General features: G+C 37.3%; 8 protein-coding genes across 16 annotated transcripts in view; 4 read left to right on the top strand and 4 right to left on the bottom strand.

Moving 5' to 3' along the window:
- DAP (death associated protein) overlaps positions 1 to 21,874 on the top strand; it is a 39,628-nt gene extending 17,754 nt beyond the window's left edge. Inside the window, exons 4-5 of the mRNA XM_081953389.1 lie at positions 19,546 to 19,588; positions 20,984 to 21,874. Coding sequence (XP_081809515.1) covers positions 19,546 to 19,588; positions 20,984 to 21,103 — 163 coding nt within the window. The 3' untranslated portion in view covers positions 21,104 to 21,874. The remainder of the gene's footprint in view (positions 1 to 19,545; positions 19,589 to 20,983) is intronic.
- Positions 21,875 to 45,977: 24,103 nt separating this feature from the next.
- Positions 45,978 to 77,889, bottom strand: ANKRD33B (ankyrin repeat domain 33B; the record flags this gene model as incomplete). Its single annotated transcript, XM_081953114.1, has 4 exons — positions 45,978 to 47,471; positions 51,475 to 51,615; positions 60,885 to 61,014; positions 77,434 to 77,889. The coding sequence occupies 4 exons, from the start codon at positions 77,887 to 77,889 to the stop codon at positions 46,621 to 46,623; spliced, it is 1,578 nt and encodes a 525-aa protein (XP_081809240.1). The 3' UTR covers positions 45,978 to 46,620.
- Positions 77,890 to 94,580: 16,691 nt separating this feature from the next.
- Positions 94,581 to 108,328, top strand: SNRNP48 (small nuclear ribonucleoprotein U11/U12 subunit 48). Of its 2 annotated transcripts, XM_081953383.1 has the most exons (10): positions 94,581 to 94,665; positions 94,795 to 94,952; positions 96,054 to 96,167; positions 97,491 to 97,551; positions 98,569 to 98,634; positions 99,493 to 99,681; positions 100,138 to 100,259; positions 101,138 to 101,259; positions 102,094 to 102,252; positions 107,608 to 108,328. In XM_081953383.1, exons 2-10 carry the CDS (start codon positions 94,830 to 94,832, stop codon positions 107,639 to 107,641), a joined length of 990 nt encoding a protein of 329 aa, XP_081809509.1. In that variant the 5' UTR covers positions 94,581 to 94,665; positions 94,795 to 94,829; the 3' UTR covers positions 107,642 to 108,328. The 2 variants fall into 2 exon arrangements, with proteins under 2 accessions (XP_081809509.1, XP_081809508.1); XM_081953382.1 differs by having other exon boundaries at positions 94,654 to 94,952.
- Positions 108,329 to 108,676: 348 nt separating this feature from the next.
- Positions 108,677 to 118,323, bottom strand: ROPN1L (rhophilin associated tail protein 1 like). 2 transcript variants are annotated; one of them, XM_081953387.1, is made up of 6 exons: positions 117,937 to 118,323; positions 116,212 to 116,378; positions 115,054 to 115,177; positions 114,103 to 114,264; positions 110,425 to 110,600; positions 108,677 to 109,038 (listed from the first exon to the last, which is right to left on the bottom strand). In XM_081953387.1, exons 2-6 carry the CDS (start codon positions 116,340 to 116,342, stop codon positions 108,978 to 108,980), a joined length of 654 nt encoding a protein of 217 aa, XP_081809513.1. In that variant the 5' UTR covers positions 116,343 to 116,378; positions 117,937 to 118,323; the 3' UTR covers positions 108,677 to 108,977. The 2 variants fall into 2 exon arrangements, with proteins under 2 accessions (XP_081809513.1, XP_081809514.1); XM_081953388.1 differs by having other exon boundaries at positions 117,942 to 118,323.
- Positions 118,324 to 119,781: 1,458 nt separating this feature from the next.
- MARCHF6 (membrane associated ring-CH-type finger 6) lies at positions 119,782 to 235,511 on the bottom strand. 4 transcript variants are annotated; one of them, XM_081953379.1, is made up of 26 exons: positions 235,218 to 235,511; positions 167,711 to 167,807; positions 162,444 to 162,517; positions 158,854 to 158,997; positions 157,599 to 157,671; positions 156,509 to 156,677; positions 148,824 to 149,016; positions 147,008 to 147,069; positions 146,213 to 146,245; positions 145,289 to 145,340; positions 144,409 to 144,467; positions 142,218 to 142,289; positions 141,579 to 141,647; positions 141,372 to 141,446; positions 140,483 to 140,617; positions 138,966 to 139,085; positions 137,951 to 138,051; positions 137,169 to 137,306; positions 134,911 to 135,112; positions 133,692 to 133,761; positions 129,406 to 129,587; positions 127,099 to 127,233; positions 126,033 to 126,122; positions 124,297 to 124,429; positions 122,257 to 122,392; positions 119,782 to 121,909 (listed from the first exon to the last, which is right to left on the bottom strand). In XM_081953379.1, exons 1-26 carry the CDS (start codon positions 235,282 to 235,284, stop codon positions 121,819 to 121,821), a joined length of 2,772 nt encoding a protein of 923 aa, XP_081809505.1. In that variant the 5' UTR covers positions 235,285 to 235,511; the 3' UTR covers positions 119,782 to 121,818. The 4 variants fall into 4 exon arrangements, with proteins under 4 accessions (XP_081809505.1, XP_081809504.1, XP_081809506.1 ...); XM_081953378.1 differs by having other exon boundaries at positions 142,209 to 142,289; positions 235,218 to 235,508; XM_081953380.1 differs by lacking the exon at positions 235,218 to 235,511 and adding an exon at positions 173,847 to 174,000 and having other exon boundaries at positions 142,209 to 142,289.
- On the top strand, positions 199,965 to 218,530 carry LOC309392300 (carboxymethylenebutenolidase homolog; the record flags this gene model as incomplete). The annotated part of the gene is made up of 5 exons (XM_081953384.1): positions 199,965 to 200,179; positions 202,523 to 202,630; positions 204,383 to 204,525; positions 215,441 to 215,532; positions 217,698 to 218,530. The coding sequence occupies 5 exons, from the start codon at positions 199,965 to 199,967 to the stop codon at positions 217,881 to 217,883; spliced, it is 744 nt and encodes a 247-aa protein (XP_081809510.1). The 3' UTR covers positions 217,884 to 218,530.
- LOC309392301 (carboxymethylenebutenolidase homolog) lies at positions 222,581 to 240,302 on the top strand. Of its 2 annotated transcripts, XM_081953386.1 has the most exons (7): positions 222,670 to 222,717; positions 223,819 to 223,909; positions 227,922 to 228,136; positions 230,149 to 230,256; positions 233,801 to 233,943; positions 234,432 to 234,523; positions 236,142 to 240,302. In XM_081953386.1, exons 3-7 carry the CDS (start codon positions 227,922 to 227,924, stop codon positions 236,319 to 236,321), a joined length of 738 nt encoding a protein of 245 aa, XP_081809512.1. In that variant the 5' UTR covers positions 222,670 to 222,717; positions 223,819 to 223,909; the 3' UTR covers positions 236,322 to 240,302. The 2 variants fall into 2 exon arrangements, with proteins under 2 accessions (XP_081809511.1, XP_081809512.1); XM_081953385.1 differs by lacking the exon at positions 223,819 to 223,909 and having other exon boundaries at positions 222,581 to 222,717; positions 236,142 to 240,301.
- A 606-nt stretch (positions 240,303 to 240,908) lies between these two features.
- Positions 240,909 to 287,011, bottom strand: NFX1 (nuclear transcription factor, X-box binding 1). Of its 3 annotated transcripts, XR_014175416.1 has the most exons (25): positions 286,891 to 287,011; positions 284,449 to 285,447; positions 282,100 to 282,261; positions 281,544 to 281,621; positions 279,188 to 279,293; positions 278,573 to 278,644; positions 276,738 to 276,877; positions 275,006 to 275,087; positions 274,697 to 274,914; positions 273,397 to 273,494; positions 270,531 to 270,561; positions 269,979 to 270,061; positions 262,532 to 262,640; positions 261,197 to 261,316; positions 259,719 to 259,798; positions 258,163 to 258,393; positions 256,456 to 256,529; positions 255,383 to 255,484; positions 254,883 to 254,924; positions 254,629 to 254,727; positions 252,862 to 252,928; positions 250,475 to 250,620; positions 249,122 to 249,223; positions 246,931 to 248,116; positions 240,909 to 242,857 (listed from the first exon to the last, which is right to left on the bottom strand). XR_014175416.1 is itself a non-coding variant. In XM_081953376.1 (24 exons), the coding sequence occupies exons 1-24, from the start codon at positions 286,916 to 286,918 to the stop codon at positions 248,105 to 248,107; spliced, it is 3,231 nt and encodes a 1,076-aa protein (XP_081809502.1). In that variant the 5' UTR covers positions 286,919 to 287,011; the 3' UTR covers positions 244,824 to 248,104. The 3 variants fall into 3 exon arrangements, 2 of the variants coding, with proteins under 2 accessions (XP_081809502.1, XP_081809501.1); XM_081953376.1 differs by lacking the exon at positions 240,909 to 242,857 and having other exon boundaries at positions 244,824 to 248,116; positions 250,525 to 250,620; XM_081953375.1 differs by lacking the exon at positions 240,909 to 242,857 and having other exon boundaries at positions 244,825 to 248,116.
- Positions 287,012 to 288,358: the final 1,347 nt, after the last annotated feature.

Genomic DNA, 288,358 nt, shown 5'->3' with positions numbered 1-288,358 from the left:
TGTCTGTTTGGGGGATTTTATTATTAGGGACCTTGAAGCCTTTACATCAGAGGGAGCTAGATATTATAAAAGAGAATGGATCAGACTATAATATAAATTATTGTAATATTGTATGTTTTTGCCAATCTCAATTCCATTTGTATGCCCATATCTTTCTATATATCACTGCTTTCCAGGGTTAAATCCCTTCAAAGTAATTTCAAAATTACATTGCAGTTTATTTTTGATCTGTTACTCTGTTACAACATGCTCTGTCCATTTCATTGAGATTATCTTTTTTTTTCCAAAAAGAAGTCCATTATAACTTGTAACTAAATGATCAGTCTCTAAGTGATCAATTGTAAGCTGAGGACTAACTATGCTGAAAGCAGATACTATCAACAACAGAATAAAGTAGTTATTGTCAGAGGTGGGCATCACATAATGTAACAACCGGTTGCCCAGCACCGAAAATGTGAGCATGCGCACAGCTTCCAAAACACGGCAATATAGAACAGGATTCCAAACTGGCACCTTTGGTTATTGTACTGTAATTATTTTGTCTAATGTTTCTGTAAAGATTCAGGAAAAAGTAAGTAGATTATATTGGTGTTAGTATCAAAAATAATTATAATATCTCAAGCAGCTAGATGAAATAAAACTCTGTTGTTGCTTCGCCATAATGCTGTGTAACCTTTCTGCTTATTTTAACTAAGTACAAGGCAATCCATTGTCTGATCCCAGTACTCTGAAGTAGACCATCCCGGTCTTTTTGTATTACTTAATTTTTAATAATATATTATTAATAATAAATTTGATTAAAGTTCAAAAATACTAATATAAACTAAGAACAATATAAAAAGTAAAAAGAAATCTAAAACTGCAGAGAAAAAGAAATTAAACATTTCATACACACACACACACAAATAAAGGAAACAATATACAGTGGAACCTTGGGTCACGAACGCTTCTGACCACGACCAAATTGAGTGCTGACCAAAAAGTCCGCTAAATGTTTCACTCTGTTCATGAACACATCCTCGGGTGGTAATCAATCACAACCACAGCGATATCCCCTGCCTCAGCAATTTCCCCTGCCGTGGCTTTTTTTTGTGTGTGTGCGCATACACAGTCTTGCTTCCAATTACGACCAAATTGGGTGGTGACTGAAAACCTGAAACGGATTATGGTCATGACCGGAGGTTCTACTGTATATTATATAAGACATGGCTTCCCCTTCAAGACAAGTACAGACAATTTTAGTAATTTATCACCACCTCTAACATTTCAACAAAATGTCTCTTCTTTCCATATATTTTCTTATCTGTAAACAAATTTTAAAGCCTTGTCATTGTCCTAATCAGCAAACGTCCATCAAGAGGAACCACCAATAACAATAGCACTTAGACTGATATGCCACTTCACAATGCTTTATAGCCCTCTCTATTTTACAGAATCGGCATATTGGCCCCAATAAATTGGGTCCTCAGTTTACCCACCTCAGAAGGATGGAAGAGCCAGTCAATTTTGAGCCTGTTGAGATTCGAACTGCCAAATTACAGGCAGCCGGCAGGCAGCAGAAGTAGCCTGCAATAGTGCATTCTAACCACTGTGCCATCATGGCTCTATAGCAAATATTTTAACCTTAGATCATTTTCAGATTCTTTTCCTTTTAACACAATAATTTATCATAGCCAACTCCCACCTTTTTTAATTCAGAATTTTTATTATTTTGATTGTTTTATTTTAATATTTATATATAGCCTTTATGTACACTACCCAAATTCACTATGAGGGAGATTGGTAGTCTCTTAATATTAAAACACATAAACATATATTTGTGTATGTGTGTATAATCTCTTTTTCCCGTATCTTATTTCTTATCTAGGTCTTCCCATATCTTACCTGTTTTAAAGAAATCTTTAAATATCATCAGTCAAACCTAGTTAAGAAAATTACATTAAGAGCTGTCAAAAACTTGTTAAGAGTCATAATCTTGAATCCCTTCAAATAGTGTCCACAAGTTGATTTCTTATCATTTCCTCTTTTGTCTCCTTCCAGAAACTCTTCCACAAATTTGACATCTATATTTTAACCCCAATCAAATAAACCAACCTAGTTACTTTTAATACTATAGCTTGTCACTTACTCTTAAAAAAATACTACAAAAAACATTCTTTTCCATATCTTATCCATAAACACATATTTAAAGTCTTTTTGTTCAGTCTTGGTCAACAAAAAAATTAAGAGCTAATAGGTAAAAAATAATATGTATAATCAAATCACCTTGATCAAAAAAATCACCTTCATGTTCCTTTTTATTTTTTGCTTTTAAAAATCTTGATTTTTTTCTCTCTTTATCTAATGTCTCAAAGCTGATTTCTTTACATTTTCTCTTTGATTTCTCAGGAATTCCATTATAAATGTAACACATCACTTTTGTAAGTCCAAGATAAAAATGTTGTCTAAGTCAAGTCATTCTTCTGATTTATTATTTGTGTGTCCCTTTTAGTTATTGATATCAGTCAGTTTCATTTGTAAATGCATTCTAAAAGAATTTCATATCATTTTTGTAACTTTGTTTTTAAATCCAAAATGACCAAATTCTTAGTTATATTCTTTTCTAAAGCAATTTTAATGGTAATAGAAATGTCTCAGTGCATTTTTCTCAAATACAACTTTTAACTTTTCAAAATTTAAAATACTTTTCTCCATTCTGTATTAGTGGATCTGTCCTCTTATAATAATATTCTTAAATTCTTTTTGGTGGCCTCTAGTGTTCAGCCTTCAAAGTTTCCTTATACGGTATCATGGTTTTCTCTAATCTGCATCATTTTCCTAGCGGAAGATTTCTTAGATTCAAAATCTGCATATATTTTTAGTAGGATTTTAAACAAACCACTGGAAGGATTATTGTAATTAATTTCTAAGTGTTTCCAATCCATCTGCCCCCTTAATTCATTTCTAACATCAATGTTCTAATCTTTTGGTGTTTGGTCAGAATAAAAAAATATTTTTAAGTACTTACTTAAACTTACATACTTACAAACTTACATAAAACTTCTTTTGCTGAGAATTGAAGTAAAAATCACCCATTGTGATGAAACTATCATTCTGAAGTTTCTTAATATCAAAAGAAAAGTTAACAAGTAATTTCCTGAAGTGATTAAAATGGGACATGGGTAAACCCAGTGTCCATTTGAAGACTCAAAAACTGGCTTGGGCAAAACTGACTTTCTATTAGCTCCAGAGTTCTTAAATCCACCTGAGATAACTGTTTTACTGTCTTCTTGCAGGGAGTCTTTGTACGGAGCATTAGTAGACAATCCCAGGTTTTCCCATTTGCCCAGATAGAGATTTTGTGGTGTATTCAATATGTTCATAAGCTTGAAGTTTTTGCAGGATACAAGGGACTACAAGAAAATTAATGAATTCTATCACTTTTCACTTTTGGTGTTTGCCAAATTATCTGCTGGAGAAAAAATCCAGTTTTTTATTCCCTTCTGGTTTAACACAATAGTTCATGCATTAAGCAGCCATTTTTATCTAAATGTTTTAATAGCCATGTTATTGTTTAATACAAAATGTCCAGTATTTGAACAATATTTTTGCAAATGCAAGAAAACTACTTTCTGTGCTTTTGTATGCCTGAAATTCTATGTCTTTTTCAAAGTTTCAACATTCAATTGTTTTTGCGAATTCTTTACAGTACTAATATACTCAAACAGCACAATGCTATTTATGGCTTCTAACCAAATACGCTTATTGGCCCTACTCTGGGTAGCACTAGTAGAAAACAGCTTGCTTGTGAATGATTGTAAATCAGCTTGCAGGGTAGTTTGGAGAGCAACATAAGAGATTATGTACCCACGTCAAATCCAAAACAAATCACTTAATTATGTTCTGTTTATATACTATCAAATCTGCCAACATCTCATGACAGCTTACAATTGACCACAAAATATATGTACTACAAATAATTAAAACATTGACAGAAATTAATGCTTATTTGTATCAGAGGCATCACAATTAAAATAAGGCATACTATACGACATGAAATTTAAAAATTTAAAATACAAGATTAAAATATGTACAAATTAAGCAGATCTTGCTCAGAAACGAGCAACATTAATTGTCACACTACCGTGAGATCATCAAATGCACACTGATCGGGGAACAAAGGATGATATGTGGTGTTGTCTGCATGTCACCACAGAAGCAATCAGATAGCCCCATTTGTTCAGAATGTGTCTGAATCTTGTACCCATGCTCAGTCTATTACAGTGCTTATATTTAATGCAATATCCAATTAGATATGTTTGCTCTTATTCAGCTGACAGTACAAATGTTAAAAAATATTTCATTATGTGCCTATTTTATAGAACTTAATTTGTAATCTGTTTCTTTTCATGGTGACGTTTTTTACAAATAGTAACCTGGTATTTTAACTAATAATTGCTAAAAGTGATTCAGTATTTTCAAATTGTTTCTTACATTTCAAGCCTTACATTATAAACAGTAACTGTCAGTGCTCTTGGAACAGTTTTCAGCTTCACTCCCAAGAAAACTACTACTTTAATTTCTTTTAAAACATATAGCTATAAAACTATCTGCTTAATTACTGTTGAATTTGTTAAGTTGTGCTTCTGAATAAAGATGCATAGAACATGTTTAGCACATATGCAGTTGATTTATAGAGAATATATATCTAAAATCAGCTTGTATATTTAGGGTGAATAAATTAAAGGATAGAAAGACAGTTCACAGTAACTGAGATTCTTTTCTGTAATTTCTTTTACTTCCTTGATCCACTCCTTTTACTTAGTTTGCACTCTGGAAACAAATGTTGCCAAATCAAATTTCTCCATTTATAAACTTTATTTATGAACAAAAATAGAGAATTCAAAGTTTTTCATTGATTTCCATTCCCAAAAAAGTTTTTCACTACATTTGTATTTTATCTATCTAAAGACCCCTAAGCAGCATGCTTGGCAATTGAATGGAAATCTAATTAAGTAGGTTAAATTCTTCAGTTATCCCACCGACACTGAAGGGCATGCCGCTAGTATATAAAATGAGAGCAAACCCCACTTCCTACAATGACTGATAATGTTATCTAATTTGGTAATGAAATGTCTGCAAGAAAACCAAGCTCAGAAAGCACAACATTCTAAATATCAGATAGCTTTTATTTTTTCCAGAATATAGATGCCCTTATTGATGTTTTCCTAGATTTGCTGAGGTGTGAAGAGGGTTTTCAGTAGGATTCATTGGCTTCTGCAGCAAGTTCACATCACAGAAAATACTTCTCCAAAATTGTATCTAGATCAGTGGTTCTCAACCTGTGGGTCGGGACCCCTTTGGGGGTCGAATGACCCTTTCACAGGGGTCGCCTAAGACCACCAGAAAACACATATTTTCAATGGTCTTGGGAACTGAGACACCAATTTTATGGTTGGGGTCACCACAGCACGAGGAACTGTATTAAAGGGTCGCAGCATTGGGAAGGTTGAGAACCACTGATCTAGATAATTATTCTTAATGTTACATCTTGTATTATGGCCAAATTATACTGTTAGTTTCACATATTGACCACATTTATACACATTCCATTTTACAGGATTAATTTATAACTAATGTCACTGGGCTTGCCTCAGTTTTTCACAAAGGAGGACCTAGCCTCATTTTCCATTTTTCCTCCTCCCAATATAAAATGTTTGAATAGAAAGTTCATACAGGATAAATAGAATATACTCTGAAATTTCAGGTAGAAGCAGTTTAATTTGTCATGCTTTAAGCCAGGAGTGTCAAACGGGGCCCGCAGGCCGGATGCATCACATGCAGGCCATACCCACCCCAGCTCTGCAAATGGAAAAAATGTTGTGAAATGTCACGTGGCACAGCAAGTGACACCCATGTTTTAAGCATACACATACCTTACCTGAGTAATTTAAATATGATTTACATTAACGCTGGGATGAAATGGAAAAAAAAAAGATATAGCATATTAGAAATGCTTTACTTTTTGAGGAGGAGGAGCCAACGTCGCGACGATATGGACGTGCGGTCTCATGGTCTGAGACCCCAGCCAATACTTTTGCCGCTGGGTGGTCCAATCGGACCTAAACCATCCTGCAGAGACGGTGAAAAGGAAGAATATGTCTTTCTAATCTCAGGGACATTGCAAAGTCCGTGATTGATCCAAGAGAAGTTCGTCAAGCCGGTGACAAAAAATCCAGCCACGGCTGAGGAAGTTGGGGCGTCTCCAAAACAGAAGGTTACGGAAAGAGAAAGTGTTTCCAGCTGGTGAGGAATTTTTATCGTTTTAAAAGTGACTGCCTTTATAAAACTTAAAGTTAATTTAAATTTGAGAACAGAAGGAATAAGCGGTGGAATTAAGCTTTGAATGGTTTTGGACAGTGGGTTATCTTACTTTTTAAATGTTATTTTCATGGATGGAATTTATGCAAGCCTTTTAAACTGAAGGGATTAAGTTTTCTACTTTTTTCATTATTATTTTTTGCAACCTATGGACTAAAATTCTCCTTCTTCATTACTGCATGTGTTTTTCCCTTTTTCTTCTCTATTTCATTCAAGAATTTGATCTTTTTTTAAACTTGGAATAAAAAAAGATACAAAAAGCAACAAAGAAAATTGTAACAACAGAGGGAAAGACGACACTGCTACTCGGAAGCTGGAAGTTTCTGTATTGGAAACAAAACACTTACTTACCTCACTGATTATTCTGACTTGGCACTTCAAGGTCTCACTGTTTTGTCTATAGAGAGTGATAAGAAGAAAAGCATACAGATGTTCCTTTGAAGTATATCTTTAACCAGAGAAAAGTGAAAATAAGACATTATTGTGAATTTACGCTTAATCTTGTAAAAACCTTCCAAGCCAGAGCAGCAGTGTTTGTCAGCTTGAGATAATGGCACAATCTCAACAGTTTGCAAAAGATATTGTTAGCAATTCAGAAATTATCAAACACATTTGAGAGGATGGAAAAGAAGTTGAAAAATCTAGAGCATCTAACAGTAAAATATGATGAAGAGGTTGGAGATGTTTATCAAGTGGAAAAAGTGGAGGTTAGAGTCCTAAAAACCTGAGAAAATGGCTATAAAGATATTAAATCCGCTGATATCTATGGTGATTGATTTGTGTCTGGAAATGGAAAGAGTGGAATACGGAAAGAAGAATTAAATGGAGGGGAACTCTAACCCAGATGGCAAGACACAGAAGAAGAAAAAACAAAAGAATTTATGGATTTAAAGAGAGAAATTTTGTTAGCAAAATCATTGAAAACACCACTGACAGTTAAAGATAAGCTGATTAAGGAAACTGAAGAAGGGCATCGAAACTATATGAGAGACTTAATAAGCAATCAGTTGCAAAGAGGAGTCCATACAAATTTGATTAAGGAGATGATTAGAGGACTGATACCACAAATGGCAGAAGACATGAGATTGCTACTGGAAACATACAGGTTGATAGATGAAAGTGCATAATCTAAAACTAGTTAAACTTAGTGAAATTTAGTGACAAAAGATATAGTTAAATAAATAATTAATAGTGATAATAATATATACATGTGTATTGCTATGATGTAGTAATTGGATATGAATATTGAATGGTACCTATGAAAGGAAGATTATAATTTTTTTTGGTTATATATAAAGGTTAATAAAAAAGAACTAAGTTAAATTTAGTTAAGTTTTGTTTATTAGGGGGGGAAATGTTATGATAAAGGACACAGTCAAATAAAGAAGGGATAATTATAACAATGTATATATATGCATGGGTACAACATAAGGAAAGTAGATGTAAATTGTAAACAGTGATTTGGAAAGGAAAATTAGAAATTTTTGTTTCTAAATATTATGGATGTTTAGCCAGAATAGGCCATAAGGATTCAGTGTTATTGGAGGATATTAGAAATAGCAAATGAAATGCCAGTATGTAGTTATGTTTTAAATCTTGATATATTTTATGATGAAGGACGTTTAAACAATTATAGTCAAATGGAAATGGAGGTATGATGATGGTAATATGTATAAATATATCTGAGTTAAAATACTTGAGTTAATATGAATTATGGTTGATGACTGTGGAAGAGGAGCACGAAAGTCTTTTGTAACCAACTGATACACTTTCTACAGTATGTAAAGAAGGAGGATTCTTTGTGTTGTGTCTGTTTTGAAAATTATATATATATGTTGCGTTTGTGCTGATAAATAAATAAAGGGAGACTAGTATAGATCAATTTCAACCTATTTAGGTCTCATCAGCTAGCCATACCCTTACTGGGAATCGAACCAGGGCTGTATTGCATATTAGGCAGATGTAATTGCAACTAAGCCACAGGCTCTCCTCCTTATCAGCTAGGCCAAGGAAATGGGTATGTATTAAGTTTACAACCCCTGGTATGCCCAAATATGGGAGGAAGCACACCGCTTCCTTTCTCTGTCTATCGGCTCATCCCAAGAAACCATCCAGACAAAAAGCCATTATTTTTAATGTTGCCACCTCTGGAGATCCGCTGCCGAGTCTTCCGGCAGCGGCCACTCTGGGACTATGCTCTATGGTTGTGGGCTGGGTGTTGGAAGACTCTGGTGGGACAGAGAGTCTTCCCACATCCAGCCCACAACCATAGAGCATAGTCCCAGAGTGGCCGCTGCCGGAAGATTCAGCAGCGGATCTCCGGAGTTTGGAAGCCAGTTATGTTTGGAGCATGGCGGTGCCCTGGCCCAGCCCTGCAGGGAGAGCTGGGCATGGTGAGGTTGGGAGGCACGAGAGCTAGAGGCAGAACAAGTGCTCGCACAACCTCTCTTTCCAGCCGGGCAGAGCACCACGCGGCTTAGCGCATTTGGGATATTACTGGGTTGGTGAGATATATATCTCATATATTAGTTTCACCTTTTAAGTTGCATTATTGAAATAAATGAACTTTTGCACCATGTTCTAATACAAGTTTCACCTGTAGCTGAAATTCAATTCTGAGAGTATATAGCAATTGTGGATATATAATTAGGTAGAATAAATATTGTGCATTGAAATTTTTTAGTCTGAGGCAACCTTTTGATGCCCTGGAACAGCATAAACCTTTGGACTCTGCAATAATGATGCAAGATTGTGCCATAAATGAGAGAAGACAAAGATCTGGGGAACGGGGTTTGTTTTGGGAAAGAGTTAATTTTTTTTTTAATCATAGTAATGGCTTTTACTGTACTCTCTGTGCTTCCCACTTCAAATTTATTTAAATGGTGCTCAGACAGGAATTCAAGGATAGCACAAAAAAAAATAGCTCTCCCATGCTTGATTTTTCATTTCATAGAATCTTTGTCCTAATAAGAGTGTTATACCATACAAGAAAAGTAGCAAACTTATTTAATCTTTTTAATCTTTTAGTTTTAAATTAGCAGACAAATGTGACATACTTTGGTGGTCACAAAATATTAAAATGAGATGCTGCTGATCTCTATAAATAATTTTCTGTAGAAGTTATCTACCATAGTTGTGGCTAAGAATAACCTCTTCCAAGTTGATGAGCTTCCACCCTGTTCCTCTTAGATGTTAAACCAAGATGCTTTGTCTATCCAGCGGGCCTGATACAAATACAGTGTGTATATATGAGTTGGTATATGTTTTGGGATGATGGAGAGACTATTTTTAAGGGGGAAACAGTAAAAACAGCACAAGCTCATTAATAGGAAGCATTTTTTTTACATTTAATTAAAGAGAAAGGAATGCTTCTCGTGCAAAAATCCTGTACTGTGTATCCTTTCCTGCTTTTTGATGTACTAAATAACACAGTGGCGGTAAGATTGGGGGTTAAGCATTAGTTATGTGGAAATGTGTAGCTGAAGTGTTAATTGATTCCCTCTTCCTTTTCAATTCCACAGGTGTGTGAGTGTGTACACTGTAAGTGATTGAACAGATCATAAGCTGCACAAACAATAGCAGGATATATCATTAATGTTTATGAGGGTTTAACAAGTTTATAAATAGTCTATTTCCCAGGTACTTTTGAGAGTGACTCAATAGGATGTTGGCATATTAAAGGAGCATTTCAATGAACTGCTATTTTTACTGGCTAAAAAAGTGTCATGGAAAGCCAATTATTATGGATGAGAACAAGTCACATCTCATTCTAGCATTTTAATTTTTCCCAGCAGGCAATTTAAATGAGGCTATATCTTTGTATTGTAAGAATATTTAAATAAGGTGCAACAATTTGTTTCCTTCTTGTACAGTTGTATTTTATACAATGTATGCTGGGTAGTTTATACAAATGCATATAGAGGTAAAATAAGTAAGAAAGTAAATATAGGCATATTTATTGTATGAAAATAAAGAGCCAAAGGTGGTACCCAGGTTAGGGTATTGTGCTTGGAGAGATAAAGATTTAAATTGCCAATGGACCATAGAGTTCACTGAGTGAGTTTGGACCAATCATTCCGTCATTCTATCCATTCAGAAGATAATTATTCTTGAGATAAAAGAAAGGGGACTACAGTGAAATTTGTTTTGAAAATTCAAAGGAAAAGACAGGGCATAACATTGTGCATATTCTTAAATTATACTACTGTTTTTATTCATTCCATGATGCTGGCTAAATTCTTACAAAATACAATAGATTGATGGTTTGGTGAATTACGTGAGGTAAAGACCAAAACCATTGGAAGTTTCTAGTTTGGGGGATGTTCTGATAATCCCATTGGAACCTTATGTTCTGATTAGGAAAAAAAAGTATGTAAGTAGTTCAAAAGCCAGATTTGAGAGAATGTAAGCATAACATTATATGAATAGAATTATTATCATGATATATAATGTAGTTATGATCAAGAAATTCAAGATGTCTATATATCTACTTGCAAATGTGAGAATAATCTATGGCTTCTGCTAATGCCTTACAGGTGGCTTATATTGTAAATTCAAGTAGATCTGAAATGAATTGTTATCTTTAAAAACTAGTAGCAGTGTCCCAGCAGTCTGATAACTAATATAGTTTAAAGCTGGGACATAGAATTGTCATCTTATTTCTCACTCCCATGAATACTTTCAGCACTATCTTTAGGATAGCATTAATACAGTGACTTTAAACTGAAATCTAAGAAAACCTTGGAGGCATGTGTGTTATTTTATGACATTTATATAGTGTATATATCACCAAAAGTTAGAAACAAGCCAAACCAATCTTCAGTTATCAGATGTCTGTAAAAATAGGTCAACTTTGTTACTGCAGTGGAATGCTGCACTCTTACCCTTTGAATGCAGAATACTTTACAACAAATGGAAATGTTCTGTTATCATTCTTGAACTCATGCTTCTTCTAAATCTCATGGAAAGTTCCTTTGTTCTAAAGATATTCCCACATTTTTTAAAGACCAAAGAGTACTTGCTAAGTCACCTGCATGTCTGAAAATACCTAAACCTAGTATCACGTAACTCATAAAACTAAACTTTGATTTCTCAGAGATGATTCTTGCATGTACCGCTGTTTTGCTCACATTATTATAGCAGCAAATAATGAGTGCCTACATAGTTGTCTGTCACAAGAATAACACTGGAGGCTGAACCTGAAGCACAATACTTTTTAACAGGATTAGTTACACAAGTTATTTGAGAGTGGCATGGTGGCCAGAGGTTAAGACACTCGCCTTCCACTCAGAAAGGAGAGAGTTCAATCCTAGGTAGTGGCAGATGTTTCTCTCCTAGGGCACAAAGGGAAAAAAATGTCTGGAGTCACAATGCCACTCCGTGTGGGCATCCAATCAATAAACACTCAGCTCCATCCAGTTGCCCTGACTCTACCCCAAATTAAGGGATTACATGGCCCTAAAAAGGGAGTTACATAAGCTATTTGAATTTGTCAGGAGTGATTAAAATTGATGAAATAAATACATTATTATTATTGTTGTTGTAATAGGAATATTATGAATAATCAAATGCTTTCCAAGTAGCAGGGGAACATTGGTTTGACAAACTATTTGAACACATTGATGGGACTAAAAAGATTGTATCAATATTTTCAATAACAAAAGATGCTTTTCACCCCTTAGTGTTGAAAGCTTAAATGGATGCAATTTTGCATTTTAGAATTCTTAAGGAAATTTAGAGCAAAACTACATAATACCTTTTATAGTATAATAATCTACAGTAAGACATAGATTCTTGAGACTTATAGTGAACACTGAAATCAAATTTAATACATTTGATATAAAATGTTTTATTATACAAACTGAAATTTGATGAGTTTTTTTTTTCATTTTCTAAAGATGAAGGAGATTTTATATTGTAACAGATTTTTTATAAAAAGACACTCCTTTGATATCCTTTTGCTTTAAAATTTGAAATATAGGGATTGGAAAGAAATCTAAATCATCCATTATTTGTTAGTACTTTTAAAATCTATAGAACAAATACATGCAAGCCAACACTTACATTTTTCCAAATGCTGTGATGTAAATATAGAAACCAAAAGCACATATATATGTCCATGCTTTATTAGAAACAATTACTTTAAAGTAGATATTAGGATTCATGTGGATGAAAATACATGCATTTAAGATTTGGAAAACTATAAATAAGCAAAGCAGAATTTCGTAGATTTTCTCATTCATTTAATACAATTATTTACTAGTGCTAGAACTTCTTCCTAAATACAGGCTAACATACTAGGGACCTTAATTACATACCCTACTGAGAAGATTAATATCCAGGGATGACAAATGGACTCCTCCTTTCTCCAAAAATGAAACTTTATTTGAAAACACAGACATTAATGAAAGATGCTGCAAGTTTCCAACATTGCATGTAAGTAAAGAGAAATTGGCTCAGTGGGGATGTGCAAATAGTGCAGCATTTATCATATCCTCCACTGGGCTGAATAAAAGAATGATGATTGGGGAATGTTTCGTATGTTATAGCTATGTGAAACCTGCCATCAAACTGTTGGACTGCTTGCAACAGGGAGTAGGGGAAAATTTCATTGCTATTAAACCCAGATCTTTGGACTACTTGCTCTGTGGGGTGATGAGAGTTATAATTCAGCATACGTGTGTGCATGCTCAAGGCCTTAAACCAATGACTGTGTTAAATCTTTCATCATCTTGTATGCTAGCATTTTGTCTGTCTGCTTTTTGTTTTTCACTTTAGAATGGTGCAAAAATAATAGCCATGGTCTTTTTTTTTAAGGGCCTCAGGGGTGTATCTATAAGTATACATTAATTCTTCAAAAGGCTTGGGGGCACATTATTTGCAACTGTGCAACTTTATCTAGGAAAAATAAACTGCTTAGTTTTATTCAGTTTCAAAATCTTGAAGGTTCACCAGCGCCATCCTGTGGAAAGCTTTGTAAATATGCAGCTGGGCTTAAACTGTTAGAAAAACAATATTGTGCGTTAATAAAATGCCTGACATTGTGTCAGTTTGCTAATTGAGCATTGTGAGGAGCAAACAATAATTAAATAATGGTCAGGAATCCAAACTGTTGTAGTTTTAGGACAGCTGCCTGCTAGAAAAATTGTACTTCCCAAATGAAATATCAAAAATTAAAGAGGAAAAGTAAGTAGAATCCCCCTGTTGAGAGCACCCTATTGAGATTCCTTATAGCTGCATCAAGGCAAGATTGTGTATTTTTAAATTATTAATTTGTAGTTTCTCTGTGTTTTTTATGTAGCAGAAGATACCAGTATTGATCACTTCACAAAATCATTTCTGCACACATATAAGATGGGGATTATGGCTTGCCTTATCCACCACCCACATTTTCACTAAGGGCAGCAAGCATTCTAAGGTGCCTGTATTTCAGTTACTATCATCATACCTTTAGAATACCCAAGATCAGACAAAGGCTTTCCTGTGACTAAGCAAGAATAGTAGTCATGTTCCAGATTCTATAGTAGTCATGCCAGTATTTCCCTTGCAGCAACAATAACTGCAAAGTGTTGCTGCAGGTATAGAAAACACAGGCCTTCTTTAGGGATTCACTGACCACAGATAAAGCTAAGCAGTAAGAGAGAGTATTAGCATACATGCTTCCCTTTCTCCAGTCTATGAGCCCAGTTGTTTGTGATGACACATATGGTACAAAGATCAGAAGCTAGCCAGCACACACAACCCTATCTATGATTGAAAATCTTGCTAAAGCTGGTAAGACAGATCGTTATCCCAGACCTTTGGTTTTTATGAGGATTATTGCCCAAGAACAGACAAAGTACTTTAAAATATTAAAGGGCTATATGAAATATTATAGATGGGATCTAATAATTATTAAGAGTGACTGCATAGAGACCAAGACTGTCAGATCTTTTCTTTAGCTTAAATGGATTTCTCAACTAATCAGTTTTCTCGGAGATTTATTTGTAGCATCAGTAAACTGCATGTTTATTCCCTTGTGTTATAATACACTAGAATTCTGTTACATGGGATTAAAAATAAATGAAACCCTCAAAGAAACCAGTGTTTCAGCAGGTTGTTTCATAACAGCATATGAGTGACATCGGAGTTAGTGCTTGAAAAAAAACAAGTGCTATTTTCTCCTCAATATGTTACTTGCTAGAAAGAAAACTCGTTGCTTATCTTGGATAAAAATATTCTCTGTGAAATGTAACAAATTATTAGTGTTTTTAAAATCAAACCTGTTACAATTCCATATGATGTTTCTAAAAGAACATGTTTTATTTTTTAAAGCCTTGACAACAAAAAAATTTAAAGTCTTGACAACATCTTCAAGCCAACATCTGTCAAAGCAGCCATTATAGCTTACAAAATACTGGGAGTGTAAATTACATGCATGCAACAAAAGCAGAGTATAAAGCATTTAAAACTGAAACTTTATTTTTCATCCTCCTAATTATGCCCCTTAGCATTAGATAAGTGAGAGGGGAGATCACTGCCAGGTTTTCTCTATTTTTTTAGCTGTTATTTGTGATAGATGGTGTTGTAGATATAGGACTTTGGAGCCCCTCTTAAAAAAGAAATAGAAAAACAAAATGCAGGCTCTGTGATTAGCATTGAATAGGAGCAGTCTGGCATAAATACCAAGAGCCTGCTTTTAATAAGCTTTCAATTTGTTGCCATTTCTAGTAATGTATCTTCAGGGATCTTTGGTCATTATAATTATTTAGGAACAAGAGGTCAGAGCTCCAGAGAAGCTTTGACATTTCGGAAGAATGAGATGTCTTTTGAAAGTATGCTTTTTTTCTTCTCAGATGATCAGAGATCATTTAGAATTGAATTGAATTGAATTCTTTATTAGCCAAGTGTGATTCGGCACACAAGGAATTTGTCTTTGGTACATATGCTCTCAGTGTACATAAATATTCGTCAATAATCATAAAATACAACACTTAGTGATAGTCATAGAATACTAATAAGCTATCAAATAATACTAGGAAACAAAACAATATAAGTTGTAAAGATACAAGCAACATTTGTATTTCTTCCAGATTTGCAACTTGTTGGCATGATCTTTGATTTACCTGCTATCCTAAAACTTTTTTATAAGTTTTTTTTCTAGTTTTCTTTTAAAAAAGTAAACTCATAATGGCCTATAGGCCCATTCATCCCATTGCTATTTTCATTCTCATAATAGCCTGCAGTCTAGGCTTTGCCCTATGGAGTTTATATCTGAGTCTGAATTGGAAACCATTTCTCTAGTCCATGTTTGATACCCTAAGTCAGTGATGGCTAACCTTTTTTTCCTCGGGTGCCAAAAGCACATGCACGCTGTCGTGTGTGCTCGCGTGCCCACACTCATAATGCAATGCTTCTCCCACACGCCCCATCTCCTGCACATCTGCGTGTGGACTCCCGTGCCCCTCACTCCCCTCCCCGGGCATGCATGCACGACCTCCACCCCTGTGCTCGCCCTGCAGATGTGCGTGCAACAACCACCACCCCTTTTGGCCAAAAATGAAGGCCAAAATCAGCTGGCCAGCCCGCACATGCGCACTGGAGCTGACAGGGCAACGCCTCATGTGCCCTAAGAAATGGCTCCGCATGCCACCTGTGACACGCGTGCCATAGGTTCGCAGTCACGGCTCTTAAGTGTTCTCGGTAGCAGGCTGATTGGGGTCAGTTAAAAAGCACTAAAGAAAGAGATACCCATCAATCAAGTTTCGTGGACATGTTCCTTTAGGTTTTTTTAGCAGCAGTATTGTCATCTTCCCTTCCCATGTGTTTTTGTTGTCATCCCCAGATTAATTTACAGTCTGATATTTACAAGTAGTCTCCTGTCCAAGTAGTAATCAAATTGTTGTTTGCTTACTCTTTTAATATTAATATAAACCTTGGTTGCCTGGACAGAGTTGTTTGTTTGCCTTTTTACATCATATGTGACCAGGCAAGTATCAATTTCCAAACCTGTTTTAGCTGAAACCAAAATGTCTCTAGGATTTCCTGTCTGGTACTCTCTGGTTGTATACCTGATATTCCAATTAGTAAAGTGTTGTCTATGCCTGCCAAGGACCATAGAAGTTATTTCAAACCTCTGTGAGGGCCAGTTTATTGAAGTTTCTTACATGCTGTCAGTCATATGCTACCATTGCAAGCCCATAGCTGCCTAAGCCTTAGCCCTCTGATTAAGCCAATTTATGCATTTATTCCTCAACCCAAATTATGAGCATTTTATCATGTTGCTACCCCCTGATTTTGTGTAGTTATCTTTTAGCTTGAAATAGTTTCCATATGCATGCTTACTAGAATCAAGATCATGTGAAGTGTTAATATCACTTTATAATGTCTTGGTAGGGCCACAATTTGAATAGTGCATCCAGTTTTGGTCACCATGATGTAACAAAGTTATTGAGACTAGAAAGAGTGCAGAGAAGAGCAACAAAGATGATTAGTGGACTGGAGGCTAGAACATATAAAGAACTGTTGCTGGAACTGGGTATGTCTAGTTGGATGAAAAGAAGGACTAGGGGTGACATAATAGCAGTGTTCCAATATCTCAAGGACTGCCACAAAGAAGAGGGACTCCAGCTATTTTCCGAAGCACCTGAGGGTAGGACAAGAAGTAGTGGGTGGAAACTAATCAAGGACAGTAGAAACTTAGAACTAAGGAGATATTTCCTGACATTTATAACAATTAATCAGTGGAATAACTTGTCTCCAGAAATTGTGAATTCTCCAACACTGGAAATTTTTAAGAAGAGATTAGACAACCACTTGTCTGAAGTGGTGTAGGGTTTCCTGCCTAAGCAGGGGGTTGGATTAGAAGACCTCCAAGGTCCTTTCCAACTCTGTTATTCTATTGTAGTCAGAGAGAAAGATATCCAAACTGGTGTCTTTCTTGATATAGGTAACATCATAGCAATGATTATTCTTGGAGACACTGGTAGATAAATGTATTTGGGAATGATTGTCAGAAAACGTTGTACTCAACTTTCATGGTTCATTGGGAAACAATAAAAACTGAAAGGTCAGGGGGAAAATCTGTGAGGAAATCATTCAAATTCAGATTTGCTATTATAAAGCCTTTCAGAAAATGCCAGAGCAGACAAATCGTGTGTGAAAACTAAATTTCATGTTTTATTAATACACTGTCTGCTACTTGTTATTCTTTTTTTTTCATGTGTATTAAATGTTTAGTAGATATTCATTCAAGAAGTTTGCAAAGCAAAAATGTGCTCCAGAAATGTCATAATTCAGTTCACTTAATTTTTGTGTTGTAGCTAATTAAAATAAATCCACTCTTTGAGAAGATATCCCCCCCACCCCCGATATTTGACAAGAGACTGGAAAAAATGCAAACCCGGGTTATTTTGCAACTTGAAGCACAGCTTGTGGCCAGTACCTTTGAAGTCTTTCTTCATAATAGAAATTACTTACTACCCACAACCAAGTCTGAGTTTGTTCATTCATCTGCTTCTCTTTCCCCATGGTGCTTGAAGCATATTGTTTATCCTGCTGCTTGGTAGGTCTGGCTGTGTTTGCAAATGAAGATAAATAGAATTAGAAGAGCTTATTTACTACAAGTACATTGTAGCCTGGTGAAGAGGTCAGAGCAGCTCATACACAGTTCCCAGGTGTCCTTTCTAACAGGTGGCTTTAAGGGCCTCGTGCATTTGTGCAGTGGAAAAATGGAATTGGGAGTGGTGTATTAGAGAATTGCATGCCTAGACACAAATTAAGCACATTACCTTGTTAATTATGTTACTTTTTCTCTTATTTGATTAGTCTAATATGATTAACACAAGGTGGGAAACAGGAGATGCATTGCTACATTTCCCTTTGATTTTTCCAGAAAATGTCTGAAGGTAGCAATAGTATCTACCAAACCTGCCATGAAGATTCTGTTTTTTATACTTACTGGAGCTCAGCTCTACTGGACAACTTAAAAAGGAGGAGGGGTGGAGTAGAAAAAAGGAGAGGAATGATTAATATTATAAATATAGAAGGAGTAGAATGATGGAGAAAAGTCCCTGTCAGCTAGTTCAATTGTCTGTTAATCCTTCTCACTGATAATACACATTTTCTGTTTGACATTGTATTCATAAGGTAACGGCTATTGCTCTTGTATTAGTGACTGGAGCTAGCTTACATATTTATTTCAGTTAAATTAGAAACAAGTAGTAGAAGACTCTACTGCAGGTAATGTTAGTGTTGAATTCCTGAGAAAAACAGTGCATGGATATGTGACAAACCTAAACCTAGCTCATTCTTAGTATTTTGGCATTTATAATGTATTTGGCTGCAGTTACTAAATTTTGCAGTTCTTGTGAAACAATCAATCAGTGGAAGGAGAATAACAAAATAAATCAAGGATGTCAAACTCAAGGCCTGCAGACTGGATCTTGCCCGCAAGGTGCTTAGATCCAGCCCATGGGGCCACCCTAGAAACAGGAAAGGACCGGCCCGCGGTGCCTCTGCCAGCAAAAATGGAGCTCCATTTTTGGCTGCGACTACCTGCTGCAATCCTCTGCCAGCGAAAACAATTCTCTGTCAGCACAGTCTTCCCAAGCTCTGTTTTTGCTGGCAGAGCTTTCAGGCCACCACAAGTGCCTATGACATGAGTGATATCAAGCTGGCCATGTCCATCTTGGCTACGTCCACCTGTTCCCCAAGATCAAACACAACCCTGATGCAGCCCACAATAAAATCAAATGACACCCCTGAAATAAATGGATCGCTGCTGTAACTGCCAGCTATAACTGTTATTGTAACAATAATGCTCTTCATTATTTTAATTGTCACAGATGTTTTTATTCATATTTGCGTAGTGATAAACTCTGTAATAGCTTCAATTTTAAAGAAAAAAACTTCTATGGTTTGCAATGGTACTTCCACTTTTATTCTCCTTTCATTAATTTTTTTAAATCAAAAACACCTTAAAATAATCCTGTTCAGATCACTCAGATACTTCCCTCTCATGCATTCATTGATTAAGCATGAATAAGGTCAACTACGTTGCATATTATAGCTGTTTTAAGGAAATTAATTTCTAAGCAGAACTATTTTGAAAGTTTGATTATACCTTTCAGATATCTTAATTTTGCTTTATGGCTTCTAGCAAATCAAATTGAGTATATTACTAAATGTTCCCCTTTTATTTTCCAGTCCACCTAAACCAACTGTGTTTATTTCTGGTGTAATTGCAAGGGTAAGTCCTTATTTCCAATCATTTTCAGCTTTTCACTGTGAAAATATGAATTGCAAATGTCTGCTACATTTTTTTAATCAATGATTTTCCTTACCAAGGATGTTGTTTTTGTTATACCAGATAACAGAATTCAGTTGTGTAATTCCCATTATCTTGGAAAAGAAAAATGCTTCTTTATTTAGGCTTTTTAATAGGATGTGAATTACCTCATGAGTTACATATTTAAAAATACTATTAGTTGAACTGTAACTCGCTTTTTTGTTTTTTACAATTTCAATCCCCCCTGTCTTTGCAAATGTTGTCAGGGCAATATATGTCATTAAAACATTAATAGAGTTCATAGAAAATTGGCAGCAATAAAATTATCAGTTTTACAGTTAAAGTTGGAAAATGAAAAGTAAAAATATGCATATTGGAACATGAAGGAAAATAGTTTGTATTCAAAATTTAGTTTGATATCCTGGAGAGTTGGAAAATTTCTAGCCTAGGTTGTGAAACTAATAGAAATAATGCCTAAAGGTATATTTTGGAAAATAGAGAGTTCTTTCCCAGGCACTGAAAATATAACAAAGTGAATTATAGGAGAACTTTTTGTCAAAAACGAGTGCAGTCTTGTAGCATCTTCTGGGCCCCTAAATCTGTTACATCGTAACAGCATAAGGATGTTGGCTGAAAATGCTTAGGCTTGTGAAAAACACACCAAACATCAGAAATGTACCAGAAACAGACAAATTGCATTAGATTGTACAAATAACTTTTTCACATAACTACAAAGCAAATACAAATTCTGAAAGAAATTGATTTTTCTTGCTTACAATATACCTAGGCCTAGCTAAAAAATCATATATTGGCTTTTTATGTTATGCTTCATTTATTTCAATGTATTTACTTCAAATGCAATCAGATGTGTAACCGCTATAAGAGGATCATTTCATTTTTTAAAAAATAAAGCTTCAGTTTCAGGTGCAAATATTAAGCACACTTCAATTTTGATTTGTGTTTCAAAAAGCCTAGTACATTGGAAGTTCAGTGCCCAATATCTGAAAAGACTTCACTGAATGTTATAGATTTTAATTGATTTAGAATTTGCAGTATTTACTGATTCATTCAGGCATAATTCCTATTCTAAACAGTTCCCACCACTTTAGTATTTATTTATGGAAGCTGAAATTGAGCAAGTCCAACAATCTAATCACAAACATACCTTATGGGTTTCTAATGGGCTCATATTGATATACACTAGCTTTTTGAAGCGTAAGTGCTTGGGAGACAAGGTGGGACAAGAATTTGAAGGTCATTTCAGCAAAACTTCATTATATTTAAAAGGGGGGAGAGACTAATTGTTGATATGTCTGTGTGATGTTTTTAATGCTGATGTGTTTGTTCTTTAATCAGGGTGATAAAGACTTCCCTCCAGCTGCAGCACAAGTGGCCCACCAAAAACCACATCCCTCTGTAGAAAAACTTCCTCCCGCACAACATGTCAATCAATACATCCATCAGCCCCGTAAATGAATTGCCTGTCCCAGACCAGTCGTGGTGTTTTGCAAATGGAAAGATTAAGAGATTTCTACTACTAGATCTTTTAAAAATGGGTATCTCCTGCTTTTGCCTTAATTCCTATGGTTTAAATGGTTAATAAAGGGGGAGGGGAGAGTAGAAAGAGGGAAAATCATTTAATTTGTTCCCAGCTGAAAAGCAGTGTTTTCTGTACTGCCAGTGAAAAATGTTACGTTCATAGCAATGCAACATACTGCGGATAGATTAGATTAGTAATTTCTTGGAATAATTATTTTAAGCTTTTTCTATTCTTGGGTATTGGCATTCAAGGAACATGTTAAGGAAGTTGTAATGGCTTATTACTTTTTCTTGCTCTTTTCTAATGATTTTTTAAAAAAATATGGGTGATTCATATTTCATTTGGATTGTTCTTGTTCTGTTCTTAAATGTCTTTCAGGAAGAACTAGCTGCTTATATTTTTTTTAATGAATAATCTGAAATGACAAAATTTCTCTTGCAATATGTCGTCTTTTAAGAGAATGATCTTGCAGCTCTGGCAACATAGCCAAACATTCTGATTATAGCCTGGTTCTCTGCATTTCTTTCCAGATTAATAGAAGAGAGAGCAAAAAATTAAAAGATTGTATAGATCTGCTTGTTGCTTAATTTTTAGATACTCCTGAGGTTTTATCACTTTTTCACCTTTTCAAAACGGTTTTTACATATGCAGGAATCAGATATGCAGTCTTTCCTACAAATAAAACTGACGATTACGGTACATGGAAAGTTGGCTGAAATGTTTTTTTTTCCCCCTGGGAATCTGTATGTGCAAGTAGTTCTTCGATGAACCACAAATGAATATTCAGGTTTAAAATGCCCTGTGTGTACCTTACAATGCTATGGATCATATTTAATTATTGCAGATGTGATATAGCTATACACTAACAACTAAAGTTTTGTGCTAGGTGAATCTGGTGAAAGCTGAAGTAATGCATGTTCATGAGCAAGCAGTGTACTTGCTTCTTTTTCATAGCAAACAGAACCAAGGCCAGCTCTCGTGTGATAAGCAATTTCAGATTGCTGCTGAAAAATCTATGTCCCTTTGTCAAATGTGTCTGTTACCTTCAGTGGAAACTAGGTGAGCAGTAAGACACACATCTGAATGCAAACTTGCAGAAGCTCTATGTGAAGAATATGAACTGGAGAAAGAAGTAAACAATGTAAGCTACTTAATGAAAGCTGGTCATGCATATACAACTATTGCAGCTGCATAACTTTAAAACCATTCAATTCTATATAATTAAATTTCCCTTATTTTTAATTGTACACTACATCCCATTTCAATTTTCAAACAAACCATTTTAATGATTTTCAGAAAAATTAGCTGTTATTGTATCATTGTTATAAGTATTTTCAATTCATTTGGGCTTAAGGGAAACCATTTACTTTTAAGGACCACGTGAGAAAGTGATAAGAAGAAGGAATTTTCATAAAAAACTTTTCTGGAAATGTTGCTAAATAAGAATCTGTAATTAAGTTATTTTGAAACAGATAGAAAATCACAACAGAATCATCTTGATTTTCTTCCACATCATTAGTAATAGATAAGATACCACCCATAGAAACTTAATAAATAATAGTGTTTATTTTCTCAGGTTATCATATATACTATTTGGTTTCTCCAGCTCAGATGCTTCTCACTTTGTCATTAATCAAATAGGAATCCCAGATAAATCCCACTTTCACACATGAACTAGTAGTTTTATTATAGTTATTGACCAGAATTGCCAACAAAAATATATTAAAAATAAAATTTAAAAAAAGATAAAATATTACAATTAGTGGATTTGTCCATGGATAATCAAAGTCTGCCTATTTTTACAGTATAAGGAAATGTAGCTATATTCAAGGAGACTATATCATACTGCTCTGATAACAAGAACTACAGATAAGATCAGAATTTCCTGGGTATTTTACCAGATAAGGCAAGTCCTTGTAGCGGGTACAATAGAGCTCGACATGAGCTGTAGTTTCAACAAGCCCTTGTCCACAGGGGCAGAATCTCAGTTTATAGAGGACTTTTTTGTATCAGTCCTCCAAAACATAGCCCTATTGTTGAACACTATGATAGATAGCCAGGAAATATACCCACTGTGTGTGCCTGCAATCAAAGAGACTATAAGCAGTTTAAACTCCACTTAGCCAAATGTAGTTTATCAGCCATATAGAGTAGTTCTTCAGAGATTTTATAAATCTGGTTTAGCTGCTTGCCTGCAGGTCATTCTATATGGCTAGTAAATTCCATATGAATTAAAGATTGCAGAAGTGCTTAATTACTCCCAACTCCCAAAAAGTCTAATGAAAGTCAACAACATGGTGTAGATTTATAAAAGCCTGGCAGTGCAATTCTTCACATTTCTCCCTGGAAACAGTCCTTTATTTAAATGTGTCTTGTTCCATGTAAACGGATGTAAGATTGCATTAAACTAACTGAACTTCAATTGAATTACTGTCAAGGAAAGCCTAATTTACCCAGTTGGCTATTAGAACCTTCTGTGCAATGTAATCATTGACCTAACCATATTATGTTAAGTATAAATAGTCTTCTCTTTAGAGAACATGGAATGTTTTTTGGGTTTAAAAAATGATAATGCAATTACAGCATTAAGGTTATAAACTGCTTAGTAAAGTTTGAACTTTGCTTTAAAAATTAAACCTGAAAAAAAATGAACATTAGATGGATGTTCTACTAGGCATTTCTCCCCATTGCAAAGAACTGAAAATTTCAATATCCTATAAGAGAAAAGGCAAAAAACTCCAAGGTAGGTTAATGCGAATAAGTAAGGTAGCAGTGGTTAGAATTGAAATACATGTAACTTTTCCAGTAATCACACTTAAAACCCATTTGTAATACAAAAAATAGCTTCATAATAAGTATTGGAGTGGCTATCCATTGTGATATGCAAAAAGATAAACTAACCAATTTCCCAAATAGATAGGACAATGAAACAAAATTCCCAAACAATTATTATAGAGCAAATAATTCTGTTCTTACTCTGAGGTCATGGACTCAACAGATAGGAGAAAAATCTAGTCTTCGCACACTCTTCAGTGAGTTAGGTCTTTTGACTTGAGCGTTCCATCCCAAGCAGGCAGATATCTTTCTTCAACATTGGAAAAGTTGTGATAATCACTGCGTGGTGATTATGGCTGGTATGTTGACTGAAAAAAGGAGCATCTGGTTCTGCTTCATTGCATAGGGGTGTTAATGCCACCGTATCTAACTTCGAAAAAAAACCTATCCCATTAGAAATATTTTATTGGACTCTATTAATGCCAGCATTTACAGCCCAACAGGGGAATGAAAGTATTTTACATATAGATAACAACCAAGGAATAAAGATAGTATTTCAATTTCTTAATTGTACTCTAAAACATCATGGGCCAATGTCACAAGTAACTCAGCAAACCAATATGGTATTTTACATGCATTCTGAAAACATCTTGATGGGCACAGAATAGATCTACTAATCAATCCAAAGTAGTCTAGACAGAACCGTTTTTTGAAAATACACTTTTGACTTGCTTTACAACAGTGTCTATTTCATGCTATGCCTGCTTTTGGATCCTGCTGTTGTGGAGCTTTCAGAGTACTTTGAAGACACTGCATTTTTCAATCTATCTAGAAAATATTCACTTGGTTAGAATGTTAGTTGATGGGAGACAGGAAACGTACCAGCTGGCAACTGTTACTAAGTCAATCCAAATATGAGTAAGTCCATCTTCTGGCTCCTCTTTGATTCAAATAGTGCTGAATGGACTGTTCTGTAGCATGGCTTCCCAAACATACTAGTGTGCCAATCACACTATTCTAGAGTAAAGTTGACATGCCTGGACGAGCCAAGGAAACCCATGCCAGAAATAGGACTCAAGTCAAGGAGGCATATAATTACCATTTCATCTCATATGCAGTCACCTACTGCTCTAGCAATCACATGAATAATAATTATTAAAAATGTATATGCTGCCTGACTGATTCCTGGTGGTTCCAAAAATTGAAATTACAATAAAATCATTAGAATTAATAGATGGCAAGTGGAATGAAGCAGTGTCCTCATCAAATGTTTGGGTGAAGAGTCAATTATTCAGAGTTCGGAAGAATATACAAAGTGAGATATATTTGCTCCAGAGACCAGGTATTATAAGAGAAAAGTGCTTTTTCAAACCTGATTGATGACATTGTTGAAATTGAAGGAAACTGCAGGATCAAATCAGCCAGGCAAATGCTAGGGGAGACAGTCCCTCAGCTCTATGCCATGGTTGTTGAGGGCACTTTGAATTGTGCCTAGAAACAAGCCATAAACAGTTCATGAAGCAAAAGTGTTATCTGAGCATATTGAAGCTTATCCATTACTGATCACATTCTAGACCAGATGAAGCTTCTGGGTAGCTTTTTTAAGGGCAGTCCCATTAAAATACATTGCAGTAATCAAATTGCTAGGTAAGTAGGGCAAGGACCCCCAATTGGAATGAATATCAGTAAACTGTAGAAAAATGGATTATGTTTGGAGAATGGAGAGATCAGTTAGGTATTTTTCAGCACATTTCCTTCATAACTTTGGAGGAAAAGAAATAAGTCTTCTTACGTAGCTGTGGTGTAGCAATAGATGACATAGATGTTGATCCTGATGTAGGCTTCGAGAAGGTTCCATACAATCTGGTTCACCTTATGGACAATGCATTTGATGAGATTTAGCAATCCCGATACCGGCCTCATGGAGTAAACTAAACTCCCTTATCAGGGAGATGGGCAACATATAAATTTAATAAATAACAGATAGGAATCAGAATCAGATGAGTATTTCTACTTTATTGTAAAGCTACATTGACAGAACTTTGCTTTTTCCAAAGGGGAACTGTACTTTTAGGTTTTTTTTTCCTTTGAAAATGTTCCACTTCTCATCCAAGAAACTTCTTCAGGTCCAGAACCGAAGAGAAATACTGTTCTATAATATTATGTAAAAGGTCTTTTCTGATAGGAAATTATATTCTAAATCAGTTACAGACTCAGTGATTTGGAATCACAAGTTTGATAGCTATTTTAAGAGGAAATGATACATTGCCAGAGCTTCTACTGAAATTACTGAGCAATGCAAAAATTGCAGGCAGCAATACTATAGTCCAATACGAGAAAATTTGAATACCTTTTAAGATGATATATTTTTGATGCTGCTCAAGCAAGTTTTCCGTTTTGTTAATTGGAGAAAGATTTAAAAATGGCATGACAGCAGGAATAAGAATCAACTTTTTAAAAAATCAAAGCTCAGTTCATCTGTACTGGTCTCAAAATTTAAATTCAAAACACTTCTAAAGTGGGCATTGAAATATGCTAATTCAAAAAAAAAAAACCAGACAACTAAAATCGTGGCACTTATTGAACCAACATACAGTATAAAGTGGTACCTCAGGACTCCACTGCTACAAAACTCATCAAATTTGGTACTCAACGTATTTGCGAAAATGCCATCCTGGTACTCATCATTTAGTACTTGACATGGGAGTTCCCAATAGGAACGTGAACTATCACAGAGGGCGGACAGGAAAGCAGCTGGAAAGGTTGCTGACATAGGAAAACGGACAGACAGGAAGTTCTTCCTGTCCTAAACAAAGGGTCACATGGTAAGTCACATGCAGTGTTCGGTACTTATCATTTTTAGTACTTGTTACGCCTCCTGGAACCAATTAATGAGTATGAGGTACCACTGTATTGGAGAACATTACATCAATAAAAAAGTATTCAACTTCTTAAATTAGTATATAGCTTTTAGACTGCCAGTTTCCTTGACAAAGGAAATTGTAATTTATAAAATGTATTTAACAAGGAAATGTCATGTATAAATTAAAAATTATATTGTTGTACCTCAAAAGAGCAGTTTAACATAACTACATTTTATAGCCTTTCAATGGAAGTATATTGCTTTTATTATGTTGAAAGTTCTATTTAAAAATGGATACAATAATCACATTTACATAGTTACGTTCTGGGTGTAATCCAGTTTAATGAGAAAATGATTAAACTGCCAGGAGAACATAGAAAAACTTGTTTTGAAGTGTATTATTCAAGTTGGATGAAAATGGTGACCAAAATTAGCATCGCCATTCTTTTCCAGTGAATTAAGAAGTGGTGTCAGCCCATTGAGATAGGTGAAGTCCGAAAGCAGACTCCACAAGCACTACTGGAAGGATGTGAAGGCAATCTGGCTGTGATACTATTATTACTCTGTTAAGCCTGACAAATTCCTTCTTCCTTCTCTTGCACCAAAGCAAATCAAGATGGAGCAATCAAGCCTTTTTGTCACTCTCCTCTTCCACTGGTTTTTAAGCCAGCAGCTGTTGAATTCATTCTTCAAAGCCATCTCCAAGGTCCTTTACAGTTGGAAAGAGGCAAATCTATACAGTTAAAAGCATAATCATTCATTCTTACTAACAATTTAGGATTATGTTAGATACAATATGCAAATTCTCTATTATTCTAAAACTAAAATGCTGAAAAATACTGTGTTTTATCACCGGCTAAAATTAATATGAATAGTATCTGATAAAGATTACTAGTCAGCTAACTAAGGTATGTAGGAAGCACACCACAATAGTAATAGGGGATTTTAACTACCCTGACGGCAACTGGGAAACAAACTGTACCAAGTAATGTAATTACTTGCAATATTGGAATTCAACATTATGCAAACACAAGTAATAGAACAAAGTCAAACTAGAGTCTTGGACTTTAAGAGAGCTAATTTCAATAAACTTAGAGAGAGCTTTGGAAGAATTACATGGATGAGAATCCTCAAGGAGAAAACAACTCAAGAAGCTTGGGAAATTTTGAAAAATGAGATTACAAAAGCCCAGTCTAGCGCATAAAGAACTCTCTGACAAATTGAAAGACAAAAAAGATAAGTATAAAAAGTGGAAAGGGCGGGACATAACTAAGTCAGAATATCAGCAAATAGCCCGAGCCTGTAAAGATGAAGTAAGGAAAGCTAAGGCTCATAATGAAAAAAGGCTTGCCACAAAATAAAAAAAAAAAAAAAGCTTCCAACATGTTAAAAACAAGAAAAAGGTTAAGGAAACAATTGGTTCATTGCTGGGAGAAAGTGGCAAGAAGGTGACAAGCAATAGGGAGAAAGCAGAACTATTTAACTCATTTTTTGCATCTGTCTTTACACAAAGGGATAAAACAGTCCAACCTATCAAAAACAGCATCACAAAAATCAGATTAGGGACACAAATTGAAATAGGGAAGAAAATGATAAGTGAGCATCTGTCTATCCTAGACGAGTACAAATCACCAGGACCGGATGGATTACACCCCAGGATTCTGAAGGAACTGGCAGACGAGATCTCAGAACCACTGAACTATATCTTTCAGAGATCCTGGAGCACTGGGGAACTGCCAGAGGAATGGAAAAGAACTGATGTGATTCCCATCTTCAAAAAAGAAAAAAAAATAGATCTAGGAAACTACAGACCTATCAGCCTGACCTCAATACCAGGAAATTTTCTGGAAAAGATAATCAAGCAACGAATTAGTGAACACCTAGAAGTTAACAAAGTAATAGCCAAAAGCCAACATGGGTTTGTCAAAAACAGATCATGCCAGAACTAATCTTATTGCATTCTTTTACAAAGTGACAAAATTAGTGGACCAGAGGAATGCCATCGATATAGTTTACTTGGACTTCAGTAAGGCATTTGGTAAAGTAGACCATGACCTACTACTAGATAAAGTAGAAGAATGGGGGTTAGACAGCATCACCACCAGATGGATTCGTAACTGGCTGACCAACCGCACTCAACGTGTAGTCCTCAATGGAATTGCATCTACATGGAGGGAAGTATGCAGTGGAGTACCCCAAAGCTCTGTTTTAGGCCCAGTACTCTTCAACATCTTCATCAATGATTTGGATGAGGGAATAAATGGGGAATTCATCAAATTTACAGATGATGCCAAGCTGGCAGGAATAGCCAACTCTCCAGAAGTTAAAGATACAGAAGGATCTTGACAAACTTGAACATTGGGCACTATCTAATAAAATGAAATTCAATGGTGAAAAGAGTAAGGTTCTACATTTAGGCAAGAAAAATGAAATGCACAGGTACAGTATAGGTGGTATCTTGCTCAGTAGTAGTAACTGTGAAAAGGATCTTGGAGTCCTAGTGGACAACCATTTAAATATGAGCCAGCAGTTGCGCAAAAAAGCTGCCAAAAAAGCCAACACAGTTCTAGGCTGCATCAACAGAGGGATAGAATCAAGATCACGTGAAGTGTTAATACCACATTATAATGCTTTGGTAAGGCCACACTTGGAATACTGCATTCAGTTCTGGTCGCCACGATGTAAAAAAGATGTGGAGACTCTAGAAAGAGTGCAGAGAAGACCAACAAAGATGATTAGGGGACTGGAGACTAAAACATGAAGAATAGTTGCAGGAACTGGGTATCTCTAATTTAATGAAAAGAAGGGCTAGGGGAGACATGCTAGCAGTGTTCCAATATCTCAGGGGTTGCCACAAAGAAGAGGGAGTCAAACTATTCTCCAAGGCATCTGAGGGTAGAACAAGAAGCAATGGGTGGAAACTAATCAAGGAGAGAAGCAACTTAGAACTGAGGAGAAATTTCCTGACAGTTAGAACAATTAATCAGTGGAACAGCTTGCCTCCAGAAGTTGTGAATGCCCCAACACTGGAAGTCTTTAAGAAGATGTTGGATAGCCATTTGTCTGAAACAGTATAGGGTTTCCTGCCTAGGCAGGGGGTTGGACTAGAAGACCTCCAAGGTCCCTTCCAACTCTGCTATTGTATTGTATTGTAAAGATTTCTGGAATGCAAATTTGGATTTTAAACCATGTATGGGAATAAGAGCTTGGGAAAAATATTATATAAAATAGAATTTCTCAGTGGAAGCAAGAATTTTGATGCATTTCTGGAAAAAATCATTTTCAATAAAAATGTGAAAAATCTATACTTTAAGGATTATTACAAGACATGAAACTACTAGAATTTTCTGTCACATTTGTTGAGACTGTCCAGACATCCAACACTTTTGGAAATTAATATTTTATTTAGTAAAATTAATTAGTAATTTACTTTTACATCCTTTGTGTAGCCTGTTTAGCATTCAATACCCTATATGTTAGTATCATGCACATGCACACACTGCTCCTAATATATATCTAATACTCCTGATTACTCAACATATCTCATACTCTCTATTTTCTATCCCGCCTTTATTTTTTTATAAATTACTCAACATAACTAATACTCCTTCCTCCTATTTCCCCACAATAACAACCCTGTGAAGTGAATTGGGCTGAGAGAGCGTGACTGCACCAAAGTTGCTCAGCCAGCTCTCATGTCTAAAGCAGGACTAGAATTCATAGTCTCCTGGTTTCTTTAATATAATTCTATAATATATCTATTAATATCTAGCTAATTTTAGAATACAGGATAATAGAATAGAACAGAATAGAATAGGAGAATTCTTTATTGGCCAAGTGTGATTGGATACACAAGGAATTTTACCTTAATTTGTGAACCTTTATAAAAACTTCCTTTGTACTAAACCTTGTATTTTTAGTTTAAAAAATAATTTTAAAGGGCTTTTCTACATTTAGTGATACTAATACTCCTGATTCCAGTTTTACTGAAAGTATATCTAATATATAAGATTGCAATATAATATTATCCAAGGCTTGTCACCCTTTTATAATGCCAAATTGTACAGTAACAAAAGTAATACTATTTGTAATGTACATGCTCAAAATTCTGGCAGATTCTCAATATTTAACCAGAAGATTAGGCAACAGTTGTACAAAGAGAATTTTCATCAGCCTTCAAAATTGGTAACTGAAGCCACATTGGAGGAAGCTGGAAAGTTTATTTCAAAAAGCATCTTCAACAATAGAGGAGAAAATAATTTTTATATGTACCAAATACATACCAAACAGTATAGTCACTATGACCAATAGCATTTCCTGGTTATATATGCTTAATAATATCTATTTTGCCTCTGAAGAGATAGAGATGCCACCTGATAAATAGCTTAGGCGTGTGGGACCTTGATTTATTTAAAATATTTATATAGCCACACATCTCTGGGCAGCTCCAAATCAACAGTTAAAAATATCAAAATAATTTTGAAAACATCAAAATCATTAGCACATTTATCTATTCAGATCACCTAAGACGCAGAAAAGTTACTGCATTTTAAAAATAACGAATCTCTCAGTAAATTTTAACTCAATTTTATAAAGTATAAAAAAAATAAAGCCATGTTTATTAGATCACAGTCATTATATAGTTTTCCTAAGCATCCATAATAGTACAAATATCATTTTTTTCTGTTTTAATCAGGAGGCTATTGTCTACTAGGTCTTTAATCTGAATAAATCATTTGATTGAATATTTAGGGAAAGGCTGGGGACACATCCACTATCACAGATCACTAATTACTTTGATTGTTATATTAGATGAAAACTCCATCAAACACATAAAGTATACCATTCTCAAAGGATTCTCTGATCCATGCTAAAAGATAAATAAGGCCATAAGTTTGCCCTTTTTAAGCTTTTTCAAACAATGATTTTACCTTCTATTGTCAACAAATACTTTAAACCTTAAAAGTCTGGCAATAGTTCTTTTATCTTAAGATTTTGGTTGGCTTGAGGCATTGTCTGCAAACACTAGCATTTTATTACAGCAATAAAAAACTAGATATCAATTATTCCAAAACTAGCTACTCTTTATTGGGAGGTGCATTAATTGCACTCCTAATTAGTAGATTAACAATAGCATACCAAAAAAGATTTCATATATGTTGGAAGTATCGAGTGCAGATGAGGAGGAGGAAACTAGAGTATTATAAAAGGCAGGAACTCACTGTCATGCTTACAAAATAATAATACAGAGTTCAGGGAATTAAAGTCTCAAGGCCAAAGAGAAATAAAAATAGTAATAGAAGCATAGATTTTACCTGACACTTGGATGATTTTCCCCAAAAATCAATTTGAAGATGTCTATGGAGATTCTCAGTCATCCAGGTCATGGATGTCCCAAAGGTGCTTTTTCTGTGTTTTTCTTTGAAAATGTTTCGCTTTTCATCCAAGAAACTTCTTCAGTTCTGACTGGATTGGATTATATGTATTTTAATATATCTGTAATGAGTGCAGATATATTAAAATATCATTAAAAATGGCCTCAGTAACTGCTGTAGAAGTTTAAAAAATAATTTCACAACCGATGGCTGGAAAGACCACGGGAGATGCCATCAGAAATTTTTAAAGCTTTCTCTGTTTGATGAGCCTCTCCACTAACCTCCATTTACTTATATTAATGCCAGTGGGTGAATCCCTCTAATTTAGAGAAATAGTGCAGTAATTCCAATATTTGAAAAGGGGAGATTCCATAAAACCTGCTAACCGTTGCCCCAGAAATGGTAAGGAGTATATTTTAAATAGATTGAATGATTGGGTGGATACTAAGCAAATAATATTAGAAGAATACACAACTTCAGAAAGGAACATTGTACTCAAGAACAGTGTTTCACAACATCTGATCTACAAATCAATTAAATGTTCCTTCAAAATGCTGCATTCATAGATTAATCATCCAATTTTAATACAATAAATAGAGATTATGGGAGAAGCTTTTAGTCACTGATATAGAGAGATTACCTATATAAAATTATATATTACTTTAACTATATATAATTATATAAAAATTATATGACAACACTTACATGCAAGTATAAATAAATCAGGCTAGGCCTCCAACAAAGCAGATTAAAATAACGAAAGATGTCCCCAGGGTTGCATACTGGTTCCTTTCTTCTTTAACGTTTATATAAACAACTAGTCCTCAACTTGCAATAGTTCATTTAGTGACCATTTAAAGCTATAATGGCTTTGAAAAAAGTGGCATCATTTTTTACACTATTGCAGTATCCCCCTGGTCACATGATCAAAATTCAGATGCTTGGCAATTTGTTCACATTTATGACCACTGCCATGTCCTGGAGTGATGTGATCACCTTTGTTGACCTGATAAACAAAGTCAATGGGAAAGCCAGATTCACTTAACAACTATGTTATTAACTTAACAACTGCAATGATTCACTTAACAATGGTTGCAAGAAAGGTCGTAAAGTGGGGCAAAACTCACTTAATAAGCTTCACTTTTGCAACATAAATATTGGGCTCAATTGTGGTAGTAACTCAAGGACTATCTGTATAGTTTTATGTTAAGTTTATCAATTCAGTATAAAGCAAATGCTATACCTACCCACATAGAGAACCTAGATTTTATATTTGTTGTCACTTATTTGCTGTATCCACCAAAACTACATGGATATAAAACCACATATTAGATTTTGGGGGATGAGTTTATTTTTTACAAGATCACACTCCCATTCAGCAGATATGGTTGAAATTATAATAGTAATCATGCAGAGTTTAATTCTTAACACAGGAGGAGGACAATATTTTCCAGGGTGAAGCTTTCTTGACTTAACCTAAATCCTTCCTCTGTACTATAAATAATTAGAATTAGAGATGCCACAGTGTATATGTTAGGGATGTAACCCTAGGCTTGGTTTGGCAATGTATATAAGCTATGATTACTTGACTGTTACTTTAAATGCTTAAGAGATGTAATTGGTTTGTTACCTCAAGCAGTCATAAGAGGGAGCCAGAATGGCTGTTAGCTCTCTATTTTGTTAGAAGCTGATCGGTGTATTTTGAGGTATTGTGGTTTGCTACTGTTTAGCTATACTTTGTGTGTTAGACTGACTATTTTGATAACTGAATTACTGAATCGTGTATGACTTGGACTGTTAACCGGACTCTGAATACCTCTATATTTCTATATAGTAAACTACTATATTTTTATACTATTCAGTGTCTCTGTATGCTGGTTTGTGCGTGATATTCCATATCACTCTCATTATGTTTCTCTGCATACTCGCTCTTCTAACAGGGAGCTTAATTACTTAACACTGGTTATGGGCCCAGTGTACCCTGTGTACCCAGAGTGTTCCAGACGTAGCTAAAATAGGGAATTTGTGTTGATACGCAATACCGTATACAGACAGCTGTTTAGTTTATAAGTGTTTACTATTATGGAGAAAATGGCACACCCACCATCAGCAAATTTATCACTGATAACCAGGTTGGATGGAACAAACTATGTTTCCTGGTCAATGAAGTGCAGCTTACTTCTGCGTACTAAAGGATTGTGGGATGCTGTACAGAATCCACCGGAAGTGACTTCTTGGAATCCAGATGATGAGGATGATGCCAAGAAGATAGCAGAGTTTCAAAGATGCAACAAATGAGCATTGTGTATAATTGGTCTAACATTGACTGACCAACAGTTAGTTCATATTCGTGGGGAGATTTCTGCAGCAAGATGTTGGGAGAATTTGAAGAAGATATATGTACGTGACACTGTAGGTGCACATATACATCTTACCCGAAAACTGTTTAGGGCACGTCTTCTGAAGGGTGGAGATATGTTAGCTCATTTAAACTTTATAAAAGGAGTTTTCCAAGAGCTACATGAAAAAGAACTTATTTTCTCAGAGTTACATCAAGTTTACATCATTCTGTCATCATTGGATGAGAGTTATGATGATTTTGTATCATCCCTCGAGGTCCTAACTCGAAATGAACTAACATTGACTGACATAACTGCACGCCTGTTGGAAGAGTCCAGAAGAAGGTTGGAAAGAGAGCAACTGAGAGAGAAACCACCACAACATGAAGAGTCACCTTCAACTGCCTATACTGTTAGAAAATGTTATTCTTGTGGCGCAAAAGGGCATATAGCTAGATTTTGTAAACATGCAAAACGACAGAATGCTAGAAAGGTTAAGAAACATGCTAATGTCAACTTAGGTATGTCTACTTTGACTATCTCTAGAAATGCAACAATAAGCCATGATTCATGGGTTGTTGATAGTGGAGCATCACAGTGCATTACTAGAAATAAGAATTGTTTTATAAAAATGTCTGCCAACAAGCAACATGTATCTTTGGCAAATGGATGGAGGGTGAAAGCATCTGGTGAAGGTATGGCAAGGTGTTCATTTGTAAATGAGCGTTTATCCATGTTGTATATACCTAAACTGAAATTTAATTTGTTATCAGTAAGAGCTCTAGTTAAGATTGGCTATGTAGTAACCTTTAGGGGAGATAATTGTATCATGGAAAAGGAAGATAATAGGATTACTGCAAAATTAACAAATGGTTTATATATTATAACTGGTGACCATACTGCTAATTCAGTGTATGACAATGTGAAGCCACATGATGAATGCATACATCTGCTAAATAGGCGTATGGGGCACATTAATTTCAACACGCTGCAACAAACTGTAAAGTTGTCAGAGGGAGTGAAATTAAAACCTTGCAATAAGTATTTAAATTGTAATGTATGTAGTAAGGAAAAGAGCACGGTTACTCCAGCAAACAGATATAATGGGTTTAAAACGAAGGAACTTTTAGAAGTTGTTTTTGCTTATCTAATTGGACGTATAAAATCCAGTTTGGGAGGTGCCTGTTATGTTTTGAGTATCATGGATCATTACTCAAGATACGGTTTCTGCTATTTAATGAAAGACAAGACAGAAACATTTCAACCATTTTTTAATTGGCTGAGATTTGCGGAAAGAAAGATAAAAGCCAAGGTTATTACTGTAGGAGCTTCCGGGGCGAATGGCGGCTGTCGTGTAAGCTCCGCAGAATTGCGGAGGGGCCTCCCAGCTGGGAGAGGTGCTGCCGACCCTCAATATCATTCTGAGGGTCGGGCTTTGTCGGTGACCACCCCCCGGCTCTGCCTGGCTATGATGGGTCGGGCAGGGCACTTGGGTGGTCGGCTGGCCGGCAGGAAACCGGGAACGCTGAGGACGCCGAGCTCAGAATGAATATGAGAGCGCCGAACGCCGTTTGCCTTTCGCTGAGCGCTCGGCGGAGAGCGGAACGGAGAGGCGAGAGGCGAGCAGAGGTGTGTAGTGGGGTGTTCGTCTGGCTGGTGGGAGCGCCAGACGCTGAGCAGAGCGCTAGGCGCTGAGCGGAGAGACAAATGGCGAAAGGCGAGAGGCGTGGAGAGGTGGAGAGACGTGCGGAGTCACGATGATGGTGTCTGGCGTGTTGGTGTGTTGGCGTGCTGGCCGGGGCGCTGGTCGGAAAGCCGGAAGACCGCTTCGTTGTGTGGATGGAGTTGAGGAGAGGAGAAGAGAGGAGAGCTAAACGAAGCGGCTGGTGGAGGGGGAGCTGAGTGAACCACATCAGAGCAAAGACAACTGGAATGGAAAGCTTGAAATCTAAGGTTGTGGAATTTAACATGTCTAACATCTAACATGTCTAACATCTAACAATAGCCCCTGCGAAGATGAGCAGCAGGGGTCCCAAGAAGGCAAGTGTCCATCTTTTCCTGGGCCTGGTCATGGAGGAGAGACACCAGGGGGATAGGTGGACAGTTGCTGAAGGTGTGACTTTTTCCTTCCTGCCTTTATCGAGTACTGATTCTCTTGCCACAGCTTCAAACCTCATTAATCTATTTTACCATTGACTAGCCCACTAACTTACCCTTTCCACCTAGGGTTAGGACAACATCTACGACAAACCAGGATACATCTTCAGCATCTGTAACTAACTAACTTTGCCCCTATGATTTTTTCCATATGATCTTTATGTACACGAAGTCGGATTTACTGCAGCTGCGGGAGTCCCCTCTCTCGCAGGTCTGGCCTCCAGCCCTCTCGAGGGCCCACCTTGAGGACGGGTTCATTAACCCAGAGAGGTGGAGGAAGCGCACGTTAAGGGGTTTTTTAATTAAATGTTTTTTAAAAGTTGTAAGGGGTTATAAGGATGGGGGGGGGAGGGGTTGTAGGGATGGGGGGGGAACTGGTTAGGAGGGATGGAAGAGCCAGGCACTTAGGTGTGGTCGAAAGAGGAGGGGGCGGAGTGGGGGAGGAGAGGGAAGATAGCATTCCTATGCAGGGCACCTTAATACCAACGGTCGTAGGGAGGGGCAGGTGCGAGGACAGTTTAAGAGCACGTAGTCGGTTGGGAGACCGGGGTTTTTGGTCATTCCCGGTCGTTTGTACCAATCCCTGCATACTAGGTGGTCAGGATCTACAGACCCAAGGCCTGAGACTGCTGTTATGCAATGCGAGGTCCGTTGTTAATAAGGCCCCCCTCATCCACGATCTAATTTTGGAGGGGGACCCGGACCTCGCCGGAATAACCGAGACCTGGTTGGGCCACGAGGGAGGTCTACCTCTTGTGGAAATGTGCCCTCCAGGTTATCGAGCATTTCACCAGCCTCGGGCCCAGGGAAGGGGCGGTGGGGTAGCAGTGATTATCCGGGAAGACTTAGAGCCGAGAGAGTTCACTGTGCCGCAGACATCCGGGTGTGAGTCCCTCGTCGTGAGATGGGGCCCAGGGAGGCAGTTGGGCCTGCTGATAGTATACCTGGCTCCTCGCTATACTTCAGCGGCCCTGCCCGAACTCCTTGAGCTGATCTCATCGGTGGCGGTTGAGACCCCCAAACTTTTAGTGATGGGGGATTTTAATCTGCCGTCGATGGGAGAAGCGTCTGAGGGGGTTCGGGAGTTCATGGCTTCCATGACAGCCATGGACCTGACCCAGTTAATTCAGGGCCCTACTCACGAGGGAGGCCACACCCTGGACCTTGTTTTTGTCTCTGGCCAGTGGACGAGTGATCTGGGAATAGGGGATCTAGACACTATTCCCCTGTCATGGTCGGATCACTCACTTCTCCGGCTGGACTTCCCTGGTGCTACCCCCCGCCGCGAGGAGGCGGAACTGGAAGGTATTAGATGGTTCCGCCCCAAGCGCCTGATGGAACCGGATAGGTTCCAGACGGAACTTGGGCCACCTCCTGTAGACCTGACCCGCCCCCGAGTAGAGGACCTGGTAGTCGCATGGAATAGTGCGGCTACCGGGGCCCTAGACCGGGTGGCGCCTTTGCGGCCTCTCCTGCGGCGAAGAACCACCCTGGCACCTTGGTTCACCGAGGAGCTAAGGGTTATGAAACGCCACAAGAGACGCCTAGAGAGTCGTTGGAGATCCTCCCGTTCCGAATTTGACCGAGCACAGGCACGAGCCTATTTGAAGACGTACCTTGTGGCACTAAGAGCGGCCAAACGTCAACATTGCGCTGCTCTTATTGCGTCTGCAGATAACCGCCCTGCCGCCCTGTTTCGGGTGACCCGTTCCCTCTTGTTTGAGAGACCACGGGAAGCCCCTTTACAGGGCAGAGCAGAGGAGTTTGGGAATTATCTACAGGACAAAGTCGCTCAAATCCGGATGGGATGGACCCCTTTCAGTGGTTCAGTAGAGACGCCCGTTGCGAGTCTTGAGGGACCGCTTTGGGAGGAGTTTGACTCGGTTGCCATCGAGGATTTGGACAGGTTGCGTGGACGTCTGCGACCCACCACATGTTTATTGGACCCGTGTCCCTCCTGGCTTGTACTGGCATCCTGGGAGGTCACGCGTGACTGGCTCCTGGGCCTGGTGAACGCCTCGTTGGGTGAGGGGTCTCTACCGGCCGCCTTGAAAGAGGCGGTGGTGAGGCCCCTGCTCAAGAAGCCTTCCCTGGACCCAACGGACCTAGTCAATTATCGTCCAGTCTCCAACCTTCCTTTTTTAGCGAAGGTTGTAGAGAGTGTGGTAGCACAGCAGTTCCCACGTCACCTGGAGGAAAATGATTATCTAGACCCGCGCCAGTCCGGCTTCCGACCCGGGCACAGCACGGAGACGGCCTTGGTCGCATTGGTTGATGATCTCTGGAGGGCCAGAGATAGGGGTTGTTCCTCTATCCTGGTCCTATTAGATCTCTCGGCGGCGTTCGATACCATCGACCATGGTATCCTGTTGCACCGGCTAGAGGGGCTGGGAGTCAGAGGCACCGTTTTACGGTGGTTTGGCTCCTACCTCTCTGGTCGGACGCAACGTGTGTTGACAGGGGAGCAGAGTTCGACCCGGAGGCCACTCACATGTGGAGTGCCACAGGGATCGGTGCTCTCGCCTCTCCTGTTCAACACATATATGAAACCGCTGGGCGAGATCATCCGTGGTTTTGGAGTGGGATATCATCTGTATGCTGATGATACTCAGCTATACATTTCCACTCCGAACCACCCCAATGAGGCCGTCGAAATGATGTCCCGGTGTCTGGAGGCCGTACGGGTCTGGATGGATGGCAACCGACTAAAACTCAACCCTTCCAAGACGGAGTGGCTGTGGCTTCCGGCCTCCCGGTTCAACCAGGTGCTTCCATCTCTGGCCATCGGGGGCGTCCAACTAGCCCCCATGGAACAGGTGCGCAATTTGGGCGTCCTCCTGGATACCCGGCTGTCCATGGATAATCATGTAACAGCCGTGGCAAGGGGGGCGTTCCATCAGGTTCGCCTGATGCGCCAATTGCGCCCCTTATTGGACCGGGATGCCCTACGCACAGTCACCCATGCGCTAGTGACGTCTCGCCTGGATTACTGCAATGCTCTCTACATGGGGCTTCCCTTGAGATGCACTCGGAGACTACAATTGGTCCAGAACGCGGCCGCGCGGGTGATTATGGGGAGGACTAGATACTCCCCTGTAACACCTCTCCTGCGCGAGCTGCACTGGCTGCCTGTGGTCTACCGAGTGCGTTTCAAGGTTTTGATTATGATCTTTAAAGCGCTCCATGGCACAGGGCCTAGTTATATGCAGGATCGCATCCTGCCCCACACATCCCTACGACCAATTCGCTCACACAGAGAGGGACTTCTCCGGGTGCCGTCCGCCAAACAGTGCCGGGGGGCGACACCCAGGAGCAGAGCCTTCTCTGTGATGGGCCCAGCCCTATGGAATGACCTCCCCCGTGACATCAGGATGATTTCCGATCTCCGCTCCTTCCGTGTACAGCTGAAGACCCACCTCTTTCAATTATCCGGCCTGGCTCAATCGCAATCGTAATTTTCCCATTCCTCCAAACTGTTTTTAAATTGTTCTTAAATATTAATTTTATTGGGTTTTTACAATTGGGGTATTTTAAAGCAGATTTTTAACTGTCTATTGATGTAATTTGCTTCCTCCTCCGTGTATGTATGTGTGTTGTGTATGTATGTACGTTTGGTGTTGTTATATATGTTTCATGTTATATGCTCCATTGTACGCCGCCCCGAGTCCTACTTGGAAAGGGAGCGGCTAATAAATCCAAATTTATTATTATTATTATTAATGGGACGGAGTTTACAAATTATAAGTTCCAAACTATGTTAAAACAGCTGGTATTAAGCATAAACGTTTTGCTCCTTATAGACCTCAACACAACTCGTTTGTAGAACGAAGAGGGCAAACGTTACAAGCTATGACTAGAACCATGTTAGCCGATTCAGGATTGCCTGAAACATTATGGGGTGAAGCCATGATGTGTGCTAATCATTTACTGAACAATGTTGTAAATGCTTCTACTGGAGAGGTACCATTTACTCGTTGGCATGGTAGGAAACCTAATTTGAGCTACTTGCACACGTTTGGAGTTCCTGCATGGGTGCATATTCCAGCACAGATCAGATTAAAGGGACAAACTCGTGCAAGGCAGTTAATATTTGTAAGTTATGACTCAAATCATAGATCTTATAGGTTCTGGGAACGTGGGATAATTAAGATCTATCACAGTGCAAATGCGAAGATTCTGGAGCATGTTGGTTGGAACAAACTAAAAACTAATGATGAGATAGTAATTGAAACCCGAGTAGACCAAAACTATAGATCAGAAATATCAAAAACGCGTGATGAAGGGAAGGAGTCTACTCAGGAGGAGGAAGTGATAAAGCAGGAGGATGTTCAGGATAGTCCACCTATAAACCCTGAGTTACCCAGAAGGTCAACCTGTGTAACACGGCACCTGATAGGTATCAGACATCTGTTGCATGTAAGGTAGATAAGGTACCTGCTGTATACCATGAGCTTACTACGTATCCAACTGAGGATAAAAAGGTAGGGCAAGCTGAAATGAACAGTGAGTTTAAGTCATTGCAGGATTTGGGAGTGCTTGACAAGACTGATTTACCTTCATGTATATATGCAAGGGGACGCAAACAGTTTTATAACCGTAAAACTGGAGTGAATGGGAATTATGTAAACCATTATGGATGGAAATTATGTAAACCCCAATGAGTTAGATGATGTTGATATAAAAGGTTCTGTTTGATAAGGGATGCATTATGCAATGTATCTTGAATCTACATTATGTACTGTATTATGTGTTAAAGAAAAACATAAATCATTATTGTGATGATTATGGATTTAGAATGTGAAGTTGTGTGTAAATACATTGACAACCCAAGAGGGGAGAGTATTAGGGATGTAACCCTAGGCTTGGTTTGGCAATGTATATAAGCTATGATTACTTTACTGTTACTTTAAATGCTTAAGAAATGTAATTGGTTTGTTACCTCAAGCAGCCATAAGAGGGAGCCAGAATGGCTGTTAGCTCTCTGTTTTGTTAGAAACTGATCGGTGTATTCTGAGGTATTGTGGTTTAGCTATACTTTGTGTGTTAAACTGACTATTTTGATAACTGAATTACTGAACCGTGTATGACTTGGACTGTTAACCGGACTCTGAATACCTCTATTTCTACATAGTAAACTACTATATTTTTATACTATCCAGTGTCTCTGTATGCTGGTTTGTGCGTGTTATTCCATATCATTCTCATTATGCTTCTCTGCATACTCGCTCTTCTAATGGGGAGCTTAATTACTTAACAGTATATATTATGCAACTAGCAAAATTAGAAAATGTATTAATCATTTCATCTAATTTTGGATAAATTTGCAGAATTCAAATTTTATAGCTAGATTATTTGGGAACAGAATGTTAGTTTTACTGGGGAGTACACAGCTCATCTATGCTGTGTATTCTGCTCATCCATTCAACTTGAGTGCAACCAAATTGGCTACAAAAAAAATCAACTGGTATTGTTTTATAGCTGGGAAGAAAATTTATCTAGCTGGCTATGGTGAGCAGATGGTTCTACTGTAATCTCCACTAAATGAATTAATAATATTTAGAGTTCTAAACTAAAAAAGAACAAAAATGAGTAAGAATTAAAATAAAGAAATATATCTAGGCAAAGATAAAATTAAGATTTATCGCATTGAGTGCAGTTAAAATGCGGATAGTCTAAAAATAATGCTTACAGATACATGCTGTAGAGGTAGCCCTTGATTTAGTTCATTTAGTGACCAAAGTCACAGCACCTTAAAAAATGACTTATGACTGTTTTTCACATTTACAACCATTGCATCCCCATGGTGACTTGATCAAAATTCACACTTGGCAACTGGCTCGTATTTATGACGTCTGCAGTGTGCTGGGGTCATGTGATCCCCTTTTGTGACCTTCTGACAAGCAGTCAATGCGGAACCCAGATTCAGTGAACAACCAGGTTACTAACTTTACAACCATGTTATTAACCTAATAACTGCAATGATTCACTCAACAACTGTGGCAAGAAAGGTTAAATGGGGCAAAATTCACTTAACAACTGTCTTGCTCAGCATCAGAAATTTTGGGCTCAATTGTGATCGTAAATCGAGACCTACCTGTATTAATAATAGATGTAGAATATTGCTCTAAATTCTGATCAATAAAAATGTTATTGTATCTGAAAAGATGAAGTTGCAACTGTTAAAAATTAAAATGTGTGACTATACTTCTGATCAACTTGTATTTAGAAAAATCTGAATAAAATATGCAGCCAAATTCTAAAAGAAAATTGTCAGAGCTAGAACCACAGAGACCTGTCTTCTCTTTTAATATCTCTCTTTTCTGGAAAGGTTTTCTTCTTGAGATTAGCTTGATCCCAATTCTGCAAGTTTTTTGGAAAGCTATTAAGGTCTAGCTATAGCAGAAGGAATGATTTGTCTCTGATCTCTCTACCATGAGAAGGACTGTGATTAATGTTCTGTGCTTTGATGCTGTCAGAGATTATGTCCTTGCCTTGTTTTGTTTTTGCTTTAATCTTGTTATTGGGATGGAGGGTAAGCTGCTCAGGGTTAAATGGAATTGGAATATCCTACCGGTATATGTCTTTGTAAGTAAGAAAATGAAATTCAAACTGGTAGAAGACCCAGCCTGATACTGGGTCTATATACTGCCTAGCCAGAAAAAATATCTCTCCCTCCCCTCCCCCCCCTTAATCCAATAAATGCCTTTGACATGGAAATTAGAACCAATTAGGACTAAACTGAAACTCTTGAGAGATCAGGACAAAATAACACAACAGTCCCAAACAAAAACTCAAGAAATAATATACTCCATAATGAAAACATAATTTATTGTTTTATCAATATAATGCTGACAAAAATGTGTTATACCCTTCAACATTACTACTGAGCTTCATCCCTGAGTGAATATAGTGGTACATTTCAAGCACATTTGTAATTTAATTTGCAATAATTAAATTGCAAATTCATGTACCTGTTTATTGCAGTAGATTGATTTGGAGGAAGATGATTTTGTGATTTTATATAGAGGTATGTTATATTGGCTCTGAAGAAAATACACCTTTTATGTCAGAGCTCACCTGAGAACCATTTTGCTACTGGCATCTAAAATCTTATCTACCAATTACAAAATAATCCGTGTTTCAAATTTTTATCCATCTCCTTATAGCATGCCCTTAAAAATTAATATACGTTGCTTGCTTGTTATATGAGTCGTAGTTTTAGCTGGCACAGGTTTGACAAAGGAGTGCAAGCAGGCACTTCGTGATCGCCTTGCATACATGGAACAAGCATGTATTAACTATGGCTGTAATCCTGTCAGGAAATAATCCCCTCTGAACCCAGTGGATTTTATTTCTGAGCTGGGACGGATTGGATTGCACTGTAAAGTATTTTCAGTTCAATGCAGAGTGAAAACTCCCTTCTGACATATATTGCCCTTAATTTTTTTGTTGTTAACCCTAAGGAGTATTTACCTGAAAAGTGAATTTTTTACCTGGGAAAAGGGATTGGTACAGGTTGTGAAGTTTTGAGGGATGAGGTATTTATCATTCTAGTTCTTAAAGCTGATTCCTTACTTTTGAGGAATAACATGCCAGAAAGTATAAGTGCAGTGCAATTATGTTATAGCTTCCATGACTGTTTCATCTAGTTAGGTGACAGCACCTGGCTGACTGTGTGATTTAAAAGGGCTAAGCAGGCCTGGTTAATACTCTGATGGGAAACTACCAAGAAATTCTTGGAAAGTAAACTACTGCAGGGAAAACAAACCGCTCCTATCTGTTTGCCAGAAAAACACATGAAGTCACCCACAGTCAATTTGAAGAATAATTTCAGATTTTAAAAGCTTAGCAATGTAACCAGAAGAGGTGGTTATGTGTTAAATATGGGTTTAAAAAGTCTGGGGGGGAAATATCTTTTTATTCCATCTCTTTAGCAATAAATGCAATTGTCGCAATTATTTTTGGGCTCAGTTTTATATTAGAAGTTGATCAAATTTTAAACTGGGTATCATACTGAAAAGTAATTGAGGTTATTGTAGAAATGGTTACTGTAAAAGAAGGTGAATTTTTATTAACTTTAAAAAAGATTTGTTTTTCAGATTAGCAACAAACCAATAAGACACCTTTCATCAATAGGCAATATATCAGGTGTCATTTGCTTACCTTATTTCTAGTTCTCAAAATTAAAACATAAATTCTATATGGGGGTTTTGTTTTGCCAAATTCCCCTGAGATTTTATATACTTTAAAAATGTTTTGGACTGGCATATTTTCTATAGGCAAGCAACAAGCTGAACCTCTGTATGGGGTGGGGGGACCCTTAAAGCATATTTAAATCTCTCACATATCCTGAATTAGAAATTTATGTCATCTATTCCTTCTTTTCTAATTCTCTATATACTTCCTTGAAAGAGTACTATTTTTCTTAATTTTTGCTTTGTGGTTATTTCTTTATTATTTCTTAAACTCTCTGTGCCTTTCCCTACTATTGAATTAACCATCCTTCTAGGCATAAAACATGCTGGTTGTATTGGCAATCTTTCGACTGAATCTCCCACTGCTACCAAATAGTGTTCTCCTGATCTGAAACTGCACCATTCTTTATGGGCAAGATTTTTGGTTCTCCTCTCCTGGCTTTGCTCCCCCTTCAGTACTACACACATCATGTAGGACAGGGATGTCAAACTTGAGTCATTATGTGACATATCGTGACCTTTTTCCCCTTTGCTAAACTGGGCGTGGCCAGCACGTGATGCATCCAGGATGTGGGCCGCGAGTTTGACAGCCCTGATGTGGGATTATATCCACCAATCAGATCACAGCAGCATGAACAGGGTGGATCTGTTTGAGCAATTCTGCTTGAGATCTAGAGATTGATATGTCTGCCCTTTCTCTCACTTCCCATTTGGCCATGTTCCAAGGTATAAAACTGTAAAATAAGGGAAGACGCCAGGACAGAAATAATCCCCCAAGAGGAAGAAGGTAGATAAACCTTACCATGAGTGTACAACCAGCCAGGTTGCATGGAAGAGAATGGAAAGTGAGCAGTTGCTGGGGAACCCCTTTTCTTATTTGTGGCGTAAAAGTGCGGAGGGGGTAACAATGTGATATCCTTGGTTAATAGGACAAAAGCTAATTTAGCATCTCTCATTTTGTAAACTCTGCAGAGCTCCTACATCTAAAAATCAGATTCCCTTTGAGGCTACTTCAGAATACAATAATATTAAATTGTGCAAAGCCCCTTACTTTCCCCAGATAAAATAGTAGAGATCTGTTCTCTCTACCTTGTTGGAAGCTTGGAAAGAAATTGATTTCAAAAAACAGGGAGGGGAAAAACAAGAATATGAAAATAATTCTGCTAAGAACTGCTAATAGGGAGTGCAAATCCTCAGAGAGCAGTTGCTGCATCAGAGGCTGGCAAGTGACCAGAGGAGAGGCTCAATGCTCTGAAACAGTCCCCATCATCCCCACAACAGGTTATTTGACTTCACCTCTCAAATTCTGAAGTAGCACAAATTGTATGTATTTTGAAACCAGGAGAGATAGTATTGGCTTAAAGGGAAAAAGACTACTTTTGTATCAATACACTTTGTGGCAACTTAAGACTGCTTCTTCAGCCATGGGCTGGGGCAGGATGAGGCTTTTGTCCTGCATTCCAGGGAGAAGACTGATATTTAGGACATGGTACTTCAGTGCTGCTGTAAACTGCATATTTGAGGACATGGGCTCTCTATTTGAAGTTTAATCCTATTGCCCTTTACTTTGGGGTGGATAATTGTTAAAATTGCAGAATAATAATCTTCATATGTTATCCTTGTTCATAAAGTTGCCTTGCATTTCTTAAGTCCCTTAAAACAAATGTGATCTTCAGTTTGATCTTCCTTTTCTTAAATTTATGTAATATACAGTGTCAATCCATGTACTGGTACCAATAGCAATTTGGCTTAAGTCCTTTTTTTCTGAAAAGATGGTGATGTGGGTTTCTGTAAAGTTTCGGCTTTTTTCTTTTCTTCTTCAGCCTTCTTCCTTTGTTCCTTCAGTTCCTTATATCTCCATTTGGGAATCTCCAAGTAGGTCCCATCACTGGCATTACTTTTCCGTTGCACTTTCTCCGGCTGGAAAGTAGGCCGAGGTGCCTTACTTATACGGACTCTGGGGATGACAGGCCCAGGGCGAACACTGCTTCTTCTTAACAAATGCAGTGGTAGCAGGCTGGCTTTTCTTCGAACCATAACGTTGCCCTTGGGCACATTTAAATGAAAAGGCTGCAGACTGGCCCTCCGTTCCTTCGTTTTGGACACTAGTGTGATTCTGGAATTCTGAAACAGCTTCTTATAGCTGTTAAAATGTTCCCTGTCCTCCAAAGTTTGAAGTTCTTTAGCTCTTTGTTTCCTAAGAATTTCTTGCACAGCTGGCCTACGTTTTCCTACAGCAGGAGGACTTTCAGGGCACACAGTCCTGCAAGCTATTGCAACGAAGGAGCTTCTTAAACTTGTTGTTGTTCTAACCATGTGATCAAGGACTCCATCTTCTTCAGGACCGTGGAAAGTTCTGAAATCTACAATGGATCTCCAAGTTTCTGAGATCTTCTGCAAGCACGTTTTTGAATCTGTAGCCTTAGCAAGAAGTTCTTTCAACTTTGGCCATTCAAGCAAATATTGATCACAAAATTGCTCAGCACATGGTTTATCCATAAGTCTTTGTATAAGATATGCAGATTCTATTCTTCCTGTGAAACATGCCCATTCCAGAGGAGTGAATCCACGACCTGGATCTGTTGCATTAATATTTGCTCCTTCAAAGAAATAAAACAGAGAGAAAGAGGGGGAGAAAATTAAGGTTATGGTGTATGTGTTTTTAACTGTGAGGTTGTAAAAGTTGTAGTTCTTGATTGGGATTGTTAGCTATCATGGTTGATAGTCTGATAATAAGGTTTGAACTATGCTAAATTGTTTAGAGGTTTGAAGTACAGTACTGATACGTTCTGCATAACATCGTATTAATACTGTTGTCTTCAGAAAATCAACATAATCAAAGTAAAATGAAACAATCACTGATTAAAATTAATTTTCTTAAAATAAGGAATTCAAATTACAACATTGACTGATTACCTCATCCGCAAACACCAATCATTCTCTTACACACAAAAACATAGAAGAACCCATATGCACTCATACAGAAATAGAGATTCTGAGCATTAAAAATAAATAAATATATCAAGAAATCAACCTCTCCTAATCAATGGATAATGTCCAGGCTGACCTGGAAAGGGATTCATGCTTTCCACTAGCAGTTTCTACAGTCATTCCTCATTCTTTTCACCAGCTTGTTCCAGTCCTCTCAGTGAATGTAAAAAAAAAATCCTCTCTCAACATAAGGTTGAGAGAGAAAGAAAGATTTACTGCCTTGCTTTTCTCGTGGTGGCTATGCCAATATAAAATATAGAGATGTGCAAAATGTTTTTTAGTATTCTAAGCATGAAAGAAAATGTGTTTTTCAGAAGGCTGATTCCTGATTGGAACAGAACTCTAGGAATGGGTAAAATATTACAACATTGTATACATTCCATACACAGAGACAGGTTAGACAGGATTGGCGAGTTCATGGTTGGACCAAAATACATATGTCTTTTCTATGAATGGACCTGGAACTTGCAGAGATGTTTCAGGGTACTTCTCCTTCCATTTTTTTTCTTGATAGCATTTTAGATGACACTTCATGATGCCATGCTAATGTCCTTAAATGCCTCCTGTTTTTCTTTCCTGAAGGAATTGTTTATAATCTAGACTCCAGTTTTCATAGGATTTTTCGTCCTCCTTGGATACATTTCTCCTTCACAATGTCAAGCAATTGTATCCTCTCTACTTCTTCATTGACAATCAGAAATTGCTCTTCTGAAGGCTAATATAGGTAATCCTAAATTAATCACAGCAATTGAGATAGACAATTCTGTCACTAAGCAACTTAGCCATAAAATGACTCAGTTATTAAGTGATGATCAAATACTCATGTGATCATCGCATGATCACAACTTACATTACTTCTGGCTTCTCCAATGACTTTGCGTGTTGGAAGCTAGATATGAAGATCTCAAACGGCAATAACATGACCATGAGATGCTGCAGTTGTCATAGATTATGATTACATGACCATAAGATGCTACAACCACCATAAGTTTGAAAACTGTTTGAAAAATTACTTTCTCAGTACTGTCATATGTTTGAATAGTCACTAAACAGGGCAATCATTGACTGAGGACTACCTGTACATAGATTACACTCTTTTCAGTTTTTTCACATCTGATCTTCATGAACTCAAGGCTACCAATCAAGATACCAATCAATCTCTTCTCTTTGTTTAGGAGGTGCTGTAGGCTTTTTTGATAATAGAGTCTAACCTACACAGATTTTTCAGTGGCTGGCAATAAAATTGAGTTTTATTTTTAAGGGATTTATATGTTTTTTTAAATCCCTCACCAAAATGTATTTTATTTGTTAAAATTGCTGCCATGTAACTAATAATTTATTTACAGTGTGACACACTGCTTTTGAATTCATTGTAAAGTACAATTATTGATTTGGTAAAAAATTGTCAGGAAGAAACACATTTTGCAGTGAAGAAACAGCATTTAAAAAACAGCATAGTATTGGAATACCAACTGGGAGACCTGCTTGCACACACTTTCCTCCAATATAAATTCTGCATTGTGGTTAGAGACCAAATTAAAGAATGATCAAGAGAATGAAAATGTTAAAGCTACAATGAATCTCATTAAAAAGAAAAAAAAGAAGAATTTATGATCTTTCTTCATTCAAAGCACAATGCAGGGGAAAGAAAACAAACCCAACAACCTCCAAAATTCACTTTAAAAAAACCAGACACACAACCAAAGGACAAACAGAAGGGATGTTTGCTATAACAGATGGTAAAGTCTATGCATTTAGGTTAATCTCATGAATGGTTAAGAGATTCATTTAAGACTTATCAGACTATAATAAGAACAAGTGAAAGATACACCTAAAGCTACACCAAAGTAGAGCAACTGATTTATGCAGTGACTTTTCCATCATTGTTTCTTGCCTTTGTGAATGTCAGCAAATAACTACATAAAAATATAATGTCAAATATTGTGCTTCCAAATATGATGAAAAGATTTCCTAATTTTTGTTTATTTTGCATTTTTTAAAGTCAACTTAGTAATAAAGTTGTTTTCCTATAAAACTGCTTCAGGTTCTACAAGAGCAGCAATGTGTTTACCTGTAATGAAATGCTCTTGTCATTATATTATGTCATTATATTAGATTCTGGAAATGCATGAAACATTTTAGAAAGTGTGAAACAAGTTGGCATCCCTTTACCCACGGAGGACTAAGATAGAGCATTACTTTCCTATACCATTTTTTTCCAGCAATTCTGGGAACGTTATAATGACAGGTAGTCTTTGACTTACAACCACAATTGGGACTGGAAATTCAGTCACTAAACAATGCGGTTGTTAAGAGAGTCATCATCAGGTAACCAGATTTCGTGACCATTTTTACCGTGGTTGTGTTCAGAAATTACCGTGGTTCTTAAGCGAATAATGTGATCATTAAATGAATCATGCAGTCATTAAGTGATTTTGCTTATTGTAAACTGGTTAGGAACATCACAAATCATGATCACGTGAATGCAAGACACAAGCTGATTACAAAGCACCTGAATTGCAATCAAGTGACTGCAAGGGTGTTGCAAGAGTCGGAACGCTGAGGAGAGGTTGTAGGTCACTTTTTTCTGAGGCTCTCATAACTTCCAACTGTTCTTAAATGAGTGGTTGCAAATTGAGGATTACCTGTAACGGGTACATTAGTAATGGGAAAAGAGCATAGTTTGCATGATAGCACAGATGACCAAAGGCATATATGTGGAAACTGCCCCGTGATCTTCAGTGTCTTTGAATTTAACAATTGAGTGAGTGGCAGAAAAACAGGAGTCATGTTCCGTATGCATAGAAACCAAAAGAAAAAGAAAGAAAATCTAAGAACTAATACTAAATACTATTAAAAAGCCACACCTGCAGAAAAAACACTCAGAGAAATTTGTGTTTCTGATGCTAAGACAGGATGACTAGAAGATTAAGTTCCATCCTGCTTCTATGTGTTTGCTAAGCATCTCAGTTTTAACAGCTTCCATTTTCCAGGCGGCTAAATTTTCTTGTTGACGAGATTAAATATGCCATTTTTTAATAGATATTTAGTACAGTGATTTTCAAGCTATTCTTGGTTAGAAATATATGCTTTTATTTTGCACAAAACTCTCCCCAAATTTGGCATAGGGATTTTTCACAGAAGCTACTCTTACTGCAAATTGCATGTACAGTTTGCAGAAAACGGTTAAATGCTTATTTTATTATTTTTGCAATTTACGATATAGAGCAAATGTGTTATATAATTTAGCTTTCTGATTGAGATTTATCCTAAGAAATACAGCGGTAGAAAACAGCAATATAAAAATGGATTGATTTATATAGTAAAACTACTGAAATCATCGGGAAACTATCATGATTAACTTAAATTCTATTGACTTCAATTTAAGTAACTGCAAGTACTATATTCTATGTGCTGATCTATGACTGAATAAAGAGTAGTTGATGATGAATAGTTTCAAGAATATGACTGTGGAACTAAATCCTACATTTACTGTACACATTTAATAATAGCTAACCAAACCTACTCTGAAAATAAATGGAGTTTTTCATTGAGGATAATGTACAACAATTGAGTGGGAAAGAAAACAATGAAAAAAACAATTCTGTATACCTGCTAATATTAAGGCTCTGGCACATTCACTTCGGCCTTGCATTGCAGATTTCATAAGTGCAGTAAATCCAAATGTATTCCTTTTCTCAATATCAAGATCGGAATAATAGTTGAGTAAATATTGTGTAATGTTAATATGTCCTACAAAAAGAACAAAAATTATATAAAGAATATTGGTTTCAAATCAGTATAAATATGACATGGTTAATTTTTGTAGGATTTTTAAAAAATTATAATATGCTAAGTCTCTGAGGAAATTTTCCATTCTTCCTTCTTCCACCCCCCCCCCTCTAATATACATAAACAAGTCTTATATCTAAATACCAACTGAAACATAAATGGCACAGACCAGGGGTAAGTTCCAGCAGTCACTACTGCCGGTTCACTTGTGGCTGTACCATGCACATGCTTGAAAAAAACCTTGTTCTGCGCACGTGCAGAAACAAAAAACAAGATGGCGGCGCTTTTGGCACCACGAACCGGTTCAGGGGCGTGGCAGGCCTGGGTCGTTGCCGATTCCAGTGACCCAGGCCACCAAACCATTACCGGTTCAGCCGAACCAGCCCAAATCGGTAGGAACCCACCATTGGCACAGACACTAAGATGTTCATGGAATGAATGTGCCCCACTTGTTTCCTTTATCTGAAGCTACATTTTTTTTCTTTCAGAGTAATTTCTTCTCTTCCAGAGCCATTAGCCCTTGAACAATGCTGCAGGGAACACAAGGTCAGTTCAGGGACATTGAAATTCCCCAATTTATGCTTCATTCTCAGATAAATGAAGCTCAAGAAAATGCACAAGGGAACCTCCCACTGACTCTTACCAAGCAAATCCCTGCCAGACTGCTTAGCACAGGTTCCCCAACCCCCAGGTCAGAGACTGGTTCTAGTTTGTGGCCTGTTAGGAACCGGGCTGCACAGCTACAAGTGAGTGGCAGGCAAGTGAGCAAAACCAAAACCAGCACCACCACTCCAGTCTGTACAATAATTGGATTCTGTGAAACTGGTTCCTTCTGCCAAAAGGACCGCTGACTTACCAGATATGCCCAATCATCAAACAAGCCTTTTGGAGATTTACGGATGGCTGCAAGAAGTTTGCATCCTATGAACTTCCTTACATTATCTGTTAATAAGCCCTCTGGAACACAATAGTAAATAAACAAGAACTAAATTATAAAAGACTGAATGTTAACTAAAGTTACTTCATGCAATCTTATCCATGGTCCAAAATAATTTCTGTGGCAGCCATCAAGTATTCCTCTATCGATACACTTTCTATATTCTTGAAAGTATCTCCAGATATTTATTAGGAATAGGAATGCTTACATACTAAGCTGTTTTTCATTAATATCCATTACCTAGTAATTACAGTTTAACAGACATGGATCACATTTGCTCAGATAGCAGGAAGTAATTGATTCAGAGGTCAAAAAAACCCTAGGTTATTTTCCACACCAATGTGGAAATAAGCCTTTTTGGGTAAAGAGCATGACAGAATGGAGTACCCAGCTGCAGAACAGACAACGGAGCAATTAGATAACATATATTTTAACAGAAACACAATAATTCTTGCCAAATTTTATAAGCAAAATGTTGGGTTGTCTAGAGAAATGGATATATTTCTGATGGACAAATGGTTTAAACAAAATCTGGTTGGCTTGAGAATGTTGTTATTCAAGAGTTATGAAGTGAAATTTGATATCCCTGAATTAACAATATGAGACAATGAGGATTATGTTTCAAAAAGCAAGCTGAGCTGCATATGAGATTTTCTTTAAAGATCCTTTCATAACTGCCATAGGAAACTCACTAAAGTGAGCTCCTTCAGAATCTTGGAATAAGATTTGATAAAATATTGTCCTGGTCAACAAATCCAATGATTCACAAAGACAATCTTTAAGTAAGGAAGACTATTCCATTTGATCTTCTGTATCCAATACCAGTTGCTTGAGTGTTTTCTTTGCATTCTTGAAATCCAACATCAGAAGGGCATTGCTGGAGAAAATATATTTCAGTGGCTGAGAAGGTGATCTTTTCCGATGTAAATTGAAGTTCAAAACCAAGTTTTTTGGCAAAAATATCACTTTTACTAATAAACACATGTATTTAACCAGTTTTAGCCCCTTTGTATGTCAAGAACTGCATGAAGTTATCTTGCAGTTATTTTTAAGGAGACTTTCTCAGTGTGGTGCTTCACTGTGGAAGGCCCTCCCTCCTGAAATGTGTGTATTGGCTGCAACTATATTTGTTACTAGAAATGCCTTTTAAAGTTTATCAAGGCTTTCCTTGTTATCACCATGATACATATGTGTCTTTCTCCACTTTTAAATGACATGCCATTTTTTATTCTTTTATATTTTGAGTGAGAGTCCCCTTTTGGTTACTCTATTATGAGTTCGTTGCCATGGTTTTTTTCTTTTTTGTTTTTTTAGTGTTTGTTGTCTGCTGCCCAGAATCACATTGAGTTGGATGGTCTTATAAATATTGCAAATAAACAAACATGATTTTAATCAATGGTTTATATTTCTAATGAGATGCTTTGGGATTTGTTATAATGGGAAGGATAGAGATATCAGAATTTATTTATGTGTTTACTTTTTATTTAATTGTTGTCTTACTGGCCATGTATTATAGTTCTCTGCAGTTTCTTGGCAACATTTTCAGATGTGCGCTTAGCAAACCGGTTGTTAAACCGGTAGGATTCCACCCGACTTCTTCGTAACAAATATAAACAATTTTAGTAAATTGACTGACATTTTGGATTTTCAGACTTGTCAATGCAAGGTTCCTAATAGTTGAAAAGCAGTTAGCAATTTCTGAAGGGGATTAGAAAAGGAAGTTTGAGGACCTAGTATCCTGTTAAAGACATCAACTATGATTTGAGCAAGATGGCTATTTCCTCATCTTCCAGAACTCTAAACCCGCCAGAGACTGCTATCTTGAAGTCTCTTCATGGGCAATCTCAAGTAGTCTCCTTTTCTGGAGGGAAATACAAAGGGCTGGTCCACATTTTTTTTCCAGAGGAAGTTTATTCCCCAGTAGTCTATTTAAAGAGTTATCTACTGAAGGAAATCAGGGCCTACTGTACTCAAGCAAGATTAAATAAACCCTTTAAAGTCTGTGTCCATAAAACATGAAATATGTTAAATAAAATACATTGTTGTGTAGATATTGAGGAATCTATATAAACACAAGAAATATCAGAAGCAACATAAGAAAGGACATACTACACTACTATTAATGAGTGATTGGAATGAGAAAGCGAGAAATGAAGGAAACTAAAATTAAAGGAAGATTTGGTTTGGATAAACATAATAATGCCTATACAGATTAATAAAATTTTCAAATAAAATTGTTTATTGCCAATATTTGCTCCAAGCAACATAAATTCAGATTCTATATATGGACATCACTGGATGGACAACATCTAAACTAAATGAATTATATAATAATAAACAAAAAATGAACAGTCACTAGAATAGTTCCAAGTATAGACTGTGGGAGAGATTATCAACTATTTTACTAATGGAATAATAAAAGTATGGAATGCTCTGTGAAAAAGATTAAGAAACTGACTACTACATATTATAAATGTAGTATAAGGGGATATACTGTCAAATATGAAAGAACCAGATGCAGTTAAAATATCAATTAAACAATTCAAAACAGCAAGCTGAGAATCAATTAACAGATGTCAACAAATATGGGGCAAAATGGTGTAGCCTGCAGACTGGAAGAGATCAGTCCGCATACTTTTATTGAGGAAGGGAAATGTAAGAGAATGTTCAAATTATAGAATTAGTACACTAATTGCTCATCCCAACAAAGTTTTGATTACATATTAAAAAATATAGAGTGAAAAAATGCCAATCAAGATTTCAGAAACAACAAAGATGAGATAACATAAGATGGAAAATAGATAGTAAGAATATACCCCCCCCCCAAAAAAAAAAAACCCCAGCATATTGCAAAGCCAATCCAGCTTTACAATGTCACATATCATACTGACCATGGCCTTTCCTATAACCACCCTTCTTGTCTCAAACAGGATCCTCCTCAGGAAAGGTGATTACTTTACATGTAGCAAAAAAGATCCCTCCAGATCCTTTCCATCTTTACGAGAAAAAGGTTTTGACTTTTAAAAATCCAAGAGAGAAGAAATGGGCAAGGACTAGGAAAGAACTCTGGATGAGTTTCTAATTAGATGGAATTTATTAAAATGCCACTTAGAGTAACCCCATGGCAAGATCGGCAGCAAATAAATTTAACAAACCAATAAATTTAACAAATAAAAATCTGAAAGAGCCAAAGGAAAAAGGAATCTTGTGCTACAGTGATCCATTTATCTCTAAAAAATAGGTGGCAAGTTAGTGATAGAAACACTGTGTTTGATTCCTTTTATTTTGGCACAAAGCTATTTATGCTTTATGATCACTGATATTTATAAGTAAACTCAGGGATAATGTGGCTTAGGTAACAGCATAACACCAATTTACAGTCTGCTCTGAGTCTTAACATTTTTTTGCATATTTTTCCCAATGGAAATTCTCTTGAGAAACTGTGATTTGTACAGAGTTTTTATCTTTTTTTCTTTTCTTTTTAAAAATAAATGTAATTTTGTTTACATCCTGCAAATATAATAATGTAATTTTGCAATTGTAATTTTGTTTATATCTTGCAAATTTCACCTAAATCCAAGACAAGGGGATGCTGATGTCCCAAGTCACATAATCTCAATGCTCCAGAATCAGGAAGCGATGACTACAGATGGTATTTCATTATATCATTATAGGCAGGAACGTAGGGCTAACTATTAGATTACATACTAATCTCCAATCTCCCAAATCTATGATAAATGGGGAAAAAAACTAGATTTAGATAGAGTGGGTTGCAATTCTATATCCATATGTAATTGTTCAAGAGTCTTCTGAGGTTGTTCATATTTCAGGGTAACAAGAACACTAATGGTAGAGCAATAGCAAGCAACTGCTCCCATGAGGCTCTCTTCTAGTCCAACTGATATTTTGCAAGGATTATTAAAGGGGGCCAAGCCCTCTGGGTAAAAGTTTACCCAGAAACCAGATATAACTAGCCAAGTTCAAAATTTCACCCTAGACTGGAGCCCAGATTTGAGTCATGTGGCTACATTCATCATACATCTGGGAAGCTGGAACACTGCTTTCAATTTTTTTTCTTTGAACTGAATCAAGCAAACAGCCATGTAGCTGAAATAGAGGCCAAACTGAGATGTGCCAAGGAGTTGTGTTGAACACTGGGCCACACATAATTTCGTGGCAGGGACAATTCTCAGACTGCTGCAGCACTTTTCTGCACTGTCAACAGAGCATGCATAATCCCAACTTTTCTCTTGCTCAAAATGAAAAACTAACTAGAGTTTTGAAACACATCTTCATCTCTCTTCTATTATTACCCTGAATTGGTTAGCTGCTTATTTTAGGTCACTTGACAAGTGCTACCGTATCTTGATAACTAAGCTGGAATTATCAAGGCAATGAGTAGAAAATGGGAATTGAGATAAACTCAGTGCAACAGTAGCACATAGCATGAATGGCAGCTGCTTGTCAGCTACCTGTGGGGGATGGAAATTCATTTCATTCAAATGCTTGACTAGGTAAATATGTAGCATATAGTTAACTTATTGCGCTCAGGAGGCACATGGGTATTGGTGTGCTGATAAATATTTAACAACTGGATCTGCAGCTCCATTGCCAGTGCATGCTGGTAGGTGCTAAACAGCTGGTTGTGGAATAGGCAGGGTCTCAGTTCTGTTTGCAATAGGCTGGCTAAATTCTCAAAAATTTAACAATCAACTGACAAGCTGGTACAAGGCGGCTCTAGCACACCAGTGCCTTTGGGAAAGTAATCTGGAGGATATGCTTTGCTATCTTTTAATGTAAATGATGTATCTGATCACCTCTAATCCTGGGCTACGTGAGCTGTCCTGTTTCAATAAATAAAAAGTGAGGTCAAAATTTGCTTCTAGTATTCAGTATTTGCTTTTTATCAGATGCAATGGAACATTTGGTTTTTGCCAGCTTTTGTCTGAAAGATTAGATTTTTAGTTTCAGAAACTGGCTGCTGGATACTCATCCATGGGCTCATCTCCAGTGTTATAAAGGAATATAGAGGAATCCCATGTGTTATTTTTGTTTTTTATGTATTAGGTTTACATGCTGTCTTTCTCTTATAAATCATGTAAAGCTGTGGGAATCTGGCCAACTTGTATCCAATGGCAATATGCCAGAAAAGGCTTGAATCCTTGTTCTAATGCTAAAACCCCCAACCAATGATACTGCACTTCTTTAAAATGATAGAATGGATTTTCACAATACTACCTGCACCCAATTAGTAAAACTGAAGATTTCATTATTAACATGGGCAAGAAATCAATATTACAATTACTTCTAATAATGAAATGTTAAATGTAAAGTATCAACTAAAACAATGATAGACATTACAGTATCATGTAATGATAATTTCATTGGAAATATAACTCCCAATATTTTATAACAATATAAAATATGATATTTTGAGTGGGAAGTAGCTAATTCCTTTTGTGAAGTCAGTGTCGGGTCAGAGGTTAAAGGATAGTTTTACCAATTATGCCCCCAAAACAGGGCATCCTAAGCCCTTCCCCAACCTCCTCAAACATATGCAAAAGCTGGAAGAGGCCTCTTCACACGAGCAGCACCCACAGAAGCTTCATCTGGCTTTGAGGAGAGCTGCTGGAGAAGCTGCTACTCAGCTGAGAGATGCCTTCTCCAGTAAGACTTGCCAAAGCTGGAAGATGGTTCAGTGCAGATGTTCTTCCTTGTCCCTTTTCTATTTTTTATAAGTGTCAAGTGGGAGACAAGGAACTTTTTGGCAGTGCAAAACACTTTATCAAGGCAAATACAGGCAATGTCAGCGCTGCAGGCCATCTTTTTCTTTGAATCTTTAGGACTGCCACACTTGGTGCTGTGGGAAACTGGGATGGGGATAGCAGAGAGTTGCAAGGATATCTAGCCATAATAACATTCCTTTCTCTGAGAGTCAAGGACATTCGGCCTGCACATGGAGTGGTGTGACTGTGAGACATCTCCAATTGGGATGGTGCCATGATTGGACCATGTGATGGGCATGTTTTTTGTGTGCCAAACCGGCAGTAATGCTGGGAGCAACCCACCCCTGAGTGGGCTCTGGCACTTAGATCATTAGATCTGAGTACTCCAAGGTCCTTGACAGAGTGAGGGTCATCTACAAGTTCGTGTCCACCCAGCTTGTATTTTGTGTTCTGTTTTTTTGGGTTTTTTTGCCAATGTGTAAGACAGAGCATTTGTTGATTGAGATTTGAAGCTGCCAATTGTTTGACCATTCTGATACATAGTCAAGGTCTTTTTGAAGGGTAGCAGCAGTCGGTGGTGTTCAATAGTTTTACATCATCAATGAAGAGTACGTAATTGCTTGTAACATGATCGCAAAGGTCTTTTATGTAAAGTATAAAGTGTGTTGGTCCTAAAACACTGCCTTGAGGGGCACCACTGTTAGCAGGTGCAGGATTTGATAGGGCGCTCCCTATTTTGAAGACTTGTTGCCTGTTTGACAGGAACACAGCTATCCAATTATGCAGGGATCTTTTTTATTTAACTTTTTTATTTTTTATTTATTAAAAAATAAATATTTTTATTTAACATACTCAGGTGACAGATTGTCATGTAAGCAGCTGTAAAGGGACATTCAAGATCTAACAAAAAGTGCCTTTAAAATAGAGTGGGAAATCCATGACAAAAGTTCTGGGGAATTAAGAAGGAGGTTTTAAACTGGGAATTACCTGAGTATGCACAAAACCCAACACCAAACAACAGTAGGCTCAACAGTTCATTTTGAAAACATCAATGCTACTGGGAGCAAATGATCCCCTTTGCAGCTGGTTTTATTTGATTGGGCTGTGACCTGACCCACTGTGGATATTTGGAAACTGAAGTCTAGATATTTAAATGCCTTTATTTGCTAGGGATGGTTATTAATTTCCCATATAAAGGTAAAGGTTTTCCCTGTCCAGTTTTGTCTGATTCTAGGGGGTGGTCCTCATCTCTGTTTCTTGGTCGAGGGAGCTACTGTTGTCCGAAGATACTTTTGTGGTCATTTGGCCAGCGTGACTTTACACCAATGCACACAGAACACTGTTACTTTCCTAACAAAGTGCTACCTATTTATCTACTTGCATTTGCATGTTTTCAAACTGCTAGGTGGGCAGCAGCTGGAGCACGTAAAGGGAGCTCATCCTGTCCCGCAGTACTCAGGTCTTGAACCCAGACTGTCAGTCTTCCAGCTGACAAGCTCAGGGTCTTTAATCACTAAGCCATCACACCAGTGGTGGGATTCAAATTCTTTTACTACCGGTTCTGTGGCCGTGGCTTTACGGGCATAGCAGGGGAAGGATACTGCAAATTCCCATTCCCCCCACCCCATCCCACTAACCTGCTTTCCAGCTCAGTTCTCCTGTTCAGGTCAATAAAAGAAGATCAGCTGGGAGGCTGGGAGGCAGTGGGGACCAGGCCAGCTTATTTGCTGGTTCTCCGAACTACTCAAAATTTCCACTATCAGTTCTCCAGAATCTGTCAGAACCGGCTGAATACCACCTCTGCATCACACCCCCTTAATTCCCCATATATGTTTAGTGAAAAGCAACATCTTTATTTTTGCATAGGTTATTTTCAATCCTATCATTAGGCAATGGTCAGCAAAAGCCCAAAGATTACAATTTAAGTGTAGGGAACATTCTCTATATCATCAGTATAAGTGAGCATGGAAATTAATCCCTGATTTTTGAGGATGTGGGGTGAGATACAAATTTAGAAAGGCACTGATTGGTTCCCTTAACACTTTAATGAAACTATTACCTGGGGAGTGGTGCTGTTGAACGTAATTTACATCCCATTTAATCTTCACAGAGTGTCCTTTGGTAACACTGTAATTAGCTACAGAAGCCAGCAATCAATAAAGAGTTTTTGCCATCACTGCTGGGTGAGGGGGGGGGGGTCAAATCAAAAACTGCCTTCATATCAATAAAGGCAGCCTAGAAGTTCTCTCTGGGGAGAGGCTTGGCTTTTTTTTTTTTTTTTGGCAAAGTGTCACAGAGTGATGCCTTGATTAAATATTGAAAAGCTGGGTTGTTCTACAGCTAAAATCTTTCCTTGGATCTGGCAACCCATCTGTTTTGTGTATTAATGCCTACCATGTATTTTACTTGTTATGCTGAGCAATCTAAGTGCGTGATAACTGCCTGGCTTACACTGTCTCTCCCTTTAAAAATGAGAAAGCCTGATATTCATTGGCTGATCACAAGAACCACCATTACAAAGGGGCACTACTGAACATAAAAATTAAATGAGTAGCAAATATCCTTACCTGCCTGAGCAGCTGTAATTAGAGCTGTATTCCCTTCGTTGTCCTGCCAGTTTACATCAATATGAGGACACTGTGCTAAGGCTATTACAATATCCACGTACCCTTGGTAACAGGCAACAATAAGGCCAGTCTATAAATAAATAATAAAAAGGTGCAGGTTAAAGTGTAGTGAGTGCAGTTCCTTTGAATTTAAATCAGTTCAATTATTTGAAGTTTTTTTGAAGACCTTAATATTATAATATTGCAATATACTTTTCTTTGGAAAATATTTTATTTCGAATCTGCTTTTCTACTTCATGGAAGCTAACAATAATAAACAGGCATGGAATGATTCATTAAAGCAGGGGTGTCCAAACTTGGGAACTTTAAGACTTGTGGACTTCAACTCCAGAACTCCCCAGCCAGCTGGCTGGGGAATTCTGGGAGTTGAAGTCCACAAGTCTTAAAGTTCCCAAGTTTGGACACCCCTGCATTAAAGTAATACAAAATAATAACCAGAAGCAGCATACAACACAGGTAGTTGGTACGAGAAATACCAGAATAGAGACTGGTAAATGATTACTTCAGGGATGCCTGTCTGAATAAAGTAACAAATATTGTTTTAAAACTGGTTTTTAATGTAATTATTTGTTGGGCAAAACAATATAAATTGAAAACTCGTTAAAATCAGGCATGCAACAGAAATGAGAAATTTGAAATGCAACAAAAAGGAAAGGTGAAATCTGGCTTCCTGAAAGTCAAACCCCATTTATTTTCCCACTTATGAAAAGAGGTGGAAATGAATTGGTATACTTACTTTCTCTCAAATGGGAGGGAAAAATTAAAACGTTAGACAGAGGATTTTTAAAAAGCCATTTCAACCTTCCACTAAGATTGGAACTGCCTGGCTATGGACTTTCTCTCTCCATCCCCCTCTTGGGATTACCCTGCCCACGTACATAAAGCGTAACATATAATGGATTTTGTTTAGTTTTTAGGTTATAACATAGATTAGTACTTTCCCATATTTACTTGTAGGTTTATACCTGAGATTATATATTATATTTTTACAAGAATAATAGCATAATGCAAATGTAGGCAAATACTTATCTTATACCGCCTAAATGAGGCTGTAACTTTAAGCAAATCTTGAATGAGATAAAGTGCTAAATGATGAGAAACCTTCCTAGGAACTTTTTTTGCAATGAGTAGAAGCTGCATAAAATGCTTACTCCCCAGAAGAATGCAATAATAATGCTTTACAGTAGTCCTGCTATTTCCTGAATAAATGTGGACTCCCACATGGAAAAGGGTCTTGAAAAAAATCACTGCATTGTTCCAAAACTGAAATTGTTTATTGTTTATATAATATAAAATAACCAATTTTAAGATTAGAAAAGCAAAATTATTATGCATAGTTTTATGAATAAGGTATAGCATATTTCAAACATATATTTTAATTATCTAAAATTATCTTGAGAAGTTTTCAAGAACTTTTAAAATAATAAATAGAATGCAATCCTCCCTCTTAAAGTTACACTGTATTTTTTTCTTTAAAAAGTTGGAGAGTTGAAATATTCAGTTTAAGATGAAACTAAGGACAGAGAAGAGTTTAATTTAAAGGACTACAGAAATCAATGTAAACTGTCTTTAAAATAAGAATTACAGGCTTAAATAGTGTGTTTTTTTAAAAAAAATTGGATAAACATAGTCATACAGCAAAATATTGTTCATATGACCTATAAAATTATTTTAAACGAAAAATAGCAAATATGATTCCAAATGTTGTGCTCAGTCTATGGGTTATCATATAAAATAAATTTACAAGAGGTAACTTTTTCTATCAATGTCTTCATATTAACAAAACCAGTCTTTTTTTTTTTTTTTGTAATTCCTTTATTCCTCTCTTTTAAAGAGCAGGTTTTTTTCTCTGTTTCTTCCCAAAATCATTTATATTTTTACATATCTGCAGTTTTGGTGATGTATTGCAGACATTAACTTATTTCTAATGTATTTTTTAAAATACTACATATACTACATATCAGTCTGGTTACTGAAGTTCAAAAAATATGCCATGGACCAGTTTGACCTGGGAGTAAAATTGCCAACTACAATGTTCAGATCTCCTTTGATATCTCCTGCATAAAGAACTCATTTTAATCAATACAATCTTCAGGTCCACATGCAGATAGCATGCAATTTAGCCCGCTCACACATGCATAAACACACACACACTTGGTCAATCCCCCATCGTTCCAAAGAAACTTCCCCTCAGTCATTTGTTTACAGATTGCTGGATTCCCAGCAATCTGTGTTCTAGCAACTCCTATCAAGATTACTTCTTCCTGTGAACAACATATTCCATTTAGCAGTCCCTTGCAGATGGTTGATTTGTAACGGCTGCAGGAACAACCAATCTAGTACCTGCAGCCACCTGGAGACTAGAAATATCCTGGGAAACAAACTGACTGGCGGAAAAAAAAAACTTCCCAAGACTTCTCACGCCCTTTGAGGCTGAGACCACAGGCAGTCCACAGATTCTAGATTGGCAACCTATTTTCTAATGCTCTGATCATCGACATGTTTCCTCTTGTTTTGTTTTATCAAACAGAGCCATAATAACTGAAATATTGAAACATTATGAACCAATGTACACTTTGGAGTTGTGTCTACAGTCCCTAACCTGATTTTTAATTGATGAGAAACCTGTTTTTTGCCTACAATAAACATTACTTGGATTCCCTCACCTAACCCATTACTAGTACAGAATGTATGGATTTCAGCAATACAATAACCACGCTGATAGCCTCAACTCCAAAACTGTCAACTTTCTAGCATTTTCATATAACTGTTCAACATGGTGCTCAATGGCAGAAGTCACAAATTTCCCTCAGGACCTGCTAGAGCACCAGGCTCTAAAGGTGATCCAAGCAGGGTCTTTCCAGTGCAACATGATCCAATACCTATGAAAAGAAAGGGTACATAATTGGTAAGTTAAAGAAACCAGATCAGTGTGCTGGAGAAAGATGGGGAAGATTATGAGAGGATAGGAAAGATAAAGGAACGAAAGGATAAAAAAGAGAAATTAAAAACTTAGAAGGTAAGAAGGAATACTGAAAATGAGACACAAAAACAAAAGATCTGAAAAAGATCTCAGTTAGTTAGATGATACTTGGTAAATGGGGAAAGAAAGAAAAAGGAGAAAAATTAGGGACAGAGCAAAGGAGCTAGAACGGCAAAACATTCACTTCTAACATACACCTTTTCTATATACCGCATTTTTGTCTATAAGACACACTTTCCCACCCCCACCCCTGAAGTGGGTGGAAATGTCTGTGCGTCTTATAGAGCGAATGTTGCCAAAACCCTGATCACCCGACGGCTCCCACCCGACGGCCTCTGCTTCCCAGCAATTTGCCTCCTTGAGGCAATAAAAAACAGCCTGGTCAGCTTCAGCACAGCCTGATTTAGCACAAGCAGCTGATTGGAGGTTGGATCGGCTTCCCAGAATACTGCTGATCAGCTATTCCAGGCTGCAGGAATCTGGATGCACAGAGGCCGAAAATGGGGTGCACTGAGGCCAAAAATGGGGCCCACGAAGGCCAAAAATGGGGAGCCCCGAGGCAACGATGGTGATGGGTGGCGGCAGTCCCAACAGCCTGGAACAGCTGATTGACTGTATTCTGGGAGGCCAATCCAACCTCCAATCAGCTGCTCTTGTTAAATCAGGCTGTGCTGGAGCTAATCAGACTGTTTGCTGTAAGGAGGCAAATTCCTGGGAGGCAATTTTAAAAAAGATCAGAATTGCAACTGACAGAAAATGGAATGAATAACTGATTATAAATAAATAGAAAAAATAGCAAGAAGATGAATATCTCTGTCTTATTAAAATAAGTAAACGAATGAAATGATAAAAATGAACATAAATGCTAGGAAAAAGATACTGGGTCTTATGCAAATGTTTGTCAAAAGAAGATGGGTATAATAGGATGCTTTTGCCCACTTTGTTCTTGGAAATGTGAATTGGATATGGAAGAATAATATGAAGACTGAATGCAGTGGGGATAGGGTACTTAAAAAGGATGGGAAAACAAGTAAACATACAGACAAAAGTAAACTGCTGAATGAACATGAATACAAAAGTGAGCAACCAATAAAAGTGTATATATAAGGTGGTGGTCATTTGGAGAAAATATATAAGATTAAATTACAAAACAAATGTATGAATCAAGAGTGATTGAGTTGAGAGGAAGAACACCAGAACATGTTAGCTAGAGTTCATTACATCTTCAAAAAGATATACATAACAATCAAAGGCAACATAAAGCAGTAAAAAGAAATGTTATAGACAAGTATTTTTTTACAAATGAAATAGTATGGAGAAAGAGAGGTTTTGTTATTAACAAGATATAGCTATATTTCTTTTTTTATCTCTTTACTTTTTTATTAATTTCTTATTCAATTTTCCTTTAAGGTAAAAAATAAGACATAAAATCTTCAAGTTGAACTTTATCCCTAGAGAGTTCGGAGATAGAGACATATAATTTATTCTGCAACAATACAAAAGTCATTTTATATTGTCTTCTTTAATAATATTTTTTCTTCAATTTGTCAAATTCCTGGTATTTACTGGTAGAACTCTATGCAGGTATTAACCAGACAACATGCCAGTATATATTGCCACAGAATTGTATTCCATAGATCAAGGTAGATTAGATTTAAATGGAGTATGAGATTTTAACAGAAACAGGATGTATTTATTTACTTAACCCTTTATTAAACCCACTCCAAAATACTACAAATGGATAAGATTTTAACAGAAGCATAATTTTATTTTATTTATTATGGTTACCTAACTCACAAGACTCTGGATGGTTATATAGGCCAAAATAAAATTTGAGTTACCAGAGAGTGCCCAGTGACTTGGGAGTTGGTGGATACTAGGATACTGAGAACAAGCACAGTTTCAAAGCCAGAGATACTGATTTTTTCTTTTACTGGTTTGTTAACTGGCATTATGTCATTTTTCCCAAATTGAATTCAAAAAGTCCTTATCTTTCTAAAGCCAAGATCTTTGTAATAGGAGAGGGAAAAGAGAAATACAATTGCCTAAGGTCTGGAAAAAAATATATATTTTGAGAATACTGTGGATTTAATTTGTACTGCAGAAGTATCTTGACATTCATCTGTATTCGTCTTAACTAAATTAGATTTCTGTAACTAACCTGTGAACCTTTATTTTCTTGCTAGGAACTAACTTTCCTAAGATGTATAAGGCTTCTTTTTTCAACTTTAACAACAATTAAGCATAATTATAAATGGCCACGATGTGGGCTTTCCAAAGTATTTGAACTGAAACATTCATCTGATGTACTAAAATAGAAAACTTAGCATATTTCTTTGGCTTACATTTAATCAGCAAGTCCAAGGGCTAATCTGCAGGACTTGATTGTACCTATCCCTCAAAGGGAACAGTATCCAACATCCTCTTGTAGGCACCTCTAGGCCACCAAGATGACAATCTCTGCCTTTCTTTTCCTGCTCCATATCAAACATGTTTTCTAATTTGTGGTGGCATAAGCTGCTACAATTCACTTCCCTAGTAGAGAAATGCCTCCACTTCAATTGGCTGTGTCCTATATGGCAGGTACCTCCTCCCTTCCAATTATTGCTCATTCCATCTTCATTCTGTTTGGGGCTATTCCTTCTTTTGAAGAAATATCAATTAGTGACACATTCCTTGATTGAAATGTGAAACCCGGTGATTTGAGCAAGAGTTCTGTTAGCTGTCTGTTTTCTTTCCTGACCCAATAACTATGGATTTTTAATTTGTTTAACTGGTCCACAAGTACCAGTAACGCACCAGAATGCAACATGTCCACAGGAAGACTGAGGGTGGAGTAGGGTTTCATATAAAATATTTGTCAATGAAAATCACCTATCTTCAAAGACCTACCTACAGAAAGGAAATCACTTGGTACTTGATTTCTTGCAGGTATGAGAGATAAAATAGCCGAGGAATCTATAATCAATTGCTCTAGTTTGAAATAGGTATTTTTATTTTAGCTGTGCCAGATATATTCAGATATATCCAGAATTCTTGATTTTCATGGTCTTAAATGTTTTTAAAGCTTGTTGGGTTATCTGGGACAGTATTTTATCTTTAAATCATTTTCTGAGGCAGGAAGTATATATTCCTCTTTCGTCAAACGCAGAAGTCTATTATATTAACTCACAAGATTCATTTAGAATGTTATTTTATTCACAAAATGAAATCTTTACTACAATTCTAAATAAAGGGTTAGAAATGTTATTTTCCAACTTCTCAAAAGACACAGTAGATATTTATGTGGAAAAGTTAGATTTCCTCTCAAAGAACTTGGATAATGTATTTTCTTCCAAAAGATAAAATATATCAAACATAGCATCCACTGTATAGTTGTTTTTGCTGTTCATCCTGGAAGTTTCCAAATCTAATAAACAGAAGAAATTTATAACTTGACTTTCTATATTTATGGCCTCTCCTGAAGCTGTTGTTCCCAGATGGTAAAGAACATAGATTACATTCTGCCAAATTAGCTGGCAGCTCCTTTCAAAAAATTATTTGTTTCATTTGCCCTGTACAATCAATTGCTTTTACTTATACATTTGATTCAGTCATATTGAAACCTAAATTAAGTTTGCAGCTAGGGCTTTCTCTGATATATAAAAAAATAATTTGCCTCAATTAGTCATTAATAATCAACCTGTGGAATTAGTCTATTGTACTTAATTCACTTAACAGGTAGCACTGCAATTAATTACTTGTTTTAAGTTTTACTAGAGTTTAAATTCAAATTCAGCCTTCTCACCAAATGTCCAGCAAATTGCTGAGCATAAGAAAACTTGGAATTGCAATTGCAGGGGTACTTGAACAGCAAAATGTCATTTATCTTATAATATTAATGTAATGTAGATTTTCTCCTGATAATTAGCTTAAGTTTTTGTTTGTCATTAAATGCAGTAATAACTGTGAAAAGATACAATGCCTATCAGGGAGATATCTGCCTTAGTTGTCCTCATATAAGCTTAATATGCAATGTTAAATAAGATGGCCTTTATTTTTATTTGAGAATGGAAACAGGCATCACGTCTCTTGAGCCTCTTTCACTCATCCCCCTCCCAATATATTCCCACAGGACAATTCACTGAGATAAACCAGGGTAAGAAATCAACTTAGTTGAAACTATCCCTGGTCTATCAAGATCAGAAATGGGCAGTGTTTGGAGAGTTCGAAGTTATACAGTATTTTGAATTATCAACCTTTGAGGGTGCTACAGGGTCCACTGCATTATTATTACTATCTTGCTGTCTTACCCTAGTAATCTTCTCCTATAGTTTCTCAAACCCTGAAGTGGAAAGATGCAGGCAGGTGCAGGGGAAGTGCGAAGAACCTTTTAATTGTGTACACTGTTAAAATCAATCTGCTTTCCCTACTGTTTCACTGTGTTGTTTTCATTGGTCATTTGTCTTCATTTTAGTATTTGTATTTTTAGAGGAAGTGTATTTTTAAGATTACACTAAAGGGAGGTGAGATTCGGCTTCTCTCTGCCGCGGCATTCAGCATGGCTGCTTCTTTCCTCCTTCTCAGGCTCATACACACAGAGCAAACATGAGAAGGAGGTGAGAAGCAGCCAGGTTGAACGCTAGAAGACTTGGCTAGCCGAACTTTTCTGTCTGTTCTGTGGGCGTGGCTTGGTGGGTTGCCATGAGTGATGTCAAATTGGCCATGCCTACTCAGTCACGTGACCATGCCAACCAAGCCACACCCACAGAACCCGTAGGGGAAAAAATTGAATTTCACCACTGGTTTAGAACATTAATGGCTGTGTGTTGTGTTATTTTGAGGGAACAGCACATTTACACTGTTATACAAGCTTTATACTCACTGCTTTACATTTTAGTCAAGTGTCATTTCTTCAGTGTTGTCACACGGAAAGATATACTTAAATATTTACAAAATGTGAGGGAGTGTACTCACTTTTGTGACATACTGTATAATAAACTTGCTGGAGTTACCATCTATAAGAACAATCTTCCAGTTTTTTCCTACTTGTCTATCCATTAGTCCTAACAAGTGGATAGTAATCTTTAAAAGTATATATTAATGTATATTGATTGGCTATAATATATATGATTCTACTGAAATAACAAATGTGTGTGTGTGTATATATATATATATATAAAATTGGATGTCAGCTTCTGTTTCGCTATTTGCTTTCAGCTGCCATTGAAACGGGGAGGGGGGGCTGGTATTTGGGAGGGGAAGCTTTAGTACAGGAGAGATTGTAAAGTGGGAGTTTTTGTCTCACCATCTACTGCGCATGCTGGAGATTAGCGCTTGGTGTGGGTCAAGGTCAACCGTCCGCATACCTACCTGATGATGCTCCTTGAAGATGGAACTCACATGACACCTAAGGGATTTACAGATAGGACAGTAGGATGAGGGTTGCCAGGAGGAGAGGGTTGGTCACGTATTGATATGTATGATTTCACACGCTTTTGCCTCAGATCTTGCTTTGCTTAGCTACTATCTTTTCATAACCTGTAAAAGTACTCTTAATTCTGAAAAATGGAGTTAGGTGGTTTCTTTCTTGGTTACTGAGAGAGGCCGGCTTGACATTGGTATTTATCTGAATTTCTCAGAACCTTTCATAAGTATTTCCCCATGACAACAAACAACAAAAACATTGGAATGCTCAACCTTTCCCAGATGTCTTTAATAAGCATAATTAACTATTTGCTTACAGTGATGCAGATGCAGACTTTTAAATACGAATAAATTTCATATTTAACAATATGGTTCTCTATGCTTTGGAAGATCAATATTTCTATGTCAAGAAATCCTCATCCATACAATAAAAAACAAAATAAAAACAGAAATACTATAACAGCAGAACCTGACCATGAAACCAGAAAAATACAATTCCTAAAATCCCTTCTTAAGATGAACAGATGGTCTGTGAAGTATCTGAGATGCTGATATTACATAGTTCAAGATACCAAGAAGCAAAAGAGAAAGACATCACAGATGCTTGTTGATGTTTTTAGATAATGTATAATGGTTCTTTTTTCTTGGTTCTGAATAAAAACATCACAAGGAATTCAATAAAAACAACTGCACAGTATACAATTGTTACTTTAACTTGTTTAATCTGTAAACATAAATCTTTGCCACCTATCATCGAACAATGTTATAGACCAATACCCTAAATTAAGTCTTGAGAGATTCCACTTCATTTACATATTTGGCTATTTAAACCTGGATTACTCTGATTTAATCACTTTCTCTCAGTCTAACTTATTTTACAGATCATTAATGTAGGAGATAAAGTAATATTATATGGCCTTGAATTCCTTAGAGGAATGTGGCAAAATTGCTACACAAGAGACTATCACCAATTATTTTCATTGCTCTAAATGATGCCTTCAATACTTAATTTAATGATTTTTTTATTTACACCAAAATTACATATGCTAAATGGTTTGGTTTATGAAAGAAATAATAAACCTTGGTGTCATTTGTTCTTTCAGAATCCCATAGGTATTAGGGCTTCTGATATTCAGTGGCTGAGACATCTAAATCTTCAAAAGGGATGAGATAGCTCTATGTAAAAATTAAAATTGGTCAAGACTGTGTACAACAGTCAATTTAAAATTTTAATTCCATTTTAATACCTTACTCCATTTTGTTAACATTTTTGATTCAAAGACTGAGTTTTCTACCACTGGTAAAAATGTCAGGTTATAATTATATTTCTTGTTTGCTTACTAATGTGCAAAACAATCTTGCCTCTGAGATTTCTTTGTGTTTCCTTCTCTAGTGTATTCTTCACAAGACTACATTTAGCTTCAGGTTATTAATGAGAAAATGAAAATGTATTTCATGATGAAAAACAGTTTCACCACACTTTTATTTCTTTCAAGAAACTTTCTACATTAAGAAAAAAGAAAACAGAACATTATAGTGATCAGCTCCTAAGACTCTATTCTCACTGAATAGACTATCTATTCCTACTGATATAACCATAGTAAAATGCTGCAATCAAAGACAAGTGTTTATGAAAACTACAAACAGTACAATGATTGCACCTGTATCCTAGCACTAAGTTCCCTTTGAACTAAATACAAACAGCTTTAAAATATTTAAATATTGACTTCAGACAATCTAGACTTATTGTGATTTTAGCTGATTAGAAATGACCTACTCCAAATATTATTAAGTCAATGTGCAGTACAAAGAGTTGAAATCGTTAATTTCTTACTAGGTTCATCTTAGCATTTTAAAAATATTATTCCGCAATAAATACTTTTGTGGGAAAATGTATATAGGCCTCTTCCAAAGAACGCATGTATTGTGTCTCTGTGTACATTTTTTTTCTGGATAAAGTGTCACATTTCGCATTTTTGCCAGGATCAGTATCCAGGATTACCACTCATGAGGTGTTCTACCACTAACAGGGAAAATAATATTAATTGCCATGATTCAGTATGCAATTACCCTGGAGAAAATTAACCAACGCATGCAAAATAAACTGCAATGATGCAAAAAATGTAATATGCTCCATGAAGTCACAATGCAACCCCCTTTTTATATTTACATCCTGATGTAAAAGGAAATCACATGAAGCTTACATATTCATCATTTTCCCCGAGTCTTCCTACAGATACCCACGCATCAAATACAGCAAGATTTCTACAAACGTTTCTACAAAAACTTTGTAGAAAATACATATAGAATTAATATTGTACAAACTTACAATGTACAGCCAGATCTGTAAAAAAAACTAATACAAGAAATTAATTCAGAAAAACACAAATAAAATGCAGAATAATGAAAAGGGAGTTGAGGAGTCAAGAGAATAATTTGTCTGAATGATACAGGAAATTAAAGAGATTAACTGTTAACCAGAAAGATACAAGTTTTAGCAAGTCCTCTGGGAAAGATTTTTAATAAATAGATAATCAAATATTCTTGGCATCCTTTTATAACCACAACATAAAAGAACATTGGCAGCAACAGACTTATTTTTTCGATTCCTCAAAGACAAAATTATTCATTGAATGAAATATTGTTAAATCAACCTGTTACATTAGCATATTAAAGCAAACAAACACCATAAATCTACAGCATTTGTAAACCGTTAATATGTGCAAATTTGAGGGACTCTTAATAACCTGAAAGGTTACATAAAGATAGAAGAGAGCAAGACTTATCAACTGTAGTTCTCAGATGCTATGATAAACCTAGAATGGCTAAATTGACAGCTCTTATTAGAGAAAAGAAATTAATCGATTTAATGATGACCCCCTTTGGAAATTTTGCATGAAACAGCAAAAAAAATACAATTATGATATACTTGGATTTGATTATTAGAAAAAAATGAGAGAAAAATGGACTGTTATGTTGTAGCCTTAGAGTAAGAGTTTAATTTAAATTTATGCTTGTAACTGTTGTAAAGAAAAATCAGAAGCCATTTATGTTTTCTTTCTTTCTTTTCTTTCTACGCTTATGCCTTTTTTGTCTTTCTTTCTTTACTCATTTTCTTTTTCTTCATTATTACTTTCTGTTATTCTTCCCTGTGTAAAATTTAACTAAAGTATCTGATGCTGTAACAGCTAGGTATGATTATACTAATTCTCCAGAGAAAAATTAAGTATAAGAATCTTTTTCATAACCAACTGACAAAGGACTAAAAAAGGAATACTTGAATGTAACTACAGAAACATCTCACAGGTGTCAGGCTATATGAATATATTCATTCAACTGATCGTGCATTATATCAACTTTCAACTATATGGGCATGTCCCTTACACAAAATGCAAAATTCAGTGTCTCTATAAATCATTTAGATTGAATCTTTTCTAGAAAGTGGAAGCTAGAATCAATATTAGAATAGTCGAAATTTAATTAGGTAAGTTTGGATGCAATAAGTTTTAAAACAGTTATGTTGTAACACAGAAAGATGTCTTTTGTCAATTGCCTGCTTTCACCATTCAGTGTCTAGAAAGATATTCCATAATATTTAAGGTTTATTCACTTCTGTGAATTTTTGTAAATGTATGCATCATAAGTCCTAAAAACTATTATGTGGTTAAAAATAAACTAAGCAATAGTGCTGTATCACAGGCAAGAAATAACAAATTCTTACAAAAGACATCTTAGTAAAAATGCAACTCATAAATCAAAGAACTGAAGATGGTTGTTTAGAAAGAAATCAAAAGGGGATTAGAATTGAGTCTGGCAAAAACAGAGCTCAAGATCTTCTGCCCATATATAACATGGCTCAATGTTTGGTTGCAGAAAAACAATTATTTGTGGAAGTTAATTTTATTATGGAGGAAATGAGATCCATTTCTCCGCTGGCTACCTGAACGGCAATAATGATCCATAGCACAGTGATCTAGTTTGATAGTAATGCATTATAGGCACATTTACAAGATGGTATTATATGTAGAATGAAGTAAGCATTTGTATACTTATAATAGTTATAGTTAAAATCAAAGTTATGTAAGACAGACATATAAACAATGATTGTAATTATATACCTCTATTAATCCATCCATCCACTCACCCACCTACCAACAAACCATCTGCTATACAACTTTCTTTGTAATTATGGTGGTATTAAAAGAATTTGAACAATGTGAAGAATGGCAATGATTGGGTAGTTATTATAGTGGCCTTCTTTGTGACTGAATCCTTGCTAAAAAAAGTAGAATATAATAGCATGTTTCCTATATTTCTTTATATATTTTCTCCTTTCTATTACCAATCAGTCAGGAAATCTAAAGTCCAGTTTAAAAATAATAAAATCTCACACAATTTAATATATGAGCCCAGAGTTAACAATCTGATATATGACCCAGGCACATACATGAAGCACCTCACCTATTTGCTTATAGCCCAATTTATTTTTAATTTGGGGGGGTTACTAAAGTCATTATAGAATTGTATGTTATCAAATATGAATGGAAATACTGATTCTAGTGTGATAGAAGATTTATTTCCAATGTACCCTAGGAGCAATGGTTGCTACTGTGTTTCCCCAAAAATAAGGGTCTTATTTTCTTTTGACCCCCAAAATAAGCGCTTGGCCTTATTTTCGGGGAGGGCTTATTATTTTTGAGATGCAGGAGGCGTTGAGCGTGGTCACCTCATGGCTATTCCTGTGTTGCAATATTTTCAGGGAAGGCTTATTTTCGGGGAGGGCTTATTTTAGCGCATGCACTCAAAAGCCTGATTGGGCTTATTATCTGGGGAGGTCTTATTTTCAGGGAAACAGGGTATCTCAAAGTTAATCTGCATCAGCATTTCTCCACGTAAAACTTAATAGAGCAGCTTGTCCCACTATTCACTTGTGGGCAGGGGCAAAATGGTGGCTGCAAGACAAACTGCTCTGTTTTGTTGCCTTAATGAGGTAAGTGAGGATGAGTGGGTGGGGCCTGGTGGAGTGAGAATCAGGCCTAAGGCCAGCAGGGAGCTATGGGGGAAAGGAAATGGTTATGGGGACCTGGGGGCAAACAAAGGCAGGGGGCGCTGCAGCATATCTGTGGTCGGCTTTAAGGGTGAATGATCATGGGGGCACTGTTATCAGCTGTAACTTTGGGACTGGGCTTAACTTGCTTTTGGTGTCCGCTGTAATTTTTAACATTTAATAAATGTGTGAAATAGCCTCTTTGTCATATCTTAGTCCTGCCAGACGGCTACACTTCACGTAATGGAGATAGCATTGCCAAGCTGCAAGGATGTTAACATTAGCATTAAAAACATATTTGTAATTTAGAAAAAAAGATTGAATAATTGTGAAGGGAGTACATGGTTTCAAAATGCAAAAAAGGAAGGCAAGTTAAAGTTCAGCACCTTTCCATTTGAAAGCATACCTCAAAATGAACAAGATGTCTTCTCACATATTCGAAGCATTGACTCCCAAAATAAACCCTTCAAAGATGAGGGTTTGAGAAGGCAGTGTTTATTCAAAATGTAGGAAGAGTTAGCAAAAATGCCTTTAAAAGGACCAATTTTATTGATGGCTTCTGTGATGCGAATGTACACTTCGGAAAACATCTTGATATATTACTGTCATAGCAGAAGCTGTTTCAGCATCATTGGATGATAACTGGTCATTTACCAGCATGAGCAGAATACATGAAATATGCAAGTAAAAATAACTATGCAGGGCTTCCTGCTGCATTTTATATTGTATTGCTGTTACAATAAAGCTTCTTAAATTGATTAGCTTAGTTGATGTGATGTGGTACAATGGAATTCACTTGCTCAGGCGGCTGGATAGTTTTCAACAAACAGGCAAAAATGTGCAACGAATCAGTTCAGAAGTAGTCACATGAAATGGAGCTAAAGATTGGGAAGACACAGAAAAGGCAGAGAACCCTAAGACAAAGAAGAAATATGGAGTGTAAGCAAGGGGACAAAGAGAAATCTGAACCGGAGGGCAGATGACATACATGGTTCTTCTATAGAACGGTTTAATGGTAGGGTTCCAAAACTAAAGTCCCTCCCCCCAAAAATAGAAAGCTGGACAGTATCAATTTGTTTTTGTCTAATTGAAACATGGAGAACACTAACAATCAATTTGTGCTACTTCTGACTGACAGACACTAGAGCAGTGGCCCCCAACCTTTTGGGCACCAGGCACCAGTTTCGTGGAGACAGGTTTCCACGGACCGGAGGGGGGCGTGGTTATGTGTGCTGCCTGCATCCAATGGACAGAGCTTCGTTTGTTTGCGCCAGTTGCTGGCAAAGAATATTAATTCTGTCAATATGTTGAGAATGAGTGGGCGCACTATAAAATGTTGTCAATGGATAAGAATAAGAGTGGAATATAGAAACAGGTGTTTTCATTAAGAGGGGATGGATCACATGTTCCTGCCTTGGATTTGCATATTTTGAGCAAAACAGATGAACAGTTTTATTTTTGCAAAACTTCTGTTGGAGTCTGGACTGGAATCATTTAGATGAACTTTGAAATCCAAAAACTGAGAATGGTACAAATAGTCCTCAATTTACATCATTTGTTTAGTGACCATTCAAATTTACAACTGCATTAAAAATGTGACTTATGACCGTTTTTCAGAGTTATGACCTTTGCAGCGTCTCCATGATCATGTGATCAAAATTCATATCCTTGGCAACTGGTTCATATTTATGACCGATGCTGTGTGCCAAAGTCATGTGATCCCCTTTCATGACCTTCTGCCAAGCAAAGTCAATGGGGAAACCAGATTCACTTAAGAACCAGTTACTAACTTATTAATTGCAGTGAGTCACTTAACAACTGGGGCAAGAAAAGTCATAAAATGTGGCAAAACTCACTTAACAAATGTCTCACTTAACAACGTAAATTTTGGGTTCAATTGTGTTCTTAAGTCGAGGATTACCTGTATTGAAGAAAGTTGAAACACAGCACCAAACTAATTTCAGCAACTATTGTATGATGAATCATAGACTACTCTTATCTATACTATAATGTTCAAATATGCTTAGTTTTATTTTTTTGTGTTGCCCTACCCAATGGAGAATTTGGCCTCCTTCCTTTTGGATGGATTAACTGTTTTCATCTGTTCTGTTTTCACAAGAGTGAGAATTAGGTCTTGCCAACTGTACGGATTCACTCACAATTCCACATCATACTCTATTAATCTGTAAATATGAAGAGGCTGTTGTCTGTATGCAATTCAGGTAGGAGGGAATGAAGGGGCCATGGTTATGATACATGAAAGAGGCATTTGAAGAGTGGACCAATGAAAAGAAGTGGCCAGGAAAAAGCAGTTTGGAGGTTGTACTGGTAGTGCTTGATTTAGGACCACAATGGTGTCTAAAATTTCCATGGCTAACCAAGTTAAGTGAGTTTTGCCCCATTGTATGACCTTTCTCACCACAGTTGCGAAATGAATCGTTGCAGTTAAGTTAATAACACCGTTGTTAAGTGAATCTGGCTTCCCCATTTACTGTGCTTGTCAGATCGGAAAAGATGACCACATGACTCCGAGACACTGCAATCGTCATAAACAGGAACCAGTTGACAAGTGTCCAACTTTTGATCATGTGAACACAGGGATGCTGCAACGGTCATGAAGTGTGAAAATGGTCCTAAGTTTTTTTTCAGTACTATAACTTTGAATGGTCACTAAACTAATAAGCCAAGGGCTACTTATATACTACAAGGAGGGACGGAGAGTTAAAGATTTGTAGAAAAAAAGAGTTGTTAGTGCATGATGTTTTTTAATTGTAGCCACAATATTACGAGAGTAGTCTCGGGGCAAAAAAGAATGGGGGAAGGAAAAAAGGGAAGAGAAGGAGGACGGAAGAAAGCAATCACTAATTCTTCTCTGATAGCTCCAAAGTACAGGCTGACACGCTCGAGGCTTATGGGGAATGAGCATATTACAATAAGATTGTAGGGCAACAAGGGGATCAATGGATGGGAGTGAAATTGCTCTCCAGAGCACCGCATCCGTTTCCTTCTCCTCCCCCGCCCAGGCCCGGCAGTGCTAGGCGCTGCGCCCTCACCCGCTTGTTGCGGTCCGTCTCCCTCACGTCCTCGTCCTGGAGCCCCTGCCGGATGAGCGCCCGCACGACGGCGGCGTTGTTGGTACAGCAAGCGCGGAAGAGACTGAGCTGCTGCTTGCTGTCGGAAAGTTCCGATTCGTCCTCCTCCTCGTCGTCGTCCTCTTGGGGCGGGTAGAAAGAGTCGTCTGAAGCGATGCTCCGCGTGTCCGGGAGATCCGAGAAGTCTTCATACTCCTCGTCCTCCTCCTTATCGTCCCACTCCTCCTGCTCGCCTTCGCCCTCTCCGCTCGCTCGCTCTTCGGGGATTGGATCAATCCTGCCGCTACCACCGGGACTCACTCCCCCCTCCGCCTTCTCGGCTCCCGGTGCTCCGAGCGACTCTACTTGCAGCTGCGTCTCCGCGGCGGGGCTCCGGCTTTCTCGGCCCTCTTTCCTACCCCCGGACAGAAGCACCATCGTCGTTTCCCGCCAAGGGGAACGCGAGGTCCTGAGCTCTCGCCTCCTTGTAGCGCTTATCTCCTGAAGCCAAAGGACGCCCGGGTAATCCCCCGCCTCCCGCCCAATTGCATAAATTTCGATGGATAAACGCGGAGATCCTGAGGGAATGTCCAGGAGGAAAGAATGAGGGTTGGGTGGCAACATACAGTCACCCTCCCACCTTAGCTGAATAGCCCTGACCATTCACAGCAAAGTCACGCTTATCTCGGGGAAGAGGGGGGACGGGACACTGCTATACAGTAGTGCGTAAAGAAGGCGGGGTGGGCAGATCAGTAGTTCACCGCACGGTAAAAGATTAGATCTTTGGGGTGGGGGGGGGGAGGTCCTTCCGTGTACGCCGTACACAGAATAGAAAATGCAGCTCAAGGGAGAAGAGAATCCACCGCAGGTATCATCCCAGCACAGGACGGGAGTGGGGGAAGAGGATTCGGTCCTGCCGCAATGACTTTCCAAAAACTTTTCCCCGTGTATTTAACTGGAATCTTGAAATTCTGATCAAATCTACCCGTCCTCCCCCAATAAATCGCGGAAATGTCTTCACCCCGTGCGAAAGGTCTTTAAAAGCAAGTCTTTTCCTGTCCCCGCAGTTAAACGTTTGTAAAAGTTAAAAAAAAGCGGGAATGGGAATTTCTTGTCACATATTGGAACTGGAAGCAAGGCACATTAAGATTCCGTCTAAGGCTTCCCAGAATTTGAGAAAGACGATTCTTGTCCGAGTCATCGGATAGCATTTAAGCATTACGCTTGCTGCATCTGCTTCCTATCTACTAACGCTTTCGGCAATATTAGTAAAATGTCACGAGGTGCCTGCCAAAAGTTTTTCCAACAGGGGAAACTCCAGAGTCGGGGTTTTTTTTGAGAAGAGGTTTTAAAAAAACCACCCAAGCAAGTGATTTGCTGGCAAACAGCAGCAGCAATAATTATTTGCTTGCTGGTTCCCATCCTTATTCGCTTGGGGTGGAGAATTGGCAGAAACTCGACAGACGCTATCTATAGTAAAATAACAACAATACACTTTAAAACTATCTGATTTCCAGTTGCATAAAGTTTAGGCATCCTGAGAACAGTTTTTCCATATCGCCATTTCCCTTCAAATAATTTTGCATTGTTTTGTAACCTCCTTTATCCATTCAAGGTCGATAAAAAGGGGTCAAAAAGAGGCAGCGATTACCAATACAGCCACCGATCAATCCTATTGTACGACATTGCAATAGGAATCCTATTGCACAACAAGTAAAGAGGGCAGAAGAGGGCAGAGACTGACACATTGAGAAAAGTCCTGCAATCATGACTCCTAATTGGATCAGTAGAAGATGAAAACTCGAGTTTAGCATGTTGACATCAGGCACATTTTTGCAAACCAATTTACATGCAGCTATAATCCAGGTTAGTTTGGAGGCTGTACGCCTCGGACAAAAAAAAGGTAACCTAGAGGCCAGCCATAAGACTTCTGAGTACTTTTCAATGCCCAAGCTTCTCCATACATTCTTCCCACTGCAGAACTTTGCCAACGCATTTTATATCGCTAATCTGTTAGCCTCGCACTCGGAACAGCAAATGTGATAAAAACAAGCAGCAAAAGATTTAAAATAGGGTTAAAAGGGTTGATTAAAATAATTTTGAAAGGATTCCATGGAACTTGCAGAGAGAATGGCTAAACTGGGACGACATACGAATGCCTGCACATTTAAGGATACAACTCCAATGTTTAAAATAGGTAGCTAAGAAGTTAAGGAGTGGAAAATCCATCTGCTAATTGTAATCACTCTGCCCAGAAAGTGACATATAATGTATTCACATCTGAAGTAATAAAGGCCTTTAAGTCATGGCTTTTATTGTTGAAAAGTTAATTCTTTATTAAGCCTGATAAAGAAGCTAGAATAGAGTTCATGTGCCTTGTAGCATTTTTTAAATTAAAACAATAAAGAAGCTACAAGCGTGTGGAACTTTTCTGAAAGACAAACCGCCTGATTAAAAACTTAAGAGGAACAAATGGCTTTGTTGCAAGATAGTTGTTTCAAGCACAGCTATTTAATAGGATTATAGTTTTAAATTCCAGTAATCTGTTCTACTCATGCTGAATTTGAATGATCTATCTTTAGTACAGTGTCTGTCAGTAATCCAGTAGGTAGGTTTTTCCTGCAAACTGGCATAGATGCTTCTTTTCTCTGCTGCTCAGGAATGACAGAAGGCAATTCCCACTAATGCACACAAAGCAATACTGCATTTTAATTATTAATATTCAAAAAGTTGTTGAACTGATATCGGACAAGTATTGGCATTTAATCAGTATCCCCTTGAAAATATTTGATGGAATATAATCACAACTGATTTCAAAGGAAATGTGGGGAAAAATCAGTACTTGGGTGAAAATTCAACATGTCAGGCCAACAATTCCCAAACTGGTCTACTAGGAAGTCAATAGCAGCCTTCTCAATTTAGGAGGCTGGGTCTACTTGCTCCTGAGCCTTTTGTCTTTTCCTGTTCAGCTGGCCAGGCCAAAGCCGCTTGATAATTCAACAGGCTGTCTCCCCATGCTCCCTGCTTGTTAGCTAGCCAGACCCTGGTCACTATCTGAGTCCAGCCCTATCCCTGCTTACCAACAGTTAGCTGTTTCTTGAGAATCTTAAGGTCTGAATGGTGAATGTTCTCTGTAGAGACTCCAACTTCGGAACAGTCTGCTATATGTGAGGAGGGTGGCTCCTATTCTCATGGACTTCCAGAAGCTTGTGAAAAACCTGAGTTTTCCAGGGGACCTTTGGAAGATTAATTCTGCATGGAACCATCAGTATAATAATACTTTTACATAAATTGCATTAATTAATATTTGCAGCACTGTTCTTTTTGTTCTATAATTGGATTGTGTAAAATGCCTGAGGCAGTAAATTGATCCAAAAAATAAGGCCAAATCAGAGGCCAAAAAGAGGTTTCATTGAAATGTGTAGGATAATACAGATAGCCATGTGAATATTAGCGTTCAGAAAACTTATAATAATGACCTAAGCCTTAAATGCATTTACTGATTCTAAATACACATTTGCAACACTGGACCAGTACATTTGTTCTAAAAATTGGTAAGGGGTACATAAAATACTTAATTTTTAATATTTTGGTGCTGATTTTAATGAAAAGGCCTTTAAATAGGGAGACTATTTAAATAGTGACTTGAAGGCACACAAAGGAGTACTATCTAGCTACAGTTTTTTGATAATTTTTTGTTTCTATTTTTCCTTTTAAGTACCGTATTTTTCAGACTATAAGACGCTCCAGATTATAAGACGTACCTAGCTTTTGGGGAGGAAAACAAGAAAAAAATTCTGCCTCCCAGCAATTTGACTCCTTGCAGCAAACAGCCTGGTCAGCTTCAGCACAGCTTGATTTAGCACGAGCAGCTGATTGGCGGTTGGATCTGCCTCCCAGAATATCGCCGATCAACTGTTCCATCTGCAGGGATTGCCACCACCTATTGCTGCCTCTGTGCGCAGCCTTCGCGCATCCCTTTTTCGGCCTCAGCGCATCCCATTTTCAGCCTGTTTCAGGCAGCAACGATACGCAGCAGTGGTGATCCCCGCCACCTGGAATGGGCTGAAAATGGAGTGCGTGAAGGCTGAAAATGGGGCACGTGGAGGCTGAGAATGGGGCACACGGATCCCCATAGGCCAAAAAAGGGGCACACGGAGGCGGCAGCGGTGGTGGGCAGTATCAATCCCCACAGCCTGGAACAGCTGATAGGCAGTATTCCAGGAGGCAGATCCAGCTGCAAATCAGCTGCCTGTGGTAAATCAGGCTGTGCTGAAGCTGACCAGGCTGTTTGCTACAAGGAGGCAAATTGCTGCGAGGCAGAGGCCAAAGAGTAGGGGCTTGAGGGTGGGCAGGGCTTCGGCAACATTCACTGTATAAACGCATAAACATTTCCACCCACTTTTAGTAAATCAAATCACATCTACCTACTGAATGGGAGAGTTGTTCGATCAATATAATTCTATAAATGCCTTCAAGGGAGATATATGTTTAACAATTAAATGAATGCCTAACCTAATACATTAAATGAGATTCCCATAATTAAATGTCTTATTTAATAGTATATTTCAAAATCTATTTGATGGAGTATATTTCAATAAATCTTGATGTTAATGATGTACATTTTCTGAAAATCTGTTAGCAAACAAATAACTGTTCAAATAATTCTGCTAGAAAGCAGTTCATTCTAGCTAAATCTGATAGCATGCAAACAGGGCTGTGGAACTGTTTCTGCCTTCATTTTTTAAATTATATATACAGGCTATTCAGATAGTATGTTCTAGTTACTATATATTATTTAAAAATTACAACTATACTATTAGATTTGCAATCCAATTTTATTTTCATGTGGTAAAACCCAAAAGATCTTTAACTAACAGAATTATTTCTATCAACATGACAATTCCATGTTTACCTTTTCTAGTTATTTGCGTGTTTTCCTAATCTCAAAGGCCCCACACATTCTAATCGCATTTAAGATTTTAAAGTAAAAAGTGTCATTTTTAAAGTCTGCCACTACATGTACAGTATTGACCTTTTTTTCTCTTCTATTCAATTATGTCCAGTTCTCATAGCTACCTGGACAAATCCCTGTAGTTTTCTTTGGAATATTTTTCAGAAGTGATTTGACATTGCTTCCTTCTTAGGGCCCAGAGAGATGGACTAACATAAGTCACCCAGCTGATTTTGTGTCTAAGGTGATACTAGAACTCACCGTCTCCAGATTTTAGCAGATGCCTTAACCACTACACCAAAATGGCTCTCAAAAATCAGATATATAATATAATAAAATATTCAAGTAATAGACTACTTTCACAGTGCAATTCTTAATTTATTTACTCAAGTAATTCCCATTGAGTTCCAAATAGGATTTAGGTATATACAGAGAATCTTTTAATGATGTTAAATTAGTAAAATAATTATTTTTTTCTGCCTCCTTTGTTTCAACCTTGTATTTTTGCTTACATTTGTTCTTGAGAAGTACAGTTCAGAAAAACATACCACAGGATAGATTGGAGCTGTAACTGAGGAAGAGAAGAAAATTAATGGAAATTGGCAAGCTCTTGTCCAACAATACTGAGTAGAATTGTCTTCTATCTATGTTAGATTCTCAATAGACTCATATCAGAGATATTAGGTGATATTCTCCCTCATAAATAAAAATAATTACATGTAAATGTGAAGCTTTTAACAAGGTAGAAATAATTGGACAGCAGGCCTATAATGAAAAATAGAGTTTTGAGGGGAAATCTGGATATCACCTTGTTAAAACAGATAGTAAAAAGAAGAAAAAGTCATTGCAGAGTATTTAAGCTTTAGCTTAAGTCTTAAGGTATGCAAGACAAGCAGGTATACCATCTAATCCAGGTAGACTGCCCTAGAAAGGAAGCTTCTATGTCTCCAACACCTTGTTGCTACCAGGAATCAAAGCGCTTTGCAGAACCAGCAGCAAGTTTGATAAAGTGAGACAAGCCTTCCTGGCAAAAGGCTCCTTGATGGATCCTTTCTTCCATCAGAAGGTGCAGGGACTCCTATCTGAGAGTGGCGACAGGCTAGAATAGAACCAGATAGCCAGAAACTACCATTTTACTTTCCTACAATGTTCCACATAAATAGTACATTTGGGCATTCTGGGAAATTAAAAAGATAACCTGGAGGGGAGCAAAGAAAATTTATTAAATATTTGTTCTTTTTCTTTTATGTTTCTGTAGTTTTTTAATCTTGTGTAAATTGTTCTTTTAATAAAAAATATATTAAACAACAATCTGTCATATTAAGTACCAATATTTCTTTTTCTAACAAGATAAGGAAAGAATAGACTCAATTACTACTCTTACTTGTATCTATGACTCATGCAGCATTTCCTAGTAATAATAGAGATATAATACTTGTCAAATTTGGGACATTTTAGCCCATATGCAACAGGTGCAAACCCCCAACCCCAATTTTATCTCCAGCATGCTTATATGATTTAATGCAACCTATAACCCCTAAAGGTATCTTGCAAACCAAAATATCAGTGCCTACACACTTTGGGGAACATCTTGTACTGAAACCAAAATCAGCTGGACCCATGATGCAATTTTATAAAGCATGAATGAAATAAGCCTTTGCTTCTCAGACTTGCAATGAGAAGCAGAGCCCTTGCTCAATTTTATTATGATACAAGTATTGTATTAAGAGTTGGCTCGGGAATATTTTTAAAATAAGTCTTACAGCATAAAAAAACTCTTTCATACAAAGTTATATGGTGATTCTGCATCCCAGAGAGGCTCTTTGATGCAATTCTACTGTAGGAAAGCCCCCCCTCTCCAAAATAATTCTACAAAACATAATAAGAAAAGAAGCAGAATAGAATATTTCATCTAAAGGAAAAGAGGGAAAAAATCTTAACAAAGGCAGAAAGAAGTCCCAGTCTTTCGTCCACTAAAACAGCCTTCAGGCAAAGCTTAAGGAAACTAAATTTCATTCATAAAACAATGAATACACTGTAAAACCAAACTTAGCTAATGTGATCTCCAAATAGACAACAGAATAGAGGAAGGACTGAAACTGACTATGCAAACAAGATGACCCCACCTGCCACAATAGAAAATCTTACCAACAACAATTAAAATACTATATCCAGTCTAAAGAACACAGAAGGAATACATTTTCATACAAATAGCAACACACCAACAACGAAGAACTCAGAAACATATAAAAACTCACTAACTCACAACCCCAATTTGCCAGCTTCCCCCCGGGAGCCGATGCTGTTGTCACTGTTGTTACGGGGCCAAGAAACAGAAACACAAACCCTTTCCAACTGCAGCCTGCCTCAAACTTATTTTTCCCTGCATTTGTCTCCTGGCTTGGAATAAGATATGGACCAGATTGAACTTCCAACACTACTATAGAATTTCAAGCATATCTGATACCTCAAAAATTATTGCTCAGCAATAAGACAACTTCTAACATTACTTAAAATAATTACTGCAGAATATGTTTATTTCATGAACACCCAGCTGACTACAAACTGTATTTGCTTCTTGCTATAACAGGCCTGTGGGAAGGGCTGGGGAAGGGGGATCCTTCCAAGTGAAGAGGCAGCTTAAAAAAAGACCCATATATTTTATTAGGGTCAGAATATAAATTTTATGTAATTTAATAACTGTACGTTCCCTTAAAAAATCAGCACAATGCACAAAGCTCTTGCTGTGCTAATAATCCTTTTTCCAACCCATGCAAAGTTCTCCTAAGAGTAAATACTAGGCATTCCACAGGTTGTGAGAGAGCCAGCATGGTGTAGTGGCTTGCACTGGTGTACAAGCGGGGAGACCTAGGTTTTACTCTTCTCTTAGGCACAAAATCAAGCTGGGTGACCTTGGGACCATCACTCCATATCAGCTCTAATCAGCTTCAGTCTTTCTCATCACATCATGCATTAAAAACTTTGCTGTATGAACTTAGTAATGCATTACAAAACCAGTGGAACTACAACCCGATAGGAGAAATGTTAAGGTCAACAACAACATTTCATTGATTGTGCAAACTACTTTGTTCCTTGAAAAAGAATTGCATGATCATTGTAACTATTCAGTCTCACAAAGTCTCCTCTGTTGAAATACATCTTTGATTTGGCTTTGGAGTGCATGAGTATGCATGCTTTCACACCCACGTACACTCTTGCAGTTCTGACAGGCCTTCAAATTGTAAGCTGCCAGCTCCGACATGTGAATCAATATCTCTCACATATGATCTTTAATATGCACTCACCCAACCCTTGCCCCAAATCTGGCTTCTTCAATCCTTCCCTCTTTCCTGCAAAGAAAATGTGGGTCCTTAAAAGAAAGTGGAATTCCAGGAACACAGAATAAGAAATTGGGAGTTTCATCCCACCCAAAAAACTATAATAAATGTCTGGAATTATCCCAGGAAAGCCAGGACAAATCTAAGGAACAGTAGAGGACTTCACTTTGGAATCCAGGGGAGTTGATGTTCAATTTCTAATTTATTTTGACTGTATTAGAAACTTTAGTTTTTTTTTAATTTCTGTATGTAAAAGTAAAACATTTTGTTACAACATCAAACTGGGGTCAAGAGTTACTTTTCTTATTACTATTTCTTGGGAACTCTCCTTCTGAGACTACTAATTGAAGAACGATCTTATAGTCTCCTGAGAGTGGTGCATGTATTGCTTTGCCAATCAGATTTCCTGTGTTTCAGGGCTTGTTAAAATAAAGCTTGACTTTGCTTAACTATATGAGCTTTATTTAAAACCCAAAGGTTAGAGGAACAATTGAGACCATTACTTAATATAACTTCATTTACAGGACCTAGAAGGCTACATTATACAAATTATTTCATTTTTCTCAACTTTACCCTTTCATGACCAGTAAAGAAGATGATCTCTCTGAATCACTGGAGTTAGGAATAATTTATTATGTCTAAACAATAGCATGGGCATCTTTTTTTGGAGGAAAATCAAACAAATTTTATTAGTTCCAAGAAGCCACAATCTTCAAAAGCAGGTTTTGGGGAAACAATAATGACATAATAACTAGCATTTTTCTTAAGATTCAAGTCATAGCTGTTGATTCTCTTCTATCAAATGTTTACACTCATTGGTGTAATATTTAGTTTTCTCTTCAAAGAGATTTTTCAAAATGTTCTATTAATCAACTGTTAGGCAACCTATTGTCTCATTATGCATTACTGTATTCTGCTAAACTCCTATAGCTCAATGAGGATCTTGAGAACTTATTCAGGTGGATCAAATTGCAGGTTTCTCTATGAACTCCTTTTTAATTCAATCTCTTAAATGTCTGGAACTTATCTGCACTTGGATTGCTACTAGGAGGAACTCCAATGCAGATTGCTGTTTTGCTTTAAGAAAACAAATCCCTTGAGAGATGTGGGGGTAACATTTCCAGATGTGGCCAATTCTGTTCATCCATCAATTGCTTTGCCTACATCTCAATTTGGGAAATTACAAGAGCATAAATATTATTCTGAAGTAGCAAAGAATCTTTAATATATTTTTCAGTGGCTACTGTAAAACAATTAAACAAGAACAGAAATTAATTATCCTCATGAGTAATTAATTCTGAAAGAAGAATAGCAATTTCTTTCCAGGCAGAAAGCTAGCTTTATTCTTAACTACAAATTGTTTCCAGTTTTCAGGTAATGAAAAGCATAACATTAATTTGAACATGTAAATAGCATTTCATGGGTTTGAATAAATGATTCTCAGCAGACTTTTAATGTTTGTGCAGTCTCTATTGTAGATCTGCAGATTTCCTTATATAGGATTTAGAAGTCACACCTGTTCTCTTCTATTTACATAATTTTTTGATGTGCCATTGCTTTTCAGTTTATCAGTTACGTATTTCATTATTACCACCCAAACATTCACAGATATGATACAGTATTCTGCAATAAGAACTATCTGTATATTCACCCATTGAAATCTATTCCACTGGATTTGAAAACAAATTAGAATTCCACTGGAAATTAAATACAAAGCAAGGATCTAACTAGTAGAATTGTGAAGGATTAAGGTAGAACAGTTATAAAATGTTGATTCTAAATCTACTTAGCATTTGAAACTTTGCTTTGTAGAAATAAAATAGAAACAATTGTTCTGTAAGGTGCACAATATTGAAGAAACTTTCTCAGAAAAGGCAGTCGCCCTACATTACAGCATTTTGTGCCAATTGAGGGGAATTTCCACGTATCCTCATCCTTCAAACTAGCTGAAAGCCAGTCATGATTATTTTCACTTTTGTTGACAGGATAGAATAATGCTATGCCAGCTAAACCTCTACAGAACAGTTCAAAGAGAACTGCGCTGAGGAAAGATTTCCCAAGACAAAAAAACTCAGAAGCTCTGCAGAGCTGTATCATTTCAACTAAAAAAAAACCCCAGTTTTATCGCTGTGTGAAATGAGCCTCAGCCAAGCCAGCTAAAAATTGGCTAAGCTATTGCTGTATAAAATACCATAAATACAGATTCAGAACCATTTCTGAACAGGCTTAAAAATTTCATTTGAAAATGCCAAACTTTGCTTTTTAAAGGCAATTCTACATAAAATATGTGAAAAACAAGCTTTAGACTGAGATGCTAGAGTTGCCCTTGAATAAATAGCTCAGGAGGTGAAATGATCTCATTATGGACTAAAATGATGTTGTTGAGACGAATAATACAAAGAATTTGGGATGATCATCCTTGGGATAAGAATAGTATTAGGATTAGAATTATTGCTCATGAGATGAAATACTAGACTAGACCCGAAGCAGTGGCATGCTGGAGCAGGCTCATGAGAGCCAATTGTTAAATTTTCAGGAATTTCATGAACTGCTTGAGAGCACAGCTGAGTCATTACACCTACGGTGCTGATCAACTGTTTTGCAGCTTGTGGCACATGGTAGAAGTGGAGCCGGTTGTTAAACATTTATTAGCACGGCTTCTGGAAACAGAAAAAAAGCAAATACCTATCCGTTATATTGTTCCCTTTTGAGCTGAACAATATTATGAAAAGCAGGGACTAATATTGAGTAGTGACCCCCCAAAAAAATGGATATAAGAAATAAAGACAAGAAATCAAACTCAAACTACTTTACACCAACGCCATTCACAAGGATGAGCAACAGTGGTGGGATTCAAATAACTTAACAACCGGTTCTCTGCACTAATGACCAGCTGGGTAGGTGTGGCTCAGTGGTCATGTGACTGGGTGGGTGTGGCCAACTCAATGTCACTCACGTTGATAGGCGCTTCGCCTTAGCTGCTTAGAAAGTTAACAACCGATTCTCCTGAATATGTGTGAACTGGCTGAATCCTACCATTGATCAGCAACCTCGTTCAAAGTCAGCATCAGAGGCCACTGCGCCCACCGCTATTTCCAGGGGCTTGTTGCTCTATTTGCACCAAGTTGGTTGATGAAGCTATTGCTAAAATGTCCACCTGAGGAAACAGCGAGCGCTCCCTTCTCTCACAAAGGACCGGTAAATATATTTCTTTTGGGGACCATGGACTGAATGATTTACAGATGGCAGGTTGTATCTGATCTTTAGTAGTTGCCAACCCCTACCATTCACTCTACCTTTTCATTCTTTTCTGCACTTGCAAACTATTTTTGATTCCAGGACATCAAAGCATATGTTGCTTTTTGTTTTTTAAACAGCTCACCTCTTTCTCTTCAGGATTTCATCAGTTTTATCCAACATGGGTTTCTCAGTTGTCTCCTTCCTCCCCACACATTCATTCTCCCTTTACGTTTTTGTTTTACCATACATTTATCATCGATTCCTTATATATAACCAAGCCACTTCTTTTACACATCCTTTCCTTACTCCAAAATTAGATCACCTGCTAAGCATTCAATTTATTCTCACAGATGCTTTACTTCCATAATTTATCTCTCTTATTGCTTTCGGTCATAGGCCAGCATACTACTACTAACAATTACGCTAAAATAGGAATTTAAAAAATAAATACTGATAGCATAAAATAAGCTAAATATAAAATTATGTACGTAAATTTAGAGTATATGAATTAAAACACAAAATAATCCTATAAAATCATGGCCATATTTTACACTGAATAATCTAAATATGGTAATTATAAAAGGACATAAGTAAAATGTGTGGTGGCACAGTGATTAGGGTGCAGTATTACATGCTAAATCTGCTGCCTGCCGGCTGCCTGCAATTTGGCAGTTCAAATCTCACCAGGCTCAAGGTTGGCTCAGCCTTCCATCCTTCGGAAGTGGGTAAAATAAGGGCCCAAATTGTTGGGGGCAATATGCTGATTCTGTAAACCACTTAGAGAGCGCTGTAAAGCATTGTAAAGCCATACATAAGGATAAGTGCTATTGCTATTAAAATATATAAAACTGAGAATGTAAAATTATATTAATTTACCGGTATATTAAGTCTAATATTTACTGAAGCGCTGTTAGTGTTTGTTGGATTAATACAATTATTGTCAAACCAATTATAACAAAGAAATAGCAAAATAAAACATCAAACAATATGTGTATATTTAAAGGGGGAAGAGAGGGAAAAGAAGGGAGGAGAAGGGGAGGAAAGGAAAACAAAGGAAGTTCTGGAAGTCTAGTAAAGGCTCAGCATTACCTCACTTGGAGGAACTGTTTGTTAAATCATAGCTGGCACAGAATTGGGCTACATTGACTTATTTCATTTTGGATATTCATGTATAATTTCCTAATAAAAGCCTCTTATACCCTTGATGTAAATCAATAAATGGACAATAAACTTTATTTCTCATGTTTGTAATTTTTCACTGATCTGTAAGAGTCTGGCCAGCATAAAGCTGCTACTGCTCACTATCATCTCTCATTTCCTTCCAAACATAATTCTTTCAACTCCTTTGCAAGCACTCTAAGCTAGCTATATATATAGTTTAAAATTGCCTTTCCCTTTACATAAAGTAACCAAAACCAGGGTCCTGCTGTACTAAATCAGGCTCTTTTATTTTCTGCTCTGAAAGATATGTACACTTCTATGATTTGATCTGAATCACATGAGAAGTAATGTTGTAAGGAGACTCTCATATAAGAATAACAGAAAAATATTTTATTGAAATGCTTGAGCTAAACAAGGAATTAATACTTTTAATTGATTGATTTTTAATGTTTAAATATTTTTTAAAAGATTTTGAAATCCTCATATCTGACAACAGTTGGGACTGAAAACTCATTTGTTAAGCGAAGTAGTAAGTGAAACTCCAACTGTTTATGATTTTACTTCAGCTTTCCTTTGCTTTACACATATATGAAAGTTGTAAATGTGTAGATTAATAATAATAATAATAATAATAATAATAATAATAATAATAATAATAATAATAATAATAATAATAATAATAATAATTTGAATTTATTAGCCGCTCCCTTTCCAGACAGGACTCGGGGCGGCGTACAATGGAGCATATAGAACATAAAACATGAGTACAAACACATAAACATACATATATACAAAGACACACATGCACGGAGGAGGTAACAAATTACAACATTTAGACAGTTAAAAATCACCATTAAAATACCCCAATTGTAAGAAACCCAATGTACAATTAAAATTTAAAATTTAAAAAGACAGTCAGGAGGAGTAAGAAAAATTACGGTTGAGCCAGGCCAGATAATTGAAAGAGGTGGGTCTTCAGCTGTACACGGAAGGAGCGGAGATCGGAAGTAATCCTGATGTCACGGGGGAGGTCATTCCACAGGGCTGGGCCCATCACAGAGAAGGCTCTGCTCCTGGGTGTCGCCCCCCGACACTGTTTGGCGGACGGCACCCGGAGAAGTCCCTCTCTGTGTGAGCGAATTGGTCGTAGGGATGTGTGGGGCAGGATGCGATCCTGCATGTAACTAGATTGGTGACAAAGTTACTTTTTCATCACTGTCATAATTGCAAATTGTTTCTAAATGAGGGCTATCAGGACTCTCTTTATAGTTTGACTTGCCTTCAGTATCTACTTGACAATTTACTACAATTGAAATAAATATTGACTAAAAAGTATGACCTAGATACATGGCAGCCTCCAAATACCTACAATTTTAGCTTCTCTAAGAGATGCTGAACTTGAAAGTCAACTATTCAGTTTTATAAGATGTTAAGACATTAAATGAAAGTTAATTTTATTTATATATTTGATCTGTGAAAGGAAGAAATGAAATATCCAATTTTGGAAAATCAACGGATTCATTTACTAAAAACATAAAATATACTTATGATTTTAAAATGAAATATTCTTTTGGGTCAATTATTTCCCTCAAGGAATGGGTTAAAATAGATCAGGGGTGTCAAACTCACAGCGTCACGTTTTCATCACGTAATGTATCATGACTTTCCTCTTTTGTTAAAATGGGGCTAGGCGTGGTCAGCGTGTGATGCATCCGGCCCACAGGCCGAGAGTTGGACACCCCTGAAATAGATAAATAAAATGGATTTTAGCAATATGAAAATGCTTTAATTTTTTTCAATCTTAGCTACTTTATGATGTGTGAAATTCTGAGAATTAAAATCTGCACATTTGAAAGTTGCCAAGGTTGAAAAAATGCTTTAACTTGTATTATTTGATTAATATGTAAGTTAACAATTTTAGGAAGAAATATTTACGGATCTCAATGTGATGTTGAATTATATTTCTAAAATGTGGAATTTTTTAACTCATGAAATTCTTTGGCTTAATGGAACTTGAGGTACAGCAAAAAAGATAATTCTATGTAATTGAAAAGAAAGGCACTCTTTGATTTTAAAGAATTAATCTAGTATATGAGTTAGTTACTTTGTGCTCTAAAATGACAAGATGTAGCATTATGCTACTAAAGTATATGGTCTTGATCTAATAAATGCAACAATTAAATTCACAATGAAAATATGGAACTAAAATGGAGCTAAAATTAAATATAAAGACCAATCTAATAACACTCTTTTTGAGGGAGCCAAAGGATGGTGCATGCAAACAAGTGCTGTTAAATAATATAAATCACATGAGAAATTAATACTTACATTTAAATATAATAAAAAAGCTCATCCCTTTACTAATAAGGTCTGCCTTAGGATTTTTTCCTGACTCATTCAGCTGGACTTCAAAGATTATCCTTTCATCTTCCAAGAGACTCTCATGTAACATTTAAAACACATAAATATTGTAGCTAATTAAAAGGTATTTAGCTAATTAGAAGGTCATATATTCCATCTCATTTGTACAGTTTTGGCTTGTTAGGTTTTCTTTTCAAATTCATTTTGTGCCTGATACATAGTTCATGCTTAGTTCTCATTGATTTCATTATCAGAATATCAGTAATCCATATTAGTAGTTATTCACAGCTCACAATGGGAGTGAGCTTCCATTACTTCGTAAAGATATTTTCTTTTTGTATCACTGTTCATGTTTTTTTTTTGAAAAAAGTTTTTTATTTTTCCTTTCAAATTCATTCTTAGATATACATTCTTATAATTTCTATTTAACATTTGTCAATTCATATCATTTTTCCACCTGTATATTTACATTTTAGATATTTTCTTATTTCCCCTCCCCCTAATTTAATCATGTGTCATCTGTGATATTTATTTCATGTTTTGTTGCTTTTTCTTTCTATTTATGTCTTTTTTCAAGCCACTCATAAAATCGCCCCTCTTCATGTTCTTTTTGTGAGCAGAAGTGCAATTTCCTCATCTCCAATTATCAAGTACACTGAGTATATGACAATTGGATACAAGTATATTGCCCATGTCAAAAATACTATAATCAAAATAATATAATTATCCATCTGGTGCACTCTCAATAGGTTGGCACTGTGACTGTAGTGGCTAGTAACTCTCTTGGTTACTAGCCTGGTGCTTTAAACACTAGCTCTCTTAGCATTACATTATACACTGGTATGACAACATATTAATTCACATCTTCTGTTTGTCATGGCAATATGTTATGGAAAGAAATGTCCTTCTGGGTTTGGCTCCAAGTGGGGAAAAAGACACTGGAGACATGGAGGCTGCTTGGAAAGATGGTTTCAATGGTGGACAGGACCACATGGCTTGAGTCCTGAACAGAAAAGGTGATCACATGCTTCAATGTTGGTGGAGAAGAAGAGAAGGAAGGACTGAGATGCTGAGTCCCTGGTTTTATGCCCTCTTTGGCCTTTGATCTTGAGCTTGTCTTCTAATTGGTTGTCAGACTCCGATGGGGCCTTGCAGGGGCAACTCTCTAGGCTGTGTTTTGAATCCAAGTTTGGTTGAGTTCTCAGATGCCATGTGGTGAGTGAGTAAAGGCTGATCATGCCTTAATCCCATCACCTTGGAGCTGAAGGGGAGAACTCTTTATTATGTAAAGGGACTGGCTTGGGCAATGGCCCATTGACAAAGGAGGATGGGCAGGAAGCTGCAGGGAGCTATTCTCTCTTTAATGAAACATGTTTCTTCCTTTTCACATCCAGAGAAATATTCTGCCTTTTCAATATTTTCTAGGATATTTCATTTTTCTGTGAGGGCTGGGTGATAACTTCCTACAATGTGCTGTGCAACTATTTTTGATTCTCTCTCCCTGCACCTCAGCCCCCCCATCTCTAGAATTCAGTGAATGCAATTTGCATCTATACTGCATTTTTAACAGGATGCGTTTAACATTCATTGCCTCTATAAATATGGGGGGAGGATCTAGGCAGTGAGCATAAACAAGAGGCTTGTACAAGGCAGACAAATATGATTTAAAGAGAAGCTATATGTGTATCAGTCATCTTTTTTAAAATACATTTTGACCATTAATTTGCTTTCATTTATAGTCCAATAAGAAAAAAAAATGGGGGGGGGGAGTATTAAGAATGGACGTTGGTTAAGTAAAAAAAATGGTTGCATTCAGCCTCAAAACTCTATAGAGAAAAATTTTACTTCGATGTGCTTGTTTGAGCATGTTTCTCAACGGTTAAAGATACCACGAAAACAGGAAACAAGCGTTAATCTTGTTATTACGTAACTAGGGGAACTAAGCCCGTTTAGATCTCAGAAAGAAAAGACCGAACATTTTATGCATCGGAAATGCTTCACTCGCCAATGACCATTTTGACTCTACTGGCTTGTCTCACTTGCACTAATTTAGTCCTCCAACTGCAGGACGCGTCCTTAAGGGGGCGACCTTCCATTTCTCACAGTCGGGCGCAACGGAGAAATATCGCGAGACTCCACCGCGGAATGTTTTGAAACCAGGCAATGTTTCTTAGTTATTAAAGTTGCCTTCGGTTTAAAAGTGTTTTTTAAATAATTAATTAATTAACAATGAAATGGCCTCCTAGACACCTCTAAAAACGATTCTCTTGACCCAGCGAATCTTTCCAGGTTCAAAGTAGGACGTTACCTTGCCAGAAGTGAAGATGGTGTCGCCTTTGAATTTGGGCGAAATTGAAGCGAGAGTGCCCTATTCCAAAATGGCTGCCGAGACAGACAGCCCGGTGGAGAAGCGTCTTCCTTCGTTTTCGCTCTGGTTTGGGATCCCGGTAAGGTTCTCTTCGAACGGCGGCAGGTCAGGGTCCCCAAGGGAGCTAGGTTAACCCTCTGTCCGGGGAACGAGGAAGAATAGACATTCAGCAACAGCTTTTATTCAGTTGTGTGCACCAAACACTTTTTGAAAAACCTTACAGAGTAGCCTGTGCAGATCTGGTCCACCCTGAGACATGATTTGATGCTTTCCTCGACTGCCATCGAGGGATCATTCGGATTTTTTGCAGCTCAAATAAGGCAGTGTTATATTGGGGTTTCTAGTGTAATTTTGCAATGATTAACGTTACTATATATACAACAAAGAGCCAGTTTGGTGCAATGGTTAAGACACGAGGTTAGACACCAGGAGTTCTAGTCCGGCTTTTGGCTGGCTGGGTAACCTTGAGACTGTCAGACTGTCTCAGCCCTAGAAAGGAAGTAATGGCAACCCCCCACCCCCACCCACCAGAAGACAAACAAAATTTTCTGGAATTTAGCAGTGGCAAACCATTTGTATATCTGCCAAGAAAACTACCTAGGTTTTCATCAGGAGTTCAGTTCATCTTAGAAGAACCATCTGTTAAGTGTTTATTATCTTAGAGAGGAAAAGATAGAGAACTAGGAATTGCTCTTGAACATTTCATTCATCTAGAAGAGCTGGAACTTATTTTCTTTGTTTTCTGGAAAATAATTCTCCTGCTAGTTTTAATATTTATTTTTAGAGTATGGGGATTGTGCCTGCAAGTCATTGTTAGTCTGGACTAGTCCTTACAGATATCTTGGCAAGATTTTGGAAGTGCTTGCCATTGTCTTCTTAGTGCTGAGAGTGAGTGGCCAATGGACACCCACTGGCTTTGTACCTAATAATATTGTTAGCTCCTGTTTGCCCTACAAAGGTAAGGAAGATTGGTCCGAGAGAATGATTGGTCCAAAGCTTTCATGCTTAAGGAAGGATTAGAACTTGCAATCACTGGGTTTTAGTCTAGCACCTTAATAATTTCATCAAATGAGGCATAGGGAAAATGAAAAATTGAAAATCATGTTTTATTGTCAAACATGTCTACTACGTCTTGCCACTGTGCTTCATGCTAAAACCTATTTTCTTTTTTTCCCTCCAGAGTGAGAAAGTGACTTGTCCTTATGATACTAATCATCAAATGCCTAAATCTTCCTTGGAGAAACATATGATAGCTTGTAGATTGAGAAAACTAGAATATTCTAAAGAGGAAGAGGTAATGTTTTGCTGCCCCCCCCCTTTTTTAAAAAAGGTTCATATTTTGAGGATGGAAAGAAAACATTTGCTCTTCTTTTGAAAACAAAGCTGGCTTTAGATTTTTGAAATGGACACCAGACTATTTTCCCCTAAAATTGTTACTGCAAAAAATCTGTTAAAACTCCATTAGCAAATTAACACAGATACTAAAATCAAAGTCATGGATGAGCAACTTGAAGGCTATTCTACGCACAGCTCATTGAGACCTCCCCACCCCACGCTGTTCACTTTCTCCTGATGCCCAGATGATGGAGGAAGAGAATTTGATAGCTGCGAATGATAAGTTTTAGAAAAGACTTCCAATAGTCTCAGAAACTTGCTTCCACCAACCAGGTTCTAACTTGGTATATTGTGATTCACTTTTACATACAGATACATGACAGAACAAGTATAGGCAGTGCTTATTTTGTTGTTCCCTTTGGTTTACTCTCTCACACTTCTTTTACCTCATTCTAGCATTTCTGCTAGTTTCAGAAACTGTTTTCAATTACTTTTTTAAAGATAAGATTTTAGTTTGATAAGGTTATTGCAATATTAGATAAGGGATAAACATCATGCTTTCTGTAGATACCATTATACTATCTTAATGCCCAAGGATCTTGTCACACCTTTAAAAAATAATAATAATAAAGATCAATAAAATCAGTTTCTAACACTATCTTTACTGGCAAGAATTTCTTGGTTCCACAAAGTCCACACATGTTGGCATATAAAAGTTCTGCATTGCTTAAAGTGGCAACCTCTTCCTTGCAAAGCCATCCATAAACCTGTTTTGGACATTTTTTTTTCATGTTTCCAACCTTCTCATTTTAGGGAGGATAGTTGAGAAGTTGTTTGCCTTGATCCTTCAAAGGGATCTGAATGAAGTGGGATTCCAGTAGATTTCAGGGTTGGGTATGTGAATGAAATGGCATTGATTGCATTTGTGGATGGTATTTAGATGGAACTGAATGGTGGTAGTATGACTGTCCTAGCTCTGCTTTATGGTTTTACGTTTTGTGCTATGCACCAGTGTAAAAAATTATAAAGGGAGTGAGAACTGGACATGACTCTACTACAATTTTGGAGCTGAGGTGCCAATTGTAAAGCTCTACAAGATGATTTATATGGATAAATTAGAAAATTATTTTATCAGAGAAGTCCAATATGGTGGGTTTGTTTATCTGCTACTTTTATCTCTCTGAATATTATCTTATTTATTTTCTATTAATTTCAAAGGCTGGTGGCTGATCAATTATATTTCCATTTGATAATATTATTTTACATATATTTTGCCTCCTAGGCTAAAATGTATGATTCTACTTTTTTCTATGACAAAGGCAAAATTCCTAAAGTTCAAATGGGTGAGTACGAATGTGATAATAAATACTGAAGTACCAGTACTGAAATGTAACATAAAGTACTAACAAATGCTAGTTGATATTTTTAGAAGCAAGAATAAAAACATCAGACCAGATCTTATATGTACTGTCAGTATAAAACATTGATTCTATGCAGAGATGAAGTATGAATATATGTTTAAGAACTGTCTACAAGTAATACTCAACTTACAAAGATTGCTTAGTAGCTATTCAGAGTTACCACAGATCTCTCAAGGGTTTCCATACAACTAGGAATTGAACACACTCGTCCTATTACTATGCTGAGCATTTTGGATGGCCTGCATTTATAGCTGTTTGCAGCCTCCCCAAGTCATGTGAGCCACGATTTACAATTTTTTTTTGCTATAAATCGTTGTTTACTTCTGGTTTCTGGCAAAACCAACACTCATTGCAGGCTGTGAATGTGCTTAATGACTGCAGCATTTGTTTAATAAGTATGGTGATTCACTTAACTAGTGCCAAAAAAAAAAAAGGTTCTAAACTCAGATGTGGTCACGTCAAGTTGCATTTTTAAAATGCTTTTATTTTCAAGGTTTGGAATCACCATCTACAGAGGAGTTGTTTATATTGTAAAAGAGATCATTGTTGATTATTTTTTATAACTTGCTTAACAATGGTAATTAAATAAGATACAATTAGCTGCATCATAATAAGTGAAAACCAACACCCCAATCAAAAATAGATAGATAAATACTGGATAAACACGATATATGAACAATGCTAGTTTGTCTACCCCAAGACTTATTTTTTCAAAATCTGTAATTTTAGTTTCTCTTGATTTTATAAGATTCAATGAGTCTGGAATATTAAAAATGACTATAGAAAAAGAAACACATGATTTCCAATGGTACAAATTTCTGAGTATATTGTTAACATTGCTCAGTACTGCAAAAGTATAGCCTCTATTTTTCAAGCATACATTTAGTGGATTACAAAAGTATACTTAACATTCCTGTGTTATCTTTTGTTTTGCTACAGATAAAGATTTGCAGTTTGACATTATTAAAAAAGCCATGGCCAAAGAGTGTGGAAATTGTTGCCCAGGTAAGTGAAAGCTAAGCTTTTTCCCTGGGGAGCCCACAAACATCCACTTGGTATAGAAACTGTGGTACTGACTGAGATTCTGAACACAAATTTGATTTTTATTTACTTGCCTTGCATATGCTGAATAATGGTATGATATAAAGAACTCTTATTTATTATCTCATTTTCTCTTCTCTGGAAACTTACTAAAAACTTTGCTTTTATAGGGCTTAGTCACTCTGTTTTGCCTACATGCAGCCTAATTCCTAACTGAGAAATCATTCCCATTGCCAAATCCAAAGTGGGGACTATAATTTCAAATATATTATTAGCCCTGCTGAGACAATTAGATGTACTATAAAAAACAGTGAGAATCCCAGTTACAGTAGGACAAGAAAACTATGTTCCTCTAAAGCTGGGTGTAGTCCCCAATCCTCAAAAAATTGCTGCTGAAATATAAATTTTAATATGAGAAAGAAGGAAGTTTAATAAAGAAATGGGAATATTTTTTTATTTTAATGTAATATTTATTTGGCCTTACTCTCATCTTAGTTTTAACTCCCACTTTTTCTAAATGTGAGCTCAGCATCACATTTAAAGGTGCAGTGCAGCCCTCACCCACCCCCACGCCCCAAATTACATCTCACATTCTAAAGTTATGGGCGATTCCTTTTCCTAGACAACTGCCAGTTTGTCCTAAGAGTAAATTGCATTTTTGACTCTAATTATAGTAGTAATAGGTCAAATGAAGTCAGTAGCTTCATGGAAACTCCACAAATTGGCATCAGTCTATATCAGGCCACTTGTGACATAAAACTTTAGAATATTGCTATTTGTGTTGGTTTTGATTGATAGATCCAAACTGTTCTCACATTTTAGGCACTTATTCATCACAGCCTGCTGAAGTTCCACAAAACCACAAGCGTTACATCTGTGATCTGACCCAAGCTGACCGACTTGCAATTTACGATTACGTCCTTGCAGAGACAAAGAACCAGAGGTCAAGATCTCAGGCGACAGAAAATGATAGTGATCTGTTTGTAGATTTGGCAGCAAAAGTCAACCAAGGTTTGGAAAATTTTTTTACAGCTATGCTTTTTTATATCTAAAAATTACAAAACATGTAAAATGTCTCTTGCTGAGGGATCCTTTTTTCTGCTAAAGTGGGATGCTAATAGTATTTCCTATTTTCTTATAACACTGGCATTCCCAGATTAATGAATTTGAATTAAAATTAATGGAACAGAAATTGGCCTGAATTGCAACCAGTAGCTATTGCCTGTCATTGGCACCAGGTGATCAAGCCCTTTCCTCTATTGCTGAGACAGATTGCTGTCACAGCAGCGATATTAATTTGCTTCACTTGTTATCTTGAAAAATCCCTCCTAGTAAAAGTGGTCTAGATTATGGGCGTTTGCTGAAATTATCTATCATATTGTATATAGCCCTCATTTTTGCACTTATATTGCAGAATAAATCCACTCGAATTATTGTTCCTAACACAGCATACTTTTTCCCTTTTAGATGATGGCCAGAAAGGTCCAAAATCTCATCTTGAAATTCTTGCAGAGATGCGGGATTATAAAAGACGGCGGCAATCGTACAGAGCTAAGAATGTTCATATAACAAAAAAATCCTACACAGAGGTCTATATGATTTGGGAATCATATTATTTCAAATGATTTTCTTTTTAATTTAAAAACATCTATATATGAAATACCTTAAATAGGCAGGAATATTTAAATTCTCTTGTTTTTCAAAAATATTGTTGAGTTGAGGCTATCAGTGTCTACATGCTGTCAATGTAGTTAATGCATTGCAATAAGTTAAATTTGCCTGATCTTAAAAAGTTTATAATCTTGAATGCTTGGTGTCAATTGTAACATTTAGCAGTTCATATTTTTTACTATTGCCAGTTCAGTGTAGGATGGTTAATTATAGCCGGCACATGGCAAAAAATAGGAAAATATTTGGATGGATAAATGAAGTACAGGCATATCAAACAGTTGTTTTATAAGTTGTTTAAAATATTTAGTTCTTCATTTGCAGATGTTTACTTTCACTTTCAATTTACGCATTTTAATTGCATAAGTTAATTATAGTGCATTAACAATATTAACAGCTAGGCGAACTTTCCATATGCTTTTTTTCCTTTGTATTATATTGGGCTAATTATTTTACATAATTTTATAACAACTGGAAAACATTAGTAGCCAAAAGAAAAGGAGGGGGAGAGAAATGGGTTGAAGGAATGAATGTAAGCAAAGTAAACATAGTCCGGGAGTGTGAAACTCGCATCATCATGGCATCGTCATGTGACATATCATGACTTTTCCCTCCTTCGCTAAACCAGGCGTGAGTGTGGGCAGCGCGTGATGCATCCAGCCGTGGGCCGCAAGTTGGGCACCCCTGACATAGATCATATTAGTGACTGTGCATAAGGTGGTTTTCCCTCTGAATATTATTTAGCCTGTACTGGCATACATTAATATTTTGTCTAATTTTAATATTTCTGAATACTCAGGTAATCAGAGATGTGATTGGTGTACACATGGAAGAACTTACCACTCATTGGCAGGAGGAGAACAGAAGTATTGGGGTTCATGAAGATGAAAAATCCTCTTTTTCAGCAAAGTCTTCAGGAAGGTATGATTATCATTGCCAAATCTTTGCTGTTTTCTAAGTTGGCAATAACTTAAGAAATTGTACTTTTGTTCCTCTGTTAATTCAAATGAAACTGGAATTACTGACTTGCAGATTTGGTCTGCATATCATGGTATCGTGCTATACCCAGTGTCCAATTCAGTTTATTTTCACTCTTTCCAATGCCTATTTCCTTTAGTGATGCTACTGATTTTATATTTTGTAAAAGTTGTAGAACATCTATTCCTTTGTTGCTTAGAACCGGATTGTTGGCCAGTTATTGACAACAGATAAAATTGTCGTTTGATAGTTGTGAAATAATCAGAGAAGTTACAAATGCATTTGTGAGAAGCAGGGCTTTGTTTAAATATTGAGTCATAGTGAGTGGCAGAAGCAGGTTGTTTTTGCAAAGCACAATGGCATTCAGAAAGTAGGGTTAAATATCACACTTGTTAAAAATAATGGCTTCCTCCTTGCAATATTTTACAGAAAGATTTTTCATAATTCAAATTTTATTAGAAACACTATTCACTGTCTAGCTTCCTAAGCACTGTCATCTTTAAATGGAAATACAAAATTCAAATGAAAGTAGGGAGCAAACAATACAGTAGTAGACATTTCCCTTGATTTCCCGTTAATTCTAGTGCAGCTGAGTTCTGACAGCAATGGTGATACAGCTGGGGTAGGTTTTGAAGTCCAGTCCTCTTACATGATTCTGTGCAGCTAATTGTTTTGCCATTAGTGGCAATTTTCACCAGGAGAAATTAGCATTCATTCCCTCCCCCAACATTAATGATCAAGATCACTGCTAGGACATAATTACTATCTTTTCTTTAGTAAGGAAGAGCGAAGATCTGCATCAGCTGATTCAAGACAGTCTTGTGGAAGTTCAAAAGATATTGATTATTCTCGACATAGGAGGAATTCCAGCAGAAGTCCAGGCAGACGGAAAAGAAGTCGAGAAAGAGAGAGAGATTCCCGAAGGAAAAAAGATAGGTAAGTAGTATCTTTGATTTCTACTTGTGTTGAACTAGTGATATTACATCAAAGGCTGGGATTGTAGGTCATGCTTAAAACTTGTTTACATTCAGTGTTAATTTGTAGGAAAGAATTTCAGTGATTTTCATCAAGCTATTGACTTTAAGTCTTCCTATACTTGCCCAAGATATTAAATCAAAAGATGTATCAAATTAGTAATGATACCAGAATCAATTATAAACTCAACCATATACTTTTTAAAAACAAAAGTTGATTTCATAATAATCAACATAATCTAAAAAAAATAACAATTATGGAATTCTATATATCATAATTTCTTCTATTTCAGAGTAATTTATAAAAAAATACTGACATAAAATAATTAAAAATAAAACAAATTTCAAAACTCCCCATTGGTTTCCTAGGTTGACCAGGTTAAAATAAACTATTACGTGAATTTATTCCTGTCTTTTTACTTCAACTGGCCTATAACATAGGCAGTGGTATTTTTTATTTTAAAAGGGCTGTTGGGAATATATGGATTATGAAGTGGCGTAAATAAAACTGAAGACTTAGCATTGGGTTCTGTTTTGACAACCAAATATACAGAAAGAGATGAAAATATTACTTGACAGTAATTGTAATTTTATAAAAGTATTTTCTTTAGGATTTTAAAGCAAAATAGATAATCCTCAACTTACAACAGTTCACTTAGTGACTGAAGTTACAACGGCACAGAAAAAAGTGACTTATGACCATTTTTTACACTTACTGTATGATCATTGCAGCATCCCCCAGTCACGTGATTTACATTTGGATGCTGGACAACTGATTCACATTTACAATGGTTGCAGTGTTCTGGGGTCATGTGATCACCTTTTCTGACAAGCAAAGTCAATAAGGAAACCAGATTCATTTAATCAACAGTATTACTAATTTAACAACTGTAGTGATTCACTTAACAAATATGGCAAGAAGAGTCACAAAATGGACAAACTCACTTAACAAATGTTTCACTTAGCAACATAAATTTTGGGCTCAATTGTGGTTGTAACTTGAGGACTACCTGTAATTTTTTGTCCCATAAAACCAGGGTGAATAAATGTAACTTTTAATAGGCAATTGTTTTATTCTGTGTAGAATTAAATCTTAAATGTTAGAAAGTTTTTAAAAATAAGAAAGTCCAGTTGCCTCTTCATAAAGCACCTTTGGAACCACCATGACCTGGATGATTGAGAATCTCCATAGACATTTTTAAAAATGAGTTCTTTACTAGTCTGCTCAAACCTGTTCTGTGGGCTGGGTAATTTAATCTACTTATATAAGTTGCTAAACTATTTTAAAAAATAATGAATTATACAATATATAAGCAACTGAGTTGTATGAATGTGAAGATTAGCTCTGTTTTGATACTGTTGTACTTTGGGGATAACTGAATCAATCAGCTGTCCTAATAATGTTGATACAGTGTACAGAGTAAGATATTACTTATACATTACCATTTTAAAAATAGCTATCATTTGGTCTGGTAGCAGCAGTATTACAGTGGGGCAAAAAAGTACCGTATTTATCGGCGTATAACACGCACAGGCGTATAACACGCACCTTCATTTTAAGAGGGAAATTTCAGGAAAAAAATTTAAATTTCAAATAAAGAACTTTGAAGCAAAATAAGGGTAGCTCAGAACTTTTTTTTTATTAATATTATTACCACTTATAAGGTAAATAATGTAAAAGGACAGTAAAAGCAACTATGAACACTGCTGCTTTCACTGCTACTATCTTCCACCCTCCCTTCCTCCTTCCCTTCCTTCCTGCCTCCCTTCCAGTTCCCTCCTTCCTCTTTCCTCCTGCCTGCCTGCCTTCTTTCCCTCCTGCTTATCTATGCTTCCTTCCTTCCTTGCACCTCCCTCCCTTCTGCCTGCCTGCCTTCTTTCCTCTTTCCCTATCCTCCTATCCTTCCTTTCTCCCTCCCTCCTTCCCTGCCTCCCTTCCAGTTCCATCCTTCCCTCCTTCCTTTTTTTTATTAACTTTTAGTCGGGAGTCCGGGGAGAGGAGAGACGGCTCATCCATTCTCTCCTCCTCTCACCCACACCCCGCTGTCTAAAGCGCTTCCTTTCGCCCGCCCGAGCTCTTCCGCGGGCGAAAGAAAGTGTTTTAGTCGGGTGTCTGGGAGAGGAGAGACGGCTCATCCATTCTCTCCTCCTCTCGCCCACACCCCGCTGAGTAGCGCTCCGTGATCCTTTTCTGTGCGCCTGGTGTTTAGATAGATAGCCGGATGTTTAAAACGCCAGGCGCACAGAAAAGCAGCTGCTTTTGGGGCGAAGCGCTCCGTGATCCTTTTCTGTGCGCCTGGCGTTTAAAACATCCGGCTATCTATCTAAACGCCAGGCGCACAGAAAAGGATCGCGGAACGCTTCGCCCCAACAGCAGCTGCTTTTCTGTGCGCCTGGCGTTTAAAACATCTGGCTATCTATCTAAACGCCAGGCGCACAGAAAAGGATCGCGGAGCACTTCGCCCCAACAGCAGCTGCTTTTCTGTGCGCCTGGCGTTTAAAACATCCGGCTATCTATCTAAACGGCTGCTGTTGGGGCGAAGCGCTCCGCGATCCTTTTCTGTGTGCCTGGCGTTTAGATAGATAGCCGGATGTTTTAAACGCCAGGCGCACAGAAAAGCAGCTGCTTTTGGGGCGAAGCGCTCCGTGATCCTTTTCTGTGCACCTGGCGTATATCGCCTGGCGTATATCGGCGTATAACACGCATACATCATTTGCCCCCTATTTTTCGGGGGGGAAAGTGCGTGTTATACGCCGATAAATACGGTATTTAGTCAGCCACCAATTGTGCAAGTTTTCCCACTTAAAAAGATGAGAGGCCTGTAATTGGCATCATAGGTAGACCTCAACTATGAGAGACAAAATGTAAAAAAACAAAACAAAAACCAAACAATCACATTGGCTGATTTGGAAAGAATTTATTTGCAAATTATGGTGGAAAATAAGTATTTGGTCAAGGTCAAACGTTTCCTGTAAGCCTTCACAAGGTTGGCACACACTGTTGCTGGTATTTTGGCCCATTCCTCCATGCAGATCTCTAGAGCAGTGATGTTTTGGGGCTGTCGCTGGGCAACACGGACTTTCAAAGGTTTCTATGGGGTTGAGATCTGGAGACTAGCTAGGCTTCACAGTAGATATGGTGTTCTTTGGATGCAACTCAGCATTCCCTCTCCTCCAAACACGACAAGTTGTGTTTCTCCCAAACAATTCTATTTGGGTTTCATCTGACCATATGACATTCTCCCAATCCTCTTCTGGATCATCCAAATGCTCTCTAGCAAACTTCAGACGGGCCCGGACATGTACTGGCTTAAGCAGGGGGACACGTCTGGCACTGCAGGATCTGAGTTCCTGGCGGCGTAGTGTGTTACTGATGGTAGCCTTTGTTACGTTGGTCCCAGCTCTCTTCAGGTCATTCACTAGGTCCCCCCATGGGATTTTGGCTCACCGTTCTTGTGATCATTTTGACCCCATGGGGGGAGATCTTGCGTGGAGCCACAGATCGAGGGAGATTATCAGTGGTCTTGTATGTCTTCCATTTTCTAATTATTGCTCCCACAGTTAATTTGTTCACACCAAGCTGCTTGCCTATTGCAGATTCAGTCTTCCTAGCCTGGTGCAGGTCTACAATTTTGTTTCTGGTGTCCTTTGACAGCTCTTTGGTCTTCACCATAGTGGAGTTTTGAGTGTGACTGTTTGAGGTTGTGGACAGGTGTCTTTTATACTGATAACAAGTTCAAACAGGTGCCATTGATACAGTTAATGAGTGCAGGACAGAGGAGCCTCTTAAAGAAGAAGGTACAGGTCAGTGAGAGCCAGAAATCTTGCTTGTTTGACCAAATACTTATTTTCCACCATAATTTGCAAATAAATTCTTTCCAAATCAGCCAATGTGATTCTTTGGTAGGTTTTTTTTTACATTTTGTCTCTCATAATTGAGGTCTACCTATGATGCCAATTACAAGCCTCTCTCACCTTTTTAAGTGGGAGAACTTGCACAATTGGTGTCTGACTAAATACTTTTTTGCCCCACTGTATATAGGGTGTGTTCACACAACCAAATTAAGCCAAAATGTGATCTCCTTATCTGTTGCTTAGCTCAGTCATTGCTTAATAACTGGTTATTTAACAATAGTTTGAAATTATGAAGGTCTTGAAAAGGGTGCTTTACAGCCTGTAAAAAAAAATTTATGGACTATTGCAAAATGTCATTCCACCCCCTCCTGTCACATAATCATGATCTGGGTGCCTGGCAATGTATTCACACTTATGACTGTTAACAAGTACCCCATGATCATGTGATTGTCACTTGCAATATTTCCTGCTGGCCTCCCCAGAAAGTCAATGGAGAAGCTGGCAGGGAAGGCTGTGGACTGCTGCAGCCTACCAAGAGGATTCTCTCATCTATGGGGGCTGGATAAAAGAGGTTCCTGCCATTTTGTGCTTTTGTGGATTTCAACAGCTAAAATTCAATCATGCATGGAGCCCAAAATCTCTTTTTCCCACCCCTGCGAGAGCTCTGCAAATGTGGAGAGAGAAGAATGCTCAGCTCCATGCCTATGTGTACCTCGGCAGCTGAAATTCAAGCATGGACAGAACCCCAAATCCCTCCACAGGCACAGAGTCTCTGTTCACTTAACAGCCCATGCGATCATTTGATGACCACAATGAGGATTGTTGGATCATGGTCATTAAGTAAAGTAGTTAGGTGGGTCATTTTCCTTCACTCGATAACCAAGGGTCTGTTCACAATTGTGGTTGTTAAAGTGAGGATTACTTGTATTATAAATCACATTTTATGGGTTCACACATTCTGTGAATCTGGACAGTTTATTTAGTAAGTGTTTTGACTGCAAGAGAAATGATAAGAGGTTTTTTATCTTCATCTCCTTTTTCCTATTGGTGAAAAATAACAGATTCCCCTCCATTGGAACAAAGAAAGGTCTCAGGAGAAGGGAGACACTGAAAACAGAAGAGGGAATAACTTGTGTAAATTAACTAGCTTTTATACTGCTCTGTTTCACACTTCTGTGTTCTCTCTCTACAAACTCATTCATTTTGTGCAGTCCATTTAGATTTAAGATTAAGGGGAAGATAGTTAAAATATTCCCTCAAAGATTCTATATTCTAGGTAGGTGATGAAAAAGGTATCAAAAGATAAATATCAGCAAATGCAGCAGTATGTATTTCAATTTCATTTCAGTATGCATGAGCATTATAAGGATAAACCCTAGTTTCATGAAAATATGATTTTTTTTAAAAAAAATGTAGTAGCGAGATAAGCTCCAACATAATACTGGCTTTCATTTTATTTCAGAGATGAAGGAAAGCATCATAAAAGAAGAAAATAATACTTGCATTTCTATTACAAGAGATGTGGAGCCAAACCAAGTTGTATCTGTTTAATTCCAGTAACATATCTCACTGACAACTAAGATGTTACCTACTTCAATAAATATCATTTGAAATCCCTATCACACTCGGAAACTGGATATATGCCACTCAGAGTCACTTTGGATAGTGAAATGGATGACATAAAAATAAATAAATAAAACAAATACATTGTTTAATTATTCACATAGACAATTACCACCCTTTAAATCAATTGTTGTTGGTTCTAATATTAAACTATTCTTAAAAACTATTCATTTTAGTAACATTCAACAAATTATTCTGCATTTTAACAATAAATATATTTATTGTAAAAATAAAAAAAAATATAGTACAAATACTTTTTACTATATATATCTAGGTGGCAAACACATTCAACACCTCCTTCTATTTTCACCACAACACCCTTGTGAGGTGGGTTGGACTGAGAGAGAGAGTGGCCCAAAGTTACCCAGCTGGATTTCATGGCTAAGGTGGAATTTGAACTCCCACTTTCTAGACTGGTGCCTTAACCACTAGACCAAACTTAATTATTTTGACAGTGCCAATAAATATATGATGTTCAGTGTTATCATGATTTTGCAGATAGTGAATTGATGCCATATGTATATCCAGACATTAGGAAATAAAAATAATCAACAACTGTAGACTTATCATTTTTGATTTATATGATTGTTGCCCAGACATTATATCTAAGGAACTGAAGCACAGAAGGAAAAATCTAGAAGATTCTTATTAAATTCAGAGTCTGGAAGAAGCCCTGGGAGAACTATACACTTGATACCAAATCACTTATTTATTTATTTATTTATTTCTTGGATTTCTAAACCGCCCCCTCTCCCAAAAAGGGACTCGGGGCGGTGTACAGTCAAATGCAGATAAAAATACAATAATATAAAACAGTTAAATACATTTGGATGGAGGAGATAAGGCTGTACAAGAAATAAATATACTATAAAAACCCTAAAAACATCCCCAATTAAAATACCCACTTATGATGTTCTCTTCACTGAATGGATGGCATAGTCAGGTTGGCTCTGGAAACAGAAGCCTCCATTCATTAAGTGCTTACTGATTAGATTTTCTACTCTAAATACTGCTTGTTGAAGGAGCAGTCAATTGTCATAAAATACCATGATCTGATTTCAGACAATTAGGTGATACAGATTTTATTGGTAGTTCACAAACTGAAAAGGACATTAGAGATTACATACATGAAAACTCTAATTTTATTACACTATTTGACATGACATTTTGCTATGTACTAAAAAATTGTTACTCTCAAACAATCCTGTTTTAAGGCATCAGTTTTACAGTGGAGAAATCTGCAGTGCCAACCATATAGTCCTTACGTGCCCTAAATGAGAAAATAATTATTTTTCATTACTACTATTGAAGGAACCAATATTATGTATCAAATCCATCTTACCCCACAGGCATGCAATTTATATATGAAGGAAAAATTCTAAATTTCTAAATATAACAAAATTTCTTTTGTTAAAAAAATACATTTCTATTATACAAGATAGACCTCCAATTTGGAGCTTAACTTGATTTCCATCTATAACATCTAGGTGCCCAAATCAGGCAGGAAAACAAAGACAAAAGGGGAAACTAGTAATAACATCCTGTCTATTCTTTTAAATAAGGTACATTAAAAGGTAATCTCTATTGACAACATCCAGCATTTACAAAAGTACACAAGGTGGATAAAAGTATGATTTTGCTGCCCCTTCCTCTAATGAATACAAGTAGAATAAATATTACATAAGAATTAGAACTTATAAAATGATTTCATTTTGAATTAAAGACCCGTTATCAGCTCAGTCTGAAATTGTTTTTCTGAATATGGCCAAATTTTGTTATACTGTATGCGGAATTAGGGAGACACTAACTGCCCACTGATAATCTATCAGTAATCATGATATACTATTTTGTCTGTTTTTTTAAATTATAATTACTTTTAATGCTTTTATTTGCAATGCTGGTCTGTGACCATAATAAAAAATGGATTGATAGACTTAGAACAGGCCAGCACAATATGAAGCCAGCCAATGTTTTCCAACAAAGTAAATTTACATCCACTGCTATCATCTCAAAAACATGCTGCTCCGAACATCCAAGCTTTGTTGCTGGTTTGCACAGCTCCAAAATTTTAGTAGCCATAGAACAGCTGCTGGCACTCTTAAGCATTTCTTTGTGGCCCACAAGGATTTTTCATTTATCAATGTGGTATTTTCCCATCAACAAATTGGGCTTTCCTGACCTACGTCAAGCTAATAATTTTCTTCTTTTGATTGTCACACTATTCTCCCTAGTTTTACTTTTCACCTTCAACCATGAAAGTTTTACATTTGCATATAAACACAAAGTTTAAAAATTATACTATGAAATTGCTTTGTGAATCCTAAAGATAATAATATATAGATGCATCCTAATTTTTGCTGTAAAAGTAAAGTGGAAATTGTATTTAAACATTGCATAACTTATAGAGCAGGAAACTGCACTGTACTGGATTCTCCTTTATTACATTTCTCAAAACTGCTTCAGAGAATTATAGGGCCCTTTGGAGATGTAAGAAAGGAGGATTAGTGGAGCACTCTGCCAAACTGATAGAGACTTTGAAATCTCTTCTCATGATCAAAAGGATCTGGGCATTTGGAGTGAAGTAGGAGGTAAAAAGCAGATGTTCAGTTTCCTGAGGAGAGGGGGGCACAAGATTCATATACCCATTAATACTTACACTTGTTCTTTAAGAGACTTGATAAAAGACTCGGATACTTCCTCTGTTATTTCATCATCTAAGCTAGCCAAGTAGGAATAGAGAAAGTGAAAAGTGGCATATGGAATACGGGCTGGTCCACCCTCTGGATCTTGCGTTAGAATTTCACATGCATGTTTCATTGAACTGAGCAGGGTCTAAAAAAAGCCAAAACAGCAAGCAAACAAGTATACTTTAGAACACAAGGCAAATACTAAGATTCACTTGTAGCTATTCTAATACTGTATTTAATTAGACTCATAGCTTCTCTTTCCACAGAAATGTAGAACTAAAGTAAAACGCCACCAGGGCAGCAAATGCAGAAAAGTAGCATAGTTCTTTATAAATAGGCACAGAATGAAACCTGCATTTATTTCAGTTTTCATCCCAGGTGCATTCATAAAAGAAATTGGGAAAGACCATATAAAACACCCAGAAATACCACTTCAAACATTATGCAGTTCTTAGTGAAAAGCATGCAAATCATCCAGAGATTTTAATGCATGTTGATTGCACATATTTAGTGAGGAAACCAAAATGTTGGCAAATTGTCATGGGTACAGCAGAAAATGGCACATATAACACTCCATAGGGCAGTGATGGCTAACTGTTGTTGGGTGCCAAAAATGCAAGTGCATGTGCGCAATAGCGTGCGCACATGCCAGCACCCATAATGCAAAGCATGCACAACACACACACACCCACGCTCCGCACTGCTCGCCTCCAAGCTCAGCTTGGTATTTCCTCCAGGGCCGGGGAAAGCCTCCAGAGCTTGGGGAGGGTGAAATACGGGCCCAACGGGCCTACTGGAAGTTCGGAAATGATCCAATTCTGGCTACCGGAGAGCCTCCAGGGGGCCGGGGGAGGCCGTTTTCTCCAAGAAAGCCTCTGGAGCCTGGGGAGGGTGAAAACCAGAAGTTCGGACACTATATGGCCTGTATTTTGTGAAAACGGCCTCCCTCTGGAAGACCAGAAGTTGGCTGCCCGGCACGTGCATGCGTGCTGGAGCTGACAGTTCCACGTGCCACCTGTGGCATGTGTGTCATAGGTTCATCATCACGGTCATAGGGGATTTATATATTTTTCCTTACCTCTGCATGAGGTTAGTTCTCCATAATTCACCAACAGAAAACCATGCTGTCACTTAAGATCTTGGGGGTGGCTATTTTATTTTATTGTATTGCTGGGTGCATTTATTAATTTTATCCATTTGTAGCAAATATATGTTTTATGGCTTTATGTTTTAATGGCTATAATCTGCTCATAACTATGTGCTTGGAGTGGCAAACAGATCGCACAAAACATTTTTAAAATCTCATTTTCAATCAAAATGGAAATCATAAAATATTTAATACAAAATGCTAGCAAGCAGGAATCACTAAGTTTAACACTGTATTATTCATTTATTTTTATTGTAAATTTGTATTCCACCTTTCTCACTATCAAATGATTCTGGCTGCTTACAATAACATAAATAACAGAATAAAACAATTACTGAATCTGCAGCATGTCACCCAGTGGCTTGGTTCAGGATCACCTGGTCCCTCAGGTGATCACCTTTGGGGCAGCACAGAATAATCTGTTTAACACCTGATGGACAAAAATTTAATGGTTTTACCAGTTTGAATGTTAAGTCACACAGAATCGCTACTGCACAGGGTGGGTGGCACATAAATCTAATAAATAAAATAAATTGAAGATCAATATCTTTTTCATCACTCTCTAAAAAGTGGAGGTAAGAGTCTGGATGGAAATTGTCCAGGAAGATAAAAGTCTAAAGATGATTTTTAAAGAAGGGGCTACACCAAGGCCTCCTGAAAAGGTCTCAGGAACATCCCCACTTGCAGTGATGCATTTTTTCACTGCTTGGACCCACATGGCAGTTCCCATCCTGGAGGTTTTCACCAACTAGGAGGGGCAATGATCTAGATGGCAGATTGTTGTGCTGACAGCAGAGGACCCTTCATCATATCCAGCAGGACCAAAATGTTCCCAGATAATTAGGCAAGACACTTGCAGGCATCTCCAAGGAACTTGATCCACACTTAGACTCCAACTGGGAATGGAGCCAATCAATTTTGTCTGTGAGAGGTTCCAAAAATCCCTCAAAATGGCCCTGAAGATGATCACCTGGGTCCTCCTTCCCTAGGAGGTACCAGGTGACCCTGAATAGGACCACCAGGTGACACTCTGTAGATGCAGTAAGAGCAGAGAAATAATACTGTTACCACTCTTACCATGAACTAGTCCTTAATAGTAACTGTGACCCATGCCCATTTGGATTTATGCCTGGTTTTCCTCCAGTAGTGCTCTAAGTTTGTCTTGGTTCTTTAGTTAGCACTAATAAAGTGGGTTTTCCTTAAATTCCTCTTAATTGTGAAATTCAAAGAATTTGGATTAATATATCGTAGCTTAAATGATAAAAAAACCCAAATATAGGAAGTCCTTGATTTGCAACCATACTGGAGTCTACCTATCACAGTCATAAGTCATGATGGGTTAAATTGAGTTGGTCATGTGACTGAATCAATTTCACAACTTTTTTTCGGTGGTTAAGTGAATGCTATTGTTAAATGAATATCACAGTTATTAAGTGAATCAATAGTTCACTATGGCTGTAGTTTTGTCAAAAACTGGAAGGATGGACAAAACTCATAAAATGTGGTCATGTGACTGCAGGACACTGCAAAGAGCGTAAATGAAGCTGTGCTGCCGAGCTCCCAAAGTTCAGTCCTGTGACCTGGGAAAGGTTTCCATTATAACTTTGAATCAGGGTTGTAAGTAACCCCAAGATAGGTCCATCATAACTTTGAACAGTTGCTAAAAGTGATTTCCAAATAGAAACAAAATTAAATATATTCTCTTTGGATAAAGGAATCAATTTAACCATATCTACTTTCGTTACTGTGGGGAATAATATATGCTTCCAGATTTTATACTTGCAATGAAAAAAAATGAAACTTTGATTTTGTTTTCATTGATTAGTTAGGTTTATTGTTACAGAAATAGTTAGTATGTACTATTGTGTAAAAGTAGAAAGTTGAGGTAATGTTATTACCTTCTACTGTGCCAGAATTGGAGGTCAATGCCTTTTTCTTTCTTTTTCCCTCTCTACTCTATATTTTCATTTCTTCCTTCCTTTCTTCTTCCCAGATTTCTATTACTTTTTATTCCCCTTTGTATATTATATTTTGATAAACCAATAAAAACGTGACAAAAAAGAATACTCATTAAATGCAACTGACACTCTGAAGAATGAAAATTTAAATGATGAAATGATTCTGAATCTATAAGTGCATTTTCCAGTTGTTTAAAAAGTAGATTTATCAAAACAAAGGGTTAAATAAATTTAAACTTTAAAAAAATCTTATCTATATATGTATGTGTATGTTTGTATTTGCATACACTCAAATGTCCATAATACACATGATTTTCTATATTTTAAACTATGTAAACAGTCTAATTCGATCCAATTAATATTGCATATGTATCATGGGTCCTATCTTCTGAACCTCAGACTGTTTTTAAAAAAAAATTCTCATCTCTTTTCCTCATACATTTAATCAAAATTAAAAATAAAAGTTTATCTTTAAACACCTCTACTATTCATTTTAGTAGAACAACAATTCTATACAAGAAAGACTTTTATATCTTACATACCCCACCAAGAGCACTACAGCAAAGGGCAAAAAACTTCATCCATTCTATTCCATCTTCAAAGGTATCTAATTGAAGAAGATTGCGCAGTTGTTCTACTGGTAAGCACAAAAACTTCCACTTTTTATGAAGATCTATTAAATCCACAGTCTTCTTTTGAGACAACTATAAAAGCATATACATCATAAAAAAAATATAAGAAAACAAAATTGGAAATTAACTGTTAATTAGCTAGTTCAAAAACTAGTTGCTATCAGGCAGACATGATTGTCTGCCTCCTGATCACGAACAACTGTGGCCCATATAGAAATTGCCAAATAGGATGTGCGCCAGTGTAGTAGGATCAAAGGACAATTTAAGAAAATGGGGCTTCCCCACAGAAGATATTCTATATGAACGCGGGCAAGAACAATCTATCTTGCATGTACTGCGGAGCATACGAGCCATTCAACATGTATGGAGGAAGACGTTATTTGGCAAGAAAAAATGCTGTCAATGTGACCTGATATAGGTGAATGTCATTTAGTTTTAATCCTATTTATTTTACTTACTTTTTAATATGTGCTATATTTCTGTGACCTATTTTATATTTATTTTACTTACTCAGCGTTGAATGTTACATATCTATAATTTGAAGGTCCTTTTGCAGGAATAAAGAAAAGCTAGTTCAAAGAAAAATCATTTTAGATCAGTGTTTCTCAACCTGTGGGTCGGGACCCCTTTGGGGATTGAATGACCCTTTCATAGGGGTCGCCTAAGACCACCGGAAATACATTTTTTTGATGGTCTTAGGAACCGAGACACCAATTTTATGGTTGGGGGTCACCACAACATGAGCAGCTATATTAAAGGGTCGTGGCATTGGGAAGGTTGAGAACCACTGTTTTAGATAGTACAGTTCATTTAAAAATCTATAGTGTTATTGTAGATTTCAGCTGTTTAAAAATATTTTACCTGTTTATGCAAAACTTTAAGGAGGCCAGGGGTCAAACCAGTATCATTTTTCTGTGTGGCAACTGGCATTTCAACACGTTCTTTCACAGGAAGAGGCTCTCCCCTTGACAAAGCATGGAAGTACCTATCATAGTGCCATACCAAATACCGAAAGACAGTTCAAGTTAAAAACATGATGTTAATGTATAAAATTTTCAAAATCAATACTACAGTTTACACTAAGTGGGAAAAAGTGTATTTTCGTTTACTCCCTTCAGCTAGGGTGTGACAGGGATTGATCAACTCTTGCTCTCTCAAACAGCTTTCTGTTTAAGTGGATATATTTCCAAATAAAATAGAATAATGCAGCTATCACCATTTCTAGGAATACCTCTGTGGGCTTAAAAGCATTTCTGAATACTCAGGATATCAGACTCCTTAAAATAATTTTAAAGATCTAAGCATATTTTAAAAGTCAGTTGGGACAGGAGTTAGGTGGGTACCTAAACAGCTATTTGTGAACAGACTAATGATATTGGATGTCCGCGGTGATATGTGAACATTGACATGCCATATTTTTTGAAGTATAAGAAGCACCGGAGTATAAGACGCACCAAGGTTTTGAAGAGGTAAATTTTTTAAAAAAGTTTTTGCACTCTGCAAACCTCCCCCAAATGGCTCATTTTTCGCAAAAACTGGCCCGTTTCCCCCCCAAAAAAGGGCATGAATAGCCTTAGGCTTGTAGAGTGTTCCTGGGGGGGGGGGGTTGAGGGGGACAAAAATGAGCAAAAAATGGCCATTTTATTTGCGAAAACGGGCGTTTTTTGTCAAAAAAAGGGCATTAGGAAGCTTATAGAGTGCCCCTGGGGGCTGGGCAAAATTGAGCAACAAACTGCCCATTTTTTGCTCATTTCTGCCCTCCCCAGCCCCCAGGAGCTCTTTGAAAGCCTCCTACAAGTATGCACGGCCATTTGGGGCAGGGTTTCAGGAGGCAAAAAAATGCTGCATTCAGTGTATAAGACGCACCCAACTTTTCAGCCTCTTTTTTGAGGGAAAAAGGTGTGTCTTATACTCCGAAAATACGGTAATTACTCTGAGCACAGATATACTTCTAAATGTGTGTGTGTGTGTGTCTGAAGTCTTCTTAATCAAGACACTTTACTTTGATTTTCTATTTACCCATAGGACCATTGGAGAACATCACGTGGTTGGGTCCTGATAGCTGCTTTGGTAAATTGTTTCATAATATCTGGCAGTTCAGGTGGAACATGAATCTGCTGTGCACAGAACATAACATCTGGAACAGGCATGGTTATTCAAGGTCCCAAACTACAATCCTATGAAAACTATAAAGAAAGTGTTCATTATTTAATGTATTCTAAAATAAACTCGAGATGTATAAAGGCATAATATATGTTAATATCATTTTTATCACATTTATCACATCACTTTATCACTTCACTTTTCTCTTAAGGGGTTCAAGGGAGTACATAGTATAATAAAACTATCAAATGTTATCTTCACAGGAATTTAGTAATACCTCATAACATTTGTAGACTGACATTATTTTTCTCAAGGTGCCCCAATAAGCTTATAAGCTAACAAAATTTACTTAATACACCACCTTTTATTAAGCATTAACAAGCTGGAAATCCTTTTTCATATTACTTTGAAAACATACAAGCATAGGCAACACCTATTTATGATTGAAATATGGTTTACATCCAAACATAATTCAAAAAAGTCTTTTGATGATAAATTTGGTAGCCAACAAATAGTGATAGCAAAAACAATGCCAGCTCATTTTCTAGTACAAAATTAACAACTATATTAGGCTACATCCAAATTATGAAAGTAAACATTTGCTTGCATCAAGGTATTGTTCCCTCATTTTTAGTCATTTGCACATATTCCAAATATTTTCCAGAGCAATCTTTCCAACTTTCAGATTATGGGAGGGGAAAAATAAATACAATCCACTATAAGTAGGTGATATATGCTTTGGTGGATTAGAATATCATTTCATAATTTGAGAGTGGACTCTCACATGCACTTGTTGCTCTACCACAAATTATTAGTATGTGTTCTAATTCCTTTATATTCTTAACAATGTTTGAGGATCCCAAGCAGCTTGGGTTTATGTGAATTTCTCAGGGACCCCCGAGAATTATTGATCTAACACATCTAGTTTAGAGAAAAATGATTTATAGAATCTGGTTTATAGAAAATGCATTTTCTGGGACATTGTGTGTGAGGCAAAGAAGCACTCTAGCCAAATGAGATTATTTGGGGGGCAATTACAGAAGTACAAAAGGCCTTATGAAGGGCTCCTTCTTGTGAAGGAGGACCTGTATTTACATAGACATTTGTAAATCCCACTCTCTTAAACAATTCAGTTTTATCAAATACTGATGCATCGAGATATTTTTAGATTATAGTCATAAAGGTCTATTACATTTTTACTTTTTGGTACTGCTCACCTATTTAAAACACTGCTAGCCTAAGGTTGTTTTTTAGGTGAATATGATTAAGACACATCCAGCCTTGACTGCAATTACTGCTTAGGTTCTTTTAAATATATATTTTACAGTCCGCCTTGTAACCCTTACAGTATTCATAACTCATTGTGGGGGTAGCAAATGTAATTCTACTTCTCAGCTTTGTATTCAATAAACGCGTTTTCAGCTGGTGGCATGATGTAACTAGCAGTAAATATTCCGGCTGGACTGGAGTGAGGGAGTCTAGAGTTTAAAAATCCTCTCAGGTATGAAGTTAATTTTTTTTGGGGGGGGGGTGTCAGTCATCCATAGGTATATACACCTTCTCTCTCTAGTTGCAACCTATTTCGGGGACATCATAAAAAGGTATCCTAAGCTCTCTGTAGAAAGGGGAGCATAAATGTACCGTACCGCAATTAAAGCAGTATCCCAGCTAATACCCCTCCCCAGGCTTGAAACGGGAGCTTCGTTCCCTTTTTCCGGGTCAAGCGGCTCTTCTGCTCTAACGGCTAGTTGCTGTTCAGTGGCAAGAAGCTACGGAAAAGACAACTGTTGAAGGCGCCGCCACTCCAAAGGCTTTGTTTTTCGGCTGCCTCTCTCGAAAGGTCTGAGCAAGTTAGGTTTCCATGGCAGCAAGCGCGCGCGCGTCTCTGTCTCGTAGCAACGACGGAAAGAATCGAGAATTGACGACCAAGAGCCGCCGCTGGCCGTCCTATTCCGCCGAATCTCTATGGTAAATTCTCTTTTCCCGTCTCCCGCACTGGAATTTACAACAGCTGTCGTACTCCTTAGTTTCCTGCGCCAGTTTAATTTTTACATCCATCTCGGTAACGTGAGGCCGCGCGACTCTCGATGACGCATGCGTATGCTGAACACGTCGCGCCCTCGAGCAGGCGCCGTTAATATTGCACAGCGCTACCTTCGAAACTTCTCAATATTTGAGGAGCTTATTAAAGATTTACTCTGAGATAAAGTTTAAATCGCACTTTCAAATGCTGTTTAATCTTTAATTTAAATAGTAGAGTGTAGATAGAAGTAATATACACGGTAATTTTTTCAAAAGGAGCCACAGCATACTTTTAAATATTACTTTTATTACTAAAAGCTTAAAGTATTTACGCCAAAGATTGTACACCAACATGTGGACACCAGATGTTGGATATTTTCTTTGGTTAAATAAAGGGCCACAACGCAACACAGTTCGGAAAAAGATTATTTCTACTGGAAGTTAGAAAGCATGCCTCAGTCTGATACTATGAAATGTTCATATAAATAAATTGTAGATATTTTTCTCCTTCAATGAAAAAAAGCACCTCCATATGGAAAAAGGGATTTGTGTGTGTATATGTATATATGTATACATGTGCGTGTGTGCACACGTGTTCTATTTGTGCTGATAAATAAAGGGATATATATGTATATATATTTGTGTTACAACCCCTGGTATGCCCAAATATGGGAGGGAACTCACTACTCCCCCTTTCTGTCTATCGGCTCACTGCAGGAGACCATCCAGGCAGAAAACCATATTTTTAATGTTGCCTTTTTATATTTGTGTTGTATTTGTGCTGATAAATAAATAAAGGGAGACTAGTATAGATCTATTTCAAGCTATTTAGCTCTCATCAGCTAGCCATACCCAGGTTCAAATCCCAGTATGGCTAGCTGATGAGAGCTAAATAGCTTGAAATAGATCTATACTAGTCTCCCTTTATTTATTTATCAGCACAAATACAACACACACACACACACACACACACACACACACACATTAAATGGATTACAAATGAAACAAAGTGTTAAGCACAATTGCTAATTTCCAGTAACTTTGGACAAATACAGATTTTCTAATGTACTTTCCTTTGGCAGATTTAAACATATTTTGCAATTTAATCACAGCAGGCAGAATTCAATATTTGGCGCTGATAGGATTTGTATGTAAAAGCAATTTTTGGGATCTTGGGGCCTAAGAGGCACAAAAGTATGGTATATACACAAAAATATAAAAAATAATGAAGTGAACTGGAACAAAACGTATGTTACATACAAATGTCAGTTTGTATCACTCAAATAGAATTCAGTATACAAATAATGTTTTGGGCAATCCGGACATGTTAAATTAAACATTTTGTACATTATTTTAAGTTATCAAATACACATGAAGATGATCAGGTATAAAAGACATGTTGTTGTAAGGCAAACTGTATTTATAATTACTGTTAAACAGCAGCAAAAGGAAAACAAGTACCAATATTTTTCTTAACAAATTTTAATAATCATTGAACACCAGGTTGTCTGGGATAAAAACACAAATTACAAGATACCGCATTTCTGCAAAATGCTACAGGAAGAAGCACAGCATTGCTGGCAATATCTTAGCGGAAAGAATGTTTGGATTGCTTTGTCTTTTTTTAAAAAACAAAGATGTCAAGAACTAATTTTGTGCAACTGAAAGTTTGTCGCTAGAAAATGCTGTAATTGTGAGCAAACTATGCTCTTGCACAAAATACTGAAATTGTAGTATTTGCATTTCCAAAAGAAATAGATACAAAAACTCACAAGTAAGATCTGTCTAAAAGTACAGACAGTTAAAAACAAGTGGGGGATTTTGGCTATCTTCTCATTACTATGTTTTTTAATGAGAGCAATGTCAAAACGTTTTAACAGCATCAAAATAAAAAAAGCATTATTCCTTATTTTACTCAAATTGCCAAAATAGAGGTAATGCTCAAATTGTCAGTAATAGAAAAAGAGCACAACCCCATTTTTACTGTATTTTAGCAGTGTGCATGAATATAAATTATTGGAAATCTAGACTCCAAATCTTCACCCCCATCCTAAAATCATAGAATAACATGCAAAAGTACAAAAACATGCTGAAGACAGCAAGCTATTTGATAACATAATTTAACTACATTATATTCAGGGCTGCAGTCCTGAGTGGTAACACAGCTGCATAGCATTTTCTGAATACAATAAATCTAAAAAAAACTTCTTGCCGTTTTTGAATACGATATTGCATTTTCAAGCACATAAATTGAAATGTTTCATATTTCATCTTCTGTTTCAGAAGTAACAACATTAAAATATATTATTACCTGCAGAAAAGAATTATATATATAAAAATAACTTGACTTGGGGGATACTTTTGGTGCAATTATTGTAAAAATCAACTGATTCTTTAATGTTTTATGTTTCTTGTTCTAGCTGTTAATACTATAGTACTTAGATTCCCTCCCACATACACAAATTCATAAATCCTTCAGAAATAATTGCCATGCAGAATGCTGTCCATTTTTCAAATTATAGATGCTCATTTTTAATAAAAGAGAGTATGAGCTCCATGGTATGTTTTGTGATTTTGGTTGTAATAAAGTTCTAGCAATTCAGAAAATGTTGCATTTTTTATCATTTACTTTTTCTGTATTTGGTAAATAAGTCAGATAGCCATTTCTCCTATACTCCAATGTAAATAAATCTTTGTACAATTCATAGCAAAGGAAATATGGCATAAACACTGGAAATAAATTCTTACACAAACCTCTCAATTAGCTGACAGGTATTTATGCCACTTGTTGTAATGAATTTTGTGTGCATAAAATTTCATTAAAATTCTGTCTTCCAGTTCCAAAAAATTAATGCTTCACAACCAAGCGATTAAAATTGTCTGAAGGAGAAAATTTGTCCTGATCCATTCTACTGTACAGTATTACAAATGAAATCACATGAAAAAAATCAGGCAATAGAAAATGTACAACAGCTTTGATGTTATACAGTAATATTTTTAAAAAAATCAAATGAAATTCATGTTTTCTTATCACAGCCACTTCACTGCTGACTATAATGGTTATTTCATTTTCGTATCCTTGATAAGCTATCCATTGCTATAAAAATGCAATTGATTCTTTTGAAATATATATCTTGCCTACAGCAATATTGTTTGGTGGCACATATGTCAACAGAACAGCAATCCAAAATAAAGTGACAACTAGATTTAATAAATTAATATTCTTTAAAGATGTACAATGAACATTCATTTTAATCCAAGGTTGTAGGGTATTGGGATATTGCTATTTACACATTTACAGATCTCAGTACTGGTAAGATCAGAAATTGCAGATAGTACACAGCCTTAACTGCTATCTGAATGCCATGAGAAAAGAAACCAAAAGTAAAATATAAAAACCCAGCTGAGAAAATAGTTTGGAAATACCCAAATAATAACGACCAGTCTATGAGAAAGAACACAAAGGCAAAGGAAGATCAAGTAATTCCATGTGACCAATTTCTATTCTTGTGAAGACTGAGGAGGGGACGGTGATGTCCCTGGTTTCCCAGTTTTTCGTTCATAATTCACAAGTCGTTGCCCAACAAGATATCTAGGATTTAAAAGAGGGTATTTTAAAAAATAGTCTTCATTTCTGTTTGGTTCTGAAATGAAATACTAAGAACATTTCTTCACAAAAGATACAATTTCACTAAAGTTAAAAAAAAAGAAACTTCCATTGTTTTCAAGGGACACAGGAAGGCAGCATTACTACTGTAATCTAGTCAAACCACAATAAACACAAATTCTATCACTCTACAATTTCAGGTGTTTCGGGAAGAGCTAATACCATGAAGTGTCAAAAATTCTGTCCATAGTTCCCAAGTACTCCAGCTTCCTAAATATTTAGGAGATTGTCACTATACTCTGGTATTAATAAATCTTGACTAGCATACTTACTTATCATTTTTAATATGCTCATAAAGGCGCTTGAATTGACGGATCTGAAAGGATAAGATTCCCATCAAAACTACTACCATGAGTAGAAAAGGATAAATCCGTCGTTGTACTAAATTTTGCATCTCAGGAGTGACACCTATAAATAGTAATAGAAAAACAAAGAAATTAAAAACTGGATTAATGCAAATTCTAAATTTTTCTATTACAATTGTGAAATTTTAATGTTAATTGTTACCTTTTCATTTGTAATAAACTATATAGACAATTATAAAAATATGACATTTCAACTAATGCATTATTTTAAAACAAAGGTTATATGTTTATCTTTGTTAATGCCATTTACGTATTTTGAAAAAGCAGTTAATACCTATGACATAATAGCATATTCTCAAAAAAAGAAATTAACTGAAAAACCCAACAGCTCAACAACTAGTCTTTTTTCTATTCATTCAAAATTGATTCTCTCCTATTTCTCCCTTACTATGGATTCTTGGTCGTACCGTTTTCCTGAAAATAAGACCTCCCCGGATAATAAACTTTTGAGCGCATGCACCCTCCCCGAAAATACTGCAACAAAGCAGCAGCCATGAGGTGACCACACTCCTGCACCTCAAAAATAATAAGACCTCCCCGAAAATAAGGCCAAGCGTAACACCAGGAGCTTTGTGTAGGATCCCATTTAGCCAAAAAGGCAAATAAAATCATTTGCCTTCTTTATATGGAATTACTTTAAAGTTTTTATTTAATATGCTGATTCTGAAACTTGAGCAACAATCATACCATACCATAAGATTATCAGGAATTGACAACTGGCATATATGCCTAATGAAAATTTTAAGGGGGGCAGGGGTCACATATATAGGATCCATAGGCCAATCTGCCTTCCATACTATATATCAGCTACATTCTAGACTAGTAGTAGTGGACGAGTGAAGCAGGCTGTACTGTCCACTGATGCCAGCTATGCTTCCACTCTTCAACTTCCCAAAGGAAGTTCAGCAGGTTCTTGGTCACCTGCTGGCCAAATTCATAGAAATTAGACCTACTAAAACTGTGGCATATTTGAACCCTATTTTATGTTGAATTTCATATACATTCATCCCAAACTTTCTCCAGATTCAGAAAGCATTTGCAAACATGACAGGAGCACAAAGTAATTTTCTGTGTTCCATGAACTCTCATTTCAATACTGAAATCAAGAGGTGAAAAATAACTTATATGATTATTTTGAGGATGGTACAGATATGCTTATGTTGTGATTACTGAGCTTATACTACTCTGCAATAATTTTGATTATAATGCAAATATGATTTATCTTGAGGTAAGATGGTCAACCTATAAATTTTATAAATAAATTTGAAAAAAATGTAATGTCCTATTAATCTTTCTTCTACACAAATACTGAATATTCAAGAAATCATTTTATGCATTTGGATTAGGTTTCAAGGCTTTATTATTATTATTTATTATTTCTTAGATTTTTAGACCGCCCCTCTCCCTAAAAGGGACTCGGGGCGGTGTACAGTCAATATTATAAAATCAGTCATAATAATTAAATACATTTAAACTACATTTAAGATACATTTGGAGGGGGAGATAGGCTGTACTAAGAAATAAATAATTCTAATCTTAAAACATCACAATTAAAACCCCAAACCCTAAAATAAAATAAATCCCTGGGAGGTAAAACTAAGAAAGTGCCAGGCCAGCTTATCTTTAGACATGTTCCTTGAGGATAAAAACTGGAATTTTAAATATCATCTAAACCTCACCTGATGACTCTCCGATATAGCATCAGTTTCTATATTTTTAATTTCTTAAATACACTATTTGAGTTTTTAAACTAAACATAAAATACAATATATTAAAATGATTGATTAATGTGCTAGAAAGATATGGATATAGTTGACATATCATTCATTTAAATTGCACCATATGAAGATTTGGTATTTTAATATAATAATGATAATATATTTCCACTGTAAATCTTAACTGAATTTCTTGTCTAAATATGAAATCTGCATTGCCATTTGCACTTACCTAACAAAGGTGTAACACCAGAAGCTACAATATAAGGTACACAGAGAGAAAGCAGTAAAACTGAAATAACAGGTGCTGCAAGCTTTTGTATTATAAAGTGTAAGTCAATATTTCGAATTCCATTTGCATAAACCTGAAATATAAGATTAAAGATATATGAATAATTATTGTCCAGCAAGATTATATTTAGTGCAAAGCTTATATTCATAACTGGAAGAGACTGTCAACATAAACAGAGATGAGAGGTGCATTTTATTTTTAGTTATATTTATTTTGGCCTCCACAAATTCAGGGAATATGTCTGATATATAGGGACAACTCAAGGTGGGTGGGACCAAACTAATTGGTGGTAGGAAATTCAAGGACACAAAATGGATTTAGGTTGATCTTTGTAGCACCTAAAGTTACCTAGTTTGTCAGCAAACTTAAATGGCATGATCTGGGGATGCTCTGCAGCCACCAAATGGTTTGAGGGGTAACAAATTATACACCGCTGTCTAAAAATACTTACAATAAAAATACTCGGGTTCCTATGATGGACATTGGAAAAATGAATAAATACCACTTAATGAAGAGATAATTAAGAAGATATTGGACTGTGCAGAAACGGACAGACTCACATTGAAGACTAAACAAAAAGAAGATACAGAATACTATCAAACATGGAGTTTATTTTATCAATGGCTGGAAAAAAAGTGGTAAAGATTAGGAATATAATTTGTATTGTTAAGCAAACAAAATGACCCAAACAACACAATGTTTATTAAATGTAATAGTAGAAAATTAATAAAACTTTATTTTAAAATACATATTTTTTTCTTTCCTAGGGTTTCCCAAGATGCACTGAGAAATAATGACTGTGAGAAGCTTTCCAGAATGAGGGCAATATTTTACTGACTGAAAGACACCTAAACAAGGCCACAGTAATCATGAACTAAGTTAAGGAAATGAATGATTACCATTTAGTTGACTTGCACACAAAATACTAAAGTATGTGATTCTTCCTCACTAAAGCATGTAATACACCTGGGAGATTACAGCTATGTGAAAATTGTCACAGATGGAGGGAGTAATTGTTAGATGTTCTTCAGACCCTCCTTTACTGAATGGGAAGCCTCTGCTAGATTCCATTGCTTTCCATGAATAGAAAAAAATATTTTTTCTTTACAAAATACAAATCTGTATCCAGGCCATATAATCAAAGTTAATTTAGCTACTAATATACTAATGCTCAATTCAAAATGGACCATTTTAATAGTCTTCTATACATGAAAATTCTAATAAAACAAACTATCTTCTCAAAACTGTTATCTTTGTTGTAATAGGCCACGTGACTGATTTTCATTCATAGAACAGTACAGGTAGTTCTTGACTTACAACCACAATTGAGCCCAACATTTCTGTTGCTAAATAAGACATTTGTTAAGTGAGTTTTGCTCCATTTTGCAACCTTTCTTGCCACAATTGTTAAGTGAATCACCGTGGTTGTTGTTAGTAACACAGTTGTTAAGTGAATCTGGTTTCCCCATTGACTTTGCTTGTCAAAAGGTTACCAAAAGTGACCCTGAGACACTGCAACTGTCATAAATGAGAGTAAGTTTCCAAATGTCTTAATTTTGATCAGTTTTCTGAGGAAAGCAATTCCAACTAAAAGGAAATGTTATTAATTATATCATACATTGATATATTCCATCAATATTCTGGTCACTAAAGCAAACAAGATAAATATTTCTAACCTGTTCAATGACTGTTTTCAGCCACCATTGTGGCCCCATTAAAGTTATGGCAGCAATTATTTTAGCATGCAGAACACCAAGGGCCCAGTCCTATTTAAACAAAAGCAAATATTGTAGTTATTATTTCAATACAGGGCATTTCTCAGTCTAATTAAGATTTATTAGGAAACAAACCTCATGTGAAATATATTTATCTTGTATCTACATCAACATAAGAATGTAAATTCAGAAATCTTCATAAAAATGATTGTTCACCTTTTGATGAAAATTCACACGGAACATCTATCTGATTTTGCCAACTTGCTACCACTTATGATATTAAAGTTGTCCAAATTAATGAAGTTACTGATCCTATTTATAATAGATTTCTATACAATATCTAAAAGGGATTACATAGGAGGCTACTGTATATAAATAGAGAAAAATCCCAATCCATTCTAACACTGAAGATAATTAAATGTCTGCAAGCAAACAACCAAGCTCAGGGAGAACTGAGGAATCCACAGGTATGATTAGAATTTAACACAAATATGTAAGCAGGCATGTACAGAAATGTATGGTGAAAAATAGTTAAACTATTTTATGAACGAACAGAAAGCAATTTTCTAAGTCCATTTTCAATATTATTATTTCTGTATGTTTTGAAAGATACGTTAATTTAAGCCTAAATTTAGGGTCAGGATGTCTCTAGAAGAGCATTATCTGAAACAATTTATTTGGCACTTTGAAGCTTTCTTTCAGGATTAACCATCACATAAAGTAGATAGATAAAGAGCCAGAATGAGGTTTTCTCAGTTCGGGAATCTAGGATGTGAAATAGCCTTGAAAGAAGGTGTATTTTGAACAACACAGACTATTTGTTTAAGCAGACTTTTTTAGCACTTTAATTGCATTATATGTTTTGCTGCTTTTAAAACTCTACATTTTAACTGCTATTGGTTCTCCTTACTGATTTTAATTTTTAGATCATATTTTAATTTTGTAAGGTATTGCTTTAACAAGGTAGACCCTCTATGTGTCTTCCTTCAATTACAGATTAACAACTCTAGAAGCTGCAAGAACTGACCTGCCAGGGGTAGAATAGTGGGGTCTGATCCAAGGGAACTCTTAGGGGAGCAACAATGACTAGCTCAAATAAAAGTCCAAGCAAGAGTGGGACTACACCAGCCAGCAGTAGAGCAACAATTAATGTCTTCATTATCTAAAGAAGAAGAAAAAAGTTTCATTTATTAAGAATAACACAATATGCTGTTCTAAATAGACAAGTGGGTACATAAATAACATTAAAATCAAGAAGAACTCAAACATATATAAATTTGTGCAGATGCATAAAACCAGAATTATAAAAGACATATTTTTTTAATTAGATCAGATGTGTGACAAAATTAGTATGTCAGCTGGATGTCAGAGCAATGGCGTCATGTCATCAAAGAGGGCAAAAGTTTCTGTTCAAGATTTTTTTTAATTCCCTTTCCCCCCGTTCTGTGTTAACCTTCTGGAGACTTACGTCTATGACCCAAAATTGTGAAGTGATTTCTGTTGAATTTCAGAATTCACTCTCAGAAATTCAGCAAAAGAACTCCATTCTTTTGGATTGTGGTTCAGAGAGGAAGAGTACTGAGCAGAGGTGGGTTCCTACCAGTTTGGACCGATTTGGCTGAGTAGGTAGTAATTTGCCACCCACGCCCCCAAACCGGTACTATGTTGTTGTTGTTTTTTTAGTGGTAATTTTTTTACTACTGCGCATGCACACGTAGCGCATCCCTGAGCAAACCAGCAGTAACAGAAGCTGGAACCCACCCCTGGTACCAAGGCAAACTTGATATTTCTTGATGCTCTGCCCTTTTTTGCCTGGAAAATTAGATAGAACTGAAAAAAGGACAGTGAGATGCCAGAGGGTCGAAAAGTATCTCCTTTGTGCCTGTTGTTGTCTGTCCATCCAATGTTTTTAGAATTAAAAAAAAGATTACAATAGTCCTTGCTTAATGACCAGTTGCTTAATGACTATTCAAAGTTATGACAACCTTGGAAAGGATGCTTTATAGCCTGTAAAACACTTCTGACTGTCGCAAAATATTGTAAACTCTACTCCCATTACATCATTGCAATCTGGTTACTTGGCAACCTGGTCCTACTTATGACTGGTTGCCAAGCATACAATGATCACGTGATCACCATTTGTAATCTTCTCTACCAGCCTCCAGAGAAAATGAATGGGAAAGCTAGCAAGGAAGGTTGCCAGCTGCTGCCACCTGCTGAAAGGATTTTGTCTCATTGCTGGAGGATGACTGAAAGAGCTCTGTTCAATCTGTACCTGCTTGGATCTTGACAATCAAAATCCAGACATAGAGTTTAAAATCCTTTTCTCCCTCTCTCTTTGGAGCTCACTGCAGAGGTGGGGAGAGAAGGATCCCAAGTTCCATGCATATCTGGACCTTCACTGCCAAAATTCAAGCACACACAGAACTTAAAATCCCGTTTTTCCTATCTGTATCCCACAGTGGTGGTAAGAGGAGGATTTTGCATTTCATGTATGCTTGGAAATCCAGGCAGAAATTAATTTATATACATACATACACACACACACACACACACACAATCACACACACACACACACACACACACACACACACTGCAGAGAGAACAACAGCTTCTGGGGCGAGAAGGAGCCCAAACGCTGTGGCTTCTTCAACCTCAGCAGTCAAAATCCAAGCATGCACGGAGCCACAAATCCCTCTCTCACCATGGACAGTCTGCAGAGGCAGGGAGATGATTGTAAGCTACAGGCACAGAGCTCAAATTTCCTCTCTTCTTGCAAAGGCCCCGCAGGCATTTTTAAAAGTAAAACATAAAAAATATTTTCTAGGTTTTTTTCTTGTATTTTTAATATTTTAATTGTTTTTAAGATTAAAGACTGACTTCTTAATTATACATGTAAATAAATAAGAAAATAAAAGTGAGAACTGTTTTTTTCTGATGCTCGACTGGAATTCTACTAATTGGTAACATTAATAAACTAGAAGAATGAAGAATATCCATGGTGGTTGTGGCAGGTTGGTGACCAGAAGCATTAACCATTCATTTAATGGTAAATAGATATTCTCTTGTCAAATCTATATCGGCAATGATTTTGTGAATGGACATCTTGTAAGAACCTCCAAAATTATACTCTTAGAATTCCAATATTGTAAATCCTTGCATTCAGACTGTGGGCTTTTTCAAATTACTAATATTAGTTTTCTTCTGTAACTTTCCTGTTTCCAAGGAAACATTTGTTATAATTATAGCATGATCCAAGAGATATGGTATCATGGCAACTATTGAATTATCTTCCAAATTTTTTAAAAAAAGAATAAGTGTTCTAAAAACTTACCATGAGGGACCATTCCTTTACCTTCTGAAAAATCACTTGACGACCTTGTGGCATCCAAGCAACAAGTACTGTCACAGCCCTAATTGTTAACCAGCAAACATACAGCCCACAAGCAGCTGTATATAATTCATGGATTTTTGCAGTTCCTGTCCAAAAAGACATCAGCCAGCGGCCAGCAAACACTAAAAGCAAAAAAATATTAATTATTCCTAGTAAGAAAGCTTTGTATTATCTTATGGTCATAAAATAATATGGATCAAAAAAACTCATTCCATAAATATAGTGGGTCAGTCCAATGTTGTCTGCTGCAAATGTTTAATGAAACTGAAAGCAATTTCAATACCTGGGGGTCCATTGTTTAATAAAGGAAGAGATGGATGAAATCCTAACAAGTTATTGTAAAATTACTTTTTATTGATCCAAATAGTATGTATTTGCACAGTTGCATTACACAAAAAACAATGGGTAGTTGCAAAAACACGTGCCACTCTTTGTACTACATTGTTAGTTTCCTATAAAGTCAAAAGCACACCGTGTTTTTTTCCTAGAAAGCTGAATTGTGTACCAGATAGATTATTTATATAATTGAGTATATTGATTTACAAAGCTCTTGGTGATTTGCAATAAAAGCAAATTTAAAATCCAAACATTTAAAGTAAAACAAATCATTAACACTAGCAGTTAAAATCAACAGCTAAAATCTGAACAAGAAAATGTCTTTTGAAGGCGTTTATAGAAGCCAATAGAAATGTTAGGCCCCTCAACTCTGCAAAAGCAGTATTCCCAAAACTTGGAGTGGCAACACAGAATAACTTGATTCCAACTTGCCACCAAACAAGCAACTGTGGGTGAAACAATATATGCTGAAATTCATAAACAGGCATTTTCTAATATAACTTGGGCTGGCATTTATGTCTGAAGAAAAGACTAGAATTCAGTTTCTATTCTAGCACCCTAACTAGTGAATTTATTGGTTTCTATCCTTTTAATTATTTTTATAACTAACTTGAGGCAGCAAATATCTAACACACCTTCACTACAAAAACAGCCTTGTGAGGGGGACTGGTACAAGGTTGCCCAACTGGCTTTCATGGCTAAGGCAGGACTAGAACTCATGGTCTCCTGCTTTCTAGTTTGGTGCCTTAACCAATAGATCAAATTGGCTGTCACAGTTGTAGTTGGGAAATCACATAAAACTGATAAAAAGCTTTTGTAGCCACTGCCTCAATTGAGGTAAGTAATTTCAAATTTAAGAAAAATTATCAAACAATGTATTTGCTTCTTTTTATTTTTTTAAAATAAAGACTTCAAAATACTCTGATTCCCCTTTATTTTTAAGTTCAAGAGTGAGCCTATCTGCTTCTGCAAAGGCCAACACTTTTCTGATTATATCTAGCTCTGATGGTATATTTTCTTTTTTCCAATATTGTGCATAGGTTATGCGTGCCGCAGTTAGCACATGTATAATTAGATAAAGTGTATCTTTCTTAAACCCCTCCGGAATTATACCTAGGAGAAAAATTTCTGGTTTAAACAAAATTTGATCTCCCACCATTTGTCCCAACCATGATTGTATCATTTTCCAGTATGTTTTTGCCTCATTGCATGTCCACCACATATGATAAAAAGTGCCTGGTGTTTTTTTAGACTTCCAACAATTTGGGGCCAGATTTTTAAACATTTTGGAGAGCCGTACTGGAGGGAGATGCCATCTGTAGAACATCTTATAAAGATTTTCTTTATATGCCATAGCCATTGTAAGTTTCTGATTAAGTATCCAAAGTTTTTCCCACTTAGCCAATTCCACTTTATAACCGAAATTTTTCACTCAGGCTACCATAGTTTCTTTGACATGTTCCTCCTCTAGCTTATGTTCCAACAAAAATCTATACAACACTTTGATCAACCTGTTTTCTGTCTGTATCAAAAGTTTATCTAATATTGTGTAATCTTTGGCAATACCTTCCTTCTTCCTAACCTGTGCAAACCTTGATCGTATCTGTAAATAGGACCACCATTCTACTTGTACCCCTTGTGATGCCAATTCTAATCTAGTTTTAATCTTCCCCTGTCTGTTCAATAACTCTTTATATATAACTGTATTTTCCATATTAATTAAATTTGGGTGTATGTATGCTTCCATCGTAGATAGCCAATTGGGTGTTTTGGTATAGTGGTCGTGTTTAATTTTGTTCCATATTAATAACAGGGACTGTCTGATGTAGTGTCCATTGAAATATTTGTGTGCAGAGCCTTTTTCATACCAAAGGAAGGCATGCCATCCTGCTTGGAGGTCATGACCTTCTAATTTGAGTAATCTTTTATTTCTCAACATTATCCCTTCTTTTAACCACAGTATAATAAAGTTCCCAATCTGGTACGCCAAATCCTCCTTTTTCCTTAGTGTCTTGCATAGCTTTGAGTTTTATTCTTGGTTTTCTTCCCTGCCAAATAAATTTCGAAACCAATTGATTCAAATCCTTTTAAAAACCTTTTTCTAATTTAATGGGAATATTCTGAAATAGGAAAATAAATTTTGGTAATACATTCATTTTTATGACTGCGATCCTACACATCAGGGACAATTGTAGGTTTTCCCACCTTTCTAAGTCTTTCTTAGTTTCATTGATCAAATTAGTATAGTTGTCTTCTTTGATGGACACACACCTTGCAGATAAATGTATACCTAGATATTTGACTTTTTTGACAGTTTGGATACCCAATTTCTTCGTTAACTCCTCTTTCAATTTGGATGTCATATTTTTAACCAGCATTTTAGTCTTTGTCATATTTATCTTTAAACCCGCTACTTTCCCATACTCTGTCAATTCCTCAATGAGTTTCATACCAGACTTTATAGGATCCTCTAACACGAAAACTAGATCATCCGCAAAAGCCTGTAGCTTAAATTGTTCCTTTTTTATTTCTAGTCCCTTTATTTGTTCCTCTTTACGTACATTCCTAGCTAGAACTTCTAAGGTTAATATAAACAGCAGCGGGGATAGAGGACAACCTTGTCTTGTACCTTTCTGAATTGCTATACTTTGCATTAATTCACCATTAATTATTAGTTTGGCTTTTTGATTTGTATATATTGCTCTAATTGTGTTTATACATTTATCCCCAAATTCCATGTGTTCCAATTGTTGATGCAAAAATTCCCAGTTCACATTATCGAATGCCTTTTGGGCATCGAGAAAAAATAGTGCAACCTGTTTTGCACTTCATTACGCACTTCATAATATTCGAGAATGTCCAGCATAATTCTCATATTGTTTTTTATTTGCCTTCTGGGGAGGAATCCATTTTGATCTGTGTGGATGAATGATGTAAGGAATTTTTTCAACCGTTCTGCTATTATCAGAGCAAAAATCTTGCAATCTGCATTTAGCAGTGAGATTGGTCTGTAATTTTGTATAAACATCTGATCTGTGTCCACCTTAGGTAATAATACAATGTTAGCCTTCGTTCATGATAACGGTATCTTCGTCTCTTTCAACACAGCATTATAAACTTCTAACAGCGTATTTGCTTCTTATGAAAGAATATAATCTGATTCAATGAACTATTTCTCTAGAATTATGGTCCCTCATAATAAGCACCTGGATTCCATTTCAATATTCTTTCTTGTTACTGACTGTAAATACCATCTTCTGACAATGTTACAGAAAAATAGATATGGATATCAATCAAAATATTGAAAGCACTCAGCTGCAAATTTCTTGATTATATCCCCCAATAGTTTCATATAGATAGTGCAAAAGGTTGAGAGTGAATGGAATCCTTAGTCATGATTTAATAGCTCCCATTTGAAATAAAAATTGCCACTGACCAACATTATCTTAAATCTGACTCTGAAATAGGAATGGAAATATCACAAAGTAATGTCTCCCATTTCCAAATTTCTCAAGGGTTTCAGAAATATACCATCATTAATGGCACTTAGAATTGCTAATAAATCAAGCAAAACTAACAGAATTACATCTCCAAACAGAGATAATCTATCAGATTGGCCAGGGTAGATTTAGTACTGTAATCTTTCATGAAACAAGTATGAAATGGATCATGGAATCTGCTTCCTACAGAACTGATTCAATTAAGAAGCCACCACACTTCACAACCATTGTAGGTTAGAAATCTGTCTATAGTTGTGCATCTCTGAAAGTTCAAAAAGAGGCATCTTAAGAAGAGGCCTCATTATCATAGAAAGCTACACAGAATAATGATGCAAAATTAATGAAAAATTAAGTGACCAAAATTGATACCTTCTATTGTGCAATGCATACCTGGTAATGTAAGGCAGATAAGACTTGCAATCAGGAGTGTTATACACATGAAAATGATAAGCAAAAATATCTGAAATATAAAAAAAGTAATGAATTTAATACAGGTATAATATATATGTATGAAAAACAGTATTAAAGAAAGTGATAGTTATCTCACAAATCTTACAATTATATAATGACCAATAAGCCCTATTAGTGTGAATTACTCTCTGGATAGGATACCTTAATTTATAAATCAAAATTATGTTTGATTTTATGAATCAGACCATTAGAGTTTGTTCCATAAGCTATAACTAAGCAAACCATGCTTAGTCTGTTGTATGATTTTAGCTTCCATGTCTCAACAACTGTAATTATTGTATCTGATTATCTGAAAACACAGGGCATAATTTTTAAATTTTATTTTAATCTTCACTAGTGCAATTTCAGCACTTCATTTCTGCATATTATATTGTCCCAGCATTCAAAGAATCAAAGTAGTTTTTCATATTAAAAGGATGGCAAATTTCAAACCTTCTCAGAAATATATAGACATACTGATTCACACATGGTTAGAGTAGTCAGATACTTTAAAAGATGGTGTATGCTTGTTTCTGTGTGAGAAGCCAACATGAGCTACTAAAATGCTAAGTCAATCCTAAAATAGAAAAAATAAAGGTAAATGTTTCCCCTATCCAGTAGTGTCCGATTCTAGGGGACAATGCTCATCTCTATTTCTTAGCCAAGGGATCCAGTGTTGTCCAAAGACACTTCTATGGTCATGGGGCCAGCATGACTATGTACACCGAGATGCACATAACACTGTTACCTTCCCCCCGAAGTGGCATCTATTTATCTACTAGAATTTGTATCCTTTCAAACTGCTAGCTGAGCAAGACTTGGGACAAGTAACAGGACCTCAATCCTTTGCGTGGTGCTCAGGTCTCGAACCTGGGCTGTCGACTTAACCCAAAGTCTTAACTGCTGAACCCCTGCACCCTTCAAGACAGAAATACTCCCTTTATAATTGTTTCATTATATTCCATAGAAAAAAGGCCCAGCCAAGTGAGAATATTTTATCAATCCTATCACAATGAGATTCAAAGTGAACATAAGCCAAAGAGACAGATGATATTATACCCTCTTAAAACTACAACCCTAAGAATTAGTTTCTGCAGATAGGAGAAACACAGAATAAATTAGACAATAATTAGTTATTCTAGGTATTAAAATAGCCTACCCTGAGTGGAAATTTTAAAGGCCGGTGATAAGGCTGAAAACCAACAGGTCCTCCTTGTTGTAATATGGCTTGGTGGGCTGCATGCAGACCTTCTCCTACAACTGGAATGGCATTATTATTGCGAGCTGGTTGGTTATTAGGCTGCTGGTTTGCATTGTTTTCATTCTCTTCCTGGTCTCCCAGTAAGTAAGAATGAAGATCCCTAATACAAGATTTAATAGTATTTAATTGAATATATTAACATGAAAAGAATAAGAACGGCAGTAAGCAATAAAATATGAATAATCTATTTTCATGGCAGATTCAAACATTATATTCATTTATTTATTCAATTTCTATAGCAACCCATCTCAAATAAGTGACTCTGGACACCAAAGGTGTCACCTTAATTAAGTGGAATGTTTAAAAGAAGTACTGTAAAACAAACAATAACAAAATAATAAGTAAACTAAACGAATGTAATATCAGGAAAGCAGTCCCCTCTTTTATTTTGTGCCTTCAAGTCAGTTTTTTTACTCTTGGCAATTGTGCGGAAAAGCCCTTTCAGTTTTCTTGTCAAGATTTCAGAAGTGGTTGCCATTGTCTGCTTTCTAGGGCTGAGAAAGGGTGACTGGCCCAAAGTCACCCACTTGCCTTTGTGCCTAAGGCAGAACTAGAATTTATGATCTCCCAGTTTCTGTCCTGATGCTTTAACCACTACATTAAGCAAATACATTATCAGAGATAAACACATGAGATTGCTGCAACTTCATATTTACTCCTTAAGATCAAAATAACTAAAGATGCCTAAGTCTGCAACTGCAGCACCACACAGGATAATACATGACTATAGCCATTAGCATTCAAGGAGTTTTCAACAACAATGGAGCAATAAATGCCCAATTATATTCCATTTAAATTAAACAAAATATTCCTTTCATTAAGTGAAAGTAAATGAAAGTTGCTTAACCTTTACATCTTTGGAAAGCAGTTGGTTCGTTGCTCATCCTTCCCACACAGTGGAGGCCATATGGTGCCATCCTGAAAGCAGGTGCCATTTTGGAAACAGTCACATTGTGGCCACTCTGAAATTGCACCCACTTCTGGGATGACACTGTGTGGTCTCCACTGTGTAAAAAGACTACCCAAGGGGGTGGCTGCTTCCCAAAGATCTACCACAAAGGTGATGGTCTATGATAGAGGGGCGTGGAGAGGAGTACATGGGACCCAGCAGAGTGGGAAGCAGGCCCAAGGCCTATGGGGACACAGTGAGGGAGAAAGTGAGCACAGAATGCCTCAGGGTTGGGAGAGGTCTGGGCCAGGCCATGTGTGAACTGGGGTAGGTACTACAATGCTAGGCCTCCCAGGGCCTCTCCACTCAAGGTACCGTATTTTTCAGAGTATAAGACACACCTTTTTCCCTCAAAAAAGAAGCTGAAAATTTGGGTGCATCTTATACACTGAATACAGCATTTTTTGCCTCCCGAAATCTGCCCCCTTCACTAAAATGGCCGTGCAGAGCCTCTAAGAAGCCTTTAGAGAGCTCCTGGGGGCTGGGGAGGGCAGAAATGAGCAAAAAATGGCCCATTTTCATGAAAAGTTTGTTTACGAAAAACAAGTTTTTATTTTTCACGAAAAACAGGCCCGTTTTCACAAAAAATGGTCCGTTTTTTGCTCGTTTTTGGCCACCCCTCCCAGAGCACTTTACAAGCTCCCTAAAGGCTATTCATGCCTTTTGTGTGGGGGCAAAACGAGCCCGTTTTCGCAAAAAACGGGCCATTTTGGGGAGGTTTGCAGAGTGCAAAAACTTTTTTAAAAAAATTTGCCTCTTCAAAACCTTGGTGTGTCTTATACTCCGGTGTGTCTTATACTCCAAAAAATACGATACGCTATCTGCACAATGACTGCAACAGGAAAAGCAGGGATGGGGGGTCATTAAGCAAGCCAATCACATAGGTGCCTTGCTTAAAGATTGTCAAAACCTGTGACCATAATGGGCAAGCTCCGTTCTGGTTACAAGTTAAGAACTACCTGTACTTATCGTCAATGTATATAAAGGAATAAAACAATTTCTCTTGCACAAACTTAAAATATAATATAAATGTTGTGTAGTAATTTATACTGCTTCATTTTTAACACATGCTAAGCCCTTATATGTATATTCTTTTGAGATGGACTGTAAAGATAAAGCAGACAAACACTGAACACTCAGCTTCAATTATTTAAGTAATAAAAAGTTTAACTCAATCATTTGAAAGGACTGGACTCTTCACACTTACAATAAGTAGCCAGCAGTAACAGTCCATCCTCGTACAAGCCCCTTCAGCCACTGCCTTGTGTGCCCTTGTTCAAGCAAAGCTGGCAGAACCACTTGAAGCAAAAGTAATTCTAAGGAAAGTTCACTTACAGGAGCATCACTGTGGGAATAAAAGAAGCTGACATATTTTAAACAAACTCACTGTCTTACTGATGCAAATCTAATTGTACTGATGCAACTATATTATTAGTTGCATTTTTTCTTAAACATTGTTAATTGTGGATATTCCTTCCAAGGCAAAATTAAATTAAGTGTTGCATGTCTCCCCCATGACTAGCATGATTCATATTAGGATACAGATCATAATGTGTAAAAAAATCCTCCAAATGACAGTCAGTTCATATATATGAAAAAAGTATCTTTCATAAATGTTTGGGTCAAATATAATGTTAACTTCAGTGGAAAGCTTGGGTTTCTTGTTTTCCTTGTTTTCATTTTGGTTTCAATTAACGACATTTAGGCTTACATATGCTTTGATGAGAAAGTCAAGATCAGAAATCATGATTTGAAGAGTCGCCTAAAACCTCATTTTGTTGTGGGAGAGATTATGAAAGGGGAAACAATTGACTCTGAGATCCATTCACATATTATTAAATCCACATTTTAACATCCATCCAAACTAGATAAATATTAATTAATTCACTGTTGTCAGTTCACAATTATATTACCAGTAGTTCATTACAAATAAACATACAATGTTAACGTCAAAGAGTATCAGCTATGGAATGAAATAGTTTTTCTTACCTGTAAAGCATTACGTTATATGGTAGAAAGTGAGGCAGAAGATATTTAATAATTCGTATAGGAAGCCAAAGCATGAGCAAGACAATTGAACCAAAGACAATCTGAAACAACAATAAAAAAGTTTTTGTACTAACTTTTCTATTTTTAGCTTCAATTTTTAAATTAAAAATGAGCATAATTCATACTACGTGTTTGAAGATAGCAAATTTCTTTCCACTTTCTTAGCTTCCATTCTTTCATTACCATATTTTGCCCTGACTTTAAAATAAAAAAATGGTTGATAGAATTTAACAGAATCAAAATCCTATCCTAATTGTAATTTATTCTATTTAAAATTTAGGATAGGTTTTAACCATACTCTTTGCAAACAATGTTTAGACATAAATTAATTAAGTGAGGGAAAAGTGCAAATGCACAATGAGTTTTCTCGAAGAATTTAAAAAACTATCAAAATCTAGGTATTAATTTGGTTATTTATAAGTGGTCTGCTCATAAACCACATTTATGAACCAGTAAGAGTTCAATTATAATTATTTTGACGTTGAAATCACATTATCAGGTTCCCTTAATTTTAAAAAGTTACTGTTAATGTGAGTACTCATATAAAACATAAAAAATAAGAAGTCAATGTAGTGTATACATTGTTATAGAATCTTCAGATGTGGATTATATAGAAAAAACTGAAATTATCTATGACAGCTTTTGTCAAGTTCTATTAGTGTAAGGCACAAAAATGAACCAGACTGCTGGTGATTTCGAACACGTTTCCTTAGAATAAGACAGCAATAAACACATATTTATAAATCATTATTTATGGTTTAATTTCCTATAGATTCAATGTGATAAAAGTTAAGATATAATCAATGCCTATTAAAATCTGTGAGTAATTATAACTTGTTAGTTGGCATGCTGAGTAAAGGGGCAAAACATATTTAATTATAAAAAGAATCTGGATGCAGTTACTTGTTACAATAAGAAAATTAACATTATAAAGAAACTGGAAATGTAACTTTACCACTGACAAAATAAACCTCCTGAGATGTCTATAAATGGGCAAGTGAATCATTTCTTGAACTGGATTAAAATCTGGATCATTTAAATTCCTCAGAAACCAGAGGACACCAGGTCTGAGTACCTGAAAAGGAAAATTAATAATTCAATGTTTTGAAATTATTTTTCTAATAATTTAATTTCTAGAAATCTGTAATGCTCCACATTAATTTTCAGTATAATTATAGCACCCTCAATTTGTTAAAAACAAGTGAGCCAGTTTTGCTGCTAATGAAAGATACAATGTTTTAGGAAAGGGTATCAGATGATTCTGATGTAAAAAGCCTGCTGGTTGAATGTCATCTTCATGAGTTGGGAAGCACTCAAACCACTGAGGCTGACTCCACTAGGAAACACCTGGAGCAGTTGGGTCACATGTTGTGTATCCCAAGCTGAGCATACATACAGTCTCTGAATGAGTCACAAACTTCAGAAAGCTGAACAGAATTGTTTGGTGTACTTCTTCATAACAAGGCAATAGCCCCATACAGTAGAAAGTAACCACTAGCTGGCAGCTCTTCAATGAGAACAATCTATCCAACCTAGATTCTGTGTACTCATATCTTGTAGCCCATGTATCTTGGACTTGTTTCTCTGATCTTGGGCCAACCAATAACCCTCCCCAAAACACTAAAGTTTGGATCATGATCTTATTATGCTACTCTTCTGCTGCTCTAACTTTGGACTTCTTCACAATCAACCTCTTGCATTTCTGTAAACTATGTTTGTGTCCAACAACATACACGCGTGTTTTGTGTGCCATTGCCTGTTAATTTACTGTATTTTTTCGAGTATAAGATGCACCTTTTCCCCTCAAAAAAGAGGCTGAAAATCTGGGTGCGTCTTATACATCAAATACAGCATTTTTTGCCTCCCAAAGCCCCGCCCCCTTCACCAAAATGGCTGTGCATACCCTTATGGAGGCTTTCAGGGAGCTACTGAGGGCTGGGAAGGGCAGAAATGAGGAAAAAGTGGGCCGTTGTTTGCCTCCCCAGCCCCCAGCAGCACTCTATAAGCCTCCATAAGGTTATGTATGCAATTATTTTGACAAAAAACGGGCCCGTTTTTGCGAAAAACTGGCTGTTTTTGCTCATCCCCCCCCCGCAAGCCCCGCAAACTCTGCAAGCCCCGCAAAGGCTATTCATGCCTCTCTTTTTTTGAAAAAAAAAAAGGGCCATTTTCATGAAAAACGGGCAGTTTTGGGGAGGTTTGCAGAGTACAAAAACTTTTTTTTCTTTTTGGAAAGCTCTTTATCAATGAGAATTGATAAAGTGCTGTGCCAGCAGAAACGAAGTCTTAGGTGCTGCAGATTGTCAGCGATTTCCTTCTCCAGCCCATGGATAAATACATCTGGAAACATCTACCTACCTACCTACTCTCTCTCTCTCCCTACCTATCTACTGTATTTCTCTCTCCCTCTCTCTCCCACTCTAAACATTTATCATTTAACACCCAGATTTTCAATGTATTTTCAATACTTACTTCTCTCAGGAGGAGGATGAAGGATGCAAAATAGAAGACATATACCATTCCGACTAGCCAATGTAGGAACATTGTAGTGCCAGGGGCAGACTGAAAGCTTAATTCTCTATCCTTCAAAGTAGCATCAAACATTTCCTATGTAAAAGAAAATGATATTTTTCTGCCTTTCAATCTGGGAGTGACTCATAGCTTTACAATGACAAAAAACACAAGCCTTTCACATGTTCTCTTAATAAGAAAACACCTTTAGAAACGCCATTATGACACTGCATGGCCTATCAATTATATTTCATAGAAAATTGCAGCACTTTATTGCATGTGAAAAATAAATCTATAGTAAACAATTTTCGCTAAGAGCTAGACGAAATCTAAAAATTAAATTCCAATTTAAAAATATAACCTCTTCAATTTTCCAGTTCCAATTTACAAATACAGATAGTCCTCGACTTATGACAATTGAGCCCAAAATTTATGTTATTAAGATATTTGTTAAGGGATTTTTGCCCCATTTTATGATTTTTCTTGCCAGTTAAGTGAATCACTGAAGTTGTTAAGCTAATAACAAGGTTGTTAAGTGAATCTCGCTTCCTCATTGACTTTGCTGGTTAGAAGGACGCAAAAAATGATCACATAACACTGGGACACTCCAACTGTCACAAATATGAACCAGTTGTCAAGCATTTGATTTTCATCATGCAACCATGGGGATGCGGCAACGGTTTTAAGCGTGAAAAATAGTCATGAGTAACTTTTTCAGTGCTGTTGTAACTTTGAACGGTCATTAAACAAGCAGTTGTAAGTTGAGGACTACCTGTATAACTTCTCTCAAGCAAAATTATCACTGCAAAATAAAATAAAGCAATGGCTTCCCCAAAAATGCTAATCTTACCAGCGAACAAATGTCCAGCCACCAGCCACAGATAAGAGGAAAAACACCTATTTCTACCACCACTAATAAGGACACCTGCAATATAAAAAAGCCATATAGTTTATATATTCGCAAGTGCTGAATATTGACTAAATTCATGTTTATTTTTATAATTTTCTGCCTACAGATTCAATTTTATTAAATATCTGATTTTTAAGACTGTCTTACCTTGACAACTATGTAGCACACACCAAGCAAGCGACGTGATCTCTGAAATTTTACAAGCGCTGCCACACCCTATATAATATGGTCAAAGAAATAGATATATTTGATAGTGTAATATTATTTTATGGATATGAGTGTTAATTCACAGGAAATCATTTCAGTCAATAGGACATTCTGAACCCCACACAAATAACTGTGCTTCCAATACTCCATTACAGAGGAAGCTTGATACTAATAATCTAAGAATGGAATACAATTGATTGGTCTTTTCTACCAGGGGCAGGTTCTGGCAGCCGCTACTGCTGGTTCGCTCAGGGGAGGGGCACACATACATGCTTGATGTGCACTGTGCGCGCATGCGCAGTACCACTAAAATTGCTCTGCACATACGCAGAAGCAAAAAACATGATGGCAGCGCCTATGACGACGCTGGGAGAACTGGTTCATGGATGTGGCAGGCCTGGGTCACTGCCAGTTCCAGTGACCCAGTTACTACCGGTTCAGCCAAACCAGTCCAAACCAGTAGGAACCCACCTCTGTTTTCTACCCCAAAATAGATAAAGTAAAATCTGCTAGTAGAGTGACCAACCAACGTTCAATTGTTGAAATTTATACAAGTATTTAAAAGGATACATGACTGACAATTAATGAAACTGCCAGCAGCACATAGCCAACGATGGTTGTGATTAGGCCTTCGAAGTGAGAAGCTTGAACCTAAAAACCATAAACACACAACATGTATACATCAAATAGACCACTTGTGGAAGACCTATAAAACATTGCACATACTATGGTACATTATAAATCAACCCTCAGATTTTCTATTACAAGTGTATTTCATTCCTAAATAATGTTAATTTTAACACAAATTTTAACACTAATGATGCTGATATTTATTATTAGCTGACTTTACACTACACAACTGCTTAACTATGACAGGTTGATCAAACTATTATAAACAAGATACTAGATTTATATCCTGCCCTTTTTGTAGAGAAACTCAAGTAGGCACACAGTGTTCCCTTCCTATTTTCCTTCCAGAACTGGTTGGGCTGAAAGAGAGTGAGTGTCCCAAAACCATTCACTGAACACCTACAGCAGAGGGTAAACTGGATTGAAAATCCTAATCAATATTCATTTGATTCACCACCAATAATCATAATCATCCTCCCACCCAAAGCAGCTCAGTGAAAGATTTTTATCAGGTAGAAATGTCCTTCCTCTGGCCATACCATAGTTTGTGGCTACCACTTAACATTCCCTTTCCCAAAATTCCTGGAATGTGCAGGTAATATGCATTTAAGAGGATTATTTGCTTTTCAAAAAGAAAGAACTACTTTTCTTTTGTGCTTCTGCTGAACATGGGGACAGAAAATTCTGTTTAAAAAATACATATTATGGGGAAAACTGGGTGCCCTCTCACCTATATTACAATTTTTGCAGAAAGGAAAGTTAAAGGAATCACAGATACATTCCTTCCCTATATTTTTGGTGAAAGTTGTGCTTGTATTTCTTATAAAAACCCAACACATCGGATAAAAATCAACCCTCCTTTACTCCAGGAAACCTGGGAAACCAGTAGGAAAGAAGGATGATTCAGTTCATAAGTAAAACTTCTGTGGGATTACAGCAGTGCTTCTCAATTATTTTCTGTCATGCCCCCCCTAGGAAGAAGAAAACATTTCACGCCCCCCTCCCCGCGCGACTGTAAATAGTATCATTTGTCTATAAAATTGTTATAAGTACACCTCTGCATAACATAGCACACCGGTCTTTCCTCGTCTCCCACCGTAGTCACATGCTTTCTTTCCTCTTTCCCTCTTACTTGTCTATCCTTCCTTCCACCCTCCCTTCCTCCTTCCCTTCCTTCCTGCCTCCCTTCCAGTTCCCTCCTTCCTCTTTCCCCTTGCCTGCCTGCCTTCTTTCCCTCCTGCTTATCTATGCTTTCTTCCTTCCTTGCACCTCCCTCCCTTCTGCCTGCCTGCCTTCTTTCCTCTTTCCCTATCCTCCTATCCTTCCTTTCTCCCTCCCTCCTTCCCTGCCTCCCTTCCAGTTCCATTCTTCCCTCCTTCCTTCTGCCTCCTTCCTGCCTGCTTGCCTTCTTTCCTCTTTCCCTCCGGCGTGTCTGCTTTTCTTTCCTTCCTTCCACCTCCCTTCTGCCCTCCTCCCCTTCTTCCCTCCCTCCCTGCCAGCAGCTCCTCCAGCATCCCAGCTGGAAGCAGCAGCACAACAGTCGCCGTTACCAGGGGCGAAGGGGTGGCGGTGGCAAGATCGGGCGACCGCCGCCCCTTTGTCCCTTCCCCAACAGCGGCTGTTGCGCTTCCCGGCTTGAAATGGCAGCGCTGGGGACTGCTCAGAGACTCATCAGAGCCGCGGGCTGGAGCTGTGCAAAAAGTCTGCTTGGGCTGGGGGGGGGGAAAGGGAGGGAAGCCTGGGACAGCCCGTCCTCGCCATCGCCACCCCTTCGCCCCTGGTAGCGGCGGCTGTTGTCCTGCTTCTTCCAGCCGGGATATATTCTGCCAGGCCCTTGGCGGCATCCCGGTACGAGGGGCGAAGGAGAGGCGGTGGCGAAGACGGGCGGTCCCATGCTTCCCTCCCTCCCACCCCCGCCCGAGCAGGCTTCTTGCACAGCTCCAGCCCGCGGCTCCAATGAAAATCCACAGTCCGAAGTGCTGCCACTTCCAGGCGGGATATATTATGCCTCGCCCACGCCTTCGCCGCCGTTGCACCCAGATGGAAAGGGAGCCTTCGCGCCCCCCTTTACGGAGCCTCGCACCCCCCTAGGGGGGGGCGCCCCACTATTTGAGAACCGCTGGATTACAGGATCACTTACATATTCTTCAAAGCCAAGCCCAACAATAGAGAAGTGTCCGATGTGATAGGGGCAAAATGCTAGGAGAGAAAGAAATTGGTGACAGATGGCTCTTTTTGATAAATATACATCTTAAAATTAACTGTTAGATATAACAGATGTAAATAACTGGATTTATAAATTTGCTATATAAACATGGCCCATGTTATGCCAAATAATGATTTAGTGCAAATGAAATGAAACAATTTAGTGCAAAAACCTTTTCAGCCTGTGTCTTGTTTTATTATCTGGATTAAACAATTCTGGTCATGATTAGCTGTAATTGGTTAAAAACAAGTCAACTTCAGAATTAAGCTGACCATAATTACAATTAAGTATAGTTCTCAATTCAGAAACTTGATGAATTAAAAGCAGAAATGAAAGCAGAAATATCAGCCTCTTCTAGACAACAAGAGCCATGAGTCCAAGTCTCTGTTTGGACCAATTATATTTGGGTGAAAATATAATTATTCAATAAACCAACATTTGATTAATACTATCTGGATTTTATAGATTTTGTTTAAAAAATTGCCTCAAAAGGATTAGTTTTCATAGCAAAACTATTTTTCTACGGTTTCAGTTTGCATGGATTATAATTGGCATGTATTAGAATAAAAATCAGATGCAACAAATAATGGTATGAGCACATTCATGGGTAAAAAAAACCATTTGATGCTATATGTAAAATTATAATTATGCAGTCACTAAATTGCATGCAGGCCTACTATGGAGTCAATTTTCTTTGAGAAACATAAAAACGCTATTTCTTTTCCTAGCAAAAACACATAATTAGTAGTTAAAATTCATGCAGCTTTACCATATGAGAAAATATTCTGAAATAACTGAAAATGCTGTAACTTACCAAAGACAAGTATGAATAGTGTGTTTAATGATACCACCCAAAACACATGTTCCTGAAGAGGGAGGGAAAAATGAAAAGTAACCATACAAAACTAACTGATAAGCAATATTCTCTTCTATTATGTTCTCATTCTGCTACTAATTTCTTTTCTATTTTTTCTACAATGCAATGAGGGTTTTCTGCAATATTTTTTTATCTGTAGGCTGCACATTCATAACATCATGAGAAAGGTTAATGCATTGTATGTGTTAAATTTGTATGGCTGCCCATCTCAAACAAGTGACTCTGAATGGCAAACTATCATAACATTAATTAAAAGTTATAATCACCATACAAAAAGTAAAAACGTATAACAGTTGAGTATTATTATAATTCATATATGTTAGCATAGCTAGGAAATGGACTCTTTCAGACACTTAGGACCCCAAGCCTGAGCATATAAGCAGGTCTCCAAGGCCTTCTGAAAGGCTGACAGAGATGGGGCTTTCCTAATAGCTGGAGAGAGAATGTTCCAGAGGGCAGGCAATAGGCAAAGAAGACACACCAAGGAAGACAAACATTCCTTGGCTGTCACGAGTTACAGTATGCCCATCCTGCTGGACCAGATTGGACTGGTAGAAACAACTGGGAGAAGATGGTCTCTCGGATAACTTGGTCCCAAGCCATGAAGGGCTTTAAAGGTGAAGTGCACCCAGAAACATACTAGAAACCAATGCTGTTCATGAAGTAATGGGTATTATATATGTCAAGTAATTACTATCTGTGCAGTAAATATGTCACACAAACTATTAAGTTTTTTAAAAAATCTTGGCATTTCTAAAAAGTATGTGGTATATTAGCTGACACTATATTCAAAAATTTAACGTATTTGAATTTTACTTGCTAGATCAGAATGACAGTACTAACAATATACAATTCACTTACCAAAAAAACTAGGGATCCATCAAGTCCAAGCATCTATAAACAAGAAATAATTTTGAACATTAACTAACATAGCCTATAGCATTCAAGAGGCTGCTAAGTTTTAAAGAACTGTTATTTCCCAATCTGTCCTCAACTTATTGGAAATGTGCAAAAGTTAAATTGGGTTAAAAGTGACATACCAGGAGAGTTGATACACTGTGCTCAACCATTAATTATGGTTTATAAATCCAAATGGCTGAGTTCACATATTATGCTAATGGATCGAACACTATGAATTAGTACAATTTGTACAGCTAATATATGCTGGTCTCTGACCATAGTAAAAGTTTGTTTTGATGAATCTAACATTTTTTTTACAAAGAATCAGAAATGCATATCTTCTATTGCTATTTTCAACTGGAAAAGCAGCTTCAAGGATTAGAGAAATAGCAAAAGGGAAAAGGATACTTTATAAAGTTATACTTTAAAATTTTCATACTCCAAATTGTTTCAAGACTTTTTATAAAGCATATTTTCTCTTTTAAATATGCCCTTTTTACCAACAATATTCTCTGTCTTCTCCAAACTGCTGTTTTTTTCTCTACTAAAGGGGTGAGGGGACTCTTTTATTATTATAGGTTATTTTGTATCGATTGTAATATATGTAATATTATATTTGATCAATATAATTTGGAAGCTGAAGCTGAAAAAAGGATGCAGCACAGAAACTATTCTCAATGCCAAGCAGATTGAACTTTTCAAGCTGTTCCATGACTACAAGGAAAATGCATTTCTGAATGTATAGGCCATACTCACTCTCTCCCATGTAAGTTCTTCTGCTGCTCGATCCCACTCCAATGCATTCCAATTCATGTCATCTACAGAGAGTATCAAAATATTGTTAAAGGAAAAAAAATGATATATTTGCTATAGTCTTCAAGGAGAACACTATTCATATTTGCTCCAGGCTTGGACAGTTCTAATGTGATGGTTGGGTATATTGTGATGTTATCTAGGATATGTTTGAACTTCTGGAAACAGAGGAATTGGAAAGGATTGTCTGTTCTATAAACACTGCTACTGTACATGAGATCTAGACACTTACTTCTAGCTTATTCAGGCAGGAAAGGAATGTGTGAATGACTGGATCCAAAAGACTGAATTTTCTCTTCTTGGATATGCCACCAGCATTGAAAATGTTACCCAGTTTGGATTAATGAAACATCTGACACCAACGTCAGAGAGCAGCAAGGACCCCTCATTTCAACCCTGAGCTACAAATATTCTCCTTTATTGATAAACCACCTGCCTTGAAAGAACACTCTGTCTTGAAGAAGCGATCCCTCTTTCCAGTCCTATTGGAGAATTATCATCCTATTTCCATATAATTCCCTTTGGGGAGAAAGCTGTTGAAAATGTATTGTTTTAGGTGCAGAAGATTGTTGATGACATGGATTATCTGGAGTCTTTTTGACTGGATTCAAGCCTTAGTACAGAACAGAAGCAGCACTCTTGGGACCCAGTGAGACCTAGGAGTTGGGAGCGTCCCCCTCTTGTTTCTGTTAGACTACTTCACATCCTTCATTATCACCATGATACATTATTGAACTACCTATAAGGTAAGTCTGCTGGTGGTTCTACTCAGTGCTTATTAATGGGGAGCAATTGAGCAGATAGTTTCCACCCCTGCCTGAACCAGAACTTGGTGTCTGGAAAACATGAAGGTCCACGTGGATAGAACAAACTTCAGATTTAACCTCAGAAAGACAAAGTTACTATTTATCCAGAAACATCCTGATCTGTGAACATTCCATTATTAGTTCTGGACAGAGTTGTTCTACTAATAAAGAAAGTGATCCACACTTCCGCTAAAGGAGGTAGAAACTCTGATTGGAAGCTTTGACCAAGATGCTCAGTCTACAGTGATTCATGTCATCATCACTTGTACAAATTAACTGCATTATGGTCTATAAAAGAATTTAAGTTCACAAGCTATAGTTGGAATATAAGATTGCCAAGCTACCAGTAGGTGACAGATGCTTTATAAATATTACATCAGTTCTTCAATTGCTGCATTGGTTATCACCAGCGTTCAAGTCCAATTTAAAAACACTATTTTTGATGTAGCCAATCTTATATGGTTTGACTCCAGAGGCCATTATCTCCAGATATAATCTGCCTGGTCCATGCCTGCATGCAGAGTGTATAATTAGAGACCCTATGTCCCTATGTAAATTCAAACTGTCAGAGACAGTTCTGACTTTGGCAAAGAAATAAATAAATGCAGGATAACAAGCTATACAATTAAATCGTCCTCTTATAATAACATGTAAAGAAGTACAAATATTTTGGTAACTATAAAGGTGATCCTTTCAATGTTTAGGCAGATATGGTCAGCTGTTTATCAGAATTCAATAGAATAATTATTATAATTTACTCAATTATCAGAGATGTCTGAAACTTCATTATACTTGCTGTATTGTTACCGTAATACAAAATGCACAGTGATGCTTTTAAAATATAATTGTGTTTACTAATATTATACTATCTGAAGAAAAACCAAAGTATAGTTAAGTAATCTTTGAAATTATTATTTCTTCCTAGAAAGTAACCCTTGAAATAAATGGTATACCTTGTCCTCCATTGTTTGCATCTGCTGCATCTTCAACTACAACATCTTCTTCATCTTCATTGTCTTCTTCTTCTTCATCTGGCTGTTCTTCTAGAATTTCTGGATTTTCACCTACAACTACATTCTCAGCAGGCTGGTCCACAGGCTGATCAAGTACAGCATTTTCAGCACCGGCATTTCCTACACCCTGAGCCTGAGTGCAGAGAAATCAACAAAATTTCAGTTGAACTAAGATGATGCACTGTACTTTATCAAGGAAAATTGTTCGAATATTTTAAACAGCAAATGTAGAAACAAACTTCTTTTTAACAAAGTCTTGTTGCTATAGAATAGGGATGTCAAGCAGGGATTTCATTGAGGGCCACATCAGGGTTGTGGAGTTAAGGTGGACGTGGCCAGGTTGGGCATGGCCAGCACATCACTTGTGTCAGGGGCGCCTATGGTGGCCTGAGCGCTGTGAAGGCCTCGTGTAATCCTCTGTCAGTGAAAACGGAGCCCAGGAGGGCTGCAGCCAGCCCTCCTGAGCTCCATTTTCACTGGTAGAGGCACCTTTGCTGTTTCCAGGTTGGCCCATGTGCCAAATCTAAGCACCCTGCAGGCCGGATCCGGCCCATGGGCCTTGAGTTTGACACCCCTGCTATAGATTAATATTCAGACCCAGCTGGGAGCTGATTTGGTCTAATGATTAAGGCACCAGGCTAGAAACCAAGAGACCATGAATTCTAGTTCTGCCTTAAGTTTAAAGCCAGCTGAGTGACTTTGCACTAGTCACTCTCTCTCATCCCAGAATGTCAGGCTCAGGCAATAAACCAATTCCTGCTGCAGCCAATGGATCAACACTCAGTTGTCCTGAAAAAAAAGATATCATGTATTTGCAGGAAAACACTAAGGTGAAAAACAAAGGTTGCTATAGGGAGATTCTTAACACTTCAGCACAGAGCTATTTTACAGTTCCATCTATAGTTTGAAAAGTAGATCCTAGACTGTATGTGGTCTCTGATGTTCTCTACTTTCCTTGTTTTGCATACATTGGTGTCATATTCCATGCAACCTACCAATCAGCTGAGTGTAGGCTGCAGGAAAGTGATCCCTACAGCCCATGAATTGTATTAGAAACAGGGTGTAACTGCAAAACTCCAGTCTATATTATGAGTAGAAATTTATAAGAATATACAGTATATCAAAAAGTTCCTGGCAACTTTTAAGTACATTGTTTCCTTAGGAAACAATACCCTAAACTGAGACCTAAAGAAGGAAATAACTATAATCTGATAAAGGCTGAGTATCCAAGCTTCAGATGTAGAAATTATTCTGGACTATATAGTAGTGTGTTGATATATCACCAATTTAATTGTTTGAAAACTTCAAGTTTATAAGACTGAAAGCCTCTTCCTTGATTTCACATCACTATTATACGACATTAGAATACATTGGGAGGGGAGTCTTAATTTCATATGCACAATATTTTAAAAGTGTGGAAAACCAAAATCTCTCAGTCTCGGCAACTTCCAGATATGTAACTTCAATTTGTACAATTTTCAACAACGGTCATGCTGCATAAAGAATTCTGGGAATTGAAGTCTATACATTTCCAAGCTACTAAGGTTGTAATCTGTGAAAATTGAAACAAGCCATCTGTAATGTATGATAAATGAAACAAGCCAACTTCGTAATCTATGACTTGGCTGGTTTTCTATTTGGTACATTAAGGTGAAACTCCTCTTAAAATCTGCCAGATGGCCTTATGTGACAGCTGAGAACTAAGTGTTTTGGTAATGGAACAAATATGTGTATTTGAAATGACAGACATAACTAAGGTGAGATATAGATACAAATAGGTTGCATCTTTGATTGACTAGTAAATTACTGTAAATGAAAAAAACTCCAGTATTCTAGTAGTATATACTTTGTAACAGCTAGAGGATTTCAGAGCTCTTTCCAGAAATATATTTATATTCTCTCCCTTATTTTAAATTATAGTGGGCCATTTCCAGGGCCTATTTCAAAGCTCTCCTCTTAGCAGTTCTAGAAGCATGTTCAATTATGTCTACATGCATCAAGGGAATCTGAGCTCTTAGACCACTTACTGCAAGTATCTGTTAATACTCTAAATATTTGTTGACATTCTACTGTTGAGTATCTTTAAGTATCTGTTGATACCTGTTGATGCTCTACTTAGTATCAACAGAAGTTAGAGGGATGGGAAAGGAAAAGTGCCATGATAATGATGGATTTATGGAAACCAATGAATTTCTGAGCTAGACTGGAGATTTTCCTAGCTATCATAGGTCATCCTGTTGAGGCTTTAGTCATGCTGCCAGAGTAACAACACAAGCCATTTTCATATTTTCTTCTACATGCATTTTTCAACCTAATAGAGACCATAAGGCATTGTAATATGCAGCAAAACAGCAGATGATAAAACATGCTGAACAATGACTGGAAAATATATGCTTGAGAAGTCACCATCAGGAAAAATGAATGTGTATCAGAGCATCTGATTATGTATGAGAACAGTACAACAGCATATTTTGCTTCCCAATAAAGGAGAATATGTTTTGCTTATTTTGTTGCATCTTCAAATACCCATATGGTAAAACTATTTTGCACTGAGACAGATAATATTTATTCAGAAAATGCCTGAGCCTGCTATGATAGCTTCATGAATGAACAACTTGGATGCCAAATTTCAGAGCAATTCAAGTGGGACATTCAATTCTGAAGGATCAGGAGTTGTAGGTTAAGGATGTGGACAAGATGCTTGAAACTTTGTGACGGATTATTTACTCTCAATCTGTTCACCGTTGGTGTTTTAACTGCTGGTGGAATGGCCCAGATGGTAGGTCCAGACTACAATAAATGTCATTCAATAACTATAGGAAATTAGTAGGGGGAGTCATCAGCAGAATAGAACAAAATTCCATTACAGTGTCAATGACAACATTTTTACATCTATTATATAATCAGAAAGGGCTACAAATATTTCAGTCAGTGTATGGATCATGGATTCAAGTAACTTGAATCTTCTAATAAGATTGATGAAGCGTTGTTAGCTGAAGAAATATGGTTGATCACTTCAGGCATGAATTAAAAGCCTCAACACTTGATATCATAATGCACTCTGTAAATCATCTGAAAGCTATGGATAGTATACCACATAGCTGCAAGCTTGTTCTATGATACACCTAGTAGAAAAACTGGATTAGCTACCACTTTTATGCTGAGGTTAACTTAAAAAAGTAAGTCTAGGAAATCTGAAAAAATGCCTTTTCAGATATTAGAGGCCTTGGTGGTTGTACCATAACTCTAATTTAGTTGCAACTTTGCAAGGATTGAATATGCCAAAGGAAATTAAAATTATTTTTAAATATTTATGAAATCTCACAAGAACTAACGATCCCAGGAAAAGTCTGCCATTTTTAAAAAAATGTTCTTTTATTTTAGGAGCAATGGATACCATCTGGAAGTGTTCTTGGTAACATGGAAGTAAAAAACCAGTTCTTCATTAAGATCCATATATTAATCTGCATAGGTCATTATAGTCAAAATGTATTTTAATCCTGTAGAGTGCTGTGAATTATTACATGATGAAAAATATGTAAATATTTTAAATTTGTTTTAAAAGAAAATTTGCATTTATTCATAAACTCTATTATTTCAAAATAATGTAAAACAAGTCTGAAGTTGTTTTCCCAACAGCAGAAGTAGGTAGTTCATAAAGCTGCTTACTGAAGCTCATTTCGTGGTAAACAATGATTTAGTAATATGGTTAAACATAGCCTTTCTGTGACATTTAATAAGCATAAGAAATAAAGCATCAGTGTTCAATATCATTATAAACATACCACTCTTTGGATTAACCTCAAGTCGTAAAGCTTGTGCGAGAAAAAAATGTTTTATGCAACAGATTATATGAATGAATCCAACATGTTTGATAAACACTTCCAGCTGTTTAAAGATAGGAAAAAGAAAGAGAAAAGGCTTACATGTATCAAAAAAATTCAAACTGGGAGAGTCGACCTGAAGTCCTCCAGCTCGACAGACGTGGGGCATGTGAGCTCTGAAGAACCTCACATGAACCCTATCTGATAAACTGTCTCCGAGATCCGTTTTTGGATCAGAAGCCCCCTGTGGGGAGAGGGGGGGGGTGAAGAAGGGGCAGCATCTCATCAGACCCAGAGGGAGTGCAACAGGTCCCTCATAGGTAAGAGATTTGCCCTTTGAATCGGAGCCAGGATGGCAGCATGGCAACATGACTGCACAAGAAGCTGGCTCCAGGCCAAAGCAGCTGAACAAGAGCGTGCAGAGGCGAGATGAAAGCCTGGTAAGATCTATTAACCCACAGTTATAAATCAGAATTTGGAAAAGGAAAAGAACTTTGAGAGCATAAATAATATTGATGAACAGATCGGGATTTTGGCAAAAAGAAAGAAAGAAGGGGGGAAATGGAGGGTTGAATCACTAGCCCAAAAGAGAGCCATTTGCTTGAAATAATTTGGACAGAAAGGAGAAAGAAGAGAAGTGGCAAACCTACTTAAACACACCCTACTTAAACACAAACTCTAAATTTGGTTGTGGACTTGAAAAGATTGTGTTTTTAAAGGAGTCCAGGAGCGTGAAGATTTGCTTCGTCCAAGTGTCTTTTAACTAATATATTTCAAGCAACATATTTCAAGCAACTAATGAGAACTGGAATACAACAAGGGAGAAAGATCAAGAAAAAAGCATCATCTCCTTAATGAAAACTGATAACCTAATCTAGCCTGTGTGGGAAATTAATATATTTTGAGATATTCGAGAAGCAGAAAGTACCAAGGAAAAAATAGTAACAAAATCAAGAACTGGGGAAATACGGTCTCCCCCCCCCCCTTTTTTTTTGTCTGCAAAAGATCAAGATGGCTCCAACTTCTCTTCCATTTTCACAGTAGTTGAATTAACCAAATTTAAGGTGGTCCAGAATTCTGAAATAAGATTGGTATAACTGCAATTTTGGAACTGGACATTAAGGAAGAACAAAAGACCACAATAGCTCCTGTTGCTCTTCCCCACAGCAGCTGAAGTAGATAAATTTAAGTGGACCAGAACTCTGAAATAAGAATTGTATAACTAACTGTAACTTTGGGACTCGACATTATGGAAAGGTGGGAATTTGAAGAACTACGTGAAATTGTAAAAAAATATGCATAAATCGTTAAAATCAAGCCTAAATAGAATTCTGAATTCAGAGAAGCAGGTATTTAAGGAAGAAGGGAAGGAAGTAGGGGAGAGAGACAATGAAGGGGTAGAAACGGTGGGAAATAAAAAGCAGACAAAAAATTCCATTGGACTTGGCAGTGGTATAGAGAAAATTGTAAAGGGGGGGATCTGTCCCAACAAAAATGAACAAAAAGCAGACAAAATATGTTTTGGAGATTGACAGTGGCATAAGGAAAATTGAAATAGGAGGTTACGCCCCCAAAAAGGGGAGTATAAAAGATCTTTTTGATGGAGGCTTGGGGAAAATTGAAGAGGGTGGACATGTCAAAACAAAGAAAAGGGAGAAGGCAAGAATAGAAAAGTGGGACAAAAGACTTACTAGGAAAAAATCAGACAACTAGAAATTGTTATATGGGAAAATATAAAGCTAAGATAAGGGGTTTATTTCTAAATATGATAATAAAATGGAGTTGCTGACTGAATATGATAATGGAAAGATAATTAAATAAAGGTTAATACACATAGAATATGGACAAATATGAAACCGATATGGGGAGATTGTAAAGCAGAGGTTTGTGATTCACTTTTATACATGATATTAAAGTGAGTTGCTCATTGATTGAATATGACAATAGAAGGACAATTAAGCATATATGAAACATGGACATATATAGAACTTTTAAGATGATGAACAAAGTGAGAGGTGTACCGCTTGTTATTCTATATAGTATATTAAGGGAATTGTAATGAACATTGAACAGTAAGGATTGCCATTTATAGACAATCAAGGGTAATCTAAACCAAAATATGGAAAAATTGAGAGGAAACATGAAATATACTTACAATGGGAAACTATTGAGATTTAAAGACAGAATTACAAAGTGGGGGTGTGTAAGGATGTATAATTATATAAATATAATGATGAGAATTGTAACCAGGTCTACATCTTGGCCAAAATTAGACAAGGGGGCGGGGTTAAAAGTATAATGACTATATATGTATAGTTTTTTGTTCTCTTTTTTTTAAAAAGGAGGAAAATATATGTTAAAATTAAACATGTATACTGAAAAGGAATTATAAATACATCAACATAAAATGGAGCTTTCTCAGAAACTGAAATACACCAAGTAAATGAGATGAGTGTGAAGTAGAGGAGAGAGATAAGGGAAGAAGAAAGGGATAGGAGAGAGGGCGGCGGGGGGAAGAGGACGAGAGAAAGGAGGAGTGGAAAGGGGAGAGAGGAGGAGAGAGGAAGGGGAAGTAGAGAAGAGAAGGGTGACAGAGGAAAGAAAGGAAGTAGGGAGGGGGAGGAGAGAGGGAGAAGAAAGTGATGGATAAGTACAAATATGGTATATGGAGAGCAGAAGAGCCAATAATTGTTTTTGGGAGTTAATGGTAAGATGAATTGATGTAAACATTTCATAATATAATACGATGTTGGCTATGTAATAGTATGGCCTTGGGCTTATTATAGGGGAGGGCTTATTGTTTTGGGGTTGCCGGGCGGCTGCTCCCTTGAGAACTGGCTCCCGAAGAGCAGGGCACAGCCTCAGGGGTGAAGCAGCCATGAGGTGACCAAACTCACGAGCAACCGCCCAGCAAACCCCCTCTCCAGCCTGCAGAGTGCCATTCACTGACCTAGGGGGTATCCCTAAGGCGCCAAGCCACGTGGCGCTCTGCCCGCTCCACAGCTCCCACAGCTTGGCGCATTCGGTATACCCCCTAGGTCAGTGCAAGGAGCTCTGCCCGGCTGGAGAATGGGTTGCACAAAAGCCTGTTCCGCTCCCAGCAGGCATGCCTTCTAGCCTCAACATGTCTGGCCCAACTCTCCCTGCAGCAGCTGCCGCTGCCGCGGGGCTCCGCACATAACATCTTCTCCGGTTCCAAACTCCAAAACTCGGCTGCCGAGTCTTCCAGCAGCGGCTGCTCTAGGAGTGCGCTCTGTGGTTGTGGGCTGGCTGCTGGAAGACTCTCTGTCCGGAAGACTCTCTTACAGAGAGTAACAGCAGCCAGCCTACAACCATAGAGCACACTCCTAGAGCAGCAGCTGCTGGAAGACTCGGCAGCCGAGTTTGGGAACCGGAGAAGACGTTATGCTCAGAGCATGGCGGCTGCTGCTGCAGGGAAAGCTGGGCCTGGACATGTTGGGGCAAGGGAGCAGCCACCTGGCAACTCCCCCCCTCCGGTCAGGCAGAACGCCACTCCCCAACCTAGCAGTATCCCGAAGGCGCCAAGCAATGTAAGCGCCTTTCTCCCCCCTGGCTCCTGCGGCTTGGCGCCTTCAGGATACCGCTATGTCAGTGAGCGGTGCTCTGCCTGGCCGGAGGGGGGGGGTGTTGTCCAGGGCGTTTATTTTCGGAGGTGGGCTTATATTTTTGCACATGCGAAAAATATGGCAAGGCTTTAGTTTCAGGACAGGTTGTATTTTCGGGAAAACACAGTATAAATCAAACTGAAAGTTACTGCATATAACGTAAACAGCATGTTACCTCATTCTGTTGCCCAACACCATTAATGGCTTGCTGCTGATTCTGTTCTAGCCACTGTGGTGCACCTCCATGGACAATTTGTTCACGTAACCATACAAGGCTGATAAACGCACAGAGTGTGCATGTCACAACAAAACAACCTTGCAAACAGTCTGCCAATAAATTTTCCCTGTTGAAGAGATATCCAACACATTATACAACAGTTGACATAACCGTTAGTAGAAATCACTGCTGCTGATTGCCTCTACTATCAAGTACCCATAAGGCAAAAAACATACTTTGGTAGCTTGTAATTATTTCAGCTTCAAACTATTCTATCCATTTCCTTACAAATTAGTCTGGGATTGAATAAAAGTCATATAAGTCAGCAAATTATAAACCACAAGTTTATTCTATTTTATATTAATAACCATGCTAATTATGGTTATATCATACCAATTAATATAAGAACTCCTTAGCCATTAATTTTCTACAAATAATTAATATGTATTTATTCATTTATTATTAAACTTACTGGTTGCCCATGTCACTGTGGGGCTACTTTGGACTGCTTAAAACATTAGAATGTAAAATTATAAAATATTATAATATTAATGTTAAAGTAATATTATAATAGTTCATATTTATACTTCCTAGTGGTTTTTGTATCTGACAAGTAGTGCATGAATACAGTATAAAATTGGAATGAAGACCACAAATCATTGCAGGTACCTTCCCCATATTATTGGACATTAGCATTATTAAATAATATTTCTTTTTATAAACATTTTAAACTAAACTGAAGTGATTTTTAACATCAAGTTTAATGTTTAAAGTCTGACTCTTACTTTATTTACAATTTAAAATAATGGTCTGATATTCTTTCACAATATTATTAATGTGGCTTATTAATATTAAAATATATATTAAAGTATAGTTAAAATTAGATTGATATTCAATATTAATTCACTGAGTTTTATGTATGAGTAAGCTATATATATATATATATATATATATATATATATATATATATATATATATATATATATATATATATATATATATATATATATATATATATATATATATGTATGTATAGGTTAATACTTACGTTGATAACATATCTAATGGCAGCGTCAATAGTGAGCTCACAGAGCCAGTAAACAAGCACTTGTAGATACGGCCTAAAGAGCAGAGAAAGTAAATACAATTCCTGGTGAATGTTATCAAAATATAACTGATAAGAGCATATTTGGCAGCTTCTTCAGGGTTATCTTAACCAATACTAACAATGGCAAATCTCACAGTATATCTGAGGAAATGAACCAATTCAAGCTAAAAAGAGCAATACATATGTTTCCCCATACAGCAATCTTTACCCTTTAGATTTGGATTGAGTTATATCTATGTCATGTTCCAAAACTAAACACTTAGATACTTATGGAAATTTGAATCATGTCAGACTATCCACCCAGTAACTTAATCCCTTTAGGTTTGTTTTTTATTACCCAATTAACAATAGAAAATTGCCGAAGTTTCTGGGACAATACATAATATATAAAAATTAAACCTTCATATAGCTAGTATATAGGAAATTAAGCTGCTCTATATAAAGATAGATAAATCAAAACATAAAAACTAAGATTAGCATCACAATGTGCTGCTTTCGCACAGTTTGGTCTAGTGGTTAAGGCACCTGGTTAGAAACCAGAAACTCTGAGTTCTAATTGCGCCTTAGGCATGAAAACCGGCTGGGTAACTTTTAGACAGTCATTCTCTTTTCAACCCATCTCATCTTCAGGGTTGTTGCGGGGAAAATAGGAGGAGGAAGAAGTATTAGATAAGTTCGCCACCTTGAGTTATTTTTAAAAATAATAAAGACGGGATTAAAAACCCTAAAATATAGATAAAGATAGTCTTTTCCACCACTATTTATGATTTTAGCATGACTACCAAAAAAACAGAGTAAACAATATTCTGGAATGCTTTAGAAAGCAGCTTAACACATTTAAGTGTGGCCCTGTTCTTTGTGAAAGCATTAGTAACACTTGAAGCTATATAGATTAATCTTTGAAGAATTGTGCATTCAACTCTAGCAACTGCCTTTTCTGTAACGTACAGCAATAGCAATAGCACTTATACCGCTTCATAGTGCTTTCCAGCCCTGTCTAAGCGGTTTACAGAATCAGCCTATGCTCCCAACAATCTGGGTCCTCATTTTACTGACCTTGAAATGATGGAAGGCTGAGTCAACCTTGAAATGTTATGGTCTGATTTTGCTGATAAATTCACTTCCTGAGAGGCAACTGAAAATACATTTTTCCTACTGCCTTGTACTGCCTATGTATATTGTATTACATACTTACATGCTGTAAGAGGTACAACTCCTAACCATGCAAAGGCCACAAGAGTATAGTGAAACCAGTATCGTATTGCTGTGCCAATACTTGTAACCAATCCTGCAAATATATCTTGGATTGGCAGCCGAGAAGGCATATCTGGAGAATAAACTTTAAGAAAAGGAGGAAACCATGAAACTTTTATTGTTTTAATAAAACTAATACATAACAGAACTGCTCTTAATAATGTATATGACAAAATAAACAATGGCTAAAATTAATGGGGAGAAAAACACATCAGAAAGTTCTTTTATCAAGTTGGACCATTAAGTGAATTACAGAATTAAGTATTTTTATTACTATATTTTTATATAGGCAAAGAAAAAGAAAAAAATACAAACAAAGAAATAGAGAAAGAGGGGAGCAAAAAAGAAAATTAAAATTAAAGCATCAACTGATTAAATGAAATTTATCAGCATTATTAAATTAGGTTAACATTTCCAATATTTCATTAGTTTTAAATAAGTGAATATACTGCATCATTAAAAAAATTATAAATGATTGTTAAATGCCAAGTAATAATGAATATCAAAAACAATAGGACAGTATAAAATATGTAACATTAATAAAAACAGTAGTTCCTATTCAAACAAAGAATTTATGTTCAAAGAAATCCCCATTTTGGATGTAACTCCAACTAAATCTGTATACAGATCTATAATCCAAAATCGGTTTCCAACATAATTTAAATTCTACGTCAGGTTTACTTTTGAAATACAAAGTTATTTTAGACATGGAGCAGCAGTACTGGAAGTTAATTAGTCGTTCTTCAACAGAAGAAACTGTGCCTATTTCCAATAGGAACCACAGAATATCCTTGTAGCATTTTCCCATGTACAAACCCAATATATTTTTGCAGGAGTATAGTTCACTAATATTAAATAAAATAATAATAGGTTGGAAGGGAAAATCAGCTTTTAAAATTGAAAAATGCTTTACAGCATTCTATTATAAAGTATTTTCCAAATTGTTTACAACATTGCCACAAAATATGGAACCTGCTAATTACACTTCCAACAATGTGCAGAGAATGAACTATTTTAGCAATTAACAATGGAATAATATACTAATCATAAAACCACCTATATTAGCTTTCCCTAAGCACAAAACCCAATGTGAATTTAATGTTTTTTCCCACTGAAATTCCCATTGCTACATATCAATTTTTCTGCCTAAGTTCTTCACATTTTAATTTATTACTTAGTTCGATTTCACCAACAATTTATAAATGAGACTCGGCAAATGCTCTGAATTTTGTGTTATAAGTTTTTAAATTTATCAAGACGCTTTGTAGGTAGTTCTTTTAAAATAGCAGGGTTTATTTGAAAACACTGAACACAGGTCAGATGATTTTGATCATTACAAGAAGAAAGTCTCAAAACATTTTATTTTTGTCTTATTAACAGTCAGCTCTTGCATTCTGTATAATAGTGGCTTTTAGTTTAAAAAATAGTGATCAAGCAGTTTAAGAAGCATTGCTCTATGATTAACCCAGCTACTCACAAATTCTGGGTTGTACTGGTTGCAAGAACTGGACCATCTTCCTTAGAGGCACATAATAATACAGGTAGTCCTCGACTTACAAAGGTTCACTTAGTGACCATTCAAAGTTACAATAATGGCACTGGAAAATGTGATTTCTGACCGTTTTCAATGGTTATGACCTTTGTGCCCATGTTAATGTGGTCAAAATTCAGATGCTTGGCAACTGGTTCATATTTATGACCGTTGCTGTGTCCCAAGGTCAAGTGATCCCCTTTTGCGACCTTCTGACAAACAAGGTCAATGGGGAAGTCAGGTTCACTTAACAACTGGGTTAGTAACTTATCAACTGCAGTGATTCACTTAACTGTGGCAAGAAAGGTCATAGAATGGGGCAAAACTCACTTAACAAATGTCTCACTTAACCACAGAAATGTTGGGCTCAACTGTGCTCGAAAGGTGAGGACTACCTGTAGTAATTCTCTGAAAACTATACAAATGCTAAACATAAATACCTACATAAAATCTGTCTCTATCTTTTAAAAAAACAGCATAAACAGCCTGCTTCTTATAGAAAAAACATATATGTCATAAAAACACCTCAAAACTTAGAAAGGCATATCCTCACATAAAGCCCATGAAATAGACAACAGATGTACACCATTAAAGAAAGCAAAACATATAGAAACCTATAGAAAAAGACCTACAGAAACTCAAGACCGAGGGGCCGGATCTGGTCAAAGGAGTGCTTAGATCTGGCCTGTGGGGCCTCCCTGGAAACAGCAACGGATTGGCCTGTGGTGCCTCTGCGAGCAAAAACAGAGCTTGGGAGGGCCACCATTTTCGCTCTCAGGGGGTTGCAGGTCATTGCAGCTGAAAACGAAGCTCGGGAGCCCGTTTTCTCTAGCAGAGCGCTTGGTCCACTACAGGCGCCCCTGACATGAATGATGTCAAGCTGGCCATGCTCACCCTGGCCACACCCACTCTGGCCCTCCAAGGTCAAACACAACTCTGATGCAGACCTCAATGAAATCAAGTTTGACACCCCTGGCTTAGATGGTTAGGATATCATCTGAAGACTGATAAAAGTAAGAGCAAATAAACCATGAATTGACTAAATAAATCATGATTACTTTGGATTGGGTCTGTTCAAATGATCTTGAATAAAATAAATTGTGACTTAATATTCTGTTCACTGGAGTATGAATGAAATAAAGAAAAAGAAACTTGTTTTCTTCTTGGCCTTCCTATTGCTCTTACTTTATTTCCCTTGCAGCATTTTTCCCGTGGAAAAGTACAGTAATGTTCTTCAAGATTTCCCATCATAATGAATTAGAGGCTTGCAAATGAAGTAATTATCACTTAATTTTTTACCACATCTAATGGCTTAAATGACTCTAATAACTAATGACTTTAATTATAAATTGGTTAAAACCAATATGACTTCTTTATGTAAGTGCCACAGTGTTCAAAAATTTTTATCTTTGTGACACATCACATAATACATGTTAGAAAATATTTGTTATATATTTATGTATCTATATTTCTTAGTAGAAAGATTGCTTGAAAAGAGAATTATTTGGCATGTATATTCTGCCTCCTTGAGCTAAGCCAAAGCAGTGTAGTGGTACCTTTGTATTCAACTGCTTTGAAACTCATAGAATTTGGTACTCAACGCATTTTGACATGAAAATATTGTCCCAGTATTCATCATTTGTTTGGTACTCAATGCCCAAGCTAAAACATGTCAGTGTCAGCTTCTTTGTGTCTCAATATATTATTCCTTATGGGAAAAATTTGCTTGGTACTCATCATTTTTGGTACTCATTGGAGCCTCATTGGAACCTCCGAGAACCAATTAACTGAGTACCAAGGTACCACTGTAACACCATTTATTCCAAGGAACTGCACAGCCTTGGTTGAAATGAAGCCAATTACAACAACACATGTAATTTCACTTCTTGGAAGCAATTATTTGAATTTTCCAGTCTGGCTAAATAATCCCTTACAAGAAACATAAACCTTAGAATAACTATTTCATGAACACATAGTATATATTCATGTCATATACTTACTTGGTGTGAAAGCAAATCTGTGTTTACATAATTCACAGTATTCTTTTCTGCTGTGTTTGAGCCATTGGACTAAGCTGCAATTAAAATATATGGTAATAATAAATTTACAGTGTTAGAAAAAAACATAATATTCAAGAGAGAAAGTATCTAAGAATTTTTAAAAAGGAAAATAGTAATAAAATATATATTTTAATAACTCAATTTATATTTTATAATTTAATTATGATATAAGTACTGATTTTCTTCAAATAGTGTATTTTTCAGACTATAAGATGCATCGGACTATAAGATGCACTTAAATTTACAGGAGGAAAACAAGAAAAAAACAGTTTTTGGCCTACACGTGTCTCATTTTCACCCTTACCAGCCCCCAGAAGTGCTGTGCAGTGTTCCATATGGCCCGTTTTTGCTAAAAATGTTTTTGGTGAAAACAGGCGGTGCAGAGTACTGCACAGAGCTTCTGGGGGCCGGAGAGGGCGAAAAATCAAAGCACAGAGGGCTTGGGAACACCAAAACGCCCATATTTGGTCTATAAGATGCACCTAAATTCTCACCCACTTTCGGGGGGGGGGAGATGGGTTTTATACTCCAAAAAATACAGTACTTTTGTTAAGAATGAGTGTTTTTGAATTGAATAAGCAAAGCATTGGGCAGTGCTGCTTAAAGCAAAGTATTAAAAGTATGTTTAAAAATATAAATGATTGAGACATTTTGGTTAACTTGAGATACAGTTCTGCTTAAAAAAATCAGTTTGTAAATCTGTTTGAATTTAAAAATGGGTTTGTGAAGCTATATTGAATCTTCAATATTTCTGAATAAATATGAACTAAGAATGTGATACAAGCCGTCAAATAAACAAAATCATCCCAAGAACAAGGTGTGTAATATTTCTCAAAAAAACCCAAACTAACATCCAGGGATCTTTCTTGCCTTGGCAAATATCAGTGTTCATGTATCGAAAAAATAATGGGGTGTGTGGCAGGGTTGCAAGGAAAAAGTCACTACACTCCCGAAAGACATTGCTACCCATCTATAGTTTGCGAAAGGCCATTTAGACAAACTAGAAAGCTTTGGAAGAACGTCATGCGGACAAATTAGACCAAACTAGAATTTTTCTGCTTAAAACTTTTAAGCAAAATTACATTGATAAAATAAACAAATTAGGGCATAAAATAAACATAAATATTTAAGTATAAGTATAATCTTTATTGTCATTGTACTTAAATACAACAAAATTGGTTGAAATGCATTTATAAGCAAAATAGAGGCTCAAAATGCTTACTGTTATGACTATTTTTGTTTTGAAAAATGAATTCTTCTATGGTAACAAACTACTGTTTTAGATCCCACTAAAAACTACTTCTATAACTAATGCTATGTACACCAGAGAAATGACCAAGCCTGCACTTCAATACCGGCCAACGTAACTCGTGGCAAATGTAACAAAATGAGAAAACAGAATGTAAAAAAATGAATATAATGGAAACTTTTATTACAAAATGTGTAATGCCCATTAATCATTAATATATACTGCAAAAGACATTTACAGAATTCTTGCATTTTCAATGATTTAAAATGTATAAACAGTTTGAATTCTGATCTCATATTCAGAATATGTTTTTATAATTAACATTTTCACATGTAAAAAAATATTTAGCCTTTTAATAATATTTTTTTCTTTAGTTTCTTGTAGGAAGCTTTTAAAGCTTTCGTTTTGAAATGATAGGAACAAAAACTCTTGATAAAGCTCCTGCTGGTAATATCAAAAAGAGCTTTTAGCTAAGGGTAATCCACAATGGAAATGAAGAAAGGGTTTGCAGGTACAGTAAAAGATTAATTAATTCATCTGTAAGAAGGAACTCCAAAATCAACTTAGAAAGTATTCAAAACATGAAACTATACAAAGGAATGAAGTAACTTAGATATTCATAAAGGACATCGTTAAAGTAATTTTATAACCCACTAAATGACAGGATTATTTCTAGCAAAATTAGTGGATATTCAGTGAACATAAATGTTAAACAAGTGTGAGCTACCTGTACAATGTAGCATACTATAGGTGCAAGAGTGAAAGACACTGAAGAATTTTAGGGCATGCTGAAAGAGGTGCTGAACACATCACCAGAAGGATGTATGATTAGTTATTTCCAATCATAATTGATGACTGAAAATGTTGGGAAAATAGAGGGTCCTAGAATTATTTGAAGATCTTGATTAAATAGATTCAATAATGCAGGAGAAAGAATTTTGTGAAAAAAAATCTTAATATCAATAACTACTTTAACTCTACAACTATTATTTTATTATTTCCTAGAAAAATACTATAATCAAATAAACTACCTAATAAGGAAACAGAAGATGGAGAACTGTCACGGTCAGTCGTGTAGGTTTGACTTAAGAAATTAAAGTGAACCAGCAAGATTTGACTTGAAGTGTATATAGTAAAAATATAAATCAGATTAAGAACAGATTTTGTATACTTACCTATGTAAAAGAGAACCTGAAAATTGATGGAGAAATTATGAAAAGTGAAACAAAAAAAATTATGAAAGGGAAAAGATCCAAGTGAGTTCCAACATCAGTTATCATGTAGGGCAAAGATGAAGATAAAGAACTTGGACTATGATGCATTGAATGCAGACTTTCAACATCAATCAAGAAAGTCAAAGGAAAGCTATCTCAATTTAAAACATCAGTAAACACATGAAAATGCCAAGAAAAAAGGGAAATTGTAGGAACATTTGTAGTCAAAATAGGAATAAAAATAATTATTAGAAGAGAGTAAGTAGAGGCAAAGGATGTAAATGAAGCCTAAACTAAAAATCTTTACAAATCATACTGAAGAATGATGAAAGCACTTTCAGGGAGAGAATATATTAAATAAACAACTCTAGAAGAAACTAGCTGAGGGAAAAAACAGGTGTAAAAAAACATCTTGTGAAACTCTAGAGATAGTTAAAATGTTAAAGATTCTATGAAAACAAGCATGGTCTGTATCTTTGTGGTCTTGAGATTGGGAAAAATGTACAGTTAAACTGACAGTTTGGGGAAAGGGGATGTCCGTTATTCCCAAATTTCCATGACCGTATTTTTTTGAGTATAAGGTGCATCTTAGTTTTTGGGGAGGGAAATGAGAAGAAAATAAATTCTGCCTCTGCCTACCAGCATCCATGGTATTCAGCTGGCTAGCTTCCTGTCAGCGTGTGAGAGTTCATGACTTGGAATACATGGTAACAAGGTCAGACAATCAATAGGCATAGCAACTAAGTCAGCCAATGAGGGATATTTGGATTCTGAAACAGTATTTGCTGTGTGAGCAACAAGGAGACAGGAAGGAGCCTGGCTTAGCTGAGGACTAAAAGTGAAACTGCTTGTGTTTTGCTTGTATTTACTGCTACCTTGGAAAACCTGCTTTTGGTATTTTATATTATTATTATTTTGAATCCTGCTGAATCAGTTACTTGTGTGCACTTTTTGAATATGATTGCTGCTGCAAACTCTGACCAGGCAGGTCAGCTTTAGCACTTATTGCAGCCTGATTCATCACAGTTGATTGGCGGAGGATCAGACTGCCAGAATACTCTCAATCAGCTGTTCCAGGCTGCAGGGATCATAGCTGCCTCCATGCCTCATGTTTTTGGCCTGTAGTGGGGTGGGGTGGGGTGGCTACATTTGGTGTATAAGACACACCCAAATTTTCACCCTCTTTTTTTTGGGGGGGGGGGTACATTTTATATTCCAAAAAATACGGTATATATAAAAGCATGTCACTATTGCCTAATGATGTTGTTAAACAAACAGCAGCAATGGTATTGCCTAAATTTTACCACACATATATGGATGTATAGATCATAACATTACAGTAAAATTAATGTAAATTTGACTGCTTCATCTGGATTATTTTGTATACATGAACCTCTCTGTTATTTTAGTATGGTATCCAGATGAAACTTGATCCACAGCATCAAAGTCTATTAAGTTGGGTTCCATTAAATCAAGATTACAACTTTCAGCTATGCTGAAAAGGGCAAATCTAGAGAATGTAAATATTGAATCATTGGGCTAATTTCTTGCCCAAGCAAGATTAACTTGAGAAATTCTAAAAAATAATAATCATGCCTATCTACACAGAAGCATGGCAAGTTCAAAAAAGGCAGACAGCCATGAGATCAAATAGGTAATATAATAATGAAGACAACAACAGATTATAAGAAAAACCTTGAATACGCAGATCATGCCAGAATGTGGAATATATTTAGGGTAATAGAACATCTGAAGAATCATTACAATAAGGAAGAAAATGCTGTAAGAACTGAATTTGAAATGATAGTTGTTCAGAAAATGAGAAGTAGCTATAGACAGGAGATAAGTTGCCCCTTTATCTGTTTAACTTATAAAGCACACAAGCAGTATTGTTAAGAGATGACACCTAGACTCAAAATAGGACGCTAAAGCACTATTATATTGAAATACATAGACAACAATTTTATTAGCTGAAAGTAAAGATGATTTAGAAAAGCTCAATATAAAATTAAAAATGGAAAGTGAAAATCTGGGTTAATGTTAAATATTAAGACGACAAAGATAATGTCAACCAACATGCTTAGTGAACTTACAGTTGAAGATGAAGATGTGAAGATGATACATAATTTGTTTTCTTGGGCTCAAGAATAGATAAAGATGGACAGTAGGCTGGAGAAGTAAAGAGAAGATTAATCCTAGGGTGGGAGACAAGATCTGTCAATAGAGCAAAATCGTGGAAGCAGTGATCTTTCGAGTGGGAATGTATTGCTATGAAATCTGAATATTAAGAGAGTGAGAGAAAGACCCTTTCAAATTATGGATCGGAGATGATTACCGTAATGAAGTACTGTCAGCTACAAGAAATACCAATCAATGAAACCTAGACAAAATTGAAACTAATAGCCTTGTTAAGGAAAATATCAGCAAGAAGAAATCCACCTATTTCAGTGATGACAATTTAGAAAAGCTATTCTTGGCGAGGTTGAAAGCCCATGGAAAAAGTGCATGGTCATTATCAGAGTTTATATGGCTGTCTTTGGAGGATTTACAAATTATTAGTAGAGATGTTAAGAAACAAATATTTGCAGGTCAACACAAGTCAAGTTAGAGTTAGTGCTATTTAATTATTTCACTCCATACTAATATCTAGTATACAATCATTTTGAAGATAACTTCTTGTATTGTTTCTGTGCACAAATTGTAGAATGCCATGTACAGATATTTCAAATGAAAAACAAACTTACCATTCTTGATGAATGAATTTAATACTGCCAGTACATACACATGGATGATATAGAGGCTTTTCAGGAGTTCCTTCAGATCGACATACTCTACATATGTCTGTTGACAACAAATAGAGTTGATATAAAGTACTGTAAATATCATTTTATTTTTTAAAAGATATTTAAAAGTGGAAATAAAGAAAAGGATAAAAGAAACAACGTAAAGTAAGGAGAGAGCGACAAAGAATATTTAAGAAATTACAGAATATAAAAATTACAAAAAGAGCAAAAAGGAAGTAAAGATTACAATTATAAGACTATTTGACTTGTTAATTCAGAATTTAAAGTTCAAAAAATAAATAACAGGTTTCCTGCCACTTTCAGCAACATAGCAGCCATACTAACAATAAAATAGTTGCTAGAATTAAGTAAAAGTTTAGATCTCCAAAAAGATCATGTCTATAAAAGTCTGCCATAAAGGTTGTTAATTCCTGCTTTTCTTGATGTTGGATGGCTGAAAAAGGGCCATGCCAATATCCAAGCACGATTTTCAACTATGAAGCAATTACTGCCCCAGAGGACAGATAAGATAAGGAGGATGGGCGCTTCAACCACCCTCCTGAAGGGGAGCTTTTAGGAGTCCTGGTGTAAGCCACGTCTCCCACTCAGGGACTGAAAATCATGTTTGGATATCAGCAGGGAGGATGTTCAGCTCTTCCATACTTCCACCCAGGGTTTCCCCACTCCAAGGTACTCTATTCTCCTTTCCAGGGATTGTCTGCTTAATAACCCACAAGATCACTAAACAACTGCAAGGCAGTGGGAAACTGATACAACAACTCCCCTCTATGAGATGTCAAAGTTTTTTTGTGAGTACTTTGGCTATGTTGCAAGTTGGGATCCCTGGTAACAGTACAATTGGACAAAGTGGTATGTTGGGGTTGTGTATTTTGGGGTGGGGATGAATCCATTGCTTTTCATAAAACATAATATTTTTGTGTTTTGGGTCACTGCCTTGCTGCATGGATAATAGAAATATTAATTATTTGATATTAATAAATATATAGATGAAATGAAATAAAATTTAGTATTTGACTTGGCCAAGCACTATAGGTCTAGCACTCCAGAGGAGTGCCAATCTGATTCTCAGCTCAGAAACACTAGGATAACCCTGCTCTAAACTATATAATAGGGTGAAACCAATATACCATTTTAGTATTTTATATGGTACTCTACACAGTACAAAAGCAACAATAATAAAACACTCCAAATTAATTTGGAGTGTATATGTTTCTCTATACAATTTTAAGAGTACTAGTTGTTAAAATTGTTTAACCAACTGAACCTTTTCCCAATCTCAAATGTCATTAACCCCACAAAAACAAAAACAAATCCAGATACACATGTATCTTGGCAGCAGAAGTTCCAAATTGAATCCTCAACTCACAAACCAACAATTAAAATTGCTTCATTATCCCAGATGTACTCAAATTACCCACTTGGGGTAATTACACACAGTTTAAGAACTACTGCAGTAAAGTAATACAAAGGCTAGTGAGCCATATTCCCAGACTGGTAAGGGCAGAGGCTTTCTGCACAGAGAATTTTCTGAAACTTGCTCTCCAGTAGAACTGATGGCAAGATGTCAAAATGCACTAGTACAAAGATTTATGAAATCTGTGAGCTGTATATACAATGTATGTGGGGTGGGGGACTTCTTCAATAGTTATCACTATATATGCAATAATTTTATTTAGGCTAGCACTCTATAGTTTTAAGAAGAAGACTCATTGAAAATTTGACTGTCTAATAGTCAAGCTAGATATAATAAACATTGTTACTTTTATTTTAGAAAATGGGTATATAACGTTGTAAATGAATATTGTTATTAAAGACAAACATCTCTAACTTTCATTTCAGAATCATGCTACCAAAATTTTCAGATAGCACATTCCCAACTAACTTGGTTTGTGTCAAACTAGTGTGATAGTTTATGTTTCTTAAAAAGAACCAGGAATTATATCCGAGAGTGATTTCAATTTACAGAATGATAGTAAACAAACAGGCAGTGAATCATTTTGATGGGAATATCTTCAATGTTAGAGTTTGCCATTTTTTAAAGTTACAACTAAACATGAGCTAAACATTTAACATACCATTTACCTCTTAATTTTTGTCCTATTTTAAAGCATAAAAGGTAAAGGTTCCCCTTGCACATATGTGGTAGTCGTTCCCAACTCTAGGGGGTGGTGCTCATCTCCATTTCAAAGCCGAAGAGCCAGTGCTGTCCAAAAACGTCTCCGTGGTCATATGGCTGGCATGACTAAACGCCGAAGGCGCACGGAGCACTGTTACCTTTCCACCAAAGGTGGTTCCTATTTTTTCTACTTGCATTTTTAGATGCTTTCGAACTGCTAGGTTGGCAGAAGCTGGGAGAAGTAACGGGAGCTCACTCAGTTACGTGACACTAGGGATTCGAACCGTCAAATTGCCGACCTTTCTGATCAACAAGCTCAGCATCTTAGCCACTGAGCCACCCTGTGTTTTAAAGCATAGCCAGCGTCTAATTAAAGCATTAAAATGGCAAAACAATATAGGATGTATTAAGTCAATTTTTAAAATATACTGTATTTTTTTAGAGTATAAGACGCACCAAGATTTTGAAGAGGCATATTAAGTTTTTGCACTCTGCAGACCTCCCAAAAACGGGCCCATTTTTCATCAAACAAAGGGCATGAACAGCTTTTAGGAGGCTTGCAGAGTGCTCCTGAGGGCTGGGGGGCCAAAAATGAGCAAAATATGGCCCGTTCCAGCACTCTGGAAGCCTCCTAAAGGCTATGCACGGCCATTTTTGCAAAGAGGGAGGGTTTCGGGAGGCCAAAAATGATGTATTCAGTGTATATGACACACCCAAATTTTCACTTTCTTTTTTTGAGGGAAAAAGGTGCATCTTATACTCTGAAAAATATGGTATATATAGAATAATGAAATGCACGGTCATTTGAAACAAATAGAAATGTGTTAGGAATAACCAACCTCTCAATCAGTTGGAAACTAGAGGGGCAGCCTTGTGGCAACTACTCCAGAATCGTGAATGGTGCTGAAAATGAAAAGCCAATTTCTAAGCACCCATCTAATTTCTAATGGTGGGATTATATCCAGAAAAGGACCCATCATGTTTATTGTAATGCAAAGGTAAGGTGAGCTTACCAATGGTTCTCTATCACGAATGCTTGCTTCAAGCGTTTAGAATTCTAGTTAACAACAATACTTCAAACTCTCCTTGATTTACAACAGTTCATTTAGTGACCGTTCGAAGTTACGAGGTCACTGAAAAAGTGACATAACAATTTTTCACAGTTATGACTGTTGCAGTATCACCATGGTCAGATGCTTGGCAATTGACTCATATTTATGACAGTTGCAATGTTCTGGGGTAATGTGATCACCTTTTGCGACCTTCTGAGCAAAGTCAATGGGGAAGCCAGATTGACTTAACAACCGTGTTACTAACTTAACAAGTGCAGTGATTAATTTAACAATTGTGAGAAGAACCATCATAAAATGGGGCAAAAGTCACTTAACAAATGTTTCACTTAGCAATGGAAATGTTGGGTTCAATTGTGGTTATAAGTCAAGGACTAGCTGTATTCAGTAAATAACCTAGACACCATGAATCCCACTTCAAAATTTGTGACCACAAAGCTAGCTCTTCCATTTTCTTATTTGCTATATTTAACACCAAATACAATTCCAAGTAAACCTAGATGACATTCAATATGAATGCTAAGTCAGAGTAATGGATCTGTGTAGGAGGGAGGCTGAGTTAGTAAAAGATATTCCATCTATTTAGCAAAGTATCATATTGGCAAAATTTGGTAAAAAGAACATTATTTTGCTAATACCATACTGTATTCTAGTTCTCTAAATGACCTAACACAGCACTAAAAGAAAGTAAATACCCCGGACACCCCGGAAACTCTCATATATTTTGGAAACAATCCAGTGATATTGTTTCTAAGATTTACAATTTTCAGTCTACACAGATAAAAATGCCATGTTTAATATTAAAAACTAATAAGGCAGTGATAATTAGCAGGTGTATTTTCCTTTCTTCTTTCCTATATACTGTAAATCTTGCACTAGGATAAGCAAGCTACCAAAGAATACATTGAAAGTGACATCAATATTAAGAATCAAATAACTTTTATTTTAATGGTTCTGTTTTGTAGGTTAGGCTTAAACAGTTTCCCAAAATTAAAACCTGTTGCATAAAGTTGAATAGTTGGCAGAAGAAAAGAGCATGTAGATACATAGTGTGTTGGGCAGCACATAAATTGAATAAATAAATAATAAATAAATAAATAAAATATCCATATAATTCTGCTTCTAATTATTTTGGTACAGATCATAGTTTGATAAAAATGTTGTACTTAAGATTTTCTTTTTAACTGGATGTATTTCAGAGGTAAACGGATAAAACAAATAAAGAAAGTAAATATATTTTCTATACCAAGATGGCTAGTCAATGAAGACACTTCTCTCTAGCTGTATCCATTATTCCTTTGCATTTCTCCAAGATGGAACTGGATGTGCAAGAACTCTGCTTTCAAATTCTGATCTCTAACCTCCAAAGATGAAATCAAGTACATTCTAATAGTTATAGAATTCAAACATCTATCTTTTCCCTCAACCTCTAAATCATAAAAATATAAGGTATAATATTGGATTTGTAGGAGCTCACTTTGAAAATCAGTAAAGAACAGTGTAAACTTAGACCTGATAAAATAACTATCCCTTCAGCTTATAGCCTGATTCTTCTAGCTGCCATTGCCCCTATTTAGTCTATCAGAGGAGATAGTTGCAAAATAAGACTACCGAAGACAGAATGCCTGCTTCTGGACTTAAATTCAGCTCCTGGCCAGAAGCGTTCTCAATTATGTTATTAGAAACATCTTTTCCCTTTTTTGTGTTTTGTAGATTTAGGCTTGTGAACAAGGACATCTGCAAATCACGATAGGGACACTTTTTAGCTAAAAAGGGAAAAATAATTTGCCTTCAATCAATCTCAATAACATTTTCTAGATGGTCTTGAATACCAGTATTATTTATTACTTTCAATTCAACTAATTCAAACTAAGAAAGTTTAACTTAGAATGACCAAAAGCAATGTACAGCACACTGTACACTGTGTTATAATATTAATAAGCTCCTACTTTGTTTATACTTCTGCCAAGCAGCTTCACTTCAGTCTGCTTCTTGCAGATTTTAGTATCTGTGTGATTTCTCAAAGATTTTTCAGAGTGCAAGATTTCTGATATAAGCTCATGATCCAATATGCACCAAGTATGCACACACTTTAAATATGAGAGAGTTTGTGTTGCTTTAAAAAAATGTACAAATGCTCTTTTGTAATCTACCCCGTTATCTTTCCTCCTTTCAAGCAGAAAATAATAAAAGGTAGAACCTACTCCAAGAACTCTTTCAACTGTAGCTGCTTTCAACTGCAGACTACCTTTCCAAATAATTACATAAGGAACACGTGAAAAATAAATGGGTACAGCTGACGTAGTCATCTCTTTTTATTCCTTAATGCCAAGTTCGGTGTAACCCCTTAGGCACACTTCTCCAAAATACCACCAAAACACCTGCATCATGTTCCCCAATCCAGGCCACAACTTCCAAATAAGCTGACACAGATCAAGGCACCTCCAGATGTGCCATATTTTCAAACAAGGTAACTTCCTTGCCATTCTGACCCAGCACTCTCTTTAGGAATAGCAGCACGTACCACAACAACAACAACATCATCATCAACAACAACAACAACACACACACACACACTTTGCTGAACCGCCTCGGTCATTTGCCATATGCCTCAATACGTACACATATATGCCCCAACTTCGCACTCTAAACTCTTTCTTCGTCTTGTATCTATTACGCTGTAGAGCAACTCACGACATCTGCAGGCACCTCAATAGGCCTCGGACGCCCAGGCACTGGTGTGTGTGTGCGTTTGTGTGTGTGTAGAGCACAAATATGGTCCCGGAAGGTGGCTACCTTTCTCTGGCTCCCCAAGACGCCTCTCCCACCCTCGCCCTGGCCGTCGCCCTAGCCTTAGCCCCGCGAACGCGAGTAGGCTCTAGGACGTTACCTTCCTCGGCGGTCTCCATCTTGTCCGGGTGACGCAGTCCGGCCGCGCAGGCGGGTGAGGTGTGATGCGAAAGTGGGACGGCTTGGAGAAGGAGAACGCACGATAGAGAAGAAGCCGAAAGAAGCGGTACGGAGCAGGCCCAGCTGGCTCCGGTAGCCTGGGCCCCTTGCGGCCTTGCCGCGGGCTCCCCCTAGAGGTTTTGAGCCGTCGCTATCTCAACTGCCGTGGCCTCGCCGTGAAACGTCACAGAGCAAATGCAGACCGTAGGGAGACGGCTAAGGCAATGCGGTTGGTAACGCTGACAGGAAGGCAATCACACAATGATTCACCTAACGCCGCATGTACAGACAACGCTTATTTAAAGCGATACATGAATCCCTTGCGATGAATGTCGTTTTCGGGCGCAACACTCCACACAAACACATCCAGCAGACTGACCAAGTATATCTCACACTGCACGAAGGCAGGAACTGAAGTTTCCATAAAAAGGGGATGTAACTGATCAGACGCACGTTTATCTTTTCCTAGGAAAATATTAGAGATTAGCAATACTTTCGAGACCCCACACTTTTTTGGCACATTTACAATTATAAGAACCTGTGGGTTCTTGCAAACTGGCTTCTGAGGTGGAGAGCGACTAGAATAAATTATCTGTCATTGAGGATCTAAGGTCTAAGCAGTTGGGAGGCACCTGTTATTCAGCCAGATTTTCCCTTCCTATTATGATGCTTCATATACTGAGTTATCTTTGTTTTCCAGATAAGAGGACATACAGCCAAATAAAGCATGGGACCTGCCCTTCATTTATACTGTCTGATGTAGGTTTTGGAGCCTATTTGCAGTTTAAAGGCATTCTTGGAAAAATCTTTCAAAGATAAAATATGAAATAAATTAAGGAGCATGGCAAATTCTAAAAACTATAGAGCCAGAAGCAAAACACTGCTCTGTATCTAATAAACTAAATTTGCAAGTCTGGAGGATTCTCCACTACACCATCTAATAATATCTCTAAATAGAGGTGTGATCCAATCACATTTTCCCATCCCACTCCCTTTTCCCCATCTTGCCTCATGAAGTGCTTGACATTTAAGAGCTTGCAAGGATTTTATAAAGGTTCGTTTCTCTAATTGAAGCATTTCTTTTAAAGCTTTAGGATACTCTCCTCCCACTATGTATGACCAAGTCACTTATTGCTGTATTTTCTAAAAGCACATGCTATCTTTTATGTATATTTGGTATGTCTAATATATAATTATTTATATTGGTGGTCAAAAGGATTCTTTACAAGTGAATGGTCACACATATTGAATATTATTTTGACAAGAATTATCGATATAACAGTCCTTTGTACTTCATCTCATCTCAAAAAGATCCAAAATATCATGGATCTTTAATATTTAGAGCATTTTATTATACTCAGAAGAGGTTGTCATGTCTCCAGCTTAACTTCCAATTCAGAATCAATATTTTGGTGAGATTAGCTTTTTAGGTAGTGATACACAAAAAAGTCAGCTCAACCAATTAAATCCATATTCCCTCTCTGAATGTATGTAAGTAAGTGTGTGTGTGTGTGTGTGTGTATAAAACAATCTATTTTTTTATTGATTATGTGCTCAGCAGTTAAAGATGCTGAGCTGGGAAGCTGACAGTCTGGGTTTGAGACCTGAGTACCATGCAACAGGGTGAACTCATGTTACTTGCCCTAAGTCCATGATGGCAAACCTATGGCACTCATGCCTGAAGTGGCACACAGAACCATGTCGCCTAGCACACGCAGTGTTGCCTGTTCCTCTTCTGGGTTTCTGGCGCGCAGGTGTGCGTGACAATCAGCTGGCCTTTGTGTGTGCAGCAGTGCCAGAAATTGGGAAAGCTGGTCTTCCATTTTCTGGCTTGTGCATGTGCACTAGCCAGCTGATTATCATGCACACATGTATGCCAGTAACCAGAAGACTAGCTTGCTGATGCACATGCGTACGCCGGAAACCGGACATTCATTTTCCAGCACACACATGTCCCCTGGGCAGCTCCTCTTCCAGGTTGTGGCCCCGACAAGCATGCACGTACACGTGGCTCGCTCTCTCACTTTTCAGCACTTGGTGCCAAAAAGGTTCACCATCACTGCCCCAGGTCCTGCTCATCTAGCATTTGAAAGCATGCAAATGCAAGTAGATAAATAGTAACAGCACTTTGATGGAAATGTCATCCACAACATTATTGAACATTTATTGTTTTTCCCTACATCAGTGATGGCAAACCCATGGCATGCGTGCCAGAGGTGGCACACTGTTGCCCCAGGTCAGATCTCCATGGCGTTTCTTTCATGAGCTTCTGTTTCCCTGCAAACGATGAAACAGAAGGTCAGAAAAGAAAAAAACCTTACCTCTTGCCATGCTGCCAGTGTTGGGATGCCCCACCTCCCGCCGGCCAGCTGTCTTTAGGTCTTTGCTGCATATGCGCGCATGTTGGCGCATGTGCTCATGTTGGCACATGCATAAGTACCTTTTAACTTGGGCATGTGCACACATGAAGTTTGGGCACTCTGTGTCTAAAAGGTTCGCCATCACTGCCCTACTTTATAGGTAAAGTAAAGATTCCCCTTGCACATTTGTGCTAGTTGTTCTTGACTCTAGGGGGCGGTGCTCATCTCTGCTTCAAATCCAAAGAGCCAGCACTGTCCGAAGAAGTCTCTGTGACCATGTGGACGGCATGACTAAAAGGCGCACAGAACGCTGTTACCTTCCCACCAAAGGTGGTTCCTATTAATCCAGGATAGCATACCTAATTCAAATAAGTCTATTGTATTTGGGATATCTTTCAAAGTGAAAATGGTGCGAAAGTAAGGGAGAAAAAAATGGAAGAAGAAAAGGTGTAGGATAAAAAGGGGGGGGGAACAAAAGCATTGACTTTTGACTCCTTTTAGCATAATAGAATAAGATACTTAAATCATTTTTTCACCACACAATCTTTTTCTATTTTCCTTTTCCTCAGCATTCAGACTTTATTGCTACATTGTCTTGAAGCAAAATAAATAAATAAATTGTAACATCACTCTGAGCCTGTAATTAAAATTGTAACAGTTGACTATATCAATTTTCAAGGGTTTCAAAATGCTCTTTTTCCTCAAAAGAAATGTAACAAAACAGACATTTGATTACTGTTAATACATATTGAGAATTACATTACACAAAACTTCTCATCCTTTGTTTCACTGACATTAAAACAGACTTACAAAATATTAACACTTTTAGCTTTAGTGATGTACAATTGCATATAATAATTTATATATCAGTATCAAATAGTGCATAAAGGTCTGGAAAATGTACATAAGAAAAAGACATTGAAGCATTGTGAAATCTAAATATAAACTCCAGAAAGAGAATATAAATAAGAAGATAAAAATTGTTGCTTAGGTTTTTAAATCTACTAGCTTTCTCTGTTGTTTTTTATTTAGCAAATTTTGCATCCTATGAGGAACAAGATGCCAGCACATACTGATTAACCTCTGTTGCTAAATCCAGCATGGTCCCTAGAGCTCACCTGGATAAACAATGACATCATTAGCTCTTCTAGTGAACTGCTTCCAATCATGCCTCTCTGGCCATCTTGGATATGTAGGATAGCCATTATCACAATGAGAACATTTTGGCCTTTTCTATGATGATACTAAAATGTATAACAGGCTTTTATATTGTAACCTTATCTCCTCCACCATACACTAGCATAATGATACTTCCACTGAATCATACAACCAAGTGTAAACATTTTTTTTTCAGATGTTTGCCTTTATTTTTTAAAAATGGAGACTTTAATAACCCTAGAGCAGGGATATCAAATTCGCATCATCATGGTGGCGTAACATGATGTATTGGGCTCCCCACCCCTTTGTTAAACCAGGTGTGGGTGTGGCCAGTGCCTGATGCATTTGGCTCATGTGCTACGAGTTTGACAGCCCTGCCATAGGGGGCATGACTGAATATTGCTTGTTTAGAAAACCTACAGATAGTTTCCATTTAAAAAGACTCTAAATGATGCAGAACAGGTAATCTGTGAATCAGCAGATCTGTGAAACGATGCAGATGGTGTGATCCTTTTTATTGGCAAGTTTTGGGCATTTATTTGGGAAGGAGTTGGGTTTGGGGTATCTCTTTGGGAAGTTTTGGGCATCTCTTTGGGAAGGAGTTGGGTTTGGGGTATCTCTTTGGGAAGTTTTGGGTATCTTTTTGGAAAGGAGATGCAGAGGTTACCCTCTATGGGATTTTTTTAAAAGTTCAAATCACTTTTAGAATATAAAAAAAACCCCAAACCAACAAGTAACTACTACCAAATTTTGATTGTGCCATCAGCAGAATGGGTGACTGCCTTTGCTATAAACTTTCAGCCATCAGATTTTCACCAGAGCATTGTATTTTATGTCACTCATGAATATTATCAAATTTGTACCAGACTAAGGCCTGAAATAAATAAAAAGAACCAAAGAGCCAACTTTAGTGATGCAGAGGACATCCTCTCTCAAGATCTCCAGAAGATGGATGGCTACTTTAAAATATGATGTCTCCAACCAAGCCTAACAAAAACAGAAGTAGCCATATTCCATTTCAGCAAAAGGTACACAAATTATTAGCTTTCAGTGATGTTCCAGAACCATTCTTTATAATGTAATAATTCTCACCAGTACCGTCTCTCTCTCTCTCTCTCTCTCTCTCTCTCTCTCTCTCTCTCTCTCTCTCTCTCTCTCTGTGTGTGTGTGTGTGTGTGTGTGTGTGTAACATTGGACAGATCAATAACTTTCTGGCAACACCTGGAAAAAATAGCAAAATTGAAAAGCCACAACAATTTACTGAACAGACATAGGTGCTGATGCTGAAGAACATCCTGAGGTGCTGATGCTAACATCCTAGGTACAACAGTCTTGACTTTGGTTTATTCCACAGCTGAATATTGTGCCAGCATATGGTTTAAAAGTGCCCACACCCAAATGGTGTGGGCACCAACTCTGGGGGAGTCCAACTCCTCCAGAGCATGTGTATTATCTCTGGCACATTGCATCCCACTCCTGCGCACTTGCAATACTTAGCAATATCATACCACCCTACATTAGAAGCTCACATTCGGCTATGGTCAAGGATGTTGAATATCAAGGTTCTCCTTATTCACCAGGATAATGCACAGCCCACCACAAGATTGAAATCCTTTAGACCAACTTGGAAAGAGCTATACACTTAGCATCTACCCAGTTTAATCAAGAGAATGCCTGGAAATGAGAATGGTCCAAGGTACCTTCTTGGGGCCCAACTATTAGTGATCTCTCCACCAAACCACCTTTTTTGACCTGCCTTGCTTTATCTGGTTGAAATTGAACAGAATTAGGTGTGAAGAAGTGTCTCTTTCCTGTATCAGTGAGGATGGAAAGATTCCCCTTGTTGAGATTGTGGTGCTGATATACAAACTGCTGTGTTTCCCCAAAAATAAGACTGTTTTTATTTTTCTTTGACCTCCAAAATAAGCACTTGGGCTTATTTTGGGGATGTCTTTTTTTTTTTCAATACAGGAGGCGGCAAGTGCGGGGGCCGATGGGAATAGGAGCACTGCTACTGCCAGCCCCACCCTCTCCATCCCACTGCTTGCTCACGGCCACAACAGGCCAAGATTCTTGCCATATCCTGGCCTCCACCTGACCTGCCTGCTATACTTGCTGCTGCTGGGAGCCTGGCACTGTGAAAGCAAGCAGCAAGGTGGTGGCCAGAGCCAAAGTCAGTCAGGACAGGTTGCACAGCATCAGCATGGAGAGTTGTTCAGCCGCCTGTTGGCCTGGCTGAAGAGCAGCCCAACCTTGGTGCCACTGGCCCCCAGCAGCAAGTGTATGAGGCCCAACATCTTGGCCTTGGGCTGGTGATAGCGGCAGCAGCTTCTGAAATAGATCTGGGAAAGAATGGATGGCTTCTTCCCTTTCAGCCCCTTCTGCATTCTCCAAAAGAGCCAGGTGGCAATTGCTCAGGGAGAAAAGGTAAGGGGTGTGTGTGAAGAAATCTTCCTCCCCCTGACAGGCACCCCCAATGTGAGGAACATCAGCTGGCCATGCCCATCGCCCCACTCCCTGCTGATGACGCTCTTACTTAGGGCTTATTTTGTGGGTACGCCTTATATTGCGAGCCGCATGAAAAAATCAGGCAAGGGCTTATTTTTGGTGTAGGTCATATTTTCGTGGAAGCATGTTATTAAACATATTGTGCAAGATTGCCTATCACGTGCATTCTCTGCTTTCCTAGAAGACCTGCATGAAGCAACACCAGAGGAAATCCCCCAGATAGATGAATTGAACATCCAGTTATGAGGCCACTGAGATACCCCCATAGAAGTTTTACATTATAAAGTGGTATTAACACTTCACGTGATCTTGATTCTATCCCTCTGTTTATGTAGCCTAGAACTGTGTTGGCTTTTTTGGCAGCTGCTGCACACGGCTGGCTCCTATTTAAATGGTTGTCCACTAGGACTCCAAGATTTCTTTCACAGTTACTACTACTGAGCAAGGTACCAACTATACTGTACCTGTGCATTTCGTTTTTCTTGCCTAAATATAGCACCTTACTCTTTTCACCATTAAATTTCATTTTATTAGATAGTGCCCAATGTTCAAGTTTGTCAAGATCCTTTTGTATCTTAAGCCTGTCTTCTGGAGCGTTGGCTATTCCTGCCAGCTTGGTGTCATCTGCAAATCTGATGAGTTCCCCATTTATTCCCTCATCCAAATCATTGATGAAGATGTTGAAGAGTACTGGGCCTAAAACAGAGCCTTGGGGTACTGCACTGCATACTTCTCTCCATGTACCGTATTTATCGGCATATAACACGCACAGGCGTATAACACGCACCTTCATTTTAAGAGGGAAATTTCAGGAAAAAAATTTAAATTTCAAATAAAGAACTTTGAAGCAAAATAAGGGTAGCTCAGAACTTTTTTTTATTAACTTTTAGTCGGAAGTCCGGGGAGAGGAGAGACGGCTCATCCATTCTCTCCTCCTCTCACCCACACCCCGCTGTCTAAAGCGCTTCCTTTCGCCCTCCCGAGCTCTTCCGCGGGCGAAACAAAGCATTTTAGTCGGGTGTCGGGGAGAGGAGAGACGGCTCATCCATTCTCTCCTCCTCTCACCCACACCCCACTGTCTAAAGCGCTTCCTTTCGCCCACCCGAGCTCTTCCGCGGGCGAAAGAAAGCATTTTAGTCGGGTGTCGGGGAGAGGAGAGACAGCTCATCCATTCTCTCCTCCTCTCACCCACACCCCGCTGTCTAAAGCGCTTCCTTTCGCCCGCCCGAGCTCTTCCGCGGGCAAAAGAAAGCATTTTAGTCGGGTGTCGGGGAGAGGAGAGACGGCTCATCCATTCTCTCCTCCTCTCGCCCACACCCCGCTGAGTAAAGCGCTTTTTTTCGCCCGCATGAGCTCTTCCACAGGCGAAAGAAAGTGTTTTAGTCGGGTGTCCGGGGAGAGGAGAGACAGCTCATCCATTCTCTCCTCCTCTCGCCCACACCCCGCTGAGTAAAGCGCTTCCTTTCGCCCGCATGAGCTCTTCCACGGGTGAAAGAAAGCATTTTAGTCGGGTGTCCGGGGAGAGGAGAGAATATTCAGCCAGTCTCTCCTCCTCTCGCCCACACCCCGCTGAGTAGCGCTCCGTGATCCTTTTCTGTGCGCCTGGCGTTTAGATAGATAGCCGGATGTTTTAAACGCCAGGCACACAGAAAAGCATGGCTTCTTAACATTATATCGGCGTATAACACGCATACATCATTTGCCCCCTATTTTTCGGGGGGGAAAGTGCGTGTTATACGCCGATAAATACGGTAGATGCAGTTCCATTGAGGACTACACATTGGAGAATAGTTTGACTCCCTCTTCTTGGTGGCAACCCCTGAGATATTGGAACACTGCTATGACATCTCCCTTAGTCCTCCTTTTCATTAAACTAGACATACCCAGTTCCTGCAACCATTCCTCATATGTTTTAGCCTCCGGTCCCCTAATCATCTTTGTTGCTCTTCTCTGCACTCTTTGTAGAGTCTCCACATCTTTTTCACATTGTGGCGACCAAAACTGAATACAGTATGCCAAGTGTGGCCTTACCCTGGCATTATAAAGTGGTATTAATACTTCACTTGATCTTAACACAGAAAAATTGCAAAATAGTTTTCATCAAGTAATTTTCATTGGAATAAGAATAAATTAAGCCTTGTAACTGGTGACTACAGTAAGTCCAGGGGGAGAAGGATGGGGGTCTCAAACTTCCCAGAAGTCTTGAGTTTTATCACCCTGGCATTTCCTCCTGTTTGGGGGTGAGCTAAGCCTACTGCTGTACCTACCTTCAACAGGGAGCCTCACTGTACAGCCCGTCCAGGCAGTAACCAAAGTCATGAGTAATAACACTCTTTTTTTGTAAGATTAAAATAACAGAATCTTGCATGTCTGAAATGCATCTCTCCCCTCCTGTATTTTTACTTTCCAGAGATCTAAGGAGAACCCCTTCTGAGATGGTTTCTCCACCTTGCTTCCTTCTGTGGGCTGAGATATCTCTTGTCAGACCATTGCCCAAGTGGCAGCTTTTCCTCCTATTTCCCAAAGCTATTCGCACAACTATTACACCATCTGCTACTCATGATCCAATCTTAGCATATGTGACAGATCCAGTTGTCTAAACCTGTGTTGCCTTTCTCACATTTAAGTGGCCAAAATGCATCCTCTCCCCAATAAGGAATAAGTTCTATAATCTCACTTCCTGGTCATATAGGATGGAAACATCTGGCTAAAAGATTCAGCCTTTCCTGTCCTCTTGAGAAACAGACCAATCTCACAAGAGATAAGCAAAATCTATCTTTAATTTAAAAAGAAGGAAAAATGTAAAAAACAAAATCCCTCTTTTTAATATTAAATAATAAAATTCCAACATTCACTCAAGTTTAAAACATAGACTTTTTTCAGAACACAGGACAGCATCCTATAAGAAAATCATATAGACACAAAAAATACATTGCTTTTAAACAGAATGCAGGTAGTTTGATCCTTTCCAAAACTTCAGAATAAGTGCTGGAGAAATTTCAAATTACAGTAGGTTAGAGATCACAATTATATCACAAAGAAATGTTAAGGAAAATCTATGTTTTTTTGCACCTGTCCAAGATATGAATCAGAACTGACATAAGAGCCATTTTTTCTAGCTTGGAGAATGAGTGTTTTCTCCTGGATTCTTCCCTGTCCGGCCTTCTCCGATGTCCTCAATTGCTTTCCCCAGTGTGCGATAGTTTCCTCCTAGATTCCTCCATGTCCTGCCTTCTCCAATCCCTGCCCCCGCCCCCAGCCTGCAAACTATGCTGATAAGGCCCTCAAAGAAATCCAGCTTGACACCCCTGCCCTATCCAGTAGTGTCTTACTCCAGGGGGTGGTGCTCATCTCCGTTCTTAGCCAAGAGAGCCAGCGTTGTCTGAAGACACTTCCGTGATCATGTGGACAGCATGACTATCTATGTTCCCTCTAAGGTGCGCGGCTGCGCGGCCGCGCACGTGGCAACAAAACACCGCGCAGCAGTTTTCAACTGCCGCGCAGTGATTTCTATTGCCACAGGCTCCAGAAGCTGGGGGGGTCCTTTGCAGGCAGCTAGAACGGGCTAGTTCTAGCTGCCTGCAAAGGACCTCCCCAGCTTCTGGAGCCTGTGGCAATAGAAATGAGCATGGGGTGACTGAGGGTAGTTGTGAAGCCCCAAAGCCCCCACCGCCACCGGAATAACTGCTGCCACTTCCTCCTCCTCTAATAGCACTGCCAGATTTGCCGCCCGGCGCTGCAGCTGAGATGAAGCTGCCAAAGCTCCAGCCGGCATCTCCGCACGTGGCAGCAGCGCCTCCCCTCCGCTCGGAGCACCTGAGCTCAGCGCCGCGTTACCCCTGCCCCCTCCTCCTCCTCCACCGTGCTTTTGAGGAGCCATGAGGCTGCGGGAGCCAGTAGGAAGGCGGGAGGGAGAGCAGGGGGAAAAAAAGCCTCATGGCTCCTCAAAAGCACGGCGGAGGAGGAGGAGGGGCAGGGGTAACGGGGCACTGAACTCAGGTGCAAATCTGGTGGTGCTGTTGGAGGAGGAGGAGGTAGCAGCAGTTATTCTGGTGGCAGCTCATCGGCATCTTCAGCAGCAGCCCTGCCCACGATGAAGAAACCAAAGATGGAGCAGATCCACGCAGATGACGTCGCTGCAACATGACTGGAGGAAGAATTCTGGGAGTTGAAGTCCACAAGTCTTCAAGCTGTCAGGTTTGAAGACCTTTGAGGTTTTTTTCTAAAGGGTTAGGGGTGCAAGGGTCTTGTAACTTGACAGCTTTAAGACTTGCACACTTCAACGCCAGAGTTCCTGAGCCAACATGACTGGAGGAGGAATTCTGGGAGTTGAAGTCCACAAGTCTTAAAGCTGTCAGGTTTGAAGACCTTTGAGGTTTTTTTCTAAAGGGTTAGGGGTGCAAGGGTCTTGTAACTTGACAGCTTTAAGACTTGCACACTTCAACGCCAGAGTTCCTGAGCCAACATGACTGGAGGAGGAATTCTGGGAGTTGAAGTCCACAAGTCTTCAAGCTGTCAGGTTTGAAGACCCCTGGGGTTTTTTTTCCTAAAGGGTTAGGGGTGCAAGGGTCTTGTAACTTGACAGCTTTAAGAGTTGCGTGCTTCAAATGCCAGAGTTTCTGAGCCAACATTTTGGTTGCTAAGCAGGAGCGTTGTTAAGTGATACTGATATTATATAACACTTTGAATTAAGCGGGTACCTTGAAGAAACATAACTTTGAGTTTCAAATAATACTGATTTCGTTGTTGTCTTAGGTGACATCTGTGAAAAAAATTCAGGTGCTCAGGCATGAAAATGTGCCGCTCAAACACTATACTTTTCTGCTCACATCGAAAAAAAATTAGAGGGAACATTGATGACTATACACCAAGGCCCACAAAACGCTGTCATCTTCCCATCACAGAATTTATCTAATGACATTTGAGTATTGGAGCTGGCACAAGTAACAGGAGCTCACCTCCTTGCGCAGCACTCAGGTCTTGAGCCCCAACTGCCAGCTTTCCAGTTGACAAGCTCAGCATTTTAACTGCTGAATCATTGGGGCCCCATTGAGAAGAATGTGGTATCATGCAGGAATAATAATAATAATAATAATAATAATAATAATAATAATAATAATAATAATAATAATAATAATAATAATAATGTAAATTTCATGGTTATAAATATTAACCTATCTGTACAGAAATATTATCCTCTTCAAGCAAAGATCCACTTTCTTTTTTTTCCTAACTGCTTTTTTCTTTTTTACCAATTTTAAACAGAAGCAAATTTATTCGACTTGGAGGAATGTTTATTTGGTACTTTTCCCAAGCTGGGTTCACAGTTTTGTTTGAGTTCCGCTCAGGTTTTAAAAGCCTCAGCCCCCCCCTCCTTTTCCCCTCTTTAGCAGAGGAAGAGTCTAGAGAATGGAGCTTCTCTGTTAGATGACAAAGGGAATGTCAACTTCATGTGTTTTCTCTGTCTGGCCAGCAGCCTGTGCTATTGTGAATGTCTGGCAAGGAGGCTACACTGACAACAAACCTATTAAAAATCAATATCTTGTCTCAAGAGCTGGGATTTCTGCTTTTGATTTGTAGTAAGCACCGTTATCTATGCATGCATCCACTTACACATTCTCCAGAACAAACTCCCTTCCAAGAAATGCCTTTGGAGCTACTGTAATCTCTCATTGGAGGCTTGCAATCTTAATGAAACAGGTCTCCCCCTGCAAAATATCCCAACCTAGACAAAAAGTCTCATGTAGTTGTTTTGTCACTCTCTTACATCTCCTTCTTTTTACATTTATTTACTTATGAAATGAATAAAGTGTCTTATTTATAATTCTAGGTAATCATTTTCAATTTAAAAAAACCTCATTCAAAATAGAACAAACAATAATTTAAAAAATTAACATCCCGTATGAGTTATAATTTGATTCCTCTGTCTATCTGGATCTCTTCCAATTTTTTTTATTTTTCACCTTCTTTGCTGACCTATTGAAATTGGGCAAAAATACAGAGTGTGGAAGTCTGGATAAATTCAAATCTGGGCTCTGTTGAAGAGACATACCATCCTTTGCCCCTCAATTTAGCCTACTCAATATTGGGCAATGGGAGCACTGATAGATTTTGTGCCACATGTATTGGTTGGACACACATAACTGATGTGATGAAGATTGGAAGCCCCTTCTCTTGTTCTCTCCTTTTTTTTTCTTTGAACTTTTATTCTTTGTTCTAGGTCTTTTTCTAAGTTTAATCTGTATTTACTCTTATAATCAAAATTTCCCATTAAAATTTAAAAATAAAATAAGAAACAATTTAAAATTAAAGAAAATATGATCTGGAAAATATGAAATTGATATCTTTGATTAGGAGTTCATAATGTAAGAGGCCATGAAGATCTTTATTTAAATTATAGACCAGTGTTTCTCAACCTTTAAGCTGTGTGGATTTCAACTCCCAGAATACCCCAGTCAGCACGCTATTAAACAGTATTAAACAAGTTGCTTAAGCAAAACAACTCCTGCTTGTAATGCAACTAATAATTAATACATTTTTCTCTGAGACAACTGCCATCTAGTGTCTATTGTATGTTAAATATACTAGAGAAAAGAGAGAGATGAAAAATGGAAGGAGGGAATACTTGGAGGGAAATGTAGTGTTTTCTTTAATGGGTCAATGCTAGCTAAATTATATGTAGACTATAACTTACATATATATCATATACATGGTTAATAAAAATACAAGTAACACAAACAATAAAATACAAATTAAAGTGATAATTTCTTATCTCTTGAGACGAGTTTCAGAATAGAAGCATTAGTATCCCTACACATTCCTGAAATTATAATTGCAAGAACATGTTACACAGGCATTTCTCCAACCCAAGAAGGCTATGATTTCCTTCACTAATGAGTCAAATTCCAGCCTAGAGTTTCTTTCCTGATCTGAGATCTGCCTATGCCTGCTTCATTTCAGTTAAATGACGGAGCTTACTCAACTGGACACACTTAGTGCTTACCCACAGAGTGGGGCCCATACAGCAGGTAATCTCATACCACCCCAGGCCTTAAGAATCTACTCTCCCAGGATCTGCTGGAGAGGTAAAGAGCTCTCCTGATAGCACATGTGTCCTGGAGCCCTAGGACACTCTAATATTAGTAAAAGAAATTAATTCATCTGCTTAGGTGACTGCACGGGTGAGGTAGCTCAGTGGCTAAGATGCTAAGCTTGTGGATCAGAAGGTTGGCAGTTTAGCAGTTCAAATCCCTAGTGTCGCATAATGGTGTGAGATCCCGTTACTTGTCCCAGCTTCTGCCAACCTAGCAGTTCGAAAGCATGTAAAAACGCAAGTAGAAAAATAGGGACCACCTTTGGTGGGAAGGTAACAGTGTTCTGTGCACGTTTGGTGCTTAGTCATGCCAGCCACATGATCATGGAGATGTATCCGGACAGCGCTGGCTCTGAGCACCGCCCCCTAGAGTCAGGAATGACTAGCACACGTGTACGAGGGGAACCTTTACCTTTAGGTGACTACAGAATAGAAGGGTGGTTGATTGTGCACTTGACTCTTGTAATTGGACATACAGTGACTAGAAGATCACTTCTTTAACTTGAACCATCTCTTTGTAGCGCTGAGGCAAGAGCAGGTCAGTTGCTTGTCAAATTCCTTTCATGCATTTCTCTTTCCAATTTATAAAGTGGCTAATGTAGAGGACACACTGAATGATGCCTTATTGGAATGCCACCCATCATAGAAAAGAATGAAATGAGGCATATAAATGGATTATTTAAAACACACACATTCATCACATGAATAATTTATTAACTATAATGTTTAAGACAAAAAGCAACTCTAATTCCAATCTCTTCAACATCTTGAAAAACTCCCTGGAAACTATATAAATATGATTTGCTAAATTGTCCAGTTAATTGAGTTAAAACCAATCATTGATTTTATGCTAACTTACCCTAATCCTTCACTAGAGACCTTCTTTCTCAATTTTCCTTTCTTGTTTATTTAGGGGACTATCCAGAATTATGGCAAAATATAGACTGGCCCTGACTTCCAGTGTCAAGCAGTTGAGTTATAAGGCCAGTTGAGAGACTGATAAAATTGAAAGCTGATTGATAATACTGAACTTCCAAAGACTGCCATCTACATTAAACTTTATTTGCAGAAGATGCTAATTTCAGTTTGTTTAATCATGATTTATTGAACATAACTGTGGTGGTCCTGGAGAAAAACACCTTTTGTTACACACTCAAACATTAACTGTGAGGCATAAATCCTAATGATGGAGTTTGCGCAACATTCTAAGCCTAAACTAAGCAGACTATATTGGCTATTCATGTGAGCCCAACCAATATATGTGGCACCTCCCCATTGTCCACTATTGAGTAGACTAAATTGAAGGACAAAGGATGGTGTGGTGTGTCTCTTCACTAGAGCTCAGATTTGAATTGATCCAGATTTCCACACTCCATGATTTTGCTCAATTTCTATGGGCCAGCAAAGAAGGATAGACACAGATCATGCCACAGGATTATCTTCTCTGTTTACACAAATGCTGAAAAGGAAAGAGGGAAAGTAAAAAGACATTATTGAAGTGTTTCTCTTGATAACCTCTGCTCTCAAAGTCATCCCTCCCCATTAAAAGTAATACTTGAGGAACAAGAGAAGCTTGCCTCTATGATTCATGCCTCTGCTTCTTTCCTGTCTTCCTCAATTAAACACTTAATTCTCAAGGAGCCTCCTTCTTCCCACAACTTCATATCTCTTAGCACATCTAAAATTCAAAATAGTTGATAAGTAGACACCCAGACAGCAGGCTGCAGTTGCTGTTTTTCTCCTCAGCAGAAGACACAAACATCTAGGCTCTTTCAAAAGGAGTTTGTTACAAGCTTCCCAATTCAGGTATGTACAAGTGGGATAAAAACATGTGCTCACCTTTTCCTGAGTAGAAAAATAGAATAGAATTCTTTATTGGCCAAGGGTGATTGGACACACAAAGAATTTGTCTTTGGTGCATATGCTCTCAGTGTTCATAAAAGAAAAGATACATTCACTACGAATCATAAGGTACAACACTTAATGATAGTCATAGGGTACAAGTAAGCAATCAAATCATAGTAGGAAACAATCAATATAAATCGTAAGGATACAAGCAACAGTGTTACAGTCATAAGTAGGAGGAGATGGGTGATAAGAACGATGAGAGGATTAATAGTAATTGTAAAGCAGACTTAGTAATAGTTTGACAGTTTTGAGGGAATTATTTGTTTAGCAGTGATGGTATGTGGGAAAAAAGTGTTCTTGTATCTAGTTGACTCATGCAGTATACAGGTCCTCAATGGAAGGCAGGTTGGTAGTATTTTTTTTCTCTGTAGTTCTAATTATCCTCTGAAGTCTGTGTTTGTCTTGTTGGATTGCAGAATTGAACCAGACAGTTATAGAAGTGCCGATGACAGACTCAATCATTCTTCTGTAGAACTGTATCAGCAGCTCCTTGGGGAGTTTGAGCTTTTTGAGTTGGTGCAGAAAGAACATTTTTGTTGTGCTCTTTTGATGACGCTTTTGATGTTAGGTGTCCATTTTAGGTCTTGAGATATGATAGAACCTAGAAAATTGAATGCCTCTACTGTTGATACTGTGTTGTCTAGTATTGTATGAGGTGGTAGTATGGGAGGTTTTCTCCTAAAGTCTACCACCATTTCTACCATTTTGAGTGTGTTCAGTTCCAGATTGTTCCAGTCATAGTGTGAGGCTAGTTGTTCAAATGCCCGTCTGTATGCGGATTCATCATTGTCTCGAATGAGACCAATCACTGTTGTGTCATCTGCAAACTTTAGTAGTTTAACAGAGGGATCGTTTGAGATGCAGTCATTGGTATATAGAGAGAAGTGGAGAGAACACACAGCCTTGGGGAGCTCCTGTGCTAATTGTACAGGAATCCAATATGATTCTGCTTAGCTTCACCTACGCTTCCTGTCTGTTAGGAAGCTTACAGTATGATCCACTTACAAGTGTGTTCAGATACCGCTAGCTGGTTTAGTTTAATTAGAAGAATGTCTGGAATGATGGTATTGAATGCTGAACTAAAGTTTACAAAGAAGACCCTTGCATAGCTCTTTGGAAATTCAAGATGTTGTAGGATGTAGTGCAGAGCCATATTAACAGCATCATCTGTCGATCTATTTGCTCAGTATGCAAATTGCGGGAGGGGGGGCTAACAGTGGATCTGTGATGGTTTTCAGGTGGGAAAGCACTAGCCCTTCATAACTACAGATGTTAAAGCAATTGGTCGGTAGTCGTTCAGTTCCTTGATGGAGGGCTTCTTCGGCACTGGGATGATAGTACAGCATTCGAAGCAAGAAGGAACATAGCACATCTCTAGTGATTTATTAAAGATTCAGGTGAAGATGGGGGCCAATTGGTCAGCACAGACTTTTAAACAAGAAGGAGTTATCTTGTCTGGGCCTGGTGCTTTTCCTGGCTTTTGTCTGTGAAATAGATCTTGCACTTCCTTTTCTATGATTACCAGGGGTTGTGAACCCAATGGGATAGGGTCAGTTGTAGGAGGTTTGGCTGTTGTTGCTGTATCTGAGATGAGGGTTGTGGATATAGGTGGCTGTAGTTTCTTTTCAAACCTGCAGTAAAACATATTCAGGTCATCTGCCAGTTGTTGATTTCCTTCAGCCTGGGAAGGAGGTTTGCCATAACCGGTGATATTTTTAAGAGTTTTCCACATGTTTGCTGGTTCATTTGTTGAGAACTGATTCCTTAGCTCAGTGGTTCTCAACCTGTGGGTCACGATCCCTTTGGGGGGGTCGAATGACCCTTTCACAGGGGTCGCCTAAGACACGGGCACATGCTGCCCTCTTTTCTCCGACAGCTGCCTGGTTAAAAAGCCATCCCCAGCGGTGTTTTTCCCTGGGGGGGGCTCCGCAAAACATCCCAAGACCGATGCCACCACATCTGTCCTCTTCGGGACAGGTCCTCTTCAGAAGGATGAGGCCCCGCTGGTCCCCTTCGTGTTCCTCGCCTTCCAGCCATGGCTCCATGCTGTGGAAAACATAGGTGCGCGCACACCCCGCACAATTACAGCCCGGAGCAGGACCAAAGCCCCTCTCCCAACTGGCCCTTCCTCCCTTGGAGGGCTTCAAGGGGAAGCTTCTGCAAAAGCCCGGGTGAGTGAGAACAAGTTCCCATCGTTATAAAGTCTCTGAGGCTATAATTGTATGGGGGGGGGGGTGCGCGCACCTATGTTTTCCATGGTGTGGAGCTGCGTCGAGGCTCTGAACGGCCGGTGATGACTCTAGAGCCCATCCACGGGGGCGGGGTCCCCCTCATGTTCCTCGTCTTCCCAGATGGGCTCACACACAATTACAGCCTCGGAGTCTTCATTAATGGCGGGAACGTGTTCTCACTTGCCTGGGCTTCTGCAGAAGCTTCCCTCTGAAGCCCTCCAAAGCCCTCTGAGGGAGGAAGGGCCAGTTGGGAGAGGGGTTTTGGTCCGGGCTGTAATTGCACAGGGCGTGCGCGCACCTATGTTTTCTATGGTGTGGGGCCACGGCCGGAAGATGGAGAACGCGAGGGGGACCAGCGGGGCCTCGTCTTTCTGAAGAGGACCTGTCCCCGATGTGAGAGATGTGGTGGCATCGGTCTTGGGATGTTCTGCGGAGCCTCCCAGGGAAAAATGCCACTGCCAGGTACTTTTAATCATATATTTTGGTCCTATGACTGCAGAATGCTGCAAAAAAATAATAAATGCAGGCCAGTTATTGAGTGTTTCAAATGTGATTGGAACACTCAACAAGGTGACCACAGTATGTGTGTCTGTGTGAGTGTGTGAGTGAGAGAGAGTGAGTGAGTGAGTGAGAGAGAGAGAAACAGAGAGGGAGGGAGGAAATCAGAGAGAGATGGACAGACACACAAAGAAAGACAGAGAGAGAGAGAGACAGAGAGGAGGAGGGAGGGAGGGAGAGACAGACAGACACAGAGAGAGACAAACACAGAGAGACACACACACAGAGTGAGTGACTAAGTGAGTGAGTGAGAGACAGACAGACACACACACATACACACATAGAGAGACAGAGAGAGGGAGAGATACAGAGAGAGAGAGAGAAAAACACACACACACACACACACAGAGTGACAGAGTTGGGGGAGGGAGGAGAGAGAGACAGAGTGATACAGAGAGACAGAAAGACACACAGAGAGAATGACAGATAGAGACAGAGAGGGATGAGGGAGGGAGAGAGACAAAGAGCCACACAGAGAGAGAGAGACAGAAAGAGAAAGAGAGAGAAAGAAAAAGAAAGGAAGAAAGGAAGAAAGAAAAAAGAAAGAAAGAAAAAGAAAGCGGGAGAGAGAGATGAAAGAAAAAAAGAAAGAAAGAAAGAAAAATGAAGAGAACTTATGACCACAATTGAGCCCAAAATTTTGGTTGCTAAGCAAGGGCATCATTAAGTGAGTTTCACCACATTTTGTGCAACTGTGCAGCAAGTTGGATGCCTGAACAATGCTCTGCTATTTCACATTGCGCATACTGTTGCAAAATGTAGCAATGTAGTTTACTGGTGTTATATTAAGACTGTTACCCATGCTGCATCTTGCTTCAAGACAAAATTTCATTTATTTGTAATTAGAAATAAATATTTCACAATATATAATTACATATTGTTTTTGTGATTAATCACTATGCTTTAATTATGTTCAATTTATAACAATAAAAATACATCCTGCATATCAGATATTTACATTACGATTCATAACAGTAGCAAAATTACAGTTATGAAGTAGCAACGGAAATAATTTTATGGTTGGGGGTCACCACAACATGAGGAACTGTATTAAAGGGTCGCAGCATTGGGAAGGTTGAGAACCACTGATCTAAGATTACTCACAATTGGTTAGAGCAGGATTGAGAACTGAGCTCTGCACTTTTTCTATTCTGTCATTCCTCCATTCTGCAATGGAGTTCATGCCCACATAAAAGCACCATAATATTGGTTGATTTTAGCTTAGTATATTGTATGAACTTAGTTAATTTTGGCTTATTAAATAAACCATGATTATCAAAATAATGATGTGTGAATGGAATGTTTTTTTTTTCACAGACTATAATGTAATACTTTTATGATTTGTTGAATTATAATTTTTCATTACAGCTCAATGCGGATTATTCTTTCCCTATTAACTGAGCATGCAGCTAGAGTTTAGACCAAGTTTCATGCCTGCATTTAGAAATAGGTTATAGCAAAATTGCCTGATTTGGATATAAAAAGAAATTGTTTAATAAATCATTATAGAACTGCTAAATGATGCATAAATAGAAGCTTTGTTTGTTTGTTTTATTGGATTTATATGCCGCCCTTCTCCCAAAGGACTCAGGGCAGCGTACAGCATTAAAAAACACATATTACAAAACTTAAAAGAAAATTAGAAACAATCCAAGAAACAAACCGAATTAATATAACACTAACATTTTAAAAATTAGATAAAATTAACAGGCCAGGCCGGCTTGCTGGAAAAGCCAACTTTTTAGGGTGCGTCAGAAGGACCGGAGTTCGGGGATTATGCGAAGCTCTGGGGGCAGCTCATTCCAGAGGGAAGGCGCTCCCACAGAGAAGGCTCTCCCCCTGGGGGTCGCTAGCCGACACTGTCTGGCCGTAGGCACTCTGAGGAGGCCAAATCTGTGGGATCACACTGGACGGTGGGAGGCTACTGGTGGCAGTAGGTGGTCTCGCAGGTACCCTGGGCCTAAGCCATAGAGCGGTTTAAAGGTCATAATTAGTACCTTGAATCGCACCCGGAAAACAACCGGCAACCAGTGCAGGCCGCCTAAAAGGGGTGTAACATGGGAGCACCTAGGTACCCCCATGATAACCCGCATGGCCCCATTCTGGACCAGCTGAAGCCTCCGGGTGCTCTTCAAGGGCAGCCCCATGTAGAGAGCATTGCAGTAGTGCAGGCGAGAAAGGATGAGGGCATGAGTGACTGTGCATAAAGCATCCCGATCCAGGAAGGGGCGCAACTGATGTACCAGGCGAACCTGGTAAAAGACCCCCCTGGTCACAGCCGTCAGGTGTTCTTCTAAACTAAGCCGGGTGTCCAGGAGGACTCCCAGATTGCAGGCCCTCTCTGAGGGGGCTAAAGGATAAGGATTGTCGCCAAGCATAAGGATTGTCGCCAAAGGCAGAATATCAACTCATTGATTATTACATCATGAATTAGATAATGAATAAAATAGACAATGAACTGAATTAGATTAGCAAAAAATCAAGTCAATGCAATTAGGCAAACTGATGAATTCAGGATTCAGGATATAACATGCTAAAAAGTGATCAGAATTATTTTATGTACTTGCTTAATACAAGGGGAAACAAAGGCAGGGAAGTTCATCCAATCCTTTCTTTAATTTGAGCCACATTATATCAGTAATGACAGTACTATCTGCTGGTCTTATTAAAGAGAAAAGAGATTGGCATGGGAACAGCACAGTTTATGCCAGCACAGAGCTATGTTGACTCAGGGTCATGGCCATATGGAAAAGCTCATAAAAAGCCTCATTATCATTTCTAGAAAAATGGATACAAATATGAATTATCCTATAAGGTCAAACATTTGTGACCAAAAATAATTGGCTAGGTAGAAGAATTCTCTTATTTTAGAATTCTGGGAAAGCAAATGATAAAAACCTTTAGTATGGCACCAGCATTAAAAAAAGCACTGGTCAACCAATCACCATTGACATTGTCTCATAAAGTATTAGCTTCATGTGTCATAATAAAAAGAATTCCAATGTATAAAAATAATTCTAGAGTGAGAAACTTTTTAAAAGTTTAGGAAGACATATATGTTTAACCTAGACCAGTGGTGGGCAACCTTTTTTTTCAACTGAGCCAAATCTTGCCAAAACCACGATTGAAATTTATTTTGAGAGCCACATTTTTAAAACCGAAAATACATAGGATGGTACACTGTTTTTAGTTTCAATAAGTTTTTATTGAGAATATTCTGCATGCAAGTATCCACATAGGTCGGGAGGATACAAATAACACAACTAATAAAACAAAAACTTTAGAACGATATTATTTATCGATAACGTTAAATTCCGTAAAATTTGCCTTACAATGTAGAGAAAATTACATCCTGACATTGACTGACAAAGTCACAACCACTAATGTGAACATTGGCCTTGCATTTCCTTGGATAGTTTGAGTAAGTCAGGTTTGTATGTTGTTGCTTTTAATTTCATCTCCCTCTCCCACTTTCTTTCTTTTTTTCTTTTTCTTTCTCTCTCTCTCTGGCTCTTTGTCTCTCTCTCACTCCCTCCCTCTCTGTCTCCCTCTGTCATTTTCTCTGGGTGTCTATCTGTCTGTCTCTCTCTCTGTATCTCTGTCTCTCTCTCCTCCTTCCCCCATCTCTGTCACTCTGTGTGTGTGTGTGTCTGTCTGTCTCTCACTCCCTCTGTGTGTGTGTGTGTGTCTGTCTCTGTCTCTCCCTCTGTCTCTCTCCCCTCCCTTCCTCTCTCTCTGTCACTCTGTGTATGTGGGTGTGTCTGTCTCTCACTCATTCACTTAATCACTCACTCTGTGTGTGTGTCTCTCTCTGTCTGTCTATCTTTCTCTCCCTCCCTCCCCCTCTCTGTCTGTGTGTGTGTGTGTGTGTGTGTCTGTCAGTCTCTCTCTGATTCCCTCCCTCACTCTCTCTCTCTGTTCCTCTCTCTGTCTGTCTGTCTCACTCACACACACACACACACTGTGGTCACCTTGTTGAGTGTTCCAATCACATTTGAAACACTCAACAACTGGCCTGCATTTATGGTATTTTGCAGTCTGACAGAATGAGAGAGGTACTTTTAACTACCTGGCAGCGGTGTTTTGCCTTGGGGGGCTCCTCAGAACATCCCAAGACTTCGGAGGGAAGCTTACAGCCCGGAGCAGGAGCAAAGCCCCTTTCCCAACTGGCCCTTCCTCCCTCGGAATGCTTCGGAGGGAAGCTTCTGCAAAAGCCCGGGCGAGTGACAACAAGTTCCCGCCGTTACGAAGTCTCCGAGGCTGTAATTTTCTGAGCTGTGCGCGCGCGCCTGTTTTCCATGGCGTAGAGCAGCGGCGAGATTCTGCGCGGCGAGCGATGATTCCGGGGGCCATCCGGGAAGATGAGGAACGCGAGGGGGGACCCTGCCCCCCCATTGATGGCCTCCGGAATCATCGCTCGCCGCTGCTCCATGCTGTGGAAAACAGGCGCGCGCGCACAGCTCAGAAAATTACAGACTCAGAGACTTCGTGACTTTTGGGGCGGCCGCCCGAGAGGAGGGAGGGGAGCGGGCGCCCGGCACACAGAAGAGCCGCATTAAAGGGTGTAAAGAGCCGCATGTGGCTCGTGAGCCGCGGCTTGCCGACCACTGACCTAGACAAAGAACGTTCAGAAGTGATATTTCAACAGTTTGAAGATGTAGTGTAACTAGGAATAGGTCCTAGTGAATCAATGAACTTACTGGTAGCTCTAGTCTAAAAAATCAAGTCCAGATTTGCATTGTAAAAATAAAACATAAGGTGGGGAAAAGTTATTTAAGTCCAGTGAGCGGTGATTACATTCCTAAGAATATAATAGGCAAAAGCTTTTCCCTATGCATGATCCTAACTGGCAAAAGCCCAGTTTTCAACATTTTCTCCTGGTCACCAGCACCTAAGCCTATTATTTGGAAAAGTGCTGCCAAACTTCATTTTTGGAAAATTAGGGGATTGGAGAAAAATATCTGTCATTGATAGCAGAATTTGAATGGAATAATCAGTTCATTTGTTTGGATCTACCCAATTCCTATAAAGCCAAGTTTATCTGTGAGATCAAGTAAGCTTGTAGAAGGACTTGAGGCCTGGATGTGGCAATCCCAACCTGTAACTGATCTTTTTTCCTGGATAAATAGTCTACACTGGTTTAAATTAAACCTGTGTTCCAGCATGTAATTCAATCATCACTTGTGAATTAATGCTTTTTGCCAAGAATATAGCCATACCAACAATAATGTAAATATTCCCACAAATGTTCTAAATAAATGAACAAGGATTTATCATGAAAAAAGAAACAACAGTAAAATAGCAACAGCAATGACAGAAACTCACCATTCCTGCTCTGTACTATTGAAATATAGAAGGGAAGAACAAGCGTTGCTGAGTTGATAATACTACTAACAGAAACTGTAAAGAATAATTATGAATGGTTGGATGGAGAAGCAGGAAGAAAATATGCTTCCAATTCTAATTGTTGAACAAATTTAAAGTGGAAATGAATAATTAATATGTAAGATCCTTGGGCTAAACAGGATGGCACAAAATTGCTCACCTTGCTTTGTTAGGAAAAAATACATTACTAGATACCTATTGTGAAAAAAACAAATTAGTCAGAATATAAACTAAGAATGAATAAATGCTAGAAGATGAACTTGTGCATGGTTGCACTAACAATTTCACTCTGATAAAGTAAGAACTTGCCATTTCCAAGGTGTTAGGAGATAATTAGCTTTAAGTAGAGAATTGCAAACTTGAGTGGTTTGTCACAAAATCAGTCAATTTTTCTTCAGGATGTGTTCATCTGAATATGCTAGAATACACCAAAATTTTGTATTTACCCCAGACTGGCACTATTGGTATCTTATTGAAACCTGTGTAGCTCTTGATTTTTTTGATCTTGCCTATTGTGACATTTGTCCTGGAAATTGTAAAAGAAATCTTCCACTCATTCTCGTTTGCCATGAGTCCTTCAAGACAGGGTCTCTGAATAAACTGAAATGTTTCTTCCCAGGTTTCTTGATATATGGGTGAAGTTTATGACAAGGGATTCATATTTGGTCTTTTGATTCTTCATGTCCAGTCTCCTTTCCATTGTCTTGTCAGCCTCCCCATAATCTCCTATTATGACAGTGAACCATATTACACTCATGGGGATGGGGATTGCGTGGCTGAATGGTATGCTAGTTGGTGTGGAGGCCACAGCTTATGGCACTAAGATTTTTTTTTTACAAAATAATTCATTTAATTGAATAGCTTTTTCTCAGAATGTCATTAAAAAGCTATAACTTTATTTATTGTGCTTTTAAATTACAAACATTTGGATATCAATTCCTTTAATAGTGTGTCTGCTGAGTAAATATTTTCTGAAAGCAATTTTGAGAAATAAGAATTTCTCGCCGTCAGGCAGGTGGAAGTACAGGAATATGCAGTTGAGATGAAAGTACATTAAAATCAAAGGAGGGTGGATAAGATCTCACAGCTCTCTATGTAATTTAGTTAATCAAGCTCTGCCCTTTCATTTACTCATTTAAAATATTTATTTGTTTAAAGTAAAGGAAGCTGTATACAATAAAAATAAAATATGTGTAACCAGTGAATGTTTACACAAACATTAAACAAAGTGTGCCGCTAGCAATTTGTCTTCAGCATCACACCATCTTCATGTTAGCAGTTTGTACACTTTTTAAAATATCCTTTCAGCAATATAGTTCTATGCAGATTGTGTGCATCTCTCTCAATAAACTCTTTTAAATCAGGCCTGTAAATCAGGACAAATAATGCATTGAATTTGAATAACTTGTTCATCTTCCAGTCTCCAGTATTTTCTGAATGATGATGCTTTGATACACCCTTCCCTCTGGCTATTTACACAGAAATGCTAACAGAGAGAACTTATTGACATGCTGATGATTAGTTATAACTTGCCTTGAAGATTATTGGGCATCTTCTTTGCCACTGAATAGATTTTTGCTTCATTAATGTTATCAGTGATCATTATCATGAGTATTGCTATAGCTACTTGTTCTCTTAATCTGAAGCACCACCAACATATATTTAAAAGCTCTTAGCCACCCAATTTCCACAGGATTTTTTATTTTATTTAATTTTCAAATTTTGATTTTATTATTGGATCAAAACTAACTGTTTTCCTGGTTAGCTTAGCATCTATTTTGCTCATAGAATGGATTAGCGTTCCAAGGATTTTTATTTTCAAACTTTGTAGTTTGAACATCCTATTTTCTATTTTGAGTTTTCTTCTTTTAAATAGTCTTGTTGAGCAGCATTATGGAACATTAAAAAATGTAAGTGTTTGTGAAACAAAGAAACAAACAAAAACTCTTCTGAACTTTTAAAATGCTACAATAGAGCGTCTGTTGCTTCTGTTGTGTATACAGAGCATATACTTATGTATTGAAAACTTGTTGAATTATTTTTTTATAATGCCTTACATTGTGAACATGAGTTCATCCAATACCACTATCAATTCCTTTTAAAATAAAACTTTTTACCATTGATCCTTATCAGGAATCAGTCATAATCTGACTATAACAAGATAGAACGGTCAAGAAAGGAAGATTCTCAGTGCCATTCAGAACCATTTAGAACAAAAGATCTCTGCACATAATTTTTATGCAGAGGAAAATTGCATCTGATGACTTTCTGGTTATTTTTTTTAATTAATAGCAAAACTTGAAATTAAACATGGAAGCCTTACCCATCAAACTTGTGCATTGTGTAGCAATAAGGAAGTGGAAAGTTCCCATTTTTAGCAATGGAATGGAAACAGAGTCAGATTCAAAGTTGTGACTAGGAAATTATCCTTTCATGTTGCGTTGGCTTCTTTTCTTAATTGCAGAAGGAAATAATGATGCTACTCATTTAGTCACGTCTGTCTCTCAGCAGTTCTATAGACCAACTCTTACTTTTTTCAGGCTGTTTATCTTTTTGCTTTACTTACATTTTAATTAACTTTTTTTTTTGCTGACTCCAACTCTTCTCCTTATAAGTTGTCAAACCCAACATCCTGTAGAGTTCTCACTGACTTTTGGGAGTAGCTGATTCCTACTCCTGATAAGAGAAGTTGTTCTCTTCCTGACAACTTTAAAGAAACAATATCTGAAAACTGACATAACTGCCAGTGAGATTTCATTTTAATCTTTTCTTTGTGCTACCACCTGGAATGCCCTGGTGTCATTATACCTTTTGTGGGTTTAAGACTAATCATTGTGTTTCTCTTTCAGTTTTTTTAAATGACTAGTGGAGATTTGCCTTTCCAATATGACATTGGAAGAAGAAGGAATTATGAAGGGCGTGGCCAGGAAGTGCAAATTCAGAACATCAAAGCATATGTTTGTCAACCTGCTTCTGATACAAACACAGCTGTGATTTTGGTTCATGACATATTTGGATGGAAATTCCCAGACACAAGATATGTTGCTGATATAATTGCTTCAAAAGGATACACGTAAGCAAGGGTTCCTATTATTTCAAGAATTAAAAAAAGGGGGTGGTGATAAATGGTGAGGACTGCCATTCGACGGCAGGAAAGAGACATGGGCATTTGTTTTGCTGCTATCTAGTAACATTCATATTTGTCAGCCCAGATATAGTAACCCTAATTTAGAAGTACAAATAAATTGCCTCATAGCGTAGAGATATGAGCATTCTTCTTTAGCTAGTGTAATCAGCACTGTCCTGCAAGAATGCAGCTATTTTTTAAAAAAGAAAAGCATACGTGTAGTCATTTATTTAAACTATGTAGTCTTACAACAATGTCTGTGGGTGGCATGTAAAGTTTAAAATGTAAAGACTCCAAATCACAAATGTCCAAGGTCATAACCTGCAATTTCAACTGATAATAGAACAACCTCAGCCAGCAGAGTGTGCTTAACAGTCAGCTCTTCACTGCACAAGGAAAGGCAAATAGGGTTGAGGCTATCAGCTGTTCTGTAACGCAGGCTCTGCCCCAGAGAAAGCACGAGTCCTGGGTATCCAACAAGGTAGTATTTAATGCAAGGGACCCAGGGTGTGTTTTTCTTGTTAGAAATGTTGGGATGGACAGAGATGACTGAAGACAAACAGTTCTACAAATAGTCCAGTGCCATGCCATGCAGAGTTTTGACTTCTTCAGGATGGGGAAGATATCTGGCTGTTTCAGGCAGACCTATCCCTCTTGCAAAGAAATATTCATCTTTGCATGAATCTAATCACCATTCATCTCCTAGAAGACTTTAATCAACTAGCAGGGATGTGGATCTAAAATACAAAGGGCCCAATTCATGGTTCCAAGGCATCTGTCCACTTCATCAGAGTCAACAGGTACAAATTCTTCCGAGGTAACCAGGCAAGGTCATTCCTTGGGTAACTCTATAGAACCAATAAATCCAAAGACTTATATACCTGATGCCTAGAACAGTCTACACAGTCAACACAGCAGACCTCTAAGTGTCCCCTAGGACTCTCCTTACCCACAATGGAAAGGGACATACTAAAAATGGCCACAGCTTAGTATTTTGCAGATGCAGTAAGGGTGGAAAAATAGCTACACTTTGCCAACATTATTGCCATGAGGCAATCCTTAAAGAAAACTCTTAATTTGTGTTTGGGGCATTTACACAATTTTCCCATTGTGGTATTCTCTTACACTGATACATTGTCCAGACCTCTTCTGAAAACCAGGAGCTATCCAGGATCAATGTGCATAGAATCCTCATGGCTGTGATCTAAGCCAAGGCTGTTGTCATACTCATATTCTCAGTCACAAGACGCCAAACTCTGCACCAGAGCCCTAAGAACAACCCCAATTTTAAAAAGCATTTAGCTTCCTTTTCCAATAAAATGTTTAACTCCTGTTTACAGCTCCCCCATTAAAGCAAAGTTATTTTTGGCAAAATCACGCCCATATATTACAACTGCAAAAATGGGACCAAGAAGCTTAACAAAATCTCCCACCTGGTTGGTGTTGCTTGCCAGGAAATAGAACTCTTATATGTCCGAATATAACATGAAGGCTTAATGCATGTCATTATTAACACATTCACTAAAGCTGCAATCATAAATAATTACATAAACCAGAGTTTCTTAAAGTGTAATCCTAGGAATCTGGGTGTCCCGTCCCCCCAAATCCTTTCATGGGTTCACAAAATTAAAATCATTTGCCAGTTTACCTTGAAAAATAATACAATTTTAAAAATAATACAATATTAAAATCCCACCAAACAATCATGAGACATGGTAGTGGCAGTGAATATGTCAATTTTAAATTTTGATACAATATAACCCCCTGAAACAAAAACTCTTTTGGAGTCCTTTATAATTTTTAAAAGTGGGAAAGAGTCCTGAGAGAAAAAGGTTTAAGAAATAATGATGTAAGCATTAAATTAATTGCATTTAGTGGAAATTCCTTCTAAGTAAGACAATCACTGAATAGGTTAAAATATGTTATTTAACTTTATTTTTAGTAGTTAGCTTTAATATCTTGATTTGGGTCTTTTCTAAAACAATTTTTGAGTTACTTGGAGTCAGGAGTATATAAATTTAATAAATATCTACCTATCTAATCTTCATGCTTGTTAACCTCTTAAGAGCTAGCTTGTTTTGTACATGTGTGTGTGTGTGTTTGTTTGTTTCTATGTTGTAAATATTGTTTTAATGCAGTGATATTTGTATTGACTGGAGATGAATACCACTTTTAATATTTAAATAACTTAGACTACTGCAGAAAAATAAAGAGAGAACTAAAGAGATAGCTTGGGAATTTATCTGTCACAGAAACCTTCAAATAACTTATTAATGCAATATTCTACAGAACCATCTGCCCAGATTTTTTTCTGGGAAAGGTACCTTGGACCCCTAATGATCATTGGCAGAATTTTGGAGACTGGTTAAAGGATCGAGATCCCACGAAAGTGGGCAAGTAAGTTTAGTATTTATTTAAAAGTAAATGCAACTGATATCTGTCTGATTAAGAAAACACATTAATTAAGCAAAGCCAGAAAGTTATTCATAATGGATAAGCAAGCAAAGAGTGGGGAGAGAAAATTGCAGCCTTGATACCCGTTAAGATAAAATATGCTTTAGCTTCACAACAGTGAAAGAAGGATCTATGTTTTTGTTTCTTTAGGATTTTTTGTTTACATTGGATTCACCAAAGCACACATACTTGCATACCATCATATAACTTCTTTTCAGAATAAACAAACTTGCCTTGGGAAGGGAGTTGGACAAGAAGACCTCCAAGATCCCTTCCAGCCTTCTGTGATGCTGATTAAATGCAGGCATATTACTGAGAACCTTAGGTAAAGCACAGAAAAAAATTAAGTACTGCAGTAATAGTAAGCAAATAAATTAAGGGAAGATAAAAGGAACTATAAACTTAGTTTATACCAATTCCATTCACTTAACACTATACCTCACTTTGTCTTTGGAAACTATCTTCGCTATCACCTTATCTTTGCACTGGGTGGGAGGCTCTTTTCGCCCTCCTCAGGCTCCTAAAAAGACCCTGGAGCCTGGGGAGGGCGAAAAATGGCTTTAAAAAAGGCTGAACTCAGCTGGCCAGCGCACGCATGCTCGCTGGCCAGCTGACAGGGCAACGCCTCACATGCCCTAACAAATGGCTCCGCGTGCCACCTGTGGCACGCGTGCCATAGATTCACCATCCGGGACCTAGAGTGATTTTAAATATATCTATCTCTCTATTGTTAAAATGCTTGTATTTAATGCAGCAACATCATCAAAGTGAGCATCCACTGAACTCTCACTATGCAAGTTTAAAGTAGGCATCTTCATAAAGATTTAAAATAGTACCAAGGTATTTTTTTAATTTTATTTTTTCTAAATAAATTTTATTGGAAGTTCAAAAAATGTACATCATGCTTTTAACATTTTACAATGTCCATAATAGTAAAACATACTGGTGGTTCAGTACTATGGCTGATCAAACAATGGATTTTATCAGACACTATTTCAAGTAAATTTGTAGACCAGGAATGTTACCAATTGTGTTTATTGAAAAACACCTTTCTTGGATACTTTGGATTTTTAATTCCTTTAGGATAGAAATCAGTGGAGTTAAGCAGTTAATGATAGCTAAAAGTTGCAGGTTGGTGCATGAGTGAGGCACTTCACATGCCATCTTCAACTCAAATTAAACAATACTCCACTTCCACTACCAAGACAACCTATCCTTGCTTTTTGGCTTTCTAAACACAAAGAAGATTTTGGGAACTTCCCAAACTGAAGGACAACGACCAGAAGAACAGTTTAAAAAAAAAGCCTAATTCTCTGTAAAAGTGTCTGAGCAGAGCAAAGGGACAATAAGACTCCAGCATTCTTTTGTAATTATGCAGGTTATAAAATTTCAATTCATGCGGGTTTCAGCTTTCTAGAATATGATCAGTATTTGTCTTTGGTGCATTTATTTGTAAATGAGTACTGAATACAACAATAAGTTGTTCACAACTGGCATTTAATTTCAGAAAATCCATTCTGAGGACTTAACTTGGTAGTGTATTATCATTCTCCTAAGAAACCAACATCTGAGTGGATAATGTTTTGTAAGAATTGTTTTTTTTAACAAGCAGGAAAGATACATTTTGATAACCGTGTAGTTTGTTTTAGGTACATACAAAGATGTCATTTTTGTTTATGCATCTCATTTTCTTAGGACAGTCGATACAGTCCTGAAATATTTAAAAGAGCAGTGTAATGCAATCAGGATTGGTATTGTTGGATTTTCCTGGGGTGGAATGGCTGTACATCACGTGATGCTAACAAATCCTGAATTAAAGGCTGGAGTCTCCCTTTATGGTAACAAAGAACACTTATTAATTCTTCCATTTGAACAGTATTAAATCGTTGTTGGTAAGGATAAACTGCACTATATAAGTAAGACCTTTTTACAAACGGAGTGCTCTTTTCTATCTGTCTCTCTCAAACAAGGAGCATATCTGTGCTGTCTAATTGCCCCATTACCAGATAGGCACATAATTTCTTATCACCCTATTCATTGTCCGAGACTTCAGGTTGCATTTTTCTGTTGTATTTCACTTTTGAAGTACATATCTATATGTTATGTCACCTTTAGGCTTTTATCCATTTCAAAAAATCTGCTTCAGTTTGTTCCTGAGTAACTGTTGCAATTCATTGAACAGAGGAACTCCTTAAAAAAAAAGAGGTTCTGACATAGCTTAATGACTCTTACTTTACAAATAGAAGATTGTTTGTTCAAAATCAGCTTTTAAAAAATGTTTTTTAAAAATATTATTTTCTTTTCTACTATTTTTTATGCTTCCTATTTTTTATTGTATGTTTTTGTAAAGTAGTAAACTATTTTTTGTTCCTGGGAAGAAGGAAAATGCCCACGATTTAATTGCTTCTGTCATTTCCACTTTTCACAGAAAAACAGGAGAAAATTCAATAAGATGAAAAAATATATATTCCTGTTTTATTATTATATATGTACAACATCATCTTATGCATGTTTGCTTCCCCTTATCCCCAATAATCATACCGGTAGTTCTCAACTTATGACCACAACTTAATTCAAAATTTCTTTTTTTAAAAAAAAATAATCTTTCGTTACATATTGTAGAAATGTGTTGATTGGTTACAAATAACTTTCGTGCATCTCTTCCACAGTCATTACTTATAATTCATATCACATTGTATATTTTAAATCAAAAATCTTTATATATCTTCAGTGACGTGCAGTCAGGTGAGGCAAGTGAGGCACAGCCGCATCTCTCATCATGAAAAAAAAAATACGAGAGCTTGCTGTGAGGTTTTAGCGCGCTCAGCCTCTCAGGTGACAGCTGAGGTGAGACTGAGCTAGCTGCTGATGACTCTGCTTAACTGTTAAAAAAAGCCTCAAAAAAGCACCCTCTACTGTGAGGCAGGACTTTTTGAGGCTTTTTTAACAGTTAAGCAGAATCAGCAGCAGCTAGCTCAGCCTCGCCTCAGAGGATGAGCTCGCTAAAGTCTCACAGCAAACTAAAGTCTCACAGCAAGCTCTCGTATGTTTTTTTTTTCTTTTCACTCTCCTCTCCCATTAGCCCCAAAAGCCGCTTCTTGACAAAGAAGCCTAAGCAAAGGAGGGCTGGGCGGAGGAAGAGGGAACTTTCCCATCGAATGACTCACTGCCCTAGACTCGAGGCGACCCTCTCTGCAGTCCCTCTAGTCTGGCCAGACGAGAGGGACTGCAGAGGGTCTCCGCAGTCTAGAGCAGCGAGTCATTCGATGGGAAAGTTGCCTCTTGGAAGGAATGACCCGGCTTGGCTCCCGCTTCGTCTCTCCTGCCTCGTCTCTCCTGCCTCTTCGCTTCTCCGTTCAGTCGTTGGGCGGCAGATCGAAAGCGGGAGCCAAGCCAGGTTATTCCTTCCAAGAGGCAACTTTCCCATTGAATGACTCGCTGTCCTACACTCGAGGAGACCCTCTCTGCAGTCCCTCTTGTCTGGCCGGGATGCCAGCGAGAGTGTTGGACTGGAGAAAGGAGGGATACACACTCTCTCTCTCTCAAATGGCAAATCCGAGCAGCCGCTGCTGGGAGCCCATCACACACATTCAGGCAGGGGGGGGCTTTCTGAAGGCGTGCAAGAAAGCCCCCCCCATTGCCCGAATGTATGTGACGGGCTCCCAGCAGCGGCTACTCGGATTTGCCATTTGTGTGTGTGTGTGTGTGTGTGTTTATTTATTTATTTATTTTATTTATTTCTTAGATTTTTAGACCGCCCCTCTCCCAGAAAGGGACTCGGGGCGGTGTACAGTCAATACTAATAAAATCGGTCATAATAATAAAATACATTTAAGATACATTTGGAGGGGGAGATAGGCTGTACTAAGAAATAAATATATTCTAATCCTAAAAACATCACAATTAAAACCCCAAACCCAATTAAAATAAAATAAATCCCCGGGAGGTAAAACTAAGAAAGTGCCAGGCCAGCTGATTGAAATAGGTGAGTCTTTAACTTTTGCCGGAAGGAACGGAGGTCGGTGGTAGTTCGAATGTCTGGGGGGAGGTCATTCCAGAGGGTTGGGCCCATCACAGAGAAGGATCTACTCCTAGGCGTCGCCCGCTGGCATTGCCTAGCAGACGGCACCAGGAGGAGCCCCTCCCTGTGTGAGCGGATAGGTCGCAGGGACGTGTGTGGTAGGATGCGATCCTGCAGATAACTAGGTGTGTGTGTGTGTGTGTGTGTGTGTGTGTGTGTGTGTGTGAGAGAGAGAGAGAGAGAGAGAGAGAGAGAGTGAATCCCGTCACATACATTTGGGCAATGGGGGGGGCTTTCTTGCATGGGCTCCCAACAGCGGCTGCTCAGATTTGCCATTTGTGTGTGTGTGAGAGAGAGAGAGAGTGAGTGTATCCCTCCTTCCTTTGCTGGCGAGAGTGTTGGGCTGAAGGAAGGAGGGATTCTCTCTCTCTCTCTCTCTCTCTCTCTCTCTCTCTCTCTCTCAGCAGGAGAAAGAACTAAAGCACTTTCTTTCGCCCGCCTGAGCTCGCAGCAGAGCTCAGGCAGGTGAAAGAAAGTGCTTTAGGCTCAGGCAGGCGAAAGAAAGTGCTTTAGTCTGTGGGGTGTCAGTGGAGAGGAGAGAATGCCTGAGCTCTGCCACGGGCGAAAGAAAGGGCTTTCCCCTTGCGAGCTTTCCCCCGTGGCCCCGTGGTCCGGGCCAAGCTGCAAATGATCAATTGGCGGCTGCAGCTCAGATAGGGCGCTTCTTGGTTGGCTGGAAGGTGAAGGGAAAAAAGTATTTTGCCATGCTGGGAAACGTCATGGCAAAAGAAGCAGCTAGTGAGGTTGCTGGGAGAAAGCCCAGGAGGAAAGGTGCGTGCGCAGAGGAGAGGAGAGGAATCTAAGGCGAAAACAGCATGTAGCTCTCCCCGACGAACTTCCTCACCCCTCGCTGCTTTTCTCTGGTTGCTGCGTTTTGTTGGAAATCCCCTCCCCCATAAATCTTATTGTGATGACATTGGTGCCTCACCAGCCATAAATCTCACCGCACATCACTGTATATCTTAATATCAACATCCCACAATTCTCAGTTGGCTATACTTGTTTTAACGTCCTTTTGCATAAAATAATCCAAAATTGAAAAACACAACCACATGACATTTCATTAATTATTTCTAATATCATCCAATAATATTACACCTTTATAACATGTTCTAAGTAAGAATTAATTATGATCGATAACAAAATTTCTAATCCTCTTTTCCAAGTCGCTGTTTACTATTTGTATCCCAATACCTTTTATTGAACCAGTACATATATATATTGTTAAGTATATCCCTTGTCATTTCATTGTTATTATTATAATTGTATTTTATTAATAGAAATTCATTCGCTAATTATATCAGGTTTCCTCTCTTCAAACCAACACATGTTATCATTATCAATTATTTCTTTAACATATCACTCTAAAGATTACTAAATTACTAATCACTAATCATATTATAGAAGTGTGTCAATTGGTTACAAATAACTTTCATGCATCTCTTCCATAGTCATTGCTTATATTTCAAATCACATTATGTATTTTAAATCAAAAATTTTAATATATCTTACTATCAACATATCAACATACCACGCTTCTCATTTGACTGTGGTTGTTTTAACATTCTTTTACATGAAATAGTCCAAAATTAAAAAACACAAGCACATAGTAGCAATTTATTAATTATTTCTAATATTATCTAATAACATTACCCCTTTATAGCATGTTCTAAGTAAAAATTAATTATGTTTGATAAAAAGGTTTCTGATCCTCCTTTCCAAATCGCTGTTTACATACCACGCTTCTCATTTGACTATGGTTGTTTTAACATTCTTTTACATGAAATAGTCCAAAATTAAAAAACACAAGCACATAGTAGCAATTTATTAATTATTTCTAATATCATCTAATAACATTACCCCTTTATAGCATGTTCTAAGTAAAAATTAATTATGTTTGATAAAAAGGTTTCTGATCCTCCTTTCCAAATCGCTGTTTACAATTTATCCCTTGTCATTTCATTGTTATTGTTATAGATATTATTTATTAACAAAAATTCATTCGCTAATTATATCCAATTTCCTCTCATCAAACCAACACATGTATGTACCTTATTATCTTTATCAATTATTTATTTAACATAGCACTAGAAATTACTAACTTACTAATCACTAATTACTAATCACTCATTATCAATTTTCATATATCAGCCTCTATCCTTCCAGTAATAATACAGTCTTATTTCTTTTGTCATTTGTGGAATTGATCTTCTATTTATTTCCTTAATAAAATTTTTGTGGACTTCTCTCTGCAACTTGCGGGATCGCATCCTCCCACACACATCCCTGCGGCCAATTCGCTCTCACAGGGAGGGACTTCTCCTGGTGCCGTCCACTAGGCAATGCCAACGGGCGGCACCAAGGAGTAGGGCCTTCTCTGTGATGGGCCCAACCCTCTGGAATGACCTCCCCCCCGACATTAGAACCACCACCAACTTCCGCTCCTTCCGACAAAAATTGAAGACTCACCTGTTCCGATTAGCTGGCCTGACACAATCATAACTGTTACCTCCTGGCAGACTTATTTTTAACTGGTATTTTAGGGGAATTGCTTTTAAATTTAATTTATGGGATATTTTTTAGGGGTTTTTAAAACTATATTTATATACTTTACTCAGCTGTACAGTTCTTTTAACCTTCTTTTTAACCTCCTCCATATCTATCTATCTATCTATTTAATAATTTTAACTGTTCAACTATTTAATTATTTATATGATGTATTTCTTGTGTGGACTGTACACCGCCCCGAGTCCCTTTTGGGAGAGGGGGCGGTTTATAAGCGCAAATAAAAGTAAAGTAAAGTAAAGTAAAGCTTGTTGCTTGTAGCATCACTTAAGTAATCTCGATGCCCTCCATCTGCTATTTTAGTCAGGTTATCTTTGGTTGTCAATCTTGCTTCTGAGAAGTTCTCTCTCCTTAAATCCATCGTTTTTCCTCTTTTTTCTTCTTCCATGCCTTGAAAACTGGGGTATAGTTCCTGTTGATCTAATTCCCTTTTCAATACTCCCCTTTTCCCACTTTCAACCACATTCACTCCACTGGTAAAGTAATCAATTGTCTTGTCTTTACAATAATTTTCCCCTTCAATTTTTGCGACTCTGACCCCATCATTTTTTGCTGTTATAAACTCTATTTTTTCCATGTTCTTCTCAATTCTCTCTGTTATTTCTAATACATTTTGAATTCCAGCCAAGATGTTTTGCAAAGTTATTGTTTCTTTTGAATGTTGTGCTATTTTGACAAGCTAGTAGATACTGCCACTCTGGCTTTCAAGGCTTCTTGTATTAAATTAGCTTAAAGTTCATTTATAATCTTCAAAAAAGAAGGTTCTGTTTTTTTTCCTCTCCCACTGCCAGTAAAACTCTCAAAGTGCATCTGTAAAAAGAATTCATGCCCTTACTTCTGATCACTTTCTATAAACAAGTTGCCAAGCCTCGAGATACAAAGTCAGTGAGATCAAAAGGAAAAGGGAAAGTGCACTGTTTCAAAAAACTCCAGCCTCCAGCCTCCAAGTAGCAGTATTGCTTCCCACTCTCTAATGTTATTTCAAATTTAAAAGAAACAGAGTTCTCAAATAGAATTAATAATAAGGAATAAAAGTCTGTGTTGAAATAAGAAGACTTTAATCCATAGGTTAAAAAATAAAAATAAAAAATAGAAGAAAAACTGATCCGTTCTCTTAAAAAAAAAAGCTTCAATCCACAAAGTAAAATTAAACACACTATTCAAAGCAATCCAATATAGGTTAATTTCGCCGCTTATTTTCTTCTGCTTTCAGATTTAATTTAACTTTAAAAATATATTTTTGGGCAGTCTTTTCCAAAACAATAAAGTTTCCTCACCAGATGGACATACTTTCTCTTTCCACTTCCCTTCCGTTCCAGAGCTGTCCCAACTTCATCAGCCTGGGGCTGGACTTTTTGTTGCCGGCTTGTAGAAGTTCGCTCGGATCAATCAGGGATTTTGCGGTGTCCCTGAGATCAGCAAGACATATTCTTCCTGTTCACTGCCTCTACGGGACGGTTTAGGTCCGATTGGACCACCCAGTGGCAAAGGTATTGGCAGCGGTCTCAGAGCATCGAGACCGCACGTCCGTATCATCGCGACTTTGGCTCCTCCTTCCTGAATTCAAACTTTCTATTGCTAAGCAAGACAATTGTTAAGTGAGTTTTGCCCCATTTTATGTTCTTTCTTGTCATGGTTGTTAGCTGAATCTGACTTCCCCATTGACTTTGCTTCTTCTTCTTTTTTTTTTAACCAATTTTTATTTATTTTTGAACAAGGACAAACAAACATAAAAATAAAAATAAACAAAAAAAACCCATCTTCCATTACAAATTGTAGAAAGTGTGTCAGTTGGTTACAGTATTTCCATGCATCTCTACCATAGTCATCAACTGCTTTTCATATCAAATCGCATATTTTAAATTCACCTATATTCATGTATATCATGATTATTATATCTCAACCTTAATTTGACTATAATTGTTTTTACATCCTTTTATATATAATATTCAAAATCTAGAATAGGATTATATGATAACATTCTATTAAATCATCCTAAAATCATCCAATCACAATACATCTTTATAACATATTCTAGATAAAGCTTTTAAACCTCCTCTCATAATCTCCATGTGTTGTTTATATAAAAATTCATGTTATCAAACTAATACATCTATATGTATTGTTATCATTATTAATCATTATTTAACTATAGCTATTGTCACTTCATTTTATACATACTACTAGTAAACTAAATTTAGCTTAGTTTTTATTATACATTTTCATTGTGTTAGGGTGTAACCAACAAGTTGGGTAGACAATATATTGCACAAGGCATGTTATGTATCTTTAAGAGAGGAGCTCTGCTAATTAGTAGATTACAGCATTTAAATTGCAGCTGATGTTGTTGCTCTCTCTCTCTCTCTCGATTGATGTTTGATAACTGCTGTCTAACTGTTACTACTGTTGCTACTACTTACTGTGTGTAAGTTATTTGCTACTTGTATCCAAGTTATCTTGGTAGTATTGGACTGTTTTTTCTGTGTATGACTTTTTGGCTGTGTTTATGGATTTTGCTATATTCTTCAAAAAGTAAAGTTTATTTTGTTACTTTACTATCCATTATTCAGTGTGGTTGCTTTATCTATTGCACGCTGCGTATACTTTACAGGGTTGCTCTGTTATAACCTCGACCTGGGGTTCATTGCTAGTGCTTAATCGCACCAGTACCTAACACATTGCATCAACCTGTATCTTTCCAGTAATAGTAGTCTTATATTTCTTGCCATTTATAGAATTAATGTTCTAGTTACTTTCTTAATAAATCTTGTATAAACTTTTCTTCGCAACATGTTGTTCCTTTCATATTTCATAAAAGCTTGAAACCCAGCATCTGTTCTTTCCATCAGCTTATTTTGGTTATCACTAGTGTTTGTGTCAAGATTTCTCTCCTTATCGCCGTCAATTTTTCTCTCTTTTCTTCTTCTGTGCTTTGAAGTCTGGGGTAGAGTTCCAATCCATCTATCTCCCCTTTCCATATTCCACTCTTGCCATTACCAACCACGCTCACTTTGTTGTCAGTATCCACAGTTTTCTTATCTCTTTGCTCATTTTTTTTCTTCCATCTTTTGAACTCTGTCCTCCACTTTCTTCATTTGGTAAACAGTTTCTCCATCAAACTTTTCTGTTTTGTATTCCATATTCTCCAATCTCAATTCTCTCTGTCACAACTAATAGATTTTGAATTTCAAACATAATAATTTGCACTGTTACAGTTTCTTTTTCCTGCTGCGCCATTGTTCCAATTTTACAGGCACTGCCACTATAGGATTCAAAGCTAATTTAATAAACTTCAAACAGGTTCATTTATTATCTTTCAAGTCAAAATGTTGTCTTCCCTCCAATAGCTAGTGATAGAACTCCCAAAAGGCACCTGTATAAACAACTTATGCTCTTCCTACTATCACTCTCAATAAACAAGCTGAAAGAACCTTGAATCTCAAGTGATCAAAGAGAAAGAAGAAAAAACAATGTATCCAGCCTCCAGCTTCTAAGTGGCAGTGTAACTGCTTTTCCTCCTGTTGTTACAACCCTCTTTACAATCCTTCTTATTATCTTCTTTATATTCCAAACTCAAGAAAGAAAGAAAAAACCCTTAAATGGAGAACAAAAACAATCCAATCAATCCAATCAAAAATTATATATATATAAAAATGAGAATTTTAATCCATAGATGTAAGCAAAAGTGAAAAAAGAAGAAGAAAGAATTAACCCATTCAGTTTAAAAAATAGGGAGCCTTTGCAAAAGTTCCATCCATGAAAAAAAAATTAGAAACAGGATAACACACTAAGTTTAATGTAGATTAATTAAGCCGCTTACAGTCTTCTGTCTTCAATTTTAATTTAACTTATTTTTTGGGGGGGTAGTCTCTTTTTCTAATAATAAAATTTCCTCACCAATTCGACACACTTTCTCTTTCTGCTTTCTTCCCATTCCGGAGCTGTCCCAACTTCAGCAGCTTCATTAGCTGTGTTTCTGTCTCCGAAAAAAAAGACTATTCCTGGATCTTTCAGGGACTTTGTGGTGTCTCTGAGATCAGCAGGATGTGCCCTTCTCAATCACTGTCTCTACAGGATGGTTTAGGTCCAAATGGACCGTCCAGCGGCAGAAATGTCAACTGCGATCTCGGAGCACCAAGATCGCACATCATGCTGTCGCAACATCAGCTCTCTTCCTTCTCCATTGACTTTGCTTCTGAGAAGGTCACAAAAGGTGATCACAAGACCCTGGGTCACTGCAACCATCCCACATTTGAGTCGGTTACCAAGCATCTGAATTTGGATCACATGACCATGGGGATGCTGCAACGCTTGTAACTGGGAAAAACAGTCAACACTCACTTTTTCCAGTGCTGTTGTAACTTTGAATGGTCACTAAATGAATGGTTGTAAGTTAAGGACTAGCTATATATAGGATATTCTCTTGGGTTGGCTCACAATTTTTCCAGGCCACTGGAGTTGAAAAACTGCAACCCAAACTCTCAAAATCCTTCATTTTAATTTCAATTTAATTTATTTGTGCTTCTAGACCGCCCCCTCTCCCAGAAGGGACTTCATAGCCTCCTTAACCAACAACATGTGCACATGAGCACACACACACAACCACACACACACACATGTTCAGAAAGACCCACCCCAAGTGCTTTTCTGAAATATAAAGTAAGACGCCACGGCAGCAAAGGATTGGTGTGCTCAGATGATAACATTTAAATTAATATTGTTTCAAGCCAGCATGAGCACAGATATGGCCAAGGGAATATCCTATATATGTTTATCTGGTAGAAGAGGAAATAAACATACAAAAGATTATGTTGTATATACAGGAATATATCCTTTGGCTAGCAAATTGATATTTCTTTTCAAAAAGTGGAAATAACAGAAGCGGTCAAAGCCTTGGCTAATTTTCTTATCGCAAGTAACAGTTTATAATCAAATAGTTTATTCGATTTACCCCAACATAATGCTATTAAAATCATTTTTCATCTATTTATGCCAAAATTATAAATAGCTTCTCACTGATTATCCCTGGCAAATAAAAATACTAGCAGATGGTCAGATAGGAAAGCTTCATAAAAATAGTTTATTTCATCACTACATCATAAATGACAAAGACAGCTAGGTTAGTAAACATGATGACTGAAATTATTAAATTTTTGTAGATTCACTTACAAGACTGAGTATCATAATATTTGCATAATACACACTACTTCTCCATTCTTTAGACTGTTCCATAGGTGATTTGATTTGTGAAGAGTGTATGCCCTTTAGAAACCAAATATATGCCCCAAAGTCTGTAAATGCGTTTTACAACTCAAGTTCTTCAAATAATTGTAGAAACAATTTTCTGAAGGCCCAAAGTTTATTTTTTTATATATACATATCAAGCTGGTGCAGGTTTGCAATCTCTGCTTTAGTACTAAACCTACCCTGAAAGGGAACTGGTATCCTGGATATATTGCACAGAAAATAATACAATGTATAATAGGACTATGGCAGATGATATATATAATTTAGTACGTTCTAGGAATTGGGGATACACCAGTATAATAGAAACCACAGGAACTGGCTGGCACTAAATGCTGTTTTCAAAATCAATAAAGTACCATATTTTTCACACCATAAGACACATCTGATCATAAGACACACCTAGAAGAAGAAAAATAACAAGCGGCACCTGAGAGGACCACAGATAGGTGTCCTCTCATGTGCCAGTTCTGCCTATTGACTCCTGCACTGTGGAAAAGAGACAGAAGAGGCGAGCAATGACAAAAACAGAAGAAGTGGGGTTCAGCATTGTAAAAGGACCCTGCCACCAAAGCCCGACTGCTATTCACCAAAGGACTGGCACCACTTTTTTGGGGCGGGGGAAGTGCATCTTATGGAGCGAAAAATACGGTATATATAAGATGTCCTTGACCCCAAAGCTCACATTGCAGAACCACTTGAATCTCAAATGAAATTTCATATTTTTATTATATTTTCCAATTATACCTTAAAATTTCTACATCATCATCAAATGACATAATAATTAAGGTAAATGCTGTATTTGTTCTCTACTTTTATCGTTTGCCCTGAAAAATGTAATTTTAATGTAACCTCTCTTTTAGGAATTATTAGAGATTCTGAAACTAGATATGATTTACTGAATCCAACCTTTTTCATTTTTGGTGAGAAAGATCATACAATTTCTCTTCAACAGGTAAACAATTATCTTCAGATTCTAAATAGCTTTATAACTAATATCTCTGCAACATACATAGAGAATGTGTGAAAATGGGAAATAAACATGGCAGGGGATCCTTATTTTCATTTAAGGATCATTCCAAAAAGAATAATGAGTCTGCTCTTCCTGTAGTATTACCAATGGGAACATTTACAGTAGCTAGCAGCAACTAATGCGGTACTGGAGCCCCAGTTGAAAACATACCTGCTATATAGTGTTTATGTGGAAGAAGGGAATTCCTACACAGAGGGAGAATCATCTAAAATAAATTTAATATTTTCCTTTCTGCCTGATTTTTAGCATGGGTAATAATGAGCAGGATGGGTTTTTTTTAAATTGGGACAGGGCTATCATCGACAAAGTGCATGCTTACAAGCAGAAGATAGCTAAAATGTGCTATTTTCCCAGAAACCTCCTCTGCAATACAAGGTGCAATTACTCCAAAGCATTTATTCTACTCATTGTATGCTCAGAGGTATTATACAATATCATTCCGCATATGTGCCCCATTTCCAAGGACTGAAAATTCTTGAACTGCCCACACTTGATGTTCAGAATTTGGTTTGCTCAAGAGGAATGGATTAAAAAATTATGATGTTTCTGTGGTACAAAATTTACCAGTAGTCCTCTGGTTAGGACCACTTGTTCAGCAACCATTCCAAGTTATGATAATACTGGATAAGGGACACTTATGACTGTCGTCAAAATTGTGGCCATTTCAGCATCTCACATTCATAGGAATGCAATCTGGGCACTTGGCTACCAACTTGCAATTACTATGATTGCAGCATCCCAGCAGCTACATGATCACCATTTGCAATTTTCCCTCCTGGATTCCTACAAGCAAAGTCAATGAAGAAGCAAGTAAGAGGTTGCAAGTCATTCCAATTGCTTTTTCTCCCAAGGAGTCCCCAAGTAGCATGGAGAATGGAATTATAGTGCCGCAGTGGTTAGAATGTAGTATTACAGGTTGACTCTGCCGATGGCAAGCTATTCGATTCTGACCAACTCAAGGTTGACTCAACCTTCCATCCTTCCGATGTTGATAAAATGAGGACCCAGATTGTTGGGGGCAGCATGCAAACATTTGTAAATTGCTTAGAGAGTGCTGTAAAGCAATCTCGAGCTGTATATAAGTCTAAGTGCTATTGTTATTGCTATTGCTACTCTGTAACACCTTCCTGCCTGCACTCTGTAGAATCCCACTTCTCTCCCACATTCCCTAATCCTGGCTAAGAGAACCTATCTGCCTAGCCAAGCTCTGCAGTGCCTGGCTGTGGAACTCATCCACCCATGGGTACTCTGTAGCACCCACCCACAGAACCTACCCATATTCTGTAATGCCTGCCTGCTGACTTGCTTGACTGGGACATGGTTTCAGCATCTCTTCCCATAATACAGTCATGTGAGATCCTCATTTAACTACCTGTACAGTCCTTGCTTAACAATGTCAACAGGGACTGCCAGGACTGCTGATGTGAGATTGTGTTTATAACCACATTGGTTAGAGGTTATAGTCCCAACTGCCACTGTAACCAAGGACTACTTGTACTTGTCATAGAGATTGCGTCTGTGTGTTGATGTTTCATCATATTTCTGTTATACAAGGATCCAAAATGCCATATGATTCCATCTACTTTCTTCAGTTCCAGTTCAGCCTGACATCTTGATACATATGTACCCCATACTTCCTAAGTGTTGGAAGAAGGAAAACCACTTCCTGATTTCCTTTTAAAGCACAATCACTGCTACTCATCATATCTTCTTGTTGAAACCTTGACTACATTGCATCAGGGTCCCCGACTGGCAATTTCATTTGAGGAATTAAATTTAACCATTGCAGGGATCTCTTGGGGCTGTCAACCCTGAAGCTGATCTGGCCAAAGCCATTTTGGCCTGACAGTAGCACCTTGTCCAACTGCATTATCACCAGAAAGCATATTCCTATTTGGATATGATTTTTAAAAAGTCAGAAGGTCATAAAATCAGTGGTATTTAAAGTACTCTTGCTTAACTACACTTCAGGTAGCCTTTACTTTTAAGCAAAATTGTCCAAGAATCCAGATGATGTGTGAAGAAATAATTTAAAAAGTGTAATGTAAAACTTTACCATAAATAACATATATATTTTTCTGCTACAGATCTCTTTGCTGGAAGAAAAGCTTACAGAACATTGTAAAGTAAATTATAAAATTAAAGTATATCCTGGACAAGTTCATGGTTTTGCACAGTGTAAGCCTGAAGACATGAAGCCGAAAGATGTGCCATATGCCGAAGAAGCAAGAATGGATTTAATAGAATGGCTGAACAGATACATTATGTTTTAAAGTGACATATCCCATAGTCCTCTAACTTCCCCCAAAAAGATACCCTTTATTTGTTTTTAAAAAACGCATTGTGAAAATTGCAGGCTTGCCTATTAGAATCTGAAGAAGGAAATGCATTTGAAAGATATGGCAATATTAACCATTGAATATCTGTCATTAATAGATTCATTATCATATTACTCCATTACTCCCATGGAAAATTATACAAACTTGAATATTTTTTTCCTACATTATATACTGTATTATCTTTGTGTAAATATATTGAGTATATTCAGCATTTCAGCATTGATACACTTAGCTTTGGACCCTAGTTCTATTACCACTATAACATTCTGGGCTGTAAACATCTAATTTTCTCTATCTCTTTGCTTGTGCTGGTCTATAGACTCAGATTAGACATCACCTTGAAGACACAGACTTTGCCCCCAAAATCTTTCTTCCTTTGTCTTGCTTTGTAGTAGTTAATCAATGATAACAGGAACATAATTATGCATCTCTGATGCAACATAAAACAATGGATTCAAAATTGGAGTCGTTCTCAAATTAAATTTTGTCTAATTCCAAGGCAATAGGATTCTATGAATAATACGATTTTTTTTGAAGATGGAGGAGAGCAACTTTTTTAAAAGGCACAAAAGGCACAAAGTAAAAATAAGGCATCTTTTTTTGGGGAAAAACAAAGGGATAAGATGTTTGTAATTTTCTATCTCTCCAAATGATTGTAAGCTGAGAGTTTTGAAATGAAATAAGGAACACTTGAACTGGTGGTATAATTTGACTGAAATAATATATATCCAAGCAAACATTTTATCACACTAACTTTGGGAAAGAGTTTTTTTCCCCACTAGCAGGCAGATAGAGGTATAACTAGCTATGAATTGTGGAAGTTTACTAAAAGTATGCAAAGGTATGAGATATGATCTGATAGCTCAACAATCTAACTTAATTAAGCTCTAACGCCTATTTACTATTTTGTTTAAAAAGTATCTACTTGTTTGCAGTTTACAGTGAAAATTATGAAGAAACATTTCACAAGTAATGTGTGAATAAAACAATGTAGCAACTAAATAAAACTTAAACTTGGTGTGAATCGCCTGCCTCCAGCAATTTGTCTTTAGAAAGGCAAATACACATATTCCTGGTTGGCAGTTTGTATTCCAAGATATCCCTCACCAGTGGTGGGATTCAATTTTTTTTTACTACCGGTTCTATAAAATCTCCATTCCCACCCCATTCTAGGGGAAGGTTACTGCAAAATCCCCATTCCAATCAGCTTGGATTCAAGAGGCAGAGAATAGATGGGGGATAGAGATAGTATTGACTGGTTCTCCAAACCATTCCAAATTTCTGTTACCGGTTCTCCAGAACTGGTCAGAACCTGCTGAATACCACCACCGTTCCTCATCCATCTAATTTCAGTGCAAATTACATTAAGATTTTCAAGAAGCTCTATTAATCGGGCATGCTTTCTGGAGCCAGCTGAATAGTCTTAATGCACCAAAGGAGAAATAATTCAATGGCTTTGAAGTAGATTTTTGCTTTTCGGTCTCATCCTCCAGTATTTTCTCAACTACTGAAGCTTTGATATACTCTTCTCTCTGGCTGACACCAGAAACAAAGCAGCAACAGCAGCAGTTTTAGTTCAGCTGTGATTCTGCTAACTGTGATAGTTTGTAACATTGAAAGAAAAGATGCCTGGTTACATAGAAAAAGAAGTCTCTCTTAAAAACCTGCTCTTTGTATAATATATACTAATCAGTGTTTCTTTTGGAATGGAATAAAAAAGAGATTTGCAGTGTAGAGAGATACTTTGATTGGTGACTATCATGGATCCAGATCTACTCCTTTCCATAGCCATTCAAAGTATATTATACAAAGGAGAAACCAGTTACTGTATTTACAGCATCTACAGTAGATATATATATTGAGCAAACTGTTTTCTGTATGTTGGAGGAATCATGAGCTCAAAACTAATTTTTAAAAATAGGTTGATTTTTGTAAAAAAAAAAAAAGGAGAAAGGAAAAATAGTTGTTTCTCTCTATGCTGAAGATGTCAACTAAACTTTTAGCCAGATACTGGTGACTGAAATTAAGATGGATGAAAACAAACACAAATAAAAATTGAACTCTTTGACTAGGAGGGTTAAACTCTTCCTTGTATGGGGAAGTGCAACCACATTAAAGACTGAAGATGGAACCAAGAGGTCAAACAATTTTGTGTTGCCATTTGATCAAGCCTATTCTCCCTCATTCAGGCTCACGCTGTCTCCAGGTACTGGGTTTTGGAGTACCACAAACAAGGATGGCCAAACTGATATACTTTTTAAAATTTTACAAATATAAGGTTTTGTGATGCTTAATAAAAAAAACACCACCACAACAACAATCTGGGCAGCTTATAGTTACATCTTAATTAAAACATAAAATGTTAAAAATCAAATCTTACAACCAAAGACACATGGGGAGGATGGCGGTGGAGTGGGAGGGATCTGGGATCTGTTATTAATCAACCACCTCCATTGCCCTGATCCCGCACTGGAGCCCTAAGCCAACTGGCACAGCCATGTCTTTAGATCTTTATGAAAAGATAAGAGAGTTGGGGCTAACCTAACATCAGGGGGCAAGATGTTCCAGAGGACAGGAGCAACAGCAGAGAAGACCCTCCTCCTGGACCCCACCAATCAAGTTTTCCTAACATGGAAAAATGATCCAAACAGATTTTTCCATTTCTAACCATATTTAGATAATGGCTTATTTTATGAATTATCTAAAAGAGATTACTCATTTTCAAAACTTTGTTGGAAGTTCAATAAACCAAAATACACTAAATGTACATTTAAAAAAATGTAGCATGCTAAAAGAAGTAGGTTTTATCAAGGTTTTGTAATAGAGTCATTTGATGGCTCATGTCATTTTGCTATAATCTATGACACTTCATTAAAAAAATTATGTTAAACTCGTTTTTTAAAGAATCCATTCTAATGCCTAAACAAAAATGCTGCACTTCCCTTCCAGAGAGGAAGCAGAAAGAGATCCACCTCAGAATTTACTGAAAAGGCAGAGATAATCGTTATAAAAACAATGTGTATGGTATAATTACAGTTGCTTACTTATTAAGCTTTCATTCCTTTATATAACTTTTATTCGTTCTCTTTTCGTTCCTTCATGGGAAATAATACACTATAACTAAATCCTTCTAATTTTATTCAGCCAGTTTTTATAAAGCCACTTTTATATAAAAGACACTGTATATTAGACATCTCAAATGTGGCTTCTAGCAATTATTTCAGAAGGCAAACACATGTAAGAATGAAAAAGAACAGCATGTGTAGGATTTGAGATTAAATCCTACTTGGGAAGAAATCAAATGAGGCTTCTTTGGAGTGGCTGTCCACTTCTCTTCATTAGGAGGTACCTTGAAAAAGGATTTGTTCCCAATAAGGCATCCTTTCAAAACGAAACATCTCCATGTTACTGTTTTGCTATCAAGGACAACCCTTTAGGATAGATATTATCATGACCTAGTTTCCAAGTTGTGAATGCCCAAATTGTGAGCTCTAGGCCAGAATTGGAAAACAGCCCACAGATACTTTGCTAGATGGAACTTCAATGCCCAGGCATTGAAGCTGCAAAGTCCAAAGCAATATTCATATCTATTTATATATAAGGTTTGGGGATCCAGTGTTTTCAGGGGTATCCACAAGTGATCATGTGACCAAAGCCCCATACAGGACATGGCATTAAAAAGGGTGGGATTTCCAATTGTGTGATCAGAACCACTGCCTTTTTAAACTCACCTACTCCTTTGTATGGATATCCCAATGCATTTGCAAAGTGGCATTTTAAAAAAAATAATTAAAATAAGCATAGTTTTCTTTCAGAGAATGCATGATATACATTTTGGTTTACAATGTTAATAAATATAAAGGAAATATAAATCCTTTAGGCTTGGATGTTCTATCTCGGAATAACAGAGTTAGAAGGTACCTTGGAGGTCTTCTAGTCCAACTCCCAGCTCAACTAGGGAACCTACACCATTTCAGACAAATGGTTGTCTACTCTCTTCTTTAAAACCTATAAAACCTTTAAAGTTATAAATTGTTAGTTTAATGTTGTCAACCTTTAGGTTCTAATGTGTGGATAATAGTTAAGGAAAAGTGATTGTGTAACTGTAAAAATTGATTGTATTACACAGCAGACAAAATAAGACTGCAACATTATTTAAAAACCTGGCAACATCAAAATATAAAACATAATCGTGACATAATTGTATTTTTTTTACTCAAAGATTAGCATACACGATAGTGGGGAAACTATAGATTTCTGAATAAACTTAATAGTAACATAGTTTGTGGAATGCCATACAAATTAGAACATAGCAACCATCCCTTGAATGCAATGGTTACACGAATTGAGCTATAATGGCCTTATGTCCTCCCAGCAACTCCCCAAAGAACTCAGCCATGTCTTAAAATATCATCAAAACTCTTTTTCAGGATACTCAAAAGTTTTACACTCCAAAACTGGGGTTTCTTCCCCAAAGCTGGGCTGAGAAATAAAGAGCCCAGTGATTCAAAAGAATGCGAAACATGAAAAGTTTGTGATCCATGATAGGCTGGAGGTCAGTTATGGAGGAGGGATTGTTGAAATCCTCCCCACTTTGGAGTAGAGTTACAGTCTGTCAACCTTTGAGCTCTTGTGTAATAAGCAAATATTTTTGCTGCCTTTTCAGCGGAGCAAGCAAGGTAAAGGAAGCTGCAGCATTCCCCAGCAGCAAGCAGACTACCTTAAAGAAACAGTTTCCAGCCCTCTGAAATTGCCTTCAACATTCTAGGTACTGTTGAAATCAGATATGTTCCATCATATTGTTTCCTGCAGAAAGGAAACCATTTGCCTGAAACGGTATAGGGTTTCCTGCCTAGGCAGGGGGTTGGACTAGAAGGCCTCCAAGGTCCCTTCCAACTCTACTATTGTATTGTAAGGTTAAATCAGTAGCCAAAATGCTGATGCCTTCCTTATTCTGCCATATTGAAGAAAAGATAACAAAAGACATGGAAAAAATGACAAGGGGATTGCTTTTTTAAGGGTACCTAGGAAGGTGTTTGATAGAGTTTTGAACAAAAAAGATATGAGAAGTAACAATAAGCAAATCTGGGAAGTGCAATAAAGATTTCTGTTAGGCAGGAACTGTGCAGACTAGATTTGCTCTTTAGGAGGTCATAACCAAATGTGTGGAAGGGGGAAAGAAAGTTGATATCAGTTGGAAGTATATTACAGCTTCATTTATAGAATGTTTTGCACAGATGAGTGAAAGACAGCTGCTGAATGTGGTAAGTTGCAGAACATGAGTAAAGGATATATGAGATAAATATAATGTTTAAGAAAATGGTCATGGGGACTATTTCTTAAGGGGGATCTAAATCAAGGTGTGTGATGTTCTCTTAATATTGTAATGTATTTAGGGATAACCATATACAACCTTGTTGTGGCAGAGATATGTTAACAACAGCTATAAAATACTTTGGATATAGATGATGCCTTTTTGCTGGTGAAGAAAGATTCCAAATCATTTGCAGTGAATGTTAGACAAAATGCCTAAAACAGTAAGAACATTGGATTTCAAAGATAATGTTACAAAGATCAAGGATGTGTGTGGCAGGGTGAATAAAAAGAAAAACCATGGGATATATAGAAATAGTGAAAATTTGAACAAGAATTCAGATTTGTGAATCTTGATACAATGTTTAGTAAAGGTGGGGAAATGTTTAAAATATGCAAATCCTGCTAAAAAGATAATTGATAGCACATGGATGCAAGGAATGAATGCTTGTCAAAAGAAGTGAAAATGGGCGAGAATATGCTTCTTTCTATTTTGCAATTATAAGAGACAACTGACTCTGTAAAAAAAGGTACAAAGGTATGTTGAATTCAGTAGAAATGGATTGCTGAAGAAGTGGACATGAAAAAACAAGAAGAAAGTGACTCAGCATTAAATGAATGAAGGTGAAATATGACTTGATGAAAAAGTGAGTGAACCATTCCAAAGAAGTATACTGAGATGATTCGAACAGATCAAAAAGGAACCAAACTTGAAAACAAACGAAGGATGAATGAGTGGAGATGAAGGGAAAGGCTGAAAATGTAGGGTTTGTATGGAATTGATTCAGAAAGAGAGGAATGATAAGTTTAAATAATAAAAGGGAATGGAGGGGCATGGTAGGAGAAAGGATAGTTTACAAAGTTAAGAAATAAGGCTCTATTATTCTTTTTTTTAAAGTTTTTTTTATTTTAATTAAATAAAAACACCAAAAAAGAATCATCCTTCATTACATCTTGTAGAAAGAGTGTCGATTGGTTACAGATAACTTTCGTGCATTTCTTCCACAGTCATTACTTATAGTTCATATTAGATTATACACTTTAAATCAAAAAAATTTGTATATCTTACTATCAATGTACCACAATTCTCATTTGACTACAATTATTTCAACGTGCTTTTACCTCAAATAATTCATACTTAAAGACACAACCACATAATGGCGTTCATTAGCTATTTCAAAAATCCTCCAATAACATTACACCTTTGTGACATGTTCTAAGTAAAAGTCAATTAATAAAGTTTTTAAACCGTTTTTCCCTTTTTTTTCAACTTGCTGTTTAGAGTTTGTATCCAAGTTTCTTTTGCCAAACCCAGAGCATATATATATTATTAAACAATATCCATTGACATTTCCTTGTTATTATAGTTGACTAAAAATCATTTATTATTTATATCCAACCTCCTCTCGTCAAACCCAAAAAACATTACACCTTTATGACAAAATCTGAATAAAAATTGGTTAATAAAATTTATATATCTTTTTCCCAGATCGCAATTTGCAATTTATATCCAAATTTCTTTTACTAGTTTACCAGTACATGTATATATCATTAAGCTGTATCCATTATCATTTCATTATTGTTATTATAATTAATTATTTGTTAACGAATAAACATTTAATAACAATCTAAAAATTACTAAATTCCTACTTATTGATCACCAAAATTAACTATTTTTTTATTATCAACTTTCATTGTCAACCTGTATCTTTCCAGTAACAAAGCAGTCTTATCTCTCTTGCCAATTGTGGTGTCAGTCTTCTTTTTATCTCCTTTATAAGGTTTTTATAGACTTCTCTCCGCACTTTGTTGCTTGAAGGATCTCTCAGGCAATCTCGTTGCCCTCCATCTGCTATTAAAATTAGCTTGTCTTCGGTTGTTAATCGTCCTTTTGAAAAAAATTATCTTCTTAAATCCATCATCTCTTTCTTCTTCTTCTGTATCTTGCAATCTGAGGTAGAGCTCCAGTTCGTCAAAATTCCCTTTTCCATATTCCCTTCTTTCCACTTTCACCCACATTTGCTCCATTAATAAAATCATCTATTATCTTGTCTTTATCTTCTATGTCTTCATTCTCCCCTTTAATTTTTGGGGCTCCAACCCCTTCATCTTTGCTGTGAGGAACACTAGTTTTTCCAACTTCTTCTCAATTCTCCTATATCCTTCCAGTAGATTTTGAATTCCAGCCAAGATATTTTGGAATTTTAAAGTTTCCTCATCAGAGTATTGATCCATGTTTCCAAAAAAAAAAAAAAGGAGGAGGAAAAAGAAAAAACTAATAACCACTGCTGCTCTAGCCTTCCAGGGCTCTTTTATTTTTTTATTTTAGATTGACTTAAACACAAGTTCTTTTATGCTCTTCAAAGGAGAAGAGTTCTGTTTTTTTCCCTTTCTCTCCGCTGCCAAAATAGCTCTCAAAGAGCACCTACGAAAACAATTCATGCCTTTGGCTCTTTATCAGTTTCTGTAAACAAATAAGTCAGTAAGATCAAAGAGGAAAAGAGAAGAAATACATTGTTTCAATAACTCCAGCCTCTGACCTCTGAGTGGCAGTGTTGCTATCTTTCACTTTCCAATATTTATCTCTGGCTTATAGGAAACAAAGTTCTTTAATGAAATTTAATAACAAGTAAAACAAAGAATTGTTAAAATAAAAAGGAAGGTTTTAATCCAAAAGTCAAAAAATAAAGTAAAAAAAAACAGAAGAAGAAAAATTAATCTGTTCCCTTTAAGAGGAGTAACAAAAAACGTTGCGAGCACTTCAATCCACAAAGTATAGTTACAAAGAAAAAAAAAGCTTTCCAGAGCAATCCAATATAGGTTAATTTCGCAGCTTAATTCTTTTGATTAAGGATTTAATTTGGCTTTTAAAAAACAGTTTCTTTGGGCAGTCTTTCTCAAAATAGAAAAAATACCTCACCAGATAGACTCACTTTCTCTTTTCACTTCCTTCCTTCTGGACATTCCAACTTCATCAGCTTGGGGCTGCCTGTTTACCGCCGGCTTGAAGAGCTTCCCTGGGTCAATCAGGAACTTTGCGGTGTCCTGAGACCAGCTAGGCTTCGTCTTCCTGATCACTGTCTCTGTGGGATGGTTTAGGTCCAAATGGACCATCCAGCGACAAAAATATCAACGGCAGCCTCGGAATGTCGAGACCGCATGTTGTACCGTCGCAACGTTGTCTCCTCCTTCCAAGAAGGCTCTATTATTCTGATGATCCAATATGGAAGATTCTTTGTCTAACTCTACTTCGAGAGTTTTACCCAGGCCAAGTGATAATAAAAATGAGGGTCTTAACAACAAAGATAAATTGGGCTAGTAATGAATTAGCCAACGACAAATTTTCAAAAAAGCAAGTCAAGTAGAATGGGGATTTATAATAAAATTCTAAATAATTTGATTGAAGGCTTTGAGATGGAAACTGTTGCAGTTAAGAGTGAATTGGAGTCCAAAAAATAAATAAAGGACTTCACCCGTAAGCATTACATAATTTAATAGCAAGTGAGAATGATATATTTCTGTTACAGCTGGTGGATTTGATTTTGTATTGGCCTTTTGGGCCTCAGCAACATTGGAGAAAAACATGTAAAAGAGAACTCCTGAATTACCATCCTATTTGCATTTACAAGTTTTGTCTCCATTCTCAAGATGACATCTGTTTTGTCTACTCAAGCAGAATGCTAGAGTACTTGAACTTGCATCTCCAAAATGTATAGTTTTGCAAAGCCAGATCAAGCAAACACAGAGATGTTAAAGACAAATCGATTTATAGGAAAAACAAAGGTCACCAATGTCTAAAAATATGATTACTTACAAGAAAACCTAAAGTCAAAGGTAAATGGGTCTGACTTGTGCTATGAAAAACCTTTCTTGCGTGTGATTCTGACACTCTATACAATGAAAAACTACTTCCTCTGCAGCTACATTCATCCTACTACAGTTTATATTCTATGTCTAGGAGTTCCAATCTACAATACTTATTAATATTAAAATTGCTTAAGATCTTCCACTGCAGAACCCAAGTGAGTCTGACATACCTGGCAAGTTGAGAGCTAAAAGTGGACCTCTAGATATATATAAAGGTCTTCATCTTGTTCTCACTTGTTCTGACAAGAGTTTCTTTTTAGAAAGCAGCAGGTTTTTTTAAAACTGTGCAGAGGTGATCATCTCTCTCCCCCGCCCCCCTCTTCCTTCCTCCTCTCTCTCCTATATATAATTAAGTCAAAGAACAAAGAACAAAACTCAGCATACTTCTATCTGCATTTCTAACAAATAAAGTTTTTTTTAAATGCCTATCCTGATTGTGGCATCTTTCTCTTAATTTTCTTCACACAATATCCAGAAACAATAAATATTGATCTGTCTCTTTCTCATTAAGACACTAATACATCTTGTATTACTATAATGACATGTGACTCCAAGATCATATTAAGATCTAATTGAAAAGTAAAGCAGTTTTGGGATGTTTGGTTTGGATGTCTAATCCTAAATATATTACTGTAGCTATAAAACTATTGATAAATTATTGTAATGTTCAGTTACAAGGCTTATATGTAGCTCTATTTTAAAATCTGTAAGTTACAGGGTATATGAATGAACCCTGTCATCTACAAACATGCTAAAGAATTGTCTCCCAGATGTGTTCCATTACATTTACAGATGGCAGAGAAGCCTAAATTTTGTCCATGTGACCTTGGAGATGTATTTGATTATCAACCACTTGGATGTGAAGTGTCAATTGAGCATATTAAGGCCTATGTGAAGAAGCCCTCTTTTCAGACTGATGCAGCTGTACTTGTGATTCATGACATATTTGGATGGCAACTCCCAAATACTAGATATATTGCTGATTTGGTTGCTTCTAATGGATACATGTAAGAAATGGATTTTATTTTTTCTCCATCATAATTTTCTCTCCTTTATGTAGTATGATTCTTAATTCAAGGTGCCTTCTAATTTGTTCCTTTATGTATTAGGTCTCACTCGCCATCTTCAGGCTGGGTTTTGGGCTTAATGTGTGATCGGAGCTGCTGTCTTTCTATAAATCTTGGTGGGTGGGTGTGGAGTGCTGGCTTTGTTTCAGTAAGTGAAATGATTGGTTGTGTGGTTGTATCATGATTGGTAGATTGGTGCTGATTGGTGCTGGCTGTGTGTCTATTGTTGTTTCGTGTTGTAAGGGCCTGGATAGTGGGTGGGGCTCGTTTGTTGACTAGGGCTGGTTTCCAGATGTCTGGTAGGTGGGAGGTATCGTCACATTTATTCATGTTGGGGGGTGTTTCTCTATTTTGATAGGTTCTATAATTATTCTCCTGTTGAAGTGTTCTGTTTTGGAGATTAACCTGGTTCCTTCAAAATTAATTTCATGTCCTGTAGCTTTAAGGTGCTGGAAAAGGGAGGAAGTTTTTTCTTTCTTTTTTACTGCATTCTTGTGTTCTGCAATGCGTGCATTCATTCTCCCGTTCGTTTGTCCTATGTATGTTGAGGGCAGATTTTGCATGGTATTTCGTAGACTCCTTGGTTTTCTAGCTGGATTTTGTCTTTGGGGTTTCTTAAGATGTAGGCTATTTTTTGGTCAGTGTTGAAGGCTGTCTTGATATTGTGTTGGTGGAGAATTTTGCCGATTTTATCTGTGGTGCCTTTGATGTAAGGGAGGAGGGCAATGCCGTTGTCCTGTTCTGTGTCTTGGTTTTTTGGGGGAATCTCCCTTTGGATTAGGTTGGTAATTGTTTTTCTTTCTTTTCCAACGGATTCCTATGCGTGACAACCTATATAGGATATGAACTCATATTTGCATTTAAAAGCAGTTAGCTACACATATATACCGAGTCATTTGATCTGTTGGTTATCCTGTTCCTCTAGGAGACCTTTGGGATGATTTTCCATATAGAAAAAATTATCTTTATATGAGCTATAGTGAAATCAAGAAAGTTGCTGATATAGGTTAGTTATGCAACTTATAGCCATGCCTCAGCATTCATAAAGATCAACCACAGAGATCACTTCCGGTCCCTGCAGGCGACGGACATTTCGTCTGCCGCTTGTCTTCTCGGGGTGCTCCTTTTAGAGCACAGGAGACCTTGGAGGGGACTCCTGCCATAGGGGCAGCTTGCTGGAGCCCCCCAGACTTGGCGGCAGCCAGCGGGGTTTTTTTCCAGCTTTGCCCCAGGAGTCGGGGAACAGAAGGGGGGGCATGCTTGCTTCTTCGCCTAATGGATTCCAGAGGAAACAAGTTACATCAAAGGAAACGTGGCTGAAATGTTGGCTGTGGAGGATCCTTCCTAATCTCTTAAATTATTGGTAACGGATAAGCAGCAGGCTATCGTAAGTTTTTGTTCAATCTATTTTAAGCCGAAGATTGGAGGGGGGAGTTTTTCTTTTCTAACCTCCCCCTCGGACAAAGTGGCATTCAAACTTTCTCTCTCCACTCTGGAATGGAGAGAGAACAAAGGCTGACTTCTCACTTGAATTAACTATGTGAGAAAGACTAAAATCACAGTTGCAAGAGTGTTTGCTGAGCTGTTTTAAAAAAACTAAAACTTTTGCTCTTCTCCCTGCGAAAAGAAGGATTCCAAATGGCTCCCCTCCACTCTAAACTAATAAAACTTTTTACAAAAAAAAAGATCAACCACTACACCAATCATGTATTTTAACCTAATGACAATAATACAGTTTCTGCTTCTATCATAAAAACATGTGGTGAAGATGGGGTTAGGCTTTATTTATTTATTTGCTAGTCATCCAACTTAACAATTCTCATTGTTTAAGGCATGTTATTGTTCCTTTCTTGCAACAAATTTTTGTAAAAGGGAGGGAATTGTCTGCATTATAGATGACCATTAAATAAGAAAGGTTTTAATGAATTATTTTGTTTTTATTCTTTGTGCAGTACAGTTTGTCCAGACTTTTTTAAGGGAGGAAAACCTTGGAAACCATCTAATGATATATCAAAATTAAATGAATGGCTAAAGGAACGAGATCCCAAAAATATAGATAGGTAAGACTTTATTTTGAAAGGTATTTACTCTTTTTTTTGTACACACACACAGACACACAAATTTCTATCAAAACATACAGACAAACACACACAAACTCTCTTCAGATCCTGCAGATTTTAATATATCTTAGCTCATATCCCCTACACTTTCTCCAGCCAGTTTCAGCAAAATGTTCTGGAAAATAGTGTTTAGTAGAAATGGTTAAGGTGCTTGCCTAGAAAGCAGGAGACTATGAGTTCTAGGACTTCCTTAGGCATGAAAGCTGGCTGGGTGGCTTGGGACCAGTCACCTTTTCAGCCCAATCAACCTCACAACCCAATCCATCTCATCTCACCGGATGGATGGATGGATAGATGATGTAATTATACACTTAAACAGCATTGGCACTGACAAAAGTCTCAATCAGTCAATTGCAAAAAGATTGCCTATATTGAAGTTTGTTCCAAAGAAACAGCTGGCACAAGTATTAAAAGCTGCCAATAGTGTAATATCAAATATAAAACCACCTCACTGCAAGAAACAAACCATTGATGTATAGCACATCTACAAATATAACTGAAGATCTTGGATGCAAAATCAACAAACAAGAAAAAAAGGTAAACAGTAAAATGAAAAATCAGGTTGGAAAATGAGATCAACATGCTAAGATCAGATGTAAGCAAGCTAGAACAGATGAAAGAAAAGAAGCTGAAGAACAAGAAGACCAAAAATATCTTAGCAACAAATGTCACTCAAGAGAAGAAAGTTCAAGAGACCATTGGGAAATAATAAAGCAGCAAATAATAGTTGTGGTCAAGAAAATAAGAAATAAAGCTCAATCTGTACATTATAGACAGAATCTCCAATTTCAGTTATATCAGAAATGTTTCTAACAATGGAGAGAAAGAACTGAAGAAAATCTCAAAATATAAAGTTCCAAAAATAGAAGTCAAATAACTGTGGCAAGAGAAAGCAAAGATAGTACCGATAGTAATGGGTATATTTGGTAAAACTCCTAAAACATCTGGAGTATCACTTGAACATCATCAGCACTGGTAAAATTACCATCAGTTAACTGCAAAAGGTAATTGTGCTTGGAAGACCTTACATCAATACCATCAAACAACATCTACCTATCCATGGTGGGAAGATCTCGATAGGTAAATTAAAAATGTCAAATCCGGTGTAAGTATCTGGCTAACTGTGAAACCATACTATTGTCTTGTATTATGCTAATCATTTAGGTCAGTGATTCTCAACCTTCCCAATGCCGTGACCCTTTAATACAGTTCCTCATTTTGTGGTGAACCCCAACCATAAAATTATTTTCGTTGCTACTTCATAACTGTAATTTTGCTACTGTTATGAATCATAATGTAAATATCTGATATGCAAGATGTATTTTCATTATTACAAATTGAACATAATTAATTAAAGACCCATTTTGAGTCCAACCACTAGTAAGAGTTCACATTTGCATCTACACAGTGAAAATCCAACAATCAAACTGAGATATTTTGCCACGTCATTGCATCTGATTAAAGACAGAAAATATGATGTTCATAAAAAGTCTGAAAGGCCCACTGTGAAGAATTTTATGACTTCTGGATAATGAAACCACTCAGATTCAAGAGGAGTTGAACTTCAGCTGCACAGCATCAACAGATGTAACTGGCCTTTTTTCACAGGTCACTCACATACTGCATAAACTAAACATATGTAACTAGAAGAAAATCAGAAGGCTTTCTGGAAATTTCTATATAAGCTTAGATGGCTACCCTTTTTAAATTCATCACAAACAATTGCAAAATCTCTTCCATGTAATAATAATTCTATTGTCACCAACATATTGAATGAGTTCAGCCAATATCAAAATCATTATGGCTCACAGTGTACTCAGCCACCATAGTACATGACTACATAACAAATTATATAGTTTATAATTCAGTTTGCCATGAACCCAACAGTAGTTTGATATCATCTCTAGTGCAATGTATGAATACAGGACTAAGGCAAGAATTAATACTGATTATGGCTTGAGCTAAAGAGATCAGAAAGTGGCTGACTTGGGGCTGATAACACTCAAATTGGCCTTCCTTAGAGGTTGTTATTTGAATGGCGATCCCCGGGGCGGGCACTCTAAACTCCCAGAAGGAAGAGGGGATAGAAAAGTAATAATTAACTGAATACGAATAAGGGCACTGACCCAACTGGATTGAAAGCCCATACTCGAGCATCTTTCAAAGTTACAGGTTAAATCCATGCAGCAAAGTAAGCAAAGTGCGAGGGTGCCTCATTTGAGACTCAGCGGGCTGCAGCCCCAGATCATCAATTCCCTAGTTTGAAGTTAAAACCCGCTGCCTGGCTCAAGCACCTCAAAGGGGGAAGCTGGCATAATCCCCTTGCCACCACGACGGTTCCTCTTCCCTCTCGGTTGCCAGGGCAGCCTGAAGGGAAAGCGGTGAAGATGCTTCCCTCGGCTGCTCGGTGGGGGATATTCTGTAAGATGGCGGAGGCATCTTGTGAAAAAAAAAGGCCACACCAAACAGCCGTCACCAATCCAGCTTGCCCCTCACCGAGCAGGGCAGAGCAGCCAACACGCCTCCCAAGAGAGGTGGCCGCTTCTCCTTCCTGCCTTGGCCAAAGAAAGAGCAGGAGCCCAGCAGATCAATGGAATCAGGCCCAGTCCCACTCCCTTCACTGCCCGCTCTTCTCATCCAAGATATTTGCCGGGCCATCAGGGGCTACCGTGGCCGAGCGAGGCTCCTTTCTAGGAAAGGAGGGGCGACCGCTCAGTGCTTGTGGCTCAGAGCAGCTCTCCCAAAGAGCATATCAGAAGCTTTGGCGAGCAGGAGCAGCCGGCTGACACCCAGCCTTTCTTTTCCTGGCTCAGAAGGGGATGCCAGGAACTGTAGTTTGACCTCAGTCTACGCCGTTCCTAAGACCATCGAAAATATGTGTTTTCTGATGGTCTTAGGCGATCTCTATGAAAGGGTCATTCAAAGGGGTCGCGACCCACAAGTTAAGAACCGCTGCTTTAGGTTGATATACTATAAGTACTTTTTACTTTCATTTTCACTGGCCAAACAATATGCCTGACAGCTTTGCCACCAATCGTTATGTAGGTTTCCAAAATTTATTCCAAATCTTTTAAATCTTAGCTGTCCATTCATCTCATGTCACTACATGTCCTTCACTGAATCTAGAACAACAGCAAATTTTGGTTGAGCTAGAGCAAAGGGGTGTAAAAGATACAAGCTTTGTACTTCCAGCTCCTTTTTGCAGCCATCTAAGAACTTGTTCTACAGTATGTGGTTTGGGATGAAAAACAGGATAAAAGAATTGCAGGGGAAAGGGGAACCTCTAAAGAGTGCCTTTCAGCCATCTTTACCCTGTAGGGATCCACCACTACTAGATCCTTGTGTTTGCGGATACAAGGAGCCCTTTTCATTCATGAAATGGTTATCCTGGGTCCATTTTTGTGTGCTTTTATGTATTTTTCTCCTCCCAAGATTACTTTTTTTTCTGGTTGATTCTTTGCTGACATACGTTTTTGTGCCTTAGGGAAATCGATGTGGTCTTGAAATATTTGAAGGAAGAATGTAATGTGACGAGGATAGGCATCATTGGCTTCTGTTGGGGTGGATCTGCTGTACATCATTTGATGTTGAACTATTATATATTTTCTGTAGGCGTGTCCCTCTATGGTATGTATTTAATGCAATGGAAGCTGTAAAGTTTATTATTTTCAAGGAAATGACAGATAATAGAAAAAATATGATATAAATAGATTGGGACATGTTTTCCTAAAAAAATCTATTTCCATACTAGGGATTTGGGGTCTTGCAAAATTATTGGCAGAGTCAGTCATTCACATTATAAGGCAAGCAGTGATTGAATATCAATCATGAGTCATTTCTTGTCTTGGATTTTACTCTGACAGGAACATTATCCTGGCCTGGACTAATGGACAATTCTTGCTATGGTATTATAGGGCTCTTCATATAGACAATTTACTTTCAAGTCTATATTTATCTACAGAAGATTAAGTGAAACAAATACTATAAATGGGTAGTTTGTGGGGGGTAACATCTCTGAATTTGAATTGTTGGTATGATTCAAAAAGGGGTTTTGCAATGCCATTTAGTACTAATACATTTGGTTTTAATACAGCTTTTGGTCAAATATATTTTAGGAGTTGTCAGTTTAATGGAGGACAATTTCAACCTGAAAAATCCCACATTTTTCATTGTTGCAGAGAAGGATGAGCACATTCCTCCTGACCAGGTAAGATATTGTTCTGGATAGTGAATTTAGAATCACATCTCACATGTACAAGTAGTATAATAATCAACTGTATCCAGTAATGGTATTCTATTTTCTTCACTAATGGTTTGGTAGTGGGAGCGAAGGTCCTTGATAAGGTCTGGGTGAGTGGGTGGAGCCTCACGCTGCCGCCACTACTGGTTCACCCAAACTGGTACAAACTGGCAGCATGCCACCTCTGACTGTATCAGTGGGAATAGATTTGTAATTCTCCCCTTTATGGATGCAATCGATGATTCTTTCAAATACCTGACACAAAACATACCTAATCATCACATTATTGTATACCTTCCAGCAATTTCCCCCTTTTTAAAAGAGTCATTACTCAACAAGGGGTCTGGAAAGAAACATTGTTCTGTAAAAGATTTAGACTGTCTTGGGACTCAGAGGCTAAACCCTGTGAGAATCAGCTTCATGAGATGGAAATGTTGCTTTGTGAATTCAGAAATAATAATGTTTGTGATTAATGTGAGAAGGCAAATTAAGCTATCCTTGCAATTCTAGTGCAAACCTTAACATAACATTATGAATCATAAGATTTTTCATATTTTTAAGATACAGAATTCTAAAACTTCATATAGGACAAAAATTGAATTGGCTGAGTTTAACTGGGCATATCATGAAATGATCATGCAACTATATTGACATACTTTACCAGAATAATTGACTTCTAGGATGTCAGCCCTCAGGCTGCCATTCAGAGGGAGCCCGTCCATTGTCATGCCCGCTCGGCCATGCTTACATGCCACCAACGCTGCCACGTTGATGTTGACTCTCTGATGTTGGCGGAGCCTGTAGCTGCATGTGGCTCTGCAAGGCTTCCCTCACCGCTCTGCAGAGTAACTCTTCTACTTGGGTGCAACTACCTCCTCAGAAGTAACTCTTCTACTCGGGTGCAACTGCCTACTCTGACGTAACTCTGCTGCTTGGATGTGGCTAACCAGGAAGGAGGCTATGATGACACTGAGTGGGGGTGTGGCTGAGGGTGTGGGTCATGGTGATTGATGATGGTGGTTGGGTGTCATCTGGGTGGAGTTGTGGGTGGAGCTGGGTGGGGTAATGGTATATATATGAGTGATGGTGTTAACTTGGTTAGAACTGATTTGGATATGCTTACCTTTGTATCATTGTTGTTTAGTGCTAGTTATCACATAATATTAGATAGAGATAAAGTTTTTAACCAAACAAACTGACTCTATTTGCATTCGACGTGAACGCCGGAACGTGACATAGGACTCTGGCCACCATCTTGGCTCTTTAGCTACACCCTCTTTGTGTGATCATGTAAACCCATGTTAATCATCTTGGCTCTTTAGCTACACCCTCTTTGTGTGATCATGTAAACCCATATTAATTATCCAAAAATGGCACTATAGAATTTGAGTCCCAGGATACTAAATTGCAATACATTTCTATTTAATTACTATACCTATAAAGATCAGGATATCACAGGAAGTATATAGACTGAGGACACAAATGTCTCAATTCCCAATGAGATGAGAGAACATAAGGGGGCTCTGGATATGACATAAGATGAAAATAATTTCATACCATAATAAAAGGGTGTTTTCTGTTACAGTATGCTCAGCTAACAAAGAAGTTGGAACAGCAATGCAAAGTTGATTTTGAAGTGAAAATATATCCTAGGCAGACACATGGCTTTGTACATCGTAAGAGAGAAGATATTAATCCTCAAGATAAACCTTACATTGAGGAAGCGAGGAGGGATATGTTGGCCTGGCTGCGTAAATATATTTAGTAATTGGTGTACTCAATCAAAATATGAAATAGTGTTTTTTCATGAATGGAAAAAAGTAATGCTAAATGTATCTTTAACACCAAGGTATAAGCTATGAGTACCTAAATGCATATTTTTCTCTGCTATAAGCAAATGTCTACAGCAATAATGTCTCAGTTGCTGCTTGGAACAATTTCCTCCCCTAGATCGCATACCTACCAGAATCAGGTTTAAGAATGGAAATATGGTTCTTTGTTCTTACATGCAAATTTGTTTTATACTTTTCTCTCCAATACCATACTGTCAAATCAGCAAACAAACCAAATATGATATGGCAACTTTGGTCATGGACTATCACCTGAATTACAGGGGTCAATCAAGATAACTAAGGTCTCCCCATAATTACCTCATAGGAACACAAGAAGGACACAAGTTTAAGAATTATGGCTTGAGAAAATGGATCTTGGACTCTATTGCAAGGCAATGGCTTTAACATTTTTCAAAAATTTCTTTAGAGTAAGAATTGTTCATAAGAGCTCTTTGCATTATCTATGATGTACAAGTTTAAATCTTTCATAGAGCTCCTACATGGAAACTGTGATATTGTATTTTTTATGTTCCTAACAGTTAAAATATGGAGATATTTTAAATCTGTTTTCCATGCTGATTCCTTCGTTCAATAAAATTTAAATTTTGATGTCTGTTCAGTGGATATCTAAAGGGAGTAATTTTAGAACATTTACTTTACAAAACTTCTAGAATCATGTTACATTAATATTTTTAATTACGCAAACACAAACTATATAAGCTTTCAGATTTTTCAACAGCTTTTGTCAAACTCATTAGCAAGCCAAGAGAAAAAAGGGTCGATCACTGATCTCCAGGCCATGGAAGCTGCAAGCATACTATTTCATGGTCCAGCGTGGAGAATCAAATCAAATGTGGAGCCATGTAAAGATGTTTTGTTTGTTTGTCTATTCTAAATCTCATTTGATCAGTTTCATTGAATAACTCCTCCTCCCGTGGCCTCCCAGGTCTTGTAGCTTAAAACAAGGAGAAAATCTTATCTCGGCCAAATTTTTCCATGCCATGTATAGTTTTTTACAACTTGATCACTTTCAATCCTTTTCCTAGCATATGTTTTACAAAGCAGAGTCTAAGAGGCAAAAAGCCTTAAAGCTCATATCTATATATAGAAATAAAGGATATTACACGGGCTAAACAACACACTATTTATTCCCAGAAGGAAAGTATGAGATGCTCCTGAGATCAAAAGTTCATACACATCCCTTTGCTGGTTTGCTATGGCTGCTCCAAGTGCTGATGCTCAGACTTATATCTTGTTAGATCCCTTGGGACAACTGATCTAGGCAGATACCTGTCATCTAGGCTATACCTGTCATAGCCCAAATAGTTAACGATTAAGAAGCTGAGGAATGAAACTAGACTTGTTATAGTTTAACCTACAAGAGATATCCTGCAATATCTCTTGTAGGTTAAACTTTAACAAGTCTAGTTTCATTCCTCAGGGGCAGAAAAAAATAACCTCAAGAAACAGGAGAGCCCCAAACAAAATACTGGTCAGAGAAAAGAAATGCAAATCTCAGGCAGAACCCTCCCTAGTTCTCACAAAGACAAAATGAAGGAAGGGGGAAGTATATTCAGATTTGCAAGATTCTATTACTGTAATCTTATAATAAAAGTAGTATTAGCATTCAGAATAGTACTACAGTAGAATCTCTGGTCACGAACGCTTCTGACCATGACCGAATCAGCTTCCGACCAAATAATTCACTCCCCCCCCCACCCCCGTGGCCAATTTCCCCTTCTGTGCCATTTTTTTTGTAAGTGCCAAATTTCCAAAATTAGGTTGAGGTCACAACCAAATCGGTTTGCAACCAAAGTTATGGAACAAATTATGGTCGTGACCAGAGGTTCTACTGTATTAGGTTTCCTGTTTTGAGGTGCCTTGAAGTGCTGAAGGTTATACATTAGAACACCCTATTGAATGTTCACAGAGGTTTAAATGTTCACAGAGGAAAACCATCAGAACAATTTATTTCAACATAATTCATGTCCATGGATTGCTTAATGCCTAATTGATTTACAGGGAAATTACAAATATTAATACATCAAAAATACTTCTTGGCTCCTTCTGATTCATGACACATTATAACAATTATATGCCTGATTATTCTGTTATTTAAAAGGAACTTTGTCAACCATCTTATATATATAGTAAATGTCTTTATTGAATAGAAAATATAGTCCACAACCAGCTGGGCTTGTAATGTTCTTCTAAAAGCCACATTTTCTTGAAGCATGTAATTTGCTTTTATACTAAGCCAACATCTTCAATGAGCTACGTACAACGACTATAAGATATTTTTTCCTGATTAGTTACAGATAGCTCATTCCCATTACAGCATGCTGACATTTTTTGCGGCACTTCTCTTTACTTTGTATTTATTTAAATTGAACTGCATAATATGCCACCTGACATTCACTCATGTTAATGAGGTCCTTCTGGAGATTTTCAGTTACTTTTTTTCCCATTATTATGAACAGTTACTATCATTTATAGACAGACCAGTTCACTGTTCACCTATGAATTCAATACAGCCTGTCATTTGCTGACCTATGTAAAATTCAGTGTCACAATTGGTAGGCTTGATCATAGTGGGGGGGGGGGGAGATGACTTAAAGTCTCAGGAGACATACATAAAGTGTATTCAATGTATTAAGAGGCAGTTATTTGATGAGTTCTGGTTGCAGCTGTACTGCACATTCAGAGCATACAAGTAAATAATATAAAGCAAGAAAATCTAAAGAGAGGACCACACATATAGAAGCATGCACATGTTTATCTCTGTATAAGAACGGTGATACATGTTGTATTTGTGAAGTTCAGTATCAGGTAGGTAAACTAGAAAATGTTAATGCTAAGGAAAAAGAAATGGGGAAAGTGTTACAAAGAAATTGATCACATAATTAATTATAGTCTTAATTATAGTTGCGCAAAAAGAGCTTTATAAGCCAGTTTCCAGAACCAATTTAAAATGCTAACTCAAATCTCAAAAACCTTAACTGACGTGGGAGTTCACAGCAATTACTGTATAAAAGTAATATTGGAATGTGACTGGGACCGAGATTGAAGAATGCAATCCAAAGTATTCAAAGTAAAATATTTTAATAAAATGATTCCCTTGAGTTTATATGCAAATTATTTAAAATATATAGTAACACTTTGTTTTTTATCATAATCACTATAGAAAGAATTAACTCCCGTTCTATTAAATAAAAATGATATCCTTTCAGATCTTCAGTGCTAAATGTTTATGATTTTTAATATTTTAAAATACTGTAAGCTTTAATTTCCATTTTGTTAGCAGCTATACATTTTAAGTATATCCTTGGTATATTTTTCCTTACAATTCTTAAGTCTTTCCTTTGAAGCAAGGTATGTTCTTTTTGCAATCTGAATTCTTACACTTAACATTTCTTAGCAAAATTTTGATTTTTTTCCCCTTTTCCTTCCTTATTACCTATAGAACTCTTATAAAGAGTGAGGTCTATGAAGCGGTATGAAAGTCCAAGTGTATTGCTATTCATTTGAACATATCACAAAACTGAAAAAAAGTTACTCGTGACCGTAACAACCATGACAAAAAGTGTCATAAAATTGGTCATGACTCAGTTACAAACAACTTGTTTAATAATGGAAATTCTGGTCTCAATTATGGTTGTAGATTGAGGACTACCTGCTGTTGATAAGTTGGTTTCTGAAATGGGGAAAAGATAGAAGGCTATATGTAGATGAATATTTATTATTCAGCTGTCTTTTGGAAGCCAACATATTTCTAGTTATATTAAATAATAGTGGGATAAAAAAAATGAACTGACATAAAAAAAGGCTAGGACTATGCATTAAATAGAAGAGTTGGCATGTCATTAGAAACAAATCTTCAAAAGTAATAATCAACCTACTACAACAGAGATGAAAGTAGGCAGATAATTATGACCTCTTCTGTAGGGAGCTGATAGTCATTATTACTTTTTTGTTTCCTTAGCAGCAGTCCCACATTTATACAAATACTCTTACAGTCTTGAACAACCCCTTGTAATTTATGTCTAAGAGATATAAGTCCTAAACTCACTACAGTTCAAAACAATTGTCTTTTCTTTCTATTTATGCAAAACATGATTTCCCAAGTATTTATCTTTGGGTTGAAAATTGCTCTTTTCTGAATCACAAAACATTTCACTCACTTTATAAGTTCTGGCTCCTGCATTATCACAACAATAAAAAGATTACAAAGCATATTTATAGTAGTTTAAAAAAAAAGAAATTGAGAGGTTCATGGGAAAATACTTATATTGTTATATACTGTATTTTCTTCATTGATTGGAGATAGAGGCTGAAAGAAACGAAAGCTATAGAATTCTCTTAAGAATTATTTTGTAAAGTATGATTTATTTGGATGGAGAAGGTAACATTCAAATAATCATAAAATAATTACAAGTTGGGATTGTGTGTAACTTTTGTCAAATAGAAATCCTTTGGTTTTGTCTTTTTCTGTGGTCTTTCAAGAAATATGTGATGGGTATGGATTCAGCAATAATGTTTAACTCCTTAATTTGTCCATGTGCTAAGATGAAATGAATGACATCTGCAAAACCATAATACTAATGACAGTTTTTTAAAACAAAAGACTAGATAAACTTGATTTAAAATAAATATTCACATGCCAGGGCAGCAGGGCAGAAATGCTTTAAGGTCATCTCACGGTAAAGGATGAGCTATAAAATCATGAGGGATTCTTTGTTTTCCAAAACCTTGATACATCACTGCATAGCATACAACTGCAAACGCCGCTTTATTGTGTGACACACCTTCCCCAATAATAGGTTGTGTGTACCCTTTTGTCTCCCTTGAAAAGTTCTTGCACTGGCTGAAGTGATGGGCTTCCTCAGTGTGGTTGCTCCTTTTCTCTGGTTGCTGCAGATTCAGACCAAGCTCCAAGCTCTGCTTTTAAGTAGTGTTGCTTTTGACTTCAACTGAGCTCCCAAGCAAAGTTCCATGCAGGAATCAAACCAGGATACGCTATTTACCAGAGCGTATGATCCTGAGTTGACTTCTTGCCTGCCTAGAATAGTTGTAAATTTATAGGTGTCACCTTCCTCTTCCTCACCTGTGTTACCTTTTCTCCGAACCTCTCCACCACACCATTTTAACATTCATTTTTGTAAGCTAAGGGGCAGAAGCTGCCTCTGAACATTAGCACATTCCTGAAAATGTCAGTATGGCTCAATTTGCCAGGCAGCTGGAATGCAGCATGGATGCTTGTGAATAAAGTGAATGAACGAACCAACCATCTCTCAAATTTCTGAGGCTGCAAATTTTTACAGCTCTTTTGAGAAAAACATGAGCTGCACTGGGAATGTGGGGGTGAGAAGACTTTCTGCCTGGTTTGCTGCAGCTGTTTTTCTCAAGCGTGGACAGCAAGTCCAGCTTCACTTCCTCAAGCATCTTAGTCATGAATTATTATAAAACAGATGTTTGTTCTGAGTCTTCTCTCATATTTGCAATGTAGAGATAATAGTGGTCTTTCTTTTATGTCAAGATTATAAGGATCAAGCATAGTTTCACTGCACAGAATACTAGTAATTAGTTTGCTACAGTATAATTATTCTGGCCTTCTCAATGTAAATGGGAGTATACCATATAGTGGCTCCTTATATATTTTTTCAGATTATTTTGCCAATTCATTGCTACTAAATGAAGAAATGAGTTCTTGGCTACTGATACACCACAAAATGTGCTTTCTGTCTAGAGCTGTGAAAATATCTGCAAAAGATTAATGACTCGCCCTTTGAATTCTTCAAAAATTCTTATCTTTTGGTGATAACTTCCATATTAGTTTTTCCATAGCATAAGATTCTCTCTTCTGTTGACACGTACTTGCTGTTTCATTTATTTTATAGTTGCTTATCAGGTGGGTTTTGGTAAAACATCTTATAAGAAGAACTCTTGGGGTGAAAGTGATAAGGTGATGAAGAAAGCAATTCATGCAGGTCATGTTTTGGTGATAAGAATTTGAGATCACTAAAATCAGCAAAAAATAATTTATTACCCTGTCACCTACAGAGAATCAGAAAAAATATATTAATACTATTCATAATTCAGTTTCTCCTACTATTCTAACCATAATCATTATTCCATGTGCTGGGTTCTAATCTAGCTGGGTTTCCATAGAACACAGATGCTCGAAGTAGAAATCAGAGTTTATTCTGACAGTTTAACACGGAGTACAGCAATTGAAAGTTAGATTATAAAGTTAGAAAGCTGCGGATAATAGTACTTATAACAACAAGGTTTTCAATTGTGAGGTAATGGACTTTGAGGCGAAGGTGTTAGAAGTGCATGTCACCCTGGGGACGTGTAAAGTACAGAAGAGCAAGGTCCATTTCTTATCCTGTGGGATGCGATCTTAGATGGATAAATCTTTTCCATGGTGTGAAATTTTATTAGGAATCTTTTATTAGGAATGCCATTTCTGCAGGAAAATAAATACCACAATGTTTTAAAATCTATAGTCTAAGAATGATGGTTACAAAGATAGCACAAATGACATCCTTCAAAATAAGAATGCCAAATCATTTTCATTTTTGGGCCAAAATCATTCAAGATTTGGAAACAGAAAACAAAATCTTAGCAAAAGGTATCAATATTGTACAATTTCAACTATTTTAAATTAAGATTAATTTTAAATTAAAATTGGGGTTCTGCAGTGTGAATCCTGTGTGCAAGCCCTCTGAACTGCAATGCTAACCGTCGGCTAATGAGGTGATCTACAAAAGATCTTGCTGATGATGCAGTTATCTGTATAAGCAGTTGAATGAAGAAATGTCCCTATTGATATGGCTAATAACATGGTGAGTAAATACCACAAGTGTGAGAGTAGCTGTGCCACTTTGGAGCAAACATTCTGCCCGAAAACAAAACTCGATCTATTTTCATAATTACTCCCCTGTCTTGAAATGAGTCTATCTAAATTATTTGCATACTTATGTCAGTATAATCTTTTTGCAATACTTTTTAAACATTAGACCCTAGATGTTTTCAACTAATGTGAAGCAATGCATATCAGTTATGTTTTTGGGAGAGGACAGAACTAAAATTCAACCTGTTTCAGGAGCACTGAATTTGGGACAGAATAAGTTAAAATTTACAGTATTTCAGGCTTAATCTGCTATAAAAAAACAAAGCAGCAAATCTGGAACATACTATGGACTGCACAACTAGGATTATAGATTGATTAGTCATGAGCGCTAGTTGGCCACTGCTTACCATTCCATTTACACTTGTGCTCCAGCTCTCTATATACTATTGCTAAAAAGTATTAATATACTTACAATATTTACTTTTCCTTATATTCTCAATTTGATGGAGTCTGCAAAGTAATTGTACTGTTAGGGGAATTGAGTATGCTCCCCCGCAAATATTGTTTTTTAAGTGACATTTTAATGCTTTTAATTTTTTGGGTTTTTTTAGCTTTTAACTTTGTATGCTGCTTAAGTTCACAGATGTGAGATGGGTGACTATATAAATTTACCAAATAAACAAATCCCCAAGAAGTATCAAATCACAGAGAACTAGAACAAAATGTTTAACTTTTCATACTTTTGTGTGGTTTTTCAGTATTCTAAAACACTCTTTCCTTTTCTTTGCAGATTAGATTCCCCCCACCCCTTTAATTTCACAGTAGATATTTCCATGACACATCTCTAAAAGATTTTTTGAATGGTCTAAAAGTTTTTGAATAAGGGCTCAATGTGCCCTGAAAATAAAACTTGTATTTCAAGGGCAAGAACAAACATATAAATTTCATGAAAAATACAAAATAAGATAATGGAACTTGCATTTTAACATACTTTTATCAATTTCATCTTAGTTTTTAGTTTACTTGCACAATACCATGCAAAGGACTTGAAAACAGATCTAAGATGCTCCCCTGTATAATCTGATATTATGACGTAGAGAAACTATATGGAATGTTTTCCAGATCTTCATTTTCTACTTTATAAATAGCAATAGGGCTTAGACTTATATACTGCTTCATAATGCTTTACAGCACTCTCTAAGCGGTTTACAGAGCATATTGCCCCCAACAATCTGGCTCCTCATTTTTACCAACCTCGGAAGGATGGAAGGCTGAGTCAAGCTTGAGCCTGGTGAAATTCGAACTGCCAAACTGCTGGTAGCTGGTGATCAATACAATAATACAATACAATAGTAGAGTTGGAAGGGACCTTGGAGGTCTTCTAGTCCAACCCCCTGCCTAGGCAGGAAACCCTATACCGTTTCAGACAAATAGCTATCCAACATCTTCTTAAAGACTTCCAGTGTTGGGGCATTCACAACTTCTGGAGGCAAGCTGTTCCACTGATTAATTGTTCTCACTGTCAGGAAATTTCTCCTCAGTTCTAAGTTGCTTCTCTCCTTGATTAGTTTCCACCCATTGCTTCTTGTTCTACCCTCAGGTGCTTTGGAGAATAGTTTGACTCCCTCTTCTTTGTGGCAACCTCTGAGATATTGGAATAATGCTAGAAGTAGCCTGCAGTATTGCACTCTAACCACTGCACCACCACGATTCTGAAATGTATGGCTTACTAACGTAGTAAACGAGGCAATCTGTGACCTGTTGTGTCATTGTTTCAGAAATATTTATTTAGCTAAACAGATCAAACAGAATGACTACTGCTGGGGGAAAAAACCACTGGAAGCGGGAGCAATTTCTGCCCAAAATGTTGAGGGCTGCTGTCCTACAGCATTTCAGCAGCCTTCATTTTTATACAGTTCACAAGAACTTTAAAGTAGATTTTTAAAAAAATATCCATTGTAAAGTTTGTATTTTATTATAGACTTCTATTGCAGATTTATAAAGTCAGCCATTTATTACACCACTGAAATTGAAAGCACGCAGAATGTGCACATTTGTGAATGTAAAAACTGAAATAATGTATTAAAATTAATCTATATTGGTATTTTTTACTTCATTATTTATATTATATGAAATGGCATAAAGAATAATTTCCATTGTAATTTTCACATTAGATTATACAGAAGTCAAAGCACACAGAGCATTAAATAGTCTGAGGAGTTCTGAGTGTGTGTGTGTGTGTATGTGTCTATTACTAAGCCACATTCTTGAATGTTATCTGCACTATTTGCATATATAAACTTAGTTGCACCATCCATAATTTTAGGTAAGTGTGCAAAAATGTGTTCTAAAGAATTCTCCCTCTCAGTTATAATAATTGCACAAACTAAATGAGAAATGAATGAAAAGTATAATTTAAAAAACTGAGAGGTCAACTCTTCATGAAAATATCACAATTTAGCCAAACCACTAAAAATAAATATCTGTTTAACCCCTTAATATTCACACGGCACTTTTTCACCAAGCAATAGCAGGATCAATCACTTTGAAACCACGTCACATAAATAAAAAGTGTAAAGCACTGAAAATGAATAAACGTTTTCTGTATATGTGACAAGTTCACATACACAAATATTGCTTTTAAGTTAGTACCCTGTGCCTATCAATTTATGCAAATAAACAATTCTGTCTAGAACAAGCAATGAATAGAAATGCACATCTATATCCTTCCTCTGTAAAGATACAATTGGTTTATATTGTAGTTTACTTGATAAGCACTGGGTTTCCACATTTACATACATTCCAATTGATCTATTGTACATTCTTCTTTAGTTTTATTCAAAGTTCACATACCTAGCAGCCCTTCTGCCTATGCTTGTAAGCTCTCTAACCAATGTGGTAACTCATCAACAAATTAAATATAATCTGTCTATACCACAGGTGTCAAACTTGCCGCGTCACATTGCCTTCACGTGATGTATTGCAATGTTTTTTCCCTTCAGAGCTGGGGTGGGCGTGGCCTGCATGTGATGTATCTGGCCCGTGAGCCGCCAATTTGAACCCCCTGGTCTATACTTTTTAGAGACTCAAAAACTTTCCATGTATAGCCCCCTATAGTGCACTGGAGTGGTACTAGCACAACTTTAGTTTATTGGTAGTGAAATGGAATAGACCATGTTTTGGATATTTGGAAACAGAAAAATGGCTCAATTTTTAGTTATGTTGTCAATAGATTTCTACATAACAATAATGTTCTGTCATTCATTTGGTTATTAATATGTATGAGAATGCTAGTTTGTACTTTGTCATGGGCTATTTATATATGAAAAGGAAGTAAGAAGATTTAATTATAATAGATATAAATACATGCCATATTATTTAATTCACATCTCTCTTGAATTAAATTCAAGCATATTCCTACATTTGAGATATGACTATTTCTCATGTTAGTTTTCAAGCCATAAAAATGCTTGTTTATTATTTTCCTCTTTGAATGCCATATGCTAAATAGATAAATAAATCCTCATTGAAAAATAAACCAGAAATTAATATATTTGCAAAGTATTAATGAGCAAAAGCTATAATCTAGAAAAGGTCAGGATATCCTACATGAAGTAAGATGTCACAGACATTTTGTGGAAAACAGGCTACCAATTTATAAAATCAAGGTAACCAACTGACCTTACCTCATATAATATTCTTCCACATTTGGTGGTAGCATGATAACATACTTTTGACATCAGAAATTTCTCGCACAGGAAAGATTAAACAGAGGGAAGATGTTAAGGAAATTTTTAGCTCTCCAGAAACAGAATGCCATTGACAATCTTCCACCACCACTTCATTCATAGTTGCCCATAATTTCTTTATGTGCTAAGAATTACTAATTCAAACAAAGTAGCATTATCACCATAGTCAAACATAATCATATATGCTACTGTTAACTGAAGAAAAAAAACAAATTATCACCCCAAATGTATAAATTTACAAAATGAATATCCTCCTAACCATACAAGGGACAGAAAATCTATGGCGCTCCAGTACCTCCTTTACTACTGACTATGTTGCCTTGGGCTGCTAGGAATTATAGTGTAGTCACTTTAAAAGAACCACAAAATTAATTCCTTACTGCACAATCACAATCTGAAAGGATCTTGCATTTAAAAGAAAGGGAGATGAAAAAGGCCACCAAAGTTTAGAAACAAATTGTGCCATTTTCTTGATCATCAATTCTATTGTTACTAACAGCATGCATCTGAAATTCTTATGGAAATATTTTGTGTATATTATGATTTTAACTTTAGTCTTTTAGCAGTTCATCTCAGTTTACAAATATAATCAGAATTCTCACTTGTACTTTATTAACAATCCTGCTGAAAATTTTTTTATACTAGTTCTTTTTTAAAGTTTTCCCTCACATATTTATGCCTTCAAGAGAGGTAGAATAGGTCATGCTTGCTGGTACTACTCCCGATCCTTGAGATCTACATACAACATAAATGAGATTCTATGTTGCACCAGGAATTCTTTACATACCTCTGATTAACCGCTCAATGGTTTACATAAGAAGCTGACTTGTAGATGCATATGTATATAATTGTGACTATATCCCATTTAAATTATTCAATCACAAATAGTTATAACCTTGCCTTATTTAAAAATGATGAATCATTTTTTTCCTCTGCTGTTTACATGATAAACTTCAAATATATAAAACAATATATTTTGACAAAAATTATCCTGAACACATTTGTAATTTCATTTCCAATTTTCAACAGTGCAATTGCATGTTAATCTCATCAGTCTTGTACATCAAAATAGTCAATAACTGTCTCTTCTTTGAACCGTCTCTCTGTGCTGCTATTCCCAGGCCTGAAAGTTAAAGCAAAAGATTAAAAGAATTTAGTAAAAACTTTGTGGGTGAAAAAAATACAACCTATGACTTTTCCTTACAGGAACATCTTGTATATACTTGACTTATGCAACAAGGCATTCTTTTGTTTGGCAAGATTAAATTACTCTAAGAAAGAAGTTCCCTGGTCACGTATGTGTGACTTAGTCAACTGTTCCACAAACAAGGAGAAAGGAGACCTGAAACAAGGGGACAAGTAAGTTTCCAGAGAGATCAACAGCTCTATGGGTCTTTATATCCTATCTATACTTGCTACAATATTTCCCCAATATCTACTTTTGTTCTCATTAATTCATGTAGCTACTTCCTTTACATTATTCCTTCTGTTCCACCATTTATCACCTCAATCATCATTGATTTCTCTCTTCTTCTCAAGGTGGCATCCACAAAAGAAGGAAGCCATCCTTTGTGTTACAGAAGTATCTGATCAAAATAAATATGAGGATAAGGTGAAAAGAAGATACCACAATGAACCTTCTTCAAATTTTCTGTTTTGAGAAGTATATCATTCCAACTTTCTAAGGATTGCCTTTTAATTAATTTTGAGGATTCTGAGGCCCTTCCATTTATATATTATACAAATTTAAATGATAAACGTAAGAACAAAGAAAATACAATATGCTATGACATTCTAAATTGCCAAGGATTATGTAGGGATTATTTCTTTTGATAATTAAGAGTCAGGTTCTGGCCTGTATTTTTTTCATCTTCTGGTTCAAACTTGTCTTTTTACCTTCTATGCTGGCTTGGCTATAATAAAGTTTCAAATTTAGTCTCAAATGATTGATGAGAAAAATAATCTGTGACAAAACACTTTTTACACTAACATTTAAGTCATATCTTTTCTTTCTTATTGAAGTGGATATCAACTAGGCAAGTTACTGATAAATACATTTATGTTAATATCAAACTATCAATAAAAATATATTAAAACAATCCAGGTATTTAAAAGAAATGATACTTACTTTTCTGATTGTTTGTGATGAGGAATAGGTGGGGGAGGCCTGGTCTGCTTCTCCTTCGTAAGTAGTGATGTCAGAGTAACTGTTGGGCAAACTGATTTCCCTCTACAGATAAAAAAACAGAAGCACTGTTACTTTCCTGCATGCTTATATTCAGGACCCATTCATCTACTAGCATTTGCATGCTTTCCAACTGCTAGGTTAGCAGGAGCTGGGACAAGTGATGGGAGCTTATTCTGTCTTGCGGCATTGGGGTCTTGAATCCCCGAGCTATAAACCTTTAATGGTCTAAGACTTAGTGTTCTAACCACTGAACTGCCACGGTTCAGTGAAGGCCCCTGAAGGCTCCGGAGGGCAAAAACTGACCCTACAGACAAACCAGAAGTCACAATTCCCAAACTTCTGGGTTCCCCGTAGGTCCATTTTTCGCCCTCTGGAGCCTTCAAGGGCCTTTAGGCGGCTTCCCTGAAGGTTCTGGAGGGCAAAAACCAGCCCCACGAGCAAACTGGAAGTGACTTCCGGTTTGTCCATAGGTCCGTTTTTTGCCTTTGGGAGGCTTCAGGGAAGCTCCAGGAGGGCATGGGGGGGGGGCTGTTTTCGCCCTCCCCAGGCTCCTAGAAAGCCTCTGGAGCCTGGGGAGGGCAAAAAAAAACTGTGCCAAAAGCGGGGAGGGGGTATCGCTGGTCATGCATATGGGGGTGGTGATGTCACACGCATAGCATTATGGATGTGGCACACCTGCGCATGACTCCCCTGTGCTCCCCCTGATTTTGGCACAGGAGAGAAAAAAGGTTCGCCATCACTGCCTTAGTCTATTCTTTTTACTGCATTACTGCGACTCCTATTTTGAAAAACAGGAATTTCGTAGGTATGGGGATAAGTATTTTTATAAAGCTAAATAGATGTTCAGGTTAGATTAATGCTTTCATTAAATTCCCCCAATTTGCTAAGAATGAAAAAATATACTCATGCCATATAGAAATATTAGTGACAAACATCATGTATGCTGAGGTATATAAACAGGCTTTTCTCTAAAAAAATCCTGACCTCTTTGGACTAGATATTTATGTGGATTCTTATTTTGTTTCAAATTATGTTTTAATTAAAGTATTATAATGTTCCTATAAATAAAGAGAAACTAAATAATCAAGGACAGTTTCAATGAAGAAGTGATCATGGGAAGATATCTTTCCTAAACACAAATATATTAAAATTCCTGGCACACAAAGAATGCTTAAAATGTTTGCACAATATAAATGTAAAATCAAATGGATTCAAATACAGAACATAAAAATTATATTGTTTATTGGAAGATGGTAAATTTGCCATTTATAACAAGAAAACAGAACAACATACTTCACCGCACTGATAACAACATTGCGCTTTGGTTCGTTATCATAGCTCACACTCTCAATGCCGTAAACCTGAGCAAGTTCGTGGATGATTCTACGGTGTTCTCGGTTCATGGGTGGAAAACAATGACTCTTCTTTGTGTGCTTGCTCTGCATTGGAGAGATATAATATTTTGATGAAGTTTGGAGAAGACTGAGCCATACCATCTATGTTTGCTTTATATATGGAAAATTGGGTAATGATTTTAAGTGTAGCCAATTCCTTGGTATATATACTGAACAAAAAATCCCCTGTGATTAAGTCTCGGAAGATCTTTTTAAAATTTATCTTATATCCATTTTATATACTTATATACCTTTTATGCATCTCTTTATATTCTTACAATAAACAATTTTATAATTGAACAGAGCTGAAATAAAAGCCCATACTTAAAGTATTAAACTTGAAAAACATTGCTAGTTGGTGTTCCAAACAAACACCTCCTTCCTTCTGAACTAAAATTAAGAAATATGACACCACTTGCATACAAGAAACCTGAGCCTTGAAATCAGAAGGATTCAAGTATTTTATTTTAAGGGCAATCTCACTTCCAATGATGAACATTTTCGTGGTGTCTTTGCATATTAACTGGTTCTAAGTTTATAATACATTAATTCTGCTTTACCTATTTGTCCTCCAGTTTCATATCTCTAACTCATAGATGAATTATGCATTTTATTATTTAGCATCTATATTCCTCCTCAGCTGTTCATGTCCCACACTGAATGATATCTAGAACATCTGAATTTTATATTCTGAAGGGATACATTGCTCTTACAAATCTCAAATGAAGCCAAACACAAATCTTTACTTGCTATTATTATGATTTAATGGCACCCTTCTTTGTTGTGAGGGAATATTCCTCCTGGAGGTTCCAAAGATTTTGGAATAAACTAAGGAGCTGGAAGCTATTCCAAATGAAAGTTAAATGTGATTTTTATATATGGGATAATTCTGTCATGGGTAGTTGTAACAAAGAGCACACCTATTGAAAATGGAATGATTGACAAGCATTTTTATTGGTTTCATCTGAATTGACATGCATTGTAACTTCCTTTCTATTGGCAGGTGTCTGGATAATGACCATATTCTAGTAAACCAGACTGGCAGTTTATGGCCCTGACCATAACCAGAAATCCTTGATGCATATTATTCCTCATCTGGACAAGATAGTGTGGCAGGACCACATATGCCCTGGCAGTCTCTATAGGATCAGATTTAGAATTTAAAATTAGATACTCCAATTGTGATTGATTATCTATTAATATAATAGTTAATGATTTCAAATAAATAAAATAGAAACCCTATTGCTCAATATAGAAACTGGACTCAAGCTATCACTTTAAATGTTAGTTTAATGAAGAATGTAACAGCAAAAAAAAAAGTTATGAAAAACTGTAAAGTATATAGAGCTTCATGTTGCACTATTTCTTGAGGCAGCAAACTTGAGAGATACAAATTATGAAATACCTCTAAAAAAGAAGCAGCAGTTTAAAAATGTGAAAACAAATTGCCCAAATCATGAAAGCAAACATTTCTTCTTCATTCTGGCACTTTATTTTTCCTGCTCTTTCTGAAGATCCTTCTTGAGAGGTTAAATATTTTAATTCAGTGACACTATCATTCCATTCTCTTCCTACTCTTATATGCTTCTACATATGAAAAGAACAAATAGATTGTTCCCTAATGTCCAAATTCTCTCAATATTTTCTAGAGAATTAGGGAGGGTGCCTTCTGCAATGCTTTCTCTATCTCCGTTCCTTCTGTGGCTGAGATATCTCTTTTAGAACAGTTGTCTGAGTTGCAGCACTTCATGCTGTCTCCCAAGGTTGTTCTGAGAGCCCATTACACCTACATTTCTAATTATTTGCTTAATGCAGAGATTGGCAAAATACGGGATGCAACCAACAACGTTAGACAGCACATTCAATGGTAGTACTTTACAGGAGCATCCTTATCCATACCACAGGATATGTTAATTATATTTTTCTCTGCTGTCTTTTTTATAGCATACCTTGTTGTAAACATCTAAATATTGCCAAATATTAAATAAAGCCAAATGATGACAATTTTTCCAGCTCACAGGATGCCAACTACAACTTTTAGGAATATCACAAAATTTGTGCAACTGGCATTCCAATCTGTCAAAAATGGTTTAGATTACGACAGTGTATTTAATTTTATGCAACTGTCCATAGTAAACATGTTGATTGTGTTACTGGCTGTTCCCTACAAAATGTAAAGTTTAGCACTGGATTTAATTGCTTTCTGCCTATATTACTATATTGGTTTTGATAGAAGATTTAAGACTTTATGTACTTGGAAGTGAACATGTTTTCTACATTACCAACCTTATTGACTGCTTCTATAAGAGCTTTCATTTCTTTCTCAACTTCACTGACAAACTTTAAATCTTTTCTGCAGCAGAAAGAAATAATAATTAGGACAAGAACAACAGTTCTGTAACTAAGGATTTTTCTTTCAACCTATCGTAAGCTTCCCCCCTCCCAGCATAAATTGAATATATCATCAAATGTTTCTGATTTCCCATAAATTTCATTTTGTTTCTTAGAGAAGGAAATTCATTCTGTTTTTTTTAAACTCTTAAGATTGTAATTCCATATATTTTAAAAATAATGTTTTTTAAAATGAAAGTATAGTCTTCCCAAATCTGTGAAGATGTGGTAGGAAAAATTATCCTTTTGATATCCTATAGTTGTTAGAACTGATCAACAATTTACAATGCCTTTTCTAATGTTGTAGACACTTTTATGCATTGTGGACTGTGCATGTATGTCATTGGAATGAGCAGTGACTGATTATGTGCCACCATATTGGTGCTGTTAGAGACCATGTACATTTTCTCCATGATAATCTCTCTTTCCACAACCTAGTCCTTCAGGTCTTCCAATAGTGTGTACTCATTGCAATTGAGTTCATCCACATTACTGCAGGTTGTCTTCTTCCCTTTTCTTCCACCTTTCACGATTTTATATGCTCCCCAAGAGAGCTAGGTTACTGCATCATGTGGCTAAAGTACGATACTTTCACCCACGAGTGAATATACTGTGCTGATACATTTGTTTGTTTCTTTGACTATCCACAGTATTGTCAGAAGTCTTCTTCAGCACAAAGCTTCAAAAGCATTAATGTTCTTTCTATCCTGCTTCAAAGTTCAGTTTCCATACCCATAGACTGTCAAAGGAGACCGTAACCCTGCTCCATTCTGTTCTTTGTAGATACAGAAACAAAACAGCATTAGAGCCTTCATAGCTATCTTGTGATCTATTTCTTGACTGTTGCTTCTTTTACTGTTGATAGCTGCTCCTAAAATCAGACTCTTTATTGTTAAATTTAATTTAAATTGTTAAATTTAAGGATGGCTTTTATACCAGTTGCTTGGTCTTAATTCCTTTTTTTTTAATTGTACTCCTTGATTTTCATTTGCTAGAACTAGAATTTTAAAATCATTTGAATTCTCAACTATAAAGAACCATTGTCAATGTAGCACAGGTTATTGATGCTTCCTCTAGTTTCAAATCTTCATTTAGATTATATTCAACATTTATAGGAAGAATAAACAATAGGACTGTAAATGTCTACTGCAAGTCCGGCTGTATTGGTCTCATTGTGGCACAGGTAGTCTTTGTTTAGCTACTACAATTGGGACCAGTTGTTAAGCGAAGCCTGTAGGTGAAACCGCAACTGTGCTTATGTCTTACTTCATCTTACAGACCTACAAAGGTTGTAAATATGAAGATGGATTTCATCATAATCATAATTGTGGCCGCCGTATAAGGCATTTGCTAAGTAAGGATTACCTGTGTGGTAGGGTATTCCTGGGAGGGATAAGCAAAATGCTAGGAATGTATGGCAGGAATATATAATCCCAGCAAATCACCAAAGGTGTAAAGATCATCCCAACTGCCTAGGTAAAAAAATACCAGATAGAGTCAGTATGTGTTCCATTGATTATAGAAAGGCTTTTGATTGTGTTGACCTTGTCAAGCTGTGGAAGCCCAGAAACTTCATTGCCGTCATGCAAAAGCTATACGCAGACCAAGAAACCAATCTAGATAGAACCTGGTAGTTTGATGAAGAAAAATAATGATGCATACCTTCCATCCTCTTTCAAAACATCACTGTACTTGGGTGCAGAGGCACGAACATTGAATGGATCAGAATTGTCATCTATGTGAAGAGCCTCAGCAAACCGTCTAATAATAAATAAATAAATATTTAATGTTATCCGGTCTAGCAACAGTCAAATCCCAATTTTTTATTTACTGTTAGAGATTATCTATTTCCTTCCAGTCATATAATACTTCACATATTGTTTATTGCATTAAAATCAATAAAGCAATTTACCTACCTGTTTCTTTCAAGAGCCAAGCATTCTTCATCACACTGCAACCTAAATGAACAAAACACAGACATATGATAAATGTTTATTTGAAAATGCTATTGCATTTATGCACAAAGAAAGAATATTTCACAAAACAGGAACTTAAATTTATCATGTCTGGCACAGCATTATGCCAGACAGAAATGCAATTGATAATCTCAGGTTAGCAACAATAATGGATTAAACAGATTGGAATATTACACAATAAATTCTGCAGGCATGCCTCCAAGCCAAAATTGCTATTTAAGAATCACATTTGATTTAATTACTTTATTAAAAGTTATCTTTCCATTTCAAATACTAAGGTGGTATAACAATTTTATATAATGAAACAAAATCAGTTAAAAACATATCAATAAATTGCATCAGTCAACTAATATTAACTAAAATATAATCTCGCAAACAACATAAAAGGCAAACACTAGCTGAATTTAAAAGGTCTTCCCCACTTATTCATAAATTAGTACCTCGTTTGCTTCATTTCTTTTTTGGTAATCAATCTACTTATCTCTACTGAATCTCCAAGTTGGGGATCTGTTAATTTAGAGGCAATCGATATTGCAGCTATTCTGAAAAAAAAAAGGAAGAGAATATTTTATGAAACATATACAGACCTTTAAAAGAAGCTGCAGAAATGTATGTATGTGTGTGCTAAGGAGAAAGTCAGACTGTATACTGTAATTTCAGAAATCTTTGCCATTTTGGGCTGAATTATTGCTTTAATCAGAGACAGTGAAATAATATAGCCTATGAGTGCAACTTTGGCATCAATTCTGCAATCTGAAAAAGTTAAACAAGTATCTAGTACATGTACCTGTGATTTTAACTACACTATTGTATTACTTTATTTCTTAACAGGTTTTAGTGTTAGATTTCAAGAATATCAGAATTTAATTCCCCCCCCTGAAATTGTAATTTTAAAATTAGATAACGCTCCCCTTTATATTTAGTCAACTGTTCAAAGATTAATCAACTTTTTCAAAGACCCTAACCCTAAACTCGTACACACAGAGATGTAAAGAGATGTTTCTAGCAGGCTCTCAGTTAATCCAGACCAAGTCCCTAGTTATAGGTCTGCTGAATTAACAACAACAGTAGAATTAATTTATTCTCTCACCTCCCCACGCTTATGAGAAATGAGTGATGGGAATTCTACTTTCGTAAGACTGACTACAGCCTATTATGTAGAGAATAAATAATATAAAGTATTAAATATTAGCAACTTCATACAGAGCCAAAATTATCTCTGGCACTAGAAACACCAGTCTGCTGAATGTTAAATATCTCCCAGGAGATGTGCATGTGCATGCGATATATATTACAGAGCCATCCAATTTGGAGCGAGAAAACTCATTATAGACATGTTCAATATGAACCAAGGGAGTAAAATTAACTGAGCAGGAGAATTGTCCATGACAATTAGATTAATTGATACTATTTGAATACATTCAGAAGGAAATGAAGTCATAGCAACACAAGATGCTTTTTATTCTTCTGCTTCTGTGCAATAAAAAAAATGCAGGTCATTGCCTTAACAGACCTTTGATAAGTACTTGCTGCTTCTGAGCAAATCATAGACTCTTTTCTTCTTCCACACTCACACTGAAGCTCAACCTACAACATCAGAAAAATAGTAATTAGTTTCACAGAAATTTAACATCATAATTACTAAGGAGCAACAAAGAGCACATTTACTTACTGGAATGAAATGGACTCTTGTTAATTTCAAGACAGCTTAGTTTTCTTACATCACAATTATGACACTAAACAATTCTGATTATTTGCTAAAATTTAAACTGAGCAGCCTAGAGGAGTTTTAAGGTAAAATCTATGAGAAGTTATGCCTCTTAAACATCTTGCAATGATAAAGACTCAACAAACTGCATTATCAAAAGTGTTGGGAGAGATATGTCCAGAGACCTGTATTTTGAAGGCTGCTTCAGGCCTCTCTACTGTCCGCTTCTTTTTACACCTGCATGAAACCACTGAGGAAAGCCAAAGCAAGGGTTTAGCCATCAGGAATATTGTGGTAATACCCAACAATATATCATGGTCCCAGGCCAAACAGGTTCTATAGTAGTGCTACTAACTGTGTACCCAGAAGCCATTAGAATCTGAATTGGACAGTAGGGACTGAAACTTAATCCCTTCAAGACAGAGAATCTTTGTGGTTGTGGCTAAAATTTTTTATTTATTTTATTTTAATTTATGAAATTTGTTTGCTTTCCATCTTCCTGGGAAGCGGCTCCGGGCAGCTTACAACAGTAAAAGCAATGAAACCACACAGACATATATATCTAACTGCAATAGAAATACAAATTCCAGGGGAAGACCATCTTTGATTGCCCCATTCAGAGGTAGTTTGCAATTGAGTCTTCCCCCAATTCATAAGTCCTATTCAATCAGCATGTGATTGTTGCGGCCAAGACTTTTGTATGGTTATATCTTGAGTGCCACTTGCAGTCATGTCTGTACTGATTAAAACATGAGTGCCTTAATCACTTCCCAGCTAAATTAATGTAACAAGCTCTCTACAAGGTTGCTTTTAGAAAGTATTCAGAAGCTATGGGTAGCGCAAAATACCACAGCCTAGGTATTTTGGGGTATGAGTACATCGCAACAGACTTGAATGCCCCACTGCTTTGGGAACTACATTGGTTGCCAGTTGGCTTCTGGATGCCAGCTGTCATTTTTAAGCCCTTATAAAACTGTGAGTTGGGTTATTTATTGGAACATATTTTCACATCTTCATCTACCCATTCAATCAGGTTGAAAAAGGTAAAAAAAAAAACAGGTTCTGTTTGAAAATGTTGTCAAGTCGGGTTTAGTAATTGGCATTTTTTATCCCCACTCCCTACTTTGGCATCCACAACATCTGTTTTGACAGGATATAAAGTAAACAAACTATGGGAAAGGTGGCCTAGGTAGCTTGGATGTCAACTTTCTTAGGCTATTTTAGATCATTTCGCCAGTTTAAGCCCAGGATCAATCTGCTTCAATATATCAATTAAATAAAGCATTAAGAAATCTTAGGATGAAGTGAAAACTTCAATGAGATTTGGGCAATTAGTATAGCATTTTTTTAGTTAAATAAACAATACAATTTGAAAGCTAGAAATACACATAGCAAATATTTCAGCAAAAATGTAACAAAGCAGTATTTATCTGAAATACTGTGCTTAGGTTATTTGCTGAAGTGGCATCTGTGCTTGCTTGAGAGGTGTAATGAATTGTCACAGCCACCTACCTTTGAACGGCAAGAAGTTGTAGGACAAGGTAAAGATGGATGGCATGGAGACATACATGGATGATTACAGTGAAGTCTAAGAATAGTGCATGGCTGTCTGCATTCTTCATCTATGAGGCATTCCCCCTTGTGACAGATCCTTTTACATTTGTGCATTCCACATTTTAACATTCGATCACAGGAAAGACCACAAGAAATATCAGTGAGGTAACAAGGAATATTGCTCCGTAACTGAATTAGAAAGAAAAAAAAGCAAAGAGATGGATGTCACCTGTGTTAGTAAGGAAGTAGCTTAACATGCTCCTTTTTAAAATATGGAGATATATACCATTACTGCCAACTTGATTGCAATCTCTCTGGCTGTCATTCTGAAAGCATATATACCCAAACCAAGGATGCTGCATCAATTCATCACAAATTACTTGAAATTTCAGATTTCTTCTTCATAGTGAGATATGCTGCAGCCAGATAAACTCATCTATTTTTTTCATGTCCTTTTTTGTTTTATTAAATCAAAGACAACAATAAAATAAACCTATCTAAAAACTTTTGTGCAGATCTGTGCACAGAATTGTTCACAAACAATTCAAACTTGTTATTGTGTACCTCAAGAAAAGAAGTAGGACAATGCTGTTTGGTGAAAGTGAAAATTTATCACATTGGTAGCTGTGGTTTCATTTAGTATTGAGACTATATTAGGTTAGGTTTTAATTGTACAGCCAATTAAATACATCAAATGGGTTTTGATTGTTTATACCTGACGTATTAATTATAGCTCCTCTCAAAATTAATTATTAAATATTTTATTTTCATCATTACTTAACTTTACAAAACAATGAAGTTTTACAAATTGTACAATTTTCAGGAAGAAATTAGGAATGAAAAATTTGCCTGAAAATGTTCTCCCCATATCATGAGGCAGCGATGGCGAACCTTTTTTGGCTCGCGTGCCACAAGTGGGGGGAGCGCAGGGGGGTCGTGTGTGGGTGTGCCGCACCCATAATGCAATGCGCAACCCCCCAGTGCGCATGCGCGCAGAACTCGTGACCCCCCATTTTTAAATGCTTTTTTCGCCCTCCCCAGGCTCCAGAGGCTTTATAGGAGCCTGGGGAGGGCGAAAAGAGCCCCCCCGCCCCCCCGGAGGCCCTCGGAGGCTTCAGGGACCGTCCGGACGTTCCCTGAAGCCTTCGGAACGCTTAAAACCACCCTCCGAGCAAACCGGAAGTCACTTCCGGTTTGCTCGGAGGGTCGTTTTAAGATTTCCGAAGGCTTCAGGAAAGCCTCCGGACGGTCCCTGAAGCCTCTGGATGCCCTCTGGGAGGGCAGGGGAGGCTCCTATAAAGCCTCTGGAGCCTGGGGAGGGCGAAAATTGGCTTTTAAAAAGGAGAACTCAGCTGGCCAGCGTGCGCATACGCGCTGGCCAGCTGACAGGGCAACGCCTTGCATGCCCTGACAAATGGCTCCGCGTGCCACCACTGTCATAAGGCATATATTAGAAAAAAAGAATGAATAATAAAATTTATCCCTAACAAAAGTAAAATACAATAGTCACTTACTTCATGTCTCCCCATACACCATTTCTGAACAAGGTATGTACATGGTGGACATTTCTCTTCACTATGACAGGAATGATATACTATATATATAGAAAAAGGAAAAATAAACACAGGAATGCTCAATAACACCTAATGCATTTTAGTATGTTATTTCAGCATTATATTTCCATTTTTTTTACTATTGAAGTAAGAGTGTAAATCAATTTTATGTTTGAATTTACTGTATTAAAAACTTCATGAAGGTATGAAGTTGCAATCCCATCCAAACTATTTCTTTTTTAATTAAGGTAGCAGTGAATTCTAACATATGAAAAATAGTCAGAAATCCTTTACAACAATAACTTTTATAAAGCTAAACATGTCAAGGTATACAAGTTTAAAGTATAACAAATTAGTCATAATGTACACATTATCTGTCAGGCATTAAAGAAAAATAAAAACATTCAGAGCCATACGTATCCTAAAAACAAAACAAAACTGGAAACAACCTGTCACACTTGATCTTGATCTAAACAGCTAAGGATGGTGGCCCTTTATTAATAAACAAAATCTAAGCTGGGATTTCAGGCTTAATTTCTCTACTAGAAACTATAGTAGTGTTTTAAATTAGAACATGCTCAGTGGCTTCTTCAGAATACACTAGTTGGAAAAGGCACTTCCACTTTTCTGTCAGTAGTTCTTCCATTTCTAGTAAAACATCTAACACAGGAGTGTCAAACTCAATTTCATTGAGGGCCGCATCAGGGTTGTGTTTGACCTCAGAGGACCGGAGTGGGCGTGGCCAGGGTGGGATTGACCAGTTCACCATCACTTGAGCACTCTGACAGAGAAAACGGACTCCCGGGTTCCATTTTTGCTGCCGGAGACACTGTGGGCCAGTCCTTCACTGTTTCCAGGGAGGCCCCGCAGGCCAGATCTAAGCACCCCATGGGCCACATTCAGCCCCCAGGCCTTGAGCTTGACACCCCTGATCTAACACAATGTCCATATCTACCTAATCAAGTTGCACTGATTTGTACAACAGTTTGTTCAGTAATCTGTGCAGCTGAAATTAAACTACTGGATATGACACTCACATATAGATGAAAATGGGGCTTAGAAGGTAATAGAAGCTTTCTGCTAGCAGAATGGTATTTCAATGCAACAGTATTAATCTTAGAATGTTACTCTAATATTTCTGAAATATCTATTATTTTGTTCCCTACACCACACATATTAAAATGTTTTGCACCTTTAGCAAATAAAAAAGTTTAAATCAGTGGTGCAACTCAGCTGGTTCTATCTGGTTCGGGCGAACCGGTAGCGGTGGGAGGCTCCGCCCACCCACCTGAATGTCATCATGTCCCGTTTTTATGCTCTGCGCATGCACGGAGGGTCCTGTGCATGAGCGGAGATGACACTCGTGAGCATGTGCTTACATTTGCGAACTGGGAGTGAAGGTAAGTTGATTTCACCCCTGGTTTAAATGTGTACTTTACCTGGATGATCACATTCATGAGGCCTGGTACATGAATTTTTACATTCTGGTGGTCGAGTACCACAAGGTACTGGGGGATAAATCACTGATCCACCACAATAACAAGTTAATTCCTCAAAACCTAGAGGAAAACAAAGGTAAAATAAATTACTTCTCAATATTAATTAATATTAATATTAATAGGGCTATGCAGTAGAGTTCTTTGGGTACAATTGTGCCCAAAAATTCTGTTGTTAAGTGAGACATTTGTTAAGTGAGTTTTGACCCATTTTATTACATTTCTTGCAACAGTTAAGTGAATCAATGAAATTGTTAAGGTAGTAAGCGAGTTATTAAGTGAATCTGGCTTCCCCATTGTCTTTGCTTGTCAGAAGATCGCAAACAATCACATGACTGTAGGACCCAACAACTGTCATAAATATGAACCAGTTGCCAAGCATCTGAATTTTCAACACATGACCATGAGGATGCTGCAAAGGTTGTAACTGTGAAAAGGTCATAAGTCATTTTATTAAGTGCCATTGTAACTTTGAATGGTCACTAAATGAACTATGTAAGTCGAGAAATACCTGTACTTCTCTTGTGGTGCTGTAGTGGTGCAGTGGTTAGAATACAATATTGCATGCTAACTCTCCCCATTCCCAGAAGTTCAATCCTGACAGGCTCAAGGTTGACTCATCCTTCTGAGGTGGGTAAAATGAGGAGCCAGATTGTGGGGGGAAATATGCTGACTCTGTAAACTGCTTACAGAGGGCTGTAAAGCAGTATGAAGCTGTATATAAGTCTAAGTGCTATTGCTATTGGTAAGTGATATCCAAAAGATGCTTTGGAAAGCATTGTAGTGCAAAAGTAGTACCCCCTGCTACTTGCTCCTTCCCCACATTGTTCAGTTGGTGTCAAATCTAAGACAAGCAAGTTGAAATGGATTTAGATAATTAGGAATCATGAATATGTGCAGTTGTACACTCAGTAACAACTCAATATTCCCAGAAAGAGTAGTCTTGCAATCAACCATTATTAAAACAGTCTGGGTTCTGAGAAGGCTTTGCTATATATAAATGGCATTCTCACTTCCTTAAGGTTTGTATAGGTATAACAGTGAACAAGACTACAATCTAAATGTAATAAGGGAAGACAGTGCATTCAATAAGAAAATTCCCACTGAAACAGACCATAAATAGCAGGCACCTAAACATAAATAGATGCCTAAAGCAAATGCCACAGGGCTTAGTCACTAACCTTCATTAGATTATGCATAAAGTACTGAATCATCAAAAGTATTTTAAACAACGAATTATATACTGACAAACTACAGACAGTCATGATGAATGCTTACTGGTCTGCCAACACTTTTGACAATTGCCACGGTGACAAGGTTCCTCACATCTGTGGATACCACAATTCAGTTTACGTCCACAAATCAAAGAGCACTTGTGCTCCTTATCCTAAAAAAATAAAAAATATTTGATGATCAGGAACTAAAAAATGATAAATAATTAGAAGTCTTCATTCGGCATAGAAATTCTAAATCAGTATCCAGTCAAAAGCATTGGTATATACTTGTCTTCTCCCAATAATGATAGTTAAAAAGTAGTATTTTATAATGATAATTTGGAGTAATATGCTGAGATTTTTTTATCCTTTCAAAATAAATTTCTAGCACTGCAAGCACACTGTTTTACCAAGTATCAAAAGGAAAAAAGCAAGTGCTGGAAAGCCTTTATATAGAATCTTCAACACTTTGAGGAAGCCTTCTTTAGCTATCATGTCCTTCATATCAGAAGATGCAAACTGTGGAACAGCTGCTCCAAAAGATGCTTTAATACACACAGAAAGAGATGTTAACACAGACAATCCTCTCTTAGACTACTTAAGAATTGCCAGAGCTTGAATTAGATTTTCAATGAGAGGACACTCTCAAAAATAGAAAGATGAAACAGTCACTAAATGATCTTGCCCAAACTAATTTTCGGTGTATTAATCATAATACTGATCATTACAACAAAGGATGGATTATGGAAGAAATCATCAGGTGGGTCAGACAAGGTGTGGATTAAACCTAATTTGGGGCAATATTCTGTTATAGTAATTGAAAAATGTTTACTTATGCATCTTCAGGCCATTATATAAATAGGCCAGAACTGCATTTCTGTACTGTGGCATTTCTAATTCCCAAATGCCAGAGAGAGAAAACAAAGCAGTCAAAGGCTTACTGTGAGAAGTTTTTAATGTTTTTATCAATAGTCACCCACATTTGTCTTAACTTGGAATTTAATCTGAGGCAGAACATGATAATCTAACTGTGGCAATCATAAACCTTGTTGAACTGGCTTTTTTTGAGTTTGTGAATGTGAAGCATATGGCTTAAGCCTGGTGTGATTAATGCTGCCATATGTTAACTGATCACTGCCCCTCCAAACTGATTAAATAAATTAGAGAGAACGGGAGCTATGATTAAAGGTATTAATGCTTTTTTGTATCTTTCCCCATCAAAAAAGAGACAGTGAGAAGACCAATATTATATGTCTTTCCTTGATTCAGAGTGAAATAATCAGTTGATCTCAAATGTTGAAGATATTATTGCTAACTACAATCTTCTAGAAAATGACAGGCATCTGAAGACACATCTGAAAGATAGTGATTATGTGAATCTATTTCACTTGTATTTTTAGTTAAGATATGGGACTGAAATTGCTCTGATCAACTTCACTGACGTATACGAGAAACTAAATGGGTTGACTACAACCTATGCTCTTGAACTCCTGAATGCAGTCACTACCACATTATAATAGCCTTATTTATCACAACTAGAAATTGGTAGCCCTATTTTATGGTGATAGTTCCAGTCCTACATGTTGGACTGGACCATGATGTAATCTAGGAGACTCTTTTTCAGTATCAGTATGTACCATTGTGAGAATTTATCTGGAATTTTGAAGTAAGATTCCAGACAGACTTAAAGAAAGAATTGATTCACTTGTCTGATGTTTAAGTAAGGTAATAGGCTTAGTAATGAAGAACAAAACAGATGCAATGTTTATTAGGAAATCAGGCTCTAGGACTGAAATTTACAAGGTTTTGGGTAGGATCCCATCTCCCCTGTCACAAAAGAGTAGAACTGCCATTAAGAAGTGCTCCTTGATTCTAGTTGTTCTGGATTTCCAGTTGGTGGAACTGGCAAGAATGAGGCATTGATTCTTACCTGATACGCCCCTTCTCTGGGCAGGTGGAGACAGCGGTCATGCACGGGTTAACTCAGTAACTAATAGAACTGAGTCTACCAAAGTGATGTCATCGCCTCGGAGGAGCATGCTCCCGCTTTTCTTGACGAAGGAGATAAGTAGACTGCTGTGCGCTGAACAATTGCTTTCCATCCTGTGACTTCACAACATGCTCCCAGATCTCCTTTGCGAAGTAGGCCAGGACCCAAATGGGTGGGGATGACTGCTGTCTCCATCTGCACAGAGAAGGGGCGTATCAGGTAAGAACCAACGCCCCATTCTCCAAAGTTGGTGGAGACAGCGGTCATGCATGGGACGTACCAAAGCTCGTGTGTCCCCGGGAGGGAATGAGACTGGCCTAGGATCTGGAAGAAGGAAGAACTTGCTGAAGGACCCGCCTTTCGAAGGCCGCATCTGCTGTCACATACCGATCCACCTTATAATGTCGTATAAATGAATTAGGAGTAGACCAGGTAGCCGCCTTGCAGATCTCTTCCACCGAGGCCTGCCATGCCTATGCCACTGACGTAGCCGCTTTGCACATAGAATGAGCCGTAATGTTGGATGGAGGCGTGAGGTGATGCATGATGTAAGTCTTTGCAATGGCAGACCTGATCCATCAGCCAATCTTAGATGGAGAAGCTTTCAGCCCTTTGTTGGTAGGGTGGAAAGATACAAAGAGGGCTTCGCTGCGTCTGAAGACTGCCGTCTTGGTGATGTAGATCTTAAGAGCACGCCTGACATCTAGTTTGTGCCATTTGCGCTCCAGACTGTGAGATGGAGCAGGACAGAAATTTGGGAGAGTGAGATCCAGAGAGCAATGAAATGACGAATTCACTTTCAGGACAAAGGTGGGGTCGATGCGAAGGACCACACGGTCTGGGTGGAACACACACAAGTCAGCACAGATGGAAAGAACCGCCAGTTCTGAAACCCTCCGCACAGATGTTATGGCCACCAGAAAGGAAGTTTTAAGCGTGAGGTAATGCAAGGAGGCCGACCTGAGAGGTTCGAAGGGCGGGTCAGTGAGAAAGTCAAGGATTTTGGTCAGATCCCATGAGGGAAATCGGTGTATGACAGGAGGATAGAGATTAGAAGCCTCCTTAAGGAACCTGCGGACGTGAGGGTACAAGTAGAGGGGTTCGTCTCGGTGAAGTGAGAGAACCGAGGAAAGAGCCGACACCTGCCGCCATAAGGTGTTCGGGGAGAGTCTCTTATCAAACCCCTGTTGCAAGAACTCCAATAGTTGGAGAACCGAAGCCTTCAAAGGGTCCTCCCCTCAAGACAGGTACCAAGCAACGAAGGTCTGCCACGTAGATTCGTAGATTCGATTAGTGGCTGGGTGGCGGGAAGCGTGAATAGTTTGAATTACCGTCTCGGAAAGGTTAGCCGCCCTCAAGACTGCCCGCTCAGCCTCCAAGCGGTTAGGCGGAGCCAGCGCAGGTCAGGATGGTGAATGGAGCCTTGATGAAGGAGGGATGGTATCATTGGGAGAGGCCACTTAGGTTCCACGGAAAGATTGACCAGGTCTGCGTACCATGGTCAACGCGGCCAATGGGGAGTGATTAGAATGAGCTCGGCCTCCTCCTCTATCATTTTCCGAATCACCCTCTGTATCAGGGGGAAGGGAGGGAAGGCGTACAGGAGACCGTGAGGCCACCTGCACCGTGGAGCGTCCTTCCCTTGGTGTTGTGTAGCAAGACAGGTACCTGGACAGCTGTTTGTTGGATGCTGTTGCGAAGAGATATAGAGTCAGAGTCCCGTACCTGGACGACAGCTGGTGGAAAATGCGACAATTCAGGCTCCACTCTGCCAGATCGTTGTGCGGCTCAACCAGTCTGTCCTGGTGTTGTCAGACCCTGAGATGTGTTCGGCGTGGAGAGAGAAGGTTGGCTTCCGCCCAGGTTCCTAGGTGAAAGGCAGACTCCATGATACCGCTCTCGTCCCCCCTTGGCGGTTGACATGCGCCTTGGCCGTAGTGTTGTCTGTCCGAATTAGCACATGTGTGTTTCAAAGAGAGGTTTGGAAATGAAGGAGGACCAGATGGATGGCTCTCAACTCTAGCCAATTCATACTGTAGGATAGGTTGGAATCAGACCAGAGACCCTGAGCTACCTGATCCTCCAGGTGAGCTCCCCAACCTGTCAAACTCGCGTCCATCGTAACTACGAGATGCGGAGGTTCCCTGAAGAGGGAGCCATGAGCTATGGCCAGGGAGATCCACCAGTCCAGAGATTGCAGAACCTCTGGAGTCAAGCTGACTTTCACTAGGGAACAGCTGCTGTTGGTCTTCTGGAATGGCAGAAGAAACCACTGAAGACAGTGGCTGTGAAGCCGTGCCCAAGGGACAATGGAGAAGCAGGAGACCATCTTCCCCAGCAGTTGAGACAGCTGGAGAAGAGGGACCCGCTGTCTCCTTCGCACCTCCTTGGCTAAATCGCTGAGACTGCTCTGGCGTTCCTGAGACAGGAAGACCTTCCCCTGAATGAATCAATGAGGGCTCCCAAGTGCATCAGGCGAGAGGTGGGAACGAAGTGACTCTTCTCCCAATTGATGGAGAACCCCACCTCCTGCAGCACTTGTAGAGTGTCCTGGAGATCCTGGAGGGCCTGGCACGGAGGTGGGCTGCTAGGACCGACAGAAGTTTCGTGAAAACCCTTGGGGCCGCTGACAGCCTGAAGGGAAGGGCCCGATATTGGAAGTGGTGGCCCGCATGGACAAAGCGGAGGAAGCGTCTGTGTCACCTGTGAATGGGAATGTGGAGGTAAGCCTCTGTGAGGACCAGTGATGTTAGGAGATCGTGTCTGCGCACACTCTCCAGAATTGATAGGAGAGTGCATTTTGAATCTCCTGTATCTGATGAATCGATTTAAAAATTTGAGATCGAGGATTGCTCTCCAGCCCCCCGAAGACTTTGGCACGATAAAAAGACGAGAATAAAACCCCCGCCCCACCTGGCCTGGAGGCACAGGTTGAATGGCCCAAATCTGGAGCAAATGATGAACGGCCTGCTCTACTAGGAGCCTTCTTTAAGGGTCCCTGAGATCGAGCACATGACAAAGTGGTTCGGAGGGCTGGAGCGCAAGTCCAGGAGAAGGCCAAATCTGATTGTTGACCTGACCCACACGTTGTTGGTGATGTCGTCCCAATGATCCGCAAAGTGTGCATGGGCGTAGGAGGCCCTGTGGCAAGGCTGCGGAGCCAAGGGCGAAGCCGCGGTGGTCTAGTAGCAGCAGGAGTGCAGAGGAACGGCGGCAAAGTGTGGCAGCTTTTTGAGGTTCCCTGCGCCGTCCGACGGCTTCTGGCGGTGGTTAGCGGTGTTGGTGGCAAGGGAGAGCCAGAGGAAGGCAGCAGAGGCGGCAGCACTGAGCGGAGCCTCCAATGGCTATTGCAAAACCGCGCTGCTTGCCAGGGAGCCTCAGAAGCTCGTAGGCAAGCTCAGTGGCAAAAGCCTCAAAGAAGCCCTGGCAATGTCTCCAGCAGCCCAGGGGCTATTGAGAGTCCTGCCTCCAAAGGTCCAGTAGAAGCTTATTCTCTGTCTTTCCAATTTAGATGAAATTTTCTTTGAGTAAAAGCCAATTAAATCCAATTAGAATAGTCAATTATTAAATATTAGTTGAGGAGAAAGCAATTAGCACAGCCAGTTCCAATCGAACTGAGTCTAAAAGTGGGAGCATGCTCCTCAGAGGCGATGACATCATTTTGGTAGATTCAGTTTTATTGGTTACTGACTGAGTTAACTCGTGCATGACCGCTGTCTCCACCAACTTTGGAGAAATATGTCTGAACAATTACATCCATGGTACAAGTTGTTACCATTACAGAGTGTCTTCATTTAGCAACCACAATTGGGCCCAGCAACTCCATTGCTAAGGGAAGTGGTTGCTAAGTGGGAAATCATGTGGCTGCAACTGTGCTTTCCCTTTCCTCACTTCTCTGCCTTTCAGAAAGTTCACCCATAAAAACTGGACTGGCTGGTTAGAAACTGACAAGACTAAACAGTTTCATATCTTCTGCTTTTTTTAATAATAGTTTTTATTGAAATTTAAAAACACAAAAATAAAAAACTAATGCAAACTAACTGTATCCCACATTGTGTACTAAGAATTCCACTAGGGTGAGCGAGAAGTGGGACAGACCCAATATAGATAACTTATAGAAATTGTTGGTTTTTTTTTCCAACATGCTCTACTCTTCAAGTGGAGAGATTGGAGAGCAAAAGATTGCAAGAAACTACAGGTAGCCCTCAATTTATGAGCAGTTGCTTAGGGACAGGTAAAAGCTATGACCAACCCAAAAAAGGGGACTTATGACCTGCAAGTTCTGATGGTTAGACAAACTTTGGGAACTTGGCAACATGGCGACAATTATGGCAGTTTGCAGCATCCAGTCATGTGACCATATTAACAATTGTTTTGTCAAAAACTAACATTTCCATTTTTGGGCACAACTGTATCCATAGCAAACCATTGGTTTGCTTAACAACTACTGCAGCAACTGCCACAAAAAAGGTCATTAAATCACACATTTTATGACCATTATGACATACTACCATAATGGAAGGCTCCATTATTGGCCCTATGTTAAGGACCACCTGTAAGCAGACATAGAGTGGATTAAACTGTTTGCATTCATAGTGTTGGCACTAATGCAGTGCTTTCAATGTGTATGCCCCATTGTTAGTCTGCTTACTCTCTTGCAATCCCTTCCTTTGCTACCTCTCAAATGGGGAGGGGGGGGGGACAAAAACAGATTAGGCATAGGACAACACATATTACTGTAATGATAATCACATGACTGAAGGAAAGTCATAAATGTTGTTCATTAGTTGTAAAGTTATTTTTCAGCATCATTGTAAATGATTGCCTGTTGATAAACAAGGATTACCTGTATTATGCTTGTCATTTTTGATAAACATGCCTTTGTTACTGTCAGGTCCAAGTCTAAAGACTACAAATCGAGATCCAATTGAGTCCAATCCTTCATTTGTTTATATGTAATGGGCAGAATCTAGCCAAACTAAAGTTAAAATATTGTAGCCTATTGGACATAGCCTGAGAGATTCTAGGGTGTGAATATCTTGAATTCTTCCCCCTCTCCCATCCAGTTTCGGACTGTGCAGTCTCTTAATCTGGATCTGCCTAGACAGTAAAGCTAGGGAGGACCTCTGAAAATCTGTGCTCAATCCTATACTTTGATTTTAGGAAAAGTGTCAAAACAGTTTAGTAAGACCTTTTCCTGAATAGAATTAATGAACAATAACATTAAATATTTCTGTTACATTGCAACTGTTTATGTCTTGGTTTTTTGCCAGTTATCTTGACTAGCCACTTGATAAAAATCAGAAGTCAAAGTATACTCATGAATAATAATATGAAAACTACTTCCAATCCATGTCTTCAACCAATTCAATTTCAGTCACTAAAAAAATGATTTCTTCAATTGATTATTAGTGAAATTCAGGATGATTATGCATACTGATTATTGGTCAATCTTGCTAGATCTACACAATTAAAATAACTGTAATTATTAGCTCCTTCTTTCACACGTTCATGAACTTACCACACAGCATGTTTCATTGCATTTGTGTCGTCCGCATGACAATTTTTTGTTGCATCTTTTGTCACATAAAAATGGAACTTTAACTGTTAAAAAAGGAAAATGTTAAAATTATTATTATAAATTGATAGTTATCTAATGTAATTTGAAGTAAATGTTTTATGCTCTCCGTTTATTTGATATATTTAGCCACTGCAAAATCTTTATAATCAAAAGGGAAAACAAATAACACTAGCTAACTTCAAAATTCAAGCAGCTTTTTAAGGAAAAAAATACTGAAAAGTTAACATTTCAATATATTTAGTTTATTGCTTATTCAACATATAGAAAGAGAAAAGCTAGAAATTGATTAATGGCAATTGCAGGCAATTATTCTGAACCTAAAAATAATCTGTGCATTTCATAAATGTGAAATAATTTTCTTCAGTTTCATGAAAATGTCTGAACTATAATCTTGATGGAAATATGTTAAATATGTTAATTTATAATATCATATTTATTTCCATCTTCTAATGAATATCCTTCATTTATTACCGTATTTTTTGGATTATTTACCTTGATTTTTGAGGGAGGCACATGGAACTTCCTAAAAAGAAATTAAATTGTAAATATTTATACTATCATTCTGACGTTTAAGGCAGATAAAGCAGTGTGTTGCAATGTGTACTTCACAATCTTATTGTTTGCAAATAACAAAAGGTATTCTTTACACCAGCTTAGCAGTTGAAAAAAATCCCCTTATATTAAAAAAATGCTACTGATTCTACAGGGAGTCAGCAAAGTTTTGGAAACAGGAAAGTATACATTTTCTTAGCTGAACTGAAATTAAACCCACATCTAGAAATCTGAGAAATAGAAGATTCTATTTGAATAATGATTTACAGATTAAATATGACACATACAGTGGATATAGAAAGTCTACACCTCTGTTAAAATGCCCGGTTTTCAAGATGTAAAACAAAAATCAGACCAAGATAAGTCACTTCAGAATTGTTTTAATATAATATATAAGCTGCACAATTCAGTTGAAAAAAACTGAAATCTTTCAGAGGGAAAAATAACAATAAAAATGAATAATTTAGTTGCATGAGTATTCATACCCTCTTGTAAGTAAGCTGTGTTCAGAATCAACCAATCACATTCAAACGGATGGTAAATAGTAGTCAGTACATACCTGCCACCAATTAAAGTGACTCTGTTCTGGTAGGAGTTTTCTGACATTGACTCAGCAAAAGCCATAGTCTGCAAAGAGCTTACAAAGCATCCAAGGGATCTCATTATCAGAAGATAGTAGTCAGGAGAAGGGTACAAAATAATTTCCAAGGTATTGTATATACCCGTGATGGCGAACCTATGGCACCTGCAGAATTTTCTGACAAGTGCTGGTTGTGTACTACATGTGACAACAATCTCCTATTTTCTTCATATATCTGGACTGTGTCATAGGGTGTCTGTTCTCACAAGAAAAACATCCAAGCCTGGCTACATTTTGCAAAAACCAAATCAAGCCTTACAAAAGCCATGTGGGAAAATGTATTATGGTCTGATGAGACTCAGGTAGAACTTTTTGACGATAATTCCAAAATGTATGTTTGGCACAAATACCACATTGCATGTCACCAAAGCTACACTATACCACAGTGAAATATGGTGATGGCAGCATTATGCTTTGGAGCTACTTTTCTTCAGATGGAACTGGGGCCTTAGTCAAGATGGAGGGAATTATGAACAGTTCCAAATATCAGTCAATTATGGCACAAAACCGTCAGACCACAGCTAAAATGCTGAAGATGAAAAGAAATGGAACCTTTCAACACAACCACAATCCAAAACATACCGCCAAATCAACAAAAGAATGGCTTCATTAGAAGATCAAAGTTTCTGAATCCAATTGTAAACCTGTGGGGTGACCTAAGAGGGCTGTGCATAGGAGATGCGTCACAATCTTGCATATTTGGAGTACTTTTGCAAGGAAGGGTAGGCAAAGATTCCCTAGGCAAGATGGGCATTAGTATGCCATACTGATAGACTCCTGAAAGGCTGAATGCTGCCATAAAACCAAATGATGCTTCAACAAAGTATTAGTTTAAGGGTGTGTGCACATTATTATAAGTTTTTAAAGTTGTTATTGGTCATTGTGATTTCCCCCTAAATGATTTCACTTTGTTATTCAATTATATTGTACAGCTTATATGTTAGTGGGGCACCTGAGTGGAGGAAGGCCCATAAGGAGATGGCTCATAAAACCTGAGTATGGTGGAGTCAGTTCTTGTAGGTAGAGGGGAGGGGATTTACTACAGCTACCATACTTGTGATTCTCCTTGAAGCTTCTTCAATGACTTTGCTTGTGGACGCAGGTAGGGAAGGTTGCAAATGGCAATCGTGTGGGATGTTGCAATCATTCTAAATGTGGCCAGTTGCTAAGTACTCAGATCATATTCAAATGAGAGCAGGGGTGTTGGTCATAACTTTGAGAACTGGTTCTAAGTAACACTTGTTCACTGAAGTCATAACTTTGAACAGATGCTAAACAAATGGTTGTTAAATGAGGACTACCTATAATTCTGCTACATCATGTGTAAGCTTTGCCCACAAATCCCTGATGGCACAGTGGTCAAAATGCAGTATTACAGATAAACTCTGCCCACATTCTGGAGTTCGATTCTGACGGGACTGAAGGTTGACTAAGCATCCTTCCAAGTTTGGTAAAATGTGGACCAAGATTGTTGGGAACAATATGCTGAGATTGCAAACCGCCCAGAGAGTGCTGTAAAGAACTATGGGGCAATATATAAGTTCCATTGCTCTTGCCAACAGTCTTTGATGCTATGGGAGTTAATTTTGCTTAAGTTTTATTGACTGTATTTTCATTGGTCAATAACCAAAATAAAGTTTCTATTTATTTTTATCAATTATCAAGATAAAAAAATACAAGAGACATCTTAATTTAGCAAACCCCTAATTAAGAATCTTAAGATGCAACATTTTCATTTAGATATCGCCCCAAAATAGATACATTGAATACAATGTAGTTCAGACAAGGAGCTTAAAAATAAAACGAAACGTAGCTGACAATTATCTTATTTGTGGCAATTTTGTATAATATGTGAAATGATATTAAGAGAAATTATGCAAATTGTCATAATGATGTAATTTTAAATTTAGAAAATTTGGAAAAATGGATGCTCTCTTTCCCTAAATTATCCATTAAATATACATACACATAGCCTTTTGGATCAAATTGTTAAACAGTGTTGCAATAATAATTGGAAAAGCAATTAACATTTCATAAATATATTAGAGAAGACACAAAATACAAAAGATTTTACAAGACAAGATTAATCATGTACAGGAAACAAACATAGCATGTTTTATTATCTGTAAGGTTTTCACATTCAACATTTTGCTTTTTTATTATTACCTTTAATTTTAAGGCACATCTGCAGTAGACCGTTGATGTGCGAGAACACTGCCCACATTCACCTTCATGGCAGAGATTTTCACATGTATGCACAGCATCTATGTAAAATTTGAGAAGTATTTGTAACGTAAGTTTTTGTATTCTGTGATTTTTATTACTAATCAACAGTCACAATTAAGTCAATTTAAACTTTAAAAAACAAACAAAAACAAATGCATTGCTTTTAGAAAAAAATCTTGAAATGCAGTTTTTTAAATTATGTATACAGATAGCTAAAAAAAAAAGATATTGTGAGGCAGGTTAGGAAGATAACTCCCTACTACATGTAGTCCTCTAAGACAATTAAGATCAGAATTTATGTCACTAAGCAAAGTGGTCATAAAGTGACATCACATGACTACATTGATTAGTGATGACAATTCCAGCACACACTGTTACAAGAAAGTTTTTATTTGTAAGTATTATATTTCTCAGGGATTTTCTGAAAAGCAAAAATCTGGTCTGTATAGCATGCATTACATGTGTTTCACTGCAGCTTCTCCCAAACTCATGCACAACCTGTATTAGGCCCCCCAGGGTCTCCCCCATCCCTGAAACACTCCTAAAATCTTTATCGGGGACTCCCCTTAACAATCTGCAAAATCACTTAACCACCACAACTGGGAGAGCTGGGATTGTGGTTGTTGAGTGAAACAGGCACACACCTCATTTAATATTTTTCTCTACAACTAACATTCTAGTTTCAATTGGGGTCATATGTCAAGAACTACCCTTATTTGTTTTCTTAATCCATAGTCTCTTTCACTTCCTCATTCTAGGAGTGTGAATTCATACTTCCCTCACACTTCTGAAGCATTCTGAAACTTATTTCATTCTGTTCCACGTTTTCTTATGTCCACTTCACATTAATTGTGTGGAAGATTAATTTATTTATACTGTTCAGTAAATAACTGCAATAATTCTTCATTCATTCCACTTTCTTTGTTTTCTTTTCTGCCACATCTATTTTCCGGAGACCCACTCCTGATAGTATTTTTTTAAAAAAAGACTGTCTCTCATTCAGAATATTCACTGTTGTTTTTACTGATTCGTTCAATCTTTCATTATAAACAAACCAGCCATAAACATCAATTTCTTATCCATTTTTCTCTCAGAATGTCTGTTTTTCTAAACTAAAATTTATCACCATGGAAATGAGTTATTTTTGTTCAAAATTATGCTTTTAGTATTTCACTTTGCAAATGTGATAATTAAAGCACAATACATTTTTTAAATATGGAAGCAAGCAATGTTTAATTACCATAGCTACTACAAGGTAAAGGTTTTCCACATGTTCTTCCACATGATGGGATAGGATCTGTGCAGAGTTTACGTTCCGTACACCCCAACTCTAGTAATTTACTAAGAGAAGTCTGTCCACAAGGACAACAGTGCACTATTTGTGGAAGCCGTGGACAGGGCTGACAGGGCTGTGGATGGCATACTTGTTCACAGCTATGCATTCCACAGGATAATTTTCTGAAATTAGAATTTAAATTTGTAATGTTATATTGATAATAAATATGGAAAAATATATGTGAAATATATGTTAAATAAGCTATTTTCTTACTTCCCACAAGTTCTCAGGCATGAAAACCAATCTTCACTTGCTCCACATAACACTTCTCGAGAGGTACTCCCACAGTAACATACTAAACAGAAAAACACATCGGAGAATTATAATAAAGATGCTTAAGAAAAGGCCTTTTTTCTGAGAAGAAAGAATTATTTCTTTAGAAATATAATACATATCAAGCACTAGTATTTGGGTCAGATAAAAATTTAAACAAAATCAATGAACTCACCTGCATTTTTCCTATATATTTAATAAATGTATGCTATTGAAAATTATTTGCATCTTTTACCCAATGATTTTGGTATTTTTATTTTGAATATACTTATTTAATAAAATATTTGTGAACCGCTTTATGCCCATAATTGTCCCAGAAAGAATTTTTAATATTTTAATATTGTCAAGTAGATACTAAAGTCCCTCTTGAAGGGTTTTTTTACCCAGCCACTGTGAGAGCAAAAACACTGCCTGCCAGAGACTCCATCCTACCTGGGGCAGAATCTCTCTGGCAAGTAGCGGTTTTACTGTTAAGGAAGCTGAGTGAAAAAAATCCCTTATGAAGGGACGTCTTCATCCAGCCTGGTTGACAACAAAAACATTGTCTGATAAACCGATTTCACCTCATGTGGGGTGAAGTCTCTCCACCAGGAAGAAGGGGAGTTGCAATGCTGGGCTGCAGAAAAGAAGTTTGAATCACAAAGAACTGAGCTTCTTTTCAAATATCTGAGTGTTGAAGTTTACTTCTGTGCACTGAGGGGGAATTCCCTGTCTCCCTTCAGCAAGCAGATTTCTCTTTGTCCACTTTCTATCCATCCTGGGAAAGCCATAATACAGTCATAAAGTTGAGAAAGGTCATGTGGCGACTCATTTGATGACCATGACAACTTATGACCGAAATGTCAGACTGAATTGTGATCATCAATCGATGACTACCTTTAATACCTAAAGAAATTAAGAGCTGGGCAATTCACTTTTAGACACACCGAATCAAACTGCAAGGTGTACTGTATTATTTAATACAAACCAATATATACATTCATTGACTTATTGTGTCACATAATTTAAATACTGTATTATATATTTGGGTTATGGGTAGTCCTCGACTTATGACTAATCATTTAGAGGCAGTTTGAAGTTACAACAGACCTCTCAAAAGTATTTTGGACCGAAAAGTACTTATTAAGTTTACAAATAATTCAAAGTAGTGAATATATCTAACATAACTTCTCCTCTTATTTTCCCCATAGCAACAACAACTCTGTGAGGTGGGATGGGCTGAAAGAGAGTGACTGGCCCTAAGTCAACCAGCTGTTTTTCATGGCTAAGCCGGGACTTGAACTTACAATCTCCTGCTTTCTAGCCTTAGCCACTAGAACAAAATGTTTGAATTTTTAGTAATAGCTGACTTTTTTTAGCCTTGAGGGATTGCTTTTACATGGAACTTACAGAAGAGCACAGTTCTTTTGACAAGATTTCTCACATAGTTATCATTCTACCATCATAGCAATTATAGTTTCTAATGCAAACTGTAAAAGACCATAGGAGAATGTTGTATTCTTCATTATGCGCATACATACATACAAACACACACACACACAGACACACACACACTATCAGTGCATACCTAGACATAACCATAGTAGAAAATTGGTCCTATAAAAACAGTAATTCTGTAAATTTCATACAAGTATAGTTATAAATAATTTTTTAAAAATCATGAAATCATTACCTTGCTTTACAGTCAATTCACATGGCAGGCATTTTCCTGAATGGCATATCTGGGTACAATTATGTTTACCACAATTCAAAACATTTCCACATATATTAGTACACTGAATTGCAGTAGAATACCCACAGCGAACTGAGTGGCTATAGAAGAAGGAAACTAAATCAGTAATCAGCAATGAAGGATCAAATTCTATATTCACACTTGAACTCTTTACTCAAAGTTGTTATTTTTTTGCACAAAGCTATTGATTAGCAGCCATGAAACTTCCTGAAAACTTTAGTATTTGCTTTAGGGGTCTTGCTAAATTAAGGAGGGGCATAATTTCATAATATTGCAAACTATAGGGAATTTTATTTAAACAGAAATTTTTTTTTCCACACAATAGGATCAATGTTTTAAACATAACATTTTTGCGCCACTGGAAAGCTCAAATCCATTCTTTACAATTATACTGTTGTAGCTACACGTAGCATTTTATTCCAAAATTTAAGTTAAAATTAGCAGTTTCAAGAAAGGTAACTGCATTCATCTGCTGTTGCAAAAGCAAGTCTGGTAGCACCTTAAAATAAAAACTAAACTAAACCATTCCTACAATGAACTTTGTTTATGAAAAACTTTATAAAATATGAACTTTATAAAATCTAAGCTTTAACTATTTTTAATTACTAATTTGGTTTGGGAAAACATTTATCTCCTCCCTTTCAGGTGCACATTCTTCATTAAGCTCAGATTAACTGTGTGTCCATATGCCAATATAACAAAAAAATACAGAATAAAGGCAAAAATATCTAAATTTATCCCCTTTATTTTTTAGATCATTTATTATTATTTTTAAAATAGTATAAAATCCTCACTAATAATAGCCTGGATAGCAAGATGTAATGGTTAGGTTTACAGAACCTAAGCAACAAATTATGGTTTATAAATCACAATGGCTGAGTTCACATATCATAGTAAGTCAAAATCTAACAAAATGGTTTACCCATCGCATCTGAATTCAATTTTCATCTAATCTAGAACTGTGAATCATAATGCTAAACCTTATACATTATACTGTTTACACATTAGGATAATATAACATTAGGAATCTGTATATTGCCTTACAATATTAGCCATTCATTAGTTTTCTTAGTCTGAATGAAAGAATATAGTTTTAACTCCAAAAGTATTTTAGGAACAATAATTTAATTTAATTTAAAAATAGGATTGTCAAATGTTGGCATTCTCAATCTCAACAGCACGCGAAAAAACATAATGATAAATTATCATAAATTATCCTTCACTTTTTTAGCTGTATCAAAATTATTTATAAATGCTAAACTCTTCTATAACTATTTATTTTATGGAAAATTTTATTTTATGGAATTGATAGCAGGGGCACAATTAATCCTAGGAACTACTTGTGGTGTAGATCATAAAAGATCATGCTATTGCTAGAAAATCAAAGATACCATCTTTTTCTCATATATTTTTACTGTAAACCTTCAATATTATTCATTGTATCTACAGAAAATATAAAGAAACATTTAATTCCATATCCTACATATTAATTCCTTTTCCATGAATTCCGCAAGGATTTTTTTTTCTAGCAGCACTTTTCCAATTTTGGTAACAGATTGACTGTCATTAAAAAGCACTGGCTGAAACCCAAATGAGGGAGGGCACTACACAAGCATACTCTAACAACGCACATTCATATGTTGTCTAGGAGACTAGACCCTTAGAAAGAACAAGCCAATTCCCCAAGAATAGATATGTTATACTTAACATTTGTAATATTCCAAATAACTTTAAAAAAACCAAGGTTGTAAGTTTTCTAAAGCAGACTAAATTACCTTGTACGTCCACATTCACATTTTTTGGTCATAAAAGCAGGGCAAGATGGGCAAGGTCCTGGATGACAAAGTCTAAGAAACAAAAGACATGCAGTATTTGTATTTCATTTTTACCCAGCTGTGCTAACATATATTCCTATATAATTAACATATTATTATTCAAATGTATTTCTGATTTAGAACCAACATGTGTTATTTCTGTACAAGTATAAATTCTGCATGTTATGAAGAATGAACTATTAACATTTGTATTAATACAATAAACTTGTTCTTATAAAAACCTAGCTTAGCAAGCCAGCTGCTAGCTACCTATTTATGTATACATTTTATGCATAAATATACACAATTTATATAGATTTTCTGATTCTTTGCCTAGACTCATATATTCAGGAAATGATGCAATTCAGAAAGAACTGCAATGTACAAAAGATAGAGATGGACAGATGAAAAATAAGTAGATAGCAACTGACATGCCTAGGTTATTATAAGAACAAATTTATTGTATTAACTCAAATCTTGTGCCCAACTAATAAAATGCGGTGTCCCATATTATCTAAAACCCATATTTAAGCTGTATATAAATATTTTTCAAAAAAAAAGTATCAGCAGACTTACATATTACATAAATGTGGACAATCTTGAGCTGTTCTTTTCTTTCTACACAATTCTCCACAACTATGTGGTATTTCATTTCTATTCCATTCAGGATTTTTTACCCGGCCTAGGAAGAAGCCAGAAATATTTATTTATAACATTTAAATGTTATGCTTTCCACAAAAACCAAATCACTACATATACTCACAAACTGGCTTTATGCAATATAGAAAGCTATAATGTGAACTGTAAGGCATATTCATATAGAATACACTCAAGCCTTTAATAAAGTAGACTCAACATTGCATGGTCAAGTTCCTAGAGATACCTTTTATCATTATCTTCCCTTCTCTATTTCTATTATTCAATGTTTACTTTATATACATTTCCATTCAATAATGGGAAACAGAAATAATTTACTTGTAGCTACATTGTATGTCATCATGGCTATATAAATATGATAAATTAAATAAATAAAGCTTTCTGTTATTCTAACAAGTTTAACCTTTCGTATGCATCCTTTTTCCCCATTAGAGACCTTTAAGAATATACACCTCAGTTTTTAAAGAATAAAACAGATTCATAACTATTAGTATCTTACTAGGAGTCTTAAATCTATCTAATTTTATTCAACATACACTTTAAAACATGGAACTGAATGTTTCCATAGTGATAAGCTATATAGCAATGAAAAACATGACAGCGTCTCAATTATGTAAGGCAGGTATATTTTATAAAGACTGTTACCAATACCTGCAAATGAAAACTGCAGGTAGTCCTTGACTTATAACCATAATTGAAACCAAAATTTATTTTGCTAAGTGAGTTTTGCCCCACTTTCTTGCAACAATTGTTAAGTGAATCACTGCAGTTGAAAAGTTTGTAACATGATTGTTAAGTGAATCTGACTTCACCATTGACTTTGTGGGAAGGTTGAAAAAGGTGATCACAAGACCATGGGACTCAGCAACGGTCATAAATATGAACCAGATACTTGCCAAGTATCTGGATTTTGATCACGTGACCATGGGGATGCTGCAATTGTAAATGTGAAAAATGGTCATGTCACTTTGTTCAGTGCTATTAATTTCGAAAGGTCACTAAATAGTTTTAATTGAGGACCATCTATACTAGTAGTCCTTAAATTATGATCCCAATTGTGACTTGAATTTCCATTGTAAGTTGTTGCAGTAGTAAATCGAATCAGACCTGATTTTAGGGCAATTTTTGGAGTGATCATTAAAGAGTTCACATTGTTGTTAAATGGGTGCCTTTTGCTACAAAGTGGCAAAAAATTGCAAATTCCAATCACATGACCAAAGGATGCTGAAACGACACAGGAAAACTGGTTTCCTAGTGCCTGAATTCCAATCATATGACTGCAGGAGGGATTGTGATTGTTGTAAGTGTAAATACAGATTATAAATTGCTTTTCTGAGGCCATCATAACTTCAAATAGTTGTTGAATGAACAGTTATATGTTGACATACATACATACATACGTATGCTGTATGCCAACAAAAAAAGAGGTATACACAATGTTTTCCTGATTTTTATATCACCACTTTATTTTACTATTCCAAAGTAATCTTTTCATTTTTGTTAGTGGAAACCAATTGGAGAAAAAACAACATTAAATTTATATGTAGATAACTTTATACTAATAGATACCAGAATAGTATAGCAGCTTACAAAAACATCAAAAAGACTTCTCATAAATGTAACCTACAATATCCAAGATTTATCTCTAAAATCCTAAAAGTACAATTCACTATAAAAATGTACATTAATTTGTCTTTTAGAGGTAGCACAAAACAAATAATCACACAAAACAATCTGAAAGTAAATACAGGTATTTTAAATGTACGAAACTTAAAAATCAGTTATTCAGGTGCAAATTTTGAAGTCAGCCAAGAAAAGAAAAAGGGAGGAAGATCAGGGGTCATCTTTTAGGATTGATGTGAGCCAACTTCTTAAGTAACAATGCCTTTCAGAGCATGAACAATAGCTACATATGCTCAAGAAAACAAACCTGACCGTACACAATTACCATGCAAGCCCAGAAGATATGACTCCTTTATAAAGGGTTCCTGATTGGTACAGTAAATTTACCCTAGTTAAGCCAAATCTGATGCAGCTTTACTTGTTCCAGATGCAAATACTCCAAATTCTCTAATAACCTACTCCCTCTGGAGTTTCAATCATCTCAAAATTGTTCGAGAAAACCCTACAGAGATTCCAAAAAGCTATAAAAGAGAGAAGGGATGGATATTTTCCTTCCATTATGGAAATCAAGCCTATATATCTAAACAGAGCAGGCATTTAAGACCCAATGGTTAGATATTTGCTTATGAAACTAATTAGAAAAAACACTCACCACAAAAACAGGTATAAATACTAGGAACTTGTGATGAAACATTTTGACACGCAGGGCATCGCCAGCCACTGTTACCATCTAGAAAACAAGCAAACACCCCTCCCCCAATTTAATTTTCCCAACTTATTTCAAGGTATATTTGATCACCTGTGGTTTATTTTTATTAGTTTTTTATCCCACTATTATTTTTTAAAATAACTCCAGAACACACCTAATATTCCCTCCTCCTCATATTTTACCCATAACAAAAAGGTGTGAGCTGGGTTGGACTGAGAGAGGATGACTGGCCCAAAGTCACCCAGCTGGCTTTCATGCTTAAGGCAAGACAGGTTCCTGGTTTCTAGGCTAGTGCCTTAACCACTAGACCAAACTGGCTCTCATGTTTTAAAGGAGTAGCAATATATTGAATAACAAAATCTTATGTACTGAACCATTTGTTATGCATAAAATTACTTGATGCATTCTCCTAATAATCTGGCTTAATACTGTATGAAAAATCAGAATGCTTGATTCTAATGTAATGAATTTCTCAATACATTTAACAGGACATACTAACCTTCAGTTTGTGCTGCTGGAGATCTTGCCCACTTCTTAATGCAGCTTAAGTGGAAAACATGATAGCAATTTCGGCAGCTCCAAACTGGAGCTACCACACGGATCACCTCACAACATACCATACATTCATATTTTTCTGAGGTGAGTTGCTCTATCAGAGACCCTAGGAGAGATTTTGGTTTGGAAATATTAAACATACTAAATACTAGTACACAAATATTTATTTAGTATATTTGCTAAAATGCAGTAAGTCAGAAATATAACTATATTAATGTAGCATATTTGTTGCAAATTTAGTGGCAAGGTCCACTCAAGCACAGTATTGTAATGGAGACTATTTGGTCTGAACTAGTATATAAAGCCAGTAACCCATTTGTTATGTCAAAGGCACCTTTTCAGATAGAACATCTGTCCCTATGTAGCTAAATCATTCCAATGGTCCTCTTCAAACATCAACCCTAAAAAACATCATGTACTGTGCTATTCCCAGATACCCATTCTTTCAAATCCTGGCAATAACAGTGCCATTATCAAAAAATTCACTTTTTTCATTACTAAAGCAGGCAATCTGATTTTCTGCAAGCACCAGTCCACTTATGCAGCAAGAGCATAATTGTCATTAAACACCAGACAGTAACAGAACATCAGGCTGCTCAGCAGTACAAGAAAGATTAAAAACATCACACAGCTGCTGACATTACAGTATTAGTTCACTGCTTTCTCTGTGATACTGCATTTCAAAAAGTTGTTATAAATGATAACAGTCTCAAATTCATTGTTTTCAAAATGTTCAACTGTGAGAGAACACTTTGACAGCAACATCATAAGCTATAACATAGTCTAAAAGTCTGAATGCATATATTGTGGTTTGTAAATCACAGTTTCTAGTTTAACAGCAGGCATGAACCCAACAAAATACTGTATGGCTTAGGCAAAATATAATTAAGCAAACCATAGCACAGGAATGCACAGGTACAGTATAGGTGATACCTTACTCAGTAGTAGTAACTGTGAAAGGGATCTTGGAGTCCTAGTGGACAACCATTTAAATATGAGCCAGCAGTGTGCAGCAGCTGCCAAAAAAGCCAACACAGTTCTAGGCTGCATCAACAGAGGGATAGAATCAAGATCACGTGAAGTGTTAATACCACTTTATAATGCCTTGGTAAGGCCACACTTGGAATACTGCATTCAGTTCTGGTCGCCACGATGTAAAAAAGATGTGGAGACTCTAGAAAGAGTGCAGAGAAGAGCAACAAAGATGATTAGGGGACTGGAGACTAAAACATATGAAGAACGGTTGCAGGAACTGGGTATGTTTAGCTTAAGAGAAAGAAGGACTAGGGGAGACATGATAGCATTATTCCAATATCTCAGAGGTTGCCACAAAGAAGAGGGAGTCAAACTATTCTCCAAAGCACCTGAGGGTAGAACAAGAAGCAATGGGTGGAAACTAATCAAGGAGAGAAGCAACTTAGAACTGAGGAGAAATTTCCTGACAGTGAGAACAATTAATCAGTGGAACAGCTTGCCTCCAGAAGTTGTGAATGCCCCAACACTGGAAGTCTTTAAGAAGATGTTGGATAGCTATTTGTCTGAAACGGTATAGGGTTTCCTGCCTAGGCAGGGGGTTGGACTAGAAGACCTCCAAGGTCCCTTCCAACTCTACTATTGTATTGTATTGTATAGCTTGGTACTATGTGTGAATTATGTCATTGCCTCAGTCATTGTGGAACTTTACATGCTTGTGAGCTAAAGAAAATTTGGGATATGTTTCACATTTTCCAAAGCAAAGATTAACTCTTAGGATTAACCAATAACCTTAAACGAACAAAGAGTGTCTTGCACCATGCACCCAAAGATCTTTGCAAGCTTGAGACTTTAGACATTATGAAGAACTACTGATAAATCTCCAACTACACAGTTCTCTAGGACATATTTTAAGGCTATTAGTGCTCTAGTTGGAAAGCAAATAAACTATCACATTCAGTTCAAAACCTGAACTGTATCAAAAAGTAATCAGTAACATTATTCAATAGAAAGAAGAGCCGTGAAAGTGATTTTTCTCTCTCTTGTATATATCACTAACTGCTATAACAATTTGGAATTGCTATGTAAAAATAGGAGCATGGGAAATGGGTGGAAAGAGAAATAAAACCATGCTTATTGAGAGATGGTAATTTCTATTGCTACACAATAGTACAAGAACCATATTTTTCTTCTTTATCAATGTCTTCATATTGCAACATTACAATCACAAATTATAGATAAGTTTTTTTCTAAAGTATCTTTCTACTGTATGACGTGGCTACAGTAATAAACCTGCTCTGTTAAGAGTTTCTAAATTTACCTGTATGAGTTTCTTTGCTCTTTGGTGCATCATTTTGCTTTTTCCAGCGTCTGTTTTTATATCCTTCTTGAAGAAGTGGTTTCCTCCCATCACGTGTAGTTGCTTCACAGAACGGCTGTTTCTCTGCCACACTCACTAAGTTTGGACCTCTTTCATGCAGCACAGATTCTTTCCTCTTCTCACTGGTGCGTTCTCTGGGAGGATGTGGAAGGGATGCATTCTTAACATGTTTTGCATTTTTACTTCTGGATGTATCTTGTTTTTTGCCAATTTCTTTATTCCATGCAGGCTCCCTAAAATGCCTGTTTGCAAAAGGGTATTTTCTTCTTGCAATGCTATTGTCAGAAAAGCCATCAGATACTGTTTTTCCAATAGATGTTTCAGATGAATCTGATTGGGTCAGATCTACTGCTGGAATATTTTCAAAAGCCTTTTCCTTCCACTTAGTTGGTATTCTTTTCTCTCTCTCTGATGAATGTTTCTCTTTTTCTTTCAATCCCCTTCCACGTGAATGCATCAAATATGTCTTCTTCGGCTTTGCTCCTCTGCTATTTGCAGTAGCAGCTTCTTTCTCACTGTCTGAAGAGAAATCGCTGTATTGTCTATGATTCATCCTACGCCCTACAACTAATCTAGTGTTTAAACACGGAGAATCCTCTGTGCTCCCTGCAGGTACTTGCTTCATTTGATTTTTCCCATGTGATCGATCATTCCTTGATCTTTGCCACCGCTGACTATGTAAGCTATTGCTTTTAGTTTTACCAATACTGTGAAACCGTGAAGAATTTGGCTGACATCCATGCTGGCTTTCTGGGCTGTAGAAAGCATTATGATCTGTAACTGAAACTTCACATTTACTATGTCTAGGTTGAACAGAAGAAGGTAAAGAATTTCTGCTTGAATCACAATCAAATTCTAGCCTGGATTGATTGCTCCAACTTGAATTGAAAATCTGTCTTTCTCTTGGAACAAAATCAGTTGCATCTGGATTTAAGACACCTAAGAAAAAGGAAAACATATACTATGAAACAAGCATATTCAGTGAAGACACTTAAATCATTTGGGGCAAATAACGTAGAAGCTATTCATTACTTGTAGAAAAAGATTCTTGTGAGCCAATGGAGAATATGAATTTATTATCAAAGACAGTTGTTTTCCTTACACCACAATATTACCACTTTCTCAAATAACAGTAAGATACAGCAATTACAACAGCACTGTTTTAAAAAGCAGTATAGTGACCATATTCATTAATACTGTTGTATGTTATGAAATGGTTGCATATTTAAAGTCGTCTTTAAATATCACATCTAAATTGTTTTTCAAGCTGTAGCTCAGTGTTAAACTCTCCATGAACATCTTGCTGTTATTTTAGGAAAGCAATTATTTTAATCACAATTAGTAGTTCCTACCTGACAACTACTCTGAAAATATTAATGCATAATGCTAAATTTTAAAAGAAAGCATTTATTAAACCCAGGCTACTATTTGTAAAGAAAATAAATCTGAAATAATTATACATTTCATTTCAAACCATCACTGTGCTTGACTCCAGAAAAGGAGGAAAATATATTTTCAGAGCTAAGCCACTGCTGTTCGGGAAGAACGTTTAACAGCTTCTACAGTCTTCATCTTTTCAAATTGCAATGTCTAGTGCACGCACAGACAAAACCAAACAGCTTCTCAATATAATGCCATGCAATTGGAAATAAGCCTAATTCCTTAGGGTGACCTTTGAGTTGGTATTTTGAAGTTTTTACAAGCATTCCGGTCTTGATATTTTGCTGTCCCACTGGCAATCATCTGGACTGGAGAGTCAGGATGCCCCCTTTTATACGAGCGTCACATCTGTTGATGCAAGATGCACTGCAGCAGCAGAGCACGGCTGGAATGAATATTCATTCCTCTCTCCCCTCTTCCCCCACCCCCCGCATATGTTTTGCACGACACATTCCCGGTGCTTCTCACCTGGAAATATATGCCGTTTAATCGCCTTGGTAATTTTAACGTTAAGAACTGTTCTATAGCACCTAATCCAGACAGGCGAGTATGAGAAGGAAATACAATAAACAAGAGAAGCCGTTCTTGCTCTCTTAAGTCCCACTGCAGTCAAGGGAGACAAGAACTTGCCCTGGCGGTCGCTGCACGGGAGACATTCCCGTCTCCCCCAGGCCTCGGGGAGGGGGGACCTCAGCTTTACCGAAGAGGGACCAAGAGCGGAATGGTACCGTTGGCAGAGATGGTGCCCGAAGAGTCAAAGTCTCCGGCTTTTTTCCCCCTTCCGGGAACGGGACGGAAAGCCCGGCCTCCCACGGTCGGGTCATGTCTGGCTCAGTCATCTCAGTCTCTTCTTCCACTCGTGGGCTGGTTTTCCCCAGTCGGGGTCGTCCCAGGGTGGGACTCCCCCTTCCCCTCTTCTTCGAAGTCCCCGGAGGGTCTTACCTGAGTTTGACAGGGCCGCTTCCGCCATGCCTCGCACCGAACCACGCTCTACCAACCGACCCGCCACCTCAACTAGCTGAGCTCCCGCCCTTCCGCGAAGCTACTCCGAAGCGCTCCTACCCGTCCCTCTGCGACGCGCAGGCGCCGTGCTCAGCCCGCCCACTCTTCGCCTCACGCCACCCTCCGGGTGGCCCTCGGCTCCTCCATCCATTGCTGTAGTTCCCACCTGGTAGAGCGGGAAAAGGTATAGGCTGACTGGTTTCGACGGCCGGTATTGCCAGAATAAGGCAAAGGGTGCTTATAGCCAGACTGCCCTGGCCTGCCAAAAACGAGGAAGCTCTCGGCTGCAGGGGAAAAATAGGGAATGCCATATTCACCTCCATTGATATTGAATCTAGCAGCGATCGTCAGAGAGTCGAAACAAATTCATTCAGTGTGAGCTTTTTTCCCCAGGTTCCTCTTTTAAAAATTGCCGTAGACAGGTGCCTTAAAACAAGGGGCTTTTCCCGCCTCTGCGATTTCATTTTGCGCAGAGAAGCGGGCTGTTGGGATAGCACACAGTCGTGTACATCCCTATGGAGATCCTTATGATTATCCCAAAGGCGCTTTTTAAAGAGGAACTTGAAAAAGCACCTTTGGGACAGACGTGCATAGTTTGAACACTCCCTCTAGACTGCAAGGTGTAGCCCTTTAATGTCTGGGAGATTCAATTGTCAGATGTTGGGGGGCAGAATTGCCTCTACTTTCAGCATTGCACTGTTGTCCTTAGGTACAATGGCCCTGATGAAAGAAATGTCCTTCTGGGTTTGGCTCCAAGTGGGGAAAAAGACACTGGAACATGGAGGCTGCTTGGAAAGATGGTTTAATGGTGGACAGGACCACATGGCTTGAGTCCTGAACAAAAAAGGTGGTCACATGCTTCTATGTTGGTGGAGAAAGGCCAAGGGAGGGGCTTGCAGGGTTTTTTAGAATCTGTTCCGCCCCACCTATCTATTTCCTGTTCCTGTGTAAGAAATGTTTTCTGATTGGTTGTCAGACTCCCATGGGGCCATGTAGGGGCAGCTCTCTAGGCTGTGTTTTGAATCCAGGTTTGGTTGAGTTCTCAGATGCCATGTGGTGAGTGGGTAAAGGCTAATCATGCCTTAATCCCATCACCCTGGAGCTGAAGGTGATGGCAACTGGACTTTGTTTTCCTTGAAGACATTTTGCCTCCCTTCCAAGAAGCTCCTCCAGTTCTGACTGAATGGATGTCTGTGAATTTCCACAGTCATTGTGTGCAATAGAAGACACTATCTTATTCTTTTTCAAGCAAAATCTACACTATTATTCTAGTTATGTGTTTGGAGTTGGAGCATTTTGGCAAACACCACAAGCTCTCGCCTGACTAGTTGAGGGGTAAATGTGAAAATTCTGCAATTTTAATACCAAATAATGTAAAACTGGTGAAGTTAAATGGAAAATAGCTATG

This window comes from Natrix helvetica, assembly GCF_964273705.1.
Source record: "Natrix helvetica genome assembly, chromosome: 4".
Lineage (NCBI taxonomy): Eukaryota > Metazoa > Chordata > Lepidosauria > Squamata > Natricidae > Natrix > Natrix helvetica.
This window is presented reverse-complemented; position numbering and strand designations above follow the sequence as displayed.

Bases quoted from the DNA above. Each gene is read 5' to 3' on its own strand.
- NFX1 (XM_081953375.1), bottom strand. From the start codon at position 286,918: ATGGCGGAAGCGGCCCTGTCAAACTCAG. The intron at 254,728-254,882 runs GTAGGTAAATTG...ATTTATTATTAG, and splicing joins TTGGCTCTTGAAAGAAACAG to ACGGTTTGCTGAGGCTCTTC. The intron at 252,929-254,628 runs GTATGCATCATT...TTTCTGCTGCAG, and splicing joins GTTTTGAAAGAGGATGGAAG to AAAAGATTTAAAGTTTGTCA.
- MARCHF6 (XM_081953378.1), bottom strand. From the start codon at position 235,284: ATGACAATGGACGGGCTCCCTCTGAATGGCAGCCTGAGGGCTGACATC. The intron at 142,290-144,408 runs GTAAGTGATCCT...TATGGTTTTTAG, and splicing joins GGCTTGGCTTTGAAGAATAT to GTTCAAGCTTCTCACTTCGA. The intron at 133,762-134,910 runs GTAGGCTATTTT...TTTATATTTCAG, and splicing joins CTTTAAAATTTCCACTCAGG to ATATTTTTGCTTATCATTTT.
- ROPN1L (XM_081953387.1), bottom strand. From the start codon at position 116,342: ATGCCTGTTCCAGATGTTATGTTCTGTGCACAGCAGATTCATGTTCCA. The intron at 110,601-114,102 runs GTATGTAAGATA...GGCTTTTTTTAG, and splicing joins GCTGTAGTGCTCTTGGTGGG to ACCCTGCTCAGTTCAATGAA. The intron at 109,039-110,424 runs GTAAGTATTAAT...TTTCTCATTTAG, and splicing joins AAGTCTCTTAAAGAACAAGT to GGCACGTAAGGACTATATGG.
- SNRNP48 (XM_081953383.1), top strand. From the start codon at position 94,830: ATGGTGTCGCCTTTGAATTTGGGCGAAATTGAAGCGAGAGTGCCCTAT. The intron at 98,635-99,492 runs GTAAGTGAAAGC...CTCACATTTTAG, and splicing joins GTGTGGAAATTGTTGCCCAG to GCACTTATTCATCACAGCCT. The intron at 99,682-100,137 runs GTTTGGAAAATT...TTTCCCTTTTAG, and splicing joins GGCAGCAAAAGTCAACCAAG to ATGATGGCCAGAAAGGTCCA.
- LOC309392301 (XM_081953386.1), top strand. From the start codon at position 227,922: ATGGCAGAGAAGCCTAAATTTTGTCCATGTGACCTTGGAGATGTATTT. The intron at 228,137-230,148 runs GTAAGAAATGGA...TTCTTTGTGCAG, and splicing joins GTTGCTTCTAATGGATACAT to TACAGTTTGTCCAGACTTTT. The intron at 230,257-233,800 runs GTAAGACTTTAT...TTTGTGCCTTAG, and splicing joins GATCCCAAAAATATAGATAG to GGAAATCGATGTGGTCTTGA.